Source organism: Polyodon spathula, chromosome 12 (genome assembly GCF_017654505.1).
Source record: "Polyodon spathula isolate WHYD16114869_AA chromosome 12, ASM1765450v1, whole genome shotgun sequence".
Taxonomy (NCBI): Eukaryota; Metazoa; Chordata; class Actinopteri; order Acipenseriformes; family Polyodontidae; genus Polyodon; species Polyodon spathula.
The window spans coordinates 41,988,662-42,202,228 of record NC_054545.1 but is presented as its reverse complement, the minus strand read 5'-3'; the positions used below and the strand labels follow the sequence as shown (position 1 = coordinate 42,202,228).

The following is a 213,567-nucleotide window of genomic DNA, read 5'->3' as shown; positions in this document are numbered from 1 at the left end:
CAATAGGTCTGGATGAAGCGCTTTAATGGACGTCGGATGTAGTAGCCGCTAGAGGGTGCTAAAAATCGGTGTTGAAATAATAGTAATAATGGCTTTACTAGTAACACGGTTAGGTTTAGGGGTAGAGATTGTCACAAGGTACACTAAGGCATTATATTTACTGGTATTTAATGACATGCCTTATTTGTATCTTTTTTTTTATTGTTACAGAAATACAGTCGATGCGCCTGGGAGATGGTCAGAAATGAAATCAAGACAAGCTTGTCTATTAACTCATGATTAAACTATAATACACGAATAATAAATATGAAGATTACATCTGCACATTATATTCATGCAAAGCAAAAACGAATGTTTTTTTTTTATATAAAACAAAATTATTTATATATTTATATGCGTTTATTTTATTAATGGTGTATTTATTGCTGTGCTAATATGTATTTATTCTATCAAGTAATGTTAATGTTTAATGTTGTGTACAACTAAAATAAAACTTAAAAAAAAGAAAAGTAAAAAAAAAAAAACGTAACATGTTTTCGATGTTTGATGTTTGCGGTAGATGCTTCCGTGTAAAAAAACCAAACAAAACCAAACAAAAAACCTTCACTGCTAGTGGGTACTGAAACAACTGCATATTGTCTTTAAAATGTATATTTCTAGAAAACATGTCACAGATTTCACGCAACATTCTAATTAAGTGGCTTTGTTGATCTGAAATCTAATATTGATTATTTAGATCACTGGTTCACAACTCGGTCCGAGGGGCGGAGTCCCTGCAGGGTTTTTATTCCAACTGCACCCAAAAGTACTTTATTGGACCTTATTAGAACATAAGAACATAAGAAAGTTTACAAACGAGAGGAGGCCATTTGGCCCACCTTGCTCGTTTGGTTGTTAGTAGCGTATTGATCCCAAAATCTCATCAAGCAGCTTCTTGAAGGATCCCAGGGTGTCAGCTTCAACAACATTACTGGGGAGTTGATTCCAGACCCTCACAATTCTCTGTGTAAAAAAGTGTCTCCTATTTTCTGTTCTGAATGCCCCTTTTTCTAAACTCCATTTGTGACCCCTGGTTCTTGTTTCTTTTTTCAGGCTGAAAAAGTCCCTTGGGTCGACACTGTCAATACCTTTTAGAATTTTGAATGCTTGAATTAGGTCGCCACGTAGTCTTCTTTGTTCAAGACTGAACAGATTCAATTCTTTTAGCCTGTCTGCATATGACATGCCTTTTAAGCCCGGAATAATTCTGGTCGCTCTTCTTTGCACTCTTTCTAGAGCAGCAATATCTTTTTTATAGCGAGGTGACCAGAACTGCACACAATATTCAAGATGAGGTCTTACAAGTGCATTGTACAGTTTTAACATTACTTCCCTTGATTTAAATTCAACACTTTTCACAATGTATCCGAGCATCTTGTTAGCCTTTTTTATAGCTTCCCCACATTGTCTAGATGAAGACATTTCAACAAAAACTCCTAGGTCTTTTTCATAGATTCCTTCTCCAATTTCAATATCTCCCATATGATATTTATAATGTACATTTTTATTTCCTGCGTGCAGTACCTTACACTTTTCTCTATTAAATGTCATTTGCCATGTGTCTGCCCAGTTCTGAATCTTGTCTAGATCATTTTGAATGACCTTTGCTGCTGCAACAGTGTTTGCCACTCCTCCTACTTTTGTGTCGTCTGCAAATTTAACAAGTTTGCTTACTATACCAGAATCTAAATCATTAATGTAGATTAGGAATAGCAGAGGACCTAATACTGATCCCTGTGGTACACCGCTGGTTACCACACTCCATTCTGAGGTTTTTCCTCTAATCAGTACTTTCTGTTTTCTACATGTTAACCACTCCCTAATCCATGTACATGCGTTTCCTTGAATCCCAACTGCGTTCAGTTTGAGAATTAATCTTTTGTGCGGGACTTTGTCAAAAGCTTTCTGGAAATCTAAATAAACCATGTCATATGCTTTGCAATTATCCATTATCGATGTTGCATCCTCAAAAAAATCAAGCAAGTTAGTTAGACACGATCTCCCTTTCCTAAAACCATGTTGACTGTCTCCCAGTACCCTGTTACCATATAGGTAATTTTCCATTTTGGATCTTATTATAGTTTCCATAAGTTTGCATATAATAGAAGTCAGGCTTACTGGTCTGTAGTTACCTGGTTCAGTTTTGTTTCCCTTTTTGTGGATCGGTATTATGTTTGCAATTTTCCAGTCTGTCGGTACCACCCCTGTGTCAAGAGACTGCTGCATGATCTTGGTTAGCGGTTTGTAAATTACTTCTTTCATTTCTTTGAGTACTACTGGGAGGATCTCATCCGGCCCAGGGGATTTGTTTATTTTAAGAGCTCCTAGTCCCTTTAACACTTCTGCCTCAGTTATGCTAAAGTTATTTAAAACTGGATAGGAACTGGATGACATGTGGGGCATGTTGTCAGTATCTTCCTTTGTAAAAACTTGTGAAAAGTAATCATTTAACATATTTGCTATTTTTTTTTCTTCATCTACGATTTTGCCATTTGTATCTCTTAAACATTTAATCTCCTCTTTGAATGTTCTCTTGCTGTTGTAATATTGGAAAAACATTTTGGAATTGGTTTTAGCTCCCTTAGCAATGTTCATTTCTATTTCTCTCTTGGCCTTTCTAACTTCCTTTTTGACTTGCGTTTGCAGTTCTGTGTACTCTTTCTGCGTACTTTCTTTTTGGTCCTTTTTTAATGCTCTGTAAAGTGCCTTTTTTCGCTGAATATTTTTTTTAATTGATCTATTAAACCATTTTGGCAATTTAGTTTTACATTTAGATTTGTCTACTTTAGGGATATAATTGTTTTGCGCCTCTAGTACTACATTTTTGAAGAACAACCATCCTTCTTCTGTGGGTGTTTTCTCTATTTTACTCCAATCTACTTCTGTTAGTCTCTGTTTCATGCCTTCATAGTTTGCTTTTCTAAAATTGTAAACCTTAGCTTTAGTCTTTACTTTTGGGGATTTAAAAAACACTTCAAATGAGACCATGTTGTGGTCTGAGTTTGCCAGTGGTTCTCTGACCTCTGTTTTAGTTATTCTATCTTCGTTATTTGAAAAGACTAAATCAAGGCATGCCTCCCCTCTAGTGGGTGCCTTCACAAATTGTGTTAGGAAGCAGTCATTTGTCATTTCCACCATTTCTATTTCATCCTTCGCGCTACCCACCGGGTTTTCCCATTTTATTTGGGGGAAGTTGAAATCCCCCATTAGTATGGCTTCTCCTTTGCTACACACATTTCTAATGTCATTGTATAACAGATTATTGTGCTCACCGCCTGAATCTGGCGGTCTATAGCATGCTCCTATTATTATGCCTTTTTATGAATCATTATTATGAATTTTTGTCTGTTATTCTGACCCATATTGATTCGATTTTATTTTCTTTGTCCAGGTTTAACACCTGGGCTTCAAGACTGTTTCTTATGTATAGCGCTACCCCTCCTCCTCTTCTGTCCTGCCTGTCTTTCCTATACAGTGTATACCCACAAATATTATATTCGTCCCCATCACTCTCAGATAACCACGTTTCTGTAACACCTATCACATCATAGTTACCTGTTAGTGCAGTAGCTTCAAGTTCTAGAATTTTGTTTCTGATACTTCTAGCATTTAGATAAATACATTTAATGGTTGTCTTACCTGAGTTGTTGTTCTTGTTTTGATGCGGTCTCCCTTCTGTTTTTTTGTTGATTTCTCCCCCCTTCCTTTCTAGTTTAAATGCTCCCCCCTTCCTTTCTAGTTTAAATGCTTTAGAAGCTTAATTGGTCCAATTAACTTATTTAGGGTAAGGTTAGAACAAAAACCAGGAGGGACACCTGCCCTCCATGGCCTGAGCTGTGCACCACTGATTTAGATATTAGAGAGTGGTGACAACAGTGTTTGTGCCACACGGGGGCGCTACTACCTATTTTCCACAGAAATTGCAACGTTACATTATTTCCTGTGTGGTGAAACACCATAGCCAGCATTAAAACGAAAACAAAAGTGTCTGCCAAATGACTAACTAATAATAAAAAATAATGAACATAGGGTATATTAACAGTTTAGTGTAAGGATCAACTGTTAGACATACAGCTATGGATACAAGTTTTTACAAAAATTGACATTTAAAAATCTAACATAAAATACTGTAGTACTATTGTGGCTTCCGGTAGACTTTTGTGATGTCATTTTGTAGTTTATTTGATTACATGATGTTAAATAAAAGATCTAAATTATGTTCATATAGTTTTTTAAAAAAAATTATATCTCAATCCTAAAATTCTAGGTGATGCAAAACTGTTGGCCACATCTGTGCATTACTATGATTGCTCATATGTTACGACGCAATCATTCTATATTTGTAATGAATTAGATCATATATTTATTTATCCTGGTTTTGTTTACATCTTGATATGCACTGGTAACATTTACTGTTTAAATAAACTATCTGAAGGTTCATTTAGGCTTTAGGCGCCGGCCCGATAGGGAGGGCTTAGGTCAGCAGGGCAATCCACGGTTCACCGCGCACCAGCGACCCCTGTGGCTGATAGGGCGCCTGCGGTTCTGCAGAGGAGCCATCAGATCTGTGTTGTCCTCCGGCACGATAGGTCTGGTGGCCTCCCTGTGGATCCACAGTCTGAAAAATGACAGATTGGCAGGAGCACGTTTCCGAGGACGCGTGCTCCAGCCTCCGTTTCACGCATCGTCAGGGGGGTTGCAGCAGTGAACCGGTATCGAGAAATAATAATTGGGCATTTCAAAGCCGGTGTAAAAATAAATAAATAAATTGGCGACGACTTAAAAAAAACAAAAAAAAAAAACAAAAAAAAAAACGTATTAATTACATTTAAAGTGGCTTAAAAATTGTAAATACAGTTTGTGTCCACACTATGCAGCGTTTAATACCGTCCTCAAGGCCACCTCAGGGCGTAGTCTCAAACCCGGTTATAATTAGATCGCACCCGATACGTACTGCGGTTTGTCGTAAGTGTGGACGCTGTAATACCGAACTTTGTGTGTGTGTGTGTGTGTGTGTGTGTGTGTGTGTGTGTGTGTGTGTGTGTGTGTGTGTGTGTGTGTGTGTGTGTGTGTGTGTGTGTGTGTGTGTGTGTGTGTGTGTGTGTGTGTGTGTGTGTGTGTGTGTGTGTGTGTGTGTCCTCCAGTATCTCATAATGTAAGTGGTATGTTTGGCAAAACAGTAGATACCTAAAGGACTTGCTGTCGGTGTACACGCTGCACTAGGTATTCATTTGTGTGCTTCAAAAAAATATCTGTCAGGACCTCTCTCTGTAAACTAGTGGGGAAAATAACAAAAGCACAACGTTAAATTAGGCGATTGCAAAAATGAAATGTGAATTAAAAGTAGGATCGGGGATGAACAATTCACGTAATGTGTCAGCTCTATTTGAAATAAAACCTAAGGGCATCAGAATTAGGCTCAATCAAGATATGAAGGTAAAAACAAAGATTGTTTTGTAATTAACTTTTTTTTTTTTTCTGAGTTTAATTATGAAAACAGAATCAGCTCAATTTATTTAAAGGGACGTCCCCTGATTAAAAATATAACCCGAAAACTTGTAGCCCTAATTGTGTGTGGTTTCGCATTTCCTTAAATTTTTTTTCCAAAATACTTGTTTTTTTTAGCAATATGCACCTCTAGTAATATGAAGCATAACACATTATTTTAAAATACAATACAGTGCTGTTATATTTTGGATTATGGGGTTATAGTTACAGTGGAGAGGCAACAGTTACATAAACATCAGTGTTGATTTTGGTAAAGTAACCATTGACAGCTAAAATAAACACTGCACATGAAAAACTTAATCTATTTAAAATGTTAAAAAGGGGCCTTAATCTTCATTTTATGGAGGACATTACCCAGTCAACTTTGCCTCACTATGCCCCAATTAAGAGGAAGTTCTCCTTGGGACATTTTGTACTGTTAACAAAACCACAAGGTTAAGAAATGTCATTCTGAGTACCATTCCTACACTCAATCTGATTGCACAAAACCTTTTACAAGTGTTTGCAAAAACTGCAGAAATACTTGTCTAAACTGTGTTAATAGGGAATATGACCCCTGTGGCCAGCCAGGACTACAAATTATTTTGGAGGGATACAAGTCTGGTGCAGAGAGACTTTCATGGTATTTGTTTCAGAAAGTAACTAGAATGATGCCATATTTCTTCTTATTAATGTTATCGTAACTGCATCCCTGTACTAGATAGTCCCTCAATGATGACCACCTTTTGACCACTGGGAAACAGAAATACTTGTTCACTGATTGTCCCTCTTTCAAAGTCAGGGAGATTTGCTGTCTTTCCCAGTGTGGCTGAAACTGCAAAAGGAGCAACTTTTATTACGTCAGTGTTTTAATCAACTATTAAGGGATACTTCTGGTATTGTATTCTATAAGAAATGTCAAGGATGCCAACCGATTACTCGTATGGGAAGGCACATTAGAGTTTTCTTTCACTTTCCTGATGTAACCTGTGTAAATACATGGTTACTGTACAGAATGTCAGTATTTAGTAACAAGGACAAACTACAGTTCAATGCATCCATAGCTCGAGCACTGATCAATACTGGTATGCCCCAGCATGAAGGAAAAAGAGGTAGGCCAAGTTTGACCTCTTGCTCTGAGACGCAGGGCAGTATCAAAGGCACCCCCTGAAATCAGGTTCAGTGTGGGAGATCATTGGCCAAAGTCAACTACTACAAAAAATGCCAACAGGTGCCATTGCACACACACAAAAAAAAGTACATTTGCATGAAGTGCAGGGAGCCATTGTGTCCAGGTTGCTTTGCAAACTTTCACACCAAGCACCAACATCCACAAAATTCAGTTTACATGTAAATGTTAAACAGAAAACGTATGGTACGTTGCACTAAATGGAGCATACGTTGCAAAAAAAAAAAAAAACACTTGAAATCGAAATATATATATATATATATATATATATCCTATATATATATATTATTTAGTTTACAATGTTCCTATAAAAAATGAACAATGTTACACCTATATTTACACTTGTTACACGATGTCATAAGTAAGTACCCTACCATGTCCCTCCAAATGGGAAACGTAATACGTATGAAATAAACGTGTTTAATGCACAAATAAGAATTTTAGATTACAATGAGCTGTGCCAAGAGCATTCTTTATTCCCCTATGCATGTTGTCCACTAAAATGGATGCTTCTGTGACTTCTTTAATTTTTGCATTTATATATATATATATAAAAACTAAAATTTATCAAATATATTTGAAAAAAAAAAATTGATGCTTTTATAATTCATACACGAGAGGGTTGAAATGAATGTAAAAATGCAATTGACTTGAATAGTTGCAGAAAGTGAAATAAATCCATGGTTTCTCAACTTGTAGGAGTATTATATTACTACACATGACTGATCTGTAATAAGAAGCACAAGCAGTATAGCACTTGTCCAGTACTACACAGAACAGTTTGTTTAGTGCCTTCCATGTAAACAACTTTAATTGCACCACAAAAACCGCGTTGCCAAGTCTCAGGAGAAAACAAAGTGGCACTGCCTTTCTAAACAAGGCCAAAACAAGCCCAGTCCATTTCAGAGGGAGGGGAGTGAGGGTGTTTATACAAATTCCATATTTTATTTTTAGAAATTCTAGTTTTTTTAGTAGTGGTAGTTTTTTTAAATGAACTGGTGGGGATAAGAGGATTCTAAAATTCTAATGCCGTGCATATACATTGACACGTTAATCATGCAACCCGCAACAAAAAATTACAGCGACTTTTCGCTTTTGGCAACTGTGCACAGGAATACGATTTACCAACCAGTCCGCCTATATCCCGTGATGCATCACGTCTTGCAGTCTGACGACTTGATCATTTCCAGACGGAAACAGCTGATTAAAAGTCAAGCTAGATGTGCTGTGTGCTGACGATAAATAAACAAACAAGTATTTTTGGGGCGGTTGGGGACGCTCTTACGGGTTAATAGCCAGTCACTCAGCCTGTTGCAAGTGCAGAAGGATCAACTGCGCTCATGACGGCCGATTTAGAGAACACTTTTCCAGTAATGCAGACCTGAGACACCGCGGTGAGAAATAATTGGCCTCTTTGGAGGAGGTGGAATTTGTGGCAAATAAAACCGGGATTTACCTGCAATCTCAAAAACTGATAAACACGGTAAGAAAAAAAAAATCGCATATAGTAGAGTGTTTGCTATACTTGTGTATAATATTCTCATGGGCTACGGTAGGTTCCGGGTTCCGTTGGGGTAAATCATAAGATACTTAAACGACTATTGAACAAAGCAACAAAAACGCGAGATGTATTGTGTGTGCATTGATATATTAATTTATTGCTGTTATGTTTTGGATTATGGGGTTATAGTTACAGTGGAGAGGCAACAGTTACATAAACATCAGTGTTGATTTTGGTAAAGTAACCATTGACAGCTAAAATGAACACTGCACATGGAAAACTTAATCTATTTAAAATGTTAAAAGGGGCCTTAATCTTCATTTTATGGAGGACATTACCCAGTCAACTTTGCCTCACTATGCCCCAATTAAGAGGAAGTTCTCATTGGGACATTTTGTACTGTTAGCACAAAACCTTTTACAAGCGTTTGCAAAAACTACAGGAATACTTGCCTGAACTCTGTTAAGAGGGAGTATGTTCCCTGTGGTCAGCCATACAAGTTTGGTGTAGGGAGACTTTCATGGTATTTGTTTCAGAAAGTTACTGGAATGATGTTATATTAAACAGTACTAGACATTTCCTCAATGATGACCACTTTTTGGGCACTGGAAAACAGAAATACTTGTTGATTGATTGTCCCTCTTTCAAAGTCGAGGAGATCTGCTGTCTTTCATAGTGTGACAGAAACGCAGCAGGGGCAACTTTTATACAGTCCATGTTTTAATCAATTATTAAGGGATACTTCTGGTATTGTGTCCTATAAAAAATGTCAAGGATGCCAACAGTTTAGTCATATGGGAAAACAAGTTTGTGCACTGTCCAACTGCTGTAATTCTTACAAGAAATTTTGGGGTAGGTATGTTCATTTATGATAATTTTAAAAGTACAGGCCCCTATTCTGTTTGTTCTTGGTACCTGCCATGTATTGCACAGTGAAATCCACACAACATAATTAGTGTACATACAACTGTGCCAAGGTGTGACCAGAGACTGTCCTAGTGTGGCTCGCCATAATCCAGTGCAGGGAGTGATATAGTTGATTTATGTTTTCAGAATGACTTGTCAGTTTTTTTTGCAGTCACACTGCCCTTATTGTCAGTAGATCACAAACGTTTGTACCCCCCCCCCCACATCCAAATAGTGGTCTGAACCTTTTGCCAGTCAAACCTGTATTAAAGGTATACTACTTTAAATTTTGAATTATGCCTGTTTAATAGCCTAATATGTGAGTATTGTAGGAGTCTCTTGTTTCTGATTAGATCACTGTTTACCTGGCTACTATTTTGAATAGATTCCGTAAGGCCGAGTGCTAGGAAGTGAGGTGGCGAAGCGTATTAGTGTTGCACTGTGCACCAAAGCCCACCTTCCAGTCAGCCTCGAGGAATATTTTCAGAAACAATGCTTGCTGGAATAGCATGGCAGATGATCTGAGCTGAAAATAACATGTACAGAACACGTTCAGTAGGATTGCTCAACTAGTAAATTTGCGTGTACGTTGAGTCTTATGAGCGCTATGTGAATTCTGATTTCTGCAAGTTGCTAATCTTGGCTGATTGGTGCTTTTTGTACTCCTGCAGGGTTAGGCGGAAAAACAGCTGGGGCCTTGCCTCCAGGTTACAGTAGCTTGGTAACACCTGTTGCTTAGGTTGGCAGGTGAAAAGAGATGATTTGCTTGACAGTGGGAACAGAGATTGTCCATTGATTTTCAGCTCTTCTGATTGGTAATTTTAACAAATTTGAATGTTACCTCACCAAGCAATGACACAGTTTAATTTTAAAAATGGATAAACTTCTGACCTTCCAAAGCTGTATTCAAAGAAAGCCATGTTTATAAGGTTCAGGAAACACTTGTTACTTAATTTCATTAAAGGAATGTGATTTATGTGAATCTGGCTCATTTTATAGCAAATAAAAGCTGCTGCATGTTGGAAGAGCAGAGTTGTATGTGAGACTTGTAGTAGTAAAACACAAATTCTGACCCATTGCTTACCTGAACATTAGGTAAATCTGAACTGTTTGCTGCCACTTTACAGCTTTTAATCCTTCTTTTTAAACTTTGAGTTAACATGGTGCGCAAAAATCACAGTCCTTGGAGCGTGGTCATATTGAGCTCCGTCTAACAGCGTCCCTCCCTCTTTTTGCACTCTATTAACCAATGATACAGCACGTCTTTCTCATCACTTAGTGCTGGAAGGTGCACCGTAAAAAGAATTGCAGCAGTAATACATTCTGATAGAGTCATTTTCTTGCAGGATGAGATTAGACAGAGAATGGGCCAACTGACGCTGAGCCACTTCGTAAGTGGGTTGTAGATCAGATGTGCTGGTGCTGACGGACACCAGTGGCAGTGGTTTACAGGCAACTTTTGCTGTAATTTTTTATTTTTATTTTTTTTTGCAGCAAGTGGCTTGGACATTTAGGCAATTGACGCCTGTGCTGTCGGTTATTTCACGCCCTGAACAACCCCAAAAACCCTTCAATAAAAACACAGCAGCTAGCCTTTGTGTGATAAGTTGTTGCATAAACCAGAAGTTGTACTGGATGTTTATCATGGTTTGTAAATGCCTTTTCTTTTTCTAAACATACTACATAAGAAAATCTGGAAAGTTATGAATAATCCTAGCACATGTCATAGCCTAAGGTAAACATTCAGTTTTTTAGAACAAAAAACTTTAGTCTAACAAAACGAAAGGGGATTTTTGTAAGTGTTCTTTAGAAAAATTGATTTATTCTTAAATAATTTGAAGACAAGTACGCATTCATTTTCTTTGTCACATACATTCTCTCATAGTTCCAGGTAATCCCTGGTCGTGCTGTAACTAGATATACAGAACAGAAGAAAATAGTATCACTGAGCAGTGCTAACGTTCCTCAGCCAAGGTTAATGTTGGTCACTTGATTTCTCAGTTCCATGTTTTAATTTAAGAATCTGTTTGTTCAGATTTGACTTGAGGAGGCTCACAGGATTATACAGTATATCCATTGAGTTTACAATGATATACCCGGCTTTACAAAGAGTAGTTGTACTATAGCTATGAGATTATATTCAGTAAAATAATTGATTTGTGCCAGGCAGACCAAAAAAAAAAAGAACCCAATAGATTATAAAAATATATTTGATTATATGTCATGTTTAATAATGCATCTAAATGTCCATTATTATAGGCTTTTGTTTTTTCATATTTATTCTGTAATGTTCTGCAAGTATGTTGGTGTGTCTTGCAGTACACGTGTAAAAAAAAAAGTATGGAGCCCTCCTGTTTTCCTTTTTATTTACTGAACATACCGTTTGTTTGGGAGAAAAGGGGGATACCATAACTGTATATTGCAAAGCAATCCAAGAGGAAACCTATTCTCACAGTATAGAAAATACGAGTCATGAGAAAGCAATTAGGGATGGATACACTGTGGTAAACTGGGGAATGCCAATGGGAATAAAGGCACATTTTCATTTGAAAATAAGTAATTTATTTGTTTCGTAATGTGGTGTAACTATCCTTACATTTTTAATTAATGAAATAACAAATTATGGTAACTTTGTGCAATTATGTAGTGTTAACACTGCCAGTGATGCTAAACACCAGTCATATTCATCTTAGTTTGGATTTTTTAAATGGTACTTATTAAAGCAACTTTGTGGATAGTAGGACCATAATAGACATGTAATCTCCGGGGAAAGTAACTTTGCAAAATGACAACTCTTCTGCATTTTATTAAATACTTTCAACGCACTAGAAGTCATGCAAAAGTGATTAAACCCAAGACAGGGAGCAGTGAGCTTGTCTGTTGGAGTTTGTTTTTCCATTTGACTGCACTAAAGATTTGCAGTGTTGAAAGACTTAAATTGCAAAGAGTTTTGCTTTATACAAAACTGATTTGGTAACTTAAATTAGTTTTATATCTAGGCTAGTCATACGAGACAATTATTAGGGATGGGTCAGTGTAGTCGAATACACAATTACACAAATAAAACTGTTTGAATTGCTTATTACATATTCGAGTAGACGAAAAAGACTTATATTAGCTACTAGTAGACACAAACACCTTTTTTTTTTTTAATGCTGACGCTTGATAAGTTGTTCAAAATCAGTGTTAAATTCATGCGAATGAGATTGGCATATTAAACATAACAACCCTAATTAATCATGCAATGCTTGTAACAGTAAAATTATACAGTAAACATATTCTGTTTGAAATTGTTGGCAATTTTGTTGCCTTGTTTTCAGCTAATGTTAACAGATCATCCCGCTTGAGTTCCCCTGTAATGACTGCACACAGCCGCTGCTGCTCGTCATGAAACAGCTTCCGGGAGCACGGCACCAGCTAACTTTTAAATTTGTAAACAAGAGGATATAGCAAGTGCTAAAAAGGAAGCCTAACTTTATTAATATTGAAATTAGAGTGCTAATTTAGCTTTATGTTGAATATAAAGACATGCTAAATGCTAAGCAGAACACAGCAATGACTGAGAAAACAGATTTTATTTTATTTTTTTAATTCTGTGGACTGCAGGACAATGTAAAACATTTACTGTTGACTTTCTGTGAATGGATGGAGTAGTGACCACTAAAAGTACAACCAGGTATGTGGCCTTATTTTGAATTATTTACAGGTTATTGAGTAGACCAAGTAACTTGAACAAAGAAATCTTGTCTTGGACATACACTTTGTGAACCCAGCTGGCTCCTCCAAAGAGTGAAATTAAACTTTAGCGGCTCACACTTTATGCTGTCTGCTGTAGTACCCATACGTATTTGCCTTGTATTCTTTATTTCGAGTATTCGAATACACGAAAATGTTGGCCCCCATGTATTTGAATAGGAAACTGTTCGAAATTTCCATCCCTAACAATTATACAGTTATAGTTTTTACGTTGTTTCTCAGAATGTAATGTTTAATATGTTTATTGTTTTTATTTGTTCACGTGCATGCATTTTTTTTTCTTGTTCTGCAGTCTTAAAGTATTTATAGGGATCGCTAATCTAAGTCCTTAAATCATCTAAGCAATTACTGTTACTGTTAAAGGCGCTTGACTTCTACTGTTGTGCAACACAGAACACTTTTTATCGGCAAAAATATCCGAGTTACACTCGGACAGAGTCTTTGTTTTGATTGGACTTTGTTCTTTTCTTGCAGCTTGTCATGTGATTGAGTAGTTGATGGGACTTTGGAGTTGCAATGCTTTCTGCCCACACATCTGAAAGTGGGCCTGACCCTAGAGAAGTTAAACAGGTAAAGTAGTTAAATCCTGACTACTTTTGTCCTGGCAGATTAGGGACATTTTTCAAGAGTTGGTTTAGGAAGCATTCATCATATGTGGAATTTTTTCAGTACCCAATCAGATATTCTCTACCTGTTCATTACACTGAAGAACACATTCATTAGTTTTACCTGGGAATTTATAATGGCTGAAATTTAAAAAATCACAGGATTTTTGGCTAGTAAAGAGTTGAAGGAAGTCACGTGGAGTATATCCACACATTCTATGCCTTATCTAGCCGTTGTATAGTGCTGTACTTTGGCACTGTCACAGAACCATAGGAAACCATATGGAAATTCATATAAGCTGTTGAAGCCTGTATCACATGCATATTTATCAAGTCTAACCCAGGGATACAGTAATGAATGAATTGGCTGAGGCCTCAAACATGCATCTTTTATAGCTTCTTGTAGCTAATTGCTGTATGTGATATGCACATTTGGCTTTAAGAGTGCCTACTATAGGCAGTTTATTTTATTGCATCGTGTGTTTCCCATGTCTTCTGTGACAAAATCTTTGTTAGTTAGATTAGCCACACTATGTATGGATTTACCAATAGCCAAAGGACTGTTGGCTAGAATCATACAGCATCTTCTAACTAGTGGTCTTACAAATCTCTCTGTCTCTCTCTGTGTTTTCCTTTTTCTTTTAACATAGTGGATAAAGACGAAGTTAGCGGTTTCCCTCAAGGCACTGCAAAAGCAGTTTGTGACCACGGACGCTGTTGTAACCAGCGATGACAGCGATGCGAACATCCTTTGCTGTTCCCTGGAAGCTGTATTTATCCACGGGATAAAAAATAAATATGTAAAAACCGAAACTGGAGGAAAGGGAAAGAAATTGGGGACGCGAGGACCTCTACCACAGCCTGTGTTCTGGTCACTCTTAAAAACCATCACTCACAGGTAAGCAAGTACCAACCAGTAGCTCAACAGACTTCACGTTTAGTAGTACAACCAAAGAGGTTTAGTTATTTTGAGACTGAACAGGGACTGTACTGTTATAGTTTTTCAAGCACACAAATCTGTAGATGTTCACATTTATCTTTTATTTTACACAGGGAGAGCATCATAATATAAAAGAGTACTGCTCAGTTTTGAAGTGACCAATTCTCCGAAGAGTTAAGGTTCCACATTTTGGTGGTTTACATTGTTTCTCACAGCAGTCGCTTCAGCGTCATTTTCTAATTTTAAAAATACAAATATATTTTTAGAAATATCTCTGACCATTGATAATACCACTGATAACTAATATGGGTTATAAACTAATTATGCATTTGTTCCATTAATAAAAATACCACATTCTTAATGATCTCTTTCATAGTTTCCAAGTCATAATTCTGTACAGTATGAGTAGTATCTCCATAACTAAAATTATCCATCCTTTTATAATTTTAGAGATGTGGTCACAGAGCTGGAACATCTGAACTTTATCAACACAGATATCGGTCGCTGTCGGGCCTGGATCAGGTTAGCATTAAATGACGGTCTAATGGAGTGCTATCTCATAACGCTGCTTCGGGAGAGATCCAAACTCTCTGGATACTACCAGCCGGCTGCACTCCTACTGGACACTGAAGAGCGGGAAGTTCTGCTCAGTTACCTGCAAGGCTTAACTTCCCTTTCCTTCCAACTATCTTACAAATCAGCTGTACTGAATAACTGGACAGTCACTCCCTTAGTTCTTGCAGGCCTTTGCCCCCGTTCCGATTCATTTGACCTTCCAGCATCCGATTCCAAATTAAATGAATCCTGGGATTCTGTTTCCCAGTCCTTTGGTTCAGATATCATTGAAGTTCATCATAACTCCGGATCGGCACAAAGTAAGAACGTGGGGAAAAGTAAACTCACCTCTTCCACCCTGAGCCTTGATACCACTGGTTCATCACAGCTTTCTTCCAGCCTTAGCTCTGACAGCCTCCTGCAAGTCAATGGGACCAAAAGCCCAGATAAATCCTCAGATGAGCCCTGGTCGTGTGACTCTGACATGGGTATTATGAGTGCAGAAGACTCTAGCAAATCTATGCCAGGGTGAGTTGGCCATCGGTGCGATACTTAAAAGTATGCTTCTGTCTCCTGTTGCCGGTTTGCATTAAAACCTTGTGTGCTTCTTTTCGTGCTAGTGCGGTAGATAACATCAGAGCATTGCTAGGATACGCACTTTAGGCCTCTACATTCACGTTGGATATACACCATGTAAAAATGAGTTGAGTTGCTTCACTGGTGAGTCTATGCATTTTTTTGCACTAAAAAGTGACAAGAACACAGCATATACCTTTTTATGTTATGCGTATTCATGTCTAAAGAATGCCAATATTAAATCTACTTATTTACAGTCTTGTTTCAAAGTACATTGTGTCTGGATTATACGGCAATATACAAAAAGAAACTGAATTTAGTACAGTAGTTAAATTAGTCTATTCGTGAGATACATTAAAATGTTTTGCTTTGGACATAAAATGTTAACATTAATGAACAACCATAGTTCAGATAGAAATGACTTCTGTTAAAAGATAGTATTTTATTATTACAATGTTAAAGGGACATCTGATATGGACGCACACATGTTCTTTTCAGTTGTTAAACAAGTCCTTTTGTATTTTTTATAATTGGCAGTGTTCTAATTTGAATGTAAGTTGTGCCTTTTTGTATAACAATTATGCACAACATGGCCTTTTAGTTATCGGATCTTCTGTTAATGCATTGACATTTCATTTTTCAATTAAGTATCGTTGATAAATGCCTATACGATAATCGAATAAGAAATTAGGTGACCGATTGCACCACTAGCCTGTTAATTATCATGTTATCAATTCTTGCCACACCCTTGTCTTGTATTCTTGTATCCAGGGGAACCTGATTGAGAGTATTTGCACTTGGGCTAAAAGCCTTTTTTAAAGATTGGAACTTGTGCACCCACACAAAACCCTAGTAGTTTAAACGTCAGACAGGATTTCCATTTCTATTTAGAAATGCTAACCTTTCAAGAAATAGGTCCTGAAAGGACAGTTGACATATCGGTGTAGAAATTTACATGGACAGCCGCTTATCAAACTTAGGATATTCTTCAGCAGGATTTACCAATGCCTGTTAATCTGGCTTTATGTGTTGTATTTACATTGGTGTTTGTATCTCAAACTGGCTAATTCTGTTTTTGATAAACCTTGGTTAAAGAATTCTCTACCTCACGCTGTTATGATTACGCATTCATTTTGCTTTTATTTTCTTTCTCTTTTAAGGGTAATGAATGATTTTAGTGAAAGTGCCCAGTCAAGTCAAGATTCAGAGAAAGAGGACTTATTCCTATCAAACCAAGAACAAGAGCTTCCATCCGAGTCTGCAGAAGCATGTGGTGATGAGACATGTGGCCAGTCAACTGCTCCTATTGAAGCTAACATAGGAAATGCTTCTACTCCGGTGACTTTGCAACCAGATTTTGAAAGTGTCAGGGATCTACCACATGATGCTGAGAAACCAATCCTAGCTCCTGAACTGCCTGATCATACTCCTCAGCTGTCTGTGCAACTAATGAAGGAAACATCAGACATTTCAGAGCCAGCTCTTGTAGATGAAAAACATGAAATCTGCAAGACTGAAAAGAGATGTCAGGAAACAGGTCAAAATATAGAATGCTGTTTTGAAGGATCATTGCATTCTCCTACAACAGGTCTTCCAGTAAGTTTCAGTATATTACAGTATCTGATTATAATGGCATAGTACTCAACAACTTCTTATCAGGTTTGGCTAATGGAGGAAATTGAAGGTGTGTGTATTCAAAACTGTGTAGTTTGTTTTCTTCACATACCCACCCTGGAACTAGTTTTCAGTCCACACTGTTCCAGTGATTGTCCACACACACTTCTACAAGGGCATTAAGAATGTCTGGGTAAGAATTGTTTAAGCATGGAAAGCTGCTGTTAACATTCTCTATAACTTCCCCTTTTGAGGACAGGTTTCTACTTCAAAACAGATTTGTGCCTAGGGTCAAATTTTTATTGGTCAGTGTAGAAATCATTCTAAGTTCAATTTTGATTGTTTTATTAGGTAAGGCTATGTTGACTGGCACATGGCTCTATACATGCAAAATCAAAATGTCACTAGTACATCTCATCCTGTGTACAAATATCCTCCAGGTGATGTAAGGAGTTAGTGCAAGTTTGAGCAGGCAGTACTCAAACTGCATGAGATTGCATCTCTTTAAAGTTAAGAGGAATTCTACAAAAAACAATTTTATGTAAAGACACTTCACTGATTTCTTTTGTTTTGCTGGTTCAGAAAAGCCGAAGCTGGATATCGGAGGATGATATTTACAAACCGTACCAAGATGACAAGCCCAAAGAAGAGCATGAGCAAGTGCAGTCAGACAGCACGACCACTAGGAATGGAATGGACTTTGCTGGCTTAGAATTCCCCCATATAACAAGGCCCAGCTCCGATGGGAAACTACCACTGAATCAAGAGTTCAAAGTTGTTCATCGCAGACAAATCGGTGAGCTTTTTCAGATATGAATTTTACAATGCAATAAAATGAAACCCGTCAGGACCAGGTTCACATACAGTTGTTGGGCAGACACTAAAAATGATTCTGTTATACCTAGTTATTCTATTTTACTTTTTATCATAAAGTAAACCCGATTTAGTATTGCTAATGAAACCATTTTGTAAATAATGCTTTTCGTGCACTTGTATTTGCCACGTAGGTTTCTTATGTGTCATTTTGAACGCATCTGATGGTGTGTGGCTCATAATGAAGGAAAAAAAGTAAATAATAAAAATGTCCCCACTAAATAAAGTAACAGATTGTACAGTCACAACAGTGTTAGTTGCTTATTAGGAAGGTATCACCGAGTTTAAATTTAGATCGGATTATCTTACTGTGAAGTTCCACTATCGCAGCTATATCTGTGGAGCCAGAAGCCTGAGGTTTTGTTAAACAAAAATCACTAATTCACCATTTTCAGAACTTAAATATGTGTAAAGAAACGAAAATATCCTTAAGGTAACTGGTCATTTTAATGTTTGGATATACATTTCTCAGTTCATTTTAATTTATTGTAAACAGGTTATCGAGAACCCTCAGATGCAGAACTTGCAATGAAAAGAGCAGCTGATGTTTGCTAACCAAAACCAACTGAAAAATAAACTTCCCTGTTTTTGCAGACCTACTGTCTGTTCTGTCTGTTGTGTTCCCGTACAGAACCGGCTTTTCTTGTTTAAGAGTTATATGCGATGGGGCCATGGGCTGAACAGACATTTCAATGCTCCCAGTTTAAAAAAAACAAAAAAACAAACCAAAAAAAAAAAACTTTATTATTGTTTTTTAAAATGACCATGTGCCATCAATCGGACACCATGTGTCAGCCACAGTATGTGCTGTGACTGCTAACAGGAGTTCCCCAAACAGTAGTCTGTCCTGAATCTACAGTTCCTTACTGTACACGATTAGCCTAACTAATGGATATGATCCTGGCAGGATAGTCTGAGTTATTGAAGTTTGCAAATCTTTTTTTTTTTTTTTTTTTTCTGTAAAAATAGAAACAGAACAATTAAGTATTTCTGAAGAAAGAGCTCATTTGATTAAAAATTGGGAAAATATGTAACAGATTCTCAAGATTTTTGTTTTCATGTTAATGCAATGCTAGCAACAATATTTTTAAATGCACTAGCCAAACTCCTCTGGCAACCCCCAAAAATGCTGCATTAATAATGGCTGGTAATTTAAATGTTTGTACTTTTTTTTTTTTTTTTTTTTTTTTTTTTTTAAAGAAAACCCCCTGTTTTGAAATGGAACTTTGAATGCAACTCCTAGTCATTTTTGTCGTGCTAGTAGAAACTATTGAGTTATGCTTCATTTGCTAGCACTTCCAGTGCCCTTTTAAAAATCCGAATTCCCCTTTTGATTTGGTTGTCATTTCTGTTTTCTATTTCTCTGCATCCTGTTCATTCTTGTGCACTCTTTCAGACTTTCAAGGTGATGCATTTTCATTTTAATGTTGAAGATTTTCTCTGTTTTGTAACTGTTCTGGTAAATATGTTTTCAGATGTGAAGGCCGCCAGAATGTAGAGAATGGGGATACAGACACATGTACTAAACCACATGTTTAGAACACTTTATGGCCATAGCCAGTTCGACCACTGTCTATTCTATAGTGCTGCAATGATTACACTATGTAACACAATTTTTGTTCCTGGGTAGTAAGTGTTATTTCCTAATTGCTTATGCCTCAAAAGTATAGAAAATGGCTATTATTCCCCACAAACTTTGCTTTTGTGACCAGGACAGTGATATTTCAAAATATCACTATTTACAATGGGAAAACGGGCAAATGTGTGTCTTTTCGTTCACATAAAGTCAGAAAAAAACAACATATGAATCCAAATTAACATGTATTTATACTAAAGTAATACAAAAATGACTACAAAAGATTTAGAAGTGAGTAGTTTTTCGAGATTTACGATTATACTGTATTTCAGATTCATAAATTATATGTACATTGTGTACAAGCAGTAGTTGAAAGAATGTTTGGTACCATTTTTGCAGCATCTTTATAAATGCATTATTACTATTTTTTATTTTTTTAAATGGAAATTAAAAAAATTTGTTATGTGAAAAAAGTGAAATCCTTGTTTTTTCCCCCTTTTTATCAAGGACTCTCCAACCCATTCCGCGGGCTTCTCAAGCTGGGGAATCTGGAGAGGCGAGGAGCCATGGGCATCTGGAAAGAGTACCGATGTGAGCTGTCCCCGTACGAGTTCCGTCTGTACCTGAACGATGAGGAGCGCACGTGTTCGGAAAACTGCTCCCTCCTCCGGTGTGAGTCAGTGGGGACGGCCAGCAGTGACGGAAGATTTGAGCTCCTCTTTTCTGGGAAGAAACTGTACCTGCGAGCCCCTTCACAAGATGAGGCTGAAGACTGGCTAGACCGGCTGCAAGAGGCCCTCCACAAGTGCCGGCCCCCGCAGCAGGATGACCACTGGGAAATATTACAGCCCACCACTTCCAGCAACATCATCAGTGAAGAGCCTTCTTTTGGTCAGCCCAATGAGGCTGTGGAAGACAACAAGCCGATCGTTTTGGACTGGGTTCGGCACACAGAACCGGAGCAGGATGCTATTAAAGAGTCGGTCCTGTACGTCTTCACTGATAACAAAAGCTGGGAACCGTACGTTTTTTCTCTGTCCTTGGAGGCTCTGAAATGCTTTAGGATCAGTGACCAGCAAAAGATTCTGCACAATAGCTCCAAGATCGAGGCAATCCGAGACATTGTCCCTGATACTTCCCTCGGGGGACCAGCTTTCTTTAAGATCTTGACCTCCAAGACCACCTTAAAGCTGCAGGCTGAAAATGCCAATGAGGCAAAGTCATGGAGAGTGGTTATACGAGGGGCGTTAACGTCTTACCTGGAGACCTCTGAGGACCCCCAGACCGGAGTTGGAGGAGACGGGAACATTCACAGACTCATTCAGTACAGTATAAAAGGCAGTAGTGCTTTACTACCCTACTTGACCACTGTCCCTACAGAGAAAGGACTGGATACACAGAATTTCAAATGTGCAGGTAAATCCTGTGAAAGCTATACAAGTACATTTACAAGTTTGGGATGCAGGTTTACTTATGCTTCTTGTCTTAAGTTCTGTGCTAACAATGCTAACAAAAACACTTGCAGAAGATTCCACAAATAGTTTTGTATTTTTTTTTTTTTGTTTAAACTGGCTTGTATTCATCCATGTAACAGAATAGTTCTTGGAATGACCTTAACACGTTGGTAGGTTCTTTAAAAAGTCTTTAGTTACATAAATAGATATAATATATATATATTATAGATATATATAGTATATATAATATATATATAAAATATATATAGATATATATAAATTCAAAAAACAGAAAAAAAAAAGGTACATAAGTCCATGTTTTTAGTCTACAAGCATTTACGCAAATACCTTACACTTATTTACCGCCTCACAAGAAGTTGTGCGACATTTTAAAAAATGGTAAATGAAAAAACCTCTGTGTGATATGTGAGATTTGATATGTAGAAAAAAAGACACTGCAGCTAAAGCCTCTTTTTTTTTTTTTTAAGTTTTAGACAGTAAAAAGTAAACAAACAAGATTATGCGCGCGCACTCGTAGTAATCTCTATGTAAGGCCGTCTTGGTTGTGCTCGGAGCTAGTCAGAATCTCATGGGACAGAAAGGCAAGCAGATCATTCTGAAATGCCTCTCATAAACAGCCTCATATTATTGTATGAAAACGGGTCAATGGTCACTGTTTACTGTGAAGAAACAGAAATGGCAAGAAATGAAAAAAAAATTAAAAATGAATAAAATGTGGAGTCAAGTTTGTGTACTATATTTTGGGAATAAACAACTTGAACTGATTTGGCATCCGTTGTTTTGTAGTTAATTCACTGGGTTAAAGTACACAACGTATTCTTTACTCCTGGGATATTTGTTACGTATTGTAATGTCTTGCTGTAAAATAAAGGCACAAACACGAGCCACGACCCCTGACCCTGTTGCTATGCTGTCTCTGCCTGCGTTCTGAGCAATATAATGGCTTTTATTACTTTTTGAAAAAGAGAGAATATTTAAATTGATCGGCTATCCAAACATGAAAATCCTGCATTTGAACGAGCACTTGTAGGTGTGTGTGTCTAATAAATATATATAATTACATACATATTATATATATATATATTTATATATTAATATATATATATATATATAATATATATATATATTTTGATCCCATTCATTTTGCATAACTTTGTGAGAAGTGGACAGAATCATTAAGTAGCAAAGAGAGCCTAGTGTGTTTGTGCAGTGTGATGTCTTGCTGTGATGATTGAACAGTTTAATTAACTAGATTGCAGCTTTCACTGTTTTGTCTTTTCACCCAACATAAAGGTTGCCCCAGGCAAATTGGCTTTTCTTTTGGAAAACCAAAGCTGTGTGAATTTTCTGGACAATATTATTGTGAAACTTGTCACCGGGATGATAATACAGTCATACCTTCAAGGATTATTCACAACTGGGACCTGACGAAAAGACTAGTAAGTTTAATTAAAAAAAAAAAAAAAAAAAACACACACTACATCACTATTACCAAGTAAAATGTGTATAAGTTTGTTTACTTTTTATTTGCTCCTTTCTTTTCTTAACAGGTTTCCAGACAAGCTATGAAGTTACTCAGTCAGATTGAATCAGAACCCTTGATTAACATGGAGTCTGTCAATGCAAGTTTATATGATCACGCAGAACAGTTGTCAGACATCTACAAAAGCCGACAGAAGATTAAATTGCTGGGTGATTACCTAATTACATGTCGAAGTGGTGCTATTAAAACGATGCATACAAAGTGAGTGCTATTACATTAAATTGGATTGATTTAATTGAGATTGTGGCCTTCTATAATTTCCCTTAATCAACTACTAAAGTGTGAAACGTATTTTGATTATATAAAGTGCCCTCCCCCCAATCAGACTACAAATGAAGAAAAAATATTCTTTTCCCTTTCAGACTTGAGAAGAGGAACTACCTTTTGGAGTCTGCCCATTTGTATGGTGTTGCAGATCTTCGTCAGGTAGGGTTTTGAAAATGAAAACAGTTACATACTATACAAAAGTGTTGTGTAATCTGCAACAGTACATTTGTTAAGGTGGCAGTTTAGGTTTTCCGTTTTGGTTTCTGTAGCAAAATAAAAATATGAAAAGTAGCACTCCAGTCATCCTGTGTAACTGACTGGAGCCTTCACTTAAAATTCACACAGATTGCATATGGTTACCTACTCTGACCCTCTATACAATACCTAATATTTAATCGGATTTCAGACAAGACCATATTGCTATGAAGAAATGCCCATTATCCCTACTTTTAACATTTGTTTGTCATACTAATGACAAAATATTTGGAGTAAAGTGAATAACAAATGACTAACCTCAGTAGTTTCATCTGTATTTGGAAGGCAGTATATTTATACTGAAGTATAGTACATGAAGCATTTCTATCAAATTATTACCATTTGAGAGACAAAAAGCTGCACTTTGGATTAAATCTACAATATGTTCAGATATTCATATATTGAGAGGAACGGTAGTTCTTCACGCCAAGTTATCAGTGAGAACTGCCAGAGACTTTCTATACAGCAAGGATAGTTTACATGTTTTCAGGGTATTGGTGCAGCAAAAGTAAATCGGCCAAAAGCATCATTTCACTTTTAATTTGTAGTTCCCAGCACTCTTAGGTGAAATGTAGAAAAAAAAATAAGTTGCCAAAGTAAAGTAAACTTGTCCATTTTTTTTTTTTTCTCCTAGCGTTTTTTTGCAGACCCCTGGCACTTTTATCCATGCATATGTATATTACAGGGCCTCTGAGTTTAATGGCTATTAATTTGGAAATATACTAGGGAATGCATTTATTGTGATGTCTATATCATTTATATTAAATAAGTTGTCTATAAACACTTAATATTTCATTATATGATACGTGTACTTATATACGCTGATAATCATAAGTGAATTGCATTCAAAAATTAAATTTTTAATCTTGTCAATTTCAATGAAATGGTCACCCAAAGCAAGGGGATTTCAGTCTGAAGCCCAAGTCAGTTAAAAGTCTGAAATGTGTATAACACGGTGTTAGAACACTGGCCTAAGTATAAAAGTGTCTTTGTTAGATGTTGTCTGAGTTAACTAGCATGTTACCTAATTAACCTTTTGTCAGCAATTATTGTAACAGGTGAGGGTCCATGATTACTATAAATATAGGTAGCATAGGCACAAGTTTGTCATTCCTGAATGTAAGGGAGCAGAAAATGGCAAAATACGCTCAGTTAAGCAAAGAAAAAAGACAGTCTGTAATGACTTTAAAAAAGGAAAGTCTATCTTTAAGACAAATCGCAAGAACTTTGCAAGTGTCTGTAACTGGTGTGACCAAGACCGTCAAACGATTTGAAGAAACTGGCACTCATGAGGACCGAACAAGGTCAGGCAGGCCAAGGGTGACTCATTCGAGTCACAGGTCTGCGAAACCGAAGATTAACTGCCCCCCTGAAATACAAGCTCAGCTAAATGCTACTAGAAGTACAGATGTTTCAACATCAACTATTCAGAGGAGATTGTGTGAAGCTGGCCTAACTGGAAGAATTGCGGCAAAGAAACCATTGTTAAGAGTGCAGAATAAGAGGAAGAGACTTGCCTGGGCCAAAAAACACAGAAACTGGACGTTTGAGGAGTAGAAGTCGGTCTTATGAACCGATGAGTCAAAATTTGAAATATTTGGGTCAAACCGCTGAGTATTTGTAAGACGCAGAGAGCGCATGAGTTCTGCATATGTTTAAGCATGGAGGAGGCAGTGTCATGATGTGGGGTTGCTTTGCTGGTGACAGAATTGGTGATCTTTACCAAGTCTATGGCAAGCTCAACCAGCATGGCTATCATAGCATACTTCAGAGGCATGCCATTCCAGCTAGTTGGGCAGTCCTTCATTCTTCAGCAAGATAATGACCCGAAACGCATCTCAAAGTTGTGCAAGAACTATCTGGCGAAGAAGGAAAGTGAAGGACAACTCAATCTAATGACCTGGCCTGCCCAGTCCCCAGACCTCAATCCCATAGAACTTGTATGGGACGAACTGGACAGAAGAGTCAAAGCAAAGCTACCCACAAGTGCACTAGACCTCTGGGAATTGCTGCAGAAGAGCTGGGAAGACATGTCGGGTGATTTCTTCCTTATACTTGTTAACTGAATGCCTCGTGTTTATGAGGCTATTATTAAGGCAAAGGGTGGCTATTTTGAGGAATCCACGATTTACAGACAATTCGGTTTTTCAGCAAGTGTACTCAAACTTTTGACTGGTACTGTATATGTATGTATGTATGTATGTATGTGTGTGTGTGTGTGTATATATATATATATATATATATATATATATATATATATATATATATATATATATATATATATATATAGATATGAATGTGTGTTTGTGTATGTGTGTGTATATATATATATATATATATATATATATATATATATATATATATATATATATATATATATATATATATATATATATATATATATATATATATATAAAGTAAGAAAAAAAACAATTCTGGTATTTGAAACTATAGCCTTCAGTTTGCGAGCGTGTTGTGTTACTGTCAGTGCTTCACGATTAGTTGAGCAAACTAGCAGCATTGAAAGATGAAGTCAACCAGCTGAGAATTCTCTGGACTTTATTTTTGACATTTTGGAGTTTTTTTTTTTTTTTGTGAGATTTGAGTCATTTTATCATTCTGAGATTCTGATCTTCATCTATAAAATGTTGGTTTCCTGTCAGTGTAACGCTCATTGTGTTCCCTGTTGGCGCAAGGAAGTACGGTTTCCTCTCCATACTAGTTGATGAGAGTACAGCTATTTTTGTGGTCCCCATTGAATAAAAAGGAGTGTTCATTTCTGAGAATTAGCTATGCTGAAGCCTATATATTTGGTAAAAGTGAAACATAAATAAATAAATATTGAAATAAATGTTTACATAAATGAATTCATAGACCTTTCTTTCTTGATATTTCTTTATTTCTTTTTCACTCGGATATAGACACTGCCATTTAATACTGTATGAAACAAATAATCAACAGTTCTTGTTCAGTTGTATATTAAGATTTTTGTACATAAAGGTTGTCATGCTTTCATATATTTTTACTTTCAAATTAAAAGTATATTGTAACGACCCACACAATTGCATTGTTGCAGGATTTGTCTGTTCAGTTTGTCTTCTCTGTCTAATTTTTATATATGTTACATGTTTAGTAAGGGGAGTGGGGTCACTTTGTTACTTAGCATGGGAAGGGGGAGTGAGTGAATGAGGGGAGAATGTGTGTTGCTGTTTCTCGGGTGTTGCAGAGCATGGATGTGACTGGTTGATGAGCCGGACAGCGGCGGGAAACGATGGAAGGTTATATAAGGGGGTGCATGAGCCTGGGGACTGGAGACAGTCCAGCGCTGAACTTGAATGAGAAACTGTGGGTGCGACTTAGCGAGCGTGTGAGCTGTGACTGGACAGAATCTGCAGTGAGGAAGACTAAAGACTAAAACGTAGGGTTATTATTTTGTTGCCGTGAATTCCAGTCCCTGACAGGAATTCTCTGTAGTTTCAAATAAAACAAACATTTAGAAAATTAAAAATTCACCCCAACTACTGAGTGACAGCACATTCCTGCATTTCTATTGGAGACTCCACTTGCGAGGTTTAAAACGAGATTACAATAAGGATGGAGGCTTGTTAGCGGGATTTAAAGCTACATTACAGTTAAGATACGGAGGATTTAAAACAGAATTGTGGCGAAATGTACAAAAATGCCTACACACAAAAACCCCAGAAGAATGTGCCCGTGACCATAGGGATTTCGGTGTGGAAGACAGAAAAGAAAAGAAGGTACAACTTAAGTGTGCAAGTACTGTCGAGTTACTATACATATTTTGACACTGAAAACGCTCAAGCATTTTGGAATGTAACCAAAAACACTAATTTCATACAGTATATCAAAAACGAAAGCCCTGAAAAAAACAATTTACATAATTGTAACTTTACTGCAGTACACTTGCAAATGTAAAATGGACTAACTTTGTGACATGAAAGCTAGAGCGCCAGCATTGGAAGCTTGTCTTGGGTTCGATTCCCACACACGGTTTATATTGCAAACTAATTTATTTTCTTTTTTTAAAAAAAAAAACATTAGTATTTTATTTGTGTAACAATTACAATTTTAAAGTGAAAGCAAAATGTAGTTTAATGATAACACTTTAATTAAACGTACATACTTTTGCACTCATAACTTTAATGTGTGTGTAATAAATATATATGGCAGGGTTTGAACTCTAACTAGTCATACTTTTACTCCAACTACATAACCGCTACGCTACACAGATTCACATCTTAACCCTTTCAACAGACTAGGCTACTATTTACATTTACCCTAGCCAAACAGCAATACATTGCCTCAATATAGGTTGAACAGTTTTGCTGTTCCTGTAATGTGTGTGTTATTATCTATTAAGTGGGAAAAAAAAAGGTGATATCTGAAACAGAAACACATTGGCAATGTGAAAAACGGCAAGGTATCAAACTTGCATCAAAAACACAAGCCAAGTTAGAGAAACAATTGGGGCAACCTTGACCCCCACCGCTTTTACAATTGTGAATATTTGCTTTGTGCTGGTGTGAATGTGAGTCTATTGTGTATGAGTGTACTTGAATACAAATGCAACCTAATGGGTGAAAAAAAAAAGTCTTTTGACCTAAAACCCATTTTAGCATGTGGGTGGTAAGTATATTGCTCTGACTGCTTACAGGGCGGAGGACAACCTGTCGTCACCCCCCCCCCCCCCAAGACTGTTTGTTTCAAGTCTCCTTGGGACATTTTAGTATTTTCTCTTTTGATAATGTTGCTTGGTAGTTTTCCGTTTAGAACATTCTGTGATCTTGTTAAAGGATTCTGATTTTAAATACCTTAATTCAAATTTCAGGTTGTGTGCATTTTATCTTTTAACACCAATTTGAAAAGATTTGGACTTATTCATTTCTTGTGTTCTGTAGGTAGCAGAAGGGCAGTATGAAGCATTTCTCAAGTCTCTGATCCAGTTTGCTTCCAGCCACGTTTACCAATGTGACCTTTGCACAATGAGGGGCTTTATCTGTCAGATCTGTAACGGCAATGACATCCTCTTCCCCTTTGAGTTTGAAACAACCACCAGGTAATGGAAATTAAATACTGCAGGCTGTTATAAGAGCTGTAAAAAAAAATACATTAAAAATATAAAAGTCTCTGAAAATGCCTTTTCTTTTCACTCTTTATATTTTTCATTCTTTTTGGACTTTTCAGATGTAAAGAGTGCAAGGCTGTCTTTCACCCCTCCTGCAAAGCACAGTCCAAATCCTGCCCTTGCTGTTTGCGACGGCAGAGATATCTGGAAAGAGAGCTGCAGGACTAGATCACACCACACCATCAGAAACAGCACTGTACTTTTTTTTAAAGTAATGTAAAAGCACTGAATGAATGAGAATTCCCATATGTAATACAACCCTTACATATATAAAACAGTGAACACTTACTACAAATGAGTGTCTATAACAGTCCGCTTACAGGTAACATTAGAAACAAATGCCACATGTGGCTTTACAAAAGTCAGAACACAGCCGATCTGTAGTAGTGTGGATTTTTTATTTTTTACCCAACGTGGATGTCGAGGCTTGCAAATCAAAGGTTGTCTCTTTGTTTAGACCTTTGAATTGAGATACCTAGTTTTAATGCTTGTGATACAGTGGAAGATTGCCTCTACATATTTGCAAAATTGAGGCGGGCAGCTGAGATCACAGCTTCAGAGACAAAGGCAGTTGAGGAAGAGAGATAAAGGGTTTCCTGTCGCTGCAATTTCACATATAGTCTTTTATAAGCACCAGTTTTATATGATTTAAAAAAAATAAATAAATAAATCTGTGATTTAATTTGTAGTTTATTTTCTTTTGATGAGAGTGCCATTTTCTCATGGTTGTATCTTTTTTAAAATTTTGCTTGGTAAGTGTGGCAGTGGCTATCATTAGCTTGATTGTATCATATAAAATGTGATCACATTTTAATCTATGCACTTAATTTATGAGGGAGATATATTAAAGTAATAACATCTTGTTATCTGTAAATTTAATGAATGCAGACTTTGACAATTATTTTATATATTACAAAGATATCAAGTGGTGTAGATTTGTGGATAATAAACATGCATGCTAGTACAGTTCTGAGGTAGAGTTTGCGGTGTCTTTTGTTTTAATAGTAACTGAAAAGATATACTCCATGTTCAGATACAATTCTATTACATTTAATTTTTTTTTTCACTAATATTTATTTCAGGTAGGCCATGTATGAAGGGAATATATACTGTCAAGGAAATAGTTCAATAATGTTCATGGGTGGGGAAAAAATAACCCTTTTAGAAGGGTTCTCCTATTCACACATATATGCAGAGATGTTGAATTTACTTTGGGTAGACAAGAAATTGTGCCTTTTGACATTCTTGTCTTTTTCTATATATTTTATATATTGTATTAATATTCAGCATGTAATATTAATGTAATTTCCACTGTCCAATGTGCCAACAAGAGAGTAATTATATGTGCAAATTCTAATAAGTTTATTTGTTGTAATTTAAATCAATTGTAAATATCATTGGCTTGTAATAATGTAAAAGAAAATGAAGTATAATTTTACCCTAGAACCATGCAAACCAGTTGAGATCCAGGTTCTGTTTTGTCTACTAATTGTTTGCTACAGGCTGATTATAACTTCGGTGTTATGTTTGAGGAATAAAGTAAATGTCTAAAGAGTTAAAGTGAAACTCTGGTGTTTTGGTAGCATGTTGTCAAATTTGTATTTCTTTGTTTGTTACAACACATCTAAAATTTGATAAGTCTGCAGTAGTGTTTTTCATTTACCAATACTGGACTCCAGATCTTGTGAAATTATAAATCAATAGATTTCACAGTACACAAGATAATTTACCATTAGGGCACAGCACTTTTTAAAACGCCCCCTTTCTTTTAATTTACGATCTCTGTTGCATAGGGAACAAACAATGAAAGCAATGGCAGTGTTTTTACTGCTGCTCTATTGGTAAGCTATCAGGTGTGCTGTGAAATTTAATGAATCGGTCACTATTTTGGTGGCACTAAGTTTAAACATCATTTCTCTTGAAACAAACTATGCAGAATTTACTGTAATTTCCTAATTATTTTTTACTAGGTATACATCCTTTAATGAGTATACCCACTACTGTTCCATGTAGTTCAATTGAAATTGCCAATCTTGATATTTGGACTGCATTCTTGCATTGTTTTGAGCAGACTAAGAAACTGGTTACTGGTAATTCTGATTGTAACAAATAGGTGGCAGTACATTATTCTATCTGACAGCAAGATGCAAAAACATTTTTTCAATCTATGCACAATATTCTCACCATGTTGAGAGCGCAGCACTGTACTGTGTTCGTGTTGTTTGTTCATTTTAGGTTTTTAAGAGTGTTCTATAAATAAACTTTGTAATTTTGTTTGATCTGATATAGTGTGAAACAATCTCGTTGCCACTCAAGTTTCACAATGAAATGCTTTCAGGTATTTTATTTCTTGTGCAGTTCATTTTAATATGAAATATAGTACTAACATACTACAGTATTTTATTTGCCGTTCTTTGTTGTATTTTCAGTTGAGATTTTATTGCACCCTTTCCCAGGAGCTTGCCAAAAAGAGCAAAAATCAGAATACATATTGAGATAGATATTCTGTATTGTTTCACCCTTACTCTAATAATATCAGTCTGAGAGATGGTGCTTAGCTAGGGTAAAAGAAGCTTATTGCTTGATGTCTTCTCTATTTTTGGCATATGCAATGTTGCTTGGAAATGTTTTTAGAATGAAGGTTAGTTGGAAGTGAAGTCCTGGGTTGTTCTGAAAGTGTAAATAAATCTACTGTCGACAGTGGAATTTATTTTAATGATCAGCAGTACAAGATCCAGGAATAATCGATAGATTAATATTAAAATTAGACTCCCAGGGTCTACTACACTACTCCAAAATTATTTGTTTTCCAGGTTACCCCTGTATGATGTGAAACCTTTGGTCGCCTCAAAGATCTATTTTGATCGTTAACAAGTGGTGATGACTTATTTAACTTCTGCAAAACCGTCATCCTAGTTTTTGTAGTATGTTGTTTAAAAATAGACATGGCTTTGCTAAATCTCCAAGTCATTATCTCAGTGCTCTGCATTGAAAGGATGGATAGACAATTATTTCATAGCAAGTTCCTGCCACTGTATAATGAGCAGTAAAGTGCTATGTTTTTGAATTTCTAAGATGCCTCGATTTGCATTCTGCCTTACTGCTTAACTGGTCAATGACAGGGTTTACTTTTTTTTTATTATAAAGTTATTTCAATCTGTAAAGATTTTTTTTTTCTTTTCGTCTGCTTATTAGTTAAATCCTGTTACTATCTAATTGGCTGATTCTGTTTTCATGTACAATTTCCATTTTTCATGTGGCTTGTTTTTTTTTTTACATTTCCGAGAATATGTGCTCATGTGACATTGAGCAAATCTATAAGTAGGCTTGGCTGATTCTCATCATCTCAGTCAGTTAGGGTTTTGTTTTGCTGTCACATCCTGACTGCCACATCACTTTGATCTGATCAAGAGAGTCAAACAAATGCCACTTTTCTCCCAGTGTCTGCTATGCCCACTTGATTCAGACCACCCTGCTGGCAGATCCACAGAATACTGTGGCTACGCCCTTGTTTCAAAACACCTTCAGGACTTTGGCTAGTTAATGGAAACTCTTCCATTGCCACATTATTTTAAAAGTCAAACCATTTGCTGTGGCAGTTGATTTGCCGTAGTATGTAACATCAAGTTGACAAGCAAATGGAAAATATTTCTAGTTTTAAAATAGCAGTGTCGTGCATATGATTGATCTAGATATATATTTTTTCACAATCATTGATCAAAGATGCTTATCACCACATTACACTATTCCCTTGGGGTTTTTGTTCACATAAAAAAAAAAAAAAATGTTAACAACTTCAATTGAAAGTATTTTGTATCTGGTTCTGCATTTCACTGTTGTTTGAAGCAATTTTTAAAGTCAGGGATAGACAGAAAAAAAAGATAACTCGATATTGGAGCATGAGAACCCAAAACCCCTTGTAGAACAACAAGACGTCCGTTGGATAATAGGTGTAGGTGATTGAAAGGCAGAATCCATGTGATCTTAGTATTGTCAGAGTAAGTCTCTTCCAGCACCCTGAAGACTAGCTGTGCACCAGTTGTGGTGAGACTAAAAGTAACATCAAGTAGAGGCTGCAGATTTCCTGCAGCTGCAAAAGATGTTTTTGTATTCAACTTGAGTTCCTGGACACAGTGTAACTTTATTGCAGCCCTTTTAAACCATGCATCTGGGAGGAAAACAGAAGTGGAACAAAATACAATAATGAGGCCTAACTCAATGTTGACACCAAATGGGGGAAAAAAAAGAAGCATTGGTCATTTATTTAGCATTGCACATCTTTGTGTGTGGAACAGTACATCATTATTCACTGCAGTTGAGGCTTATAGTGGAAAAGTTTTCCACTACAAGGAGAAAACTGCAATCGACACTGTTTTATAAAACTTGTATTTATTAAAATATTTCATCCTGAGAAATCTGTGATGCTGTGGCTGGTCCACCATTTTGTTTATTTTGGGGAGTGTTCAGAGGGAGCTATTGACCACACAGACCAGTTTTTGGGCAACAGCACAAAACTCGTTTTGGTCACGTGACCCGTCCCAATTGGGAAGTTTCAATCTAAGAGTTTATTTTATGGCAAGCCAAATTATCATGTAGAGATACTGTATCTCTAAATATTTGAAGGTATCTCTAAATCATTTAAGATATCTCAAAATAACTTTCTGTTCTTATCTGTAAATGATTTAGAGAGATGTCTAAATGCCCATTCAAGTCATAGAGCATTTTCATAGGAAGTTATTTTGAGAGATCTTAAAATGATTTTGTGATATATCTAAATGGACAGGGGTTATTTAGAGATATCTCTAAATGATTTAGAGACATCTTAAAATGATTTAAGGATATCTGAAAATGCATATTAGATATATCATTTAAGGCTCCATTTAAATATATCTGGAAATCATTTTGAGAAAACTCTTGAGAAAAATGTATTTTGTATCTTAAAATGATATAGAGATATCTTAAAATATTTTGAGATATCTCTAAATTACAATTTGGCTTCCATAGGATGTGTGATCTCTGTGACTGAGGGAAACGAGACAGGGAGCTTACAGGAAAAGAGACCATCTGGCTTGTCAAAGGAAAGAGACTGTTTCCTTAAAAAATAAAAAGGCAGCCTGACTTCTGGGCCTGTCAGCTTGTGTTAATGATCTTGAGAAATACTTCTGGACAAACAAAAGCCCCTGTTCCAAAATGATATCTATATTTATCACCTCGACACAGTAACAAGAGGATACTGTAAAACAAAACAAAAAAAAAGTTTACTCATCTGTGTCATAAAGTTAAGAAAATGGAACGTTTTATTTTGTGCTTTCCTATCACTGGTGTATAAAAATATGCATATGGCTCTTATCTTCATTTTGGACCTCTGGCAAACAATATAGAGTTTCTGAACCTCCTTCAATTAATCAAACTGTTGCTCCTCTTGGAATTCCTTGACCCATAGAAACCTCATTCCTCAATTTCTGTAACTTCGATGAGTGTTTTCTCCTTTCAGAAAAGAATGTGCTGATGAAGCTATGGAAGAAGATGGCTCTGTGAATCCCACCCCCTGGTTTTTTGTCTCTTATCTCAATTTGATTTATAGACTTCCCCAGTATTTTGTTTTGTAGGTTTCTGTTTCATTTCCACCTGTCAGGTTGCCTCAGCAGTTTTTTTTTTCTTTGTACAGAACTTTCATTGTAGTTTCTGCAATCTGTGTGTAGATGCAACACGCTTATGCTGAAAGCTATACTCATTATTATACAACAGTGAAACAGTCTGGACCACTTACTTCTATAGGAATTCAAGTGGCTATATCCTACCATATACTGACTGTGTACACAATTGGTATATGCTGGAATAAACCCACTGTCGTAAATGCTTTACTTTTTAGACCTTGACACTGAATAATACTGACCTCCACTTTCAAAATAGCTGACAAAGTTTTGGGCATTCATTCACTGGGAAAGCAGTTTATTTCCTCATTCACTTAACTTGCCCCCACAGTTATCTATTAGTTACATAGTAAGTGAATTTACATTCATAACATTGTAACCTTCTAAATCCAACTTTTTATGACAGTTTTAAAAAATGATGGATTCATCTCTCTTTCAATTTTCTGCGGTTCCACATGCAAACACTTATGATTGTGAAACCGGGGCCCGTGCTTTTGTCATGTTTTCTGTAAAGGCTGTAAACACAAAAGCAGGAGCAGCTTTTAATTTGTGCCTTGCTAGACCTAATAAGAAGAGACTATTCAGGCATATTGATGCAATTATTAATTGGACAGGCAGAATTAAACATTCCTACAAAGTCTATATTTGCATTATTTTTATTATCACTCATTTCTTTTCAGTTTGAAGCCGATGTTTCATGACACTTACTCATTCCCTCTGCCGTTGCACAGTTTAGCTCAGCAAGTTAGGATTTGTTCTGGATACCACCAAGCACACCAAACATTGATGTGATGCACACTGTTACCGCATGCACACAGAAGCCTGTCAGATCCAGGTGTAGGCAGATGCTTTGCAAACAGAATCTGGTATGCTGCCTGCACTAACAGCCTACATTTTAAAAAAACAACTTATTTGCTTTGTTTTCTAATATTTTCTGCTAATCTATAACAACAGAAAAAATAAGAATTGATAATATTAACCTAAACGACAAGCATGAATATAACATTGAAAAAGATTTATTTAACCTTAAAAAAAAAAAAAAAACTGTACAAAAAAATGTCACATATTTCCTGTTATTTTGGGGCTTAGTTTACAAACTTAGCACTGCAACTTTTTTATCAGCTTCACAAAGTGAATCAAAGTATTTTACCTTGCCGATTGCTATACTGTTTAACAATTCACAGCTAGGTACTCAAAATAAAACAAGTTGCTAAGGTCTTTTTCCAGTTGCTAAAAATGTAATGCATTGTTGAAACCCAAATTAAGTTTAATAAAAAAAAAAAAAGCCCTGACTAAACTGTAATATCTGGCAGTTGGCTAAACATGTTGCAACTTGAATGGCTATCCACATGTACAGGCTTCACAATGTGTGTGTATGCCAGCATTGGCTATTACTCTCCTAAATCATGCTTTCTTTTAGGATCATATAAAACCAGATTCTCCTTCAAAATTCAAGGTACTATAGGGTATTGGGATACCTAAAAGATATATTCTACCATTAATTTAATTGTTAGATTAATTACAATGTAATCTTTGCACCTGTGACAGAAATACAATAATTATTGGTTGTAAATCTCCCTCCCGACCTGTGAGGGCACTAATCAGTAATAACAGAGTTCCTTGGACAGGCTGGCCTGACAGTTCTTTCCCAGGGTTCAAGAGAAGTCGGCCAGCCAGGAAGGGGGTGAGACTCTGTTACAATAACGCATTGACCCGGAAGGGAAACAACGTGGCAGCCGCAGATTGCACTCGTTTACCAAGGGGTCATGTGTGACAGCATAAAAGGAGACGAAGAATTTGTTCCTTCACACTGGTTTTGTAAATAAACTGAGGACTGTGAGACACCCTGTTCCAAAAATAATAAAAAAAAAAGTGTTTTGTTTGTTTTGTCTTGTCTTGCACATCACCAGACAGCTAACACAGTTCTGCCGCTGTCGCCAAGGGCCAGCGCTAAGCCGTAACAGTACGTCATCAACAGTCACAAACTGCATCACCCACCACGAGCACTACTGCACGCACCCAGGACTGGTGACTGTGTTTGTATTATTGTGGGACAGATATCGTGTTTATTAGTTGGGACTGCAATCCCGTTAATGTTTACCCCGTGTAGTACACATTGTCGTGTATTGCTGGGGGATTATTGTTTAGGTCACCAGACCTGGAATATAAAATAAAGTTCACTGGTTCCAAACTGGATTACAAGGCTCTGTCTGTTTAATTACCACACTGCATCACTCCTGCACCTGTTCCCACTCAGCCACTATGTCACAATACCCTATAACTAAAATAGTTGCTAAATACAGAATTCTTAGTGATGGATGCAGTCAACACAAGGCTGTTGTATTACCTTGTTCCATGGTGTCATTCAGGCTAGAGGCATGGCATGTCTGTGAGATAAATTTGCAAAGTTATTTGCTCCAATTGTCATTTTTTTTTTCAGAAAGGAGAAATACACCCAATAAAGTTATCAAACCAGAAATAAAGAAGAAATTTAATCGAGGGGCTCGAATGAAGTATTAAGTTGTTTTTATATTGGTTTTAGACATTTCATTGGTGTTTTTTCCATTTTGAAAAAGTCATGTTGCACTAAGGATGATTTGGAGTACATGGCTTTGATAATCTAGCCCTGTGTGTGTTGTTTTAAGCAGTGGTGTCTGAACATTTTAATCAAAAGCAATCCACAACAGTGCCATACGTAGCATACAAATGTTTCCACAGGTGTCTGATGTGTGTTTGCTGTTTTTGCTAAATCGGAAATGACTCTGTATAAATACAGGTTCCCATTGATACCAGCCCAAATCCCAAGAGTGCTAGACCAACATCTGTGTAGGGAAGAAGCTGGTTTCCAATCAAACCTGTTCATCAGCTTTTCAAATCTGTGTTTGTGACAATATATACCACATCAAGCACACGTGGTGGTCAACAACCAGCAGTTGCTATTATATTTCAAGTTTCCTGCTGTAAACACTTATAATAATAGCCTGCTACTAACTTCACATGATTTAATTTAATCTGTTCCTATTATTGCAGCTTTTCTGAAGAATTATATTATATTACATTATGAAGGAATGACATAGATTTATTTGCACAGAATAAAGGAAACTTAAATGTATTTATCTAAATGAACTGTTATTTTCTTTTAAGGTGTTGTGTATAGACCAGTATGTCACAATTCACCACTTAGTATTTTAATTGTAAATAACTAGGATCCTATTCAGGTAAGATATTCATCTGCAGACTTTCGTAACAACAAACTGTTTTAGATTCACATTATCACAAGGCAGTCAAATTTTTTTATGTCACTGAAGCCATAATTTTATGTTCCAAATATATACCAAATTTCTTCTCGGAAGTGGTGTCTCAACCAGAACTGCATCCATCTTATGCTATCTAATCACAAAGAGGGAAATACAGGAAATGGAATCAAACTGTATTGTTAGACAGGGAAAAACTGAAACTAGCAGTGTGCTTTGAGACTGCTGATCACTGTGGTAACCACTACTGTGTTTGTGAATACAGAAGGTGTAAACAGATTTATTTTATAAGTGATACAAAGTGATCTGGAATATTGCATTACCTTACTTTTTTTTTCTTAACATACACATCATTGTTAAGTATATATCATATATATATATATATATATATATATATATATATATATATATATATATATATATATAATTTCTTCTCCTTTTAAAACAATTCTGTAGGTTTTAGCTCAAGTTTTCTGTTTTCAGAATATAAACAAAGGAATTCATGACACAAGAGTAACACCCAACAACGCCCAGAATCCTAAAACCAGACTCTGCCTTCAGGTCTCACTTGTGTACACACAAATAAAAAGGACTGGCATAGAGTACTACCATTCGGTGTGAGTCATGGGACTGACACATTTGCACTTCCTCAGTGCTTTGTTGTTCAATGTCTCCTGACCCCACAGTGTAGATATGGAATGGAAAAGAACACTCCAGTATTGGAACATGGCCTCACAAACACCACCGGTATTCAATGGCAACGATTCTGTACTAAGGGGCGATGGCAGCACAAGAACTGCTGCAATTCAATGAGCCGATGGTATAACGGTTACAACAGTTGTACCCCAATGGTATACACAAATAAACACTGCTTACCTATTGGAGCAGGGGAGAGCCAATCCTCATTATTCCAGTTCAGGTTTTATAATTAACCTGCTTAAGACCTGAATTAAAGTTTATGGTAGAAACAACCCTTTAAAAAATTTACCACAGTAAATTTACTATAGTTTACCATGGTTTGTAATGTTTATTAAGATGATTTACCATGCCTCTGGCCTGTACAATGCTTACCTATGCTTTATCTTGCGTTATTACACTTACGATAGTAAACTTTTATAAGGGAAATGCTTTGGCTAGAATGATCCTTGCCATGTTACCATACCAGGACTACTGTACAAAATGTGTACCAAATCCAATGTGTTGCTATTGCTGGTAATAGTGTGGTCTGCTTATGGGTTCTAATACACTGGTATTATGAAGATATCACTACTGTATCTGTCATGACCAACACATCAGCAGCACACTGACTAGTGTAGCATGTTAGCAGATTTCAAGCTGAAGACAGACAGTAAAAGGAATGTGGCTGATAACACACTGCCATGCTGTGGTATACCAGCACAGTAAATCCTTATGAAATATCATCTAAAAAGAGGGATGCCCCAGAATGATAAAGATCTTCTGCAAATGGTGTGCTTTTCATTCAGCCTCCCAGGTACTTTGTTTTGGTAACACATGGCTGTATTGACTCTTATAACCTGCTTGTCTTTGTGCTGTGCAAGGAAGTCAGTCTTGAATCTCAGTTCTGTGAACTTGCTCTCAATATTGTTCAACAGGAAATGAGAGAGAGACAGAAGCAGGCAAGTTGAGACCGGCGTGCACACAGAACACACAGAGATAGACAGCTTTCAAGTTTCCAACTCCCAAGCAATGCAAGCCAAATAAAAGAGAAAATATACCTAAGAAAGTACAAAACCACTTCTTCACGTCAAGAGAATGGATGTTTACTAGAAGGAATAACATGAGCCTGCAGCCTCCTATCGTAAGGTAACTATCGCCTTCATTCTTTCAATATTTCCAGTGCCTGCCTGAATGTTTAAGTAGGGCACTGTATGTAGGTGAATTTTTCAAATTGTTTCCTTGGAAAGTGTACTCAAGCCAACTTCCAAACGGTGTTAAAACAGGTTTCTTTGAAATGTACTATAAGTACTGTTTGTATTTCTAAAAAAAAATCCAAGTTTTCCTTATGTATATCAAATGTACTTAGTATTTTTGTTATTTTTGTAGGAGGAAATATAATATATATATATATATATATATATATATATATATATATATATATATATATATATATATATATACAGTTTGTATCCATATAGAAGTTTACAGTGCACTCTTGCCTGTGTTTTACCATGGTTTATTATGATTTTACTAAGCTTTACCACACTTCGCTATGCTTTTACCATGGTGTACCTAACAGATACAGGAGGTAAACTTCACATTGTTGAAAGTTGACCAAGTGATATTGTACATAGTATTTTTTGCTATTTCTTTTACTCACTGGGCTGCCTTCATTTAGAGAGCTTTTACATGTATGTTGTGGTATCTATGCACTGGATTCAAGTAAACATTGTCCAATGTGATTTAATATAGAGCTTCTCCTGATTGAATTGACACCGATAGCAAGAAATTTTAATTTCGCAGTATGTTATTGGGGCCATGTATTATAAATTGTAATAATTATTTATACTCAAGCTAATTTCCATAGAGGTATTTCTGTATTAAAATGTCATTAACTACAATTAAACCAAATTAATAACAGCGTCTAGGGACAGTCAATTTGAATACAATGTGTGTAGCAACAGTTTAGATATCTTTCTTACCTTTTCTAATGTAAGATGGGTGATTCTTTACCCAAATATGATATTTATTTTGAAACCTTTCTGATATGTGGTAGGTGCTTTGAACAGTAGTCTGGAAGTTGCTCTTCAATTGTAGTTGATAGATATACAGTAGGTAACACAGGCTAGATCAGCCAACGGTACTGTGTTGTAGCCAGTGCCATTTAGTAAACAGCTACAGTAGAGCAAGTTTCTCTCGTATTGTTGGCAATATGCACTAGCTGTACACTAGATGGCACTGGCTCTTACTACTATAAAGACATTGATCTAGACTGTGCTACACATGTCTTTGTCTGGCAACTGGAATTCAAGAGTAGATCAGGTCAAAGCACAAAAAGTAAAAAAAAAAAAAAAAAAAGAACAAACAAACAGAACAATGTTTAGGTTACAGCAATGAGAACCGTTCAGAACCCTAAATAGTTCCGTCATCACCATCAGCTTAATGCTCTACAGGCTAGTTTTGAAACAATAAGAACTGTGACCATTTAGGAGGTCTGAAGGTAGTGCTGCTAATGCAGCCTGTCCTTTAATGAATATCCGGTCTCTGAGACACGAGGATATCACAGGCTGAAGGAAATAGGTTTCCTTATTTACAAAAACTGAATAGAATTAGCCACCCTTTATTGTTCTTGCATTTCCAAAGTTGCTTGTGTCGACAGTTCAACCTGGTGTCAGCTTGAGTTTACACTACTTGGGTTTACACTCTGTCTTTACTTCCACTAGCTAAATAAAACAGTTGTATCTCTAGTAAACAGCAAAAAAATATTGTGATACTCATTAATTGTCTCTAGAGGCAATCTTTCCGTTATTTACCTTTTGCATGCTCTTTTGGGATATTACTGTGAATTAAGTTAGCTTGGTAAAAGAAAATCAATATAGGGTCCAGCTTTGATTTGCTCCGTGTCACACACATTTACTGCAGCAACACAGCAACGCATTCCCAATACAGCCTCAGATGATGACACACATCTCAGAGTCAATGCGCGGTACAGTTTACCGTGACTATACATACCTGTGCTTTTAACTATGCTTTCCTGTTTCACCAAGCTTTGTTTACTAAGAGACAAGTATTTGGGCTAGTGCTAGCGCCTTCATTGGTGTACTGAATTCTAGTTGTTTTTTGTTTTAATTTCATTTTGTAAATATTGTTCAATAACATGCTACTCCATTAGACTTGAGAGGATGTTGCAGGTTTTATGTATAAACCTCTATTAAAGATTTTTTTTTTTTTTTTGCCATTCTACTCTTATAAATGATTTTCGCTGTATTTTTGCTGGTATTTCTGCAGTTTTACCATTTTACCATAAGCACAGATTTTCCAGTGCTTAGTCTATGCATTTACCATAGTTTACCCTGCTTTGTTATGTTTATTATTATGCTTTACCATAACTCACTGATACAATGCTAACCTTTTCTTTACCATGCTTGTACTATGCTTTATTACTCTTTGTTTAGCTTATGGTAAGCTTTTATGAGGGAAATCTTTGTTGTTTTATATAGTCAAAATTGCTTTTTTTTCATTGTTAAAAAATTTGGAACACTTTTCCACAAAATATACACACCATTTTAAATTCAAACTAAAAACATTTTATATAAATAAATGCACCTACCAAAACTAACCTTTTCAGTTCTGTTCAGCACTGTCTTGAGGGTTTCTATTTCGATTCTATTTCATGAATTATTTTGTATTTGAAATGGTTGCAATGCTTTGTATTTTGTTTGTATTGTGTAGCGCCTAGTAAATCTTTATGTAAGAATTACAGTAATAAAAAAGTGAGACACGCCAGTTCTCTTCGTTAATGGGGGGACTTTAACACTCGCCCTCAATTCTAAATCTGTGTTGCTTTCTTCCCCGAATACAAAACCATAATGACAGGAAATGTCATGTTTATTGTATTGGATGCAGGGTTATGATGTACCCACTGTGAGCATACAACCTCAAAGGTTAATTGAATGTGAGGTTAACAGACTACATAAGAACCTTTTTCAGGCTGCACTGTGGAGCAGGTTCACAAATAATAAAATCCAAACATCTTGGTCTGAATTTCAACAGAATAACATTAAAACAGTTTTTAAATTCCTTAAATATAACCTACAATGGTTGCTCCTGCAATAGCAAAGAAATGGCTATGTTCTAGACAATTACATCATCAGGACAGTGGTACATGCCATTGTGTTGCCTTTGTAAACGGTTGAAAAATCTGCAGATATAGTTCAGTGCACTCTTGATAATATCGTTCCATATATGGTGAAATGCATGCTTCTGAGGTGCAGATGAGGTTTTGGGGAAGGCAAGTTTCCTGTTTCAGTCTGCGTTTCAGGTCCTGTTGTGGGTGTATGTTTACAACACAAAACGTGAACTAATTATTTAAAGCTGCAGTGTCCTAAAACCATGTTTAAATTTACATTATGATTCCTGTGTGAATGATTTCCTAATTTCGTCTGTAATGTAGCCAATCAGAAAACTTGCTGACACACCAGTTTGTTTACATTTCCTAAGGTAGTTGTAACTACAGGTGCACACGCTTTCTCCCTTCTTGAAGATTTCTGGCCACTGTCACTATAAAAAGAGGAGGGGGGGGGCACAAAAAAACAAATGTGAAAACAATCAAATCAGAAGGTGAAAACAGTGTTTGTTTTCCTTTATTGCCATTTTCGGTGTTTGTACCGATAATGTTTTACAAGAAAGAACCATAAAGCTAACATTTTCAAAATTAGTTTATGAAGGGAAAAATGAAAATATACAGGCAAACCCTTTTAATATAGCTACGAAAAAAACACTTAATGTCAAGAAGCAGAGTGGACTTTATCAGGAGTTCTACGGCGACCTGTCAAAATAAGCACAGAAAGGTGTTCTTCTGTAGAGGTACTAGTACTAACATGTATTTTATAAAATCAGGACAGTTTACTGCTGTGTATAAGAACAACTTCTGAACTCAGGCTACCTTAAAAAACAGGTTTACCCAAAAAACACATCTGCAAATAGAACCACTGCTTCCACTCTTAACAGCTGAACTTGATTAGATTTGCTTCCATTTTTAGAAGTTAACGGATGAGATTAAGGATTCCTGCTTTAAACTACCATAGAGAACAGCACTTGTATTTGTGGTTTCAGACCCACATTTAAGATTGAACAGTAGTGACCAAAACAGGCCTGCCTGTTTTAAAGCTTTGTTTTTTTTTTGTTAACTCTGACGTTGGCAGAATTGTATTAGTCTGTGTTTAGTTCATGAGCTGCCCTTCTAGTTGCCTGCATTATACATAGACAGTATAACCCAGGCCAAAGTGTATTCATAGAAATAACAGCATCATACAAAGTTAAGGGAAAGTTAAGTAAAAAAACAAAGAAAATGACATTTGAATTACTATACAATAAAAATCAATTGTGGCAGTATTAACATTCAAGACTTTGTTATTAAAATTGGCCTGATACATTTATATTTAATAATATTGGATGAAAATAATGTTTGCACAATTTGATAGACAGATTAAACAAACACCCGTACACACATTCAGTTAAAATGTGCTGTCACTGCAGCTCAGGGCACTTTAAAACACACAAGGTTAACCATTTGCATGTTTTCAATTACAACTTGTGTGTTTTCTGTGTAAATGCGCTTAACTCTCTTCGTTTCACAAGCCGACGAGTCTGCCTCCAAATAGAAGTGTGGTCCCTGGCTGAAGATAAGGGCAAATACAGCATGTAGAAGCCAAGATCATATGCATTACAATATGAATTTAAAGTCAACAATCCAGTCTAAAAGCAGGTGTTACATGAAGTTCAAATATGTAGAATTCCTATTCATGAATTCCTTCACTGCTGCCAATATTTCCAGTAATTAAAAACAACTGTCTGCTGCTTTCTCTTCTGAGGTTTCGGGTTTCACACCGGCTTCTAGTGTCCAATGCATTCTGTATATTTCGCTCTGAAATTGGTTCCAGTGGCAGATGGATACGTGGTATTAGGATGCCATAGTAAACTATTTAGTGCTGCACATTGAGACCTGACTTTAGTTGTTGGGTTAGGCAACTTCAACACTCAAAACAAAACTGCAAGTTATTACAGGAGTAGAAAAATGATTCACCTTCAGTCCTGCATACCTTTGTTAAATTTAAATCAGGACTTTTGGGGTTACTAGTTAAAAACTTTAAGTACATTACTAATTCATTCAGGTATATTTAATGGTTTGCGTAGTGGTTTGGTTGTACAAATATTTTAACTAAGCTGTAACTAAGAAATTCTGTTTGGTCAGGGTGGTTGGGGAGGAACCTCAAAAGAGGTTTGGCAAGAAACAAATACACTGAGAAGCATGTAGTGCCATCTGCTGGTGTAAAGAGTATTAAAAACTAAGCAGAGCAATTTAGTAAACCCCAACTGTTTTGGAAGGGAACACATTACTTGTAAGAACTTTTTGCGTACTACTGACATATACTTTCCTACTCTTATTAGTATAACAACTGGTTCTTAACATTCAATTTACATATATCTACTTAATAAAATTCTGTCATGACTAGATTGAGGAGGGATTTATTTTTACTGTATCTTGATTGAGTTACAGTTTCATTTGTTTTCCAGCTCCAAGTTGACATCTGTGCAAACCATCTCCTGAGAAGTGCTGTAGCCTTTTTGGGAGAGATGGAGAAGGCAGGACAATCCACCAAGGAGTATGTGCTGGTGGAATATGAGTTTGCATACACTGCGAGGGACGGCAGCCTCATAACAATCAAACCCAATGAACGGTACATCCTCCTGTCCAGAACTAACGACAACTGGTGGCACGTTAGAAAAGATGAAAACACCAAAGCCTTTTATATCCCGGCCAAGTACGTGAAAGAGCTACCATCCAAAATACCATCTGTGTTGGATCTCCACACCTCCAGTGTCGACCCTGACAGCAAGAAAGACCCCTCCTTCGATTTGTTGAGTGACAAGCCAACTGACGCAAGAGTCCAGTTGCGTTCTAACTTGAACTATAAGAAACATGAGTGCCGTTTATCTACGTTCGGTGTCCCAGTGGAAATACATGATTCTGTTTACAAACCTACAGCATCAGAATCTTTGATTGCCCTAAAACCGATTCCAGCAGAACTCAACACATCACCATGCCTGAAAGATACTTCACCTCAAGCAGTCAACCAGAAGCATTTAAAAAGATACAGCCTGGAGCCTGGCTTCCTGTTAGGTCCCAAAGGAACTGTGGATGAATTGCATTCACATAATTTAAAGGTAAAAGCAGGGTACACAGTAGGACTTAATACAGCACCCTGCTTAAACCCAGCTAATCCAGTCCAGCCGCAGTCCATGGGGGGCATTTTAAGTGGAACTCGTGACTCTGTTTCTAACATGCACAAAGAAAACCAACCACCCCCAGTTGTATCTAGATCGGGAAGACAGCGTGCAAGCTCTGAAAGGAGATATGACGAGACTGAAAATGTGTATGAGTCTATTCCAGATATCCTGGAACCAAAAGATACCTCAACAGCAAAGGGAATAGCAACCACTAAACCAAAGGTATGGTACAGCTATGTCATATTTAAAGGGTTAGCTACTGCTGATGACTATATAGCCCTGGGGAATTTAATATGATTGTTATCTTGGATTGCCTGAATTTCGATTTGGATTAAGATTCCATCTTTTGCCAGCTAGGTCTTTCTCATAGAGATGTTCACAGTTGCCTATAACGCTTTATACATAGAGTTGCCACCTGTCTCTGTTTTCCTTGTATCATCCTGGTTTTGAGAAAGGTGTCCTGGGAATCAAATATGCTTTCCCAGTACACTAAATGCCAGTACCTTAAATTGGTATACAGTACTAGTGCAATAGACGCACAATATGAAATGGTTGCCAATACTATATTAAATATTATCAATATCTCCTATTGAATGAATAGAGGATTTCTAAAGAGTTGAAACTTTAACAACCCCCCTTTGGTCTGGAGGTCCCATATTTTTGTACTTCGGGTGTGGCAACCCTATTTACACGTGGCAGGTTCTGGTTTTAATTAATTAAAACCAGTTGGAGATTAATGTTTTGTAACAACTGCATTAACTGTCAAGAGCGTAAGTGTGATTTGTTAGTTTTAAACCTTACCTTATGAACCACACACACCAGAAGCAAGCATCTTAACCAACTACACAAAAGAACCAGAAAGCACTGTATAGAATTACCTCAATAACCTTTGGACCCAATGCAATTAACTTTTTAGGAAATGGTGAAAACAATGAGGTACATTAACTGGGCAAATTAACCTCTGTAGTCCAAATTGACCTTCTTCCAATGCCTATAAAATGCAGGGCCCTTAATATAGTGCAAATATTAAATTGCTACAGTATCAAAGCTGTCTGTTGCTGGGTTTGACTCTGGCTGTCCGCTATTTGCATTATGGAGCATGAACATACTGTATATCTTCAGACATAGACACTTCTCCCAATTCCTTCAAGGCAATGTCATGTCTGTGTCACTAGGTGGCACTCATTGTTTGTGTTTATATAGCAAACCTTGTTGTCCTTCTCAAGCCCTAGGAACCTAACCAATATGTATTATGATCGACCAAATACATCTATACTTTTAGACTATTAATATATGTAATCTTTTATAGCTCTCTTATTTACCAGGAGTATTCACTGATGTCTTTTTTTGACCATGGTGGGTACCTTCTGAAAAGACTTCTCAAGGGAAGCGGTGGTTTTAGATACCAGCTCACTTCTGAAATCCAGCTTTTAAAAGTTTTTGGAAGCAGAACCTGGTGTTGAAAAAACTGAGAAACGTTTTTTTTTTTTTTTTTTTTCTGGAATAGTTTGCCTGGTAAATAATGATCTAAGCAGAAACAAGAACAGAACAGGATATAAAACACATATTGGATTGTTAATCTGATAAGAAATTAAAGATAATGTGAAGTGTTCCTTTAAGGAATAACACTGACAGCTCACAACCCTGTATATCAGTATTTTTCCTTGGTACAATCGACAATGCATTGAACACAGAAACAAAGAGTAGACTGCACAAAATACAACTGAAAACATGCATATGCATATTATTATTATTATTATTATTATTATTATTATTATTATTATTATACAAATATACTTCATACTATATACATTGAAAAAACAATTTGAAAAAGCAAGAAGACATAAAAAATGTTCATTAGATTCTCTCATTTCTCATCACAGAAAACTCATTTTTAGACTTGGTGGCCATTGACGCCACACACTGTATTGTGATTTAGATAGGTATAGTTAGTGTTAAATTAAAGTACGGTAGTCTTATGATGCAGGTGCTATATAGCTGCATGTCAAATCAAGTGATACTGGTTTTGTCACTGTATGACAGATTCTTCTTGTTCCTACTAAGTGTATAGGAATGTATATGTTTCAATGTGTGAGGTATGCTGAGGTAAGGAGAGTTGTGTTAGCTGCTGCCGCCCTACAATATTTACATTCTGTACTTGACTCAGGATTTCCAGCTATTCTTAGAATTGGCTTTTTATCTGTAGCTCAAGTCAGAAAGTTGCTCAACATGTTTGAATATGCTCTTTTGTACAGCAATGTTAAAACTATTTAAGGCTTATGTAATTGTGACCGGTAAGACATAGTATCAACTTTGGGCCTTACCTACAGAAACTCCATTTGTAAAAAGAATAAGAAATTGACCACCTGTCTTTCCCTATGTAATGGATATTAGAAATCTCTTCCACCAATCAGGAAGCTCAGTTGCAGGAAACTACCACATATAACTTTCATCCACCAATCAGGAAGCATTGCAAGTCATTACCACACAGGTAGTTGACCGCAAAATGAGATTGGTATTTGGCCTTGGATGTTGGGTAGTGGCACCTTACATTTACAACACGGTCAACTAGCAGGCGGTAATGCTCCCTACAGTGTTCTAGTGCTGAAGTATGTGGGGTACCATTGCACTTCTGTCAAATTAAATGAATATGAAAATGGGATCATTATCTGTGTATACCAATACACAGCCACTGTTTACATTTTCCCAACTCTTGTGTTGCAAATAAAGTTTGATTTGGGGGGGGGGGGGGACTCACAGAGATTGAGTTAATGAAATTAACCTTGTGTCCTCGCTTAAAGGACCTTAGGGGAACACAAAGTAACTGCTCTGGACAGAATATACAGAAGGCTAAAGTATATACATACCAAAGCTGAATTAAATGTGAATATAATGCACTGCAAATATACTGAGGAGTGGGTAATAATTTAAACTTTTGACATCCCTGCTATCAGAAAATGCTTTTAATACAGTAGTTTTTATTTTATTTTTTTATAGTACCTTTCATAACAGAGTTATCACAAAGTACTGAACAAGTAAGAATAAGCCAAATCAAAATGGTATGTTTTTAACTTACTTTCAAAAATCTAAAGCGAGTCAGCCAAGCAAATACTCTGAGGAAGCAAATCCCAGAGTCTGGAAGCATGATTAGAAAAAGCTTATGGGTCAGAAGTAGGACTTTAAGCTCAATTCTCTTCTTAATAGGCAGCCAGTATAAAAGATGTCAACTAACATGCATTTGCAGGCATGCTAATCATTAACACTGGAGCTGAAAAGGAATCTTAGTAATGAAAATCCAAGAAAGCTGGCCCTGCCCCACACCTGTACTTGTTTAAACAGTCTCCATAGCAACCTACACTGTATAATAACAGAAGTGTTCATGTTAGCTTGCTCCAGGCATGTCATAGGTACTTTCTTCACTAATAATGCAGCATTGTACCTAACCAAAACAAGACATCTAAACAACAAAACTTATGTAGAGGAGGTCTGGACAAGATATTGCAATCACCTGGAGTGTTTAGAACACTTTAGAGGAAAAGGGCACAAATAACTTTGGCAAGTAAAGTGGTGTCAGTTACAAAACACATACTGAAATAGGATTACATATGTTACATATCCTAGAATTAGTGTGGCTTGCTGACCGCTATGTTATTAACATTGCTGGGGTTTTTTTTTTATTGTTATTTTAGTCTATTCTTAGTCTGTCAGTCTAATTAAGTTGTTCTCTTAGTCCAGTTGACTGAAATGGCCAGATGTTTCAGTGAGTGGATGTTGTTGGTCAGCCTTGGTCTACTTGACTAAAATTGTCATGAGTTTTAATCTAGTCTTGTCAACAGAACTGTATTGTTTTTTGTTGGTGTATCCAGATCAGAACTTTGTTATGCATCAGGACAGGATAAGAAGAGCAATATACTGTATAATTGCATTTCTGTATATAGCAATCATAAACAACCGGCTTTATGTTTGAAGAAAATATAATGAACATAATGAAAATGTTTTTTTGTCACGGATTGGTTGATATGTATGTTTTATATATATATATATATATATATATATATATATATATATATATATATATATATATATATAGAGAGAGAGAGAGAGAGAGAGAGAGAGAGAGAGAGAGAGAGAGAGAGAGAGAGAGAGAGAGAGAGAGAGAGAGAGAGGTGGGGTGATATGACACCTTACTATTCATCAGATCCAGGTAACATAGGTCATTTTTATGTGTTCACCCTATAATTACAAATATTAATCAAGTAGTATTATTATTATTATTTGTTTATTTAGCAGACACTTTTATCCAAGGCAACTTGCAGAAACTAGGGTGTGTGAACTATGCATCAGCTTATACAACCAGTATAAACGGCATCTCTGCTCAGTGCTACACCCAGAATTCCCACATGTAGTTTATTGGAAAGTGTTAAACAAAGAAAAGAAAGCAATGTTGTTTTGAAGGCAAGTATTCCCTAATTAAGGCATTTTAAAATACCTGCCATGTCGGAAGCATTGATTTACTATATTTAAAAAAAAGCCATTCTGAAGCGAATGCAATTACAATTTTTATAATTTTTTTGTTTTTGCTAAATAAACCAATTTCACTAGTATATATTTAAAGGGTACACTCGCACTACATGAAAAATGAAACATAAACTATTCCACATTGCTGTTCTGAATGTATTTGGTCATTGTATAATAATCTGTATTCGCCCAAACAGCTGCATATGCACACTACTATGTCCAAAAATCACTCTTCCTAAGTACTTCTTGTCCTCTTCTGAGCCAAAAAAGTTGACTTCTGCATGTACCGTCATATAATTTAACATTTAATTTCTATGGGCCTTTTTATGATGCATAATCTAAAAGTGTTTCACAAAAAGCTGAGGACGGAAAGGACCATTTCTAATTGTTGAGCAGCTTCCGAGCCTAAATTGGATGAATGATTACCCCAATTAAAATGTAAAATAAACAGTATCATTGCACGTTATTTTTCTTTATTATTTCGTTTGTGAATACCTGGAGTCTAACATACTTTAGCATGGCTTTGCGCATCGATGGGCGGGTGTGCTGCAGACTGTGAAATATTTCCGAAGGCAGCGTCAATCCATTGGCCGATCACCCCACTTAACTCTATCAGGCGTCTCCGCAACATCCGAACAAGTCCCTCCCAAGCAGGATACCGTACCAGTACCTGCCATTCAAGGAGCTGATCCTCACCAATCCAAGCTGGACTTTCAACAAGCTGATAAAGACCCTCCTCAAAAATGTCAGTGAAATCCCTTTTCATTTTCTATTGCGAATCCATCTCAGCAGAACCTATTTTTTCCACCCAAGAGAAGTGACTAGCCGCGCTCAGTTGTTCAGTGGCCCAGGTCAGACAGCAGGCAGACCGTCTCAAAGCATCTAATCACGCCAGCAGACAGCCGCTCCAAAGCGAAACTCAACAGGAACATTCTCGGAAGCATTCGTGCAACCATTTGTGGACACCTTATCATCAGTCAGTGCCAAAATCAGCAATCTGGATAAACGGGTGTCCAATATTGAGCGAGAGAAGCAAGGTTCTGCAGTTACAGTATTTTCCTCCATTCCTGCCTTAAACTCAGCCGCTGCCCCAGCAGCTACCAGTACCATCAACTCTCTCATTTCTCACGATCAATTTTCACTACAATACATTATCATATCAGACGCAATTAAATTGATTCAATTAAATTGGCAGGTCACAGCTCCTGGTTAGCAAAACCAGATATTAGACGCATTTAAAGTAATGCCAATCCATCTTTCTTTTTATCACCTGTTCGGGATACGCTGGGAAGACAAATTCTATTTTTCTAATCAGTTAACTTTTGGCTGTAGAAGCAACCCGCACATATTCGATACTCTCAGAAGCTTTATGCTGGATACTTCTTAATTCATATCATGTTCAATGTTTGCTCCACCTACTTGATGATTTTCTGTTGATCTATCCTCTCTCAAATCTGCTAGAAGAAGCGATCACCAGTCTTAGAAGTTTATTTTCAGAGGTTGGCTTCCGCTTTCAGAAGAAAAAAATAATCACCCCCCCCCTTCCTTCACTGGATTCCTAGGAATCATACTGGACACAGAAAAGTTCAAAGCCTGCCTCCCCGTATATAAACTCGGTCATATTCGTTGTCTTATTCAGAACTTCCAGATCAATAAAATGATCAGGAAACATGCACTGCTCCCTTTGCTGGGACATTTGAATTTTGCAATTTGCATTATTCCCCAGGGATGGACATTTATATCCCTATTGCTCTTTCATCAACAGCAAAAAACTTGGACTCCTACATCAATATTTCATCATAAACTAGGAAAGACATTAATCTGCTCAATCTGCATTCACGTTAGTTCAACTCAGAGTTAGTGTTCATCATCCGAGTGGCTATTAAAATACAGCTACAGCATTTCAGCTACAATTGCCCTGACTGGAGTGGTACCACCTCTCTCTTAACATGCTTGCTCAAACAATCTCGAAATGCCGGTTGATCCACTTTGAACAGAGGAATGTCGGCTTTTACACACAGTCGAGATTCAAGATTGCTTATAATTTACACTGCACTGGAGTCAACAGAAAATTGTCAAATTCTCTATGGACTGCATTATCAGGGGGCGTGTCTAGCAATGAGGCGACTGGGGCCCACATTGAGGATGAAAAAGCAATTAAGCTGTTTACTTGGAAGTCTGGGTGGGCACAGGAGGGCGTATGGGCATGTTAATTAGATTAAGAACAAAAAACAGAGTAGATTTATACTTAATGTTTCATGTTGCCACATCATGCTAATCACGCTTACCTAAACAAATTATAAACAAGGACATTCCCGCTTTCATGAAACTGAAAGAAAAAAAGGTAGTGTTTCTAATGGTTGGGGATTGTAATAGGAACTAACATGTTCTTGTTCATGCTGGGTATCAGAATTGCTAGGGTTTTGATTTCCTGACACACACAAATGAAGTTGTACACCCTTATTAATGGTCAGGTATTTACAAAAATCGAGTCATATAAAGCCACTGTACATATACTGCTTCAACTTAGTAGTACCCATATTATATACATACATATAACAGTGCTGCTGCATTACAAAAGGACTGTGTTAAAAATACTTCATCCATGTATTGCAGAACTCTGGAATCATCATGCTGCTAATGCAGCAAGTTGCTTTTCATGCGTAAAACACACATCACTTCCTGCCCTGAACTTCCTGTCTCGATTGTGCTGTGCTGCGATGGGGCACAGTAACCACGAGTTTGCCCATCTGTTAACTTGCCTGCTGCTATTGTAACGCAGGCGCTTGCCACAACTTTATCACTGCGATCCAACCATGGGTTTGGGTTTTCACACAAGACATCACAGAAACACTGAATTTTAACAGGGGTGGAGTCACTTCCTGAACAAACGATGTCCCGTTCCTATATGTACCTCAAAACAAGAGCCAAAAAACATTTCCCACTTCGTTAAAATGGCTTGAACAATTTCAGTACAGTTACTTTAAACCACAGACAAGCATGCTGTTGCTCATTTTATTTAACTACAATCAGATGATGCAATGAAATAATTTATTATATAGCAGCATTGCTTTGTTTCATTATCAAATGAGCTGTAACACATTTTACATGCAGAGAGGCACTCGGGACATAGACACAACACGGAACAGCGGCACAAAACGATACCACACAACACTTGATCAGTACAGATCGCTAAAATATTGTAAGGACAACGCGGATAATAGTTCTTTTTTTTTTTACAACAATTGAACATAGATGAAATACAGAATGATTAATTCTCCCATCCCTCAAAATGGAAGGTAACGTAAAGTAAGCACCGTTTGTTTTTGCATTGCAATTGGTATTAAAATAACACAGAGTAAACTTTGGGATTAACTGGAGGTGATTCTCAGACAGTACTGTACAAGCTGCTGTTTAGTCCCCAGATCTGTACTAAATTCAAAAGTACATTGCAATTACCCACTGGTTTTAAAAGACTGCAAAGGGGCAGGTTAGGGTTACACTCTGGTGAACAAGATGAACCTGGCGGTTAGCCAAGCAATTGAGCACGTGCCTTAAATTATTATTGGCACATGTAAACACAATTAAATACCCTTATTCTGTATTATAACTCCAAAACACAAATTGCAGTTGTTTGTAATTATTTTACATTGTGGTGGGGTGCATTTAACGTTTGTTTTGACTTAGCTAAGGTCTTGAAACACAGTATATGACACACTACAGTGTTTCAATTAATTGCCCTAAAATATTATTTTTAATGTCAGCAGCAACAATTAGATTAAACTCATTAAATACTGCAACTGTACGAAAAAAAAAAAAAAAAAAAAAAAAAAAAAAAAAAAGCCTTACTCCGCCATTTCCACAGGTGACTTTCATAACATGTTTACTTGGAGTAAACTCAGAGTCCAAATAGTTAATGTATGTTGAACTCCACGCGCCACTCCTTATGCAAATAAGGTTGTTTCGTTACCTGGCCACTGCTAGGGTGTGGAGTCGATGGCAGTTCTGTTGGTAGGGGCATGTTTTAATACCAGTGACTCTCGTTAGCAATACAGCGAGGGAGCTCAACGTCAGAGCGAGCAGGACGTACACCTGTTGCTTGAAACTTAAACACTGGTAAGTGAAATCACGGTGTGCCTTAGAAAGCAGTTTGATTTATATGTGTTTTCTGCTCTATTGCGCTCTCATTCACGATGTAGTACTTTGTACTCCATTAAAATAAATATTATTAGGATGCTGTTGTTCGCGTGAGATCTTATGTTTCTAAAGGTGGTTTGCTCGGTGTTTTGCATCTTTGTTGAAACTTAATCCAACATAAATTTACATTAAAAAACAAAACAGTGTAGACTACTGTTTCGTAAGCGCCTGTATCATTTTGCACATTTGTTGTATTTTGATTGCGAGCTGTCACTTACTTAGGCCTCCGTGTTAGTTAACTTTATTTTATTTATTTATTTTTTTATTTTTATGAAATATTCTGCAACTATGCAGAACGATTTTTTGTGTTTGTTTTATGACTGGCTTGTGACTGCTGTGGGGGTCTGGAACCAGGAAGTGAAACCTACCATTAGGATTTTACTACATTTAAAACACATTGGTTTGTAATTGTCACTAATATATAGATACAGACAGGCAGCCAAGATCATTATCTAAGGGTGTGTGGTGTGTGTGTGTGTGTGTGTGTGTGTGTGTGTATATATATATATATATATATATATATATATATATATATATATATATATATATATATATACACACATTATGTGTGTGTGTGTGTGTATTACAGTTAGCGTTTTCTTTGCTATATATACCTGTATGTTATTCCGCTGAAATGTAGAGCTGTAATTCATATTTTAGGAGGTGCACACTAAACTAAATGTTTCCTTAGCAACATGCTCCTGAGCACTTAAACCACATGGCATATTTATACTCATATTTGTAACAACATGTTTGTAGCAGTTGGTTTTTAAGCATCATAAAGTATTTGTGGGGTCACTAAGAATGTATTGACAGAATTCAGAATGGTCTAATGATAAAAAGAGTAGCTATTTAAGTAAAGATTTTATATTTGATCTGAGGTAATATTGTTGTTTAAATAGAATGACAAACACACATTTTCAAAACCTGTTTTTCCAATGAAACTTGGCATTTGTTACCAAGCAGGCCTGTATTATAACTTGGAGATACAAGGTGACGCCTGTTTACCTATGTAAGATTGTCATAAATAAACCACATGTGATCTAGGAAAGGATTTCAGGATTGGTGTTGCATGCATGCATGCACTCTCCTTGTGGGTCAGAACTTTTGATGATATTTGACCTTTTTCACTGTGGTATGACTGAGAAGTTGGAATAAGAGGCTTTCAATCAGTTTGTTTGGATTAACCCACATATATGTGTTTGATGTTTCAAGATATTGAAAGCTGTAATCTTGTATTGTTGTATTTTCTTTGTCTAAGTTGAACTGAATCTACACGTTTGACCTTCTTTAGAGTAGCAGGTGCAGGGCTTCTCCCCGTTTCCTTATTTTGGGTTGGCAATGTTCATGGCATTATGTTCAAACAGCAACCAACAATAGCAGACTGCACACACAGGTAGTGCTCAGAACTCAAGCTTCATGTGTAACTTTAGTCTCAGCTGTGTAGGAGCAGACAGTCAAGTAAAAAATAAATCACTATTTTAAGAAAATAATTTGAGCTGTTATGCTGTTCTCTTGAGCTGTTTTTGTGGTTGTGTGAGAAGCTTGTGTGAATTAATTGGCTATTGAAAAATTACTTTCATGTGGAAATAGTACAGAACACAGCAACATGTACTGGCTTTGTTTTGTCAACAGCTTGAGTCAATTTTCTGAAAGGAACAAAAAACATTATAACTAAGAGCTAGCAAAACAGGACAAAACATTTACAAAATTTGATATTTAGGATTTGTTTTGAAACCAGTTAATGGGGAATTTTTTTAAGGTTTTATAAACCTGCTTTTCTACAGACCTTACTTCATTGTATTTTTATTGTGTGCATTAATTTTACTAAAGTGGGTTAAAAATCACAGGCAGAATAAATGTAAACTTACAAGAGTGGTGCTATTTAGATACTGTTGCTATTTCATTAAAAGATCATTAATAATACTTTTCTGATTCGGAAGTGTTTAAGCCATTATAGTTTTTTTTTTTTTTTTTTTTTTTTAAATAACCCATTGTGTTTAAGCAATGAAAAAGTGACCTTTAGCCTCAAAACTTATAATTTTACAAAGATTTATTTTTGATTTGTTTTAAAATTGTTAAACATGCACACTACCTTTTCTGTAGAGATTAATAAAAAAAAAAATTAAATGCTCGCTTGACCAGGGCTCCATGTATTTGCATACACACAAATAGAATTGAGAATTAAGGTTGGTTTATACTTCTCTCGCAGACAAAAACCGTCAGCAGCAGACACTTCTGCGGGTGAGCCAGAAGGACTGAAGCACCCCCGAGTTCAGAATTTTTGATGCAGCAAAGTGGTTGTAGCTGTCGGTCACACTTTCACTCAGTCTACATTACTGCTGGTGTCAACTTGTGACTAGGGTTGCCAACAGGCTCCACAATGCTGCGACACTTTGAGAGAGGGTTTTAAAATTGCCCGTCCTCTTGAATGAAGTGAATGTGTAAATAAATAAATAGTTTTTAGGAGCATTAAACAAGCAAAACTGATCAGCTGTTTTCCATACTGCCTCCTTACTGATTTGATGGGGAAAGTAATTGCATGCAGAAAATAAATTGCGACTTTAACTTATTAGTGACTCAAATATTCATTATTATTGTTATTATTATACAAGTGGTTGCTGCGCATGGTAGCTGTAAGCACTAATATTTATTACGCTTTAATTTCATTCAGTTTAGAGGCAAGTTTAAAATCTTGTTCTGTTGTTCATGTTTATTGGGTTCCTCAGAAACTTGCTCTGTCGTGCTTCACTGGCTTGCGACCATGCGACAAATGTTGGATTTTTTTCTTGATTGAAATTCCCTGGTGGCCACAAAATACCAAAGACACGACTACAGACAGTTAAATTAATTTTTATATGCAACTAGTCAAGTTACAGCTCCGCCCCCCTGACCATCACACAATGAACAACCTGTTTTATGCTCGGGGCAAACCTGTTATTGCCACCTGGACAAGTTTATCCTGAAATTAATTTCTGATTATGTAGCTGGCTATTACAACCTCTCAAATCTCTCTGCTGCTTTACTGTATAATTATATTTTTGTTAGGGGGCGTGGATCAGAAGAACTTGAAAATGATATACCTTAACCACTTGTCTGCAGAAAGATAAGTGTGTACACATTTGGTAATTTCTTCCAATTCAATATGTTGTACACTGTAGTGTCAAGTATCTTAAGGACAGTCAAAATTGCTAGCACAATAAGTAAACCATGTTTATCTTGCTAACCACCATTTGTACAGTACAACTGTGGGTGGTTTATATCTCAGTCAACTACAGTTACATTCACTTCTTTATTTCTGTATGCCTGCAGACTATAAAAAGAACTGGTTAGGCAATTTTGATTGGTTGATAAAGAAACAATATTACAAGTCGGTGTTTATCTTGGGCCAAACAAACGTTTCCCTTAGATATTTTTTGAAATAACTAAATTTACAGTGAAATCTCACTATTAAGTCCATACAAGTGTGACCTTAATAGAGGGTTGTATTACTGCTGAGGGTACATCAAATCTGTTGACAAATTTCTATATCTGTCGAAGTGTTTAAGTGGGTACAGGTGCAGGAGTGATGCAGTGCATTATGAAACAAAGTGTAATCCACTTGGAAAGGTATTTTTTATTTATATCCAGGTCTGGCGACCAAATTTATTTGAATAACAAAACTACCCCTGGGAAGTACAAAACTGAATTAAATTTTTTTTTTAATTTTTATTTTTTTTATAGTTCTCAGCCTACCCACTTTATTCAAACAGCTCACTCCGAGGGTGCTTTAGGTATCACCTACTGAGATAAGTTTGTCATGGAAATCAGATGTAGCGGTGTATTGCTATGTTTATTCAGTAGGTGACAGTTTGGGTTTACAGAAAACGGTGGATGCTCATTCCTTATCATCATTTAATATTCACACAGTACCTGGAAGAATACAAATATTTGTGTAAAACTGATAACTTATCCGACATACACTGTAGCCAATTGTAATGAAAACACCAGGTAGAAGTTTGGTGAAGACTGGGGCAAAATCATGGCAGATTGGCCTATATTTTCCCCCCTATAAGCAAATCACAGGTTAATTGCCCCCTCCTATAGTGAATGTATTACAGGCAGTTTAACCCTTAGTGTCCAGCAGTTGTCAGATGGTGAAGGAAGTCTGTTTCATGGGTTGAGTGTGGAAACCAGCAGTCTCTCACATTGGGCATTCCAAACTGGTGGGAAAACTGTTGAAGAATCTAGATTCCAGTCTGTCTGCTACTTTGCCTTCTGCACTGTATGCTGTTAGAATGCATTAACTCTTAGATTTTATAGCTATATGGAGCCTTGAAGCCAGGCTTTACAGTATGATGTTTGATAACAACTGTAAATGTAAACTTTAGTATATTCTGAGGGAGTTGTAAATGAAGCGTTCAAAGCTGGCCTATGTCCTGGAGACTACTGCAAATTGCTTAGTATGCATGACCTGAGCCACCCACTGCTCTGAGATTCAGAACCAAACAACAGTAATATGTCTTTGGAATTGTAATATGACTTTGACATAAAACTGAGAAACTGCTTCAAGCTGACACATATTCCAGCTGTTGCCTGCTTCAAGGTTTTGGAAGATTTTCAACAGTTTTTGTATAGAGCACATGCTTTTGTGTTCACTTCATCTCAAGTTGGTATCCCAACATTCAAGTTCTGCTGACGGCTGCATAATGGCAGTTTTTGACCAGGTGGTAGGTTGTGTGCTTTTAAATTTCACAATAATGGGAACACCTCTAATTTCTGGCAGCTCAGAAGAGGAAGAAAATTACAGTATTCGTTTTGTGGTTTTGACATTGTTCAGAGAAAAAGGAGAACTTTCTCTCAGGCGTTGAGTGTAGAAGGTGGTCACGCTGTCAGTCAGAGGGCGTGAAAACTCTGTGTCAAGCCAGGGAATGGAAACCTGTCATCAGTGGAAGGGTTGTCCACATGAGCATCACTAACAGGATTCACGCAGTCGAGATGCTGAACTCCACATGAGCATCACTAACAGGATTCACGCAGTAGAGATACTGAACTTCCAGTGGCACTGGACATCATTTTCACACATGCTAGTTCCGGTGTAGGATCTCCATATAGATGAAAACATTTCGGAGCATCCAATACAGGAAAGAAAAAAATGATTTCCAAACAAGTACACCGCATCACACAAGCTAGGTCTTTTCAAATAAACTTGTTCAGTTTTTAAATACGAAAGAGTGTCTGTACAAAGCTGCAGTCTTTTTAATAGAGGATTACCTATTTTGAACTGCCAAATCTAGGAATATACCGAGTTAACTAAAGGAACAGATACTAAAACTGGCAGCTATAACTTGTGTAAACAGCTTATTTTTAGGCAAATTTAAATTTGTGTGGCAACGGACATTACGGCACCACTACGCATCTCAACCAGGAATGTGCTGGTATATGGTCCGGTGAACGAGGTGACCATTCGCAAGGAAAATTGTTCTGTTCTGAAAGTGGTCCTGCATCACTTGGTTACCAGTATATGATGTGGCCACCATCTTGCGTGAAGACACTACTGTTTGTCATTTCATTGCTGCAGCAAGGAATAACATGGGTTGTCAGCGTAGTGTGGTATCGTGCATTTTTTTTGATTAACGTATGAACAGCAAGCCTTGAATATGGCCCGTTGTGGTTGTTAAGCATGCTACAGTATTCCCTGAGAGCTGCATCGGCATTGCTTCCTTTTGCTGTTAAAAAAAACGGGACTGTTTATACCCACAGTACTGTAGTGTGGAAAGATGCGGCAGTAACCACAGTGGCGCCTCTAGTGACAGAAATTAATAACTGGCATTTACGTCCCCATGTTTGCTTCACCGTATGCAATTTCACCGTCCTTTTATGAGATATGGTGCGTTAATGTGGTAAACTTACTTGCTAATCACCCTGTATAATAAATTGCAACCAACCATTTTTTGTTATGGCTTCTAATTGGGTGCTAATGAAAGTATAGCTTAGCACCCAGTTGTCCCTATTTTGAAATCTGTTACTCAAGTAAATTGTCAGTATTATGACAGATGCTATCAACTTTTTCCCAGAGCAGAGCTTGATTTATTTGGTACAAACCCATTATGAATTTAATACATACTGAAAAGCAATATTTAGTTCTGTAATTGATTTGAATGGCATAATCACTTCACTTTATCAATTTATCATAAAACTTATCACATCAATTGTAAAAAAAACAATATAGTGACACAGCTTTTTTTTATAAATTAATTTTAAAACTAGAGTAACACCTCATTAGTTCTGTGAACATCAGCTGATAGTTACAATACTTAATTGAAACAGATAGAATATATGTATCATTTAAACTGTAGAACAGCCCAAACTTTATTATTTACAATCCGTTTGAATAGCCTTGCTTTAAAAAGGTAAGTTTCTATGCTAACACTTCCTCTCTGAAACTGCCAGGAAGTGGTTGAAATGCCACAAGACATCCCCCTCGTCAACAAGTGCTCTTTTCTTGTTTATCTGTCAGTCTGTGCTGATTGGTTCAGAAACAGCACATCAGTTATGTGTTTTGCTGCTGCTCCTCCGTGCCTCAATCGATGTGATTTATTATGGTGTGTAGCAGTGTTTCCCCTGTGAGATGTCCCTTCGTTTGTTGGATATACCGTGGTTGATATGATTGCAACGGCTCATAGGGGCTTTAAGAAACAAAACATGTTTCTGCCAACCTCATCTAAGGTAGGAACCCTACTGTGTTGTCTGTTGTTTGGACTTTTCTACATTGCAGCTTTGATGTAATCAAGACGTTGGTCTTCTTTCTGGGTTAGGGGTTTAATCTTTAGTCCTGTTGAAACAAGATTTTTAAGTAAACTGTTACCTAAAAGAAACATCTTTGTTTATATTTTATTCTCCCTGGAAATGGGGATATAGTCAATGTGCCAGTATGTATTTTTGTTTTGTATGTATTGGCGCATTTCTAGTTTTACTGTGTAGCGAACCGCTTATCAAATTGTGGTGAAACCTGCTGGCGTTATTCTTCAGCATAAGATATTAAGGCTTTTAGAATATCGGGGTATATGTAGGCACCTGTCCATTTATTTTTATGTATATCTGTAGAAGTTTATGCAAAGAAACTGTAACCAAATTCTTTCGGATTAAGAGTAGAATCTGGGATTTGCAATGGATTTAATTTTGTATTTGCAGCCTTGATGCTTTTAAATTAGTGGAGTCTGGTATGCATTCATATAACAACATTTTCTGTGCGCTTGAATTACATTTCAAAGTCACAGACTCAGTTGACTGAATGTAACATGTTAGAAAAGTGAATTAGTTGTCAGTAATATGTGACAGTAGGCTTTGTTTGCTTACATACTTTAAGTTCAACTTCTAATTGGGGCTATTACTGATTCCAGCTACAGTATACAACCCAGTCTGACACTGAATGATAAATCAAAAGATCACAAACAAGGAGAAAAATTGTGAATTTATTGAAATTGTCCTTGGCTGCTTATTGCATTTACCCCACATTATCTTATTGAGGCAGAACAAATCCAAGTGATTAATTCTATCCTCTGGGTACAAAATGGACTGATTTCATATAATTGTTTGTATTTTTTAGTCTCATAGTTGCATAATATTGTTAAAATTAAGAAGCAAGTTTGATTTGGGACCTATATCCTTTTTGTGTGTGTTGTTTTTTTGTTCCACAACGAGTATTGTGAAGGTCAAATTAATTATAGCTACTGCTTGATAATAAGGAAGCAAAACTTGGAGCGTGCATAGAAACTACAGTACTTTTATATAACTTGTGCTTATCTCAAAACATATGCTACATAGCAAAAGTGCACAACTAGTAGGAATTATAACCCTTTTTTAAAACCACCAGTGAATCATTAATCACTGGCTCAGGATTCATGACAATCTTCGACAGATTTTGAAAAGACAGTATTTTGAAATGAATGGGTATCGACGCCTAACTGTTGAAAAGTTAGCAGTCAAAGACTTAAGTCAACAGACTTAAATATGAAAGCTGAAAATGACTTCAATAAATACCAATGACAAGTTTGTAATGGAAAAAAAAAACACATTGTAGCCTACTTCACTAAAGTAAAAACATTAACCTGCTAACTTCCCTTATTTTAAAATAACTAAATAAAATAACTGGTTCTCTCATGTCTTTTGTCAATGAATAGACAACTATGTAGCCTATATTTTATTAATCTTGATTTGTAATCTCCACAGAAATGTCCAGCAGCTTCTGTTGCAATCACACCGCTGCTGAAGTTAGATGTTAATACAGTGCAGACCACGAGGGTCAAACAAATGTTCGTGTTAATGTGCAGTTTATTGTGTGGTGGTGGTGTTGTGTTTTTGTTTTTTTACCAATACCTATCTTCTGGCGTCCTCTGAATGCCTTTTCATTGTTTTAATTTCATTTTTAAACCATTTAAAGCAGGGGTTCCCAAAGGTTTGGTGATGGAGGGCCAATTTCTGGAGGTTGCATGGGATTGGGGGCCACACAAGAAAATGTACCACTCATGAAACGGAAATACGTCCCAAATCATACCTTTTTTTATTTCCTATACATTTTTGTATTTAAATTTGGAATGCATATTACCACCACTGCAACACCAGCAGCTTTTTTTGTTAAGTAGCCTATATTCAAGTTTATATTGGACTTTATGAAGCAACATTGGTTAATTCTGTAGGGTGCTGGAAAACTTTTAGCCACAAATATAATTGCAGTAATTCAGCTTAAAGAACACATATGCATGGGCCGGCACAGCCATGTTACATAACGGACACCTTACAAAATACTGACCTCACTAGGACACGATCATATATATTTGTCCATTATTATTATATACATTTAATTATAATATAAATTAAACATACCTCATAATGCTGTGATAGCATTACTGACGCCTGATTTTAAACCACACAATTGTCTGTACTGGATCATCATTTTGCTAATTTTCCAAACCACTGAATGTGGGTGCACTTACTGATATTTCTGTTCAGTTCAAAAACGATGGTAAATAATAAGTTGACTCCTGTCACTGTGGTCAGTGCTTTTGGCACACATTCTGCACACAGGGTAGATCTATCCTGATTTCAGGGTTTAGCTGAAAAGGCAGTCACCAAATTGCTTATTGTTTCTAGCAGTAGTTTATGCATTACATGAAGTATTTGGAAGGCAGAGGAATTGGAGTCAATTTTTATGCCCATTTCTTTAAAGCCGTAGCCTGTTGTAAATTGTAACAGCTTTTGCCAAACTGTAGGCAAGACAGAGCTCTTTCTGTGTGTGTCTCTTTTTGGTCCAAGTTTATACCTGACCCGCCTGTTTTCTTTTGCTTCTCTTACAAACATATTTTCTGCTACAGACATGTTTAATATTTTGTCATCTTTTTACACCATTTCTTGGCTTGATCTCTAGCCACTGTATATTTTGATTCCACCCCTGACCGTTCAAAAACAAAATATAATTTTTCCCAAGCAGGATTTTTTTTTTTTTCACCTAGCAACGCGCAAGTGGTCTAGTCTGCAAGAAGCACAATCAATCCTTATTGTTAAGGCACAGTAATATCTGCAAAACGGGGGATCAGGTTTTTTTCAGCTGGGCAGCGACGGTCACTTTGCCGGGCGGCCCACCTGGCAGAAAAGGCCTGGGGAGAACCCTGATTATGTAGAGATGTTTGTTCTCTGGAATCCAGTTTAAAGGAAACCTGTTTTTCTATGTGGTAAACATGCCTATTCGCATCTAAAATTCCAACTGCATTTAATAAGTAAACAGCAGGTTGTTTGAAGCGAGGTGGCTGTGCTGGATCGTACCTGTAGTACTGATTTAACTTGGCTACAACAGACTGGAATACTTTTTGTCTGCGCTGACTTTCCATTTTATTTTCTGAAAGCTGTTTATTTTACGTTCTGTTCAGCAGCCTCTGTAGTAGCTTTTCGTTTAATGTGTGATTCTGAAGCTAAATAGTGATCGATCGTATTTTCTCCAAAGACATATAACAAGATGTGCAAAACAATTACCTCATTCTGCATGTACAGTTTATTTGTGAAATATCTTGACCCAATCATCAGCCGAAATATATTTTTCTCTTTTTGCTTTGTTGTCCGTTTCTGGTATTTTACTTCCAATGCTGAAAACTAGATTTTAGCAACCTAAATCAAAACAATGCAGCACTGTCTTTGTTCCACCCTACTGTAGGTCATAGAAAAGCCAGTACAGATGCATTGATAGGCTGATTAAAACGTTGTTGTCGTTTTGAACAGCAAACAAGAACGTTAACTGCTTTGGAGATTTTTTTTTTAAATGTTATTTGTCTGTGTGTAATAGAAAAAAGGAAATATGTAGTTTGCATTGTGCAGTAGTTTATTTAAGCAAGGTTTCTTTTTTCCATCTCCGTACTTGTCCAGTATGCATTGGCCCCTAAAAGAAGTTAATTTCACGATGACCCCTGAATTTCACTTTTCTGCGAAATCGTGATTTAGGTAGACCCCTACTTATAAGATCACCAGTGCATATCTGCGTCAGTGCCAATGCTACATTGATGGTAAATATTGTTTTTGGGGTGAAATGGAAAACATCAAGCTTCAAGTTCTTTGATAAATGTTCATTACACAAATGTATAATAAATTACTTGGCAGAATTGTGTTGAATTAATAAAGTGATTGACAGAATGGGCTGAGAAACCCAAATCTACAAATCTCTCAGCTGGTCACAGTTGGAAGAAAAATAATAATAATAAAAAAAAAGGTCAGCTATTTTACAAATGTTTACTTGGTTTATTTTAGAAATGTCTTCTGTGATAACATTATTTTTAAAAAACTAAAATGCAATCGCCCTAACACTGCTTCAGACTCGTGGGAGGCATGAGTTACACAGCTGCTCTTTTGCCTGCACAGGACACCCTTCCTGGAACTTCTTTTCTCCATTACATGTTATTATCGGTCACAAAGAAGGAAGCACTGAAGTGGAGCTGGAATGACCTGTGTATTTTTTTATTGGAAATTTAGCACCCCTATTAGATTTCACAATATTCCAAAGCTTGTGTTGACTTTGGAAAACAATCAAATTGTGACAGGACTTATTACATCACTCAATAGGCTTGGATACAACTTACGGTTGCCAACTGTCTGGTTTTTGACCGGGCATCAGATTGTAAGGGAATTTGTATAGTGTCCGGTCGGTGTTTCTGCAAAAGTATGGCTCTTGCAATTTCCGGTTTTGAAAAAATGGAAAGTTTGCAACTCTAGTACAACTACTGTTCATATGATAAAAATACTTCGAGTCTTTAGTACCACTAGTGTGTTACCAGATTACATCAGTTGTAGTACAGATAACATAAAGTAAAATACTGGATGTAACTTGTGTTTCAAAACCTAAATATGTAATCTAATTCTACCTAAGACATATGATTTTAGACCTTCAGTAAGTGCTCTCCAGTTTTTAAAGGAATGGGTATTGATGATAGGTTAAAGATGGGGGGGGGGGGCCTTGATTGGCATTTAAAAATCTTAAGGGTTATAGGAGTCTATGATAAAAGTTTACTGTGTAGAATGTGACAGACAGACAGGATTAGTGCATAAGATGCCACATTTTAAACTAGGGCCTTAAAAATGGGAATAGATCAGGCTAGCATGTTTTTGAATATCAGCAATGAGAAACGTAACGCCAATCAAGTCAAAGGGTTATGGACCCTTGTCCGTAGAATGAGGACAAGGCCTCTTTGCACTCTTGGGCTGTTCTTTATTTGTTCAGTCAGTGTGACTCACAAGTCTCTAATTGGTAAAGGCTGGCGTTGCAGAAAAAGTTTGTTTATTAATGGAGTGATTCTGAAACATGAACTTTGTCACTTTTAACATGGCAACCATTACTGTGGAGGCTGAGTTATACCCTTTGAGATCATTGAATTACATGGTACAGTGTTTATAGAAAGTACTCCAGTCAATGCAGACAATCTTGTTAATCTAGTCGTTCTCAGAGCTGTGCACAGAAGACTAGTCTTTTGTGTCCTCAACACTGAAGAATGATTACAGTGCTACAGTTACCTAAACAGATCAGCCAGCTCAAACTACTAAACCTGTTCTTCCATGGACAGCTTTTCACTTAAGTTGAATTGAGTATTGAGATCCAATACTGTTTGTATCCTTACAAAGTACTTTTATATTGCATTTAAAGGCCAAGCTCAAGTTGTGGCCCTTTTCAGAACTGACTGTAATCTAACATTTACAACATGCACTTTGTGCACAGAGAGCATTGTTTCCTTTGCTTCCCTGACAATAATATCTGTTTTGTTCATAGAGGGAAAGCATAACTAGAAGTTTGAATTCAAAGTAGGAGGAAAATGCATGCATGCTGTATAAACAAGCTGCAATGTCAGCCAGGTCTCTTTCCAGTGTAACTAAATGCACAGAAGCGTTAACTGGAAGAATATAGAGTACATTCTGAGTTTTTATTGTAAAATTGAATAAAAGTGTCACCAACTTTAAAAAAATAAAGTGTGTCTTAAGCAATAGTTTGAATTCTTTGCGTGTGATAGAACCAAATATATTGAAGTATTTAAGTACCAGTACGACTTAAGTTAAAAATTGACTAAAAGTTGAGAATAGTGTTGAAAATAGTGCTGCTCTTTTCAAATAGTGGTGTAGTTTATAGCATTGTGCTGTTTTCTTGTGTTTCCTGTGTAGGTTCAGGACAGGAAGTTGTGTTCTTGCTGTGCAAGAATAATACTAAAAATGTGACTTGTCTACAAGAATAGAACTGTAGATGTATGGCTTGCCTTTGTTCTGTCTCTGTGAAAATGTTTTTTTATAGAGGTACTATGGTATCTGTCTGCATGTATTTCTAAATGTACAAGATCAGACCAGATGAATGTATTCATACCCAAAGCTATTAGTACATGGATACAAATAGGAGCTTAATATACAATGTACAGTACAACTGATAAATGTATTAGTTTCAGTAGAAATAATGGTGTCTTTGCACCTCAAATAGACTAAAGGTGTTGTACACATACAACATTATGTATACTAAGTAACCCACAACATAAGAATTTAATGGCGAGAACGGATATGAATTTTGAAAAAAACCAATTTTGAATGTTTTTGTTCATTTTTCACCATGGGAATAATAATAATACAGCAATACTGATGCATTTAAAGCCCCCTTCTTTATCTTGAATGACCCAATTTGCGTAAACTCAGAGATGCAGCTTTAGCAATACAACACAGTGTCTTACTGCTGGGTTATCCATATATTAAGTTAATATGAGTTGATTTCTATATGCTAGTGAAACCATTGTTAACTTGCATTGCATTTAATTTTTTCTTAGCCTTGCCTGTGTAGAGTGACACACTCTATTGGGTGTAAAACTGTTTTCGAAGTGTGAATTCCTACTAATTTATATTGCATTTTTATTAGAAGAACACTTTAAAAACATAAAAGAGATTCGGTCTTCTTTTACCAGGAAATCTCATTTTGACACCTTTTTGTTTCAGGATAACAAAAAGGAAATGCTTAAAATAATCATGCAAATATGCTATAGCAAGTGCTAGTTGTTGTTACATGTTGGTTTGCATGATCTGTCGGAATGCAGCAGCAGCTGCTGCTTGTAGATCGGGGCAGTGAGGGAGGAAGTTTGTGTTAAATTCACAGCTAAAACTACCTTTTGGTAAATGTAAAGAAATCAATTATGAAAGACTATAGTAAATTGTATCTTATTGTCAAACTGAACATGGTTGTTGTGGGACTATTGGGTATCTAATCCACAAAGCTGTCGACTGTTCAGTTGGTGTGAACAAATTTGCAGCACAGTTCTGCAAACATGTAACAACATTTAAAACCAAATGCACAAACCCTGTTGACGCCAGTGCTGTAAGCTGGCCATTGAAATGTGAAAAATAAATACAGGTTGGATTACCCATAAAGTATGTGTTTACATTATAAGGGACTTCAGTATTATTTGCATATAAAACACTTTTTCATCTGTTAATTTATCTCCTGTACTTTAACCATATCCCAGCTCACAAACCAGGGACAGAACCTGTTTCAACCAGGTATATCATGTATAAAATGTATGCATACGATAACCTGTACCTTTATTTTTATATTCAACAGACACTGACATGTCTCTTGACTTTTTTCATTTAAATACGTAAAGAAAGGCATTGGACCATGTGCATCTCTCGTCTATCCACATCTAAAAATATTTTATTTAATTACTGATTTGCATTTCCAGTACAGGGCCCCATTATGTTAACTCTGTTTCAATGTTGAATGAACAATGAATGTTGAGTGTCTTCACTGTACAAGTCAAAAGCCTGCAAGTGTGATAGCACTAACTCCTTAATATTTTGTCAATTAAATACACACCCTCACCTCTGTCTTTTCAGTCTGAATCTTGACGTGCATTCAACCAAGCTTCCTTGCTAGGAATATCTGTTAATAATAGGTTAATTTTCTAACAAGATCTGCTCTGCTATTGCATAAATGTATGCAACATGGTTTAATATCACTTTTGTCTTTTGAAACAAGTATTATGTAACATGCTGCAATTTAGTTCAGTTTAACATGGAAATCTAATTTTGGTTTTGTCTTTTTACTACAATATTTAATAGTTTAGCTTTATCAGAAAGCAGATCTTTGCCTGTCCAGTTTGTTTGTTTTCCACAAAGGCCAATTTAAGTGAAGAGAAAAAAAAGGCATGCCTTGATTTATAATTAAGGATGTGTTAATTGAGTCAAAATAATAATAATAATAATAAAAAAAGATCCACATTTGTATTACAGCTTTAAGAAAAGTATCTCCTTGGTTAAGTACATTGTGAAATACTGTGAGAAAGTTTTGGGTGGAGGTGGATGTTGATCACAGCAATGTGACAAAATGAAGGAAAAGTGATAATTTGTTAAGTAATCCGCAGAGCACTCCCTCCATTGTTCTGTATTTGACAGGGCAAATAAACCGAATTACTCCTGGAACAAGTGATCGTGCCATTTCTAGACAACGATGTTATTTCTAAAAAAAAAAAAAAAAAAAAAAGTCATTTATCTATGTTTTGAAATGGTATTAATGCTTTTTTCAGTTGAGTCTCATTTATAAAAAAACAGCCCAAACAATATCCATCCCAGTATAATAGTGTACATAGGTGATCGTTAAGGTTCATGAGATATTTTAGAAAACCATCTTACTTTTCCGCTATGTACAGTCTTTATCCAAAACATTGTATTTTATTTTAGTTTGGGTCAGTCTTTGCAGTAAATTCTATAAGGAGTAATCAATTTTGATTAGTGTTTACATTCCCAGCAAGAACTGTTAGTGGTTGTAGATTTTTAAAAAATTAATAATAATAATAAAAAAAAAAAATCATAAATTAACTGTTTTGTATTTCTGTTCGCTATATAGGTCTCCAATTGTGCAGTTTTGAAAGAAACAGACATTGTAGAACATGTTTAAAGATAAAGAAGTATCTGCTTGCAAGCCTTGTTTTCAGATAGTCTAGTCTGGTGGAAATAGGTAGTTCCTGAAAGGAAGGCAAACAGACAACATACAGTTGGCATATATAGCGCTGGAGGTCATGTTTTAGGTTATGTGTTTCTTTCAAAACTACACGTTAAAACCAACACCATGAATAAAGTGCGTGGTAGGCAATTATAAATTTTTAGCCACAGCCACTTTTAGTATGCATTAAACTAAAATTAATTCATATGAAATTATCTATTGTTTTGTTTCAGCTTGTAAGTGAGAATCCAGATACCGCTGTGTATGTGAACGTTGCTGAGCTAAAACAAGAAGCTTCCTGGGTTTCTCCCACACCTCATCCCACAAAAAGACATTTGTCTTCAGAGACTCAGGACTGGGAGGTGCATACAGACGAGGGGAGCGGACAGGAGTTCTACTACAACCCGGCCACCGGAGAGACAACCTGGGACAGCCCGTTCAGTGACCAGGAGGAGGCTACTGAGGACCAGGACCAGGACCAGCCCCCCCCCACCCCCTCTCCCACTGCGAGCCCCCGCGGCAGCACGGAATGGGAACAGCACCTTGACGAGACCAGCGGCCAGTACTACTTCTACAACCCCCTTTCCGGAGAGACTTCTTGGGAGCCGCCAGACCAAGAGGAGCCGTCCTTGCTGCATCACATGGAGGCTGAAAACCAGCCGCAAAGCAGGGTATGTCTTTATCTTGATAAGCCATAGCTTGGGTGTTTTTAGAGTATTTTACAGCAAGGGAATCAGTTTGCATTGTGTCAATCACCTAGCTGTGGTTACCCTGGGAAATGAGAGATTGATACAATATAAGGTTTTGAACAAAGCACACCAACAAACAATGATAAACACCAGATATTTACGTATTTGGCTCAATCATAAATTCTCAGGCAATTTGTCATAAATTCATAAATTATGAGGTAATCCCTAATTTTTGAAGCGGGTGCTAAAGAAGAATGAAACAACTGTAATCCGAAAACAACATACAACTTTAGCTAATCCGAAACCCAACTAATCCTTACTTACAAAATTCACGCTGATAGCAGTCATAGAAAGCCACCTTCAATATTGTACACCCGTAGTGCTGTGGCAAACACAGGATTTTCATGTTTGGATATTCGCTCATAATTTAAATATTCGTTTGGATATTCATTTGTTCTTCCATAAAGTAATAAAAGCCGTTGTATTGCTCTGAATGCAGGCAGAGACAGCATAACAGCAGCATTTAACACCTTAAAATAGAAAAATATCCCAGGAGTAAAGAGTAAGTTGTGTAGGACTTGCTTACCCCAGTGAATTAACTACAAAACAAAGGATGCCAACTAGCAGTTCAGGTTAAAGTTGACAATGCTTTTTTTTTTTTTTTTTTTTTTAATTCCTTGCCATTGCCGTTTCTTCACAGTAAACGGTGACCATTGACATGCTTTCATAAACTAATAACATGAGGTTTCCTTTTGCCTTTTTGTAGCTGAACAAGCAAACAAACTGAAATTTAACTTTTAACGCTTCAAATAAAACAAATGTGGAAATATCGTTGTAAAGTGAAGGGGGAAAAAAACTTGCTGTTTTTGGTTCTCTTTTTTACGTTCCGCAAGTCACAACAAAGTATATAAATTTATAACAAAATTTATGGTCTATAAAAATGACTACACAGCATTTTCAGGAAGCTGGGTACTGTTTACGTGAGGTATTTCAGTCTCATGAGATTCTGGCTCGCTGTGAAGCAGCACAACGCATTTTTGTCCCAGATGGCTTTCCATAGAGATCACTAAGGGTGCATAATCTGCTTTGTTTACTTTTTGCTTTCTGAAATTTTTTAAATAGAGGCTCAAGAGCTGCTGTGTTCATACATCAGGAAATGGGACTATATGGTAAAGGGATATTGCAGCTGCCAGTCTCTGCTCTAACTCAGGAGTTTAAGTGTACCAAAGTTTGATTGGAAATGACATTGGTAGAGTCACATGATGAATGTGTGAGGGAGGCAGCACCTGTGTTGAAAACTGGAAGAAAGTGGGCGGCAAAGGAAGCTGTGGAAGATGCAAAGGCTGCCCTTCGTATCGGTGATATCATGGGGCAAGTACAGCATGGAAAGAGGAGGCCTTGGTCTCAATTCAGCTCCTCCTACATGGCACAAAGCAACCCCAGCTCAACGGAGGAAGCTGGTAGTCAACGAGGTGCAAAAGCAGGAGGAGAGGATGAGATGGAAGAGTGTGGAACAACTCAAGATTGGCTGGCAAGATCTATGGACAGTGGAACAGAGCAGGATCAGTTTGCTCATCGGGTCAGTATATGATGTTCTCCCATCACCACAGAACTTTAATCTATGGGTAGGAGAGGCTCCGTGGTGTCCTTTGTGTTCATCACCAGCTACATTTAAGACAAGTTTTGACAGGATGTAAGGTGGGTCTTAGCCAAGGACTGTCCTTGGCGTCATGACCAGGTGCTGCGATGTTTGGCCTTAACATTGGGAGAAAAGCGCAGCATGACCAACAAGTTGTCACAAATTCAGGCAATATATGATACACGAAGAACAACATTCCTCCATCCAGGAGAGCAAAAAAGGTACTCATCTAGGACAACTGGAAGCTGCTAGAGACTGGAAAATTCTGACAGATGTTGGACAATGGCTTATTTTCCCACTTGAGATTGCCACCACTAACCTTCGACCTGATATTGTCTTGTGGCCTGGATCAGCATGCCTTGTTCACCTGGTAGAGTTAACGGTGCCATGAGAGGACGCTGTGGATGAGGTGTATGAGAGTAAGAAACTTCGGTATGCTCATCTAGCTGCTGAAGCGGAACAGCGAGGATGGAGAGTCCAAGTTTACCCAGTGGAGGTGGGTTGTAGAGGATTTGTGGCGCACTCCGCAACCCGGTTCCTCAGAGACATCGGATTTAGTTGTCAAGAGTTGTGACACATTGTGAGTAACTTATCTGAAGCAGCAGAGAGGCACAGCAACTGGATCTGGTTGAGATGAAAAGATTCTGGTTGGGGACCTCAAGCATTGTAGAAAGAAAGCAAGGATCGAAGGTGCCCACTTGAAGACCCCAGAGAAGTACCCAACTTTGCTCAGTCCAGACGGTTGTCATGCTGATGTGCTGGGGAGGCCGCACTATGGTTGATCCCTGGAGCCAACATTGCAGCCGTTGAGTGTGCTGTTGCTTCAGGGAGGCAAAATAGGCTGATCCCTGGAGCCAGCATTACACTTCAGCCATCAACACCAGGCAGAAGGATATCTACATCATCAGATGGAAGAAAATGCAGAAGGAGCACCTTAGTTTACAGTAAAAGAAGCTATGTCTTAGTTGGTGCTTATTTTGCTGAGAGCAGAGTCCAATATCAGCATGAAGTTTTAACACCTACTTTCATGTAATGGAAATCAGTTAGTGTTTTATAGTTATGGATGACAAATGTACTGAGGTTTTGTTTAAAAAATGGCTGAGGATTATATGAAGTGCTGCCTTAAGCTTCACAATTATTATTCAGATTACATTGTTTGATTTGTCTTTTTTGTAAACCTATAATTTTATTATCATTAGAATAAATCCAGTATAGTTCACCCCTGACACTTTGTGAGGGGCAGTTAAAATCGCATACCTCAATGATGTCTACATGAGTTCCCAATTCTACAGATACATATCCAGCTGACCTGGGGTCAGTTACAATTGTAATTATGTAATTTCTAATGAAATGTAATTCCAATGTAATTGTAGTGAATCTTGGCACACCTATGTGTTCCACATAATTAATCATTTGCAATTCAATTAAACACCTTTCAATCTTAATCATTCACAGTTCCAGTCTGTATTTCGAATTGAGCAAACCATATTCTCGTATTTTCAGCCACATTTAGTAACCCCAGTTGTTCTAAAAAAATAAATAAATGTATGTGTCTATATTTGTACCTGTGATTACTGCTGCTTGGTACAATGAATAGAGTAAACATGTTAATGTGTGTAGCTGTTTATGTTAGTTTTTTGTGAATTGTAATTACATGTACTCAGCAGATCTGTGTCTTGTTTCCAGCCCCCTCTTCCAGAAGAGGATTATCCTACATTCTCTGAAGAGCAGGATGGAGTCTCTCCGAATTTGTTAGTCGAAGACTATTCCACAGTCAAGAGAGACCGGATCCCCCGGGTGAAACTCGACACAGACACGCCAGAGGGTTGGTCATGCGAGATAGACAAGGATGGACAAATGTGCTATACAAGCAATTGTACTCAAGAACAGGTAAGAATAAAACCACCTCTCTCTCGCTCTGTCGCTCTCTTTCTCTCTCTCTGTGTGTGTGTGTGTGTGTGTCTCTATATATATATATATATATATATATATATATATATATATATATATATATATATATATATATATATATAATGGGAATGCACTCCACTCCGTCCTGCAATTGTGCTGTAATGAAAGATTTTAGAGTAAAAAAAAAAAAAAAAAAATCTAAAATCATATTGCATGTCCCTTAATGTTTTATGCATTTTCAGTAAGGTCAAGTGGAAATTTCAGTTCCTGAATAGCTGTAGTAACGTACAGTTTGAATGTTACGCTTTGAGAGTAAAAAGAGTTCACACAGTTAATTGCCATAATTTATCAGGAGTTAATTTGCACTTGGAAAAGGAGGGTTTTAATTAACGAAAAAAGTATTTAACTCACCTTGAAACAGTATTTGCTGAGAGGCAGCAGTTGCAACAGATGTAAATGAGCTTGAGTGCTAGCCTGAGATTGACAGACCCCGGCTGCAACGCTGACGATTCAGAGAGAGGGTGTACAGGACTGGAGTTGATCTCATAGATTTACCAGATGACAATCTAAAAACTTGATTGAGTCTGTAACAGGCATTTTGTCGACCTCAGACTCTGTGGGAGAACCTTGAATTGCCTAAATTTCAAACTAAGTACCTTCAGTGTAGAGTATTCTCAGTTTCCAATTAAAACATAAAGAAATAAAGAAAAAAATCACACAATTAATCACATCTCATTCACTTCCTTTCCTAGTAATCCAACACTGCATGATTTAAAGACAACAGGCTTCTTCAAAACTTTGTTACCATAAAGAGCCACACTTGGAAATTTGTGTACTCATTTCGGACAAGCCTATATCCTACCGAACCGCAAAATTAACATTCAACATCAAACATTACACCAAGACTATGGCTTTTAAAACAGCTACAGGATGAATACATCCCATTTCAGTGTGCTGCTGCAGAGAAGAATTTGCTGTAATATTTTGCAATATTTGCATTGTGCAAAGCCACATGGACTTTTATTATCGCTGAATACAACAATGTCATAATGTTTCATAACAGTGGATTTTAGACGTTCCCCTGTACTCGGTCAGCCTACATACAGACAAACCTGCTTTATGTCAGGATTGCTCTGCAGGCGTAATTCGTGATATAAGCCGAGTTTTACGTTTGCCTATGACGACACATTATGAGTGTGAGAGGAAAAAAAACAAAACAAAGAGAACTAACGGTCAATTAAAGAGTAGTGGTTTAATACTTAACATTTAGTCATTCTTTACGTTTAAACAAATGCATATGGTTTACTACAGGACAGAAGTTTTGTATCATTAACTGGAACGAAAGAGTTTTGTGTTGTTATTTTTTTTGATAATCAACATTATGATAATGAGGTTCAACAAAAAGTCTTGTCCCGAAGCATGAACACTTTCCTTTAAGCCTTTTAACTTCTCACAGAAACTGTCATGGTAACTGTCATGGCTACCATGACAAATGGACTATTTTGGGACCCCAACTTTAGAATTTCACCAATCTCCGTTTTCATTACAGTTCTTTTCTTGAACAAAACAAACAGGCACATGGCCAAAACAAACGGGTGAATAAAAACAATACAAACACTTTACATCTACCCTGGCTTCAGGCAGAGCCACCGCTTCCAGTAAAACATGATGCTCCACTTCCCTAAATACCAGCACACAATTCTCCAACATTAACACTGACATTAACTCTAACCAACACCATTAGCACTCTTTTATATACCCTGTGACTGGTTCCTAATTAATCATCACTTATTCAATGTAAGTCTCCAGCCACATTCCCACGTGTTTCTGCAGAGAGGAATTTAACCCCCTCTTTGCCAACCCAATATTCCCCACACCTGTGCACCGGCAGGCCTTTCACCGTGCCACACTAATATATGCTAATGCTTGGTTGGGCTATAACCTAGTTATTATTTTTCTCCTGTTTTAAAACAATTTGAATCGCTAATAACTATACTTACTGTTTTATATCACAGTGGATAAAGTCAAAGGATGATCATGGACAGACCTACTTCTACAAGACAGATGGATCCAAATCTCAGTGGACCTTACCTCAGGTAATGGCATACCTAGATAAGCCATGGTGTGACATTCATTACCATAACTGTGGCGGTAATTTTACAAGCCACAACTCAGAGACCATTTGAAGTACTGACAACTCATGCTCTTTATTCTGCATATACAGTTTTTAACTGTGTGTGTTGGTATCAGAAGAACTCCAACAGTCCTAAAATCTCTTTAAGAGTTAAGAAATTTTAATTTGGCAGAGCTTCTAGCTAGGACTTATTTTTGCTTTTAAAATCTGTTTTTTTTTTGTGGTGGTTTCCACAAAGTGCACTCTATACTGTAGTATGCTTAATAGTCTTGAACTTTTTGTATTATTCTGGCCCTATTAGCAGTCACCTCAGCCCAACCAACCAAGAATAGGGAACGGATATTGCCCAGATAGCAACATGCTGATGAAGAACTGGCGGCACACGATGGCTCCAGTCTCTCGCATGGGGTCGTGGGACCAGGAGGACACCGCGAGTGTAAGCAAACTCTTCTAAACAAGCGTAGAATGCTCTTTCAAGAGGCTAACCTGTGAACAAAACAAAGATAGGCAGTTTCGAAGGGAGTGTGGCTGTCATACGCAATGTTTAAACTTTTTTTATTTTTTACATATTATCATATAAGGTAAATATGCTAGATAGCAGTGTAAATAGTGGTTCTGTGTGTGTGTAATTTTTAGTCGTAATTTTTTTTTTTTTTTCCAGACCACATCTTAAATTTTAGAAATATACTGACATACAGAGTATCTAAAGCCTTTAGATGTACTTCCGTATTGATCCAGTTATTAAACAAAAAAGTATACTTAATTGTATAATACACTGAAGAAGCAGTAGCTGAAACATGTCTACTTGACTATTCGTATACTTAGAATTCTGATTTGAGTGTTTTTAAAGTTATATTAGATTTGTATATAATTTCTGGAAAAATTAGGGTTTAACCATACTTTAATAATAATAATAATAATAATAATAATAATAAATAAAATCCATTCTGGCTGCAACTGTTAAAACACAGAATTCAGAACTCTGACCTTCTAAATCAGTAGATCAGAAAAGGTGTGGATATTGCACTAATAAACTGCTCATGCTCATAAGGAATTAAAGTCCAGCGCTTGTAACCTGAAGGTCCCCTGCTGAAATCGCACCTGTGCCACTGACTGACTCGCTGTGTGACCCTTAGCAAGTTACTTAACCTCCTGCAGATGAGATGTTAAATGAATGTCCTATTGTAAGTGACTCGGCATATAATGCACAGTTCACAGCCTGCCTCTGTAAAGCGCTTTTTTTTTTTTTTTAGAAATTTTTACCTACGCACAGAAGAAATGTGTCGTCTGAATTTGGAACAGAGGTTTCGAGTTACGGAAACTCTCTTGAAACCCCACAGCCTGTAAGTATTTAACAAAAAACAAAAAAACAAAAAAAATATTAACGATGTGGTTTACTAATTTTATTGCTGCATAGTGAAGAGAACGCAGTTACTAAAATGTACAAAAACACATGTTCAGTGTTTTAACCCTTTTAAAGGCTAGACCTTCTTTTGGCCTGTTTAATAACATTCGGAGGCTTTCAGGAGCAAATCCTGGATTTCAAAAGATACAGCAGTGGTAATACTAAGTTTTTCCTTTTTACAGTAAATGTATTCCAATCCAGTAATATTCCTTATCCAAAGCTTGTACACCAACTACAGTAAAACAGCTGCAATTTTTCCAATCCTGTTTTTGCTCCTTTTTTCAGCATGCTAATAAGATAACTTGATAGAAAGCTTGTAGCCTCCGTTATAAAACTGTTTGATTGTCCTTTAAGTTCAACAGCCTGACAAAAAAAAAAATCTGCCTACGAAACCCATACACTTTAATACAATGTGGAAAGAGTGAAGTTACATTCAACGTAATAAGCTACATGCTTTTACAGCTGTAAAGCCTCATTCATATTTTGATTTTTCTTTGCTCTTCAAACACAGCTAATTGCTCGCATGCAAAATCTCAGCTGTGTTCCTTACAGCTCATGATGTCATTGCTTTTTTTAAAAAATGTAATTAGCAACCAAGTAGAACACAGGAATTGGAATAGCTCTGAGGCACAGTAGATGACTGCAAAAGTGCAAATTAGGGTATTTGGATAATGCTAGTGGCCTTTTGCCCTTGAATCCTGTGATGTCATTCCACGTTATTTGTGAGTGTCTGCCACAGTGTGTAAGCAAAGCATGCCTATGGTGCACAAAGCATATGAAGTGGTACGGTGACAGCTTTTATTAATACCTGTTGAGTGTTATTGTGCATTGAACTGTTAAACTTAGAAATAATTTCAAATTAATTTCCAGTTTTCACTAGTAGAGGTGGTACAACTTGGAAAGCATTTAGAATTATGCCAAAATGTTTAACGGTTGTCAAAAATATGCAGGCCAAATGTAGGTGATGCCCAAGAGTCAGAGGTGGCCAATCACAGATTTGGAGGGCTATTCCCCTCCAGGTTTAACAGGTAAAATTAGATAATGAACTACCTCCAGGTCTGGATGGCAGTTTTCTTGGTTCAGTTGAACAACTTCTAGCCTGGTTCGAGCAAAGACCACGAGTGGAACTGTCCACCAGGACTGTGATTGTCCACCCCTAAATGTTTCCATCACAGTAAGTGTACAGTTTTAAGCCATTTTGGTTCATATTCAATATTTCTTTTCTGTCTTATCTGTATACAATTCAATGATGCACACACACAGTCCTACACGGAACTACATGTTGCAGTAATTAATACAAAATGACAGATGGCTTCTCCAAGTTGGCTTTTCTGATGATTTTCAAACATTCCCAATACTGTGTGTTAGTTTAAACGTTTAGGAAATTAAACAGAAAATAACAACTCAAATTTTTGCAATAATATCCTTTAGCATTAACGGAAGTCTACTTTTTGTGTTTTAGTTGTATGAAGAACCATTTAGCAAAGTATAATTTTTAATGTTATTTTTCCCACCTTTTTTTATTTTTCAAAGGCTGTTAAAAACAGTCATAGGAGAAATGCCTCTGATTTTAGTGCAGTGTTTGGGCTGGGGAACCCTATGGACTTCCTGCAACGCCACGTCAGTAATTTATCCAACGAACAAACCGTCTTGTACCTTCTTACTTTGACTTGGTGGAGAGACTCTTACTAACTGGGATATTTATTTATTTTTATGAACGGGGATACTCAGCCTAACTTGAAGCGCTTGTAATGCTTATACTAACTTAACTTTCAGAAGGAACTCAACAGTCGTACTTTATTAATGTTGTATGAAAGCATTACAGACCATTGTGGCTTTTTTAAAAAAAATATAAACTCACAACTTGCTGTTACTGTACATCCTTATGTGGCAGGTGTAGTATTTATTTATGTTACCTGCCTAATATCCGTGTTCTTTTCTGATTCTCTATTGCTTTAAGTCACCTTTTGAGTGTGATTCCGTAAAGAATCTTTGTCTGATTTTCAGGAAGGTGGGGAAACATTTTAGTGTTGCACACAACAAATATGCTAACCCCACCTCACTTCCCCATAATCTACCTTGACTTGTCTAAATTAAGTGTTTGAGGTATACTTTTTTTATATATAAAGACAAATGATGAGATCAATTTTTTTTTTTATATGCAGGGATTCAAAAAGTAATGTGTTGTACTGCTTTCAATGGCAATACCTAGTGATTTACAGTTTACATTACAACAGTTTCTTACCACTTTTTAATTAGAGTATCATTTCGAGTACCTTATCTAAGCAAAATAATGCTTGCAAGGAAGTTGTAATGCAAAAGAGAGACTGGAAATTTGTTTAAATGCATGGTTATCACCACTTTTGTAAAAAGCAGTGGGGATTATTTGCCTTTTAAATGCTTTGTTTGCAAGCCTGCTTTGGTGGAGGATTGGTTTTATAATTTTCTATATGCTTTACAAACAGTAGTCATTCCTGAGATGTATATACTGCATGACAAACAAAATAACCTATATCATATTAGGCTTCAAAAACCATATTTCATTTTTGTGGGTTGTGAAGGGAATGTCTTTTTAAAAAGCACATGCTCACATTGCTGTCATGAACACATTCAGTAAACAAAAACCCTAGTTTGTTTGTTTGCCAGCATTACACATAATATGCTTATACCAAGAAGTATAATTCTGCAGCACATTGAGTTTGTTGCATTGTATAGTCATATGAAAGAGGTACTGTAGTTATTTAACCATGATATTATTGAAATTATTGTCTAATTTCCTTGGGTATAAGTTTCAGACGTTTCATTGTAGAGAAATGATGTTACACATTCATTCAAACTGCTTCAATGCACCCATGATAGGGGTATACCAGTGTGCTAATCAATACATGTTATTACAACTTTTATAAAGTTACTACAACCAAGCTAATGGAATATGGTTATGAATTTGTATTTTTCAGGAGAGAAAAAATAAATGTTTTTTTTTTTAATTTCTTATTGGGAACGAATACATGCTTCCGTATTTTTGGGTCTTATTTTAATAGTAATTTCTCTTTCAGTCAAATAATTTGGAAAAGGCAGGCATTCTTAACAAGACAAAGATTGTCGAGAATGGAAAGCGACTCAGGTAAGAGGAATGAAGCAGACAGTTGGATGTATAATAACTATATGAACAAATGAACAAAAAATATGTATTATTCACATCAATAACTACAATAACAAAAACCACATGAAAAATAGTGGTATGTGTCTGAGCAGGTTATATATTTAAGGCCAACTGGTATCTAAAAGACACAAATGTGGTCAATTCAGCAAATAGTCTTGCAATACTCTATTTTTCTCATTTGATTAAAAGTAAATCTTACTTGTTTATGCTTTTAATGAGGGACAAAGCATTAAAGCATGTTAAACACCAAAAGTGGAAGTTGGATTTTAATAGTTTGCATCTCAAGGAAGTTATTAGGAGTGGGTTGTACATGGTTGATTTGAAATTGACTATTTCCTGTTTTATTCCAATACAGTTTGCTTTTATACAGCGCTCATGTGCGGCATCCCTAGGGCAACCACCCGGCCTTAATTTTGCAGGATAGTGCCGAAATGTAAAGACCAAGTCCCAGGCTTAATGCCTCTGGGATGACATTTGTCCTGAATTCCTAGACATGTGCAATCTTACAGTTTAGTGTCACAGTCAAAGCATAGCATATACATATATAGCCATAGCATAAACGTACGTAAACATACCCCAACATAAGAAATGGCTGATGTCCCATTTTTGCATTTTGAAAAGGTTGTCACCCTAGGCATCCCAGGGTGATTTATGTTTTTAAATTTGGTTTAAAAGATTTGACTATGCCAACATTCCTGATATGACTTGGGACGGAGTTCCAAAGGCAGGGAACAGAACAACTAAAGGCTCTCGTCCCTCCTGATTTTTTAGGTGACTTTTAGGAACTACCAAAAGTTCAGCATTCACTGATCTTGGACTAAGTAGGGGGGTTCTGAAAAATATAGCGTTATACGTCCCCACGTGTTGCTACAACTGTTTTAAATTACATACCTGTAATTTTCTTTTCATTGCTAACATCTGCATATACAAAATCCATGAAGGGCCTTAAGCAGTAAGGAGAATTTTAAAACCAGTACTGAATTGAACAGGAAGCCAGTGCAGTAATTTAAGAACCGGAGTAATATGTTGTGAACGACGTGTCAGCACTCTGGCTGCAGCGTTTTGAACCAGTTGGTGCTGACGTAATCTAGAATCGGGTGGCCAGACAAAGCATTAGAGTAATCTAACCGGGAAACAACTGAAATATGGGGGAACCAACATCTCTGCATCTTTAGCAGATAGAATGCATCTCAATTTCTCAACGTTCCTCAAATAATAAAATTAGACCTTTTATAACAGCATAATATTTAGTGAATGGCATGCTTCTGCTGCTGTTATGATTTAACTACCATAGGCATGCTGATACCTTGGAACAGGGGCGTCACGAAATGACGAGAAACCAGAAGCTTGAGCAGTCAGGTCTTTGCTCAGATTACTGGTCATTTGAATGATGTAACCCATCAGTATTTTCACCAGGTTTTTAAAATGCCACAGTTACAAGCTTTGGCCATCTAATGGCAATGTGTGTGATGAAGTGTGAGTAAATAAGCAAACTTTGATTTGTGACCATTTTGCATTTGTACTCCACAGAAAAAACTGGAGTTCATCATGGACTGTTCTGCATGGGGGAATTCTAACCTTTTACAAAGATCCCAAATCTCAACAAACTGGGACCTTGGTAAGACATAACCTGCCTTTTAAGTGCTTCAGATGGAAATATACAAAGCCTTACTCCCTAATTGTTTTCAAGTGTATTATGATACTTTATATGTCCAGTTATGAAGGAACTTTGAATGTGCTTGAGGCTATCTGCATCTAGGTCATGGTAACCTATTGTGCCAGATAATGAAGAAAATTAGATTTAGAACCGTGAGACAAAAACAAGTTATTCCACATACTGGGAATGTCGCTCAGCGGATAAGGCAACTTGATTTCTTTCTTTTCTTCACAGAAGCAGTCTAATCAGATTGTCCCTGAGTATACAGTAGAATTACGAGGAGCAGTGATCGGCTGGGCATCGAAAGATAAATCCAGCAAGAAGAACGTGTGTGAGGTAAGACACAAAAGACATTGACACTTTGTAGAAACGGTTGTCTGCTAAGTTACTACTAATTTGTTTGCTACTGACTATCTTATGATTTATGAAAAGTATAATTTCTACCATATTAAAGTCTTAGGAGAAAAATAAACCCGGTACCCCATTAAATGATCTATTAAAGAAAGGAGAGATACACTCATCTGTGCAGTTGTTATTTCAAATGTTATTTATGCATTGGTTTTCTTTGCATGGTATGCAAGTATTTTTGATACAGTGATTTATAAATTATGTTATGAACCAATATAAACATGGTCATTTGCCACCTAATTGTATATTTTCCCAAACTAAAAAGCGAAATTTCTGTGCGACTAAGTTATTCACCACCACACAGTATAAAACGTTTGGGTGCAGAATTAATTTTGGCATTTCTCTACGCTCGTACAGTAAGGCCAGCTACAAAGCTATGAATAATGGTCATGCTTGTCCTTGTGTGCTTTCCTGTAGTTGAAAACCCGTAATGGCTCTGAATACCTAGTACAGTACGACAAAGAAAGTATCATCGGCGATTGGCATAAAGTCATAATGGAGACCATCAGGAAGCTGGTAAGTGGATTATTTCACTGTGTAAGAGTCGCTGGTAAAAGGGAAACAAGCTCAAAATCACGATAGGCATATACTTCTAGCATATACTGTATTAATATATTGCACCCCATATAAATTAGTCAGTCTGGATTTGTAAGTAATGTAAACCTGTCAGTTCAGAGTTCAAGATGTTTTTTCTTAATGTATGGGTTATTTTTTATGCATTTTGCGCTTCAGTAATACACAGGCAAGTAAAAACACAGACCACAAAATGTAATGTTTTTTTTTCTTACTTTGTAGGAGTATTACTGCCCCTGCTGTCGCACAAGTTTAATCACCAAGCATGTTCTACCTATTTTTGTTTAATTAAATGCAGCTCCTGTTTTGTTTTTTTGGCTGATATGTATGATGTCTTGATATGTTGGTTTTGCTGCTGCTGCTGTTCTAGGGTCCAGATCTTCCTTCGGCTGTAGTTACACCACCACCTCCCACTCCACCCACCACCCCGCACCCTACCTCCACCGACCACCCCCACTCCCCCCGCACAACCCACCTACGCCCCCCCCAAATCCCTACCCCCCAGCCCCTTCAGGCCCACCCGACCCCCCAACCCCCCTCCAAAACCCAACACCGCCGACCCCGTGCCCTCAAACGATGATGAAAGTGTGAACGAATCCTTTGGCAGTGAGAAATCCCCAAGCGCCACAGACAAAGACGAGAAAGACAAGAAGAACCGCTGTAAGTGTGAGCTAGCCCTGGACTGAACTGGAGATGCACACCCCTCTCCAGCAATACACAGACTTGAACGCCTAGCTCACTAAATATAATAGTGTTCCCCAATAGATAACAATAGGTAATCTTCCTCCTTCAAATACACACACATTCTATTAATGAGGAATCCATCTCACAAGTGCAGTGATTCATTAGTGGCACTTCTTTTTGGAAAGGAGATGGAGCAATCATTGGCCATTCCCCTCTGACCCCATCATCACTGACTGTTAGGGTGACCAAAGTTGGTTACTCCTGTTCTTTGTTCCAACACTGTTCTGAATTGTTTAGTTGAACCTTTTGATCCTCCATCCGTACCCTTAAGTAATTAACTATGTGATTTTGCCTGTTAAACCTGGAGTAGAGCGTGATTGTACGCCCCCGGTTTAGACATTCCAGAATAGATACTCGGCTCATCTTTTAAATACAATGTGTTTCTTCAAAGCCAAGACCAGTAATACATTCAGTAGAGCACTGCAGAGTGGGCAGCTGAGTTTGTAACCACCTACATGTGTATGCTGGAGTTATGACAAGCAGAATGGCATGCGACAGTCAAATTACTATAAAGCATAATTAAAATAAATAAATAAAAACTAAAGTTGAAATCTCTTTTAAAAACTTTTGTATTTCCAATTAACTTTTTTTTTTGGATCAAATTATTATGATGATTTTTTTTAAACACTGCTTTTTTTTTTTTTTTTTTTTTTTTTTTTTTTAAAAGCCACAAGACAAAGTCTGTCCAGCACACATCCAGACACAGATCCGAAGAAGGTGCGCACTAAACTGAAGAAGTTTCTGCAGCGCCGTCCAACGCTGCAGTCAGTCAGGGAAAAGGGGTACATCAGAGGTAAGCTGATTTAAAACAAGAAGGCTTGTAGAATTTTAGCCCAGTCCCTGTAACAAAAGCTGTATGTGTGAAAATTTCTTCTAAGCATGTGTTTCTAAGAACAGAACTGTTTTCTATGGAAGGGATTTTAAGAGAAAAGCACATATGCCATCAGCTATGGGATTACATATTTTTCTCCTGGGTGCTGCATTTTTAAAGCCCAGTTAAACCGAAAAACAGCCCTCAACCCTCTGAATCTAATGTGATACGCAAGTTTTGGGAACATCTGTTTAATCAGGTTTGGCAATATCACCCTCAAAAGCCTGCTGTATCGTTACTGATACGTCTTCCGCCATCTTGTGGATTATCGGTGAATTTCAGTTTAATTGTCAGTGCAGGTCTTTTTAACACTTAATGGCTACCTCCATAAAGGAGACAGCCGCCAGTTTGCAGATTTTGAGTAAGAACATTGAATATTGTTGTCATTCTTTGACGATAAATAGGTAATGAAAACTGAGTAGTAAATCAATTATGATACTGCAGGTATCAAAGTAGACTGAACATTTCTAATTGTTTTTAAAGCGTTATGATGCTTTGATAATTAAATTAATATTTAAACTTTTACTTAGATTTGTAATATATCTGAAGCATCTCAAACTGCTGGAATACAATTCTAATAATTTATATTTAGTGCTGAAATTTAGATATTTGGAAATAACAAAAAATACCAAAAAGCGTTTGAGGTTTACAATACTCCATTGCTGGTGGATATTTTTTAGATGTCAAAAAGGTTTAATGTCCAGGAAGTTTGTGATCGTTGAAATGCTGAATTTAGCTGATAAACAAATAAACCTGTATAGTGTACAGAAAAATGGGAAGTCGTTAAGTACAACTGCCAGTGAAACTGAGCTAGTTCTGGGAATGTATCAGCACATGGGGATAGTACAGATGCTCAGTGTACGAGCCAGTGTCTATTGGGATGTTTAGCCCTTTGCAGTCCATTTATTCGGCACTTGTCAGGCGTGTCAGGTCCAATTTATTTTCACATGTGCTGTTTATTTTACACACACTATTTAAATTTTTTTCAGAGTAAAACATGTTTAAAAGGCATTGAATCACAAAAGGACACTTAGTACTGTATCTCCAGCCAAGCCCCACCCTTTGTTAGCTGTATTTTTCACATACCTCTTTATAGACCTGCATACTGATAAATCCTCTCGTGATCACTCATTTTATCACCAAACTCCTCAATAATGCGATCCAAGTCATTATTTTATTACTAGAACATCTCAAAAAAGCCCTGCAAATGTCTGTGATATTCTTTGGATGCAGAAGCAGCTATCTCCCTTGTTTATGTCCATGTTATCTCTGTAGTGCATGGGGCTATGAGATATGCTCACTTTTTTTTCCGGCTTCATTCTGCTCTTGTCGGTCTCACTCAGCCATTGAAAGGTTTTTTTCTGCTTTTTTCTGGAGAAAAAACGACTAGAGACCTGTGCTTTACGCATTTTTGATGTCGGACAAGATCCGACATCGGACTGGAAAGGGAAAATTGTAATGTCGGACCTGGTACGACATAGGACCGCAAAAGGCTAGAGATGGATTTCTAAAACTGCTGGCATGAAGAATCTGATTATGTTTTAAAAAAAGGAAAATTGTGGAAACTCCAGCTTTGGTTACAAAAACTCAGATCAGAGAGAGAAGAATCTACTATATAGGCACGGTTTGTATGAACAAGATGAAGGACTGCGACCTGAAGGATGAGTAAAAAATGAAGGAAGAGGGAAGAGGCTCATTTGACTTGAGTAGCACAGAATGTCATTATCATTAGTAAGATGGTTTGACAACAAGGCAGTTGAACGTTAGGATAAAAAAAATGAAAACTCACATTGAGATTGAGATTTCCAGACAAGCCATTGTTGATAGCCATGGATAACATTTAGATTTAATTTTGCTGTTGGGTCGTTCATGTGAAATTTTGCATACCGCTGCAATAAGTACCAGATTTAAAAGTATGTACTATGTTACAGTTAATGTGTCGTCTCTTTATTCCTGGCAAGTAATATTTTCAGAATGATATCGTTCTGAATTAAAATGTTACTTCTGTTAAAAATATAGTACTGTACCAACAAAACCAATACAGTACATCTAAATGGAAGCACATTTATTTTAAAACAACAGTCCATCAGATCTGTATTTTTGATATTATATTTTTTTTGTGTTCCCAGAAAAACGGACAAGGGTTGGAACGGGCCAAAATGAAATAATCAGAGATGCGAGTGCTGACTGTATTGCTATAAATGCCTATCCTGTGATCCATTTAAAAAAAAAAAAAAAAAAAAAAAAAAAAAAATATATATATATATATATATATATATATATATATATATATATATATATATATATATATATATATATATATATAATGTTGGTGCAGATTTTTGTTTAAAAAACATTGTATTTTGCCTGTTTTAATAAAAAGCAACATTTTAAACATTTTTTATGGATGTTTAATATATCAGACTTTACAGGGTTAAAGTTGTGTGACTAGGCACCTTTACCTATGTTTGTTCTCAACATGCAAATACAGTGTATTAACAGTGCAGTCTTATGAGTTGCACTGCTGTTAATGGTACTGCTGCCCTCTGCTGGTGAGACAGGATAAAGGTAATTGATTCATGTGTTGCAGTGCAGTGCAGCTAATACATTTGCTGCCTTATGCATTATATTGTGCTAATAATTGTCTTTCTTGCATTTTTCATTTTCAGATCAAGTTTTTGGATGTCACTTAGACGTACTGTGTGAGAGGGAGAATACAACAATACCAGTCTTTGTGGTGAAATGTATCCAGACAGTAGAACAACGAGGTATTACTGTTTTTCATTTTAGTAAATACTGTACAGTATGATGTCTTTTGGGGGCATTTCTTCAACCTACATATCCATCAATAACATGCATTTCTTTGCTAAACCTTTAAATTTATTTTTCTTTTAAGGTCTAGATATAGATGGCATTTATCGTGTTAGTGGAAACTTGGCTGTCATTCAGAAACTGCGCTTCAAAGTAGATCACGGTAAGATCTGTATCATGCATCCTTTTGTATCCCATAATTAACTGCTAACATAGCTTCTTCACTCCGCTGTCCCTTGTAACATCTTGCCTTCATGTCCCACTTGCTTCCTTGTACCAACAATGGTGGGGAGATTGATGTTACCCTAATGTGTTACAAGGTCCCTTTATTTTATAGAAACAGAAAATGCATGATTTTAAATTCACAGATATATGTATGTAAATAATAAATAAATTATGTTTTGATGTAATATGGGGCTGTCTGTTAAAAACACTAACTACTGATACAGGTATTCTTCACCAGCTTTACATGGTTTGAAGTAGGTGAGCTGCTTTTCTGTCAGTCCCTAAGTATTACCCTCTAATATTATTTATAACTAAAGCTTAACTTAGAGTAAAAGCCATAAATCAGAACCCCCTATTAACCCACATTTCTGCTCTCTCTAATTTCTCTAGAGGAGAACCTGGATTTGGATGACGGTCAATGGGAGGATATCCACGTTATCACTGGATCCCTAAAGCTCTTCTTCCGTGAGCTGCCAGAGCCCCTCTTCCCTTTCACCCACTTTGATAATTTTATTGCCGCAATCAGTAAGTACACTTTTTTACATTTCCTAAATGGTGCTGTTTACAGACACTGTGCTATTTGCATACCTGCAGTAAAATCAAGCACGGAATTTTGCCAAAGTGTCTAAAACCTCTATTACTAAAGCAGGAACATAAAAGCATTGCATGTAGGGTGGTGAGCCTCTGAATATGGGCTATACCAGTCACTTCTTGTGTTGCTATTACCTTATCCGCAGCCCTATGCCGTACTAAGGGTAACTTTGATCTTTAACATGGTGTACTGTTCTCCTTCTCTCTCTAGAAATTCCTGACCATAACCAGAAAATAAACTACATGAGGGATTTGGTGAGATCTCTTCCTCAGCCCAACAAGGACACCATGAGTCTTCTCTTCCAGCATTTACGCAAGTGAGTAGTTTAGTCTTAATACTAGTGGTATGCTACTGCAGTTGTGGTGTCTACACTTCTGGCTCCTGCTTCATAAAGGCGATTTGCGAGGTGGCTGCAACTGCAGTACATCGCAGATTAAAATGCGGGTTTCATAAAACTTGCATTTTTGACTGAAATTTGTGACAGGCAGACAGCTAACTCAAGTAGCAATTTATTGCAAAACCTGTTTTAGCACATACCATGCTGCTCATACAACTAGCTGGCTGTCAATATGGAAGAGAAATCAGAAGGGAACGAGTATTTAAGGGCAGTCAAATCCTTGATGCACTCCACTTTTAACGGACCCTGTTAGAACCTGATGTTTACCTAGTGACGAGGCATGTCTCTGCCAAACAGCATGTGTTTTAATGTGGAATCACTGTGGTTAAAACAGACTTGTTTATAATGTATATTGTTTTACTAAGTGTAGTTTTCCTGTTCCACAGGCAGGCTTTTTTCATTTAATATGTACAGTTTAGTACATACAGTACTGTTTAATGCGTACAGTTTTCCTGTGCCACAGGTAGATATTTTGCGCAAATAAGTTACACCCTGGACAGTAATTGAGTCATGCCAGTATTTGTGACGTCAGGCAGGAAAAACAGTTGGTATTTACTTCTATTCTTATATGGTTTTGTTGGCACAGACATTGTACAGTTTAAACATATACAATGTGAATTACATTTAGCGAAAATATACATTGGTAAAATGGTACTACTTTTCTACACGTAATAAACTCCCGTCCTTTGGAATTTAAGCTTACTTGTATTTGTATTTAAGCTACTTCTGTATGCAGTTACACATACAGCATTTAGAATTGTGTTTACTACGTACTTCCTTTAGAAAGTACACCAGTATTGCCGATCACTTTGCCAGTGATGAGATATTGGGAGACCTGTTGGTAAGAGAATAACAACAATAATAATAATGCATTTTATCAACATGCTGTGTTACATAACTGTTTATCTATTTCCATTATTGCTTACTTAGATGGACAACAAAAGACATGTTTACTTATGTTGGGTTAAAGGCAGCAGGAAGAGCTTTGCTATCTGATTTCTTTTTTTGCTTGCTCAAATCCCCACTCAATACTATTAGCAACAGCTACGTCCCCCATTATATTTACATAATTTGTTCCTCCTCATTTTGAGGTATTTTTCATTTCTCTTTTCCCTTTTCCCTTTCATTCTGCTCACTAGCTCTGTCCATTTCTTCTACTGTTCTCTGCTCCACCCCATCAGTGTTTACTGCATCTGTGATCATCTGCTCACTTTGTGACTAAACTTCCCGACACTGCCTTATAGAATGGATTTGTGTTGATAAACCATTTCAGTAATTGTATCCGTTTATTCTTTAGAAACACTGACTTTCCTTGGCGTGCCTGCCAGTGTATATAATTGCGTAATCGATTACTGAGTTAATGATTCTTCTCAACGCAGATCTCAAAAGAGCAATCTCCAGAACTTTCATGAAACGGGTCCCTGGTACATACTGTAAAGACAATGAAATGGTGACGCTTTTACCAAGATTACAACCCCTTTGAGTGGCACTCAAAAAGAACGATGGTGCTACTGCTGTGCCACAGTAAACATGGCAATTTACATAAAATACAATTTTTAAATTCAAAAGAAAAAAAAAGTTAATTACAAAAGCACAGTGAAATTGTGGTTGTTACAGATATAACAAATAGACTCTAATCTGATAAACGTTATCCTAGGCTAAACTGTTCTCTTGAAAACTTAAAACGTCTAACCTTTAGAATAGTTGGAAATTATTTAGTGAATTGCAAACTTGATTTTATTAATTAATGTGAGCTATCAAAAAAACAGCCCTTAACTAAAGAGTCCTTACAACAGTCCTTAAAGTTTTGTGAATCGGGCCCAATCTAAGCAAAGCCTTTTGTGTTCTTACAGGGTGGTGGCATACCGGGAGGAGAACCGAATGTCTGTTCAAAGTGTGGCTATCGTTTTTGGACCCACACTCCTGAAACCAGAATCTGAAACTGGAAACATTGCCATGCACATGGTCTTCCAGAATCAGATTGTGGAATGTATTCTCAACGACTATGAACACATATTTCAGGACAGCTGAGTCGGGACCAGGTGGAGTGTAAACTTGGAAATCAAAGCTAACTTTTCATAATAGAAGCATTTAGGCGCAGGTACGCTAGATGCTGCAAAAAACAAACTCGGCTTTCACTTTAAGAAGTTTTTACATGAAATGGAATCTACATCCAATTGATATTCTTTTGGCACTTAGCAAGTCAAATTGTTGTCCGTATATGCTGGGCGACGGAGGCTGGTGTCTGAAATTGACTTTTGAATTAAGTTCTTCCACCACTTCGGGCAATGCTGATTTCTACATAGGTATATATGTCACACGGGCCAAAGCAGTTTAAAAGAAGCATCTTGCAATCCAATTGTATAGCTTTGAACTTGTGTTGGTGTTGGGATGTTGTTTAAGCTAAATTATTGCACAAATGTTTCATTCAGAGCTGCACAGTAAGTGAGTGTAAGAAACAGGCTTCAAAAACCTCTTCCATATTTTATACTGTATGTTAGCAGTATTTCTCTGTTCATGGTGAAACAAAATGGCATTCTGCAGTTCTGCAAAAATGTGAATGTGGCTAGAGTTTGTTAAGTGATTGTTCTTGGAATTCTGAACTTTTTTTTCTTTTATGACTGCATTGAACCACAGAACAACCTTTTTTTGTATGTTCATATCATAGGGTAAAGTGCATTATTGGCACAGGGAATGTCTTTTTTTTTCTTTTTCTTTTTGTTACTAATTTTAGATTATTCTACAAATAATTTTGTTCTATACATATTTCCTTTTTGTACTTGCAAAAAAAAATAAAAAAATTCCAATCATGTCATATTTCAGCATATCCTGTACCTTCATGAGAAGTTATGGCAAATCAGCACACAATGATGTCAGTACAGTTACCCTTATTGCTTCTGTTAAAACGACCAAAAAGCCACAAGATTGATCAAGCAGTAACCATTGACCTGATCATGTCATCCAGACACCCCTTAAACCTGCAATACAATTGCGTTTAATGGTTTTAAAGCTAACAAAGTAAACAATTCTGTAAATCCTATCTGTCGATCACTTCCATTTTCTGTGTATGTCTCATCTGTGCAGTTATGAAAGAAGCTTAAAGACTGGCTACTTTTATTAGGAGCTGTCTACCTGATTATATTTGGCATCGCCCTGAATTAGAGATTGATTAGGTTGATCATGTCATGCGATCCCTGGAGCGCTGTCAAGATGCCATAGTTTTACTTTCTCATAATTTTGGATCAAGTTCACCCATCAATGCTGCACTTGTTGGCGATGGCTATTTTTAAGAAAATAATGCCCCCAACCACTGTGCCTGAAATGTGCCCAAATGGTTTGAGGAGCATGACCTCCCATGGACACCAGAATCCTTGAATTTTAATCCAATTGAGGATGCTTGGGATGAACTAGAACAATGCAATCCTCACCATGATCCTCTTCTACCTCAGCACAAATTGCCAATATTAATTACATCCCTGAAGACACCTTCCAGGACCTTGTGGACTTGCTGTGATGAGCAATGCCATCTTAGTTGCTGCAAAACATGTCAGCCATTTGGGGGGGGGGAGCAGCTGGATGGTTAATGACTGGAAAAGATGCATTTAAAGGGGTGAAAGAAATACACATTGCTGAGGTGAAGTGATCAAGGAAGTGCAGACTTTCCTTAACCTAGTATGGTGTCGAATACCAGCTTTTAAACTTTTCAGTATAAAAAGTGCTTCTTTCAAAACTGCATGTGCAAGACCTACATAGCGATTGGAATTAAATGGCCAGTACGAATTTAATTAATTAATTAAATAGCTATTATGCCTTTGTAAAAAGTGCAGTATTAGATCAAAATACTATAATAGCAGGAGGGGTATGAGGTGACTGAAGGTATTGAAAAGAGGTAATGGGGTTAATATTATAAAGTCATGGGGTTGTAATTGTGGTATGTTATTAATACAGGAAAAAAAGTTATATCTTAAGAGTGCATAGTATTTGTTATACTCTTTGAAGGATTGGGATTAGTCGATGACCTCACTGTTCTACCAAATCTCTGTTTAATACCAGCAAACTGCTATTAGAAGTGTCTTTTAATAATAGCAATATCCACTGAATGATCAGTATCTTGCAATGGAACTGAAGCAGTCCAGTGGGGAATAACCTTGAATAAATCAGATGGCTGCCAAATAATGTCTGCAAAAACTATCAATCCAGTTGTATTTGGCCAATGCTTGAGTCTTAGTTAAGTTAATAATATTATGATTTCATTATATTCAAGATGGTTAACTCAGTGGGTTTGCAAGATGAATAAAGTTGCTTGCATTTTTTTTTAACCTTAACAATATAATGTTTTAAAAATCATACATGTGGTTCTGTATATGAAAGGGCGGAGTTTTACTGTTTTACAGAGTTCTGTATGTAAAATAAGCATTTGCCTGCTAATTCTATACACTGTTCATTTAACATGAAGCAATGTAATAACTTTAATGAATGATATTATAAATAGAGCCCTGTATAAATTTCTTTTTTTTTTTTTTTCTTTTTTTTTACTGCCATTATCTAGAATTTATTACAGATTCCTTTTCAGGAGTCATTATATTTTTACATGTACAGTTTATATTATATATATATATATATATATTATATATATATATATATATTAATATTTAATTTACTCCCCCCTCTCAGGGGGGAAATGTTTTTTATTTACAAAATTTTTAGACCTTGGTTGTTTCATATATACACACCCCTTTCTTAATATAATATATTTGCAAGACTGTAAAATATATATTTAGCAAGTCAATGCCAAACTGTATATTTCCAATTGCTAGCATTAAGGTTTATTAAAGATAGTGGCAAATATCCTATTTGTTTTTGTGTATATAAATAAGGCAAAATAATGAAAGTTTATTAAAACTAGTGTGTTTGTGCATAATACAATTTGTTCCTTAAAATAAAGTAAGTTACATCTTCTGACTTATTTTTTTTTGTGTGCATTATTTCTTTTAATAATAAACCTGTAGCTGGTTGGCCACGCAAGGTCTTTTTTTTTGTAGTGAATCTAGAAACGATCTGGGAGTTGCACAAGCTAGGAGATTCTCCACATGGCGTAAGAAAAATTTTGAAACTAGAAGCAGCCCTTCTTGGAGCACGTTATTTATCTCGTGCATAGCTAGGTTCGCGCTTGGGTCTCGACCCCCCTTCCCCCCCCCTTCCCCCTTCCCCCTTTAGAGGTGGGATCGAGAAACAAGCCAGACAGATGAAATCGTCTACATTGTTGTATTACATCGGTCTGGGCGAGCCGCTCAAAGTCAGCAGACACATGTTTCAGTTAATGTACAATGCGCGCTCACCGACCCATAATTAAAGCAGTCTGTGCTCGTGAAACCCAAGTGTACGCGCTTTATGACGCAACTGTAGTCGAGACAAGCACAAGAAAGCGAACAAGAAAGAGACGGTGGTAAGTAAAAATAAATAAATAAAATATATAACTTAAATGTTTTAGTAAATAGAAATGGCTTTTTTGGAATGCGGTGAATGTTAATACAGAGACTGTTGTAGTGCTGGTTTGAGAAATGAAAGTTGAAAAGCATTAAATCCCGCATTAACTTAATATGCGTGCAGAAACTTGTACAGCTTGTCGTAGAAGCTGCATAATAATAATAATAATAATAATAATAATAATAATAATAATAATAATAATAATAAGTGTCCCGGTAACTGCATTGTGTTGATTAATCATAGCCAGTTACAAGTTGCAAAGACACTTATTTAATCATGCAGCTAAGCTGCGTCGGATCAATATTTTACAAGTTATTTTGTGGTCTGTTTAAAATGTGTGTTGGTGAAAATAAGTTAATATAAGATAACTCACTTTCCATACACAATTATTGATTCTGAACTGTGATTGCATATATTGGTTTGTGTTTCACATGAGAAAGTGTTTTCATTTATATATATATATATATATATATATATATATATATATATATATATATATATATATATATATATATATATATATATACCGTTATACCATTTTAAATTTTTTAGTAAACCATTGAAAAAACACTTGCAGGTAAACATTGCATGTATTTGCACGTAGAATATTGGAAGTAAAAATATTTGAAATTACCAGCAGTTGTTTTATGACAAATAACAGAAAGGTTCTCATATTTCATTCTGCTGTTTCTCATCCGCGAGCCTCCCACTTGATCCTGCATAGCTGAGATAATAAGTAAGCCTATTAAGGGAACCATGTTTATTTTCTGTTTTATGCACAACCGACTCTAGTCTGAATTTGCTTTAGCACCTTTGTTTCATATTTAGAGTGATGTGATTGCAAACTTGATACTCTGGCAATGGTGAAAAAATGACTTGAACTTTTCCTTTGGATAATCAGGAGTAATTTGTTTTATGTATTTATTTTTTTGCTATTTCTTGAATGTACCTAACCAATAACATATGCATTTTGCTCTTTTTATTAGGGCTGAGGTAAAAAAAAAAAAAAAAAAAAATTATATAGAACAACCACATTGTTTATTGCACACATAGCTCACAGACAAGAGGGCACAATGGAAGCTAAAACACTGGGATTATTAACAAAATTAGATTCTGTCCAGTTGGAAGTACTAGACATCAGGCTTGATGAGCCAAATTGACATTAGTGATTTTTTATTTTCTGTTTACAAAGCCTTGACAAAGCTTGGCATAGACTCCAGAAGATGCACAAAGGCGTTTTGAGGGAAGTTAATCCATTCAGTCAATAGTATTTCACACAAGTGGTGCAGAGAGGCAGGCAGAGGATTGCGATAATGAATGTGTTGCTTAAATTCATCACAAACATGCTCACTTGGATTGAAATCCGTGCATTGTGGTGGCTATGGAAGATGCCTGAAGTCTCTGTCTTACTCTGCAAACCATTCTTGCTCAATTCTTGCACGGTGGATCAGTGCATTGTCATCTTGAAAGTAACCATCAGAGTTGAAATGCGGCACTGCAGGGTGGACCTGGGGCTCATGCATTAAAAGCAAATAAAAAAAAAAAAAGTAGGTTTCATTAAACTTTCACAGGGCTGCGACATGGCCGATTTCAACCAGAAACCTGCAACAGCCAAACAGCAGCCGCAAGTAACAATTTTCAACGCAAATCCTATTAGAACATACAATGGCGCTCATACTTCTAACTCATCATCGATATGGCAGAGAAATCCGAAGGGAAAGAGTATTTAGAGTCCGTCAAATAACTGATTTTATTAATCAGTTTTAACTTAACAAAGATATAGCTACATTTTGACTTTTCTTGGTTAAATCTGGGGAAAAAAAAAGCTTTTTTCTATGCTTGTCACCCCCTACATGGAGGCTGCCATTTTGTCTCTGTTCAGTGCAGTTTCACCGACACGTGCCACTTCAAACAATTTCTCCGGTTCTACAAGTCCTAGAGTGATTGTCAACGGGTCATTTGAAAGGTAAGAACTTGCACTAATTAGCTGTAATTTATGTGTTTATTTAAAATGTTCTATCCTTTACAAACTTTTTTCTTTTTTTTTTTTACAGAACTGCCTCTTTAGGCGTAGTCGTGCCCCCTGAAATCGCGCGCGCCCCCCCCCCCCCCCCGCGGCCCCCCGCTCCATAGTTTGTGCACCAATGATTCAGAGGACAGATTTCAAACCCGTGTGCACTAGAGTGGCCATTTTGAAAATAGCTTCAAAACAGAGTTTAAGGTTACAAGTGTAAAAAGTTGTCAGGATGTTAACAGTGAAAAGGAAAATGACAGGTATATTATTTAAACAGTTGTAGCAACACGTGGGGATGTATAACGCTATGTTTTTCAGAGCCACACTACCTACTCTTTAAACTATGACACTTGTTTGGCCTTCCAGAGTGATCAAGGGACCATTTCCATGTTACTATTTGTTCCCCATTGTTGAAAGATGCAGTTTCTGTTTCCATTTTATTACGCAGTCTTGCCATTTCCAATGTATATGTGCACATTTATAGGTTAGGGTGATGTAAAAAGCTCAGGTACTGTTTGTAAAGCTCTGTCAGGGCACAGGTCCAGTTGAGTCATTTAAGTCTAACAAATCTTCTTTTCTTCAGAGACCAAAGGGAACTAACTCAGTTGTGAAATTGGATTCATTGTTGCTGCTCTATTAAGTGCATAGTCTTGTTAAACAGTGTGTTGTTTTCATAAATAAAAGATTCATAATGCGAAAACTTAGGTCTCAACTTTTTTATTTAAACTTGAGAAGTTTCCCTGCCAAGACTTAGATAGGACATAACATTGTACAATTGGTTTGCCCCCCCTCCCCCATATGATTTATGTGGCATTATGTCATCCATTCTTTGACCCCCCCCCCCCGACAGATAACACCGTGTAACAATTTTTTTTTTTTTTTGGTTCCTGGGTAGTAAGTGTTATTTCCTAATTGCTTATGCCTCAAAAGTATAGAAAATGGCTGTTATTCCCCACAAACTGCTTTTGTGACCAGGACAGTGATATTTTGAAATTTACCTATTTTCTAGAACATTCCAGATAGATTCAGTGCTGAGTAAACTTGGAGTAACTTCTAGAACTTTCTAGAACTTTCCAGCAATATAAATAGTAGTATAAATACAGGGGCCTTAAGGCCACCAGTTCAGTTTAGTTCCAGCTGCCTAAGTGGATACATATCTGCATTTTTCTGAGATGGCATCAAGAGGCTGCAATGGTGGCATTCCTGATGGGTCTCCAAGGCGGATTTACCAAGTTTCCCTGCTATCTTTGCCTTTGGGACAGCAGGGACACCAAGGCGCACTACCACAGGCGGGACTGGCCACAGCGGACCGAGTTCTCTGTGGGGAGGAACAACGTCAAGTGGGAGCCACTGGTGGACCCCCGGAAGGTGCTGATGCTACCATTGCACATCAAATTGGGCCTTATGAAACAATTTGTCAGAGCTCTAGATAAGGAGTCGGCAGCTTTCAAGTACCTTCAAGACTGCTTCCCTAAGCTGTCTGAGGCAAAGGTCAAAGCCGGTGTCTTTGTCAGACCACAGATAAAGAAGATCCTGGAGTGCAATGAATTCCCGAAGAAGCTCACTAGTAAGGAGAAAGCAGCTTGGAACAGCTTTGCCGCAGTGGTTCGGGGCTTCCTGGGCAATCACAAGGCCGAAAACTATGTGGAGCTGGTTGAGACTCTGGTGAAGAACTACGGCACAATGGGCTGTAGGATGTCCCTCAAAGTCCATATCCTTGATGCTCATCTTGATTCAAGGAGAACATGGGAGCGTACTCGGAGGAGCAAGGTGAGCGCTTCCACCAGGATATACTGGACTTTGAACGCCGCTACCAAGGACAGTATAACGAGAACATGATGGGAGACTACATTTGGGGGCTGATTCGTGAAAGTGGTTTACAGTATAATCGTAAATCCCGAAAAACTACTCACTTCTAAATCTTTTGTAGTCATTTTTGTATTACTTTAGTATAAATACATGTTAATTTGGATTCATATGTTGTTTTTTTCTGACTTCATGTGAACAAAAAGACTGTTTTCTCATTGGAAATGGGTAAATTTCAAAATATCACTGTCCTGGTCACAAAAGCAAAGTTTGTGGTTGAGGTTAAGTGACTTGCTCAGGGTCACACAATGAGTCAGTGGCTGAGCTGGGATTTGATCTGGGTACCTGTTGGTTACAAGCCTGTTACAATTCTGCCAGAATATAATTTAAACACCAAAGAAAAAGCTTGGCGGCACATTGCACAAGTTATAGAATGGTACCAGAATGCATAGGTACTCTGTAAACTTATAGTTATCTTTTTCACAGCGTATCGGCAGAAAAAGATATTTGTAGGTGGTACACTACAGTATTACATTTTTGTTGACATTTACTGTTAGAATTACTGTTTTAAAATGTTACATTGCTTAAATATGCATGCATATGTAAATAAATAATTTGGTAGTGAGACTCATCGCTTCACAAGATATACATCTTGAACTACATTCAAGAACTGCAGTTACTGAGCCTTCTGCAACGATGTCTGCTTCAATGCAAAGATCACGAAGACCAGCATCCTGAAATCGTTTTCCAAGAATTGACAAGGCATTGCAGATGGTATGAAATGCGCCCATTCGAAGGATGATGATGGCATACCTTCCTTTGTGCTTCAAGGCAATTTCTGCTGCTTTTGCATACGTAGCTTGACCCATGACCACTACTATTTTCTGCAATTGTAGGGCCTTCCTGATGAGTTCTGACTGGTTCAAAATTTCAGACACTGTTGTCAACTCAGTAGCTGGGGCATTGATGGTAGGAAGATAGCCAATGGCATCCTGTGAGGTTGGACGCTCTGAAATAAAGTGTTAAACTGCATTCTTACCCCTGGCTGTTTGTGTAAGGCCCCTGCAATACACAACTTTTTTTTTTTTAATGAACTGAAATAAGAATAGTATAGTGTCCCTAGCAACTGCTTTAAAACTTTGTTGTACTGCTATTTGTTTAAATTTGTACTAAACTGGGATATGGGAAGCTGGCAGCAGAACAAGTAGTTTAGCATTAAAGAATTACCCACTTTCAGGGAACGAAATAACCAATGGCACCGACAGCAATTGCTGCAGTTCTGTCTTAAAAAAAAATCTGATCAAGCCGTACCATTTCATGTGAAATCGAAGCAGTGGTCATTGCTTAATTTGAGTTGCGGAACACTGGGTTATTTTATTATACCCAATTAATCTTAGTCTTAATCCTATTAAAGAATTCCATGCATTCCAGCCAGGCTTTTGCCTTGTTTCTGCTTTACTCCCATTGTGTTCCAGCTCTGCTCTGCTACTCGTCTTGAGGAGAGTTTACCTGCAGAGCAAAGCTTTTATCTGACACCTGAACTGTTTGGAATCTGAGTACTGTTTGTCAAATTCGACAATATAGAAATACGATTGGAGGGCTGACAGAACTCAGTCATGTAATGCTCTGTGTATTGATCGTCGATTTTTACAGCAATTTCACAAGGTAAACTGTTCAAGAAAATCTTAAAAGACGCTACGGAAGTATGCCATGTTATGCCTGATATTATATTTAAAAATGTGCTTCACTGAGTATGCACATATTATTATATCTGAATTAATGATAATGCACATATTATTATATCTGCATTAATGATTATGCACGTAGTATTATATCTGCATTAATGATTATGCACGTAGTGTTATATCTGCATTATTACCAGCGAGAGGGTTTTGGTTGTTTTGTAGGATCGCTTTGTGTTTTGATTTCCCACCATTATGCAGCCGAGTACTCATTTTCAGACCAATCCAGCAAGATGTTCAGAGGTCATAAGCCTCACAAGCTTTCATATAAACAAACAAATATTCAAACAAGAAATCTATGTGTGCGCCACTGAAAAACATTAAGTGTAAAATCAAACTGAACTGTGGGAATTGTTTATTTTTTTTATCAGTTTTATTTCGTGATTTTTCATGTGAGTTGTAATAGATTGCTAAAGCAGTCTATAAACCTCCTGGGCTGTTTCTTTTTATTTTCAGAATCTCAGTACCGGTATTGTGTTGGAAGTTCTCTTACTCTTTGTTTCTAAGATATGTGTTTGATGTGCTAAGTCTATTACTGTATCAGAGACTCAGCTGCCATGCATTTTCTAACATTCCACTTGTTATGTGTGACTGTTGTCTATGGAGGCACCAAAGGGGGAAGAGTTTAAACTGAACTGCAATAATGACATGTATTTACAATATATGTGAATACACTGTCTTTTCTTGCACTGAATTTTTCAGAATATGTACATTTTTCCAATATAATACATAGAAAAAATGTAAACAGTAGTTTTCGTTGTTCTGTTTTTTTGTAATGCATGTTGTTCTCTTTATTGGAAAATACATTTAAAGCTGCTGCTTCCTGGTACGTAACCAAGGGAAGATGGACTGAATGAATGGCCACCACAGTCCTGATCTCAAAACCAGAGAGCACAGTGTCTGGGGATTAGCACCATTCATACCACTGGGAGAGTGGGAGAGTTATTTTATATAATCTCCATTTTCTTCATCACTAATGTTCTTTCTTCACCCACAGGGGCTGCTTCTGAAAAAATCCTAATTAATGTATATTTGGAAGCATTTTGCTATTCAAAACTCGTAATTTGCTACTAGTTTTTTTATGCAGTAGCATTTTTCTGATACCTTTCACAGCAGTTTTTACGACCAACCCTGAGTGAACTATTACCGGTATTATTTTTTTTTTTAAAAACACGTATATTATTTGTATCTTTCATAAAGCAGTTCACCATTGCTAATAGAGCTTCCAGATTTGTAGATGACTGAGGTTTGTACCGCCCCATGTAGATAAAGAGAGGCCCACAATGCAAATCGTATTGGACCAGAACAATGTGGACACAATTTTAAGTTTATTTTATAGACCAAAAATGAAATAGCTGTTAAAAAACATTACAATTTTATAAGATAACAGGCACCGACCTAATATGGTATTAAGTTTATTCAGTGTCTGTAAAATGATTGTTTATTCTGTCATGGAGAATGGCAGCTCCGGTTTGGTTATAATGTTAACCCTGCTTTCACCCACGATAAAAATGAACACATACTACGTAGATAATTATTACTGTATCAAAATTCTGACTTCGAAAAAAAAAAAAAAAAAAAACATAACGTCTTCCTTGTTTTATCAGTGCGAATACAATCACGCTTATGTTAGAACTCCACGTAATTAAATAAATAGACAAAAGAAAAATATTATCTAATAGTTATGGAACGGATGAAGACAAATTGATAACTTTGCATAAGAATAACAACAAAAAATTATATATATATATATATATATATATATATATATATATAATCGTTGAGATTTAATGAGTTACTGGAAAATAATACAATCTATGGATTGTGTGACGTCATAAACTATGAGACTGTTAGGTCGAGTAGTTTATTAACTGTGACACAGAATCCCGAATATAACATTTTCGAATGGCTCAGGATGCAAATATAGCCTTCACCCATGAAGCCTGACTAGATGTAAATGGATATAAGTTAAGATGGGCATGGGAATGAGAAATCTCTATAGATTCAATTGCATCTTCTCATAAAGTGCACAATTAATGTTCATAACAGCATCGATACAGAAACAATGTCTAGCATTGTTCAGAAGGTGTGATTGCGTTATACATTCTCTTTCCTCACACCACCTAGGAGCTGTTAACAGTTATCAGTAATCCCCGTTTCTTGTGTTTGTTTGCAGATAAAAATGAGCCCATAGCAAATAAGCCCAGGTGAGCAACACAAGGTATATATAATGGGTTTTTCAAGTACATTTAAATACTCTATCCTGATAGTCAAAGCAGGTCACATGGGGGTGTAAATATTACAGCATATTCCTATGGGTTAAAACTTTTTTCAAAAAGGGGCGAATCACTTGAAGATATCCATACGCCACTAGTATTTTGAAAACCAAAAAACAGTAGCCATATTTAAATTTATATTAATAAACATGACTAACCACATTTAATATATCATTTTGAAAAATGAAGATGACTGATGAGATATATCAATTTTGATCTTTTGGGAAACCAAACTCTAGATGAGATTTTGAATCAGACACCAACACTTGTGGAACAGCTTCTGGACATAGAAAAAGCAAAGAAAAAAAGGAAAAAAAAACACAGAAATCTACTGCCCGGACATCGGGTGTCTTTTTTGTGCTACTGTCCGAGTATTTCAAAATGCAAACAATTTTTGTTGACACTGTGAAACGGTACTGCAAATCTTGCATGACTACCTCCTGTCACTACTCCCGGAGATCACAAAGGACGATTAAAAAAAAAAATAAAATTCTTCTCCAACAATGTCACCTGACACTGCCCAGGTCTTGCGAGAAAAGTTTGTTTTGATGTGCAACTAAATATGGCCAGACGTGAGAAAGAAGGTCTGCATATACATATATGCATTTATAACATGGCTTGGAAAAATAACAACCTCTGATTGGTTAAAGCAGCATCACATGACCGTGCGTATATATATATATATATATATAGCGTATACTATGGCTTGCATACCAATGAGCCGCTTCACACTAAATAAATTACTACGCACCACTGCATTCTAAATTCCATGACAAACTGCCATTTTATTTGTTATTAGGTACAAAACCACTGCCAAAAATTAGTGACATTCCATCTATTTTCTTTAATATATTTGGGGTTGAAACTCCACATAACTGGTACAACACCAGCTTGCTGAGTGAAGACAGCAGTCCACCAGAAAATAAAATACAGATAAAATAAATGCACCAGCATCTGTCAAGAGTAGACACATAACAGAAGGTTAGGAACCTCTAAATGAAATAGAAGAAAACAAAGATTAAAAAAAACTCCAGCATGGGCTGTTAACGTACTTTATCAAAAATATGAACATTCATTTTAAGGAAATAAGTAAAAAGTTTTCTAACACTGAGAGCTGGACTAAATAGATATTTTAACAGTAGACGTTGTAACATCTCTGCTGACAACGAGTTTAAAACAACAAGATCGTATTCCTGTCAGTCGTGAAAACTTTTAGAAAAGCAGGTAAAGTCAAGGCCAGACACCACCCCCGGAATTACCGGCCTGGATTTGAAGTGTTTGCGGGAAACTGAGGCACTGTCCCCTGACACTGCGGTCGGGTTGGTGCGTAAAGTCTGGCTTGATGTTCAAGTTAATCTGGCATTACTTGTGTACTTGTGCTCACAGTATATGTGCTCACTTCAGCTGAAAATAATGGTTTCGATTTCTTTCTTTTTTTTTCTTTTTCTGAAAAACAATTCATCTTTCTTATGAGTAACAAGCTGATTAAATGTTGAAATACGTTTACTATTCCTGAAAGCCTTTTGTTTACCGACAGGCTGTTATCGCTGGAAAAACAACAGAATCTTTTCCAGATCCTGCCTTTGTGTGTGCACCTTTTTGACGCATTTGGATAAGTGAAAAAAAAAAAAAGCTTTACCATAATGTTTGGTATATACTGTTTGTACTTTTGCCATATTCTTTTTTTTTGTGGTGCACATTCTAAACGGGTGTAGACTACATTACACAGCAGAAGACATTTGATGGTGGAACTGTCTGCCCTTCTAGGATTAACATTAGTGTGTGTATTAGCTCTAACAGTAGCTCTATATATATATATATATATATATATATATATATATATATATATATATATATATATATATATATATATATATAATACAGTGGTAGTGCAGTCACAATCGCATTACTTACTAAATAATTTTAGCAACATACTGAAAATAAATATAAATGACATGGATGCAGTATATGGGCATACACTAGATGAGTTTCTGCTGTTTTGAGTTGTGCTATCTTTGTGGAGTTAGACCTGGATATACATGTCTGCTGTGTTTAAATAGAAACTGTTTGAGAAAGCTGTAAAGTGCAATCTTCAGTGGTCTTGTGTACATTCTTCGTTGTTATTTACTTCTCCGGCAGGCTATTGCATTTGCTAATCCTGCTGCTACTTTCAGCATGTGGAGGTTATACAGGTTCTCTAATAGTATTACAAAAAAAAAAAAAAAACTCTTTTTAAACTGTGGTATACAGTATTACACAAAGTAGAAGTGTGCTAAAACATTACAGTCCCAGTTTTGGGCTTTAGAACTTTTTATATTATTAAAAATGACCTAGTGGCAGGAGTTTGAACAGTGGTGGTGTGTCTACTGTGAATTGTACAATCCGTTAGTGGTGTATATACTGTGAATTGTGGTAAAGCCATGAGATTGTTACCTGCTGGTTAATCTGTTAGTCATTGGGTCAGAGGTCAAGTTTTCATAGCCATGTTTGCTTGCAGTTAGTGAAGAAGGCTGGGAAGGAAGTGCAGTTGATTTCGGGCTGCTCCCATTAGCCTGTGTACCTGTAGACGAGACTACCGTTCTTAATATAGCTTCTTCAAGAGTGAAACCTTTACTTTGAGCACTAGTACCTGTCAAGAGAATCCAAGAACAATCTCATGACCTAAGTAAGTGGACTTAAATGGCTAAATATTGGAACGTATTAATGTAGTGTATTGTCGATTTTAAATTTCTATGTGTCATGAAGTTTCGTGTGTTTTTTTATGTATTTAAACAAAAGAATATTAAATGGATGATAAATAGTATGTGTATCTTGTTTGTACATTAATACCTTTTAAGACTCATAAGGTAGCACTTAATAGAAACTTAGTTTAACATTAAGGACATTCACAGACATTTATATATTACCACTGAAAAATGTTAGTTGTTTTTGATTCTTTAAAATTATACAGTAGGAAACACCGTAAATAATACACAATAATACTTTTAGAGTATTTGCTTCAGCTTTTGAGATTGCAGAACATTTAAAAAGGTATAGTACAATCCTAATAAAGTACTCTAAGTCTATGTTTTTTATGTTGGAGCTGTAACTGTAGATTGTTGTCTTTTCAGGTGGCTTGTGTGTTTTTCTTTAGTTCACAGTAGGTCTGGTTGTGATTTGCTAGGAGAACAGGATGTGTCTGAAAGTGTTATTGCGAGACTGTCACAGTGACATCAGCCAGCTGGTGGTCAGGGTTAAAAGTTTGCATTAACATCCTGCCTGTTTCTAGGGGTTTTAGTTTTAGCTTTAAATTCTGTGTTGTTTTAATTGTTTTATTGAGCCGGGCTAGGAAAAGAATTAGGATGAGTATGGGACTTGATTGTTTAGGGAAAGGACAAGTGTCAATAAGATGGGAATTTTGCCTGCAAGCGATTTAATGTGGAAGTTTTTTCAGCTTCACTAGAACTACAGTAGGGTATTTTTGCTGATCTGTTGCCAAATTCTTATTTTATTTCCATGTGCATCAAAACCCTACTTTGCATCCTTTTTTTTTTTTGTTTAAATCATTTTGTTTAGCCTGACTAGATGTAAATGGATATAAGTAAGAGTTAAGATGGGCATGGGAAATTTCCTCTATGGATTCAATTGCATCTTCTGATAAAGTGCACAATTAATGTTCATAACAGCATCGATACAGAAACAATGTCTATCATTGTTCATAAGGTGTGATTACGTTATACATTCTCTTTCATCACACCACCTAGGAGCTGTTAACAGTTATCAGTAATCCCCCTTACTTGTGTTTGTTTGCAGATAAAAATGAGCCCATAGCAAATAAGCCCAGGTGAGCAACACAAGATCGGCAGCGGGAACACACGGGAAGACAATGGAAACGGTCGTCATCGTGGCCATTGGCGTCCTGGCCACAATATTCCTGGCCTCCTTTGTTGCTCTGGTGGTGGTCTGCAGACAGCGCTACTGCCGTCCCTCTCATCTGCTGCACCCGTTTGACTCCAAGTGAGTAAAGAAACCACACCACCTCAAACCCGCAGTACATTTACAGACAGAAGTGCAAGTACTTGATAAGTCACACCTAATTGAAACCAAGAAAAGAATGTTTCAAAGCAGCATTCTGTAGTTTGTAAACGAGGTGTCATAATTACTGCTTTTTTAAATGTTGTAATTTTTTTTTTCTCATTTTTTAGAGCACTCTAGTGTAAACGCTCAGACATTTAAGTTGAAGTTTTATGACTAAGGCCCTATGACACACATGAAGGACATTGGTAACCCATTAATATGTACTATACATGAGTATCACTTTTAGGGTTGTTTTGTTCCTCTCTCTTCCTGTAGACAAACACTTTGTCCGTAAAGAGGTGCTAGGGGGAAGTAAACCAATGCAATCACTTTAATTCAGTTTCCCCTTAAGTCTGAGAATAGTGACTTTATTTTAAAAAAGCCAACAAGCAAAAAAGCAGACAGAGAAAAAAAGTGTATAAGAGACTTAAAGGAGTTAAAATGTATTTAAAATAACTGTTATTGTTGTGATCAGTATGAGCCGCTGATCAAAAAATATTAATTTAATTGTCGTCCATCCTTACTCAAACGGTAGATTGTATCCATATTTTTGAACAATGTGTGATGACGCTTAGTATGGGCTGTCTTCTAATTTGTTGTGTTCATGAAGACCTCTTTCTCTCAGTAAATCTTCAGAAAGAGTAAACAGTTGATGTTACTTAAGAGGGTGTGTACTGTAATATATCATTTATTTTTAAAAATACAGGGCTGTGGCTTGTTAATGATTGACTGCATTTGTTTGTTTAATGAACTGCACTGGTACTAAAAGAGGTTGAATAATAGACTGTAATCCACCACAGCATTTGGGTTAAGTGGGTATTTGAAGTAAAGTTAAATAGTTAAATAAACTTGGCCTAATATAATGCCTTTACTGTCATATCTGTAAGACTATGCTGTTTAGTTTATTTTTAGTTAGACACTTACATATTATTTTTTTAATTGCTGTTTTTCTATAATATGTCATGAAGATGTAATTTATAACCCCCATACTGCTGCAAATTACAGAGCATGCCTGTTTGTCTCACAGAGTGAATGGAGTAGCAAGCAGAATTTAGTGGTGTAGGGGAATGTAAACCAACTGGAATACATTTAGCCTAAAAGGAATGTAATAAGCAGATACCAGGGAATTTCTTTACAGGTTGGTACAGGTGGGAGTTTACTGTACTAAGCATATGAAGCTACCTGTGACTGTGTGTGTGATTGTAATGTTGCTCTCCAGGCCTACAGTGGACCTGATTGGTGCGATGGAGACCCAGAGCGAGCCTTCCGAGCTGGAGCTGGACGATGTTGTGATTACAAACCCTCACATTGAGGCCATACTGGAGAATGAAGACTGGATCGAAGACGCATCGTACATTCTTCAATTCTTCCGTACACACCTGCCCACATACACACCTGCCCACATACACACCTACCCACACACACACCTATCAACACACATACCTACCCACACACACACCCACCCACACACACACCTACCCACATACACATCTCACAACACACACACACACACCTACCAACACACATACCTACCCACACACACACCTACCCACACACATACCTACCCCCACACACACACACACACACACACACACACCAAAACACACACACCTGCCAACACACACCTAACCACACACACACCTACCAACACACATACCTACCCACACACACACCTACCCACACACATACCTACCCACACACACACCTGCCAACACACATACCTACCCACACACACACCTACCCACACACACACCTGCCAACACACATACCTACCCACACACACACCTACCCACACACACACCTGCCAACACACATACCTACCCACACACACACCTACCCACACACATACCTACCCACACACACACCTACCCACACACACACCTACCCACACACACACCTACCCACACACATACCTACCCACATACACACCTGCCAACACACATACCTACCCACACACACACCTACCCACATACACACCTGCCAACACACATACCTACCCACACACACACCTACCCACATACACACCTGCCAACACACATACCTACCCCACACACACACCTACCCACACACATACCTACCCACACACACACCTACCCACATACACACCTACCCACACACACACCTACCCACACACACACCTACCCACACACACACCTACCCCACACACACCACCCCCACACACACCACCCACACACACACCTACCCACACACACACCTACCCACACACACACCTACCCACACACACACCTACCCACACACATACCTACCCACATACACACCCACCCACACACATACCCACCCACATACACACCCACCCACACACATACCTACCCACACACAGACCTACCCACATACACACCCACCCACACACATACCCACCCACATACCTACCCACATACACACCTACCCCCACACACACACCTACCCACATACACACAGACCCTTCTGGGTTCCAGTGCCATTCACTCTCGAAATGTACACTTAGAATAACAATAAAAAAAGAATATAATTTTTGTTATGTATGACATTCTGCAATGGGCTGACCTGTATCTTAACAAGCATGTGTTCAGGTTTACACAAAATAAAGTTTCATACAGTAATTATTTTGAATTGAACACAGTCTTCTTTATTACAGGGGCCTTGTGTCGCACTGCATTGCTATATTGAAGGTGAGGACTTTTTTGATTAAAAAAAAAAATCAATCACGAGAACGATCAGTAAGTTTTTATCCACAATATTGGATGACAGGCCTGTGTTCAACTAGGTGAATGTTTGCGAACATCCCCACTATTGTAATGGATAAAAGGTAGTGTGTTACGAACACATTTTGGCAAATGTTCTTTTAAATTTTTTTTTTTTTTTTTAATGCTGTTGTTTAACACTAGTGCACTACACTGCTACCTACTGTGTGTAATGTTCCTATCATTTTTGATTTACAGAATATTAATCCTTTGATTAAAAGTGAATGTTGTTTCTAAGACTGGATAATGTGTTTAATTGACCGATTTATTTATTTATTTATTTTTTAATGCAGATTTGCCATACACTGACAGAAAAGCTTGTTGCTATGACGATGGGTTCAGGAGCTAAAGTCAAGGCTCCAGCTAGTCTCAGTGACATCATCATTGTTGCAAAACGCATCAGTCCACGGTAAGTGACTGGACCAGAAGATTCTAATAGCAGCCTTAAACCTGCAGTTTGAGACAAGTTTCACTTAGTCAATAAGCAGTGTTGTTTATGGAACTTCTGTTTAACCTATAGGGTGGATGATGTGGTACGCTCAATGTACCCCCCTCTGGACCCTAAACTTCTGGATGCAAGGTAATACATACAGTACAAGCACTGTTTATTATTAAAGTGGATTCTGTACATATTTGATGAAAAGAGAATATGTTAAATGTCACTGCTCAGCTACCATATAACACAAAGATGGCATTGTATAGAATCACAGATAGCATGTGAACAGTATATGTAATGTTTAGTATTGTCTGTTTGTATCATAGTAACAGGGATGTAGCTTATAATACTAAACATACAGACATATAACATCAACGTCAACTCGTCTAAAAAGCTGTCATATTTACAGAATGGGCCACAGTACTATATAGTGATGGAATTGGAATTGTTTTGTACAGGGCAACAGCACTTCTGCTGTCGGTCAGTCACTTGGTTTTGGTGACCAGGAATGCTTGTCACATGTCCGGGGGCATGGACTGGATAGACCAGTCTTTGAATGCGGCCGAGGATCACATGACTGTCCTTCGAGAGGCTGCCCTGGCCTCCGAGCCTGAAAGAAACCTGCCAGGAGCGGAAGCCTTTCGTCAGGAGCAGTCCACCATATAGAGCTGTGCTCCTGACTGGGAGAGAAACTGCTAAAGCATTACACAATGCTGTGTTTGTTAGATGCTCATAATTCATTATCTGGTCGTGCAGTTTTTTTTTTTTTTATGTAGCAGTAACCTGTAGAAGGCAGGGGAGTTGTACTTGTAAGGCTGCTGGGAGATTTCATTTTCTCTGTAGCCTGCACCATTTTAAGTATGTAGTATATAATATATATATATAGTAGTACCTTGGCTTTAACAAGTTCGTGTCGGGAAAGCATGCTCTGGGCTCTTTATTGGCAATAAGACAAATCTTAAACAAAACCTGATAAACATGCATCAAGCTAAACTACGATGATCAAACAAGTCGACACAAGGGAGTAAGTAATGATAAAAAGTGTATAATATCTATAATATCACTTTGTGAATCAACCTGATCTATAAATATGGATTTCAAAGCATACTATTACCATGAATGTGATTCATTACCAGTTCATTGTATGTGAGTATTACACAAATCAATTGCAGTCTAACCATATATATTATTTAATATATATATATATATATATATATATATATATATATATATATATATATATACACATATATATACACACACACACACACACATAGTGGACCGTCACATATCCGAATGTCACATAACCGCCCTGATCAATTAATCGCCTCGCTAAATAAATAAATATTAAAATTAGGCTACTACAGTAATGGCATTGGCAGCAAGTGCAGCGTCCGCGATGGAAGCAGAAAGAAAGCGTTCTAGGAATCAGCCTTATGGTGCGTTCCCCTTTAAGAGAGGTGGGCTGTGTGCAGCAGTGACGTTTCAATACACCAGTTGAGAAAGCTTTGTGTTTGACTTTTTTTTTTCCAATGTATTTATATGATGGAGCGCACGGTTGCAGATATTGGCAGTGTGTTGTTGTAGCTTTTAAATGCATTTGAATTAAACAAAGCAAGCTTCATAAACTCAATGCTTAGGCTACTGGCCGTTTGTTTAAAATAGCCGAAGCAATATTTAAACCGAGCTTCTTATCGGCTGTTGGCAATATCAAGAAAGAGCGCAAAGTACCGTGACAGAGAGATTAAGAAAGCAGAACCACGGAGGCAGGGACTTCTAGATTTAAGAAAGAAGCCATCAGTTGCAGGCTACTGTACATTTACCATTTGTTTTACCTATGTGTAAATGTCATTTTCTATAGATGTTTGCAATCTGAGTTTTTCACATACCTGCCTATACCCCAGTCCACAGTGTGTGTGTGTGATATATATATATTATATATTATCATCTTGGTACTTTGATATTTGTGTCAACATGTAAGAAATTTGGTACTACACTGGTCTACCTTTGTGAATTTGTTTTAAAAACAGGACATCAGGTTGACTGATGGGTTGGTATCTACTAGAAGGACATGCCCCAAACCTGCAAAAGACAACCACATGGAATATTTTGCTATACCGACTTCAGCCGATCTAAACTTTAGATCTAACCCTAGGGTCTGTAGGTGTGAATCATACATTTCGTGCTGTGCTATGTATAATCCAGTTGTGTATTTCTGATAAAGTGCTACTACATGGGTAAACATGTAAGGCTTTACATACTATAATTACGGAAATTACTTTCTTACCAGTATTAGCAATTTGCATGGTGATACATTATGAAACTACTTCTATTCATTCCCAGTTGTTTAAATCATGTAAATGAAGCATTTATTTCTCTTTGTTACATCCATAGTATCAGTTTGGATTACACCTCTTCAAGGTCATTTTTATTGAAGGTCTGGTACGTGGATCAAATCAGTAGCACTTTTGTAATATTTTGATTTCTTCCTTATTTTAACTGTATAACTTTGTTCAGAAGTCTATTTGCAAAGCATGCTTCTTTTAATTTTTTGTCATTGATAATGCGTTTTTTTTAATTAGCACTTTTAGCGGTACTTTTTTTTTTTTTTTACGTATTATTCTTTCACCCAAACATATTTCAAATAATTGAATGTGTTACTGTGTTTGTGTTTATGATAGAAGACATGTCTATCTTGTATTAATGTACCATCAAAACACTTGTCAATGATTTCTCATAGTTTTTAAATAATATCAAATCTGAATGCCCTGGTCTGGGGTGCCCAGAATCAAAGTCTGTCACACGGTGGATTATTTCTAATCCACTCTTAAAGTTGTGTAAACTATAAATGCCACTAGAAAAGCGGCAGGTCCTGCCAAATAATTGGAGAAGAAAATGTTTGATTCAGTTATATTCTCAATTTAGAGTTTGCAAAAAATAATAAACCAATTTGATATTACTGTGCTACAGTTAAATATTAGTTGTCCAACAATAATGGTTAGCTTGTTTACCAAGGATAATAAAGCTGTTAAATACCATGTCCACTTGCCAACATGCTGTAAATGCACACAAACAAATGAACTGATGCTGCATGACAGTTCTTATAAAATACAGTGCCAAATTGTTTATAAAATGTTATTTCAGTATGCAGGTGTAACGGGCAGTGTTGTGTGATACAGTGCCATTACCAGTTCACTCAAGCCCCCTGTCGGCGAGATGAGACAGGGTTAAAAGTTCTAAAACCGCGGGTGCAAGGAAGCCCGGCTCTTGCACTGTGGTTTGGATGCTGGCTTGCGGTGCGTGCGATCAGCGGGTCGCACCTAGCCTCTGTCCTGCTACACAGGCTTCTTACTTGATTTATTACACACCTTTACTCCTTCTCTGACTATACTTGTATCTTTTGCTAGAGCCTTCTAAAGAAACATTCAAGACGTTTACTCTTTGAAACATTAACAGTTTTATTTTCCTTTGTTTACTTTGCACTTTAGCAAAAAAAAAAAAAAAAAAAAAAAGATTCACATAATTTGAAGGATGCTGTGAGGTTTCCTCAAAGAATTTGACATGCACCTAACCACCACCAAATTACAGTACTGCAGAACATAATTTTCAATTACAATCATATTTATTATTTAAAAAATTGCTGTACTGTTTCAGATATGTATTCAATATAGTACTTGCACGGTTTCTATTTACAGTAATTTGTGTATTTTGATGCTGTAAACATGTACTATTGTTACTGAAATTCACCTTGAATGTTATATTTTGTTTTGCAATAGGTTTGTGTAGGCAAATAAAATAGCTTATCAGCACATGGGTTCAGAGTTTTTTTTTATTACAGGGACTAAACAAGAAAAAATTTTGCTCTGTATTTTTATGCACTGTATTGGGTAACATTTTAGCGAAACAATATATATGAGCATCAAAAGAAACATTTATTTAAAAAAAAAAGGTATATAAATGATGGACATTGACGTAATGTTTTTGGTTTCTTTTTAATGACTCGATCATTCATCCTTGACAATGACACGCTTGAGTTACTATGACTGAAGCATATGCATTCAAACACCTAATTAGACAGACAGTTGATTAGAGTGATTGGAGTGATTTCATGCAATCGACGTGTTGGAGGCTGGACCAGGGCAGCGTACTGTGGCTCGTCGTCTTGGGTGTTCACAGCCAGCAATTTCAAACCTGGCAAGACGGTATAACCAGACACTCTGTCAATGACAGGCCACAAACTGGGAGACCAAGAGTCACACCACCTGCCCAAGATCAACAGATCATTTTGCAGTATCTCTGTGATGTCAATTGTTAATCAGCACAATAAAAAGTCATTGCACCTGCTCTAAAACAGCGTTTGGCATTTTTCGATCGCATCAAGTGAATTCTATCCAAATATAAGTGATACGTTTCTTTTGATGCTCAGTATATAACAACAGAATTGGCAGATGTAAATCCTATTGCTTCTCAAATCCACTTCCATTTAATGATGGGTTATTGTGTTTTCCAATAAAATTCATCCAAATGAGTTACCCAAAAAACATATACATTAAGGATTTCCAGTCTTTGAGTTTGCATGTAGTGCATATCTTACCAGTAAACACTGATTGTGGGTATAATGCTACTAAACTTCTGATACACTGTTTACCAAAAGATTGCATTTTATTTTGAAACCACTGAAGTAGTACAGTTTTTACAATAAGTACTGCTGGCATACCAACCCCACTGGCTCAGAGGCCACTAACTAAACAGCACACTTCAAAACAAAATATATTTTTACCATATAAAGATTACATTATGTAATATTTTTTTGTGAATGCATGCGTGTCTTTCGTAGTAGTAGCCGCTAAAAACAATTCTAAACACATCCAAAATGAAATGAAATGATATATACATTATACAAATTCCAAGCACCATTTTACATCTGTTTTCATGGCAGTACTGAAAAGTACAATTGCAAAGAAAAAAAAACAACAATTAAAAAAAATTATATTTTATATATATAAAAAAATATATATATATATATTATATATATATATATATATATATATATATAATTTCCACATTTCTGTACTTTCTTAAAGTCAATTTTAACAATTATAAATAAAATTACAAATATGTTTGATTATCTGTAATTAAAGATAACTTGCCCTTAGTTTCATCATAGCAATTAGTTTGGCTATTGTAACCTATAATATATAAAATAGGCTTCCACAGTTAAAATACAGATGCCATAGATTCTAAAGACAGATAATGAGACTATACATTTACATTTTTTTAAATCATTTTACAGAAAATATATATTTTTAAGAAAAATACAAAAAGTGCAGTGTTTTTTATGAAATAGTGTTGCGTATACAGAATAATATTTTTCGTTCGCTTGCTTGTTTTTAGAAAAGTCCTTTGCTTTTTTTCAGGTTAATTTGTTTCCAGTTCGGAAGAGAGTTGAATTCATCTCTCTTCATCTCCAAAACTCTCTACAAAAAAAATTAACAATAAACAATTAGTAAAAAAAAAAACACAGTATAGCCATTACAAAAAGAGAATAGTTCAAAAGTCACCATATGGCTGAGAAAAAAGCAGCAATATACAGCAATGAAACAGGTAACGACAGAAGAACATGGGGAAGAAATGGTATAGATGAGACCTTATGTCACAGCATCAAACACAGAGCGGATTGACATGGACGCAAAATAACAACCGACTGAAGAGTCTGCAAATTTGTTATGCTGTCGTTCACCATGAAGAGTTTTAACTCCTGTGCTCTGCTGTGTAAAATACCATCCCAAGAAAACAATTCCTTATATAAACAACACCTGGGAGTCAATGTCCCAACCATATCAGCTTCGTCTGATGTCCACAGTTGCTGCTGTACTTACCAAATGTCAAATAAATAAATAACTTTTTCCATGGCAAATATGTATTAATATTCAAGTGACTTTTCTGTCAAATGACTATTAATGTATATCCCACCCTATCAATTATAGCTTTTATTAGCTTAAAATGCAACCTATTATTTAATACTTGGATTCCAGTCATGTAGTCATATGTCAGTTACGTTGTGTCTGTATTATATTTATTTGAATTAGTGGTGCAATCGGCATCCTCATTTCGTATTGGATTACCATATAGACATTTATCAATGATAACGATGCAGTGACGTTTTATTTTTCAAAATAAAAGAGCAAACATTATGATTTTTTTTTAACAGAAGATCCAATAACTAAAAACACTGTTGTGCATAACAGTTAAACAAAAAGGCACAACTTATATTCAAATTAGAACACTAATGATTATTACAAAAAAATAAATACAAAAGGGCTTTTTAACAACTGAGAAGAATATGCGTGAGTCTGCATCAGATTTAACATTGTAATAATAATAAAAAATACTATATTTTATAAAATATAAAATACTATATAGTATATAGTACTTTCTATAAGTAATTTCTACCTGAACTATGGTTGAAATCCTGACTAATTTAACTATCAAACTAAATTCAGCTTTTTTTTTTATACAAACACAACATGGTTTGAAACAAAAGATGGTAAATCGATAGATTTAACAGATTTAAAACAAATAAAAACCAAAAAAAAAAAAACTATTGCCTTAATTTTACAGGTAAAAATAATTAAAATAAATGTAACCACAGTAGAGATCAGACCTGCATGTCAGCTGCCCTCTATCGCATCATCGCACTGCACCTTTTTCAACCAGCTACATAGCACAGTTCAGCCAAATATAAGCCAGAATACAGAAACAGATGCGCCATCTGCTTGGAAAGTAGCACTTGTGTGATGTAACAATGGTTAGACCTTGTACACACACACAGCCTAAATGTGACTTGCGAGTTCACCTTTTGCTCTTAATATGGTACAATTTAAGTATGCACACACAGTTCAGTTACTGTGTGTGTGTGTATTAAACTGCACTAAAACAACCACAGTAGGTGCTCATTAATTTCTGTGCAAGTAATGATGTCACCTTTATCAGACATTTCTGCGTGACAAACATGGCTAATATATATATATATATATATATATATATATATATATATATATATATATATATATATATATATATATATATATATATATATATTTATGATGATGAGCCAAGTTGATTTTGTAATATTGTTGAACAGTAAATTCATAACAATAGTAAATAGTTCATACATATAATATACTTTTTATTTAAGTAAAGTACAGTTGTATAATATTCTGTTATAAGAAAACAAAAAAAAAGTTTGCAACTTAAACAAACAAACAATATGAAACGCCACAGTGCTGCCACAACTCGTTTTTCCACTGATCCCAAACGTCTCATCTGTGTGTTTTGGCACTGCAGGAAATGTCTCAGTAAATGACAAAGACGCATATACGACTCCTTAAACATGCGTAAATTTTTAATCCAGTCATTTGGAGGCCGCTCAAGTCGTTCCCACCAGCCTTCTGGTCGGAAAATGGTAATGCAAATCGTCAGCATTGTACTTAGCAGTGCAGAAAAAGCAAAGCGGCGTTCTCCACTGGTTATGCAGAAAAGCATAGCTGTGCTTGACGAGCTCTCCATCAATTACGTACAGTACTTTCTTCAAAAAGCATGAACAAAATCACAGGCTCCATGCTGCAGCCACACAAACCTAACGAATGTTGTGTAATGGTGGCCCGAGTTCAGTGGTTTGTTTAAACAGGGAGCGCAATCACTTCAGTAATGAAAGGTGTGTGCATAACAAACAAACACAGCGAGTGAAATTTGTTAATACAATCGCGCTAACCACACCAACTCCTTCAAATATCAATTAACAAATAACACAAATTTGCACTGTTATACAGTAGCTCTCTGAACACTTACCTGGAAGTCCTCATTGGACAGGTAGATTTCCAGTTTGAGTGGGTCAACTCCTTCGGGGAGCGGTTTAGCTTGAAGTTCTTCCAAGGAGTACTGAGTTTTGCATAACCGGGCGAGCGCATCCTGCACCAGAATAACCTTGCTTCGATCAGCCTTCGCCTGCAAGTGGAAATCAGTTCGAGATTTGAGGATTTCAATATAGTATACCATGCTTAACAAACTGGTTTTGCCCCAAAATATTTAAAATCAAGCTCTGTTTCATTAAAGAGTTGCAGAGAACAAGTTAGAAATGGTGAGACACATTCATAAAAAAACAAAACAAAAAAAACAATGGCAACATCATGGGTATTCTGCTAGTTTCTGATGGTTCACTTTGCTTTTAAATTGCATAGATATGCCTACATCTACTGTAAAGTGGGGCTGATGCACAAATCTAAAATCATTGATGCTAAAGCTGTCAAAAATACAATATAAAACCGGATACATTCTGAAAGACTAATATAAATAACATAATACATTTTTTATTTCTCAGGGACAGGACCTTAAACAACCAACACAATAATACAGTTTAAGCTAATTTACAATGGTTGTTCCTGCACTTGTTTGTACTGAGCACCTTTACATAAAAATGACTAAATTCAAAGTTAGCATAGGTACCCCCATTTTTTCCACTGAGTTTCTTATGGGATGAACATAAATGAATGTTGATGTTTTCACTTTTAGACAATAATGGAAAAACCCGCTCTTTACCTGACTCATGATGTCAGGGCTGGTCTCCCACTTGGGGAAGATGTTGGTGAAGGTAAGTGGCTCTGCACCAGCGTGGATCAGGTAGGCTCTGGGAGGGCGTCTGGGATTCTTCTCTGTGGAAGAACCAAAATGATAACAAACGTTTAGTTATCATAATAATCCTGGTTTCCCGAAATAGAAACGTAACCATTACGGAATGGGTATTTACCTCCTAAAGACCTGAATCCTGAATATTGTATACCAAAGCTGCTCCTTTGAGCCTGTGACGCAGTCGTGACCATCCCCGAGGGATAAAAAGGACTGCGTTCGCAGTCCTTTCAGCGTCATTTTTTCAGACAACAGTTCAGACATGGCAATGATAGAGTTAATGCAAGATTGTTTATCACAAATGATGAATGGCCCAAATAGATAGAATTCATGTCTAGATTTGGTATTAACAAACAATGAGGCAAGGATACACCTTGAATAAGTGTGTACCACTAGAAATAAGTGCCCACAATATGATAGAGTTTGTGGCAAATAAATCAAGGGCAGTACATAAATCAAAGACAATGATATACAATATCAGGACAGCAGATTATAAAGGAAAGCAACAGCAACTTCTAAACATAGTGGGAAAGAATACTAATAGATAATGAAGTTGAAAACAAATAGATTAAATTTAGGGATATAATGTTACAATTCCAAGATAAATTCATGAGAGAGTTTCTGGGTCTTTAGGAGGTAAACACCCATGCGGTAATGGACACATTTTGTACTTGAAAGGGAACCACAGTATACAACACAATGAGCAAGATTCACTAAACCAGTGTCATTACCAACACACATTGAGATGATTAAAGGGTTACTGCTGCTGTCATCCAGGGATGAATGCAGCCCCATTTAAGAACCATACAAAGCTTATCTAATAGTTCTGTATAAATGCTTCCACCTGGCTTTGATGTTGCAATGAGATATTATAATTAGTCAGAACTGGCTTATGTGAGGGGCTCCTGAGATGCGTGTGTCCATCTTTGTCTCTCCCAAGTCAGTGCGGGGATGGCAGCAGTGAGCCAGGCTGAAATAAAAATAACTGGGCTTTCCAAATTGGGGAGAAAATGAGAAAGAATAATTGCTGATACCAAATAATTAAAAAAAAAAAATTGGCTTATGTGGATTTATGTATTTAGGCTTGACATATTCCCTTGAGTTGAATACAGTGAATCAATTAAAAGATAAAAGGAGGATGTCAGGCAGATTTTAATTTCCCAGGATTTAACCCTGTTACACCTGGCACGTTTCCCACAGCCCTGCCAATCACCCACTGAATCCCTGCCGCCTGGTAATCTTGTGTCGTAAAAAAGAGGGACTTTATTGTGTTTCTACAAACCTTTGCAGTACTGCAGCACAGTCTCCATGGCACATTTCCTCTCCAAGTCCCAGCGGATCTGTGCAGAGCCTGTTTCCTCAGTGTCAACTGGCTGCCATCCTTGCCACAGGTACACCTCCATGCGGTTATCGAGCAGGAACAAAGCTGTGAGAAACATGACGACAGCTACAGTGATTCATCAAGTCCATTCGCCAACATTACCACTGTGTGCAACTTATTTGGGGTTTCCTTAGGTGGCTGGGAAACGTGTTGGTGTGTAGTCACATCACTGCTTCAGATATAAAGCACCATTACTGCTATAAAAAACCAAAAGAAAAGATTTCCAGCCCAGGATCTTAACTACTACACAAAAAGATCTGCTTGGTTAAACAGCCAGACTTTTTTCTTTCAGCATTATCCAACACGGGTTGTTCATGCACCGACTCTCAACAGCAGTTTTTAGGATTTTGGCCAGTAAGAAACAAGTCTGTTATAAACTCCACAGTGCTCTGTCTAGGACTGGCAGCAGAGCCTGTTCTGACCTGGCTGCTTCGTGGAGTACAGGTTGTCTTGCAGAAACGGCATGGCCATCACAGTGTTAGAGACCCAGGCCTGGCTCAGCTGCTCCTCCGCAATGAATTCTCCTGAAGAACCACTCATTCGGAACAGCCGAGGTGTGAAGTTATATTTACCAGGGTCTGACAAAGAGACAAAGTACATACAGTACGAGTCAGTGCGACATAGTCTTTATACAGAACAGATACAGGGGAATTCATCACCACACAACCTTGGTACACAGAGCATTCAATGAATGCAATCATCTGTAGAAAGACTACATACTGTATTGAACAAGACAATATGCATGTTAATGTTTTATGAATGTAATGATCTTTGTATAGGTTTGTTGCAAAGGTACCCAATAATAAATCGAGCATAACATGCAAATCATTATTTTATGGACCTTTAACACATGGGGCAGGATTTTCAAAAGGTCTTAAATTATAACTCCAGTGTTTATCAAGAGATCGTTATGTAGCACTGATTTTGGCATTTCCAAGCGGTTGTTATGCCTATTTTATTATTAAATAATCAAGCAAATGTGATTTACAAAATTATGTTGATTTACGAAATAAGGTTAATATCTTAATGAGCATTGCTTCTTGCGACTATTTCTTTTGTTTGCGTGGGAATGTAAAAGCAAATCCGTGTTAATTGTCATAATTTATCAGTAGTTAATTTGCACTTGTAAAAAGAGGGTTTTAATTGGCGAAAAACTATATAACTCACCTTGAAACAGAAACGTAACAGACCACGGCTGTAACACAGACAATACACAGAGTGTGCAAGACCAGAGTTCATTTCTTACAGACTACCTAGATAATTCAATATTTGTAGTTATGAAAGTATTTTAGGCCTTTCTATACTTGTGGTTATGAATGAGATTTATTCACTTCTTTTAACCTTACAGAACGTTTGTTGTATTGCTAAAATGATATACCGTTAACTGCACCCAGTGTAATGTTACTACCAAGAAATGAACAATGCAACTGTAGATTTCTGTATCATTCTGTACATTATATGACAGCTGACCTCTACTGTAGATTTTATTTGATTTATACAAATAAAAAAGAGTAAATAATGCAATCTTGGTATAGAAAACGGCATATTAGATATTACAATAAAGTTTCCTCACGTGATTGCGGAATTGGCTTTTAACACCTGTGTCAGATCCACACAGGAATGATGAACAGGCGTACAAGGGAACACAGATCCACTAGGAATGTGATTGAGACATGGATTTTGCCTAAACATATTTGTAACAGTGCCTGTCCCCACACTATGTACAATGTACACTTTCACCGTCACACTTATTATCAGGGCTTAAAATCAACCAGAGCTGTTCAGAGCTGAGCTCCGGTTAATATAGCCACACTTTGACTTCAGCAACTTAACTATGCCTAATTACTAACAATTATTTTCACAAGGACTGTAGCAATTTTTTTTTTTCATGGCAATTACTACAAGTGAAAATATTTACATACAGTATATGGAGAGCAGCATAACAACAGAAGCACCACTTCTGTATCTATGTGTGTGTCGGTCCCTCCTTTCCCTGGTTGTTGCTAGTGCTGTGTGTGCGTGTATCGGGTGCGACTGTAAACGAGTTAACTGCACAATGTATTTGCTTTGTTTCTGTGATTGAAATGAGTCACTGCTATCGGCAGACCTGAATCAAGACATTGGTTTGGTTGCCTGAGAATGTACAAGCTTAACTAGTTTGAAACAATATAACAAATAGAAGTACTTGACTGAATTAAATGAGAAATGATTTAGAACACTGCGGCACTAGTTTATAAAACCCTTTTTCTTTTCTTTGTAGTAATGTGTGAATCTAAAACTGGGAATCTAACATCTGCCTTTTTATAGCAATGCAATTTGCTTAATGTGTTGGGAATCAGAGACCTTCTCTGTGGAAGTCCAGAGTTGCACTTGGAAATAAGGTTGATTCTCACATTTGTCTTCTGCAGATTTACTTATTTGAGTTTGAGGTTTTACTTAAGTGTGCTTTTATGTAGTTTTGTAGTTCGCTGTGGAAATAGAAAAACAAAAACGTCTAAGAAATGCTTATTAAACCTGTCGAACAAATTCCTTTGATTTAAAATAAAATTAATGTAATTGCTTTAAATTATCAAAATATGCCCCAGAATTAGGGGTTTAAGTTTTTAAAAAAGTAATCTGTGCAGTCCGATTTTTACCCACCCGCCACATAATCGTAAATCAGCATTTTATATGTGAAGTGCTAAATAAATGTAATTTCTGGATGACAAAATGCACAATTTTAAATGAAGTTTAAAAATTATATACAAAAAAGATATTCCCATTATGTTTTACTTCCATTTGGCTGCTGCTCACTGGTGCGAGAGCCATCTCGCTGCACGCTAGTGGTTTCCATAACAGCGAGTTATGTTCCATTCATTTTTTCTTGATCTCATTAACATGCATTTTGATTAACAAGTTCCCCTTATCTAGTCGTTAAGACAAGAAGTGATTTATGTGACCTGCGACAATAAAGTTTTTAATGAGAAATGCGTTCATTAACGACCTCATCGACTCATTTTCAAAGCATTAATTGATTGATTTTATAAACAAATTTAGTTTGAAAATCACTTGCTATTAAAGCTGTCGTTACTATACCGCAAGTTCGATACAATAATACTGTTTTTTGAAAATCCTGCCCATTACAGCTAACTGTGGAATTAATTTATTTTTGCAGGGTGAACATCTGAAATGGACCATACTGTCCTGGCAAAACACATTACCTTGTAGCATACAGTCATATGCTTTCCGATCCTGTTGTTCCAGAGCATTCCAGAACTCCACTGGTTCAAACCCTTCCTCTACCTCCTGTACTGTCACTGTGCTGTTGCTATGGAGACCCATCTCTGCCGGACAGCTGGTGGAAAGAAAGATTACAAGAAAGCAATGGGCAAATAGTCACAAGAAAACGCCTGTGCAAACCAGACTTCTTGTACAGTGGTTAAGATGCTTGAAACACCAGAAACAAGCTGAAACCAGAAAACAAAACAAAACAAAACAAAAACATTATTATTAAAGTACTCACAGTTGTCTAATGCAGTCTGCTGCTTTTCTCCCTACTTCTCGTACGCTGCTCTGGGATTTGCAGCCATGCCAGAGGTACAGCATTTCCCTCTGGGGGTTCAGCAGAATAAGGGACACCCTGGACCTCAGGCTACGGCAGCTGCTCTCCACCTCCAGCAAACTGCCTTCAGCTGTGACCTCGCCGCGTACACAGAACAACCGCCAGTCGGCTGAAGGAAAACACAGAATAAGCACTCAGAAAGCGATGAAATCTATCATCAGTTCAGCCAGTTTAACTAATAATCCAGGGAATCTTTAATCCTCCCATCCAAAAGAAACAAACTTTGGGCACAAACATTTAGTCAAACAAAGAAAACACTGAACCAAAACAATATATTCCAAACAGGGCCAAAATCTAATGCGTCTGTAACTTCCCTGGCATTCTAACAATACTGTAGAACGCAGTTAATTAGTAATTAAGTGGAAAACCAAAACCTGTGCTAGAATGGCCCTTGTTGAGCAACCCTTCTAAATTTGTCAATAGTGTTTACTATAATGTATGTATAAGGAGAGATTTTACCTTGAAAGATTTGCTTTTTCTCTTACCAGTTTGTGTAACACAAGGGAATAGTGCATAGTAGCTATCACTGGAGTAGACTCTCCAGTATAAGGATAGAAAACCAGGTAAGTTGGTGAATCAAACATTTTAAATCAAATACTGGATTGAATAGGGGCATCCAAACCTTTCCTGCTGGTTCCATCCTGCTCTCGGCAGCCCCGGTGGATGACCATTCCTCCCTGGAACAGCTGCAGGAAGCAGGGGGACTCTTTCCCTTGGGCCACCAGTACCTGGACAGCACATGTAACAGCTTACCATTATATCAGGGAAAACACTAGTCAGGCACACTCTCCTGGAAGTATATGTTGTCGGACACAATAGGTTGGATTTACGTCAATATTAACTGGCATGTAGCTGACTCACAGCACAAGGCATATTGCTTTCACTGCTATTGGTGGATGGGTCACAAACAACCCTAAATGGAATGTGTAGTACTGATAATACTTTTATAAAATATTACACTGTTATGATTTCAGCAAGGGTAAGGAAATGAATCTATTTTGGGAGCAAGATTTTTTATTATAAACTGGGGTAAAAAGAAGAGCAAAATACATCATTTAAAAAGAAAATATTGAAATACCATAAAAGGGTGTCGCTAATTTCAATGTAATAACTATTGCTTTGTAAGTAACTGGTACCCACCCTGGTGGTCTAGCTTTGTTACCTGAGCCCCCTGGTGTTTGCCCATCTCCACAGTCATAAGTGCTGAGGCCCCCTTCCCACTGACGCTGGACTGGCTCCCCTGCCAGAAGAAATATGCCACCTTCTCCTTCCCAGGGCCGCTGGTGCTCTGCTGGTCTGGCTTCTGTCGCTTCCCCACTGACACACACATAATAAAAAAGGTAAGGTTCATGGGTTTTTATTAAACAACAACCCATACTGATGCATACAGTATACTGTAGCTCTTATGCGTTTCTACTTTACCTTCCTGCTTGATTTAAATACTACTTGCATCTGGATCATTCGCAACTTGATGTGTTTTGGATATGTGCATAGAAATAGGTTTGGCACATTACTCAAGGAGTAAGCTCTTATAAATGTGTTTCTAGCCAAGCCCTTTGCCACCACATGGACTGCAATATTGCTTTAAGATTTGATGCTGATTAAAGACCAAAAGATGTCTGGATTTGTTAGAACGGAAGCTGGATGGGATATTTTGCACCTTAAAGTGAAAAAAAGCTAAAAAGTGGGGAGGGTGGGTAGCCCTTGCTGTCCTAAGTGGATAACAGACTGTTGTCTTCCACAGTTTCTTCCTAATCTCTTCATTTTCTTCTGCTTTTGTGTTTCCTCTAATTTGTTTTGCTGCATTGTTGTTTCATTAGATTGTTTATATGATGCTGATTTTGTTGTCATTTCCTTTCTGCTAAAAGCATGACATTTATTTTTATTTTTTTATTAACCTTAACATTTTCATGACATCATACAACTTCCATGCACTAGTAGAACCGAACATTACTCAAAACCAATGCTGAAGGGATAGGATAAAATAAACTACACCTATCAAACCCTCAATAGTGCTGAATTCAGATATACTAAAAGAAACAACAAATGACGGAAAGGCGGTCTGTGTGACAGTTCTTCTGAACTCACCGACGCTGGTCACTGTGTATTTCCACTTGATGACATAGGTCTCTCCCTCGTGAAACTGTCCCACGCTCTCCCGGGGGATGGCAATGTAATCAAACTCGCGGATGTGCCAAACATCCACCTCCACAGTCCCGATCTCCACCAGCCTCCTGTCTTCCGTCTCGATCTGGCCGTGCCCCCTCTGCACATTGAGCCCTTCCAGCATCATCCTCACTGCCCCCTCCGAGGGGGCGATCAGGAGCTTCGCATCATAGGACTTCAGCTCTGACTCATAGGGAGACTGTGTGGGGCTCTGAAACACCATGTCAATAATTAGGGATCAGTGCGCATCATCTACTCACATCTCAGAGGCTAAGCCGGCTTGAGCATTAGTTTGATGGGGGGCCTTCATGAAACATTAGAGGTTGCAGAAAGTGTTGGTGGCTCAAAGATCAAGCAATGCTCCAGCAAATTGTTGGTATAGTAAAGTATAGGTAGCAAAGTGTTAGTGGAGTAAAGTATAGATCATAATGCACTACTAGTGCCCTATATCACTTGAGATGTTGCACCAAGGTTCTGTCTACTGTGCAGACACTAAAGATCTTTCGAAGAGCAGAGGTGTTAAATTTCTACAGTCTAGTGCTTCAAATGTAAGCAGTAAATGGGCATAACAACAAGATCTTGTATCTCTGTGTATCAATGCTACCCACATAATAATATTTCTCTGAGAGGACTGATATATCACTTGACAGTTGTAATAATAATAAGATAAATAGCTTGAAAGTAATTTCTGCTTAAACTTCATTTGTAAACTTAAAGTACTAGATGACAAGCATAGATAGACATGCAGTAACCTTATATTGCATAAGACCAAAAATGTAAACAATTTACTAACATTTGTCAACTAAACTCAACTAAATTATTTAAAAACCATTTACATCCAGCAAGGGTGTCCAGTATACGGGACCAAGGAATGAATTGAAAAAGTATTAAGGAGAAATATTAAAGCAGGTCTTATTATAAACACTTCATCTAAACTCTACTGGATGCTATGCAACATATCGACAGAAGGAGGTTCAAAGACGTATTATAGGCTAACTAATTGAAATAACCAAGCTGCATCTCTCTCGCACATGTCTATGCCATGCTCTCTACCTTCACTTCCACCACTGGCTGATCCTCCTTGGCACTCTTGAACTCGCCCCAGTCCAGGAATTTCTCTTTGAACAAAGCTGTCTCGTTGTGCTCCGACAGACGCCCAAAGATGGCCCATTCAGGCCGACCCTCCCCCTGCCTGGAAGCAGATAGAGATAAAGATGAAATAAGAGATAAGATGACATATACATATGCAAAGTCAAAGTCTACATGGCTAGACCAGCATGATACATACACACATATTTTCATATTTAATCACTCAGATACTAGCTGATGTGTGGTATTACTAGGGCCTTGCGTTTTTCACAACTTGTTTTTTTAACCTGCAATTCAGTCCTAAACCTCCAGGTGTCTGTGTAGCTAAACTGATCAAAAGAATAATTAAGTAATCAATACATAAAATTCTGACAAATCAGAAAACACCCCCTAATTACAAGGGACAATTATTGCCATTGCAGAAATGAATGCATTTAAAGAAAAAGCTTGCCTCGAGACTTGCTGTTTTAGACAAACTCAAAAAGCATTTCTTTGAGAGATTGCATGCAGCAGTATCATCCTGGTGTGCTGCACACTGATGGGGATAACTTATTTCGAAAGCCGTAACGTTAGAATAAACGTTGAAGTTGCATAATTAATAAATACACACTGAGCACTGGCTTAAAAGATGGCTGAATAAATAAACAGTGTGTTGTTAAAACTTTACACAAAGTTATTAAAAAATTTTTGAGTTACTACAATACTAATCAAAACAGAATAAAAAACATGTTCTATTTAACCAGCTCACACTTTCTGAAGGCAGTAAGGATTTTATGCCCATAACATGTTTGAAATTTGGATAAAGAACCCCTCCTGTTACTTAACTAGACCCTTCATTAAATTAATCATTTGGTTAATTATCTTTTTAATTGTTCTCGACTAAATTAAATGTTTAGTTGAGTAATTGAAAGCTCAGTTGAAATCAAAACCAGAAGACACATGGGGTCCCCTGGGCCAGAATTGGGAAGCACTGACTTAAGTATATCGTATATATCGAACATCATATATACAATTCAAACAAAAACAAAACAAAACCACTAAAGAAAAAAATAAAACACAGCTTACATATGTTACAGAATCTATCATATGCCCAGATTCCAATAAATGGTTAAGCCATACTGTTCTGGGATCGGTGCCAGAAACAGGAAATCTGTTATAAAAAACAACATCTCTTCTGTTAGCGAAATATATATTTGAGATCCAGATATCAAGAAAATGTGATGAATTTGTTTACGAAATGATTTGCTTAAAAGTGTACTAGTAAATGAAAACCTATAAATAATGTATTTACACTTATGAGTTCATTGAAATAATATTGAAAGAAAATGTCCTTTAAAATCCTGTTAAACATATGCACAAGGGTGTAAGGGTTAAATAAATGTCAGTGGCCATCTACAGTGTTTATGAATCTGCTAATATGTACCTTGTAGTAATATGATGACCAATTAAAATGATTAAAGTAACATAATGGGAAGATTGTTTAATGATTGCTCATTAAATGGCTTGCTGTGGAGGTTATATCGACATCTTGGGGCTGTAGGACTAAATTACAGGTTAAAAAAACGCAGGGCCCTATATATTACAAATGCCATTGCTAAAAAGTTCATTGTTAGGCCACCAGGTGGTGATGTTGCCATAAAATGGTATCAGATGAAACATTTCTGCTCAACTGACATTCTCACCTCCAGAGACAGGACTGAATACTGCATAGCACTGATTAACCATAGAAGCAGACACACATCAAAGCTATAACTATAGCTGCAATTTACTTGAGAAAAGCCATGTGTGTTCAGAAGTTATCATTATGTTCTTATGATGCTGTATCTGTGAATACAGTGAAAAATCACCTGCATACATCTGTCTGACCAAGGACACTTTGGAAATTAAGTGGAGATAGACAGGACAGAGGGTAGGGTACACTTCTTTGCTAAGAGTGGTGAGAGTATAGAATGTGTAAGACAGAAATGTGTCAACTTGGAATAAATACTTTAACAAAGGCATATATTGTCTTCTTAAAGGAAAGGGACATTATCCAGAACAGTAATGTGTTTATTATTTGTTTCAATTTGTAGCAGTAAACAACAGCTTTAATTAGACTATGTGAAGTAAACAAGACGTTCACATAGCAGAGTGTTTAACATTGTAATTAATGTGATGATGAAGCCCCCCCCCCCTCGCCCCCTGACTCACTGTGGAGTCTGCACGCTGCTCCCTCCAGAGCACAGAGGGTTCATCCTGCAGTTGCTATAGTTGTACGGCCCATTCCAGAGCTGCTTCCCAAGCTGCACGGCTAACTTCCTGTCTCCCAGAGGCACTTCCTTTCCATGCCAAATGTACACCTCGCTGCCAAAATCAAACACCAGCACCTGCAATACACCAGACAACAATTACATAAATACTATACATATATACATGCATATATACATGCATACATGATTACGTACTGTGGTGAGGTCAAGCAGGTCAAATACGTTGGCCTCAGAATGGTTAAAACATTGTTAACATAAGTGTGGCTCCAGTGATTTGCTTAAAAAAAAACCTTAGGTTATTTTCATAACCCTGGTTCCCTGAAATAGAAATGTAACCATTACCTAATGGGTGTTTACCTCCTAAAGACCCGAAACCTGATTATTATATACCAAAGCTGCTCAGCGAGGCTGTGATGCAGTCATGTCCGCCTCAGGGAGTATAAAGGACTGCGCTCACAGATCTCAGCGTCATTTTTACTTCAAGCCTGCTGCAATCATGGACACAGCAATGTTGAAAGTTAATGGTTACATTTTTATTTCAGGGAATTAGGGTTATGATAATAACCTGAAGTTCCGTTTCAAGTATGAAATCTAACCATTACCTAATGGGCGAGTGTACCCAAGCCGTCGCAAGAGCAAGACTGCAGAACAACTGGAATGCTACACGGCTAAGTTGAGTGGTTGCCATTGTGCATTACCATTAGGAACCCCAGTAACAAGTAGCTACGGCTAACAAACTGAAGGAGAAACTTGCCTCTATGCCTGTGTTGTAAGGGTCGACTGAGAAGCTGCCCTAAACACTATAGTTCCAAAACCAGGATTTTGAGGATCCTCGACACCGCTGCATTGCAAATGTCCTTGACAGATGCACCCTGGAATAAAGTTGCCTTGTTCCTAGAGGAATGGGCAGTGAGCTTTCTGGAGGGGGCAAGTTGGCCAGCTCATAGGCAGTCCATTTGGACAGCCTCTGCTTAGAAAGCGCTTGACCATGTGACTTCACCCCATGGCAGACAAAAAATTGTTTGGACTGCCTCCAACTTTTTGTCCTGTCAACGTAGTACATAGTATTTCTGTGTAGACTAATTCCCATAATCTATTCCAGAAAAAGATTTTTCAGGCAGAAACAGCATAAAAGTAGACTTTTATTTTACTCCTGTTAATGTGGTTTCTGCACAAGAAACAAAGTGGCAAAAGCCACATTTTCATAAAGTAATATCATTACCGTGGTTTACTTCTGCCTTTTTTTTTGATGTGCACGGAAGTGAAAACACACATTTAACTTAAATAAACTCTTCAAAATGTTAGAAAAGGGGGCATTGTACAAAGAAAAATCACCTCAGTTTTGGTTTTCGTTTATTAGTCCTCATAACAGAAAATACTAGGATCACAACAAAATGATCACAATGCTTAACATGTACCTTGCAAGTTGGGCCAGTGTTTGAAAAGTGTGAAGCACACCTACATCTGTATCCAGATTCTGCCTACCAAAATCTGCAACTGCATTTTGATCCTGTTTTTTTATGTTAATAATCCCTACTGTCCCACACATCACCTGCCATTTTATAAAATTTCGCACAAGTTCTGGCAATGTGATAGATTGGTGCAAGGCAAAACGCGTTATGATAATTATTTCTAATATTTATCAACTATGTAATTGATGGTGAACACTGACGTGGATTTTTGCCTTCAAATTCATGTGCAGCAATGCTTGTTTAGAATATTTCAGATAGTTTCTCTGCCACACTAAAGAAAATATAAAGAAAATAATTATTACTTTATAATAATGATAATTACTCCACACCGCTGTTTTCACGTAGCACTGCTAAAGTCTTCTCCCGTTGATCAACGAATGAGCACTGACACAAAGCGAAATGGGCGAAGATTTGTAACTCAAGCCAAAATGAAATCTGATCAGAATGAAAGCTCAGCCAATCAATATGCAGTGATTATACTGACGTTAATAGTGGCCAATAGTAGCTAACAGAAACAGAAGCAGTATGAGGAAACATAATGTAAGCAGCATGAACTGTGCTGAATGAAAGCGCATTTGAGAAACGTTGCGCTAGTAGACTGTATGAGTGGATGGAATGCATCCGCACTGGATGAAAAGCAGATTAAATAAGTCCTGGTACCCATGCGTAACGGCATCAAAATAAGTCCTGGTACAGGGTACCGGTGAGTACCGGCAGAATTTCACCTCTGCGTACAAGCATACATACATACAGACATAATGTAACTGTCTTGGTTTATCTTAAATTAAGACTACAAGCAAATCCCAAAGGGTTTCTGAAATATCCCAAATATCATGCAACTGCCTCTCCCAAACTCCCATAGCAACAATCTGCTGCTCAACAAATGAGAACAGCATCATCTAAACATACTAGATATGTGCCAAACATCCCAACATGCTAGTTACTGTACGTATCAATTGTGGCTGAATTGCTTTTTTCATTGCTAAAAGAGGAAGTGACCACTTCTTTTCGTTTGCTATTATAATAATAGTTTACATAAGTTAAGCGTTATAAAAATCCTAAAAAAGGTGGTCCCTACCTTGATAAAGATCGAAAATAACTAGCCTAGTCTTGGACTACCTAATTCAGAGGAGTCTGTTTATATTGAATTTCATGGGACCTAAGTTCGACTTATCAGAATTTCAAATAATCTGGAGCTCTCATTTCTATCAGCTGTTACAAAAATAGTACATTCCTATAGTAATTTAAAAATAATAATTATTTTATATAGCATGTTTTCATCGTTGACCTTAAATTTTTATTAGAAGCAAACAAACACATGGCCATTAAAAAAAAAAAAAAACATATGCCGTGTTACTGTAATTTGTGTTTAACATTCAATCACAAGCAAATACTGCTGAAGATAAAGCATAAACAGACTTTATTAACCAGTCCTTGTACTACTGCTCTACTATTGTCATTGTATCCAGAAGTTTTAAATCCTAACTTGTTACATCATATATTGTATTTAGTAATAGAAACTTGCACTTACTGTAAACTTACATTGCATTGTAACTTTGTATGTATTGCCCTGTAACACTAAGTCGCCTTGGATAAAGGTGTCTGCCAAATAAATAAACAACAACACTACGGTAAGGGCACTCTCACATTTCACCAGTGCAGACAAATCCGCTTATATTTTACAGTAAAAGTACAGCACTTGACTCTGTGAAATGCAGTTTAATAAGTTTTTCAAGTTTTCCCATCAAAGTGACACTCAGTGTTCTCTGAATAACGTTCACGTTGCATAAATAATGTTTTTAAAGTTGTCAGTGAGGGGGGGGTCAGCTTCCGGGGCTAAACAATGCGTAAACACAACGCGACACTAACAAACAACTCGTCTTGCACGCTGTGTGTTTTTGTTTTGCTTTTAAGTATATACCTGCTTTCGAGAAATCACGAAATTCAAGGTAAAAGAATTCGAGTTAGCCCTTACTGAAGTAATACACGTGTCATACTTGGGGATGGGGCCAAAAAAAATATTTCGAGCAATTCAAGTTCGACTTATGTGGACTCTACTGTATAAGACAGACGAAGTCACAAGTGAGATTCATTCCCAAATGACCTATTTCTTTTCACTGGTTTCTTCTTATGCTGTATTTCAAGAGAAGGTGACAGACTAACAACTGAGGGTTTCATTTTACCACAAAAAAGAAATATATTTGCAGTGAGAAAAAACTACCTCCTTGGAGTTAAGCAGAGAGACACTGGGGACGGTGGCCCAGGCCTCCTCATGTGGTACAAGTCGGTCTTCCACAAGCCGATACACACAGTTCGACTCCACCACTGCGCTCTCATACACTTCATCTTCTTCCGGATCACCTGCACCTGTACAAACACAAACCGAGTCTTGAACACAGGATAGGACATTAAAATGAAACTTTTACTCAAGTCTTTAATTAACTATTTTTTTTTAAAGCAGAACATTCCATGGTCATAATACAAAATCTGAGAAGCCAACAGATATAATGTGTATAAAAAAACATGAATAGTAGTACTTAAATGGTACATAAGGACCTTTTTATTTTATTGTGTTAAGTGTTCCCATGTGTTGCTACAACTGTTTACATAAAGTGTGTATATTGTTCTAATTTTTTGACAACTTTTTAAAACTTTTAAATTGCATTCCCTGCCTCAAGATGGCTTCTCGTGTACCCACTGGGACCTCTCAGAAGTACATTTCCCATCATCCTCCTGCTCACTGGTAAATCCATCTCAGTTACATATGTGAGCAGGAGGACGATGGGAAATGTGGTTCTGAGAGGTCCATGCGGGTACATGGGAAGCCATCTTGAGGCAGGGAATGCAATTTAAAAGTTTAAAAAAGGGGTCAAAATGTAAAAAACCCCCAAAACAAAACAAAAAAAAAACAATACACACACCTTATGTAAACAGTTGTATCAACACATGGGAAAATGTAACACAATAAAATAAAAAAAGGTCCTTATGCACCCTTTAAGGTGTTTGGTTCTAGTTTTATAAAATCAGTGCCTTTTTTCACCTCCAAAAGAATAGGAGTGAATTAAAGACTGAAATAATTGGTTTGAAAATATAGCTTAGAATGGCAAATTGCTTTACAGACTATTCCGCTGAGTCATTAAGAAACCAAGATATTTTACCTTGATACTCAGTCTTTCCCTTGAGAAGATTCCAGAACTCCTTCATCCGGCTGCTGTTTGTATTGATTCCTTCCTCTAGAATCGTGACGTGTGACGCTTTGCAGCCCAGGTCTCTTTTAGTCTGAATAAATGAAGCCAGTTCTGATGCCTACAAAACATACAGCAGTCATGTTCTTTGAGAGTTTCCTTAAAGTGATACTGAGCATTGTGTATCTTTATAATAAACTAATTTGTGACTGACATCTATTGTATCTATAGTTTTTATTAAAAAGGCTGAATTTGCTGAAGATACAGCCTATTTATAATAAAAAACAAAAAACAAAACTACAATACTAAAAAATATATATTTTTGAAGTAGTACTTTATACAAACCACAATACTTCTACATTAGTAGTGCATTGTACTGAATTAAACAGAAAATGCGTCTAATAGCATTATATTGCAAGTTTTGCAGTGACACTGCAGTATATGTTTGCAGGAGAAACCTTCATTTGGTATGTATTAAAGTCCCTATTAAAGTCAATGTTGAGTTCCTATACCTTGGCCTTTTCAATGACGTTGGCAAACTCTCCCATCCATAAGTAGCAGTTCTCTGGAGTGATCAACAGAAAACAATCACCACTATTCAAAGACTTGGCTATGGGCTCCACCAGTCTGACCTGGACATGCCTGCGACCTGGAGAAACACAGACATTGTCAGTAATATTGCTCACGGGTACATGGATTAAAAGTTCATCAGTGAGTCAGAAAATAAAGACAATTCAGTAAGCACCAATACAAAAGGCAATGTTAATTTCATTAAGATTTATTGTTTCATACCTTTAATCTGGATCAGCATCAGTTTGTTAAACGGGACTGCACTGTTGTTTGTAACCTGTTCTGTGGACTTCACATTGCGAAGGTTCACCTTCTTAAAGTTCTCTTTGCTGGCTAGACCTGCCAGGGCCACGTCTGCATAGTTGGAGTGCTTTGCCACTGGAAGAAGACAATGGTAAAAAAATAAAAGAATCTGTAACAGTTCATTTAATGCCCGATGTTCCAATACCATGTCAAACAAAGTTTATGAGAAGTGGAAGTTGTATACAAGCTATGTATTATAAGCATCTGAAACATGCTGCTATCTGAGCGAGTTCACTTACTTCTCTCCACTTGGATCCTCTTGGACTCGAGGACGCCCACGTTAAGCCGCTGCTCAGTGTACTCCTGCCGGATGTCTTCCCGCGCTGCCAGGGCTTTCAGCGGGTTGCGGGAGGCGCGGGTTTTCCGGGCCGGTCTCACTGCGCGTTTATGCTCTGTTACTGTGGACGTCAGCCTGGGAATAGGCAACATGATACATAGTGTTACTGAATGGATTACGGAACACAGGAAGTAAGTTTTAATTGCAGTACAGCAAGGAAGAGTAAAAAAAAAAAAATACACCAAAGGCAGACAAAATCATTCTGTCTTCAAACTTGAAGCCAAAGTCTGCAGGCTACCAGAAGGATGAAATCATTTGACATGACTTGCTTTGGAGAGTGTGTCTCAAATATGGCGCTGAAGTCCTCCTCGATCTCCAGAGCATTGCTGGAGGTCACCACGCTGGACGATGTGCTGTAGAACTTGCTGAAGGTCTCGTCATCATCCAGTTTCATCACCTCCTTCACTCTCTCTGTGGTCACTGTGATTGAGGTCTCCTGGAACCCGATCCCTGGAATAACAACAGTTATTATAGTGAGTACAAGAGCCTCCCTCTGCTCTGTGCTGCAGGAATAATGTTTCTTGTACAGTGAGTATAACAGCCTCCCTCTGCTCTGTGCTGGAGGATACACTGCTCATGAGAGGGCAATAGAACCTTTTATATTCGCTTTATAAGAAATGCTCCTCCACCACATTCTGGAGAAGCGTTTCTTGCATATGTGACTGTTAATATATAAACCACATGGGACAGAACCAAATGGTGCCAGAGCAGGTGTTGTGTGCATGAAATAGAAGAGCAGTGTAGCTCAGGCGAGAAAGTGAAGGTGGGGGGAATGACCTAGAACATGATCATTTTAAAGCTTGGTTCAAGGACTTTCCAACAGTAATTTATCAGCAATCAAGCTGTTCCACTTCAGCTGAAACGACTGGACTTCATAAGCTTAAAAACACAAAACAAAGAAAACATAAACTCCACAAATATAACAGTCGAAATTCAGTGGAAAGGATTTTAACATTGTTTAAACTAGGCGCTCTGGTACCTTTATTGTGCAGCTTTCCCAGGAAGGACTCCAGTTTATCAAGTCTCTTATCTCCCTCAACCTCCACACCAGACCTGCTGGAAATCTCTGCAAAACAAGATTAAATATATTACAAAATGTTGTACTTGGCTAAACAATTTACATGACCCTTGTATGAGCAGGGCCCTGGTGCACAGGGCCCTGTGACAGGGAGAGAAGGAATCTGAGCTGTAAGGGAGCTGTGTAAGGGTGGTGGTACACTTCCCCAGAGGCTGCCCGACCTGATGGCAGTTCGGAACGGGAAGTCGGCCATTTTGGGAAAAGAATGTAGCTGCAGTACTGTTAAATGAGTTTGGGGCACAGGGAGGACTTTGGCAGTACAAAGGGGATGCAGCTGCACGAGTACAGACCCTTAAGCTGGGCGGTTTGTTTTGTTTTTGTTGGTGTCTTGTAGAAGATTAGGAACCAGGTAGCTGCAGCCGGAGGGCCAGCACAAACACCCACAGCACTGTACTCACAGGACAGCACAGCAGCATTGAACACAGGCCACTTTTCCATGCACAAAGAACGGACCATAATTGTTGTATGAGCTCGTCTTGTTTGGGCATTGAAAACCAGCCGCATAACAAAAAAATAAATAAATAAAAAAACAAACAAAAACCCCCCAAAACGATTAACATAATTTAGATGTTTCATTGAACATCATGTAATCAAATTAGAACATGATATTGCAAAAGTCTACCGGAAACCAGAATAAAGTAGTACAGTATTTCATGTTGGATCTTTTAAATACTCTGTTCTAACTGGTCAAAACCGGTCACATGGGGGTGTGAATATTACAGCCTATCCCCATGGGTTGGCACTTCTTTTCAAAAAGGGGTGAACCACTTGTAGATATAAATGTTTTTACAAGTTTTTGTTTTCTATTTAGTTAGTTGACCAATTTTATAAGCATAATAAGGCATTTCAGGGTGTGGGATATACTCTAGCATCCACACATCCACTTTAATAGCCCCAGGCAGTTAAAGCCACTTGGCTTCGCCTTGTGACTCATAACTTGGCTTGCTACTTTTCGATTTTAAATCGGTAAAGCTTGTGAAATGTTGAATTCCCCAAATTGCGACTGAAATAAATTTATATACGATAAAATCCGATAAAACCACTCACTATTTTTTTCTTACCAAAATTATAATTTATAAATCATCAGTAGTTTATGTAGTTTTTATACTTGCTATCTGTCCCGTCTCCGTTCCGCTCTGAACGGCTAGAGGTCGCTGTCAGTCAACTCAGTGGCTACTGTAGTTTCACTGTCAGTCATTTCATCCTGTTCTGACAGATCTCATTGACTGAAGCACCGCGCGCTGACTGTGCACTTTCATTTGCCAGCTACAGCGCTTGTCATTCAAAACGCCTACTTTGAAATTAGTGGGTTAAGGTGTAGGTAGGCTTTTGCTATAAAGCTGATTGGCTGTTCCCACTCAATCGTTTTCTAATAGAGTATATCCCACACCCTGTCGTGCCTTACTGCTTACTTAGATTTCGAAATGTCACACTCTAATTGTCAGTTTTTTGATAAGTATATGGAAAACTACAAAGCGGTATGTAATTCAATATGTTAATGTAACATTCAGCACGTTTCATGCGACAAAATTAGTTCATTCTATAAGGTGATGCAAAACGTTTTTGGCCGTAGCTGTAGAAGCATCACATTTTATAAGCCTAGTTTGTGGGCACCTTCACTTTGTCGCACTGATGATTTTAAATAACAGCTCTTTAATAAATAATGCTTATAGATAACATGGCTTTGTTATTTTATATGTTGGTCCACTGAAGTAAATTCAGGGGAGTACAGGTAATGTTGCTACTGGACAGGTCTCACCTTCCAAGGGTTTCACTGGGGTTCCTGTGGTTGATTTCTTGCAGTGGAATATGGGCGCATCCTCGTGTGCTGATACTGGAGACACTAAACCTGGGGAGAAAGATAAGGGCATTAGTGTTACAAAATACACCCCTACCCTGAAATTTCTTTTGTGTTACAAGAACCAGACTAATAAAAGCTGTTGATTTTGAGGTGAAAGGAGAATGCATTAACCTACTGCAGGGCTCTTCAACACATCTGGTCCACAGGGGGCAACCAAGTGGCCCGCTGACAGTCAGCATAAATTATGAAAATTAACTAAAATAAATATGGAAAAGAAAAAAAAAAAACGAAAAGAAAAAAACAAAAGCATTGTAAATCAATTTGTGACTTATTTTTCTATCTGGCAAAGCAACCCTCGCATCGCTCACCCCTTTTTAAGTCACTAAGCGACTCACGCAGCCAATTCCAGAGTTCGACTGCGGGTGATTTTAGATTTTTCTTTACTCGTGTTGCTATTAAAGGGTTTCAGAGGACTCCAGAAGACCGACATTGATAAATAAAAAAAACGATACACCGCACCCTACACAAACATTGGTCCGTACTATAGGAATATCTAGCTACATCTAACATTATCAGCGCTATGATGCAACAAAACCTGCACTTTGTGGAGATAGCAAAAAACAAACAAACAAACAAAAAAACCAAACAAAACAGACCGTTATTATTGTTTTTATATATTTTTGGTAATAGGGGAAGTTAGCAGGGTTGGAGGTACAGGCAGGCATGAACGCGTTTAAGTTCAACACCAACCCTAAATAAAATGTTGTTCCTGATATTAAGCAGCCGTGGTGTTTAAAAATAACAGAAGCCAGTTTCCAATTTAGTGAAGTCAGCTACAATAATTTGTTTTCATTTCTTTATTGAAATTAATGTTCAGCTTTTATATTGAAGTTTGTTGTGTACTGCTCATTCAATTAATCGAGTAGTGTATGGATTTGCTTTTGGTTTGTTTTCGTTTAACACATCACATTGAGTTTGTCCTGTTTGTTTGTTTTTTTTTTTTGTTATTTTCTGCTGTTTTCTTTTTTGCTATCTTCCTAAGGTCATGCCATTTTTAAAAATGTTTTTCCTTTTCTTTTTGGCCGGTGCTATATTGGCATTAAGTTCGAAATTTGCAGAAGCCATAGCTCGATTCTATTTTATTTGTCTGCTACTACTTTCTGTTCACTATACCACTCATTTATCTTTCCCAGATGGGATCTTGATTTTCGGCATTGCGAATCTATTTATAATAAGATGCAAATTCCGATCTCCTGCATAATAAGCAATAATTTATGCTGTTCGTAAACTTGCAGTGATATTATGGTAGCTGTTCACGAAAAATAACTGTTTAGTACATCGCTCGCAAAAATTATACGAAGGACGGAGACTACAAATTTGCAGTATTTACAAACACGTAAGTAATATTAGTACATAGAACCCAATGCGTTTATTGTGCAATGCATGTGTGTCAGTAAAGGAATACAATGTGATTGATGTGACTCGAGGAAAGAACTGCAATTTTTCGCATTTAATCTCACTATTAACTGTTATAGTATAAACATTTATACTATTATATGTCAGGCACAAGCAAGGGAGCTGTTGCTGAGTGAATCTCCGTTCGAGTGAGAGACTGCGAGCAGTTGCCAGGTCCGCTGTTTTCCCGCGGAATTGGGCTACTTTAAAAACACAGCCACGGGAAATATTAAGGAGCCGCGGTTTGAAATGTAATTAGATTAGTGGTATAACATTAAAAGATTGAAATGTTTTCATGTTTGCAATATTGTTTGGGATACAGTACCAGCATTAGTATTTCAATAAAGGGATCACTCTGTAATTCCGTTGCTGGTCTGGTCTGAATGTTGATTTGTCCTTTCAGAGCTTCCGTACGAATTACGTGTTAATAATAAGCTTGCTTTCAGTTCAAACAAATAATTGGGCTGTTGGGCTTTGTTTTAAGTGGCACACTTGCACATTGTGTGAAGAAAGTTTTTTTTTGTGTACATTTTTACTTTTTTTCAGTCACATCATCATATATATAAATCAATTTATCGCTAACCACCACGCCGCCCCTAGATTCATACATAGTATATAATGATACTCCGTTAAATGTTCATATTGTTCTATTATTAAAGTACTATTCATATGATAAAATGTGCAAGTCTAATATTAATATAAAGTTATATAATATTTTTTATATTGCTTAAAACTGTACAGAGCAAAATACTTCTGGCCTGCCTACTCCTAACTTTTTTCCAATCTGGCACCCTTAAAAAACTCGTTGAAGAGCCCTGACCAAGTGAAAAAATACTTTTTTTTTTTTTTTAAACAATAAAATCTTGTAAAAACATTTTCATTTATGTTTTGATCTTTTGACTGATTTGTCAAAGAAACCATTGTTAATTCCACGAGATTTTTCATTTCAACTTTACGTGGCTTCAACAACTCAGAGCTCATATTTAGCAGCCAGCACAAATGTTCTTAAAGGAATAAAACCATTTTAACGGCAACTTAACTACAGCTCGGAGCAGGTCAATCATCGTTCTGAGCAACTTCTTGTTAGCTTTGTTCCTTTGTGCAATTGTATTGCTTTCCGAATAAAACCCCAAAACAGTTTTAACTGGTGCTGACAAAAACATAATTGCCTTCCGGAACTTGAGACAGTTACATATTCAATATGTTTAATTTCTCCCTTATGTTTCTCCTATGAAAAAAAAAAAAAAAAAAAAAAAAAAAAAAAAAACAAACAAAAAGAAAAACCTCTCTTTGCCATGCGCCCAGCTACAGTGAACTGTGTGGAGTCGTTGAAGGCGCCTTTTCCTTTCACTTTCCATTGCTGGTCCTTGTCCTGCAGGGTCTGCATTCTCTCAGCGAGGGTCAGCTTCGTCTCCACCTCTGTCGTCACTTTCTTTAAAAACAAGGAATCCTGGTTTAATCCTGCTATTACTATATTATTTAGGTCATGGTAATGTGTCTGAAATCCGAGACTTAATCAATATCCAGTGTATTTTATTATTATATTATCTTTAATAAATCAGTGTTGTCCGGCAAAAACAGCATGGAGAAAGTGAGTTGCAACATTGAGAAGAGGACAACACTGTATTGATTAAAGTGTACGAAAAATGCATGGTACAACACAGTACAACGGCAGACTTTATGCTTTGTATTGATGACAGAACTTCAATTTATAAACAAGCCACAGAGAACAGTTGAGAACCAACAAGCTAGATGTTAAAATTTGGGGTTGGTGAAACAGTGCCTCACTTTTATCAAACTGGCTGCAGGAACATGACTGAATAAGTTAGACAGTATTCAATATCTAGCACTATGGTCACACAGAACACTTGAACAACCCAGAAGCCCTTATAGCTCTGCCAAACTTCAGCTTTATTCTTCTGTCCCTTGGGATAGTTTGAAGAGAGCATGTGGAATGTCACCTTTTGTCTCCAGGCAGGGAGAGTGTAACCCTGCGTTGCGGAGACCTCTTGTGCCTCATAGGAAAGAGTAGTCTTGAAGGAAGAGAGACAGGAAAGAAAGAAAAGATAGATAAAAGGAGAAACTTGGAAAAACAAAGACATGACATTAATAAAAAGCTGAGAGACACAAAGCCACTTTTTAAGGAACAGTGACTTGAAACCTGATTCCAGGAGACCGGGAGACCTAGTTTGAGGAAACTTTGCTGTATCAACCCTGTCTCTCCTAGTGTACCGTGCAGTAGCCTGAAACCTAGACTCCTGAAACAAAGTTGCGAAGCCACCCAGTTGCTCTGTGTTACCTCAGCTGTAAATGTACACTGATACTATATAATGGAAGAAGAAGAAGGAAATTATACAATAGGAATTTTTATAGCAACTTTATTTATTGGGTCAAGTGCCTGGATTGACAGAGCAGTATACATTTTTTAGGATACAAGTATTTTCTGTTTTTGGATGTTAATATTAATGACTAGTTTTCTAGTTAATTGCATGTCTGTGACAATGATGGCTTGTGGTGACATCAGACCAGGAAGAGAAATACTGTACTGCAAGCTATGACGCGCTAATGCACATGTTTATTATAAATAAAAAGGTTGAAACTAAACTATACAAAACACTTTCCAAAATAAAACAGCACAGTGGCCAAAATAGAAATACAAGTACAGTGAACAACAGGTCTCATGCTGTATATGAACCAGTAAATTAGTTAGTTTTCTAGTTCTCTTTACCTTGTGTTCCTCCTATGAACAATACCCATCCCAGAGTGAGCAATTCCCACCTCTTTGATGCAGCTGTGCCTGGGCTCGACTGCTTGTTAGTCATTCAGTCGAACCCAGGCAGTCTGCACATGAACTGCTTTGACAGTGAAGGCAATTAACCCTAAAACACCTGTGCACAACAAACATACATTTGAAACAATAACACCACATAGCAAGGCTTGCTACTTTTCAATTTTAATCGCTAAAGCGTGTTTAACGTCGAATTCCCCAAAAATATGAGTTTGACTGAAATAAATGTACATAGATTAAAACGTTGGTAAAACCACTCGCTATTTTTTATTTTCTTACCAAAAATAAAAATTTTGAAATCATCTCTAGTTTGTGTAGTTTTTACACTTGCTGTCTGTCCCGTCTCCATTCTGCTGTGAATGGCTAGGGGTCGCTGTCAGTCATCTCAGTGGTCCCTTAGTAGGCTACTGTAGTTTCACTGCCAGTCATTTTATCCTGTTCTGACATATCTCACTGAAGCAGTGCTAGAATGCTCTCACTTGTTTAAATGACTGTCAATCATCAAGACACACCAACTGTGCACTTTCATTTCCAGCTACAGCGCCTGTCATTCAAACCACCTACTTTGACGTTAGCGGGGTTAAGTTGTAGGTAAGCTTTTGCTATAAGTATACGGTGACAGTTACTAATTTGACTTGAAAATGGGGCGCAAGAGGAAAACACTTTGAGTATTGCGCACAATACACTGTGACTGCTGAAGTCTCTACGTCAGGACGAAGCGGGCCTGTCTGACTTGCCTTGCCTTCCAGTCCAGCTGTGCTGAAGCAGGAGAGGGGTGGAGCTCAGACTCTGAATAAGTGCAAGTTAGTTCTGTTCAACTATCTAATGTTTTGTTCTGTGCATATTAGTTTTACTTGTAAATGTATGCTATAAAAGTCTGTGTAATATACTTTATTTGAGACAATTGTTTAATGCGTGTAGGATCTTCATCTTTACAAGGTATAGCTCTGCTGTGATCAAAAATGTTGGTAACCATGGTTTTGTTGCATGTTGAATATGACAAAGGGGTTACTCTAAAAGAGATGTTTCTCAATGGCATAAAGTGTCTTTTTTTTTAAAGTATAAATGTTGATTTCACCCGTTCTTTCCTTAAATTTAAAAAAAAAAAAGGTAAAATAAACATCGATAATAATCGTCTATTTGGCAAAAAAACAAAAATCGAACAGTAGCAAACCTACACAGAACAGAAAACACACACAATACACACACGGGCAGGGTGTACCTCACCTCAATGGCCTACATTGATTCAGTTTTAACTCGGTTAAAAAAAAACAAAAAACAACATTTAAGAAAGTAAACATTTGGAGCCTTTTTAAATCTCCACATTCTTTCTGTGAACTAATCATTTAAGAAACACTTTTTCCAAACTAAAAGTTGAACTGGGACCTCATCCTACATCAAACAGACTTGTTAAGTAACTTTCAAGTTTCTCCAAAACAAATATCATTAAGTATACCAAATCCTTTCTTTTCTTGAGCGCTAAAGGCTATATAGTCATGTTGATGACATGAATAGTTGCACTGCACAATTAACAGTATATCACTCTGTATACTGTATTTCTCATTTTTCCCATTTTATTCCCTAAGACACCAGAGACACAGATATTTATTTAGGCAAACTGCATTTTATGGTGTGAATTGATGTAACTTGTGTTGCCTGTGGCCCTGGGGCGGCCTTGTACCTCCACTGGCCTATTCAGGGAAAAAGGCCTAAATAAACACAAATTTGTTCAGGTGGACAGCAAGGCTGGAGAGGAGGATTTCTCCCCCCTGATCCACAGTGAGCTGAGCAGTAACGAGACTGAGCCATTTCCTGTGTTCAGTGATGCGGAGCGGGGTGACCTAGCTGCTCAGGGTTTATTAGATATACATGTTAGTGTAATCGAGAAGCACGCCTCATTGCTGCAGCGACCCAAGCAACAGTGCTGGTATGTAGTCCCAGTGTCAGAATACAGAAAGGTCAGCAACACACTACGGAAGCAGGGCACTTGAAGCACAGATTTACATGAGTTAGTACGTCAATATACCAACCAGCGGGGCTCGTCTGTGCAGACGCTAATGCAAACTGTGCCCAAAGAACTAAAGGAGTGTCCATGGGTCATTGTTAATTTAATTCCTCAACTCTCACTTACAAAACCAGTAGACCATAAGAAGAATAATGCATGGCTTGTTTGGTCCACAGAAAGACGGTCAGACCTGCTTTCCAAAACACTCAAATAAAAGCTCCAATCTTTTTCAATGTCTTCTTGAATACATTTACATTTGAAAATAGGTTTTAAAAGGTGCTCTAGATCCAAGCCGTTTTTATATTTTCTGTTTGTTTCACTTGTAACTTTACTAATCTGTTGTTTGGTGTAGGTTATGACAAAATTAAATTCAGAACCCTGTTTTGTCAAATTCGATTAAAGTTATAGTAACAAGTGTAAAACGTTACGGTTGTTGTTTTCACTGAAACTTTTGTAGTTTTATAGTGGGTAAAGGCTTTAATGCTTACCGAATTGCTCTGCTGCCAGCTTTCAATATCTAGGTTAAGTAAACATTTCACAGTTACATACTGTAACTACTGCTACATTAAACAAATAGTTGTATAATAGCTGTTTCTAGGCTTAGAAAAAGAGCCAAGGGTATGTACGCAGTTTAATGAACAAAAACTGCTAAATAAGCACCACGCTCCTGTGAATGTCAAAAAGTAGAAATATGTAGCAAAGTTTTAAATAACATGTTTACACAGATAATCAGGAATAAACTAAAATAAAAGGGGTAGCGTCTCGCTTTCATCTTGGCAAATTTGTCAACACCAGCCTGTATTTGTAAGTCTAATGCTTTTGCTAGTCGGGTTAGCTCGCAATAACCACAATATCGCTTCCACTCATGCCCAGTAGCAGCCGGTCCACTGTGAAACAGACATCATAGAGCAGCTATGCACTGAAAACGCACAGCTAAACCTCACTGTAAAATCAATGGTACTTTTTCCTTACAGCATGTATAAATAATTGTACCTGGGTGTCAGCAATATTAATAGTTTCTTCCACAAGTGAATCCCTTCTTGTTGTCTCGCTGTGTTTAATTTCTTCCGTTTTCCACCTGTTGTGGTAAACATATTCGACATTTCCATTTGACTAATCATGATATCAATAATATTATATTGTAGAAACAATAGAAGGCAATGTCATTCTGTGTTGATGCCTTGAGACTCTGAGCGCAAGCAATGACATTCTTATTTTTATTGTTTGTTTATTTAGCAGACACCTTTATCCAAAGCGACTTACAGAGACTAGAGCGTGTGAACTATGTATCAGCTGCAGAGTCACTTACAACAACATCTCAGCCGAAAGACGGAGCACAAGGAGGTTAAGTGACTTGCTCAAGATCACCCAGTGAGTCAGTCAGTGAGCCGGGATTTGAACCGGGGAACTCCTGGTTACAAACCCTTTTCTTTAACCACTGGATCTCACAGCCACAGATTACATCACATAGCAACCGTCGCTAACTTCATTCCGGCGGGTTATAGATTTTCTTATATACATGATATATGTGATTATGTTATGTATCTGGTGGGGCCAATGTTTTTTTTTCCCCAAGTTTTCTCCCAAATTTAAAATGGCCAATTATTATTTTCTATCCTGGTTCACCGCTGCAACCCCCTGGTGACTCGGGAAAACGGAGGCTGGAGCTCCCGTCCTCCGAAACGTGCTCCTGCCAATCCGGCATTTTTCGCACTGCGGATCCACAGCGAAGCCACCAGACCAATAGTGCCGGAGGACAACACAGATCTGAATGGCTCCACTGCAGACCCGCAGGCACCCTGTCAGCCACAGGGGTCACTGGTGTGCGTTGATTGCCCTGCTGACCTAAACCCTCCCTACCCAGGCGATGTCCCCTGGGAACCAACTTTTACGAAAAGGCGGACTGGGAAATGCCAGCAACAACTGCGACTGTTTAAAACATGCTTTCAAAAGTTCTTAACAAATTGCTGCAATTGTAAGTGTCGCAATTTTTTGTGAATCTATGCAGGAATGCCCATAATTACATATTCATCTAGGCTTGAATCGCAAACAGAAACTGCTGCCGCAAAGCATTCCCTAAAAAGTGGCAGATAGTATTGCACTTGTTTAGTACATTTCACCCAAGACTTCCGACTTGTTTGCAACTGGTTTGCGACAGGCGCACAACTTGAGTACACCTACCCCTTTATGCTTTATTTTTTTATGATTTTGCTTCACGGGAAGAACAGTACATACAGAGAATATGGCCCATGAGTTAGTAGCCGTGACCGTGTCACTTATGAGTGGTTATGGTCAAACATACTTGTTTTAAGATTCCCTTCTATGTAAAACACTAGTCTGGAGACACAAGCTCAGACCCAATAAGCCAATGACCCTCAACAAATGTGAGTTGCCCAACAAAAGTTTAATACATTCATTTACATCTAGAAGTTAAAGCAGCATGCAATCTCACCTGGTTATAACAGACTACATACTGGGATTTAGTGCTCATGGGGAGAAAGACAGAAGAATAGACTGGGTCCTAGAAAAAGAAGGAAGGAGATGTGAAAAGGAAAACAGGGCCTATGCTTTCAATTCAGTGCAGTATATTAAAATCCCACTTTATGGGGTTCTTTGTCTTTCAATTGTAGCCTCGACAAGCCTTTAAAATATAACTAAGAAGTGTACTCATAAAACATACCATTGCATGGCAGTCCAATGCACAATGGCTCAATACTAAGGCATGGTAGTTAAAGGTAGATAAAATACCATAAACTACTGGCAGAACATTTTCATAATTGGACATCAAATGGCATCACAGTGGTAATGAAAAGACAATTAAAAAAAGCTAGTGACCCCAGTGTGACATCATCATTTTAGTTAAGCAGCTTCACTTAAACTATTCATGTCTTGATTAATCTCTGCAGAAAAGTGCTTCATCCAGTCTGAACTAGTCAGCTGACATTTGTGATTCCTAGTCTTACTCGACCATTTCTAGACGCATAATTGAAAGAAGCACTGAATCTAGCTTCTCTACGTATCAGACTAGATTGTCTAAATCCTTACCCAGCACGGAGTGCAGACAGTGGTACCATTGGTATTTTCGCTCTCTACCTACAGGGTGAGGTGGGGAGCAGGGAGAGAAGGAGAGAAGGAGGAGATCGAGTGAAGGGGATATCATGAGGTGAAACGCAGGTAAAGCATCTGAAAAGAGAACTGGGCAATGAAGTAATAATAAAAATTAGAGTGAATCAATGAGAAGAATCTGCTGCAGGGTACAGATTCATTCACCTCTGGGAGGCTGCTTTCAAAGTTTCCAGTGGACATTGTAATTAACATCACAATATATATGTATGGCCACTTTTGTAGACTTTGTTGTAGTTTAACTACATGTACTACAATAACAAAGTGTACACACATGAAAGCACCAACTGAAACATGTGTCTACTTGACTACTTAACTTTGTTATATATTTGATATTGGCTTGGTTTACATGCACGTGAAATTAAACTCCACAGTCATCACTGTGTGACATTGTCACGTGAATACATCATGAAACAGCAAAAGGACCTCCTTTTGGCAGTGCGACTTTAACGGCAGGGTCAATCGCTTTCTCGCGACAAAAAAATAATAGTAAAAACCCATGTAAACCGGAGCAGGAAAAGTGCTTGTAGCTCACAAGGTTTCAGCAGTCAAGATCCAGTTCTTCTGACTTCATCTGGCGTAATCTCTAGCAGAAAGGTCGTACAAAATACACCGCCCCCAACACACATACACACACGCACACACACACACACAAAATTTATATTAACACTAGAAACACTGCAGTTACACTCATACCTACAACCGCCAACGGCAGTCAGTATCACGGTACATTGTGAACATCATCAATATTAAAATGAAAGACAAACTATCGGATACAACTCAAAAGTTTTATTCATGCGCGTCACATTAAACATCTGCACAGCCGAAACGGTGTATGTAAATGAACAATTAAACATAAAAGGCTTTATTTTCTAACTTACCACATATAAAGCACTACTTCAAAAAATGAAAAACTATAATAAAATAAATTTAACAAGAAACTAGAAAAGTTTTTAATCTAAAATGAAAGTAACGTATGATTTCTCTTGTGTGTGTGTGTGTCTCGCAGCACAGAATCCAGGTTGAGCTGCCACAGCCTGCACGTTTGCAGTTTTCTGATCGAAATTTTTCTGCTGAAGTGCTGTGGCTAGCTTCAAGATGAAATCTTTCTTAATGATATTTTCCCAGGTGCATTCCTTGTACAAAACAAAGGAATTGATGACTGCCAGCTCCAGTAGAGATAACAACATATATATATATATTTCCTGAAAAGTATGGCAAACACGCCGAGGTGAAAACTGTCATGACTTATGCATGTAAACGCCACCATTGTATTCTTGATTGTGTATTTGAAGTTAGCTATGTTTTATAGTTATGGGTTAAATCAAGTTTCTTTAACATGTCTCCTTTTAGATGGAGTGCAGAGAACATCTGCTACAGCTCAGTTACACATGACTGAAAAGCATGTTTTTTTTCGGCCTCAGCTATAAGTCTATTTTAATTGAATCCACAGCTCTTAAATTTTCTTTTATTTTTCTTTTTCTGGAAAACACACTTACTCCCAGAGGAGAAGCAACAGCTGCAGCTGTATGGACTAGAGATCAAATGGTAGAGCTCTAGCGCTACACATGGTCCATTTTCTGAAATATGACTAATAAATTACACCTATTAAAACTAATGGTAATGCTGCTTTCATTCAACCCTCCCCTTTGAGAGAATTTGAGTTCATATACCAAACTTCTCAGCTGGGAATATTACAATGTCCACTATAACAATCATACTATCATTTAACCATTTAAAATCTCTTAGAAACTGGACTCTCTTTCGATATTTGGCTGCCGGAGCAGGGCTGAAGTGAAGCTGAACCGTCTCGTCTCCCAGAGAAAGCCACAGCTCCTCTTGCAGCAAAAAAAGCACACACATTAGGAAAGATAACCACATAATAGGCCTAATATTTATTTAGTTATAAAAAGAATGCTGAATAACGTACCTTATAACCGAGAGCCTTATAGCGAGGGAGCACTGTACAGCTATAATTATAATATAACTCACGGTTTTAAGCCGCCCCATTGACTAACATGGGCGTGCTAATAGCCATAAAAAGATTGCAAATCTATGCACGCACTTCCAAGATGGCGGAGTCCATATCCTCTCTTCATACCGGTTACTGTGAATTTAAAACACTGTAGTAGCTGCATTTTTTAAATGCAAGCAAGCAATTTCCTTGATTTTTACCCTAGTAAAAACAACTGACTTTCAACTCTATGAAGTCACTGGTAACAAATCATGTTCTTGTACAGAATGTGTGCACCTATTCTCCACAACAAACACAAGCAAGTACAGCATTTAGGTTAAATCAAACACATTGCAAACTAGAAACATTGCCTCGCCACTCACCTCTACAGACAAGTTATCACGGTTCTCTTACAGCGATTTGTTTGGTTGTTCTGTTTTCAGGTTTACACAGGTTAATAATAGTAAAAATAACCTTTTTTTTCTCACAGCATCCTTAGGTTATACAGTAAAACAGTGCTGGAGGCTGTTTATTTACTCTCCATCACAGTTAACATCCTGACAACCTATTACACTTAGAACTTTAAAGTCTGTTTCAAAGCTCTTTTCAAAATGTCCGCTCTAGTGCACTGGAGTTTGAGATCTGTCCTGTAAATCACTGCGTGAAGAGCGATAAAAACATTTTCTGGCTTTTCCGTTCCATACCACATCATGGATCGCTATTGCTGTGTTACCTGTTTGACAACGTGGGCAATAATCCTTACACTATTAGAACACTAGAGCGGACATTTTGAAAAGAGCTTTGAAACAGACTTTAAAGTTATAAGTGTAAAAACTTGTCAGATGTTTTCAATAAAAAGAAAATTTACAAGTATGTTATTTAAACAGTTGTAGCCACACATGGGGACTTGCAATGCTATATTTTTAGAACCCCGTTACTCTTTAAGACAACCAATAAATACGGTACTCCTTTTTATTACACTAAAAAAAAAAAAAAAAAAAAAAAAACATGAAATAAAAATCAGTGATTAGTGGCTGTTGTATCGTAACATATAGTACTATTTACTGTCAACATTTGTTAACCATGAATTAACCAAATGAGTGAATTACTGAATTAAGTGAAATATCAATTGAGCACTGTAGTTTCAGGGGCTTCTATAGAAAATATCATGAAAATGGTATGCTGTGTTAGGGTATACTCAAGACCAGTCTGTCTTTCGTTCAGTACAGTTATTACTAAAATCTTTTGAGGCTCTAAAACTTTAAAAGACTAGGAGAGAAATGGAAGGGAAGGGCAGCTAACAGAGTTTAATGTAACACATGCGCACACATATTCTGTTCCTTCACACACTATCTGTTCTTTATGGAAAGGAGGTCCATACAGAGACGAGGGACGGGGTGTTCTGGCTGCTCCCGCAGTTTGGCTGCAGCGGTCAGCCAGAGACACTCTGAAAGCATCGCTCAGCTGGCTGTTGCTTTTGTTCTTCTGGGCCTCATTGGCAGTCAACTGTTCTTATCCAGTTTGTTTACCCTGCCAAGAAAAGAGGAGAGTCTGACTCTTTTTGTCTCCACGGTGCTCAGGTGTCCAGTAACATTGTTGAGGGAAACCCACCACCCGGTCCTATATATATATATATATATATATTATATATATTATATATATATATATATATATATATATATATATATTATATATATATTATAAAGACGATAAACCAAAGGCTATAAACACACACTAAAGGAAATCAGAATCATGGAAAAGTAATAGATCGCCAAGTAGTGAGAGACAGACAGACATGAAACTCTTTTCCCAGATTCTCTTAACTGATAAAAAATATCCTTACCTGTTCTTTAACAATCCTCCTTGGTTCGAGTCAAAAGAATCATTGAGCTCCTCCGTCTCTGAAGTTGGTGAACTGATGGCGGGTTCTTCTTTCACCATCTTGCTCTCCTCAGGTTCAGCAGGGGGCTCCTTGAGTTTCTTTTCCACAGTTATGAGAGACTGTGATGGCATTTCTTGCAGATCTTCTTTGGAGTCTGACAGACTCGATTTGTTTCTCTGCTGTCTCCAGGGTGTGTGGGCAGACTTTGCGGTGGTTGTTTCTGACGTAAATACATCTGTGTGTTCTGACTCTGAAGAGAGATCAGTTTTGCTGGCAGTGTGCTCGTCTTCCACCTCTTCTGATGGCTGAGTTGGGGGCTTTGTATCCTCGCTTGGTTTTTGCTCCCTGTGGCGTCTCCAGGGCACCCCTTGATTTGGGGTCCCTTCTTTGCGCTCAGTCTGCGTATCAAAAGAAGCCTCTGATTCAGGACTCTCCTTTTTGGCTTCCGGGCTGGTTTCTAGATCCGAGCTCATTGTTCGCTTTTTCAAAATGCCTTTGATTTCACGAGACTCTGAGTCTTTCTGAGGAGGAGTCTGTGGGGTCAGGCTTTTGATGGCTTCTGTGTTTTTGGCTGCCTCGCTGGCTGGCTTTTCAGCTTGACTCTCTTCCTTTGAGCGGCTAACTTCGCTAGGTTTTAAGCTGACCGAAAGCATTTGCAGTCTTGTTGGGAGGTGCATAGATAATTGAAGAGGGGGCAGCTGCACTGGGCCTTTCTGGAGCTACAATAAATCAGAAGGCAATCAATGAGAACATGCTGGAAAAGGCATAGAATAGAATAGCAATATGAACTAATAAGAACTTTTCCATAATATTACATTTTCCATAAGCAAAGAAAATGCTAACCCAATTCAAATAAATTAAATTCATATTCCTTTTCCACAAACCTCATTAGTAACTTTAATATAATAAGGTACTTAGAAACTGTAGTTGAGGCCAAACCATGCATGTGGTAAAGCAGTCCTACACTGCATAAAGAATTTAGCACTGTGCCAACTCCTTTTCTTATCCTTGTTTTGTACATAAAATTGACTTAGATATTGGTTCCAAAAGTAATAACAGTAGGTTAAAAATAACAGAAAGAACCGAGTACGCCCTACCTAGCATGCAGTGCTCTTTGTTGTGCTTGTCTTCTTTGATATGAAAGAGCCTCACTTCATAGGAAACACACAATTACATGACTCATAAGAGACAAAGCGATTGGGAAGAAGTTCCTTTGGAGACACTGAAATCTATAATTGCCTGTGAAGTTCGGCTCTTTCATAAGCCTTAAGGAAAGCATAGTGAACTGCACTGCATTAGCTTTATGTCCTTTAATCCATCTTAGGTGATCCATGATGAATTAACTTTCTTGTACCTAGATTCTATTCCTTTGTATTTACTAAGAGGCCATTTAAATAAAGTTAAAGGGAAATTACAACATATCTGTTTGCAATCAATACAACATCTATAATGTGTACTTGCCTTTACTTGTTATTGCTAACCAAATGCTTTGTCTGCTGTGCTGCAGATACAGGCACGTTGTGCCAATTTGGAACACCATTACAGTGCAATAGAAACTCGGAAGGCTCCATTGAAAAGTCAACAGCAAGATTTTCATTTTGCTCCTAAAACCTCTGTGCACACTTGCTTGAACTGTGATCAAAACAATTGTCATTTAATTTATTTCCCGTCTCGTGAATTCAGTCAGTGTGACGCCCAGAATTGTATTTTTTTTATGTTTTGGCTGCAACTATGTAGTGATTCAATGTCTTAGAATGGGCCAATATACCCTAGGGTTGCGAGCTTGACACCTACATGGGGCTCTGCAAAGGAAGTCAAACCAACTTGTTTCGTTTCACATCCCTCTCTCAAATTTGACTGCAGATTGTATTATACACACATTTAGAAATGTACTCTTGCCATTACACTGCCATTATCCAGGAATCTGTGAAGTAGAGGATAGCAGCTCTCATTCATGGCAAAAGAACAAAGACACATTCTACCCACGATAGAGCAGACAAGAAACCAGAACCTAAATATGTAGTTACATTTTGTACATATCTGTGTAAAGACTAGGATGTTGGTGGTTGGTAGGAAGCCACTTCACCACTAATTCATAATAGCTCTGAATATTGTTGGGGGAGTAGGTGCTTCTGTCCCGTCCATCAACAGCTAGCATTGTGTGTTCTTTCACAGAGCAGACTCTGTGCCAAGTTCATCTGTGCGCTGCAGAGCTTAAAGATCTAATTTCACTTGAAGGTGAGGGGGAGGACTAATGACTAATGCTCTGGCCAAATACTCCAGGAGTGACTAATCTGCCCCAGGCCCATTGACAGGACCTGTGCAGAACAAACATGGATTTTCTAACTGTTAAGCTCTATAAACATCTTCAAATAATTCGAGGTTATTGCATGGAGTGCTACAGGACACAGCTTTCATTGCCTGATTTAGGAAAGAGCACATAAATCCTAAGAAGGGATTATAAAGGGTACCAATCAAAATAAACTTTTAGCGCATAACAAGCCCACACAATGTTTTTCATACGACAGTTTAAATTATATGAACACTTGGACTACATACTAAGCACACTGATTGACCAAGACCCATGCAAAAATACCACCACAACTGCACTGCTTGGATCATATTACAAATGAGTGAAGTATACACAGGCTGTCGCGAGGACATGGTAGTACCTCACTGAGCTACAATGCTGAGCTGAAACCACCTTGTGCTAGTTAATCAATATCCAGCAATAGCTGGAAGAGACATAAGATGAAAATTCACTGAATGTTTTCTTGTGAGGGTGGACTGGGAAGCCGCCCTCAGCACTCTAGTGCCAAAACCAGAGTTACGCGGATCTACGTCATTCAGTCTGTAAAACCTAGTAAAAGTATGGGGGGGAAGCCCACACTGCTGCACGGCATATGTCCTGGACCGATGCACCCTTGAACAAAGCCCATGAAGTTTCCTGACCCCTAGTGGAATGGCTGGTGAGCTCCTCTGAAGGAGGCATACTGACCAGTTCGACTTAACCTTGCCTGTCATCTATTTAGACAGATGCTGTTTAAACAGAGCCTGTCAATGGGACTTAGCTACATAAGAGACAAATAACTTTTCTGACTGCCTCCAGCTTTTAATCCTGTCAACATAATATGCTAATGCTCGCAGTGGGCAAAGAGTATGGAGCTGGCGCTCCCTGTGAGATTGGAAAGCAGGATGATGGAAAGCCTCCAATTCCACCAACTCGTTAACATGAAAAGTGAAGATGGTTTTCAGCAAAAAAGCCGGGTTAGTATGAAGGGTAACCTTCGTTCTGGCCAGAATCAGAGCTGTACACTCGATGGGTTGGGGTGCTACAAAGTGCCCTACGAGCAGGTCATGGCGCATTGGCAGTTCCCACAGTTGGCCGCTCAGGATCTGCATCAGGGAGGAGAACCAAACTCTCCTGGACAGTATGGGGCTATTAAGAGTTCTCCTGTTCCTGCCTGATTCTTCAGACATAGCATTTCCAGCGCGAGCACTGGAAATGTAGGTGTGCCAGTGCATCTACTCCCAGAGGTCCCCCGTCTCCCTTTATTGAGAACCACAGGGGACAGTGTGCTGACTACTGACAGGCAAAGAGGTCTACCTCTGCTTTTCCGAATCTCTTCCAAATGATGCTCTAGACCTCGGGATGGAGCCTACATTCTGGGCCATGTGGTGGAGACTGGGTGATTGCACACCACCTGGTGGTTGATTTAGGACATCACAGACTTGTTGTCCATATAAACAAGCACGTGACTCCCCCCGAACCTGTTCCAAAAAACTCTGCGAGGACAAAAACATTTATGTGGCGATCCCTTCATGGTGGCTGCCACACCCCCTGCACTGCTCGTCCATTCCAAACAACCTCAACCCAAGTTGGATGCGGCTGTGGTGATGCTGCCCAGCACCACACCTAGGCGTAGATGGGCCGCCTGTCTCCACCAAGAGAGTGCCTGTAGACAGTGCCGAGACACTGTCAACAGGAGGTTGCGATTCAACACTGGCTGGTGCACTGGTTCCAGTGGTCTAGGTAGCTCCTGGAAAAGGAGACCTGGGCCTGTGGCAGCAAAATCCTAGGGCTGCTGTTTCGCCTGAGGTGCAGGCTGCACCTGTTGCCTAGGCGCGGGGTGCTTGAAAGCATGCCTGCCTCCGTGGAAAGCAGGTGCAGGCTGTCTCTGGGTGGGTCCACCAGAAGTGGAAGCCACTTGTTGTGTCGGTTTCTGGTGAAACTGGGGTTTAGGGTGGCACTGTGCAGCACGCTTACGTGATGGAGGTAGACGCTTAGGGAGAAGGCGTGCCAGCTGCAGCATCTCGCCCACAGCCAGAACGCTATCCGATTCCGCACCATCAGATGGGAAAACTGCGTCTTGATTGTCAACCTCCTCAGTGGCGATGATAGACAGCATATCAGTTTCCATATCACAAGCCTCCATCTGCAAAGGTGCAGGTTGGGCAGGAGGAAGGGTAACCGGTGTTACTGGTGGGGCTGAACACTCTTGCAATAGTTCAGCAAGGATAGTCTGCTGGCGTGACATGGATTCTGATGTCTTGTCCAACTGTCCCGTCTGCCGAATGTGACCAGCAAGCTTTCTTCCTTCTCCGCTCGGGAGGAGGGGGAAGGAGAAGGGAACTGTAGGAAGACACTGAGGAGGAAGACGAGGAGCATGGCTTCTCGACTGGACTCGATTGAATGCGACTCCTACCTTCCCTTGACACAGAGCCAAAAAGGAGGGTCCAGCCTCACTCACAGAGCATGGCGATGCCGAGCACTGAGCTGGGTAAGTGAGCATTCTCTTGAATGATGGGCCACTCGACTCAAGTACAAGCTTGGAGAAGGTGACACAGAAACCACACAAAGTGGAATTTGTCAGGGCTCTTTCAGCATGTTCAAGGCCCAGACAGACAGTGGACTTATCGTGCCTGTCCTTTGCAGGAAACGCATGTGTGGAATCCAAGTATGGTGATGGTGCAGTGTACACAGTAGTAGTGTCAGAGCACAGTAGTGCTGGACTTGGTACAGGCCCATGGTGCACGCGGTACCAACACAGTGAACTCGGTTCTGATTTGTCACTCGGTACAGGGACAGTGCACATGGTACTGAATGGTAACCTCAGTTCCAGTAATGTTACCTGGAGCGGGGCAATAGTGTCGCAGTTACCGTTAGTGGTGTATTAATAGGGGAGACAAGTTACTTGTGTCAGATGTATGGTTAACCATACTGTAAGACAGAGACATGGGAGTTGGAGCTGAAACGCCGGCACAGACGCGCAGGATTTATTAAACACAAAACAGAAAGTAAACAAATGGGTCATGTGATGCTACCAACAATGGCAACGCACAGAGGACACATAAATAAGACAGGCAGCAAGTCTCAAATCGAGCGCACGTCTGTAAACAATCACTTGATCAAATATAACAACTCCAAAAAGCACAGAAAATAAATCCGCTTCCATATATAAAATTACACCAACACTAATTTCCCCCCTGTGCAGGGCAATCACCCTGCTACAGGTGTGTTTAAAAGATGACGGTTTGTGTGAAGATGACGGACAGGCAACGGTTGCATTCGTCATGCATGATTCGCACTACAATAGGTCATCTTTGAATTAGCGTTATCTTTTAATTAGTCAACCATGGGCTTTGTTTTCACTGAGAAAATAACACACTTGACACGACACTGACACTGGAGAAATTTCAGTGTCAGTCACTACTGAGATCATTGTATCTGCAGTGATCGTTCTAATAGGACGACACTTGAGCTGCAGGCTTCGCGTGGGGCAATAGGCCATGGCGGGAATTTACCAGCATTCAGCTGAAAAACTAGAAATAAACAATTTTACTTCAGCAATTCAATATATACATTCAACTTTAAAAGTGAAGCTAAAAAATGTGTAGAAAAGGTACCTAGGAAGGTGATAATATAAATCAAACGCTCTCTCAAGTATTCAGGCTCAGCTGAAAAGGAAAATGGTGCGCGCAGCTCCTTTATACTCTCGGGGGATGGAGCAGCAGCTGCGTCACACTGCTCTAACGAGAAGTCTTGGTATAAAATGTCTGGTTCGGGAGTCTTAAATGGGAAACACCCATTTGTAATGGTTAATATTCCCAACTTGAAAGGGAGCTAGCAAGAAACAACACTTTTACAGGAAGGAGCAATAAAGACCAACACCAGGCAACTTTTTGAACTTTTCTGAAGGGGGAATTTTCAAGCAAATTCACGAAGTAGCTAAAATTAAGATGGTTAAGATATTGGGTCTTCAACTATTCTCATCGTGAAGCTTGATTATAAATGTTGTATTGCTTCATAAGAAAAATGTGTGTGGTATCTCGTGTTTCAGTGGCTTTTATTTTTCAGCATAGTTTCATACGATTACATTTATCTTAGCTGTTGGCCTCTTCCTCAAAATGAGTCCACTACTGTTAAAGTGGTGTTTAGTTTTAGGGGTTGACTACCACTGTTCTAATAAAGGAAGATGTCAAGTACCATCTCAACCTCGTCGATGGTTATTGGCTGAGAGCGGTAGCGAGCTCCCTTCTGCCTGCGCTTGGGGTCGCTGGTCTTGGGGTCAGGGGCAGGCTTGCTCTCTGGCCGGGCGAGTTTGTTAAAAAGAGCCAGCTTCTGGCTAAGGCTCAATTTGGAGCTCTCGTCATGCCCTTCTTGTTTCTCTCCCTGGGCTCCAGCATCCAGCTTCAACAGCTCACCGTCGGCTTCATCTGCTGCCTTTGGCTTCGGAAGGCTAATATCAAACAGAGAAAAAAACAGCTATAAAAAACACATGGTGATTGGTGATGATATGGACTAGACAGGTCTGATCGTAGCCGAGTGCTGGAAAACTGCATGTTAAATACAAGTTTTCCTTTTCTTCTTATTGGTAGACCTGCAAAACGATTGAGAATAACTTAGACGAGACAGGATTGTTTTGAAAAGGATATATTTTAATTGAACTGTTGAATGATTTATGTTTTTGTTTTCTATTTGCACATATGCTTCTATGTAATTGTAATTATTGTTTGAATATATAAACAAATAAGAGATTTGCACCAGCAGGCAATTTGGGAATTAGGGTTCAGATGGAGATTATAATCAAGTTCATTTTTTTTTTGTTCTGGTTTTCATATAAAAGTGCTTTAAAGGAGACTAATCATCTCAACAGCATAGGGACCCAGTAGCGAGCATGCCTCCCCTTAAGTAGAGTTCAGTCCCCCATACCCATATGATCACTGGACTTTTTTTTTGCCTGGTTGTAGATGCCAAGTGATGAATTGCGTGGTGGTTTTCTGATGCAACCTACTGTCCAATGAAGGCTAAATTGAGACCAGACTCCTCAATAGACCCATACTGAGAAGTGTATTTGCATGCTTACCATGGTATAATTTGCACTGTTGATAAGATATTAACATATCACACAGGTTCGGATTAACCTATACGCAAATGACGCTATAGCGTAGGGCCCTCTGCAGAATTGGGACCCCTCAAGGGCGCCGTTTGTTTGGGACATTTGACAAAAACTGCATGCGGACGGATGGGCCCACACACAAAGGAAGAGAGGCCCACAGAAGTTTACTTTCGATTCATTTTGTTATTTTATGACGGCTAGGCGTTTCTCTCTTGATTAGTGCATACCTGGCCCCTGTGTCTCTCAAGCAAGCAGCTTCCTGCTGCAGAAAGGTTATTCCCTTTTTTGTTAAAATACACTGTTTTGTTCTATTGAATGCAATGCTATTACTGATCCATTCTGTAGAAGGAATCTATGGACAGGTTTGGGGGAAAAAAACCCCAAAAAACACTGTTTTTGCTATTGTAACACAGCAGGGAGGGGGTTAATATCCTCCCTGCATAAAACATGTGCGTATTCTTGTTTTGTTTAATTATTGTATTGTTAATTATCCCCTGCACCTGGAAGTAATTGTAAATTAGAAGCTGGTGCAGGGTATTTAAGAGGTGCAGCCAGTCTCGTCAGGATAGCTGAGTAGAAGGAAGCAGGAGGTGTCCCTTGCTGTCAGTGAAAGGTAACTGTGTGTTCCTTTTGTTTAATGTAAAGATAACTGTGTGTTTTGTTTTCAGCTGGTAAACAGCTCAGCTGTCTGGCTTATTTAGAGTAGGTTCCTGCTTGTGTTTAGTTAGTGCTCGTAAGAGGTAGGTGTTTGTTTTCATTTTCATTTTGTTTTTGTTATTAAAAATAGTGCATCTGCACTTTAACCCTTTAACCTTGTGTCTGGGTCTGTATTTTAAAGGGCTAAACGAACCCGATCTGCAAGGTTCATTTTTGTTATATTGAGAGGAACAGTAGTATTTCTATTACAGGACATCTGAGTTTAATGACAATTAACTTGTTTTGTTGATATGGAAATATACCAGGGAATGCAATTTAATTCTGTTTCAAAATGGAACATTTACCTGTAAAACACTGCATAAATAAGTCTGACATGAGTGAGATTTGAAACGATAACCTTCAGTTTGCAAGCATGTTATGTTACTGTCAGTGCTACACAATTAGTTGATGCAAGCGGTATTTTGAGTCATCATCATTCTGAGATTCTGATCTTAAGCTCTGAAAAATGTTGATTTCTGTCAGTGTAACGCTCATTGTGGTCCCTATTGGCGTAAGGAAGTTTGGTTCCTCTCGATACTGGTTGATGAGTAACGCTATTTGTGGTCCCCACTGGAAAAAAAGGAAAAGAAATTTTTTGGATAATTAGCTATACTGAAGGATAGCGTGTATTTGGTAAAAGTAAAACATTAACAAAAACTGAAATAAATGACTACATCAATAAATACATAGATATTTCTTTCTTTTTCACTATCACAAAAACACTGACATTTAAAACTGTATGAAACAAAAATACTCAACAGTTCTTGTTCAATTGTAAAGCTTTTTGTACATAAAGGTTGTCATGCTTTCATATATTTTTACTTTCAAATAAAAAATGTATTGTAACAACCTGGACAACTACTTTGCTGCAGGACTTGTTGTCTGTTCAGTTTGTCTCATCTGTCTTATGTCACATGAATTGTAAGGGGAACGGGTCATGCTGTTACTTATATTGCACTGTGTGTATATATATATATATATATAATATATGGGATTTATCGATTAATTAGGCCTGTGGGTGTTGAAAGATTAAAAATAAAATAAAAAAACTATTGATTGATTCATCTAGTCTACCCACATGCTGTAGCAAACAGCAGTGTGTGAGAAATCTAGAAAGATGGTAGAGAGTACCAACATTTTGCCACAGCTCAGTGTTTTTCAGATGTTTTACTGCCAGGGACTGAAGCTTTATTTTTATGTCTGTGATCAATATTGCATCATTTTGTGTTCTATGTTCTCACGGATGTTAATTAATGACAGGAACAGTGAAATATAATTATCACTTGCATGTCATTTCTGTCGCATGGTACAAGGCAATAAAGGCATACACAGTTTAACAACCCCCATCCCCAGCTATGATCAGCAAAGAAAAGCCTACATAAAGAGCTCGGATAAGTTATCTAATTCAATTAGAAGACGCTTCCTCATTATTATTGATTGGTACTGAAAAATGCGTAAATTTAAAATAAAGTTAAATCTCATCTTGCAATGAACAGGTTTCTAACAGGTTCCTACGATGTCATGTACAGTGCACTCGCATATTTTAAACGTTCCCAATTGGATTGTGGGCTTGCGGGACTCTACTACTGATGGAAACGAGCAAGTATAATTTCAAATTGCTTTCAAGTCCGCCCCAGTGGCGGATCGAAATGTGACATTCCACACTTCTTACCCTCATAGGAAGAATTATTGTCTTCCTTGTCAAAAACATCCATGCATTTAATTTAATAAATGTAAACAAATATCTTATATAACTCCAAATCTGCATTTGAAAGTATCATTTTAGTAGATTCTCCCAAAAATATGACCACAAAGGTAAGAAGGTAACAAATAATATATATATATATAACTGAATCATACATTCTGGGGTAAAACTAATAAAGAAAGCTAATGCCTTCCTCAGTATTACATAAATAAAACCGCAAGCAGGCATTATTTCAATTCAGGTATGTAGGCTCTGCATGTGATATTCCCACAGCTGTATCAAACCTGGAGGAACTACTACTACTACAGACTAACATTGAAAATGCCAAATTCCAATTATCTTGGCAATCTGCCAAACAATTGTCATTGAATTCAAGAATTAGCTTACTATCATTGACCAATTAATAATCTTACTAAGAATATAATGCAGTCCTTAACTTGCGCTTAGCCAATCCAAGGAGTGTCTTTACAGGAAAAGACCATCATGGTCTCAGCATTTTCTTTGAATCGTGGAAGGCATCCTGGTAGAAGTTAAGTAGAACCTTGTGTATTTCGGGGGGGCTGGAGTTGGGACTCCTCCCTTGTGTCATCCCGCTAAAATATGTCAGTCTCGGGATCCTCTGCTGTTTACAAAATTTGCTCTCTGAGAACTTTGTATGCATTTTCTGTTCTTTGTGATGTCCTTTGTAAAGTTTACACTAACTGATGACAAGACTCACACTTATTTAACATTGTTGATCTTGGTTAGATATGGCAATACCACCTTTTTTTCAGCCAAAGCAGCTTCTCGGTTAGCACTGGACAATACACTGATTGACTGGGCTCAACCCGATCCTGATCTGTTTAGAAGAATCTTCAGTGGTCTCTATGCTAATGCTTGCAGAGTTTGTGCTTCCACCACCCATTCTACCTCTCTATGTCCAAAAGCAGCCTCCTCTTCAGTCTCCTCATCAGCCTCAAATTATTCTTACCCTGCTCTTGACAACACTCCCTTTTTTTAGTAGTTATGCATCCGTAGTTCCATCCTATCCATTCTTCAGTACCGCCTGTTTTTTCAACAAGCAAAGGAAGACCCATCAAATATTCTGGTGGCAGACAGCTATGCAATAATTTCAATTCCTCATTCTGCATTTCCAAAGAATGCCCTTTCTTACATGTGTGCAGTTTCTGTGGCAATTCTCATTCACATTCCATCTGTCCTCTTTCATCTAAATGCCAGTTAATCATTACTAATCGCCTCTAACCCTATCAACGTCCCGGCTCTATCAGAGGCTCTTCAAAATCACCCTGATTTTTTTTTTTATTGTAAATTACCAAATTTCTGGCCTTAAATAGTTTTTCTACTGGTTTAAAATCCATCCCTTAATCCTCTATTACATGTAAAAACCTCAAATCTGCTATAAAAGAACCAGAAGTCCGAGATCTCAAAGGGATTCATGGAGGGCCCATTTTCAGCCCCCCCTCCCATCAGTTCCGCATCAATCCTATTGGAGTAGCTACAAGGGAAATGTCAGGCAAGAAGCGCCTCATCATTGATCTCTCTGCCCCTCATGGCTCTTCTATCAGCAGCATTAATTCTCTCACTCCCTCGGATCAGTTTTCTCTTCATTACATCACTATATCTGATGCTATCCATTCCATAAAAATATCAGGACGGGGTTCCTGGTTAGTTAAAGCAGATATTTCCGATGCCTTCAAGGTCATGCCTATACTCTCTTCTCTCCATCACTTTTTGGTATCTGTTGGATGGGGCAATTTTACTTTGCTACTAAACTAACTTTCGGATGTCGCAGCAGCCCTAAGATCTTTGATTCACCCTCCGAAGCCCTCTGCTGGATTCCACTGAATATTAATCGCATCTCCTTTCTGCTGCACTTACTGGATAACTTTCTCCATTGGTCCAGTTGGATACTATTCTAATTGAAGCCTCCCGATAAACCGGAATGCATTCGCTCTCTCATTCAATCCTCTGAGATCAACCACACCATTTCTATACAGAACCTTCTTTCACTCCTGGGCCATTTTCAATTTTGCAATTTGCATCATTCCTCAAGGTAGGACATTTGTTTCTCATCTTCTCGCTTTCTCTACAACAGCTAAAAATCTCGGCTCTCACATTAATATTACAGCTGAAGCCTGGAAAGACATGAGGTTCCTCTCTCCTACAGCACTGGAACAGCCTTTCTTTGTTTTATGATGACTTAATTTCTGTCCCACATGTCCTCTCACTCCATATGGATGCTACTCCTACCGGTTTTGGTGGAATTTTTCTTAATCAATGTTTCTCAGATGTCTGGGGAGACCCCTGGCCCTCTGTTTATTTCTTTATTCTCTTTTCCAGCACTTTTGTTCTCCCTGCATAGATCGCTAGGCTCGACATGCGGCCTTGGAGCATCAGCTGCGTCTGACCTCTCTCGATTAGACGACTTAGTAAGCCAGGGAGACCTTGGTTTGTCTTCTGCTATCCTTCCTTAGTTTCTCACTCCCGGCCTTGGAGATTGATCGGTTCGGCCTCACCTCAGTGATGGTGGTTGTCAGAGTAGTCAAGGGGAAACTCTTATTTTGTTGCTAAAGTCACAAGCACTTTGTCTTTATTCTAGTAGCCCCATTGCACATGCCTGGCTCCATCCTCGTGAAAGCAAAACAGTCCAGGCTGGTGTCCTTATTAAGCCACACAGATAAACGGACAATGCACACTCTAAGCACCCTGTGATGGCTATCTGAAAATCTTGTTTGGGTTTATGTGTCTTCACTATGCAGCACTCATCAATGGGTCAGAGTTCAAAGTCAACTACAATCCCTACTGAAAACGCTGCCCAACAGAATTTGATTAACAAAAGACATTATCGTTCTCAAACAATTGTTAGAGCTTATATTAAGACCTCATTTATATCTCTCTTTTTCCTTTATCATTTTATGATGTTTATAATATTTAGCTTGGGATTGCTCCAATACTTTAATTTTAATATGTTGAATCCTAGTTGATTACAAAAACAAAACTCAAATTATACCTCTCTGGTGTGCTTCTCAATTTAATATACCCCCACTCACTTACGACAATGTTAAAACAGCAGTAGATCATGAGAGCTGTTCCAACTCTAACGTAAGCTCTGTTTACCTATTTGCCACCACCATTTCCTTGGTCGTGACTGGCTGCGTCCGCGAGCGATCGTAGGTACGGCGATTCCGGCGCTCCAGGGCAGCATTGCTGGAACAAGGCTTCTGGAAGGAGGACACCTCGGGGGAAGCTGTCTCCTCCAGCTCCTAGTCAATACAACAACAAACAAGTGCAGTTAGTCCTGGTTCTTGGCTGCATTGCCAAACTCATTTCAGTTTTATTTAGCAAATGTGTTTTCATTATAAAACATGATAGCTGACACTAGTTAAAGAAATCTCCATTTGCAGGACTTGCTTTCATATAGTGTTGAACTGTCGTGGTCATTTCACCTGGAGAGTGAAATCCCTTCAGGCCCTTCTTTATTGTAAGTAGCCAACCAGCTGCAAGGTGCTTGACCCCAAAAACACTGCTGAGGGGAAATGACCTAGGAAGCACACATTTTCTGGAAGGCAAGGCAAGCAAACAGAGAACGTTCTTTTACCTAGTGTAGCACCAGATGTCGTGTTCCAAAATAAAAATGCATATATATTTTAAATTGCATGCCACAGGCAATCCATGTATTACTGAATAAATGGGGGGGGGGGGTGGATCCAACACGAAACATGTGTTTGTAAGGATAAGTTATGCAGAGCCTCATGGAAATAATTATCCCCAAAAAGTAGTTTAGAGCTTAAAACAGCTAGCATGAAGTCATTAATTTTGACAGCAAGTTTTTAGAGGTTGTAAAAACAACCCGAGGCACTACAAGAGCTGAGCAGAGGTCACTTTGATATGCAAACACATTTCAGAAGTGTAACAGGGTGAAGTGTTCCATGTGTGGGTCATCACTGAACAATACTTCACATCAGTTCCTTTACACTGGTGTCCCAGCAGAAAACTGCACATCAGCATCCTTAACATAATATAGAATACAGTGGCTGAGGCTTGAACCCTGGTCTTCTAGTTTTGAGAACAGTGCTCGGTCTACAAAAAGAACCAGACAGCATAGCAGCGAGACTATATATTAAAGTCATACAGCAGAGTGAGTAATTTACAGCTGGTTCCCTGCTGTTCCAATACCAGGGTAATGAGTCATACAGATATAACAACATATCTGATCATTTTCTTTTACGTTGAGTACCTGCTAGCTGTGTAGGTTGTTACCTCCTTGCACAACATTAGACATTTCAAACCAAGTAAAAATAACCTGAAAAACATTTTTTAAAAATCGATATAGGCGCTGTTGCATACTTCAGTTAATGTATTACAGATGTGGTTTGGTGCAAGCATCAGCCCAATAATGACTCATTATACCCTATCTTATGAATATTTAACATGGAATTGTATACCGTTTAATGACATGCAGTACATACCACTAGTGTTGAGAGATCGAGCATTAAAAAATTCAGTGTATGCAAGGCTCCTGAATGAATATTTTTTGATGCAGAGTTTGATGTATGGAAAGTAATACTGCAAAGTCTGCTGCTTAATTCAGGTTTAAACATACTTTCTTTTCCATGAACGTACATAAAGTTCTGTGGTTATTTCACTTGTAAGGAAGGTCATTAACAACCATCCTCATTTGTGGAATAATGACAGACTCCATGAACTTTCATGCTGTATCCTCTATATATTAAGTTAATAGATGAAATACATCTAATGCATACATATCCATTGCAATGACCTGTGGATTTACAAGGGACAAGGCTCCTATGTGAATAAGCAGAGATTCCAGCTTGTATTCTAAAACAAATGCTCAAGTGTCATGTATGCCTTTGGCAAATGTTCTAAAACACTGTATGCATTTCCTGTAAAGGCTTAATCACTTACTTTAAACAGGGACATTTTGGCTGCAACACTTAGCGTCGCTCTGTCATCTGTTTTCACATCCTCTGTAAAACATACAAGGAATGCGTTAGAAAAAAGCCATTTGAGACCTGTAAAAAGGGGGAAAAACAGTCTACAATGGTTATTTCAATACAATTAAAAACCCTGTGGTATTATGTGAAGCAATAAAACATAATTTACAGTGATTCTCCCAACACCCCCCCCCCCCCCAAAGATGTAAGCCTCCTGTGTTCTTTTGGGCTTGGGTAACTGTTTCCTCATTCAACCCCACTCCTCATTCTGCTCCATGTTCAATAAATAACTTGAATTGATAAATGTCCCCTTACCTGTGATAATAATCTCATTAATCCTACCTGTTGTTCATTTCCACCAGCTATACATGTAGCTATACAATAGGACACCTGATGCTACACAAGGTTAAAGAAAGTTCTCAGTTTCCACATGTTAACACTGTCTGAAAGCTTATCAGTCAACAGGAGAGGCAGCTGGCAGGTTGAAGAACCACTGCCTGCAATCAAAAACACTATCCGAAACCGTGGCTTGGAAACTGAGAATTATTAAACCTAAAGTAGCATCAGATGTTTTAAAACAAAAATAACAATACATGTTTACTATAATATGGACATCTTTCACATTTCAGATCTACATAATGAATGGAAGGGCACAACCAACAAGATTTATGGAATTATTTTGTTAGCTACTATCACTTTACCTGGCTTAGAGTGACTGCTAAATTTGAGCACTCGTCACACTGCAATGTGGTAAGCCTCTTTTAGTAGATAGTTCTTTAATGTCAGTATGTCATAGTGTAAAATGTGACTAGGCAGTCAGCTGTGGACTCCAAGTAATATTATAAATCACGGTGTTCACCTTGACCAATCCAGGCTGTGAGTTTTATCCAGCCACCATCTCGCCATTACTTGGTTATGAAACTGAATTAGCATTCATCTAAACACCAAGCCTTCATTCCAGTGATAAAGAAGAAAGGCAGGCTTGTGTGTTGTGTTCCATATATAGCTTACATGTCAAGACACACAACATTTGAAATTTTAGCTGAACAGGCAGATTTCCCAGACATGCTGAAAGCAAGTTAGCACATTGCTTTAAATCAAGAAATTCATTTGGAAAGGTATGCTTTTGCTGCACCGGAGATGCACATCAAGTCTAGACACTAGAAATACTCAAATTTCAATTCAATGGCAAATGTTTCAACGAGAAGTCTTTATAAATATCTTCTAGTCGAGTTGTCTGAATTTAAAGTTTATTTCAACATTTCTAAATTCAGCACTATTGATTGTGTAATAGCTATGGATCAAAAGGGAAAAAGTCACAATGGATTGGAAGTTAAAACATGATTTAAGATGATTTTTAGACAATACATTTTATTTTCGTCCAACCCTGCATAAAAGGCAAGCCCAATAACTTTTCATAAATTTTAAAGCAATTTTACTGGTGGGTGGAACATGACCATTCTTATAGCTATATAAAACAGTATTTGAAATATTTCTAAAGAATTTTAAAAGGCACTGTGCCATGAAATCATGAACAATAAGGTTTGGAGGGCAGTTAACTACCTCCCAGTCTGGTGCAGTTATCTTTTAGAGGAACTAGCCCGCCAGCCACAGTCATGGCTTGCCTGTTTGAAAGGAAAACCCCCGTCTGTCTGTGTGATAAAGATAACAATCAAAGAAGCCGTCCAGGGCAGGGGGTAGTGTGACATCAGGCTGCTTAACACCCAGGGTTCTGCTAAACAATTAGCACATTAGCCTCAGTTTCAAAGTGCTATAAACCAAGCAAACATATCACCCTCACTAGAACAACAATAACAAGACTTAAAGGAGTGCTAATCAAGGTTTTTAAATCCTGTACTAGTATAGCAACATTATCACTGGCGCCCCTCCTCTTCTATATCGGATCTTTTGATTCTTTGTTTATATTTTATACTTAAAGATGGGAATTTTGTGAACGTCACTTTTAAACAATGTAATCTTTTAACATTTCTCACATCCCATAATGCTAAACAACATGTTGACATTGTGTAAAGATGGCGATCACCCTGGCTGCAGAATGTGCACGCCCACGTGTACAATGTGCACCAAGGATCTGGTTGGGAGTCAAAGATTAAACTCTTGACACCCGTTAAGCCATTTGTGTATCTGAATCACAACTGAAAAACAAGTTGATTTAATTAAAAAAAAAGTTGCAGTTAAAAGAAACTCTGATTGCACTCTGTCCGAAATCTAGTCTCAGGTTTGAATTACACAACACAATTAAAGTTAACTCCATCCCAGCGCACGCTCGCGTGTGCTACAGTACCCAGTTCGACAGTGTGTGAGTGTATCCTACATGTCATTTCTTGGGTAAATTACATTACTAATGCCAACTAAACTTAAAAAAAAAAAAAAAAAAAAGTGTTTTTCACTAAATATGCCCAGAAGGTTTGTAGGCTGTGTCCCAAAGATTTTGGACATTCTGCTACCTTGATGCTCAAAAATTGATGCAAAGTTGGAAAAATGAATTTAATTTGGACCTACATAGGATTCAATACACATAGAAAAAAATATGAATCTCAAAATAATCAAGTTTATTTCTGCAAATACCGGTATACCTAACCCTATGGTGTGCCCATTAAAGTTTAAATGACTTCCACAGTAAATATTACAGTTTTCCCATCTTTTAGACCCTTGTCCTTTTCAATATGCATATATTACATAGGAGTCTGTCAAGGTCATTCAACACATAAATTTCCCCAAATAGTCAATATTTTACAGTAAACTCCCACAGACATGACATTTTTAACATAAGTAAAACGCCCTTCATAAAATGTCAAATCTATTTTTAAAACCACATGGTAACCCACCTTTTAATACCACAACACTAAACACTACAATCAATAGTTGTAAATTCCTTTGAACTGCCTTCTATTTTACTTTTGGTAACAAGCATTTGTAATCATGCACCCTATTGCAATTCAATCAGTCTGAATTCATATTGAAGTATTTGTAGTTTGTGAACTTACTTTCAGGCTTCTTCTGTTTTGCAGCATCCATAGAGCTAAGAAAAAACAGAACACACATGATTCAATGTTTCTATTTCCCAACTGAAGAGCAGCAAGAGGAGTAGACATACCTGTCCCATACCTTGTAGAGTCCCGGTTCCTGATTTACATGCTGAATGGTCAGGTTTGCTGGGCGCTCTCTCAAGAATAAAAGGTACTGTTAAAACACTGGCCCTTCTAATAAAGAATCTGACTGAAACTTCCTGCAAAAGGAGTTGCTCCTCCTCAGTTCAGCTTTTCAAATACCTTACCTTGGTCTCCACCTTTCAACAGGTATTTCAGCTCACTGAAATTCATTGGGAGCAATACGTATGGAACATGACATTTTAATTGAGTAGGGATGGGTTATTGTCATGCCGATGTGACTTAGAACACCTGGTCCGTACACCATTTGGGGAAATAAGTGGTAGATATATATATATATATACGGTATATCAGCCTTATATATAATATATATAATAGATATATATATATCTATATATATTATATAGTTGAAATCTACTGCACCTTTAATGTTTTTGTAAACTTGTATTCATGTAGGCCATATATATCCTGTACAATAGCTTTCTGTGAAATACTTCAATAAAATACAATGTACTTTACATTATCCCTTCACAGTGTCGCAGAAACACAGTTTACATGATTGTCATGGCTTACTGTTGCCAGGTATTGCTGTAAAATTTCTTCAAGAACACAACTGTGATTACTGCGATACTGTCTAACAGCATGTAGCTCATAAGAGAGCATTTTGCGGTGTCCTAGTAAATGTTAACCTAAACTTTTCTTGGAGGTATGCGTACCCGTTGATTTCTAGCTGCTCAGCTGTGGTAATGGGCTGAGTTCTGAAGCGCTCGCATGTTTTCCTGCTCACTCTGGGGGGTATGTAATGCCTGGTCCTGCGGCGACCCTCGACCTCTGGCTTGACCGCCAAGTCGAGGGACGAGGTCACTTGGCTAATGTCACAGTTACTTCAGAGAGAGAGAGAGAGAGAAACAGAGAAGCAGAGAGGTAGAATGCAAGCAGTGTGGCAGAATGGGTTAAGAGAGACTAACCAGATAGACATGCAGCCCTAATAATCGGTTTGCAGAGTGTAAACATTTTAAGTAACATAGTGAAGACAGACATGACTGCCTGAGGCAAAGCTCTATTTAGGGACCTGTTAATACAACAATACACACAGTGGCTAATTATAAGTATGGACAAAACTCAAAACTTCTGTTGTATTCTCACTAGATAGGAAACGGACGGCAGCATTATTCTATTGGCATTTCAGTCAACAGAAATATGCAACTTATCTTTAAATAACTCGTGAGAATGCTTTTTAAAATAGGACCCAATAATACAAAATGATTCCTCAACTTTAGCACACTGATAAGAATAAAATAAAATTAAAAAAAAAACGATTTTACTTATTTTACTTTTGTATATGATAATCCATTCTGATTCAATACAAAACCGAAAATTAAAAAGAACTGTAAAAGAAAGAAAACAAGACGGATGCAAAGATTTAAAATTGCGAGTGGGGAAATCTTAATTTTTTTAATTTATTGAACTTCCCTGCAGAGTATTACTCAGATGTGTGCAAGGAAATTCTTTAATTTCTTTAAAAAACAGAAAATGTGAAAAGCAGGAATTTAGGATAAATGAAGAAAAAAAAGCCATACTACTATTAAGGAAAAAATGAGTCTACTACTGGAAACTCTCTTTAAAAACAACAGCACAATCACAAGTGATAATTAACAACAAAAATGTAAAATCCCATTGGAATCAAAGTTTTACAATATGTAAACTGTGACAATGTATTTACTGAGGTGCCAAACTATATTCCATGCCCTTAAATTAGCCCCAGTAAAAATCTAAATTTTTTAGTTTGACTTTTTATTTTCTCCAAGAGCAAGCTGGTATAAAGGATTCAGATGTAATCTTCTGCTTTTGATTTAATTTGTATTTTCTTCTCTGTTCCAGTCATCACATCTAGTTCACACTCTGTGACCTGAAAATACTTTTCAAACATGTTTTCATATGCTGCACCAGATTGTATCCAGTAATTAGCCCCTTGCAATACTCTGCCCCCAGTGAATTTCTAACATCCACTTAGGGCAGGAGGGCAGGTTAATAATTGCACTCTGATGTGTGAGCTGAACTACAGAGAAGACATTTTGAGGCCACTAGAGTACTTTAAAGTTTCTCACCAGGGTGTGATGATTGGAAGAAAATGATCAAACAAAAGGGATTCAAAACAAGAAGAATTAATACATGAGCTCAGAATAATAAACATTTCAGACCAATATTACGGATGTTTCAAACTTCAAAAAGTTTGAAACAGAGAGGCGTATTAAGGGGTATTGGAATTGGCATTGTACCGTTTCAGGGGAAGAGACTGAACTGCAATCTCCAGGTTTCTGGACATTCATGTTGCAGACATGTCAAGTCTCAAGGTTCACCCATGAAACTCACGTTTGTTCACAATTTTGATGGACTCACGTCCGTGCAATAGATTCTTGTGGTTTTTGTTGTCTACCCGATTTCTCTCTGTTTTAGAAGCTCAGGCCAGATGACCAGCAGATCTAACTTGCGTGATTTGTCAGCTTAGATTTGTTAATGTTTATGAGACTACAAAACACACTTTGTGCAGCGGGAAATCAATTATAACACTCCAAGGTTATTGTTATTAATTAATTTTGCTATAGCTGCTACGCAAACTCGTTTAGCAACCCCTTTCTCCAAATATAGACTCTGTTTCACTCTATTATACAGTTCTATGTTTCTGTTTGAGAGCGGGAAATAGAGTCATCTAAGAAGCAGAGGATGTACCCTCAGGTTTACCATAGTGGACAACTCGGTTTGACTGCATTGTGGCGTCAAAACTAGGGGAACAATATGCGTTCTGCACCATTGGTAGCCAAGATATCAAAGTGGTGGCATCAGAGGTGTACAATCTGAGAATGCACTTCAGAACACAATTACAAAGTGACAATGTTAAGCAGAAGCAGACGAATAAGTCTAACATCGTACATTCAGAAACCAGCACCAATAACCAAAGAGGTCACAAAGACAGAAATGTTTTTTTGTCACTGTGTTATACTCATGAGGTTAAGCTCCATGACAAAAAGAATGCATAATGATTTTTTTTTTGTTTTTACAGCAGTAACAGGACAAGAAGTGTTTTCATTTAATGTAAAAAGAGAATTATATATTTATTTATTTTATATCTGGTGTGTCTTTTTGTTTTATTACCATTAAACAAATTACGTCTTTATATATTTGAATTGTTGTCCTCCAATTGTTATGTGTAAGTCCAGGTTTAAGGTTTTTCAGTAGGGGTTTCACTGGTGGGAATCCTTAGGGGTTGACATGTCTGATGTTGTTTAGTTGACTCAAAGTTCCACATGGGTACCAGAGAACATTGTCCATTGCTTAGCGACGCTAAGTTCTAGACTGCAAACCAAGTTGGGAAGCAACAAAAATGAACTTGAAAAACAAGAAGGTAGGGCTGCGTGCAGGTACATGTGGGGTTTGTAAATTCCTATGTTTTTTGCACAAGCGCAGCCATGCCAAGCTTACTAGTGATATTTTCACAGCCCTTTCATTTGGAAGTAAAGGGTGGCTGAAAGTCGCTCAGACACAGTGGGCCTGATTTTCGAAAGGGGTTTAATTGGAAATGGCAAAATCCACAGAATTTATCCACCTGTAAACGTTTCGTGAATCATTCTCTGTCATTCTAAATGAATATGTATTGAGCATTTAAGCTGTTTATCAGCCAAAATAATATTTCCGGTTCAATTGTGTTAGCAAATGCTGTATAACCACAAATCGAAAATTGTGCCAAACCCGCGGAAAAATTTGTCAAAATGCAAATGAGAACACGAGGGAAAATTCTTATTTCCGTTCAGTCTTAACAATTAACTAGTTTGAATTATTTTGCAGGACAGCCCAAAATGTGTCAAAGTATACTTTACTATACCCCTAAATAACATTTTAGTTCTGTAGCATATTTATAGACCTTATAGTTTCCTCCAGAATGGTTTGTTAAATTGACCTTTTCTTGTTCAGGTCTGTGTGAGTATGCTATATTAAATGGGGAAAGCATGAAACTTAAAAATGGGTTACTAGACAAGATAATAAAGAAAAGCAAATTCTTTGTTAGAGAAGAATACATATGGGCAAGAAGCTGGCCGAAGAATCCAGCTTCAGCATTGTCACATTAAGGTTTTTTTTTAAATTATTTTTTAGTTTGCTTGTTTTTTATTTTGTAACTTTCAAAGTAGGCCATTATTTGACACACACAGCTGCTTCTAACATAGGATCCACATTGCATGCCAGGGACATAACTTTCCATTATCCACCACTTTCGTCTTTAGAAAATAGACATGAATTCTTAGATCACTACATATTCCACCAAAAGAAACGGTCAGAATAACTAATGAACCAAACTAGCGAATAGAGCCTTGTCGGTTTCCACAGCTGTAGAAAACACTGAAATCGGTGGGAAAAACAGGGGTGCAGAAAAAATAATCGAAATAATGCAATCCTCCAGCAGATCTCCTTTGGAAATACCCCCCATTGTTTGCATGCCATACAGTTCTGAACGCTTTCTCCATAAAGCTAATGAAATAATTCCCAAACATGCAGCTGCAGCACCTTCCATTCGCTATGCAGGTCTCATATGTGCAGAGAGCTAGGAATGCAAACCAAGAGCTTTCTTTAACCTAGTATGGTAAAATGAAAACAGATTTAGGCATAAATGTTCTTTGAAAATCTGCATGAGCTATAACTCATTTACTGTGCAACAGCCCCCACAATGACAAAGAAAGGAAGTCTGACTGCTTATCAATTGGTGCTATCACCTGCCACATTTAATTGTTGTTTTTTTTTTGTTTAAAACCTCCTGTTTTTATAACTACTCTTATCTGTTTCAGTTTAACAGTAAAAATGGTTTTTGACAAAAAGAAAAAAAAACAAACAAAAAAAAAAACCAGTGCAATTGATGTGCATTAACTTCCTAAAAAACTATGGATATGGGGCATTGAAAACCACAGCTAACAGAACCAGTCTGAAAAGCCCTTCCAATCACCAGACTGCTGTATTGTCAGACGACCCAAAATCATTGTATGTGTTTGTTTGCGTTTAAAGAGCTCTTAAAAGCTACAATAGTCACTGCCCAAGTAAGCAAACAGATCTCATTAAAAAAAAAAAAAAAGTTCTCACAATAGGGTCCTTTTAACAAAAGCTTTTAGCATTCTGGTTGTTTAGAAAGTTCTTGCTTTGTAGGGATAAACGAAAAAAAAAAAGATAGCTGCCGATAATGCCCACTTTGAACAGTAATACAGCGCTTCTCCATTATAACGCGGTTGTTGGGGTCCATAATTGGAGACCGCATTTTTTGTGTTTTGCCTTAACGAAAATTGGTGTTTTTGTTCTTGAAATGATTTACAACGGGCAAATTAATATTGTAGTGTGCCATGGAAAATGAAGGAAGAAGACACACATAATCTGCAGGTACTCAAATCCATGGTTTATTGGGATGATTATTGCTGGCCCCTGTCAGTCTGGGCCACACCAAAAATAAGTCTTGCACATTCACACAACAGCTTGTCTGACTCAGTTTTTAGCTCTGTTTTAATGTGGGCTTTCATCTCCTCGGCTGAGGCAAGTTTACTACTTCCCTGCTTACACAAACACACACGGTCCATACACCAGTCGTGTAACAGTATAAATCCCGGGTCGTTACAATATATACAGTATAATAGAAACTGCTATTCCACCAGTTTAAAGTTTACACCATTCTTATTTAAAATGTGATTTTTTTTTATAATAAATGTTGTAAACTGTTAATAAATAAGACAGAATCCAAAAACATTTATACACACCTGCATTGTTTCGTACTTGTTTTGCAACATTAATGAACAATTTGGTTGCTTTATAAAGTACTGTAAGACCCAGTTTCAACTTAAATGGGTTTAAATACGGTAATGCAAACCAACAATGAAACCCAACATTTGAGTCAAATTGCATAATGGCGGAAATGGGAGCCACAACCTTACCGTGTTCTAACTGATTCTGTACTATAACGGGTCGCATTATAAAGGAGTAGCACTGTATCTTCATACTTTAGCAACACATGAAGGTTTGGGATAATTGATTAGGAGTTTATTACCTGATCAAAAATCTAGAAGCGTTGGTGTTGACAAAGCTTGCAAAGAGGTCTGATTAAAAGACCACTGCTTAACAACCTTTGATAACAATTACCTTCAGCAACCGCAAGACACCAAATCAATTACTTAGCCATGCAATCCCTTTTATCTAAATGCAGTTATTGGAATGCCCTTTATTTTCAGACGAGAAACACTGAAGAGCTCCTTTCAGTCAAATGACAGCAAAGACATGAGGGACAGTTCTGAGAAGCCATGCACTTGCTGAGTAATCATTACCACATACTTTTGTCTGAATTGTCAGTCACAATGGGTAAGGCATCAGATCCAACAAACTTGCCATGACAGTGGCACTGATAACGCCTATCACATGTACTGCACACTGATAATATCACATCAGGCTAATGACGAGTCTGAGATCTATGGGGTGATGGGTTGAGTAATACACAGAAGTTTGCCAGCAGTCAAATGTTACACGGAAAGGCCAGATACACTCACAACAGGTACATGCATTAAAACCCAACCGTCTCACTTAGAAGCATTTTTGTCAAAATCACCCAACATTTACACACTAGCAGCCCAAGCAGATGCATTGTTAGTAGCAGGAATCCATAATGCATTGCACTCGGGTTACTAATCACACTGCAGCACAGCACCTACATGTTCTCCGTCCTGGGTACATTTACAGTCTGCAGCAGGTTGTTTCTTAGTTGTCCTACTGACACATGGGTGTTCAGCACAGCTGTTTTGCAGCCCGGTGGAGTGTTTCCTTGGTTGTAGAGAGCGTCACAGGCACGGGACCACTGCTTGGGACTGACAGCAGAAACATACGGTTACCTACAGAACCTAGAAAAACTACCAGGTGTAGCTATTGATGCTATGTTTACAATGGCCTGGGTAGCAATAGATTGCCACAATATTTACAAAACAAGATACAGCAAAAGATAAAGTACTGTGTTTCTTGTAAACACTAAAGAGGGTTCTGTAACCCATTAAGCCCTGCTTTGAATAATAAGTTACTAACTAGTTTAACCTGTTACTTTTAGAGCAAAACCATCTTCTTGTTACTTTTCGTGCAACACACTCTTCCTGCTCACAGTTAACAGCTGTAGTTAACAGAATGGTCAGGATACGACAGCCTAGTACAGTATGAGACAGATTAACAACTGGACATGTTATTTATATATACCCCTATTCACAAAAATCTCAGTTTTTATATATTTAAAATGTATTTAACAATTTTAAGTTGCCCCGGATAAGGGAATCTGCTAATTATTATTATTATTAAAGATTTATATTCATAAATCTGCTCTGGACTTGGGTTTTTTGAAGATGTTGTTGTTTCTTAATATATGTTAGTGTCATCAGGACCTTTCCTTATGTTATATAGCAAAGAAATAGTCTTTTTACTTTATAGTTTACCCAATATGAGTGCTAGTCAGTTTCTCAGCACTGATAATGATTCACAAAATCATCATTAAAAGTTGCAGTGCCTGACCAAAAAACTGCAATTGCCCAACTCCACAAAAAATAACATACATACATTAAATATACATTACTTATGCATCACACACTCGCATAGCGACTCATGCGTCCCAAACACATCATAACGACAAGGAGCAAACAACAGTATAGTGTTTTCAGATATCTGTCACTCCTGTACTGTAAACTTATCAAGAGAGCGTGACAAAGAACCAACTGTAGAATGTTTGCTTGTTGCTACTTGATTTGATTTAACTAGCTTGTACTCACGTAAAGAAACAGCCCAGTTGAATTTCATGAACATGCATGTGAAGACACACAATGAAGAACACATTTTTATTTTAAAGCATTTCAAACAGTCTTGCATTTCACTTAATCTCAGAAAAAAACTGGCTTGGGTAAAACAGTGGTTATGTACCAATACGAAACATACTGAAAAAAGAAGATTACAGTAATGGTATCACTTAATCACAGACAGTATCTGCACCGAGTCCTCAGTTAGGTATATTTGGCATGGGTTTGTGCAATCAGGCCCCTGTTAAATAAATTGCTCATCCCCTAGACTTGCATGAACAGCTTCCAGTAAACCTCCACACTCATGAGAGACATGCTGTAATAAGTGATTAATTGATTTCGCAAGGACCTGATTGCTCAAATTCCAATTCCATTTCAAAACCACATCTAAAATCAAGGGTAGCTCTGGGACCCAGTACTAATGTGAGTTTAAAACCCTGCCGTATTCATCTTATCAAACACATCAATCATATGCCATCACTATAAGCCACAACTACAACAACATCTTAACTAAAATAACTAAAATACATAAGCACCAGAATATAAAACTGCCAATCTACTACAATATATATCTCTGTATATTACCCTTCTGTGGGGATCAGTCTATAGTCTTGCTAGTCGTACAGCTACATGATATTTTTCCAAATAAAATGCTGCCATTCGAGACGCAGTATGTCTGAAGGAACTACACAGTGTGTTCACTTCACTGTATTCAACCCTACAGCAGGTAAGGTTCAGTGCATCTGCATAGGAGTCCCGCCCAGTATCAAATGCACTACTTCGTACCTGAAGTAGTTCTGTCTCTATTGTTCCTGTCAAATCTGCATTCACTATCTGGGAGTGCAGGCCGTTTGTAATGGCCCTTATGAGGGCTGTTTGCTGTTTCATAACAGTTTCAGACGCACTTAACTCTACCTTGTTTTCTTTTAATTACACAATAAATAATGTGGTAAACTGCAGTTTCTCTCTTGGTAAAGAGTGGGAAATGATACATTATGTTGTCGGAAACACCTAGATTGTGTCTACTTGTATATGTAATTAGTTCGCCTTTCTTAAGACAAGTTTAAGCAGGTGTTTAGTTACCAAACAGGAACAGTGAAAATCCTTTTGTCTTTTGGATACTGCCTTTGGCCTCGTTTACTTTTTAAACTTACAAGACCTTTTTCTTCCAAGCCTCACCTAAAATCTAAAAGTACTCCAAATGTACTCTGTTTAGGACTGATTTCTAACAATGTTGTGGTAGTTTTGTTTCCACAGCTTTTGCACCAGGACCAATCTTTCTATAATATAGGGTAAGAAAACTAACATCTCAAACTTCATATCAGTCGTTTTGTTGTAGACTTTAAATAAGCAAAAGATTTTGACCATTAAAATCAAGTGCTTTTCCATGACATGTCAAAGGGTAATTTGCAGCATTTTTCCTCCCAGGAATTGGCAAATGGTAGTTTACAGTTCAATACCATGACCAATGATAATCATATTGAACATTATAATCAGCTACTTACTGACAGATTTCAGCAAAATATTTGAGGTTACACTGAAGGCGTAAGTCTAATATTCTGAAATGCAAAACATATAATTTATAAACAAACTAGCTGAAAAAAGTTACAAATACTTTTTTCCTGCACATGATTTAAAAAAAAAATATATATATATATATATATATATATACACACACACACACACACACATATATATACACACAAACATATATAATTTTAAATGACTTTCATGCAACATCTTTTGGGTCAGATAATCAAAAGATTATTAGGAAAATGGTTAAGATGATTCGCATTCATCATGTGTTTCACGTTTTGTGAAGGTGTCCACTGTCAAAGACCTATTGACCTCAGAAACATGTTCTTTTCACTTCAAAGCCTCTCAAAAGTGTGGACGACACTCCTTGCATTGCTATAAAAACTGGAGAAGCAATGAATTTATCAAACTCTCATTTGTAATACAGGGCTTGCCAAGGTTGCCAGCTGGCTGGGTCTTGCATTGCCTTGCTGATTGAAAGATTGAATCAGACGTTTGTTTTTTTTATAGGTTGCAGTGGTTGTAGTGAATAAAGCAATTCCATAAATCTTACCTGTCATGCACTCGCGTTCTCTGTGTAGGTCTCAAATGTGCAGTTTTGAAAGAATAACTTTTTTTTTTTTTTTAGCAAACATGTTTTCTTTTTAAAAATAATATGCAATACTAGGTTAAAAGAAAGTAGCATGTATTACTTAAATTAATACCCGGGTTTGCCCTGCAAATTATAGTCCCATTTTTTTTTTATAGACCACACAAAACACAAAACGCATACACAAGTCCGTTAGTGCGTAAATTAATGCTAGTGGTGCAAACACAGTTTATTGTAATACAGTGCAGTGCTGTTCCGGGTTTGTGCCGGCCTCTGGTGACAGCTCTGGAACGTATTAGCTATCTAGTGATAGCAAACAACAAATAGACAAAACAAACAAACACTCATGATACTTGTACACAAAACACAAGTCCTTTTCATAAACCAAAATGAAGGAACAGATAACATCGCTTCGACCTCTTTTTATAACGTCACTCATGACCCCATGGTAAACGACTTCAGCCGCTCCTCCAATCGCCGAGTGACACATCATTTCCCTTCCGGGTCAATGAGTTTGTGTAACATGAGTCTACATGACCAACTTCCTTTTAACCCTTGGAACAAAGTGTCAGGCCAAGTAGTCCAGAGTACTCTGTTCCCATTACTTAGCGCCCTCACAGGTCGGGAGGGAGATTTACCACCAAAAATCATTGTCTTTCTGTCAAACATCCCTACAGGGTTATATATAGAACTCCAGTTTGCATAAAGTTCTGCACTATCCAGTAGAAAAGCAATATTAAAAGTGTCTGTGACTTCAAGTATGAAAGAAATACTGTAAAATGCATGGTGATAGCTAGTCTGTTTATTCCCGAAAGGGAATCCAGAGTTTGTGACAATGGCAGTTGAAACATATTTCAAATGCTGGACATTCTACAGGACAACCTACACATAAACACCTCTTCAGACACAATTAGAACGTTTTGGTTCTTTACTGTGCAGCTCTTTAAACCATATAAACTTGAAATACTGCCAGAGAAATGTTAATTCCAAAGGAGGAATGTCTGCTTGATTTCAGGTTTTCCACAATGTATGCAGTGATTACAATACATTTTACTCCTAAATGTAGTACCAGATTTGAATTTCCTCAAAGCAGAAGGAAGCAATATTTCCCTGAATACTATCATAGATATGCAAATGAGGATTACAAAAATCTATGAGCCACAGAATGACCATATCGAAGGTCACAGCAGCTAGTTTTGATAGGAGAAAAGGACCTCTGAGTGTAATTAAGTTCCCATTATTTGACAAAAAAGGAGATTTTCATTCCAAGAAATTCCCTATGTTAAATGTAATAATATGAGCTTGCTTACCTATGCTGTTTCGATGATCCAACACTATCCACTTCTGTCCCATTGGCTATTTCTTTGATACTGGGGACCTGTCCTTCTCTACCCTGGGTTTGCATCTCTTCACTCAGATTCATGACAGTTGTTCCTTCGTTCTGACTGTTTTTAATCGACATAAGACTTTCCATGTTGTTGAAATTGCCGTTGGTATCTTGAGCGTTCTGCTGCTCCACTTCGCTGGCCCCGTGGGCACTGGGTTTTTGTAGAGTGCTCTCCTCGAAGCCTATGGGCTTTTCAGTGATTTTCTGGCTGTTATCTGAAGAAATATCATTCTCTTTATCCCTCTTGATGTACTTTGAAGGAAGTTCATCTGGACCGCGGTACTTCTCTGCCAGTTCCCTGCGTCTTTCGGCTTTGTACCTCGCTATCCGTTCAGCTTTAGATTCCAAAGATTGACTGATCGATTCCATGCTTCAACCAACTGGAGTTAGTTTAGAAGATTGAAAAAAGCAATGGCAGCACGTGTTGCATTTAAAAACTTAAAACTGAAGACTTTTGATGAGGCACTGACTCCCCTAGAAAAACAACTTTCACATGCGTTTTTAATTGGCTAGATTGACACGAGCCGGTCTGCAACTTGAATCCGAGTCAATCCCCACTTCTTTTACACACTCCAGGCACTGCAGATTCAGATTGTGTGCTCTGTAATTGTCTAATCAGTCCATTCCTCTCTCAGAACTGAAAGAAAAACACAACATATTGGTTACAGTAAGTTCATACTTAGCTGTACCTTAGTTAAGATAACAAACCAGATATGCTCTGCCATAAAAAATAATGTCTAACCAATGCTTTGAATCCATTTACAACCTTAATATCACTTTGAAATGCAATTCACCTCCATCTTAGGAACTTCACCTCATCCTTATGAGCACATGAGGTCCTTCTACCGAGTCAAAGTATAAAATAAAAAAAAGACAACCTTATTCGCACCTGAGATGGTATTGCTGGCCACTGTTCTAGTGATGGGTGTTTTTCTACTTTATATTATAACACGCATACATTTAGAAGGCTAAGCTATAAAAAAAATATGTTGCTGCTGCCTTCTGGTCAGTTCCTGTGGATGCAAGAGGGCGTGTGAGTTACTGCATACTATTAGATGCCAAGAAGAAAATATATAAAGTGTTACATAAGGCAAATATATAAAGCATATTAACACAAGGTGATAATTCTGCTAAATCATAATAATTGGTTAGAAAATGGACTTTAAAACCTTGGTTGCACTCTTTTAATTCAACACTGTATTTGGAAATTCACTTAGTGGTGCTTCTGGTTTTAATTGTTCTTGCTACCCTGTAAAGTGAAATGAACCAAACATAATGCGAACTGTAAACAGTGCTAATGAGGGTTTCTCTTCTGACTGTGGTACACTGCTTACCTTAAACTGCATACAGTACAGACGATACTCGACTTACGACACACGGCACTTATGACTCTTTTGCATTATTACCCTGCTTCGACTTTATGACATCGATATGGCATTTACAACACGGCGAGACCTGAGCCATGCGTCACGGTCGCATGCTCGGTGTCCGAACTGCAGTACCTGTCGTGGTCGCCCTGACTTAGTCTAGTGTTTTTTTTTTAAATTTATTTGCCGTTAACAATGTCACATGTTGATGGGCTTAACTTTAGGCGATCGTATTTCCTGCTAGGAGTAACACATACACACAGTGAATACATCACTGGAAAGCCCCTCGCCTGTACTTTTAAACAAACCAGGTAGGTATCTGAGTAATATGCATGTAATCTGTAAAGACTTAAATAAATGTTTGCATGAGTACAGTATAACGGGTCATTTTTTGTAAAACTATATTACCTGGCTGAAGAGTCAGGAACGTAACCCTCATTTATAACATTGTTCCTATGGGAAAATGTGCTTTGACTTACGACGCTTCGACTTACAACACGACTTTCAGGAACCAATTGTGTCGTAAGTGCGAGGACTGCCTGTATACAGACACCTCAATGCCTGCTTTCCAACACACGTTCCCAAAACAACATTTTAGGCAGCTGGTTCTTTGACCGTTTGTTTGATTGTGTTATTTTTGTGTTCTTTTGCTTGATGATTATACTATGCAATCTTGTAAAAGAAAAATAAATACTTCTGTGTATTAATCAATCACTAATGCCCAAAGGGATCTTATGATTTCATGGCCATTAAAGGTTGATGGAAACTAAGCTAAGTAGAGGGTAATAAGAGTAAACATTTCATTTTTACTCCAGATACTGATCTACATCCAAATTCTCTTAACTGAAAACAGGTTTTCATCTTTATATCAGTTTTCAACTCTTTGCTGCCACAATGTGCAGCGGCAACATGTGTTTACCCCCCCCCCCCCCCCCCTTCACTGCAATGCTTTTGTTTGTACTTAAACAAATAATCTGAGCAATTAGCAATTAACTGAAAGTTCATAGTATTTGATTAAAGTAAACTTGCTTACATACCAGCTACACATTCCTTGCTTTCAATGCAAACCTGTCAAATGTGTCCTCCTGAATTAGATGCTCATGAAAAGTGTGTAACGATGTATTGTGTATCATCTACTTTCTTTACATGATAGAATGGATTGCGAAAAATGACTGAGAATATATCCATCAAATACTTCTAGAATGGAAATTCTAGTTGGTATGATGTGACAGAGAGCAAATGAATCCTAGCCAACTCCCTGGAGCCAGGATTTATTATTATTATTTCAGGTTGCAAAACAAGTAACCCAGCTAATTAAAGAGCTGTTTTGACCATGAAATGTATTTGTGTCTATCATTCCTGAGCACTACACGTGAAAATATTAACTCATACAACCCTGTCTTTAAACATAACAGTTAGTCATTTGTGGTCATTTTTTTTTTTTTTTTTTTTTTTTTACACAACACAAAAGTAGCATATCAGGACCATCACATGTGATATATTTTGTATAGTGAAGGTTCAATTGGTGACCAATTTCCCAATCGAATTCAAAACAGGTAATAAACAGTAATTGATGCCTTGCAAACTGATTATTCAATAGCATGAATGTGTACTCTTCATAAAAGCATCAAACTGAAAACATGTATGTGCACATTATTGTACATGGAACTAAAACATGCAATGGAAAACTATAACATTGTATGTAGTTGGGACCTGTTTATTCTCTAACACATAGTGTGAACATAGAGAGATTGAAAGATAAAAAACGGCCTTCACTTGAGAAAAAAAAAAAAAAAAGTTAAAATAAAGAAGAGCAAAACAACAAAGGACCTTGAAAATGTGGTTCAGCTAATGACATGCAAGAAATGTTTTTTTTAAAGCCTAGGGGAAATGAACTATTTAACCTGACCTGTTAAACTGCTTCATTTCACTGACCTCTGTAACAGCAGTCCATTAATCCACTGCACCACCCAGTCTCCCTGCTTCCCCTTACACTTACAATCTGCTCTTCACACATGCTATTGGATATGACAGTGTTGTGATAGGATTACCTCTCGGCAAGAACCTCAGGGAGCCTGTCACACAGAGGGCTACATTATAATCCACTCACAGCCTTTCTCCAAGCAGAACTCCTTTCTACTGCTCAACAGTGAAGTTTGATGCATCGCCTGTGAACCTCTGTGAAAGAGTTGTGGGAGACTCACCAACACAGGGGACAGAAGTGTCTTTTAAAACACCACTGGAGTGCAGTGATTTACTTTTGCCCGCAGAGTGAGCTCTTGTCCGTGGCCTGAATACCGACAGTGGTAATCAGGACCACAGGGTTACCAACACAGGTAGAAACAGTCACAGTTCAAGTGCACATGCAAGTGCTAAAAATAATATTCCATAACCAAAGGCGAAAGCAAAAGAGAAAAGAAAACACAGTAATAAACCTACAAACAAAAGGTGCTGCTCCTGGCAATGTTCCGTAGCCGCTGCTGTTCAGACCTCCCCAGCTACTTCTACACGTCCCTCTTGGGTAGTTAATAACTGAACCAATTATATGGCAGCGGCTGTCTTCCTCAGCCATGCTTGCTTGCCCCTTTTCTTTCTCCAGACAATGGCGTTCTATTATGGTTTAAAAGCTAGGGCTTGTTTTTGTTTTTCAATATAACTCCCGCTGTCCTTTCTTAGAAGGGCAAGACCGAGGACATTTTTTATAGATCTAGCTATTTTTTATAGGTCTAGCAACCCCACAAGGCCCGCCACCGTGTCAATGCCGTGATTGACAGGCAGATCGTAAGGGGCTGCTGACCTCCCTTGCAGAATCATGCATGCGTCGGATAGCCAGCACAGATCTCGCCCTGCTACAACCTCACATTCCATACAACCTGGGGCATGGAAACTTCTTGTTTTTCTGAATCAGAGAATCCACCCATTAATCAATAAGGAAATCATCAGCCCTATAAAAGCCCTGTTTCTCTACGGTCTTTTGTTGTTTTTGCAAAATCAGCTTCAGAACAGTTGGATTGCTTAAAGAGTAAGTTGCTTTAATGTAATGATGTTTCGCATCATTCTGGGTGGTAATTAATGCAATGACTCAGTGTTTTTTTTTTTTTTTCTGTGGAAGATGTTTTAATGAAGAAGAGTTCGGAAGCTGCTCTTCAGTTCTAGTTGCTAGCCGTAGACATGTAATGTAGGCTACATCAGTGTCTTTATATTAGTAAGCAACAAGTCATAACAGACCATAGTATGGTTTTGGACATAAAACAATGTCACAAAGGCAGTCACACAGCACAGCCTGAGTGAAAGCAGCATACACTAGCCTTTAAAAAACAAATAACCCATAAATAAGACCAAATCACTTCCCATCTAACAGCCATAATTAGACTTGCATTGGTTGGCAACAACTGGCTCTCTCACACTGGTAAACAAACTCCCAGCTCCACTGGGAAAGAATGTTATCTCCTTGTACAATCACTGTACCATCTTGATATCGGTTAAATATAATTAACTGCCTCTGTTTACAGCATTCTTACATAAGTTAGGCACTATGCACTCTACTTTTACTAGAAACTAAACAAATCTAGTGTGTTTACATTCTGCCTGCCCCTAGTTCAGTCAGTGACATAAATAGCTACACAGCAGCAGGTTAAGAATGCCAGGCCCTGTTATGGTTTATGAAGCAAAACACCAATAAATAGGCTCACAACCTTTTTTAAATATAAAAAAATATATATACATGAACCCCGGAGCTGTCACTATGAGCCAGCACCAATTGAATGACTGATTAGCAATCGAGTCTCGGTACTGCTGTATAAACTCAGGGTTGGGTGTTCGGTGAGTGGAGAACGGGTTATTTATATAGGAGAAATAACTGAAAATAATAACAATTACTACGCGTGCTGGAAGACCAGAACGATACTTGTTGTTTGGGTTCGTCCACTGTCTGTTTGTCGGTCTATCTGTTTTGGCCACCACGCCGTTTTGTTTATAAAAGTGTTTTGTTAAAAAAAACTTTTATTTTGTTCATTCATTTATAATAAATGAGCAAGCAACACGTTTCACTGACCTCACATCCTGTGTGTATTTACTTCCTGACCTAACATCACCACAGAGGTATCTGTGATAAGATGTCATTAAGTGGCATGGGAAAAGACACAGTATGTATCAGAGTCTATCTACAGACATCAGCGTTTATGAAACTGCATAGTGTTGATGGAATCCAGAAGGTTACTCCAGTGCTGTAAAAAATTGTAATGCAATCCAGCTGCAGCAGGATATATGCTTATCAAATTGACCCTTTAGTCATTTAAATATAAAATATATATATATATATAGATTATATATCTATATATATTATATATATATATATATTAATATATAATATACTTTCAGATGAACCTAGTTATATAGACAATAATTACACACACACATATCATAAATGCATAATGCACTTTTCCACCCTGGTTTTATTCCTGTTATTAAAAAAATGTTAGGAACATGGAAACATTCAGTTAACAGCCCAACTGCAAAGCTAAAGGGGATCCCATACCTGTTTATTCGAGTTTACAGTGCTTTATAAAGTGCAACTAAGGATTGTTGTGTTAGCTGCATTGGACCAGAAATAATACATAAGTTGAAGTTGATACCTTTTACTTTTAAATTAACAAAAAAAAAAAAAACACAACTTGTACTCAAAACTTTCAACAAACATTCTTGAAGAACTCATTTTAAGAAAGATAAGATAATGTGATTTGTATGGTAATGCATGAGAATGTATGTAAATGAGGCACCCGGCTCTGAATAATGAGATGAGCTTTCTTTACACCGTATTTACTAATGAGCGAGAATCGTAGTGTGTACCTTAAGGTTTCATAATTAGTTTGTTTGGAAACCAGGCTTTAACCACTGATAAGAGCACTATTTAAAGTTAAACCTATTTTTCTTGGCTGAAATCTATCTGGCGTAATGGAGGCATTACTTGTGTGCAGAAGCCGTATGGGTAGGATCCGTTGCCTGTCCCCTGCGGAGAGCTGCATTTGTTCATCACTCATTTTCGGTCAGTGTAAGCCACTGCCACCTTCACAATAAGCTACTGACCAAAAGATATGCCTGGACTGCTGGGGCTTTTTATATCACGGTGGTCACGGGTAAGTCTCTGACATTATCGTGCACTCACAAAGTATACAAAATATCACTCACAATACATGTAGTGTGGTATGTTAATTAGCCAAATAGCGTGCACAGGAAGTGGATCTACAGTCAATATGAAAATACCGGTGCGAATGGAACTAATAATGAAAGAAAGAAACGTGTTTATTTACCTTATAGTATTAAGTAGGCTTTTGTTCTAAGATAAACAACTCAAACAAAAAATAAAACTGTTATTGTTGTGGACGAAAATGTGTCCATTTAAGGGCTCCTGTCTGCATTATTTCTTTTTAGCTCTTGTGCTTTAAGAAGTGGAGCAAACAGTAAATGTAGCTCTCCAAGTTTACTCAAAACTAAACCACTAGTTAGTAGTTTCTCTCCAGCAGTTAACATGTTAACTGCTACTTTAAAGCATTGATCCCTTGCTGAAAAGTCAAAACGGAAATAACCTGTAGCCTTAGTCAGTAATGCCTCAGTCTGAATAAAAACCTTTGGGAAAAGGAAACTGGTCTATAGTGCTTTGTATTTTAGGATTTCAGAGCACTGGTGGCTCTCTCATATTAGGTCATGTGACCAGACACAGGGCTAGACCTCGGCGTGTCGAATCAGATGGTAATGCAATAATCAGAACCGACATGCATTAGTGTTAAGTAGCAGATCAGGCAGAAACTATTCACTATAAATACGACCAGAGCAGCAGGGGGGGAAGGGGCAGGAGAATAACACTCGTTACTCAGAGTAAACATGTAGTTTATTAATGGCATCTGCTTGTAGCCAGAATTTAGTAAAAACATATCAAGAAGTAGCTAATAACCTTTTCTATATAAACATACTTTATAATGGTGTGATAAAGATTAGTTGGATAAGTGTGGGAAGAAGCAGCTATGATCAGTGCTGACTATACTAATCCAGTTGGTGGGCAGGCTTTTAGCTGGCCAGAATCCAAAAATATACTACGTGCTGGGTTACCCGTACAGAAAGGAGTTCTACATCTTTGCGATACTGTTATTAATGCTAGTTAACTGCAGTGGAAGTCTTTGACACAGTAAATGACCGGCCATATGGCCACATGAACATGTATGGCAAAACTATAAGAAGTTAACAAACGTTTTAATGAATGCCTTAATCCATGTACTATACGATAAGCAAGACAGATACAGTATACATGAAACGCGGTTGCTCTGTGAAGTTTGGATTTTTAAATTAAAAAGCTGAATTCCAAGAATTACTTTGCTTATATCAACACAGCGTAATCTGGAAAGGTGCTTTTCACCTGGTCATTCTGTCATAGGAGTAGAATAAATGCAAGATAGATTCCAAAATGAGATCTGACAAAAAATATATTCACTCAACAGCATTGAACATCACAAATTTATTCCATGCCAAATCTCTAAACAACTACTGTATAAATGGTTATGTTCTGAGACAATGGTAACATAAGAGCCATTGGTCGAATCACAAATCCATTGTGCTGCTATTGGTTTGCAAGGATTTCTTTAGAGTAAAACATTCTATTGAAATCGTATTTCTACAGAAATTCACTCAGTATTTGAGAAGAGTACTAAAAACAGGAAATCGCAGGACGTAATGTGGTTTGGCTGTTTTTATTATTACTGTATTTAGAGATAGAATGATAATGTCAATATAGAATACACAGTGCAATACAAATAAAATGTCATTCTCTATAAAGACATGCATGTTAAATGCATCATATACAAACTGTAGTTTTAGATCCAATATAGCTTAAAAATCATAATGTAGTTCCACCTCTTTTTAAGGGTGTTTTAGAGCTGAGATCAATTCCCCAATAAGGAGGATTGTCGTATCAAGCACATGTCTCATGCTTCAAAGCTTGTTTTAAAATTCTAGAGTTAAAAACTACCATCAACAACAAAATGCAAGGTGCCCTAAATGAATATTTTGTACAGCAGCTGTCGGAGACATTACATTTCAATAGCAGCTTCCATTGACACTGCCACCTTTCAATTTGTTGCAATGTTTGCTAAGCAATAATCCAAAATGGAATAAACCACCCAGAAAAAGAAACCTAAACACACATAGGCATTGAAAATAATGTATTATTGGTATCTCAGCAGTCTACCCTTACTCAAATGACTGGCAATGCTGTGGCACTACGATAATGGGAACCCACTGCATACAAGGGGAGCTGACTGGATATTACAGCAGATTCATTGTGCGCTACCTGCAGCAGGTTGTGGCAAGTTCATTCACACAGCATAGTGTTAGATCACCTTTGAGGCTTGAAGGAGCACAGTGAATGCGCAAGCTTTGAGCTCACAAGTTGTGGAAAACAATTGAACAGAGTACATGTAACAGGGAAGCAGTACAAGAGGCCAGACCACACTGTGTATTGTATAATGGACTTCCGGGGCTGCTAATTATTGGTTAAGGTTGCTTGGTTATTGCCCAAGAGGCAACAAGAATGATTAAGGGCTTGTGCGCTAAAACGCATTTATATTTTAACCTCACAGTATCATATTACGATATTGAATTGTGCTACTTTAATATATAAACTGGCACTGGCATTTTTTCAACTTAACTGTAATAGGTTACTACAATTCTACTATCTTAGCCTGTAGTATACACACACACACACACACACACATTACCCTTAAACATTAACAATTCTTATAATACCCTATTGTGTAATCCAAACGTGAGTAAACCATATTAAGATGGTAACGTAATCACTGTATTAAAAACTGAAAGTTGACACTACAGGAAAATGTTTTTTATTCCCACTCGAAGGTGAAACAAAGAAATCGTTGTATCACTGTGTTTGTTTAGACGTGTGTGTTTATTTTGTGTTGAAACTTGTTCTTCAGTTTTGCACACCTGCCAAAAAAATATTTGCTTGAGGCCAATCAGCTTCCAAACTTGTCGAACGTCAGGCCACAGTGAGTTCTTTCTTTGACACTTCTTGAAAACCACTCAATTCTTACTTCAGTTTTTTCTATCCAAACAATCATGCTCTTTGGAGCGGTGTACCTTTAAACTTCACTGTATTCGTGTGACTTTATTAACAAAAAATGTACTGCAAATACTAAGGTATTATGAACCCCTGTTCAATCATATCATTGAACCAGGGTTACATGTGTGTATACAGGTTCTATATGGCACATTGCTTTCCCAGAACACAACAACAGATTACAACTTTTAAAGTGCTTTTTGTGTCAAGACACCTCAAAGCACTGAACATACAGAACACAAACTACTGTTATATAAAATATAAACTTACCCAATAACATTAAAGTACAAAGGCAAAAACAACTGCAAAGGCTGAACTATAAAAATAGGTCTTCATGTTCCAGAGGCCGAACTGCACGAATACAAATGTATGGAAAGAGAAGAACTGAAACAAAGACAGGCAAGATCTTGAAAGCATTTAAAGAAACAGTAAAAATCAACCCTGTATCACACTGGAAGTTACTGAAGATATCTATTCCTCTTTTACGTAGGGGCAGCAAATTGTGCGATGGTTTTGTCATGTGACTGAAATAATTTCACTTGAGACCTGAGAAAGTCAAAGCAAGGCCCTCAAAGGACTAACTGTTCCACACAATTGTTAAGTTGACAAGTTAGTAAGCAACCTGGCAACTTTAAAGTGAAGCATGACCTCATGTTAGCAATGTTGTAGACTGATAACATCCCTAAGGGCACTTCATTTGTAGTGAGTAAAAACCAGAAGGACAGTAAAAGTGCATTGTTGTCAGAAATCGTGATTGTTGTATTTTTGTTTGTTTGTAATTGTCTCGTCTTGTACATTACCAGACAATTAACACAGTTCCAGAGCTGTCACCAGGGGCCACCATGGAACTGGACAACACTGCACCTCTGTCACAAATAAAACTATTTACACCACTAGCACTAATTCATGCACTAATAGACTTATGTATGTGTTTTGTGTGGGTGTATAACAACAGGATGATTATTTGTGGGTCCTCAGCTCACTGCATCCCCACCCCCACTGGGTGGTGCTTGGCCATTTGTAGGCCACCCCCTGGGAGTTCCTGTCCATGGTTAGCAGTAGAGTAACCTGGACTTGAACTGGTGATGTCCAGGCTATGGGGTGCATCCTGCACTACATGTGGAGTGCCTTTACTGGATGCACCACTCGGAAGCCCCCCTTCCCCCATCATTTTTGACAAATAAATAAACCCTTATTACAAAGAGTGTATGTCGAAAGACCAGCATATTTCATAAACATGGCCACTGTTAGCACATGCCTGAAAATGGATGGCTTTCCTCTTGTAAACACAGCCTATTGTACAACTGCATTTATCAATGTTTGTAAGATTAGAGTGACCTTTTTAATAATCAACTCCACAAGAAGATAATCCTCTAAATTGCTGCAAAACAGAAGTCATTCAGACCAATATGCTGCCAACATAGCTTGTTTGAAATACAACCAAGGCCTCCACTGTGCCACACTGACTAAGTGTTTGGACAAAGAATTCAGTATTTTCAGTAGACCACGTGTAAGGTCTTGACAATATTTGCGGTCAATGTGTTTACCTTATTATTGCTCAAATCTAATGACAGACTGATTACATCTTCCACTAGTGAATTAACTAAGGTCCAGGACCTCCCAAACCATCTGTTGCACAACACCTAACATATGGTCTCAACAACAGTATCAGTTTAGTTTAGCTTTGCAACGCACTGGTAGTTGTCTGTAGAAGAATCCCTGAACACCCTGACATCCCTGACTGTGTGGCAAGCAAAGTGTCTGTTAAGCACATACAGTACAACTAAAACTTCTCAATCTAGAAGACAATTATTTCATCATGCTTACCATACTGTTTTCAGTGGCTTGGCATAACTCTGTTAATCAATCACTGTCATACCCATGTTACTCCAGTGGTACCAATTGTGGGTCAATCAGTCCATTCCAACCCAAGACCTTGTTCCAAACAGTACTTGAACCTTCAAAGTTATAATTAAGACCTGAGTGGGGTAAGGGCCTGGATTGTTCAATTGTTCAACTGGTTGGTCCTGGCTTGCACTAGTCAATGGTGCTGGTGACCTCTGCCCTAATATTGCTGGTGGATAGTTCATTACTTGGCTTATTTGTATTACTTCTATAAAAACCCAGCTGGAAAAGAAATACGGCTTCAATTTCGCAGCAGTTTGAGCCTTTCCTGGTTTTGCTGTACGCTTAATTATTTACATCTGTGCTTAATCACACAAACCCTAGCAGTGACAAGCTCAGATGTGTCTAATTTACAGTTTAAAGTCTGGAATCACTCAAACTGCAGATCCAGGGGGAGTCACTTTTCAACTCTGTACTGTTACTCTGTTCTAAAATAATAAAGTAAAACAGGATTAATTTTCAAAGTGTCGTCCCCCCCCCCCCCCCCCCCCCCCCCCTCTCTCTCTCTCTCTCTCTCTCTCTCACACTAGTCCTATACCATAACCATGCCACATACAATTATACAGAACCTTTCATCAGCAAGCATCCCAATGCAAAGCAATGTAACTCAGCACATCTAGTGAGGAAAGCTCCATCTGGCTAGTTGGGTAGGTAGATAACTTGGCACTGTATTGTTTCTAAAAATGTTAATAAATTGAACTCCTTAACATTTATAACTTGACCCCCTTTCAAAAACTAACCAAGTCTCTTTTTAACCCCTTCTCTGATGAGACCCTTGTTATGCTCTGTGCTACAGGAACTTTGTGATTTTGGCAGTCGGCTATTTTACATTAAAATTACCATGTTCCCTTTCAGATACGCCAGACACTAATATATATGAGCTCAGAGAGCCAGCTGCCCAACGTTTCGATATGTTGTACATATCTTTCTCAAGGGAGCCATATATATATATATATATATATATATATATATATATATATATATATATATATATATATATATATATATTTGTCAGACTAAAGTTTTTATTGGTACCAATGTTTTGTTTTGTTTGGTCATGTGACCCAAAATACAACTGTTATTGTAAACAAAATGCTACTTTTTCACAAATTGTATTATATCTACATCACATTTAGTCCCTGAAATCCTAATGTTTTATGTAAGATTGTGGAAACTTAAGTTGCTGGATGTGCCTATGTCTATGTGTAAATCTTTTCATTGGTTTTGGAGATTTTAGACTGACACCAGGCCACTTTCAGTTTTTTACTTCGCATTATGCAGCCCTTGGGCTATAGCACCCACCCCAATTTCATGTGTCCAGTATGCTACCAAAGAATGAGATATCCTGGCATGAGTATACATTTTTTGAAGCTGCACAAAATAAAGATTTTAGAAATGGGTAATATAACATCGCCCTTCAACAGCTTGTTACTCACAATTCCTCTGGAGCCCAAGGTAATGTTGTTGCATGATATAAAAACAAGAGATTTTACTACCTTTGGTTACGTTACCTCAGGTACTGGTACAGCATATCATGGTGGTTTGTTCTGGGGTTTATTTAGTGCTTCCAGTGCTCTTTTATAGCGTGATATTATTCAAAACACTCCTCCAAACAGCGGCCTGGCTGAGAGGGGCAGCGTGGACAGTGGTACCTTGTATACCTCCACATACCCTTGCGGGAACATACATGGCACTTTTTCTGTGGCTTGGCTTTTCTCAGACTGTAGCAGTGTTTGAATAAAACGACTTCCAATTTTTCAGTCTCTGGTATTTCTTGTGTATCAAACTCAAGACTGGAGATCAAAGATCTGAAAGTCCAGAAATGTGAGCCGATTCACTGGTGTTGTACTTAAGTACACTACAGATGTGTTGTACAAAGAAATCTGGACCATACACATGCCAAACTTCTTATACCATGCCATGGTCTTCCCTGCAGCATTGTACGGCTCCAACATCTGATCTGGCCTTTCCACACCGGGTGTCCGTCGGCATGGAGATATCCGGTGGGGATGGCTTGTGGCGATTGCAACGCCATGCCATAGGGGAGTTGCATGTATTTGGGAGGAGAGGGTCCATGCTGCAGGAACGACAGCTATACAACCCAGAAACTGCAAGTGATACTTGTGAAGGAAATGCCCAACCAAGGCTGTATGAAAACAGCAGGAGTCATTGTATGAATACCGGCTCATCAGTTGGTTAGATTAGGGGATAGTGACCCCATGTAGTGTATAGCGAGGGTTATGTGGTGTAGCCGGTTCCTGGAGCAGGACGCCTTGTTTATAAGGCTAGTGCTCACCCTTTTGTACAACTTGCTGTATATGTCCTCTGTGCATTACCATGGCTGTGCATTACCATTTACTTTCATTTTTGTATTAGTAAATCAGGCGCGCCTGTGTCAGCGTTTCAACTCCACCTCCATGGTCTCTCCATTTGCTTAAACAGCGGTCACCCACACACGACACGAGCACCCTGTCACAGTGATAAACAACTGGAAAAAGTTAATTGGGGTAATCCCAGTTGGGTTCACAGTGCTACCAGGTGTGCCAGAAAAAGGGGGTATTCAGTGGTAGAAAGGCTTAAATCTACATTACTCAGTCCAGGCCCACCTACTGCACTTGGTCCAGGCAGGGGCTCAGGCTCAGTTTCCATAGGCCCTTCTTCCTGACCCCTGTTGATCTCACTGGAGGAAGTGTCACTTGGCTCCTACTCACCGCCAGAGTCATCTGCCTATTGTTAAGTAATTTATTTCAAGGTTTTGTCTGTTGTAAGTTACTCATTTCAAGCTTGGATCGCGACACACGATACACAAAGGTGTATAGTATAGTGTTGTAAAGTACCACAATCCATCAATACAAGATGAATCGTCTCATCCGTACTAGTAAGTGATGTAGCCTCTGGTTTACAAAAACTACAGTTGGAAGTACAAATACAGATTTAAAAGTTTGTTTTATTAAGATGAAGGAAACATCATTTGGTCAATTTTGCAAACCACAGTGGTGGAGATATGACTTCCCACATATATTTGATAAGGCTCCCTTAATGTATCACATGTTCTTCAGCACCAAAATGGATTTAATGCTTATCCCAGTAACATCTCTGAAACTTAGTCCACTGGCATCTGTACCCTGGCACACTGAATAACCTGAAACTTGCCGTACCCAAGCAACTATGTCAAACACACGATAAGTCAAACTCCACATGCTGGAAGTCAATCATTATCGTATTTCTGTTCTGTGTGAAATCAGAATAAGAACCACAGTAACCTTCAGTGCTACGGTACAACCAGCTGCACCCCGGCCTGCCAAAAACATAAATAAATAAATAAATAAATAAATCAATCAATCTGCAAGATGCGCTGGTTATGTACTTATGAGGTGGGGATTCTTTTTTTGCCCCACTCAGACAGCTTGATTTATCTAGAATTGCTCTTTATTTGGTGTTCCACTGCACTAGTAAGATGGCTGGCTCATTTGCATTTGCAGACCATTATCTACGCTGCGGTACCAAGATTAGTAGACAGATAGATAGGCAATAAATATTCTGTTGCCCAGCACAGGTTTCAATAGAAGATATCCCTTAAAATTCTAGTCTAATACTATAGCACTGGAAGTGGTGCAAATTGCTTTAACTTTTGTAAACTACATATTATTTTTGCATAAGCACTACATGATTTTTACAAAAATGGATACTACATATAATGGAGACTCACTTTGATCTTGTCTACATCAGAAACATTCTCTGTGGAATTATAGCATTACCTTACACAACCTGACATCTGTTTTTTTCTATCTAAATATGTTGGTGCCAGTATCAAAGCTGTTTACATTCATAGAAGGCCTACCTTTTAGGATCTAGATTTGTAAAGAAGATTATAAACAGCCAGTTTCATCCTCAGTGACAGAAACTGAAGAAAGGTGCTTCAGCAGTTGTATAATCTGTTCTCTTCATTTCACACTCCCTCTGGTGACCATGGTAATGCCAGAAAATTGCACATGCAAGGACAGTGTAATCGTAAATCTCGAAAAATTACTCACTTCTAAATCTTTTGTAGTCATTTTTGTATTACTTTAGTAGAAATACATGTTAATTTGGATTCATATGTAGTTTTTTTCTGACTTTATGTGAACGAAAAGACACACATTTGCCCGTTTTCCCATTGGAAATAGTGATATTTTGAAATATCACTGTCCTGGTCACAAAAACAAAGTTTGTGGGGGAATAATAGCCATTTTCTATACTTTTGAGGCATAAGCAATTAGGAAATAACACTTACTACCCAGGAACAAAAATTGTGTTACATAGTGTTATTATTGCAGGTTTCTTGCAATCTTTCATCATATTAAGCTTTGTAGCATATTATTATTATTATTATTATTATTATTATTATTTGTATTGTGCAGGGTGTCATAAACTGCAGTATTGTAATATTTGGCAGCAGTGAATTGGAGTTTTTACAATTTCCCTGCACTACCTTTAATTCTACCGATCAAAGCACAGAATTGATTACAGTACACTGTCAACCAACGGACCATCAGATGAACAGTTTTCTCCTTGAACTGTAGTTAAACTATTTATATGAACCTACTGCTATCATAGCCTTGTACATAGTGCAAAATGCTACCATAACCCTGGTTCCTTGAAATAGAAGACGACCACCAACCAATACTTTGGTGATATGCCTGCCTTAGGTAGGTATACGCTGAGCATTTTGTCAAAGCTGTCGATAGGCTAATCCATGGAGCGAAGTCCTTGGTCCTGCCTGGGACAGTCGCTGCTTCAAGAAGGCTTTACCCAGGGTCCTTTCACCATAGCAGACATAGAGCTGGTCAGACTGATGGAGCGCTTTCATCCTATCCACATAACCTCTCAATGCCCTCAGTGAGCAGACGGAATTCAGTTTCCTATACTTCTCTGAATCAAAGGGAGGGGAATGGAAGGCCTCTAGTTCCATTGATTGGTTCCAGTAGAAAGCCATAGTCACCTTAGGTAGGAATACAGGGTTCGTGCACAACGATAGCCTGTTTCCATTATCCCAAAGACGCATACAGGAACTGCACAGACAAGCCTGTAGATCACTGACCCGCTTAGGAGAGGTGATGACCAATAAAAAGACTGTTTTCATACAGAGATATTTCAGCTCTATGGAATGTACAGGCTCAAACAGGGCCTAAGTAGGAGCTTCCAATACCACATGGGATGCAGATATAGCTGGAAGGTACACTTTCAGCGTAGAGGGAGACCTGCCCGCCTCTAGCAAATCTTGTAGAAACTGTAAAATAATTGCTGCATGGCAGTGAATGAGGTCATGACCTCTGGCCATACACCACTTTTGAAAATACCTCCACTTGTAAGCACACAGTGCTCTTGTGGAGGAGGCCCTAGCGTTCTGCAGTGTCCTAACAAATGCATCTGAGAGCCCTAAGGCGAACAGACAGTCCCTTTCAGGGGCCAGACCCACACAGCTGGAGTGCCAGAGGGTGCCTTGTGTCTGACTGAGGAGATCCTTGACAGTGGGATCTCCCAGGGCTGGTCCTGCAGCAGCTGGCAAAGGTTTGAAAAACAGTCTCCTGGGCCATCTGGGGGCCACCAGGAGAACTGTTGCTTTTTCTCTCCTGGGGTTAAGGAAAAGCCGAATGGCAGCACGGAAAACTCGAAGACGATTTGCTGAAAGGTTAAGTGGAGATACCTACTGTGCGCTGGACGAATAAGGACATGGAAATACGTGCACTTCGATCCAATGTTATAAACCAGTCGCCCGGCTGACCAGACTGCGAATGAGACTTGTTTTACAGTTGCGAGCACCCAAGTGTAAGCTGCCTGGGGCGGTGTTGGGACTACTTCCAAGATTGCTGCTGTGTTGTTGTTTTTTTTTGAAGGCCCAAAGCACCGAGGTTGGCGGGTCAAGGCTGACTGGTTTTTTTTGCCCAAGCTGTATGAATGACAGCCGGCAGAGTCACGCAATGACGGGGCAACAAGTCGAGCCCAAGTGGATGAACGGTGTTCTCCCTGAAAACGCACACACACACCAACACTACACAGGCAGTCACACTCATATGACGAACAGACAAGAAAAAACGGTCTGCGACACAAGCAAAGCAAACCTTAAGAAGAAGGAAAAAGACACTCAAAATGGAGCCGTTGATTCCAAGAGCAGCAAGCCGGCCCTCAGCACAAATGCAAGGGAACTGCAGTCCCTCGGGAGGCAGGACCAAGGACGTCACTCCACGGAGGGGCCTATCAGCGGCTTTGACATTAAATGCTCAACAAATACCTACCTAAGGCAGGCATATCCCAAAAGTATTGGTTGGTGGTCATCTTCAAATTGAAAGAAAACTTAAAAAACAACACCGCAACAGACATCTTAAAGCTCTGCTCACAACCAAGAATGTGGGCCACTGTCTACTGAACAAGCAGATTACCTCATGGATTTATGGTATTCATTACACAGGCCCAATAAATATGCCAGGATGTAGCACTTATTGGGATGCCAAATAAAGTTTGAAAAAACACTTCAACGACAGTGATTAAAAAAACAAAAACAAAAAAACGTTGTGCAATCATACTGTAATATCAAATTACTTAATAATGATAATAATAATACCGAAAAAAATGTATTACTTTTTCTGACAAGATATTGAAGGTAAAGTCACACCCAACGATTCATTCACGTTTATAAACAAGGTTCCCTTATAGTAAAGTCAACAGACTGCAGTTTGCCAAGCCTTTTAGGAAAAATCCACATCACTTGAAATTTAGGGCACGTCACTTAAAAAACACACACACAAAAAAAAAAAAAAACACTTATCAAGCTTCTCGGTTCTTGGAAGTCACCCACGTCCTAAGTGCATTGAGTGTTAATGGCTTACGAGCATGGATAGCTGAGGTAGAAGGTCAATGTCCTCAACGTTACATTTGAATATCAACACTGTCATTACGGCATTCGACACAGTACCGTTTAGTCAGCATTCTATAGCTCATGTTGCATTACATACAAAATGTAGCAATTTATTTCCATAATGTACGTTTTAACTTTTTTAAAAAACAAACAAACATTCGGTGCTCTAAAGCCACACTACTCATCTGATGTGTACAAGTCATGTCAACAAACCTATTTTTATCCGATATGAAAATCTAAAGAACAACACTACAGTGCTGCAATGATTATCACAGCGACTGCATTCGTTTCATTGTTTTTTTTAAACATAAGCATTAAAATAAAAGGTATCGTTAATACAGCAATATTTTTCTGGTTCTAAGAACGTTGCGTAAACTCTTGCAAAACTCAGGGCAGCCAGTAAGTTACAGTAACTTGCAGACACGGGATTCAGTAACTCAGCAAATAGATTGCCAGCTCCTTTTTTTGCAATAAACTATTTATAAAGCACATACCTGCCTTTAAAGGGTTCGGCCCCATATGTCGACTGGGTGAGCGAGTGCAGGAGCCCACTACGGTTTAGATCTCGTGTTTGCAATTTTGATAAAGAACTACCTCAAACCTGTACTTTTGTATACATGGATTCCAGTTCCTGTGTTCTTTGTATTGAAAATATCTGACTCACACAGCTGTTAAAAACGTCTCAGAATTTGGTAAGGAGGACAATTGTCCTCTTCGTACAAAAGGGGTCTCTACTTACTACTCACAGAGACAGCGACTCAGTATCCAACGCCGCGTTGTTTCACTACAGTCATCAAGAATATGACTGCTCTGTTTATTCCCCACCCCTTCTTTTAAACACACAGACAAATCCAGTGCATGCCCAGACGGAACTTCGTTGATAAAAGAATGCGTGCACGCAGCCTCTGCTTCAAAAGATCTTGGGAATAGAAAACACATTTCCTGAAAAGCATGCTGCCCCGGTGGGTTAAGAACTTTGCCTATAAGTGAGTTAGCATTTCCTAAAGAGCACACTTAGTACATAAACTATCTGTTATTATTAATTATACGCGTAATTAATTAAGATGTTCGACATATCGTCCCTTTATAAAAGTCGTGTTTTGGATCCACTTTTTAATGGATTACAATTCAAGCTGTGCACATATTGTATGGGCATTTCGCAATGCTATTGCACATTCAAAACAGGAAGTACCAATATACACAAAACTACATTACATAAAACAGCACTATCATGCAAGATGTACCTCCCCGCAAGGATGCAAGTGAAAGAAAATGAATTCCCAAACCTGACACGAGTAGCTCCAGGAGACAATTCGAGTGTGTCTAATTATTGTATTGCCAGGTCTGTTGCTCATAAAGCTCAGCTAATCTGATATGCAAACTTTATTGCACCAGCTTCTGGGAATGGAAATATATTGCTTTGCATAATTTCCTAGCTTATCTTTCTAGGAGCCAGAGCTAACAACTGCAAAACTTTAACAAAAACACAGGCCATTTATTTGATACAATATTAATATATGGGTCTGTGTAAGTGAAGCATTGTATTAAAACCTCACAATACTGTCTTTTTCTAACGAAATGCACTTTTGCCCTATTTGATCATGCAAGTGGAAAAAAAATAACACCCCTTGGTGTTATTTAACAATGGGCTCTTTAGCAAAACATTCGTTAAGATTTGTGAATAGGGCCCCATTCAGTATAGTTCATGTTGTGGTAAAATTCAGTACTTATTTACATCCATACTGTGCATTACATTAATATTAACATTAATACAAACAATAATAAAAACAACAACAACAACAACAACAATAATAATAATAATAATAATAATAATAATAATAATAATAAAAGCAGAAACCACTGTTGGCTAGGGTTAGGGTTAGGGTTATTTTATTATTTTTTGTAGACTGTTATAGATCCAGTGTTCCAATTGAGTCTTCCATGCAGCATAGGTAAAAAGGTACAGTGCTAGCACATTCTTCAGGTGGAATTTTTGACACTGACACTCTATAAAAAAGGAAAACATAACATTATCATATTAAAATGCTGTCCTGTTTCATATATTGTTATGTGTATAATATATTTGACTGATGTGTACCAGGCTTACCAATATATTTTTTCTGCAGGGGCTGCTTCTGAAAAGACTAATAAGAAATGTACTGAAGTTTGTTTATTAACTACATTAACTAGTAGAATGTGTATTTAATATTCAGAACAGATGGAATGTTTTTTTTAATAAAAGCCATCTGATAAAGATTATAAACTCAAGTAGATATTATTAAAAGCATCACTCATTTGTTTAAAGACACTTTTTTGCTAGTGTGATTTGGTTACTATTAATAAAACTTCAGCTTTACAAATACATTATGTTACAACTAACGAAAGCAACTGTTAACATACCATTGTCAACAGATAATAAACAATAAGTGCCCATTTAAATAGAATGCAATACTGTGTGTCATCTTAGCTTGATAAATAGACATACACTGTATATTGTTACTGTTTGAAACCCTGAACATTGTTTTCTGGGGGGCACAGCTTCAGGGTTATCAACTGAGTCTATGCAAATTGGAGATTGCATGAGCAGTTTGTCTTCAGGCCATCTGTGCACACTTCGACATGTAGGGCTTTTCATGAAGGGCCTTGACACCAGAGTATCCCTGACCGAAATAGATCCTGTCCTTCAGCATTCCTCATCTGCACTGCTTCCAAAAGCAAGGCACAGCACTTTGTTCCCTGGACTTCGGGACAAGGCATCCCTTGGTAACTGACCCCAATATTGGAATGAATCCTCACCGTAATGTTTTTGAACTGTATAAGTGTATTGCAAGGTGATATTTCTAAAAAATTTTTCCTGCGGACAATTGTAATGAAGTATCTTCCAGGTGTGCTTTTTAAGTAAGATATGTGTTGTATAATCACGCATACGTGAGTTTACACTCTGCTGTAATTGTTTTCATTGCTTGGTTTCATGCAGTAGTACAAGTCATGACACTTGTGTCTAAGGCTGTGTGGTCCAGTGGTTAAAGAAAGAGACTTATAACCAGGATGTACACGGTTCAAATCCCAGTGCAGCCACTGACTCATTGTGTTTCCCCAAGCAATTGTGTGACACTTGTGCTCTGCCTTTTGGGTGAGACGGTCTTGTAAGTGTCTCTGTAGCTTTGTGATGGTAGTCCACTATGAAAGGCACTATATAAAGATTATTATTATTATAACAACCTCCATGATTTAGTTTTTGTTTATTGTGAAATAAACATTTGAAACCAACACCACATTTAATGTTCTGCCTGTGTCCTTTCCTCCGACTACTATTTCTACATATTTAATGCCATGTCATATATGAATTCACACATGTAAAGGTAGCACTAAATGTTACCCATCTGAATAACATTGCCCATGTAGTAGACCTGCAGTACTTGAATAACTAGATTTGTAACACTGTGCTTGCACATTCAATACTATACTATACATTCAATACTAGTAACATTCCAAAAATGTTTATAGTGATGACATTGTGCAGGGCTGTGGAGCTGCTATTAACCATAAAAGTGCTTTTTGTTTTTGTTTTACTTTAGAACTATTCTGTATGTATGGGATGACATCTATGCACAGGATAAAGAATTTTGACAAATCCTGACAGAATCTTATGAGATTACGTTTTGACAAAACCTATAATGCTTCCATGCATACTAGCTGTGCTTTTATATTGACAGTCCTTACCACACATACTGTTATTCCCTCTGAGTTCAAATGGCTTTGCCATGACATATCACTTTTCAAACACTGGCTCGTGTGGGTTTAAAAACCTGTCTATTTAAAAACAGTGCGACCTACTGTTCATGATTAAGTAAAGCCAGTTTTTAAGTTTAGTTGGGTCAAAACATGTTCCCGTGGAGCATAACACCGGCTGTAAAATGTTAACATTGTTCATACAAAGGGTTTTCAAAACAGATAAAATGTCTCCATTTAAAAAAAAAAATAGTTTTTATAAACAAATGTCAAATAGGACTTTAAATTCAATTCGACAACCCATAAAACGGTACTCTATTGGTGTGATCCAGTATTGGTGAATGTATGTATAAGTGAGGATTGGTGAATGTATGTATAAGCGAGGATTGGTGAATGTATAAGCACACCAAAGCAGATATGTTTTGTTTTTATTGATTCACAATGTATAATGTTGGGCTGTAATGTGTGCATAATCTCTTACCAATGATTCTTTGTGTTGTAGCAGTTATATCTGCAAGAGAGGGTGTTCTTCTTTTTGTTTGGTAACTATCTATATAATTGAGGTATGCTTTCAAATTTTATTTCACTTATTATGACAATGCAAAGCATAACCAGTAAGGCAAGTGGTTAACTATTGTTTTTTTTATGTGTGTCAGAACAAGCTTTGACCACTGTTTTTCTTACTTTTATTATTGTTTTCATGAGTTTTATTGTCATTTACACTAATTCAGTTGTTTTTTTGTTCTTTAATTATAATAAGAGTGTAATTAAGGTTTACTGATTTATGATTTTGCCTAGCTGATATTAAGAACACACATATCCTGCTTGCTTAAAATTGAATATTTATGGTATTATGTAATACCACACAATTGAGATTGCACTTAAAACTAGCACTTTAGAAAATATTTTGCACTTGAATCTGTTTGGGACACTTGCATGTTTTTATGCAATGAATTTGGAATAACTGATCACTCTGTCTTATTTTTAAGGGCATGTGACTCCTTGAACCATTTCTGCATTAATTAATGGAGTTGTATATGGAGCCTGAGTATTAGAAAGCCCCCCCTCCCCCCTTCTTTACTAAGCCCCTTAATTTTACATATATACTGTTCAATACCAGAATAACATCTATACTATACTGGAACTTAGTTTAGAGTACTGCAACCTCACTGATTGGTAATCATTGCCTCTCTATATTCTAGTCTCTATATTCATTTAATCGAAGAATACCTGCAGTGGGCATATATTGTTGTGTTTTTACTGTTAATAGATAGGGTCTCACACCCTTGTGTGGGAGTGGCATAGTCTATAATGAATCAATTAGAAGGTAAATGATCTACTGACCCTCCTTGCCACATACAGATAAACATTCTGAAAGCACTGATTCCAAAGTATAACCTTATTTTCTTTTTCGTTCAAAGACTTTTCCCTTTTTAATCATTTCCAATTCCACTGCCAGCTAATTAAAAGGGAATAGAAATTGGGAATTGATTTTAAAAAGGAATCAACACCAACCCTCTTGCTAAGAATGCCTAATTATGTTAAAGACGTAACCATAAACGAAAACACTTGTAAAATAACAATTATTAGAGAGCTACCCATTTCCTGTGATGCTGGTTTAACGCTTATGAATGGTAATTCATACTTGATGTCTTAATATGCTCCAGGGTGCTTACAGTATTTGGAAACATCAATTATCCTTGCAATGTATTACCATTAATTATAAAACAGAGTGGTTAGAATGGTAAATCAGCATTCCAAGCCATGACAATATCCAGCACAACTATTTAGCAACAACAGCAAATCACTGTACCTGTGCTAACCAAGCATCACTGCGCCATGCAACATCAAAGAAAACATATCTGCCAAAATATCTTGCTGTCATGGAAGATACAGAAGACTTTTGAACTGTTTGCACCCATGGCAATTGAAGAATGACTACAGAAAGAAGTCACATCGATTTACAAAAGCAACTCTCCTGAACTGAAGAAAAGAAAAAGTAAACTGTCATGCTGAGGTACAAAAATGTAATATTGGCATGCTAGAAAAAAACTAAATGAAATGAATACCACTAAACAAACCAGTAGGGCAGTTAAAACCTTAATGACTGGATTTCTGAAAATAAATATACAATTTGACTTTAAATGAATTACATAAGAGCAGTTCAATAATATCCTTCGATTTCTGTGACACAGTCAGAAATTGTAAAGGCAAGCAATATGGAATAAGGAGCTATGTGGGGCTCCGTGCTGCAATAAACAGACATATAAATTACCCCAGCAAAATTTATACTGGAGTTTAATGAGCAACACAGAATTCATAACTTCAAAACAATTAAAAAACTGACATGAGAAAGCCAGTTAATAAAAAAAAACAGTAAGGCACTTGAAGGCATGGGTTGTGGTGGATATTGTAACTTCAAGTCTTGGCTTGACAAATTACATGAGGCCTGAAGTGTGGCCAAATAAAAAATGAGTCATTATTTGTCTCCAATAAATAAAGACACAGCCCCCGGGGAGGCAATGTATACTGTGCCGTTTATGCAGTATCCAGGCCCTTTGTTGAGTCACAGAAGACAAGAAAAATGGCAATGTTACAGACTGGGATACTGGATAGTAAATGCCAAGGCTCGACAGAACTTTTAGAAAAATTACTCTGAATGTTGGGAAAGTGTCCCTTTTAAAGTGATGTCATTGTCCTGGACAAAGAAATCATGGAGGGCTTTGGAAGTTCAATAGTGCATGAGATAATCAGCAGTGTTGCCAGACTCGATCTCTTTCATAGTACAAGGAACTAAAGGCACGGCTTTCAAAGCATTTACTCTGGTCTCAAATTAACTCAATTCCCTTGAAAAGGGCTTCAGAGATCTTGAATTACACAATTGATTTGACCAAGCTACACCCTGCCCATTCAGTCACAGTTGGATCTGACAGCACCAGGTTATCCCTCTGGATTGTACCAAGAACCTGTTTTAAATGGGCAATCCTGGCACAACTGTGGTGCTGATGAAATCCAGGGAGATTCCCAAAATCTGTAAACTGCTCTAAAAACCCAGTTTATTCCACTGGTGTATAGGCTGATCAAATGAACACCTCAGTCGCTAAGAGGTTTCTTTAAAAATATATATTTTTTAAAGAAAGTTGCTAAGGTTGAAATCACATGCCAAGCACCACTCCTCCCCTTGATGCAGATGAAGCAGGTAGGCAGGTCAGTCTGCGGTGACGGTACGGCCTTCAGATGGATTCACCCGTCCGTTGTCTCCACCTCACCCCCATTGAAGGCCTGCATGAAGAGGGGGGTCTTCCCTGGGGCATATGTCCAGGAGGTGCCCATGCTCCAGGCATGCAAGGCACCACGGTGTCCCTTCTGCTTTCAGCTGCCGCTGGTGGTCATGCCACTGCTTCATGTACTCTCCCCTCTTCATTTCCATTATTCTTCACTTCCAAAAACACAACAACACCAACAAAAAAAAAAATCCTTTCCAAAAGAAACTGTGTACCCGCAGTACTGCTCCTGGCCTGTGCTTTTTCCCACTCCTAAACATCATATGTGGCTTGCGGGTGATGTCAGACTGGGAAGGAGACACACACACACAGCACTGGGGTATGGATACGTCGATGCGCACGTTAAGTAACAAAATAAAAGATTCAAACAAACACACTTTCGCAAAACAAAACAGCACAGTGGCCAAAACAGACACAAACAAGTATCGTGCTGGTGTATACATGTTTACTTTCACTTCTCTTTTACTTATGATGTTCCACCTCTGAACACACTAACCCTGTTTAGCCAAAGCTGCTTGTTTTTATATTGTGGCCGAGAGATTAACTGGCTATCAATTACCCGGTATATCCCTCAACCACATTCGGCACAGGTTTTCTCATACGAGTGGTCAACAACCAGTTTGCCAATAATCACTTGCTGTTGACCACGCATTCTCACGATTTTATCTGGATGGGGCTTTTTAATCCCATCCAGGCTGTCAAACAATAATAAGAACAAACTGTGTTTTTAACACACCAAACCATACATTTAAATAATAATAGCAGAACACAAATACAAACACACACACAGACACGGGGTGTACCCCATCACAAACCCCAAAACCAATGAAACGATGTACACATAGACAAAGGCACATCCAGCAGTTTAAAAGTTTGTACACGCTTACATCAAACAATAGGATTTTAGGGATGAAATGTGATGTACTGTCACAGAGACGGACGAAGTGGGCGGCGTCAGAACCAGGAAAAGGAATGAAATACACAAAACACAGGACGGATGAAATTAAATGATGATGGGGCTGGCTGGTGGCGGTTTATTGTAAAATAAAAGGGTTTAAGAAACAAAAGACAGGACACGGCACTTCGCGCCAAAATAAACAGACAAACAAAACGAATAGACACGGACAAAACACAGAGTGGACGAACGCTACACAAGCAATTGATATCTCTCTCTCTCTCTCTCTCTCTCTCTCTCTCTCTCTCTCTCTCTCTCTCTCTCTCTCTCACACACACTCTCTCACACACTCACACACACACACACACACACACACACACACACACACACACACACACACACACACACACACACACACTCTCTCACTCTCTCACTCTCACTCTCTCACTCTCTCACTCTCTCACTCTCTCTCTCTCACTCTCTCACTCTCCACTCCCGAACACCCAACCGCGAGTATGTGACAACGTGCATCTATATATACTGTTGTGCTGGGATTCAATTACCAATTAATTATTCACTTGAATCCCAGCACGTCAATTAAGAAGTGCAATTCCCCGTGCTCACATATTACTACATTTTACTTGCACGTGAAGTGCTGTGCAATCCTCGTGCCTAAATACGCATATACATTTTTAAACACTCGTGTTACACAGACCCGTGTAGCAATGTCTATACACCAACATTTAAACATACCACACGCAACACATAACAGATAATATACACAGGGGCGCGCACTTTGTCACATGTACGTATAATACATTTTATGAAAAAGTAACATTTTGTTTACAATAGTTGCACAAAACACAAAAACTTTGTAATTTCTTACTCTGTTTTCTTCAGGTAAAGCACTATATAGAACAGCAGCAGATTTTGGGGGGTGTCCGATAAACCTAAGAAAGGATACATTAGTCATCATGTGCAGTAAAATGCTCCAATATATCCACACTGTTTTGTAAGTTTACAATCTGCCAAGAGGTGTAGGGCCCCATCCTGACCAAACACTGTAACAAGAAGCACAACCATAAAACCACCTGGCCATAAAAGCATGAGAATAGTGTTGAAATAACACTTGTGCTCCACTGTGGGACTTGAAGAGTGATATGAAGTAATGATTTATGAATTTGAGTGATATTAGCCAGAGTGATATGATCAGGCCAAGATATTTCAGTGTGATAAGAAGTTGAGGGTGCCCTTTAACAGTAATGATATTAAGCTGGCTTGACTAATATGTATAACCTCCCATAGCTTCACTAATGTACAAGAAGCATATCTATTTGGCTCAGAGCAACTAACTATGTTTCTGATCACAAAAGACCACCCATCCTTCCTGAATGTTAGCAAAGGCAAAACGGGAATGCAACTGGAAACTGCAATGTCGTGTAAAACTATTATATCTTGTCTATTTCTGAATATCCACGAGTAATGATAGCATAAAAAAAGACATAAGCTAACTATTTCACAAAGTCCGTCAAAAGGTATCTGTCAGCTTTTAAACGTTACATATTAAACTCAAAAAGCTTTCACTTTCTAAATAGACATTTTAGTTCCTTTTCATACCTTAAGCCATCCTGCCCTCTAGTGGTATTTCTTTAAATATTCCGTATTAACTTAAATGAAGGGCACAAAACCTGGGTTGAGTTCTATTTCTTACCTTAGCAGATGCAATCCAACACATGTGCAGCCAGCGCTCCAGTTTTATTAATAATTAAACACTTTATTATCCGTAATGGGCAGTTAAAGGTGGGTTTGTTGTTTTTTTTTCTTCACTTTGTTGTATTATGTGTAGTGTTTTCATACTCTGTGCAGCTTCGTAACTCAGTGTTCTGGGTGGTTTTATTTACAAGCTGTTTACTGAAGGAAATGGAAAATTAAATGAGCAAGCTGGGGCAGCAGTTTGATATAAACAAAGAGCTAGTCAAGTCTTGCGAGGCTTTTGTCTGTTCCTTGTAGCACATATAAATGGCAAACTACCAGGCCAAACAAACTGTGCTGGACCATGTTGGACATGAATGGACTGTAGTTGAAGGGGATCTCACTTTTAACTGGATGGATATCTTGCCTGCTTCAGATGCCCTCAACTCTGCAAGTGTTGACAGAACTGTGAAAACTCTACACTCTACCAATGACAGATAATCTAATCTTGTAGAAATGAACATTTTGTTTTGAACCCGCAGGCGCCCTGTGAGCCACAGGGATCGCTGGTGTGCGGTGAACCGTGGATTGCACTGATGACCTAAGCCCTCCTGCCCCCTGGGAACTCCCGGTCACAGTCGGCAATGACATAGCCTGGATTTGAGCTGCAATCTCCAGGCTATAATGTGTATATGGATGCGCCACTCGGGAGCCCCATAGAAAATGTGTTTAAAAAAATTAACATATTTTCAGATATGAGAAATAAATTCAGAATTGAACCAAGACATGATTTTAAGAACAAAATTATGCCAAAAAATCTTAGTCTGACAGGGGGTGCAGCCAACTTGAAAATGTCTGGTCTTGGCCCATGGACTAAAAGGATTTATTTACCTTTGTTAAAAGCAGTGTCTGCAATTTATGACACATATTTCTTCTCAGAATGGACACAGAATATGACCAATGGAGATGACAGATCATTTCCCCCCTCTTTATTGCACCATATTTGTGTTTTATAATGTGAATATATAACCCCTGGGGTTAAAGGTCAGCAAATTTAATACTGATTAGCCATATTTAGGTCTGTTTTGATAATTAAAATTATCAACAGAAATTAGTTCCACGATTCATATAATCTCCAATATTATCCAGATGTGGCTTGTTCCAGTAGAGTATAGTTTGATCAAATCAACCCCATTTATTATTAACATCTGTAAGGACTATGGAAAAAAAAAAAAAAAAAAAAAAAAAAAAAAAAAAAAAAAAAAAAAAAAAAAAAACACTGCTTTTTAAAGTCCCTAATAAAATCTTCATGAACTGGTTTTCATGTTAAGCATCACATTGAATTAATGTATCAAAACCATAAAAAAATAATAACACAATAAATTTAACAAACCAGAAATAAACAACCCAGACTTCTTTCAGTGGCTTGTCTAGTAACAAACTTGTTTCTAATGTGCATTACATGCTTTGAGAATCTAGCCCACTGCCTTTAGATGAATAACATAAAATGTGATTGTTAGGAAAACCAGGTGAGGCTTAAAACATTTGGAAATAGCAATGCATAGGCTTATTTGTGCAAGCCATCATTTAAAAAATCAATTCTTATATAAAGTGTTTTTAAAACTAAAACTGTTGACACAGTTTCCAAAAATAAATACAAAAAGAGGGTTGTCTGTTTCACCTTAGTTTTAGCCTTTTGATTATGAAACATCTTGATATCTCTGAATAGACAATGGGACTATAGTCCCATCTTCAAATACATGCAAAATAAGTGTGAAATGGGAGTGAAATGATTACCAGTAGAATTAAGGCATAGAGAGAGAAGAGTATGTTTCTTGGGAGTTGCTTTTAACTGTCTTTCTGGGAATTTGTAGTCTTCAGTCATATCTTTAGATGCAACAGGTCCCAGTGCAAGTTGAGCCACAGGTCAGCTGCATCCACACAGGAAAACATCCTGCCCTGGAACAGAAAACACCACAAATAGGACGGAAGGTACCCGCTTGAAGATCCCAGAGATGTGCCCTACTTAGCTCAATCCAGACGGTTGTCATGCTGATGCACTGGGGAGACCGCACTGTGGTTGATCCCAGGAGCCAGCATTGCAGCTGCTGTGCGTGCTGATGCGCTGAGGAGGCAAAAAAAGCTGATCCCTGGAGCCAGCATTACACTTCAGTCATCAACACCAGGCAGAAGGATATCTACATCATCAGATGGAAAGAAACGCAAATGGATGGAGATGCAGATGGATCACATTAGTTTACTGTAAAGCTACTTCTTAGTTGGTGCTTATTTTGGCGAGAGCCGAGTTCAAATCAGCATTTAGTTTAACATTTGCTCTTACATAATGGAAATAATAATCAAATAAGCCATCTACAATTTCAAACAGACACAGCAATAACTCTTTGTCAAACTAGCTCACCATATGATCACTAACTCACACCGCATTTGAATTATTTAGAAGACAGACTTACATCATAGATACAACCATTCTACACAAACAATCACATGTTATACAACACTGAGATCCATAATAACTGATGGAACCATGTCCTGATTGGGTAGTTTTCTTTTAAAATTATAGCTTCCATGTTGTAATAGTAGACTCAACTGCAACACGTATAGATTCCGATTGTGTTTGAACTCTGTAGGTATTTTATAACTGGTAGGCATTTGCCCCCTTTATATGCTTAGTCTAATTAGATTCAAGCTATCTATTTGAAGGCCCAACTCCAAAATCCTCTATGTATCCTGGATGTAAACGATGCATACTTTTTTTCTGGATCAAAATAATCAAATTACAAAAGTACTGGATTTCTTGTGCATATAAACATAATAAATACAGCCATGTTACTCCACGTTTTCTCTCTTCCTTTACAAGAGAGCGCTGTTATTTTATTGATTCCAGATAAAGGACAGCTAAAATAGGGTGCTTAATACAGGTTTGAGTCCATTGCTGGGTGAGAGAATTGTGGTCACTGGTCACATTAGACAGGTGGTCGCTTAACACAGTTCAATAAAAGCACAAATATAATTGTGAGGAAATTAAAGTGGTCACTTAGACCAGGTGGTCTCTAAATAAAGGTGGTCGCATGAGCAAGTTTGGCTGTATTTTTCTTACAGAACTGTCCCTTTAGTCATAGTCGCGCCACCCTTACTGATTCTCCTCACTGCCCCCCCCCCCCCCCCCCCCCCTCCCCCCACTATGTGCACCACTACACGTTTATTAAACAAAACAACAAATAAACAGGGCACCAGGGCCAAAATAAAAGGTTAAACAAAACACAATCAGTACCTATAGGCTGCGTATTCGTATTTGCCTTCACACCAAACACACAGGTCAAAACTCCCTCCAACAGACATTTTTCCTTCCCTTTTATACATGTGGCCACTCCCCAGTTAGCACTCAGTTACATAACTGGGGAAAAGCCACACCTGTGATTGCTGGCAGGAACAGATTTAATCGCATCCCTGCCAACCTTAAATCCCCACCCCACACACACACTATTTACTGTACTATTTAAAACCAGTATTATTAACACTAACAGTATTTAAGATATGTATGTACTCTTTAAACATGTTTGTGTGAAACAAAACACCATTTGAATAACAAATCTTATTTGGACTGAACCAATCCTCATTTTTTATGGCCTGTAACTGTTGCCTATTCACTGTTGTAAATTTCAGGTGTAACTGTCAAAAAAAGGCCGAGAAGTGCACATCAATGCTCCGATCGTGATCTCCAACGCAGGACTGTTTAACATCTGTGAGAGCCTTTTGTTAATCTTGGAAATCCTTTGTTTGTTGGAGTAGTTTGTGCTGTGACTTGTGAACTGTTTTGTTTAGGGTAGTGAAGGTGAAGGTGAAGGTGACGGTGACTGCCCAACCTACTGATTAGTCTTTTGTTAATTATTTTAGCCCTTGTTCCCTGTTTATTTGGTTTCTGTTTGTGAAATAAATGTGCGCTTTAGTGCTCAAACTGGTGCTTCTGTCTCTAAATCTGTTTTCTTGCCGGTAACATCTTGTGCCTGAAATATCACTTATCAATTTCAAATGTTTGTAAAAATGTAATACAACTAATTTATATATATATATATATATATATATATATATATATATATATATATATATATATATATATATATATATATATATATATATATATATAAAAAACCATTACACAGTAATTAGGCTGCATTATAAAGTCAATAGTCAGAAAAATAAATAATTATTTATAACATCTGTTGAAGAATGTTTTGGCAACGCAGTAGATGATGGTCATGGATTTACATTTTGAGAAAAGCACTTGTAGCAAACTGGAACAAAAGAAATGGCTACAGCACAGTATCAAATAAATATGGAATAACAAAATAACAAATTCAACAGAAACCAAAGAAGTGGACGTCCAAAGAAAATTCTGAGTATATCACGTAGGACAGGGGAGCTCCAACCCTGGTCCTGGAGAGCTGCAGGGTCTTCTGGTTTTCATTTCAACTGAACTCTCAGTTACTTAATTGCACCAATTATTGTTTTAGTCAAAATTAATAGGTGTTCCATATATTTAGCTGTTGATGTAGATACCTAGAAAACATGCAGGATTGGGGCTCTCCAATACCACGGTTGGAGATCCTTGATGTAGGGGAATCATCTGAGAAGCAAATAAAATAAATAAATCCAAGATTAACAGCCAAGGACTTAAATATTTAGAAACAGCATACCTAACAGTGCACAAAAGAACTGTACAAAGGCATCTGAACACAGAAGATAGACCTCACCTCAAACCAACATTTTAGGGTCTGAGCTATTTTCACCTGTTTTTTACTGTTGTTAGATTTGTGGCTATAACTCTAACTGTAAAGGTTACAGGTACATGTTATACATAAAATGAATGTACAGCCACTAAGCTTTCATAAAACAGTAAAATAGTCTGTTCAATACAGATAACAAAAAAACACAGAAAAAGAGAGAGACACTTTAGAAAATAAAACATTTATTTAATGTAAAAAACTATGTAAGGAACATGGATTTTTTTTAGATTTTTTTTTTAACAAAAAAAAAAGACAAAAAAACATTCAAATGATTCATCCCAGGCTCCCTGATCAGGTGACACAAGATGAGGCCATTCACTTTGGCTTGCATAGCCAGCAAGGTGTCAACCAGGGTAACAATCCTAAACAGCTCTGGTGTCGTGCATCTGATCCACAAAGATAAAAAAAAAAAAAAAATATATATATATATATATATATATATATATATATATATATATATATATATATATATATATATATATATCAGAGTCTTTACTTTGTAAATATTTTGTGTGATAATATTTGTTTGCTGCACTGCTGCATCTCCTTATTTGGTCATCTACCGGAAATACAAAAGTAGGACTTTGTTTTAAAGCCCTGAATCTGGCAAGCAGGGCTGTCTCTCACAGTGCCTGAGTAAAAGGCCGGTGTTGCTTTTAGCTCACCAGGTGACAGGGCAGTATGGTCCCTGTAGTGCAGTGGTTTTGTTTCCCTAACACACAGGAGCACGAACCCCCCTATGGATTGGCCAGTAAGAACGTCAATCTCTTGAATATAGGACACAAACTAATACAAGTTGCATGGCTCAGCCAGCTCACCACCTGGACCACTCAGGGACATGGTGTTCAACTCTTTAAACGCAAACAATGATCTAAGCCAGCGGTTCTCAACTCCGGTCCTCATGGACCCATGTCTTCTGCTTTGCACTCCAGCTGAGCTCTCAGTTACTCAACTAAGCCCTTAATTGAACTAATAATTAGTTTAATTAGACCTTTTTAATTGTTCTCAGCTCATAAAAAGTTGATTTCAAGTTATTTATAACATTTTATAGCTAAGTTTAAATCTCCAACTGTTTAAGAGCTGAAAACAATTAAAAAGGCCTAAATAAGCTAATTATTAGTTATATTAAGGGTTTAGTAAAATAATAGGGAGCTCAAAAGTCACAGAAGACACAAGGATCCTCGAGGACTGTGGTTGAAAACCACTGATTTAAGCAACAGAAACACCAAGAGATAGTAAAACAATGAATCACAGCTATGGATTTGTCAGTAATATCCTGGGTACAGATGTCTGGTCGTTTGTAGAACATCAATGCACTATTCTTAAATCCTTATAAAAAAAAAAAGTTATT

At 37.6% G+C, this 213,567-nt stretch overlaps 4 protein-coding genes across 13 annotated transcripts; 3 read left to right on the top strand and 1 right to left on the bottom strand.

Moving 5' to 3' along the window:
- Positions 1 to 7,882: 7,882 nt before the first annotated feature.
- Positions 7,883 to 35,547, top strand: plekhm1 (pleckstrin homology domain containing, family M (with RUN domain) member 1). 4 transcript variants are annotated; one of them, XM_041265677.1, is made up of 12 exons: positions 7,885 to 8,198; positions 13,353 to 13,448; positions 14,134 to 14,381; positions 14,874 to 15,506; positions 16,715 to 17,150; positions 17,751 to 17,964; positions 20,125 to 21,033; positions 22,386 to 22,531; positions 22,643 to 22,836; positions 22,998 to 23,061; positions 28,077 to 28,234; positions 28,363 to 30,587. In XM_041265677.1, the coding sequence occupies exons 2-12, from the start codon at positions 13,395 to 13,397 to the stop codon at positions 28,469 to 28,471; spliced, it is 3,165 nt and encodes a 1,054-aa protein (XP_041121611.1). In that variant the 5' UTR covers positions 7,885 to 8,198; positions 13,353 to 13,394; the 3' UTR covers positions 28,472 to 30,587. The 4 variants fall into 4 exon arrangements, with proteins under 4 accessions (XP_041121614.1, XP_041121613.1, XP_041121611.1 ...); XM_041265678.1 differs by lacking the exon at positions 7,885 to 8,198 and adding an exon at positions 12,774 to 12,798; XM_041265680.1 differs by lacking the exons at positions 28,077 to 28,234; positions 28,363 to 30,587 and adding an exon at positions 33,798 to 35,547 and having other exon boundaries at positions 7,883 to 8,198.
- Positions 35,548 to 38,787: 3,240 nt separating this feature from the next.
- Positions 38,788 to 93,126, top strand: LOC121324131 (rho GTPase-activating protein 12-like). 5 transcript variants are annotated; one of them, XM_041265630.1, is made up of 20 exons: positions 38,788 to 39,035; positions 44,466 to 45,401; positions 69,606 to 70,043; positions 73,387 to 73,590; positions 75,627 to 75,707; positions 76,050 to 76,181; positions 76,999 to 77,088; positions 78,684 to 78,770; positions 80,207 to 80,274; positions 81,844 to 81,931; positions 82,205 to 82,306; positions 82,796 to 82,894; positions 83,322 to 83,340; positions 83,525 to 83,611; positions 84,363 to 84,488; positions 87,236 to 87,334; positions 87,463 to 87,540; positions 87,993 to 88,127; positions 88,405 to 88,510; positions 90,445 to 93,126. In XM_041265630.1, exons 2-20 carry the CDS (start codon positions 44,526 to 44,528, stop codon positions 90,620 to 90,622), a joined length of 3,093 nt encoding a protein of 1,030 aa, XP_041121564.1. In that variant the 5' UTR covers positions 38,788 to 39,035; positions 44,466 to 44,525; the 3' UTR covers positions 90,623 to 93,126. The 5 variants fall into 5 exon arrangements, with proteins under 5 accessions (XP_041121564.1, XP_041121563.1, XP_041121562.1 ...); XM_041265629.1 differs by having other exon boundaries at positions 76,047 to 76,181; positions 82,208 to 82,306; XM_041265628.1 differs by having other exon boundaries at positions 76,047 to 76,181.
- A 757-nt stretch (positions 93,127 to 93,883) lies between these two features.
- Positions 93,884 to 110,318, top strand: tmem98 (transmembrane protein 98). 3 transcript variants are annotated; one of them, XM_041266339.1, is made up of 7 exons: positions 93,884 to 94,037; positions 105,709 to 105,912; positions 107,192 to 107,323; positions 108,608 to 108,641; positions 109,007 to 109,122; positions 109,234 to 109,293; positions 109,608 to 110,318. In XM_041266339.1, the coding sequence occupies exons 2-7, from the start codon at positions 105,782 to 105,784 to the stop codon at positions 109,813 to 109,815; spliced, it is 681 nt and encodes a 226-aa protein (XP_041122273.1). In that variant the 5' UTR covers positions 93,884 to 94,037; positions 105,709 to 105,781; the 3' UTR covers positions 109,816 to 110,318. The 3 variants fall into 3 exon arrangements, with proteins under 3 accessions (XP_041122273.1, XP_041122274.1, XP_041122272.1); XM_041266340.1 differs by lacking the exon at positions 93,884 to 94,037 and adding an exon at positions 99,443 to 99,563; XM_041266338.1 differs by lacking the exon at positions 93,884 to 94,037 and adding an exon at positions 104,390 to 104,581.
- A 3,941-nt stretch (positions 110,319 to 114,259) lies between these two features.
- Positions 114,260 to 198,913, bottom strand: LOC121324898 (supervillin-like). The gene is made up of 34 exons (XM_041267099.1): positions 198,548 to 198,913; positions 179,440 to 180,153; positions 174,889 to 175,041; positions 168,877 to 169,044; positions 168,038 to 168,072; positions 165,001 to 165,062; positions 163,192 to 163,337; positions 156,761 to 157,013; positions 150,235 to 150,992; positions 149,742 to 149,814; positions 146,360 to 146,407; positions 145,767 to 145,835; positions 140,483 to 140,554; positions 139,806 to 139,953; positions 137,025 to 137,114; positions 135,167 to 135,253; positions 134,457 to 134,637; positions 134,090 to 134,262; positions 133,770 to 133,925; positions 133,490 to 133,626; positions 132,951 to 133,098; positions 132,014 to 132,159; positions 128,262 to 128,437; positions 126,036 to 126,174; positions 124,905 to 125,193; positions 123,979 to 124,133; positions 123,439 to 123,544; positions 122,718 to 122,925; positions 122,416 to 122,549; positions 119,638 to 119,793; positions 119,117 to 119,260; positions 117,748 to 117,860; positions 117,001 to 117,156; positions 114,260 to 114,626 (listed from the first exon to the last, which is right to left on the bottom strand). Exons 2-34 carry the CDS (start codon positions 179,883 to 179,885, stop codon positions 114,540 to 114,542), a joined length of 5,412 nt encoding a protein of 1,803 aa, XP_041123033.1. The 5' UTR covers positions 179,886 to 180,153; positions 198,548 to 198,913; the 3' UTR covers positions 114,260 to 114,539.
- Between the last annotated feature and the right edge of the window lie 14,654 nt (positions 198,914 to 213,567).

Bases quoted from the DNA above. Each gene is read 5' to 3' on its own strand.
- plekhm1 (XM_041265677.1), top strand. From the start codon at position 13,395: ATGCTTTCTGCCCACACATCTGAAAGTGGGCCTGACCCTAGAGAAGTT. The intron at 14,382-14,873 runs GTAAGCAAGTAC...TTATAATTTTAG, and splicing joins TTAAAAACCATCACTCACAG to AGATGTGGTCACAGAGCTGG. The intron at 21,034-22,385 runs GTAAATCCTGTG...CCCAACATAAAG, and splicing joins ACAGAATTTCAAATGTGCAG to GTTGCCCCAGGCAAATTGGC.
- LOC121324131 (XM_041265628.1), top strand. From the start codon at position 44,526: ATGGAGAAGGCAGGACAATCCACCAAGGAGTATGTGCTGGTGGAATAT. The intron at 45,402-69,605 runs GTATGGTACAGC...GTTTTGTTTCAG, and splicing joins TAGCAACCACTAAACCAAAG to CTTGTAAGTGAGAATCCAGA. The intron at 87,541-87,992 runs GTAAGATCTGTA...TAATTTCTCTAG, and splicing joins GCGCTTCAAAGTAGATCACG to AGGAGAACCTGGATTTGGAT.
- tmem98 (XM_041266339.1), top strand. From the start codon at position 105,782: ATGGAAACGGTCGTCATCGTGGCCATTGGCGTCCTGGCCACAATATTC. The intron at 105,913-107,191 runs GTGAGTAAAGAA...GTTGCTCTCCAG, and splicing joins CTGCACCCGTTTGACTCCAA to GCCTACAGTGGACCTGATTG. The intron at 109,294-109,607 runs GTAATACATACA...TGTTTTGTACAG, and splicing joins CCTAAACTTCTGGATGCAAG to GGCAACAGCACTTCTGCTGT.
- LOC121324898 (XM_041267099.1), bottom strand. From the start codon at position 179,885: ATGGAATCGATCAGTCAATCTTTGGAATCTAAAGCTGAACGGATAGCG. The intron at 169,045-174,888 runs GTAGGTGCTGTG...CTCTCTCTGAAG, and splicing joins GTACCCAGGACGGAGAACAT to TAACTGTGACATTAGCCAAG. The intron at 137,115-139,805 runs GTTTTTCTTTTT...CTTTCTCCCCAG, and splicing joins TGGGCGCATGGCAAAGAGAG to GTTTAGTGTCTCCAGTATCA.